The sequence below is a fragment of the Chiloscyllium punctatum genome, chromosome 41, assembly GCF_047496795.1.
Source record: "Chiloscyllium punctatum isolate Juve2018m chromosome 41, sChiPun1.3, whole genome shotgun sequence".
Lineage (NCBI taxonomy): Eukaryota > Metazoa > Chordata > Chondrichthyes > Orectolobiformes > Hemiscylliidae > Chiloscyllium > Chiloscyllium punctatum.
In genome coordinates, this window is record NC_092779.1 from 28,479,276 (window position 1) to 28,767,633 (window position 288,358).

At 41.4% G+C, this 288,358-nt stretch overlaps 1 protein-coding gene across 3 annotated transcripts; it reads right to left on the reverse strand.

The window, feature by feature from the left end:
- Positions 1-38,576: 38,576 nt before the first annotated feature.
- LOC140464959 (collagen alpha-6(VI) chain-like) lies at positions 38,577-179,708 on the reverse strand. Of its 3 annotated transcripts, none has more exons than XM_072560632.1 (39): positions 179,582-179,708; positions 178,875-178,967; positions 176,143-176,243; positions 162,760-163,371; positions 160,453-161,073; positions 158,659-159,222; positions 154,388-154,948; positions 151,934-152,518; positions 140,531-141,103; positions 131,697-132,052; positions 129,072-129,150; positions 120,151-120,296; positions 119,795-119,887; positions 119,647-119,700; positions 105,209-105,280; positions 105,081-105,107; positions 104,917-104,961; positions 104,351-104,404; positions 99,020-99,082; positions 94,937-95,002; positions 94,754-94,807; positions 92,258-92,293; positions 90,856-90,918; positions 85,559-85,621; positions 82,965-83,027; positions 80,168-80,230; positions 78,375-78,425; positions 73,967-74,002; positions 73,790-73,852; positions 70,107-70,169; positions 65,483-65,518; positions 65,350-65,386; positions 63,191-63,205; positions 62,579-63,072; positions 60,821-60,902; positions 58,514-59,182; positions 47,769-47,865; positions 47,630-47,682; positions 38,577-40,128 (listed from the first exon to the last, which is right to left on the reverse strand). In XM_072560632.1, the coding sequence occupies exons 3-39, from the start codon at positions 176,216-176,218 to the stop codon at positions 39,953-39,955; spliced, it is 6,861 nt and encodes a 2,286-aa protein (XP_072416733.1). In that variant the 5' UTR covers positions 176,219-176,243; positions 178,875-178,967; positions 179,582-179,708; the 3' UTR covers positions 38,577-39,952. The 3 variants fall into 3 exon arrangements, with proteins under 3 accessions (XP_072416733.1, XP_072416732.1, XP_072416731.1); XM_072560631.1 differs by having other exon boundaries at positions 178,875-178,977; positions 179,582-179,652; XM_072560630.1 differs by having other exon boundaries at positions 178,875-179,008; positions 179,582-179,649.
- Positions 179,709-288,358: the final 108,650 nt, after the last annotated feature.

Genomic DNA, 288,358 nt, shown 5'->3' on the forward strand with positions numbered 1-288,358 from the left:
CATAATTTATTATGATTCATGTTATTATAAACTTTTTGAGATTAAGATTAGTGCTCCATTCGCCTTGGAGAGAATTAGTGTTTCATTAGCCTGGGAGAGAAGCTAATCTGACCAAAAAGGAAAGTAGCAGATCTGCAGCAGCCAAAATCTCTCTCTAATTCAGTTCTTTGTATTAAGCCAGTTTAAACCTGGAGGAAAACAGTTTATCTTTCATTCAGCAGATGCTGCAAGTTGTAGATTTGAATTAGATAAATGACTGACAGACCTTTCATAGGTGACCTGCTGAGTTTCTCCAGCATTTTCTGAGAATGTCATTTACATCCAGAATGTGCAGTAAGTTGCCTTTGACAAGACCTGGAACAGCCACCCCTGACCTTACTTCTGACCTTGCCTTTCCTCCTTTAACTTTTCTTTTTCCACTGGTGGTTGGATCTAACCTAAGAGCTAACCTAACAGATTACAGAAGTGTTTCCCTGTACCCATGCCTTTTATTTTACCTCTGTTCATGTTGAACTGTGTTTGTGTGTGTGTAAAAGGGAGTTTAGAACAGCTTTAGAGTGTTAATTCACAGAGTTTACTGAATTTAGTTGAATTGGATTGCCTGTAATGGACAGTGATTGTTTTTAAGTACTGGGACCTAGACCATGCTTTCTAACCAGGAGAAAGTGAGGACTACAGGTGCTGGAGATCAGAGGTGAAAATGTGTTGCTGGAAAAGCACAGCAGGTTAGGCAGCATCCAAGGAGCAGGAGAATCGACGTTTCGGGCATGAGCCATTCTTCAAGAATCATTCCTGAAGAAGGGCTCATACCCGAAACATCGATTCTCCTGCTCCTTGGATGCTGCCTAACCTGCTGCACTTTTCCAGCAACACATTTTCAGCCATGCTTTCTAACCACCTAGGTCTGAATAGCAAGTGGGTTGGTTATTTTGCATTGCTTCTAACAACTTTAACTTTGTGATGATTTTGGGAATGACAGGTCTTGATTTCCAGTGCACTACCCCATTGAGTCATGACCTACCCCTCTCTCCTTCCCTCCTCTCTCCTTCCTCTATTTTCTTTTTCCCATCCATGTTCTATTCCTTTTCTCCCTTTCTGCTCAATTCCTTCCCATCATCCTCTTTTTGCTTTTACCCAATCACATCCTCAGTCTTCTCCCCATTCTCAGATTCCTCCCTCTTTCAGCCATTCTCCTCCTTTTCTTTTATTATTCCTTGACATTCCTTTCCCTCTTCTCTACTTTCTTTCCCTTACTTCCTTTGCTCTCCTTCTCATGCTCCCTCTCCATTAACACCTTTCCCTTGCTGTACTCTTCTTTTGCTTTTCTCTCAAACCATCATCAATGGCCCCATCCTCATCCTCTCCCTTCCCTTCAAAGCTCTGTTCTCTCATTCTTTTTCTCTCCTCTCCACCTACCGTTATTCCTCTGTCTCTTGCATCCTGTCCTCCCTGATCTTCTTTATCCTTCCACGTCCTTTAACCCAAACTTTCTGCACTTCCTTTCTCAGGATTATTTTGTTGTCCAGTGCCCCTCCTCTCATCTCACCCTCCCAGCACCTTCACCTTCAGCAATCCTCTCTTCCACTTTTCTTTGCTGGAAGATTCCTTGACCTCAAACATGTGTTGAGAACCTTGGGGGTGGCACGGTGGCTCAGTGGTTAGCACTGCTGCCTCACAGAGCCAGGGACCCGGGTTCGATTCCAGCCTCAGGCATCTGTACATGTGGAGTTTGCACATTCTCCCTGTGCCTGCGTATGTTTCCTCCCACAATCCAAAGATATGCAGGTCAGGTAAATTGACCATGCTAAATTGCTCACAGAGTTAGGTGCATTAGTCAGAGGGAAATGGGTCTGGGTGGATTACTCTTCGGAGGGTCGGCGAGGATTTGTTGGGCTGAAGGGCCTGTTTCCACACTGTAGGAAATCTAATCAAAAAAAAACCTGGCTATTACTAATTTGCCAGAGTAGAAAACTGTATATGGTTCAATGTTCTCCAAGGTTCCTTACTAAAGTGGCTGAAATGGGACAGACTCTATTTCAAATGACTGGATTAGTGGTGCTGGAAGAGCACAGCAGTTTTATTCCTGATGAAGGGCTTTTGCCCGAAACGTCGATCTCGCTGCTCGTTGGATGCTGCCTGAACTGCTGTGCTCTTCCAGTATTTGGTTTCCAGCATCTACAGTTATTGTTTTTACCTCTATTTCAAATGAGGCTGCTTTAAGTGAACGTGATTTCTGACACATTGGACGGCTTTAAGTTCCCTCCCAAGAGGCTCCTTGATCATTTGACTTTTCCTCTAATCCATGCACCAAGCTTCCATGAGACGTTTATGCATACCAGCACCTGTTAACCAGGATTGCAAAAGCAAATTTTCCTTATTCATTTTGCACTGATCAGCTGCATTGAGCAACTTGTTCTGATAAAGCGGGCGCAGCACTGTCCCTGTCACCTGACCCAAGCAGAAGTAAGGAACGTCAATGTTCCAAAAATACTCCCAGCTTTGTCTGCTGATTCCTAACTTCTGAGAATAATTTTCCAGCCTTTGTCTTTGCTTGAGCATCTGTGGCTCCTGTTTATGATGGACTGTCCAGACAGCTGGAAGTCCCTGACTTATAACTGCTGATTGGCTGTGCAAGTTCATACATGGAAATTGGGTCATAAGGTGCAGAAATTGGGTCATTAGGTGAAGAATAAGCAGGACAGGGACCAATCACCTCCAAATCCCACATCACCCTCGCCATCCCTGGGCAACGTTCTGGGCTTCAGGACATAGGATCCATCAACTGCGGAATGCAGCTGGTCACAGTTCAACAATGCGGTTTGCAAAATCAAGCTAATTTCCTGAAACTTTGCTTCATTTCATTTGGGAATTGCAAACATTTCACAACCCTCACTGTATCTGATGGTTTATCATGTGTGATTTATGTATCTGTATCCCTCAGGAGTTTGTATTAGGAAAAGTCCAAAACTAAACAATTTTTCCACATTGAACAGCTGGAGACAGATTTGATTGACTGAATGGTATTTTCTCCGTCTCTATTTTCTTGGGCTTGGTACTCAGATAAATTAATTACTTCCATTATAAGGAGGAAACATCTTCAATATAAGGATAAAAAGGTAACTCAGGCATAAAGAAAGCCACAGAATGGGAGGTAGCTTTATCTCCCTATGTTATGAAGCATTTTTTAATAAAAATTGAACAATAAATTAAGTGATGATACTTGTGGTGATTAGAGGTTATAAAGGAGGGTAGGGAAAGGATAGGAGAATGTTCTACACTTCCGAAATTGTTGAAGAAGCATGTTGTATATTTTGTCAATGACACACCAACTTTTAGATGCAGGAAATTTATTCAGTACTTCTAAATGTTACATGCTCTAGCTCTTTGCTTCCAATTGCTTCTAATGGCTACCTTTTGTTTTTCATTCTGAGGCACCAAATATAGAGGAACCTCGATTATCTGAATATCAATTATCTGAATTTCGGATTATCCAAGGAAGATCTCAAGGTCCTGATAGAAATGTTACATCAAAGAGGTGTTTCCAACACTGATCGTATTTTTTGTTTACAATGATTAAAAATGAACGTGGTTTACTGAAATGCTGCCGAGAACAGTCCTGGACATCGATGGGAGCCCAGGTACTGTCTCCAAATGACTGACCTCCCGCCCTCTCTCGCTCTCTCTCTCTCCCCCCACACCTTCCCTGGAGTTCTACACAGGGAAATACCCTAAACCCCCCACTTCCTCAGATAATCTCTCCAACATTATCTTGTACAGGATTAAGGTGCAACTTGCCAAAAAGTTGCAGTAAAATGCGTGTGTGTGTGTGTGTGAGTGCACGCGTTATTTTGAGACTCACCCCCCAAAGGCAGCAGTCGTCTTGCTGTTGGCATCCAGTCTGACTACCCCGGAGGGGGGTGCGTGAGCGGACAGGGAACGGGGGGCATGTGGGGGTGCGGGGACACTGGGTGGGGGCGGCGGCGGGGTGGGCGGGTCAGACAAGAAGTGGTGGTGGGGCAGCCAGTTTGCACAGGGGCATGGAGGGGTGGGGGGCATCGAGGGGCGGGGTGGCTGGGTCAGACAAGGGGGTGGGTGCTTGGATGGGGGGGTGGGGTTGGAGGGGGTTGGGGACCACGGGCGGTGATGTTGGGGGTGGATGGGATGGAAGGGGCTCATGCGCTGTGTTCTGCTGCCTAGTCTTCTGAACAGGGAGAGGAATTAGAAAGTGCTCGCTGTGTTAATCCCATTGAACTGATTGTGGGGTGGGGTCAGCAGGAGGCTTCACCTATGCTGCAGGTCCCTTACACACAAGTGTGTGTCAGCTCAGAAACAAACCCTGAGACAGAGAGATGAAGCAAGGTAGGCAGAGCAAGGAGAAAGGAAACTTTAGAAAACTCCGAGCCCCAGAGCAGAGACATAGAATCAATTAACCGAATAATCAATTACCTGAACAAAATTGTGCCTGCCCATCTCATTTGGATAATCGAGGCTCCTCTGTATTTAACTTGTCTAATACAGTTAGCATCAATAGTAAACAGACAACAAACTCGGAATGATTTAAAACCACAAGGTGCTCAGAAACACTAAGGATAAAGGCTGAGGGATTTGGGAGGAGTGTTAAATTTTGAGTTTGTTGAAGTGCAGTGCCTGGATTTGAGTGATGAAACTGAAGGCACCTGTGCTACTGAATTTGGATTGATGGTGTGGTTTTTAATGATATCACAGCAGCTCTCATATAAATAAGGAAGGAATTGCAGACATGCAAACGTGCTCTGGGCTAGAGAGGAGGCAGTTGGTGGTTGAGTGCAAAGGAATGCAAGATACTAAAGTTTGGATGTAGTTAGCTATTTTCTGTGAGAGGAAGAGGTGCGGATATGTGAAGGGAGAAAAACCGGTGGCATGGTCAAGGACATTAGTGACCAGTAAAGGAAACTGGTGAAATAGATGGGGAGTTACCTATATTTTTTCATGAGGGATCAGGAGCAAAGTTCATCTTCACATTCCTGTATATCCTGTGAAGATCTTCCCACTAGTTAGCAACACACTATTGCTGTGCTATTTCAAAACAAGGCAAGTGATACACTGGAATTATTCAGGAATAGACAATGGATCCTAGAAGAAGCATGGCAGATATTAACATATTTAAATCACATCATCCTTTAAAATATTCCACATGCAATCCTACCATCAGATTAACTTGCTTTTCCAAAACTGAAATACTGAACTATTTCTTGTACACCATATTTGACCAATTAGAGCAGAAAAATGGGCACTGCACCTTCATATTTATTGATCAGTATACTTAAATGCTTCCTGCAACCTTTAAGCCAATCCAAGTCTTTATATATTCATACTTACTTGGTGTCATTGGCTAGGGTGACACTTATTGTTCATCATTAGTGACCTTTGAGAAGGAATAGTTCCCTTAGAATAGTTACAGATCATGGAGTGAAGATGTCACAACGTTGGTAATTAATTTCCAACTCAAAAAATTTGAAAGAATGGTGATTTTTATCTAAATCAGGATGGTGTGTGGATTGGAGGGGAGCTTAAGACAGAGTTCCATTCACCTGCTGTCCTGGTCCTTCAGAATGCTAAAAGACTATGGAATTTGGCAGTGCTGCTAAAGGTGATTTGACAACATGTTGTAATTTGTTCTATAACAATATGGATAGTGGAAAGTATGGATACCTGAGAACAATGGAACATGAGCTTAGAAACATAAAGAGGCCATCTAGTCCTTTGAACCTCCTCCTTTGTTCAAAATCTGGTGGCTGATCTGGTTGTGATCTCAACTCCATTTTCCTGTCTTCCTGGCTTTAATCCTTGGCTGGAGCAGATTGCAAGTTTTAAAACATATCACATTCCCTATTCTCCATAAGCTTATTGTGATTTGGTTTTCTACTGTTTTTAAGAAGTGGAGGTATACTTCTCTCTCTCTTCTGTTTGTGGACTCTAACTTTATAAGGACTGCAAAAATGCTATAGTAACATTAAACTAGAAGTACAGTTAATTTCACATTTAGGCAACATTGAGATTGGACGGGGCAGGGAGTATTTTGCAACACAAGCATGCCTATATGGAGAGAAAGAATTGGAACAGATAAAGAGGTTAGTCAACAAATAAGACCTGAATTATAAACCAGCTGAAGGATATAGTATAAAAACAAAAAAGGGATGTTACATCTCTACAAATCATTTGGAATATTACGTTCAGTACTGGGCACCTTATTTAAGGAAGGAAGGAGATTTACTAGCATGATGCCAGGGATAAAAGATTTTGGATACAAGGAAAGATTGGTGAGGTTGGGTGGCATGATGGCTCAGTGGTTAGCACTACTGCCTCACAGCACCAGGGACCCGGGTTCAATTCCAGCCTCGAGTGACTGTCTGTGTGGAGTTTGCACATTCTTGCTATGTCTGCGTGGGTTTCCTCCCACAATCCAAAGGTCAGGCGGATTGGCCATGTTAAATTGCCTATAGTGTTCAGGGATGTGCAGGTTAGGTGTATTAGTCAGGGGTAAATGTAAGGAATGGGTCTGGGTGGGTTACTCTTCAGAGGATCAGTGTGGACTTGTTGGGCCGGAGGGCCTGTTTCCACACTGTAAGGATTCTATGACTGGGCTTATTCTCGTTGGAGCAGAGATTAAGGAGTAACCTCATTGAGCTATTCAAAATTATCTGTAATTTTGACATTTCCACTAGTCGGTATGTCAGTAACTAGGGGTCATAACTTTAAGATTGTCAGCAAGAGAGCAAAGACTGAGATGAGGAGAAACTTCTTTACTCAGAGAGTTGTTAGGATTTGGAATGTGCTGCTTGGAGAATGGTGGAGGTAGATTTTATCATAAGTTTCAAAAAGAGAGCTGGATATCTATTTGAAAGGGAGGAAGTTAGAGGGCCACTGAGATAAAGCTGGAGAGTAGGACTAGTTGGGTAGCTCTTTTGGGAGCTGGTACAGATATGATGGGTTGAATGGCCTGCCTCTGTACTGTAAAGTCCTATGGTTCAATCCAATGACACCTTTGCTTTTAAGATGGAGTCCAAAAATCCAAGACTGAAGTTAGCAGCCAGAACTCCCTTTGTAGGATCTGCTGAATGCCTCATCAGCATTTGAAGAGTTTGAGGTAGTTCCTTCTCTTTCAAACTTGCTTCAAACTTTTTCTGAAGCAGTTCTGCTGAAATTCAACTTCTTCACTGTTTTAACTAAAGAAGATTTTATTGTAGATAGTACAAGGAGCTTTTCACAGGCAGAGATTTTTCATCTGAGGCCTGGTGTCAGGAGGTGCTCAGGTTGTTGGTAGATGTTGTTTAGAGCAGCACTGCTCCTTAAATTGATGCTATTTCAAAATCACAATGTTAACAAGACAGTTAGATTCCGTGCTGTTAGAATCAGATGACCAAGTCTCCTGATAGGTAAGGCGAAGGCTTGCATTACAGGTCGCCAACTGTCTATGGCCCATTACAAAGCTTACATGAAAAGCCATTAATATGTTGTCTTATCAGATAGGTGTAACAACAATTTTAGGTGAGGCATTTTTTCTTTCTTTTCTGATTTCTATAACAGGATATAACAGAATAACTCATATCCCAGATCCATCAAGAAGTAGATGCTTGTACAGGAAGATTATTGCTAAGTCCAGTCACATGATTATAACAGCCAACTTTGTTGGGCTCTTTAATGTGCTTTTGCAAGTCGCTGTATATGGATGTGTTAAAATTGTTTTATTTAACTTCATTCAGGATACTTGTCTATCAAAAATCTATCTATCTCAGCTTTGAATAAACTCAATGTCAATAGTGTCTGTAGCTTTCTGGGGAAGAGAATTCCACAAGCTAACAACCCTCCAGAGAGAGATCATTTTTCTCCTTTTTCATTATAAAAAGGAGACCTCTTACTCTTAAAATGTGTTACCAAGTTCTAGTTTCTCCTCGAAGAGGAAACACCCTCCCAATTTACAGCCTCTCAAGTCTCCTCAAGTTCTTATCTGTTTCAAGAAGAGCACCTCTCATTCTCCTTGACTCGATCAATCTGTTCAATGTCACTTCATAAACACATCATCCCAGGAATGAGTCATGTGAACCTTCTCTGAACTACTTCAGATTCTGAGATCACAGCTGCACATAGGGCCTCAGACATGCTCTCACTAAGGCCCTGTACAGCTGCAGGCACTTTTCCTGACTTTTATATTCGTCTTCCCTTGCAGTAAACATCAACATTCCATTTGCCTTCCTACCCACTAGCTGTTCCTGCTTACTAACATTTTGTAAATCATCCAGATCCCACTCTACCATGAAGATCAGCAATCTCTCTCTACACTTAAATTGTGCATTGCTTTTCTGTTCTTCCTAACAAAGTTGGCAGTAACATTTTCCAACATTACAATACTTCTGCCAAATATTTACCCACTCGTTTAATCTATCTTTATTCCTTTGAAGCTCTCCACCTCCTCTTAACGACTTTCCTACATATCTTAGAGTTATCAGTAAATTTAGCAACCATACATTTGGTCCCATTATCCGAATTATTGATATAGATTGTAAATAGTTGAGGCACCATCACTGATTCCTGTGCTATTCTGCTTGTTTCAGCTTGACATCCCAAAAAAGACTCATTTAACAAAATCTGTGTTTTGTCAGCTAATCTATTCGTTATTCATGTTATTATACTACCTTTCCACCTTCAGCTCCACTTTTGCTTTGTCCAAGGTGATATTGAGCTTCATGTGCACTATTTGCCATACAGGCAACTAGGGAATATTTCATCATACTCCTGACATATCTGTTGTAGATGATGGAGAGTCAGGAATTAAGCTGCTTGTTGCAGAATACCTAACCTATGAACTGTTATTTAGATTAGATTACTTTACAGTGTGGAAACAGGCCCTTCGGCCCAACAAGTCCACACCGACCCGCCGAAGCGCAACCCACCCATACCCCTACATTTACCCCTTACCTAAGGGTAAGGGCAATTTAGCATGGCCAATTCACCTGACCTGCACATCTTTGGACTGTGGGAGGAAACCGGAGCACCTGGAGGAAACCCACGCAGACACGGGGAGAACGTGCAAACTCCACACAGTCAGTCGCCTGAGGCGGGAATTGAACCCCGGTCTCCGGCGCTGTGAGGCAGCAGTGCTAACCACTGTGCCACCGTGTTGCCAATGTATTTATATGCCTGTTATAGTTGAGTTTTCTGTTCCATAGTGAACCTCCAAGATGGGATACTCAGCGATAGCAAAGTCATTGAATACTATGGAAAAGGCAACCTTATTCGAAATAGTCATTCTCCAGTCTTGCTGTTGTCCAGGTCTTGCTGTATGCAGGCAAAGGTTCTTTCATGACTTGAGAAATTGTGAATGAATCTGAGAATTGTGTAATAGTTGCCATTGTTGACCTTATAATGAAGAGAAAGTAACTAATGAAATAACTAGAGATAGGACACTTCCTTTATGAACATCTGCAGTTGTGTTCTGGGCTGAGCTTATCTGATGCTGACTACCAGAATCATCTTCCTTCATACCTGGTATTGTTTCCACCAAACTCCAAGGGTCTCTATTAATTTAAACTTTGAAGGGGTTTTACACTTAGTCAATCACTTCTTAGATCACAAGGTCAGCTACCTGCACACATTGATTCTGGAATTCAGCTGTCACATCCATACTCCAACCAGGACTGTGATAGTTTCTGGGACTGAATGTCTCTGACAGAATCTAGAATTGATGAATGGGCGAATAGGTGTCACTTGATGGCACTATTGAAGCTTCTTCCAACAATTCAATCATGTTTGAGAGTGGGTTGTTTGAGTGGCAATTGGCTCTGTTGAATGTAGGAGGTAAAAACAATGACTGCAGATGCTGGAAACCAGATTCTGGATTAGTGGTGCTGGAAGAGCACAGCAATTCAGGCAGCATCCAAATAGCTTCGAAATCGACGTTTCGGGCAAAAGCCCTGATGAAGGGCTTTTGCCCGAAACGTCGATTTCGAAGCTATTTGGATGCTGCCTGAACTGCTGTGCTCTTCCAGCACCACTAATCCAGAATCTGTTGAATGTAGTCTGCTTTTATGTCCATGCATACCTAGGCAATGGTCCACATTGTTGGAGAGATGCCAGTTTTGTAGCTGTTTAGTTAGGAGCACCTTTATTTCTGGAACACAAGTCTTCAGTGTCACAGCCAGATTGCTGTTGAGGTTTATAACCTTTGTCAGGTCCTGTAGAGTCAGCTGTCTCTTGATGCCATGTGGAGTGAATCAAATTAACCAAACACTGGCCTCAGCAATGGTGGAGATGGCAGAGGTTTGTTGAGAAGAACTATCCACTATCCACTGCCTGAAGATTTTTGTACATGCTTCAGTCTTTTACACTCACCCGCTGGGATGCGAACGACTATGGAGCATTTCTGTCTTATCAGCCATCTAATTGTCTACCACCATTTATGGCTGGATGCTGAGGATTGCAGAGCTTTGACCTGATCCATAGGTTGTGGGATTACTTACCGTGTGCTGCTTTTCCTGTTTAACATACACTGAGTTTTGCAACGTAACCTGGCAACTGATTTAGGTATGACATGGAGGTGCTGGTGTTGGACTGGAGAGAACAAAGTTAAAAATCACACAACACCAGGTTAATAGTCCAATAGGTTTATTTAGAAGCGCTGGCATTCGGAGCACAGAACGTTAGAACTGGCGATCGATGAGTTGAGCATCATACCCTGTTCATATGAGGGCAACCTTGAGCACCTTCAGGTGTCTGTCACATTCCTCCTCGTCTGAACAGATTCTGTGTATGCGTACGGCTTTTCCATAGGGGATGGCTGTTTTGATATATTTAGGGTGAAAGCTAGAGAAGTGTTGCATTGTTTTGGTTTGCAGTTTGCATGGGTTTGCAGTAGAGTGAGGTGCTGAGGTGTCTGTCCTTGATGGAGATGCATGTGTCCAAGATGCTAAAGAGTAGGCTATGGTAAGTCTGATGGTGGGATGAAACTCATTGATATCACTGTGTAGTTGTTTCAGTGACTCCTCGCCATGGGTCCAAAGGAAGAAAATGTCATCAATATACCTGGTGTATAGTGTTGGTTGGAGGTCCTGTATGGCAAAGAAGTCTTGTTCAAACTTGTGCATGAAAATATTAGCACATTGGGGTACAAATTTGGTCCCCATGGCTGTTCCGTGTGTCTGGATGGAAATCTGGTTGTCAAAGGTGAAAACATTGTGGTCAAGGATGAAGCAGATGAGTTGTCATGGTGCTTGGAGTTGAAAGTTGTTGGTATTGAGTACTGAGAGTGTTGCAGCAATGCTGTCATTGTGGGGAATGCTGGTGTAGAGTGCTGAAACGTCCTTTATGACAAGGAATGTTCACATTTCAACTGGTCTGTGGGTGCTGAGTTTCTGTAAGAAATCTGTAGTGTCACTACAAAAGCTGTGGGGTTCCCTGTACAGTGGGTTTCAAGGTGCCTTTGACATTGCCTGAGAAGATCTCACACAGGGTCCCAATGCCTGATACAATTGGACGTCCAGGTGTGTTGGCTTTCTATATCTTGGGAAGGCAGTGGAAGTCCCCTACTTGAGAAATACATGGGATGAGACTGTGCAGGGAGCTCTGAAGGACTGGATCCAAAGTCCTGATCAATGTGTTTAGTTCACGGGTGTGTTCTTTGGTCGGATTGGCCAGTAGTTGCCTGTAGTGTTCCTGGTTGTTCAGTTGTCAGTACATTTCCTTGCAATAGTCCGTTCTATTCTGAATGACGATGGCTCCTCCATTTATCTGCTCGTTTGATGACAATGTTGTGATTGGTTTTGAGAGCATGGATGGTGTTGTGTTGTGATCAGGTGATGGTTTGCTCTGCCTTGTAGGTGTGGCTGACGAATCTGGCATTTACACATTTCCTGACGTTATAACCATAAAGGTTAAGCCCAGAGCAGCGGATCGCCAGAGGGGTCCAAATCGACTCCTCCTCTGGTTGCTCCACTATACATCCTTGTGATGATTATTCCAGTTTGTTGGTCATCTCATTGGGATTGCTGCAGACATCTTGGAAAAATTGTCAGAGTCTCATTCACCTGATGAATTCCTTTCTGTCTGCTGCAAGACCAGTGGAACCCTTTTTGGTGGTGTAGCAGAAATTGAGCCCTCAGCTGAAAACTTCAATCTCAGCTACCTGATAAAGGAGCAGCACTCTGAAAGCTGGTGCTTCCAATTAAACCTATTGGACTATAACCTGGTGAAGTGTAAGTAGTTCAGCTCCTGACATGTTCTCCTGCGCTCCATCTTGAATTTGTTCTTAATATTGTTTGATGGTAAGGAATGCTTGGGCATATACTAAGCCATCAGATATGTCTAATGATGACGTATAGCTTTACATAACTTTCCAGAAGGCATTTGATAAGGTGCTTCACTGAAATCATTGCAGGGAAAAATGCCAAAGGTGTCAGGGTAACATACTAGCATGCTTAGCAGATTGGCTAGCTAGCAGAAAGCAGAGAGTGTGCATTAATGGATGTTTGGCTAATTGGTATGATGTGATGAGAGTAGTCCTGCAGTGGTCGGTACTAGGGCCTCAACTGTTTTAGAATTTGCCATTAATGACTCAGACGAGGGGAGTGAGGGCTTGGGAGGGCATGCAATGTTGAACTAAGGGAGTGCTGCACCTTATAAGGTGTTGCCTTTTGAATGCAATGTTAAACTGGGTACTTGCCTGTTCCTTAAGGTGCACATAAACATTCTCATAACACTATTTTGAAGATGGGCAGAGACGTTATAACTGGCATCCTGGCCAACAGTAGATGCTCAAGAATCTGGTCATTATCAACTTGCTGTGTGAGAGAGCTTGCTGTACATAAATTGGTTCCAATGTTCCTTAAATTAAGACGATCAGGACATTTCAAAGAAAAGTTCTTAATTGGCTACTTTGGATATCTAAAGGCCATGAAAGTAATTTTATCCAGTTCCTTTTTTTAACCAGGTCTGTGAAAGGAAAGACCACAGGGAATTTAAAATATCATTTTATGATCCCAAAAATATAAACATCCCAGATGCCCTCCAGGTATCCTGAAAGGTTTCAACTCTGGTGTATTGTTTGGATATATTGGCCTGAATTTTCACAGAATCGGAGACACTCCTTGCTGAGGTGAAATGGCGGCCAGGTCATGATTCGACAATTCCAACCTCATTCTTAAGGTTTCTGGTTCTTAACTACTCCATGTAAGGGTAGTTTCAGTCAAGAGCCAGCGTCTATCAATCCCTTCCTGGCTGGCACCGTTGCAGAATTGTAGCATGTCTGACAACTCTGCCATTTTTCTGGAGTTCAGCCTAAAAATGATTCATGACATCTCAGAGATGTTGTAAAATGGAAGTTCAAAATGTCCTACCCATGTCCTCAAGCCAATCCATGAATCCCATACATCCCCATGGCCCATTCTTCTCCATGCCAAGCTCTGACTCCCAGCCCCTCACACCCTTCCATGCAAAGCCTTAACACTTGCATGCTTATTCAATGATTATATACTGAGAGAACTAAAAGAATTCATTTAAAACAAAACTTTGATAATGCAGTTATTTATTAATAGCATTGAACTTTCTTTTAAAAAGACTAGGTTTTACTGAAAGCCAATAAATGTGTCAATCATTTAGATGTTTTAAAAAATTCAAGCAATTGTAAGATTTGATTAATTAGAAATCAGTTTAGAAGGTGTCAGTAAAAGTAGAGAGGTGTCATTTAAGCAATGTTTTCCTTGGGACTCAGCTGTTTCAGTGCTCTAATGGATGTCTGAATTCACAGCCAAAAAATCATATCCTTGCATACATTTCCAAAACTTATAGCCGCCATCAGATGTAGTTTCATATTACAGGTCATGAGCCATCTCAAAGTGCTTTGATTTGTAGAGAAAACCCAAAGTTCTCGTATTGCAGAGTAACGTCCTCTGATATTAAGGAAAAGGATTGAACTCTGCTGTCAGGCCCAGCATTTGATTCACAACTCTGCAGGACTTATAATATTTTCATGTGAGTTTCGACATTTTCTTCAGCCAAGAGTTGCTCTTTCCTCAGCCTTCTCTGTCAAAGAACATCCTTATCATCTTCTTCTGGTTCTCTTGTGTGCTGTACATCATCCGGTGTCCTTTCCAGATCAACATTCCATCACCCTGAGAGAGTGGGTGATGAATGATGTTGTGGGTGAATTCCAGCTGGCAGTCCCTGCTATATTTCCCTCTTTTTCCTTCTTGCTTCCAATTTCTGCAAAGAAAGAACCAAAGTCATGCAATGTGTTCTGTGCTATCCAGTATTTTGCTTGGCCAAACAAGAATTGTGGATCAGTATTTTGTTTTGAATCTTTTGACTTTATTAGAGCAACCCAAATGATCCTCTATACCTTATTCCCCTATATCGATATGATATCCTAACAAGGGGCTTACAGTAACTCAGCTTCCAATATCTCTTACTCCCACATGCCTCTCAATGACAAAATGGACCCTCCTCACTTACCACCCACCAGCCTCTACATCCAAAGGACAGTAAGCTGCTAATTCCTTCACCTCCAATGGGATGCTATGACCAGACACATTTTCTTTCCTCCAATTCCAAGGGACTGTTCCGTCCAGGACACTCTGGTCCACTCCTCCTCCATTCCCAGCACTTCCTCACATTCTTATGGCATCTCCCTCCACATTTGCAGGAGATGTACCTTCTCCCTTTTCACCATCCAAGGTCCCAGACATGCCTTCGAGGTGAAGCACTGTATTCACTGCTCACAGTGTGATCTTCTCTACATTAGGGAGCAAAATCAAACTTGGTGACTGCTTTGCAGAACTCCCATGTTCTGATTGTAAAAATGACCCTGAATTCAACAATGACTTTTTCTGTTCCTTTTAGGAATTAAAGAATGCAAGCTGGAACAACTCAAAGAGATCCACACCCCTCTGGAACATCGCTACCCTTTCCTTCGCTCTGACTTCATCCTTTCTCCTAACTCCATCACTTGTTGGATATTTATTATCCCTTCTGACTTTCTGCTCTCTGATGCTGCTTATTTCATACTCAGCAAAGGTCTTAGTTTTATCCCTCTGAGACTCCACCTCAGGGAATTTTGGGCACAAAATAATGTTGAACTCTTCTTCCACATCTTTTCCTCTTTCCTCATTTCTTTGGACAGGATTTTTCTCCCTATTCCACAGACCTCTTCACCCATCTCCACCAATCTCCCTCCACCTTGAGTCCTCCCTCTGGCCTTTTAATTGCACTCAACTGATTCATTGGAAACCATTGATGTGACATGGTCGCCTTAATTTCTCTGCCACTCCTCACCCATTCAAACCTGTCCCCCTCTAAACTGACTGCACTCCATGCTCTCAGATCCAACTCTGACTTTGAAATCAAACATGTTGGTAAGTTGGTACTGTTGTTGTTGGTGGACTGACCTCTACATTGCAGAAGCTGAGCACCAGCTCTCATATAGCTCCTCCTGTCTCCCCCAGACCATGACCTCACCATGGAACACCAGGCCATTATGTCTACTACAGTCACTAACCCCATTTCACCCGGTGATGTCCTCCCCACTGCCTCCAAGTTCATAGTCCCTCACCTCCATCCAGCCCACATCTACCTTCTCCCCAAATTGCATAAACAGAGCTGCCTGAGAAGACCTATCAATTCTGCCTTATCCTGTTCCATGGAACCTATTTCTTCCTACTTCAATTCTCTTGTTCAATCCCTCCCAACTTCCATCTGTGATTCCTCTGACACTTTACGTCAGTTTCAGAATTTCCAGTTTACAATGTCCAGCCACTTCTCTTTACCATGGATTTCCGATCCCTTTACGCATCCATTCTCCACCAGTGCAGTCCCAGGACCCTCCACTTCTTCCTGGAAAGATGGGGCCTGAACAGTCTCCATCCACCACTACTTTCCTCCACCTGGCTGGATTCATTCTCACTTTGAACAACTTCCCTTTTAACTCTTTTCACCTTCTTCAGGTGAAGGGGGTGGCCATAGGTCCAATTATGCCTGTCTCTTGTTAGGGTATGTGGAACATGCCTCATTCCAGCCTTACTCTCTTTCTCCGGGAAATTGATAACATCATTAGTGCTGTTTCTCCCTCTCATCTCGAAGTGGAAAAGTTTATCAATTGTGCTTCCAATTTCCACCCTGCTTACACCTTCACCCGGTCCAACTCTGCCTCCTTCCTTGACCTCTCAGTTTCCATTTCTAGGGATAGCTGGCCGCCAATATCCATGACAAACCCATCAACTCTCACGGTTACCATGGCTGTACAACCTCACACCCTGCTTCCTGTAAGGATTCCATTCCATTCTCCCAGTTTCTCCATCTCTGTCACATCTGTTCTGACCATGTTATCTTCCACACAAGAGAAAGTAAGGACTGCAGATGCTGGAGATCAGAGTCAAAAGGTGTGCTGCTGGAAAAGCACAGCTGGTCAGGCAGCATCCAAGGAGCAGTAAAGTTGATGTTTCAAGCATAGGCGCTTCATCAGGAATGAGGGGATGGGGGTTGAGATGTAAATAGGAGCGGGGTGGAGGTGGGGGGAAGGTAACTGGGAATATGATAGGTGGAGTTGGGGAAAGTGATGGTGATAGGTTGGAGAGGAGGTTGGAGCAGATTTGTAGGAAGGAAGATGGACAGGTGGGACAGTTCAAAAGGGCAGTGCCGAGTTGGAAGTCTGGCTCTGGGATAAGGTGGGGGGGAAAGGAAATGAAGAAACTGGTGAAATCTACATTGACTCTGTGTGGTTAGAGCTTCCCAAGGTGAAGATATGCCGTTCTTTCTCCACGCATTGGATGGCAAAAGTTTGGCAGTGGAGGAGGCCCAGGTCAGGCAACCTTCAAAAGGTTCACCTTTTTCTTCAACAGCAGATTCCCCGCAATGTGGTCAACAGGGCCCTTAGCTGCGTCTGAGCCATTTCCCACCCTCACTCCCAGAGCAACTCTCTTGCCACCCCATCAGCATCCACATCCAGAGGATTGTAAGCTGCTATTTCCGACACCTCCAGTGGTATGCCCTATCCGGACACGTATTCCCCTTCCTTCCTTTGTCAGAATTCCGCAGAGACCATTCCCTCTAGCATGGAGCACAGAATAGACCCCTCATACTAATGGAAACAGACCCCTCAGCTCAATCCGTCCATACTGACCAGACATCCCAATCTGACCTAATTCCATTTGCCAGAATTTGGCCTGTATCCTTCTAAACCCCTCCTGTTCATACACCCATCCAGATGCCTTTAAATGTAATTGTACCAGCCTCCACCACTTCCTCTGGCAGCTCATTCCATACACGCATCACCCTCTGCATGAAAAAGTTGCTCCTCAGGTCTCTTTTAAATCTTTCTCCTCTCACTTTTAAACCTATTCCCTCAATGTTTGGACTCCCCCCATCTCGGTAAAAGACCTTGGCTATTCACCCTATGCATGCCCCTTGTAAAGCTCTATAAGGTCACCCCTCAGCCCCTGACACTCCAGGGAAAAGAGCCCAAGTCTATTCAACTTTTCCCTGTAACTCAAACCCTCCAGGGCTGGCAACATCCTTGTAAATCTTATCTGCACCCTTTCAAGTTTAACAACAAGCATACTACAGAAGTGTGACCAGAATTCTATGCAATATTCTAAAGTGTCCTTGCCCATGTCCAGTTCAGCCACAACATGACATCCCAACTCCTACACTCAGAGTTCTGATCAATGAAGGCAAGTATGCCAAATGGTGTCTTCATCACCCTGTCTACATGTGACTCCACTTTCAAAGAACTATGTACCTGTCCCTTTGTTTGGCAACATTGCCGAAGACCCTACCATTAACTGTGTAAGTCCTGCTTTGGTTTGCCTTATCAAAATGCAATACTTCACATTTATCTAAATTTAATTCCATCAGCTACTCCTCGGTTCACTGGCCCGTCTGATCAAGGTCCTATTCTACACTTGAGTTAACCTTCTTCACTGTCCACCAAACCACCAATTGTAATGTCCTCTGCGAACTTATTAACCATGCCTCCTATATTCACATTCATGTCATTTATGCAAATCATGTTGAATGCTAGAACAGGTTCAAGGTGCCAAATAGCCTACTCCTGTTGCTTTTTAAAAGTATTTCTTCATTTATATCTCATACTCCCAGCATTTGCTATTTTTTCTATTAAACTTTCAATTTATCATGAGGCAATCATTGTGCCAAGAGACCAACATGTGCCTTGGACTGTAATACATGCTACACCCTGGACTGCTTGTTTTTTTCAGAAGATGGAGTGCAAAACAAGCTCTTAATCTGTTAATGTCTACTTCATAAAAATAAAGAACGAAGGCTTAGACGGCTGTCCTAATCAATCTTGATCACAGGCTGTCACTAAAGCCTTTACTATTTTCTTTATCTTTCTGGCTGTAATGCAATATTTAAATTGTTTGAAGATGGAATAATATGATATGTTAAAGAGTGTATTGCTTGGCACTGTTTACTCTGTCCATTTGATATCTGTTTTATTTTATTGGGCCTAGCTTAGTTGCTTTAAGCAGTGTCAAGCCTGCAACAGTGTTTGGCTCAGCCTGTCACCATGCTGTAAATGAACTGATTTTATCTCAGATGGTCTGGGTCACCATCCCTGCTGAAGAGACGTGGGAAGGGAACATGCTTGTTCCGTGTAAGCTTTGGGGATGAAGCCCAAAGCTCTACTATGAATATAATGGCAAACAAGTTTTGCTGCCTCAGCAGTTCATACATAACGAGGCATGCTGGTGTTGCAACATTGAAAATCAATTTAGATTTGTTCACTAAGCTTTTCCTATGTGCAGTTGGCTCTTCTTCAATAACTGTTGTAAGAATTGAAAATAGTAATAAAATAAAATCCTTTCCACTTTCTACAAAGTATAATGTCAAATTAATCCCAGACTCAACTTATAAAACATGCAAAGGGCACTTTGAGAGCAATGAATGTTTGTGTTTCATTCTCCAGTGTACTCTTAGCTAAAGCAAAGGAAGGATATTCTACTGTACAAGTCAGTGTGGTTACAGAGCCAAAATTATAACATGGAGTGTGGGAAAAGCTGGTTAAAAAAAATCATTCTTTTAACCATATGTCCTTTCCCTTGCACAAATGCTGCCAGTTCCACCTCTCTTAAAGACAATATTGACGACAATTGCACAATGCAGCTGCATTTGCAGATTAGTGGCACAGGAAGATTCACAACAGCAATGTCCATTGGCAACTCACCAATAGAAACTTTGATTGAACGCTTCAAACAGTCTTCAATCTTCTTCTGTGATTGGAAGCTGCCCTGGCAGAGTAGCAAGTTGCAGCTGTAATAAAGGAATGCAGGTGGAGAATTTACAAGAATACCAATGACGTAAAGCTACAGAACCATAAAGGTAATGGGGCAGGGGTCACAATTTGTGACTAATCTATGTTATGCCGAGGAAAAGATTAACACTTCACTACGTACAAAGGAAAGCAATGTCAATGGTGATCAATAGAGCAAGTGACGTTAAAGAGAGTCTGAAGAGGGGAGTAATAGTCTGGGCAAGTGTTTAGCCTCAATGTACATAGTTAGCATAGTGTGAAGAAATAATTACTTTACAAAGACACTAGCAAACTATTTTTAGTAATCTATTGTACCCAACCGCCTCAAGACTACCCTCATAATATAAGGCAACTGTGACTGAGAGCCCAGCAAAAGTTACAGCAGCAGGAAAACCCTGAACACACACTGCCCCTGCAATTCCCACTTTCATTCCTTTCAATATTCTTGGTTGTATTTTACCTGGTTCCAGTGCCTTGTCAACTTTCAAGGTTGACAGCCCATCCAACATTTCCTTCAGATCAATTTTGACTTCTTCCATGAACAGGGACTCCTCTTCTGTCACCATGGCCTATGTAACATTTAGGACAGGTGAAAAGTATTTATTTAACACTCAGCTATGTCTCCTACTCTCAAGCATAACTTCCCATTTTGGTCCCTGATCAACCCCTTTTCCTTTTACCACTCTTTTACTGATAATTTGCCAATTTAACAGTTATCAAGTCGTCATTATGTTGAGTCACAATCTTTTCTTATAATCCCTCTGCGTTCCTCCACTATAATTTTTCATCTCCCCTTTGAACCTTTTCTATTCCTTTTGGTTGTCAGTTGTATTTTCCACCAGGCACCTGTCACAAGCACAACTTTTCCTTCTTTACTTTAATTTCTGTCTCTTTTTTCATTCAGGGAGCTCTATAGTTGTTTACCCTTCGTTTGCCTTTTGAGAGAATAGACAATAGACAATAGGTGCAGGAATAGGCCATTCTGCCCTTCGAACCTGCACCACTATTCAATATGATCATGGCTGATCATCCGTGACAGCACACGGAATCACCTCCTCTTTGAAGGTAACTCATTGTTTAGCCTTTTGTTTAAACCTATCCAGCCTAGTCCCATTTTTTTTCTCCATTGAAGTTGGCTCACCCCCAGTTAATTATCCTTATTTGGGATTGCCTACTGACCTTTTCTATCACCTTCCTAAACCTTAAGTATGATGATCGCTGTCTGCTAAATGTACCCCACACTTTTCCAAGAACCATATCTAACAGTGCATCTTTTCTTGTTGGACTGAACACACAGCGCTGCAGGAAAGTTTCATGAATGCAGTCAAGGAACATATGTCCTACTCCACTCTTAACGCCACCAATGTCGCAGGTTACATTGTGATAGTTAAAGTCTCCAGTTACACCATTCTATAATGTTGGCATCTCTCTCTAATTCTGAAAAATGTATTGCTGGAAAAGCGCAGCAGGTCAGGCAGCATCAAAGGAGCAGGAGAATCGACGTTTCGGGCATAAGCCCTTCTTTAGGACTCTCTAATTTCCATACAGGTTTATTCCTCTACATCCATCCCACTATTTGGTCATCTATAGACTGGACAGACCAACTTAATTGCACCATTTTTATTCCTTAGCTCTAGTCAAATTGATTCTGTCCTTAAGCTCTCTGGGGCTTCCTCACCCTCTAGCACTGCAATGATCTCCTTAATAACACACAACATCTTTCCCTTTCCTTCCCCCTCTACCTTTCCTGAACACCTTGTACTCAGAAAATTTAATATCTAGTCTTCTGTTTCTCAAGCCAGGTCTCTTTTAGCCCATGACATCTTATTTCCACATGGAAATCTGTACCTATAATTCCCCAATCTTGTTTTTTAACATCCATGAACAATAACCTCAAAGTAAAATTCATTATTTTCTCTCTAAATATGACTTCGCCCATTGATTTTCTAGTATTAGTGCTGTCTGTCTCTCCAAAGGTTTTGTATTCCTCTCTAATGCTTCCTCTTGGTTCTCATGTCCTTGTTCAGATAAAGACCAACCATCAGCACCAGCAAGGCATCCGGCAAGAAACTCAGTCCCAGCTCTGTTCAGATGTAATTCATCGGGCTTATACAAGTGACATTTCTCCAGAGGCAGTCCCTTTTATTTTGCTCCAAAATGCCAGTGTAATGACCTGTGTTGCATTGTCGTGCATCTTTTCTGTTTTAATGCCTTTTCTTTATCTTGTTGACGTACATTGCTACCCCTTGAAGAATTAGAGGCTTGTTGTAGCAAACTTCTGCCTGCAGGTGGCATTCATACCAAAAAGGAGTTTTTGACATTGCATGGGCTTTTTTAAAATTTGTGTTCATTTGGAAAAAGTAAAATGTAAAACCAATGAAAATGTAGGCACAAGCAAGCCCATTTAATGTTGAAAACTGTTTTCTTCAGTGTTTATGAGCTAAATTTTCTTCGAGGAGCACTTTGGAGCTTTCCTTTCAGGGCCCTTTTAGGGTGGCACAGTGGTTAGCACTGCTGCCTCACAGCACCAGGGATCCAGGTCTCATTCCAACTGTGTGCAGTTTGCACATTCCATCCATGTCTGTGTGGATCTGCTTCAATTTCCTCCCACAGTCCAAAGATGTGTAGGTTAGGTGGATTGGCCATGCTGAATTGCACATAGAGTGCAGGCTAAGTGGATTAGCCATGAAAAATGCAGGGACGGGATGGAACTGGTTGGCATGCTCTTCAGAGGGTTGGTGTGGACTCGATGGGCCAAATGGTCTGCTTCCACACTGTAGGGATTCTATGACTTTTCAATTTAAATAAATTATGTCAGCACTAATCTCTCATTTATTTTTAAAGAGACAGAAAGGTAGAGAAACTCAGTGCTTCACTAGATGTTATAACCATTGATTTTGTTTGTAGCTATAACCTTAGCTCTGAACTCAGATTGTTAGGAAAGGAGTTTTGAAAACAGCCATCTTTTCAGATTTTAGCGTCCGCATTCTGCCATTAAGTAACTACCATGAGTCACTTCTGGTGTATGCTTGCTGCCAGTGTCAGACAGTGACAGCAAATTCCACAGTTTGTCCTATTTTCCTGTCTCTAATGCATGCACATCCCAGGGCATCATTTGTACCTGACTCCTCCAGGCTGCAACAAGGGAGACTGCTCAGAGTCTCCTCTTGCTCCTGTCACTACACCCTTTGTATCTGCACATGCAAAGCTCCGAGCAGTTAACCATCAAAAGGCACAGCCAGGATGACTGGTCATTTGGAGGAGAGGTGTAAGAAGGGCACCAGGCTGATGTTGCAGAATTTGAGGCATTGGGAGATGTTGTCTATCCAGAGTCACGGCTGCAAATTGGCAGAACTTTGGGGTCTCCAGCCCACCAGCTAGCAGCCCACTTCAGTGGTTGGGGGGGGGAGGGGGGGGGGAGCGGTGGTGGTGTTAGTCTGGGGTCTTGGTCAGTAGCAGGCTGAGTTGGTAAAGATCAGTCTCGCCTGCAGGTTCAGGCAGGCCAGCATCAGTGGGGAAGTGGGACAACAGAGTCTATGGTGAATGAGGGTCTGGTAACATTCAGTCATCCTGAACCACAGGTCGTAACCCAGTCCAAGCAGGGTCCTTGGCTCCCAGAAGCAGGCCCAGATCTTCTTGGAGAGGGCCAGGAGCAGGATTCCCAGTAAAAGTGGTCTAACATTCTTCTTCTTTGATGTGAATGCTCAAATTGCACTCAAGTATCGGTAAACGATAATGTGGGGTATATATTCAAAGATAAGGTTCTGTTCAGATAATGTTCATTTGGAGCTAAGTATGGAATATTGAACTCATTTCACTACTGTTTCTGACTGCTTTTCAGATATGAGACCAGTACATGATATATAATTGAGTTTGATAATGATTGACAGTGAGTTAAGCTCCTCCCCATTAAACGTTTATGTCATTGTATCACCATAGGCAGCAAGCAACAGGCCTGAGTTCATTCATCGTGAAAGGATGGTTTAACCAACGTCCCCGACCTATCAACAGGTGGCAAGCCTGAGTAAACTGTGAGAGTCCAGGGTGTTGTGACAGATCCAAATAATAGGGGAGAGGAGGACAAGGTTCCAGGGTCCTATCAGGCCTGGGAGGAGATGTTCAGCAAGTCCAAGGATTGGTGGATGAGGGCCAATGTTCTTCAAGACCGGGGGGATATGTGGCAAATATGGCTGGTGGAGAAAAGGCAAGGCCAGGAAGACAGTTCAGTAGCTGGAACAGATACGTTTGTTCCCTCCAAGAGTTAGAGTCGAAACTCCTGCTCTCTGCCAGAGACAGTAACATCAGTAGAATGGGCGGAGTGAATATTGCATGAGGGCAAAGGTGAGGACTACAGATGCTGGAAATGAGAGTTTAGATCAGAATGGTGCTGGAAAAGCACAGCAGGTCAGGCAGCATCCGAGGAGCAGGAAAATCAACATTTCGGGCAAAATCCCTTCATCAGAATTAGAGGCAGGAAGCCTCCAGGTTGGAGAGATAAATGGGGGAGTTGGAGGTGCTGGGAAGAAGGTCATGAGGACAGTGCTGAGCTGGAAGGTTGAAACTGGGGTAAAGTGGGGGGAGGGGAAATGAGGAAACTGGTGATGTTCACATTGATGCCCTGGGATTAAAGTGTTCCAAGGCGGATGTGGGAGGGGGAGTTGAAATGTTGGGCTATGGGGCGATGGGGTTGAGATGTCCCTGAAGCGCTCTGCGAGGAGGCGTCCAGTTTCCCCAATGCAGAGGAGACTGCATCGGGAGCAACAGATACAATAAATGATATTGGTTGATGTGATGGATGTGGAAGGCTCCTTTGGGGCGTTGTTTGGGGGTGAGGGAGGAGGTGTGGATGCAGGTTTTGCAATTCCTGCGGTGGCAGGGGAGGGTGCCAGGAAGGGAAGGTGGGTTGTAGGGGGGTGTAGACCTGACCAGGTAGTCATAGAGGGAATGGTCTTTGCAGAAAGAGGTGGGGAGGGAAATATATCCCTGGTGGTGGTGTCTGTTTGGAGGTGGTAGAAATGTCGGCAGATGATACGGTTAATGCGAAGGTTGGTAGGGTGGAAAGTGAGGACCAGGGGTGCGGTGTTCTATCCTTGTTATGGTTGGAGGGATAGGATTCGAGGGCGGAGGTGCTGGATGTGGATGAGATGCATTGGAGGGCATCTTCAACCACCTGAGAAGGAAAATTGCAATCTCTAAACAAGAAGGCAATCTGGTGTGTTCTGTGGTGGAACTGGTCCTCCTGGGAGCAGATACGGTGGAGGAATTGGGAATATGGGATGGCATTTTGCATTTTAGGGTGGGATGAGGTGTAATCTAGGTAGCTGTGGGAGTAGGTGGGTTTGTAAAAAATGTCAGAGTCAAGTTGATCGTCATTAATTGAGATGGAGAGGTCCAGGATGGGGAAAGAGGTGTCAGAGATGGTCCAGGTGAATTTAAGGGCAGGTGGAATATGTTGGTGAAGTTGATGAATTGCTTAACCTACGTGCAAGAGCATGAGGTGGCGATGATGCAGTGGTCAATGTAGCAGAGGAAGAGGTGGGGTGTGGTGCCGATGTAATTACGGAAGATGGACTGTTCTATGTAGCCAACAAAGAGACAGGCATAGCTGGGGCCCATACAGGTGCGTACGGCTACCCCTTTGCTCTGGAGGAATTGGGAGGATCTGAAGGAGAAATTGTTAAGGGTGAGGACCCGTACAGCCAAACGAATGAGAATGTCGGTGGAAGGGTACTGTTGGGGACATCGGGAGAGGAAGAAAAGGAGGGCTTCAAGGCCCTGGATATGGCGGATGGAGGCATCAAAGGAGCCTTCCACATCTATCAAAGTTTTACCTGCACATCCACCAATGTCATTTATTGTATCCGTTGCTCCCGATGCGGTCTCCTCTACATTGGAGAGACTGGATGCCTACTCGCAGAGTGCTTCAGGAAACATCTCCAGGACACCTGCACCAATCAACCCCATCACCCCATGGCCCAACATTTCAACTCCCCGTCCCACTCTGCCGAGGACATGCAGGTCCTGGACCTCTTCCACTGCCATTCCCTCACCACCCGATGCCTGGAGAAAGAACGCCTCATCTTCTGCCTTGGAACACTTCAATCCCAGGACATCAATGTGGACTTCACCAGTTTCCTCATTTCCTCTCTCCCCACCTTACCCCAGTTCCAACCTTCCAGCTCAGCACTGTCCTCATGACCTATCCAACCTGCCAATATCACCTCCATCCTCACCCTCATTCATCTATTGTACTGTTTGCTACCTTCTCCCCAGCACCACCAAACCCTGCACTCCCCCCCACCCCCACACCCCGCCCCCCCAACTACCCCCTCTCCCCTCCCCATTTATCTCTCCACCCTGGAGGCTTCCTGCCTCTAATCCTGATGAAGCGCTTTTGCCCGAAACGTCGATTTTTCTGCTCCTCAGATGCTGCCTGACCTGCTGTGCTTTTCCAGCACCACTCTGAACATTGCATGAAGATACTGTTAGCTCACACATTTTTAATGTCTCTACCATTGAGATATTATGTTTCTAAAATATGGTATTGCTGTAGAGTTGAGACAAATTAGTACAATAGAAGCAAATATAACTGGATTTAGTAACATCTAGATTTTGAAACAAAATACAAACATTTTAAATTTAGGTTTTGAAAATGTTAACATTAAGGATAGCTTTTCAAGTTTGAGTGGTTATTTTCTTAGTATTGTACTCACGGAACTTGGCAAGCCTGAACTTAAGATCTATTAAACAGCAACACACTCTCTGTGCTATAATTTAGGTTAATCACAGTATTAAAGTTTATGATGTGCACAGCTGCCAATATATATTCATTTGCTGGATGGTGGTGTAATGTGAGACTTCCCTTCACTGATACTTCATTTTGAAGATTCTTTGTTGGAACAATCTCTGCAACAATAGGCAAAAGTACTTTGGAATTTACATATATTTAGTTCTTTTAATTTATTATTTGTACTAGAATAATTGTAGACTTCTCATTTTTACCCATTATTTTATATGTTTACAAATGGTTTTAGCAATCCTGGAATGAGGTTGTATCAGTGAGATTAGGATGTAAATATGAAAATGAGAATCTGGCAGGACTCTTTACAAGGAGAGGTGAAGACAGAATTGTTCATATTTGAAGCCACAAAGTTAAACGCTTTGAATTACAATCTGGAATTAATCACAGTCAAATAAATCAGTTTTAGAGTTGCAAGTATTTCACACAAACAGCCTAATAATGGTCTATTTAGAGACGCTGGAAAAAAGAAAAATCACAAGTGAATATACTGGTAACTTCAGATAGTATAGCATTAACAGCCTTTGCGTATCTAACAGCAATAATCGGGACAACTTCAGGCTCAATGCATCTAGCCTGACATTGTCACTAGAGCTATAAAAGAAAGAAAAGATGGTGTGTGAGAAGTCAATCCTGGAACAATTTGGTTCATGTCATAAACGATATGTTGAACACAACCAGACATTTTCTTATTGCTTCAGTCTAATTTGACCTGCTCAATGATCACACAACTGTTTACCAATTGTGTACTTGACTGTCCCACATGAACTATAAAGATTGTAACTGTCACCATAGCTTGGTACATTGGTCTCATGAGGTCTAGATTTTCAGTACTAGAGTCATCATGCAAAAATGTCATTATAAAAGCAGTTTTATTGTTTAAGGTTTTTTTAAATCTATTTAGCACGCATGGGGAATATCTGAGGCTGGTCAATCAAAATGCCAGTTCCTCATGCTCAACCATCCTCATGCTCAACCAATCAATAGATGTTAGAATTAGAATTAGAATTAGCTTTATTGTCACAGATACTCACATGAGTACAGTGAAAAGTTTACAAATTGCCACTTATCGCACCATCTTAGATACCAAGATAACAAGGTTCCAAAGTGCCGATTCTTAAATACAAATTCTTAGAGAAATAAAAATCACAAAAATAAAAAGTCCAGCAATAAATTAGAAAAGTAGAGAAATAAAAGATCAAAATAACAATGTTTCCAACTCAGACTATGCCAGGGTTCAGCTGGAGGCCTGGAGTCAAGTCCATGCTGAGGCAGGGAGCTCGAGTTCATGTTAAGTCCAAGAGTCATAGCATCATACAGCCCAGAAATAGACCCCTTGGTCCAACCAGGCCATGCCGACCTTAATTCCCAACTAAACTAGACCCGCCTGCCTGCTCCTGGCCCTCCAAGCATTTTCATTCATAAGCTTATCTAAATGTCTTTTAAATGATATAACTGTACCCGCATCCACCACTTCACCTGGAAGTTCTTTCCACGCATGAACCACTCTTTGTGTCAAAAAAAAAGGCCTCTCGTGAGTTTTTTAAAATGTTTCTCCTCTCATCTTAAAAAACATGCTCCTTAGTCTTGAAATCCTCCACCCTAGGAAAAAGACATCTTTCCTTATCTTTACCCTTTATTATTTTATAGACCTCTACAAGGTCATTTCTCCAACTCCTACACCTTCAGTGAAAAATGTCCCAGGCTATCCAGCCTCTATTTATAACTCAAACCCTCCACTCTTGGTAACATCCTCGTAAATCTCTCCTGAACCCTCTCCAGCTTAATAATGTCCTCCCTAAAACAGGTTGACCAGAGGCTTCACCAACGTCCTCTACATCCTAAACATAACTCTTATACTCAAAGGCCTCAGTAGCGAAGGCAAGCATGCTAAATGCCTCCTTAACCAACTTATCTATATGTGATGCAAACTTTAAAGAATTATGGACCTGAACCCCTAGGTCCCATTGTTCTACAAAACTACTCAAGGCCCTCCTTTTAATTGTACAAGTCTTGTCTTTGTTTTTCCAAAATGTAATACCTCGCATTTATCCAAATTAAACTCCATCTGCCACGCTTCAACCCATTGACCCAATTGAGCAAGATCTCTTTGTAATCTTGGATAACTTTCTTCACTGTCCACGATACCACTAATCCTGGTGTCATCCGCAAACTTACTAACCATGCTTTCTATATTCTCATCCAAATCGTTTATGTAAATGACAAACAAAAGTGGACCCAGCACTGATTTCTGTGGAACACCGCTGGTCTCCAGTCCGAAAAACAATACTAACGCCAGGAAGTCTACTCCACACCGGCTTTTACCTTGGACAATGCTAGTCCTGGTCAAGAACGGGACATAAAAAGGGAAAGGAAGAAAAGCACGTGAAAAGAAAGAGAATAAAAGAAAATAAACAGAGTGGATGAGTTCTACTTTACCACCATCTTGGACACTATACTTATGGTGGTTTGGGTGTTGAGGTCTCATGAGAGATGTGGGAGGGGAATGTAAATCTAGTGAGTAGCACTGAGGGAGCACAGTGCTGCAGAGCAGTAGGTCAGAATATAAAATGCTCATGTTTGATTCATCTTTGAAAGTTAACTTTGTGTCTGTGCAGTGGGGAGCAGTGGTGTAGGAATGACAGGCTGAAGTTTCACTGAGGATAGCAATAATCTTGCGTCGGCCTTGCTAATAATTGCTTCTGAACATTAATGATTACTTCCACAAATGCACCAAAGCTCCTGGTGGCTGCTGAGTGTTTTGATGTCTCCTAAAATAAGAAAAAAAGTGATTAAAAAGAATCATGATGATCTTAAAGGATGTCAATTCATTGCTGTTGATGACAAACGATGACTGTTTCTGTCAAAAAAAAACACTTCCCAAATTGTGTCTCTTGATGTCAAGTGATGCTACTAGATGCTTTGATCACAAAATGAAATCAGCACTTTCCATTTGGCAAAATCAGGAAGGTTTTACTGGAACCATACTAAACATCAGTTGGAAACTGCAGTGACAACACTGTGTACAAGTCTGTCACCACAGTACAGGAAGGATGTGGGTGTGCTAGACATGGTAGAGAAATGATTTCCACACATATTGGCTGGAATAGAGGATTTTAACAATGTGGGAAGATCGCATAAACGGGATTAATTTTGTGTAGAACAGGGGAGTAACTGAAGAACCATTCTGGAAAAAGGTCACTGGACCCAAAACATTGATTCTGCTTTCTCTCCACAGATGTTGCAAGACCTGCTGAGATTTTCCAGCAAATTCTGTTTTTGTTTCTGATTTCCAACATCTGCAGTTGATTTGTTTTTTTTTGTAACTTAAGAGACTTCTTTTAAATGGGAGTAACCTGCCAATTATTGTATTGTTTACATTTTACATGGAGACTTTTACTTCATAATTCAACTATCACAGCAGTGAACCAAACTCCGAACTTTCCCAGGACTGCAGACACTGAGGTAGGGTTTTGTATGTGCTGGCTCCTCGTGTTGAGTTTATTATCAACAATGTCTTTTTTTGTAACAATCCAGGCAAAGTCTGTATGACTCAGCTTTGGAAGAGTGTTCTTGTTGACGATGTGGAGAGGTTGGAGCAAGGGGCGATGATGGCCTAGTTGTATTGTCACTGGACTGTTAATCCAGAGACCCCAGTAATGTTCTGGGTTTAACTCCCACCATGGTGGATGGTGGAATTTTAATTCAGTAGAAATCTGGAATTAAAATTTAAATGAGGACCATGAATACATTGTCAATTATTGGAAAAACCTATCTGATTCACTCATATCCTTTAGGTAAGGAAAATACCATCATATTTACTAACGGGAAAGAAACTGCAGTTGAGGAAGAGCCATGTAGCTATCAAGGTCCTTTAATTGTCAGAAGATCAATGCACAGGTCAAAAAACATAATCAAGAAAAGATTACTGTAAATCTATCCTTTTTCTGAAATGTTAAAATACAGAGGAAAATCAGCAGTTTTATCAATTTTTGTATGATGTCTGGAAAATTACATTCCGTTTTGAAAATGCTAATCAGGATGGGGTACAGCAGAGATACACAGGAATTAAATTAGAACACCAAAAACTGCCCTCTGTGATGGTCAATAAATGCTTGCCTGGCCAGTCACATTCACGTCCTGTGAATGAGTAAACAAAAAGTTTCATTAATTGCTATGTTTTGTTGGACAATGAGAAATAAGTCTCAAAATGCTTGGAGCTATCGTTGAGGAAGTGAGTCATCTGGATGGAAATTGTCCATCGGGTAGATGCCATTTGGCTTCATGAAAGGCTGGTCATGTGTAACGTACGTACTGGAACTCTTTGAGGGTATTATAAGTGCAGTGGACAATTGGGAACCAGTGAACATAGAACATAGAATATTACAGCTCTCGATATTGCGCTACCCTGTCATACTAATCTGAAGCCCATCCCACCTACACTATTCCATGTACATCCATATGCCTGTCCAATGACGACTTAAATGCACTTAAACTTGGCGAATCTACCGTTGCAGGCAAAGCATTCCATACCCTTACTACTCTCTGAGTAAAGAAACTACCCCTGACATCTGTCTTATACCTATCTCCCCTCACTTTAAAGTTGTGTCCCCTAGTGTTTGCTGTCCCCATACTTGGAAAAAGGCTCTCCCTGTCCACCCTATCTAACCCTCTGATTATCTTGTATGTCTCTATTAAGTCACCTCTCAACCTTCTTCTCTCTAATGAGAACAGCCTCAAGGCCCTCAACCTTTCCTTGTAAGACATTCCTTCCATACCAGGCAACATCCTAGTAACTGTCCTCTGCACCCTTTCCAAAGCTTCCACATCCTTCTTATAATGCGGTGACCAGAACTGTACACAATACTCCAAGGAGAAAGTGAGGACTGCAGATGCTGGAGATCAGAGCTGAAAAAGGGCTGAAGAAGGGCTTATGCCAGAAATGTCGATTCTCCTGCTCCTTGGATGCTGCCTGACTTGCTGCACTTTTCCAACAATACTCCAAGTGTGGCCGTACCAGAGCTTTGTACAGCTGCAGCATAACCTCCTAGTTCCAGAACACAATCCCTCTATTAATAAAGGCCAAAACACTGTATGCCTTTTTAACAATCCTATCAATCTGGGTGGCAACATTCAGGGATCTGTGTACATGGACACCGAGATCTCTCTGCTCCTCTGCACTCACAAGAATCTTACCATTAGCCCAGTACTTTGCATTCCGATTGCGGTGTACTTGGATTTCCAGGAGGCATTTGGCAGGGTGCTGCACAAAAGGCTGCTGCATAAGATAAAAGTGTACAGTGTTATGGGTAATAGCATGGATAGAGGATTGGTTAACCAGCAGAAAACAAAAAGTGGGGATAAATGTGTGTTTTTCTGGTTGCAGATCAGTGTCTGGTGGTGTGCTTCAACGATCAGTGTTGAGACTGCAATTGTTTACAATTTACATAGATGATTTAGAGTTGGGGGCCAAGAATAGTGTGTTAAAGCTTGTAAATGACACTAAAATGAGTGATAGAGGACACTGAAAAGACAAAGTATGGATGTGTGCAGAGGATACTGAAAATCTGCAGAGGGATATAGATCGGTTAAGTGTGTGGGCAAGGGTGTGCAGATGGAGTACAATGTTGGTAAATGTGAGGTCATTCATTTTAGATGGAATAGCAGCAAAATGGACTATTATGTAAATGGTGAAAAATTGCAGCATGCTGCTGTGCAGAGGGACCTAGGTGTCCTGGTGTATGCATCACAAAAGGTTGGTTTGCAGGTGCAGCAGGTACTTAAGATGACTGTTAAAATATTGTCCTTCATTGCTAGAGGGATGGAATTTAAAAACAGGGAGGTTATGCTGCAATTGTATAGGGGGCTAGTAAGGCTGTTTATGAGGCAATATGTTTATGAGGAACTATACCCATTGGAATTTAGAAGACTGAGGGAGGATCTTGTAGAAACATATAAAATTATGTGGGGAATAGATTAGAAGCAGGAAGGTTGCTTCCACTGGTGGGTGAAACTAGAATTAGGAGGCATAGCCTTAAAATAAGGGGGAGGAGAATTAAGGAGGACCTCCTTCTCCCAGAGGGCTATGAATCTGTAGAATTTTCTGCCCAGGGAAGCCACTTCAGACCACTTCATTGAAAGTTTTTAAGCAATGATAATTTTGAACAGTAAAGGAACGAAGGGTGGGTAAGTGGAGCTGAGTCCATGAAAAAATCACGGTAGTTCAGTGGTTGGCACTGCTGCCTCACAGTACCAGGGGCTTGGGTTTGATTCCAGCCTTGGGTGGCTGTGTGGAGGTTGCACATTCTCCCTGTTGCGGTGTGGGTTTCCTCCCACACTCCAAAGATGTGCAGGTTAGGTGAAATGGCCATGCTAAATTGCCCATAGTGTACAGGGATGTGTAGGTTTGGGTGGGACTCACTTTGGAAGGTTGCTGTGGATTTGTTGGGCCAAATGGCCTGTTTCCACACTGTAGGGATTCTATGAATGCAGAGTAGGCTAGATGGCCTACTCCTGCTCCTATTTCTTATGTGTTTATGTTCTTTCTTTGTCAGTTGGTTTATGTTGGCAGGGACCAGTTCTCTGCTGGCTATTGTACTGATTTGCAAGCTCTTCAAATAAGACTTTTTAAAAAATGCTTCCACTCTCCCTCACCCAGTTTGGATTAAAATGATAGAACATTAAGAACCCCATCGCTACGGTCATTTCCCCCTTTAGCAGTTTCTTCACTGGAGGCCTCACATATTTTGAGATGCTTTAACTGGGAATCTGTCGCTTTCTTCCATTCTTGCCTCTGCTTTGTTCATTTCAAATATTCTTTCTTGTTTCTTCCCCTATCTCTCGCTTTCCTTACCATGGCGGTGTGGCTGTAGTCTCTTCTGTTCTAGAATTAGCTGCATCAATTCAGTTTCAAGATTATCAGCTTCAAGCTTATGAATTTCAGTTTTGATCACTTTTGCTCAGACCTCTGTCTGTAATTCTCTGGCCTCGTTCTTCACTTCATAAAGGAACAGTTCGTTTCAACTATTTCAAGTTATTTCAGTCCTAAAAACACGTTCGCTTTGCAAGTGGACCTTTTGATTAACAGATGATATCACAAAACACACACACAAGAGAAAAACCTGCACTGACATTTTTAAATTATGTCTAGAGATTAATTTAATTTCTACCGCCAAATCCTCTCCTTAGCCTATGGGTTCAAATCTTGAACCGTAGCTTCCGATTATCTGTTATGATCAGGCATGGAGTGCTAGTTGTGATTTCTTTTTCTCTTTCCCCACTCATCATTTGATTTCAAGAGGCTTTTCTATTAATTTTAAGAGGATGCTAGATTACCAACACAGTGTATACTTGACCGTCTGCAGCTTGTAAGAATTAAGACTCAGACATTTGTTTCTGAGTTTAACATGTAAGAAATTAATTTTATTGCGAAACGGCATCCAGGTAAAAAGACTGAAAATGCACAAATGGCTAAGTAAAATACAGATAAAATAAAGATTCACTTGATTGCATCAACTGCTTTGGTTCTCTCTGACGCAGTCAGTTTACAGTAATGACTGGTGAACCCCTTTCGCTAAAAATCACTGTTACTGTGTTGAAATCTTCCAGATAAAATTCTCTGTTTGCAATGAGGTTGTTTTCTGGCCAGATATCAAACCACAAACAGGGTTTGCAGCTTTCTTTGAGAGGTCTTGGGAATGTTGGGGGAGGAGTGTGTAAGGCAATCATTCCTACTGCCCTGTGTCAATTTGCCTGCAGATCCAAATCCAACATTCACACCCACAGACACCTAGGTCCCATGGCTTCTCTTCAGCTTGGTCAACAGCAGTTTGAAAAAAATCAAATGCAAATTCTGAGAGATTGTTCACCTATTTCCCGCACTTAGCATACCCATTGTCCTTTTTTAGTTAAAGTGATTCATTTTTAATTTTCCAGCAAGGGTAAATATTGAAAGTTTCCTCTTGTGGGAGAAACAGGCACAGTTTAAAAGTAAAGGATAGGCATGGTCCATTTGGGGCAAGTGCACTTATACTTGAGTTCCACTGATCCTGGGGCTGTCACAGGAATTAAAGATTTAATCAAATTACTCAAAGTTCTTCAGTTGACCTGCCTGATGAACTCAGGTTAACAGAAACCATTAATCAAGTTTCTGAACTTAACAAGAAACTAAGATGTATTCCCAAGGGATTAGTTCTAACTACAGGAAATTGAAATAGATCGGGTATATAGCAAGGCTTTTACCGAGGGTGGAGGAGTTCAAAATGAGGGAGCATATTTTTAAGGTGAGGGGAGAAAGTTTCAAAAAGAACGAGTGTCAATTCTTTTAAACATGGAATGTGGTTCGTGTGTGAAATGAACTGCTCGAGCAAGCGGTGAATGTTGGTACAGTTAGAGCATTTAAAAAACATTTGGATAAGTACATGAATAGGAAAAGTTTGGAGGGATATAGGCCAAATGCAAGCAATTGGGACTAGTTTAGTTTGAGAACATGGTCAGTGTGGACTGGTTGAACCTAAGGGTCTGTTTCCATGCTGCATGATTCTTGACTCAAATTGATTCTTGAATTGTTCATCTTCCAGCTTTGATGAAATATGAAGAACTGTTTACATAGTTTGTCTTTACGTCTGTCAGGTCTCTGTGCAACTTGCATCTCTGGGCTTTACAATGCAATTAATACAAGTGTAAATTGGCAACTACTTCCTAACAGTATCCATTGTTTAGTAGAAGTGTACTGTTTTTCATGTTATATTTGTTTACATGTGACCAGCTGAAGAAATTGCAAATCAAAACTCAATCTAAATTCATCTGCAGGGCAAGTCTTTGATGTGACTGACTATACCAACCTCATTTTCAGCCTTGCTTTCATTGTCCAGCTTTGTGGGACTGGTTCATTGTCTCCATTCTTAATTAGTTAAATAAAACAAAAGAACTGTGAATACTGCAGATCTGAAACAAAACTGAAACTGCTGGAAAAACTCAGCAGACCTGGCAGCAGTTATAATGTGTTGAACCCTGTGTCCCAAAGATGCTGTCAGACCTGCTGAGTTTAGCCAGCAATTACTATATTTGTTTCATTCTTATAGTTTAAAACAATACCTGCAAGAGTTTCTATTTCCACTCCAATAATGTTAGCTTTAGCTTTTCATGACGGCCTCATTGAGACATCATACAAAACAAAATGCCAGATTTCATATATATGCTGATGATGCCTATTTCTATCCCAACACCATTTCCCTTAACCCCTCTTCTATCTGTGATTTGTCACACTGTTTGTCTGACAGTCTCTGGACGAGCATGCACATTTTCCAAGAAAATAGAAACATAGCAAATAGGTATTCGTCCCTTCTCAGGCTGCCTTTGCAATTCATTATGATCATGGCTGATAATTTGACTCCATACCCTGTTCCCATTTTTACCCTATACCCTTTGATCCCTTTACACCCAAGAGGTATATCTGACTGCTTCTCGAAAACATTCAATATTTTGGCCTCAATCGCTTTCTGTGACGGAGAATTCCTTAGACTCATTACTCCCTGGATAAAGAAATTTCTCCTCATCCTGAATGGCCTTTCTTAAACTACCTAAATGACCTATCCTTTAACTATGATCCTTGGTCATCAGAAATATCCTTCATGTTTTTTACACTGTCTAGTCCTGTTAATCTGTGCCAATCAGGGAGTCCTGGCTGACAGATAAGAGCAACAGTGACAGACATCCTGTTCACACTGATCCAGCTCCTTCAGAGTCAGCTGACAATGTCAAGGACTCTCCCCGTGTAAATAAAGGGTGACTTGATGATGGGATACTGGCTTCTGTGGAGTTATAACAGGTGCCAGGTCTTGAACCAAGATTATAGGCTACAAATCTGAACTCTCAGATATCAAACTGGCTCTGGCAAAAAAATGGAGGGATCTCATAAAAAGTTATTGGGGAAATCATAATGAATGGGATTCATTATCTTTGCCTTGTTACATAGAAATGTAAAAGCAAAAAGGGCAAATTAAAGGACCAGTTGGCATTTCCTATCTTATTTCCGATAATGCACATTCATTGCAATTAATGTATATAAGATAGAGATAGCACCACAGAATGAATAATTTCTAAGGTGTATTATCTCTGTCCTCCCTTTATAAAGCAAGATACAACTAGGATAGAGGCAGGAGTTCCATAAGCTGGGAGTTTGCGCATGGAACGGGCTCCAATGTCACATACGAAGTTGTTGCAGGGGTACAGCATTGACCTTCATATTGATAGTCCTCACTTTTGAGGTCTGGGCTGGGCAAGAGACTTCCTACTTCCAAAAGAAAAATCTCTTCTCCATTACTGCTAAGGTTTTCTGGATAAATTGCACTTGCACCCCAGCAGTTTATGTAAATAAGGTTTTTTTCTCATTGACATCTGCGTCAATCCATTATGGCCATTCATGATGACCCTCTTGCATCACATTTTAAGTGCAAGGCGCAGATGATTTTCCATACAAACAAAAACAGAATTGAGTTTATAAGTGCACTTTATATTACAAGACAAATAAATGTTATTATATCAAAGAACCGTAGATTTCACATCATCAAATTGGCATTACACTGAAGTCATCTCGTTACTGAGTCTAGTAGCACCACAAGAATCATTGACTAGGTTAGGTAATACAAAGTGACATACAAATAACTGTATTCCCTACCCTGAGCACAGAAAAATAATATTTCCCTTAAAAACAAGTATTACATTTTGTAAACAAAATGAAAGTATATGGGATGAAATGTAAGATTGGATTGAGGATTGGGTTGACAGGCAGAAAGTGAAGGGCAGCCATAACTGGGTCTTTCTCAGGTCAGTGGACTGTGACAAGAGGGATATTGTACGGACCAGTGCTTGAGCCTCAGCTTTTCAAAACAAACATCAGTGATTTAGGATAAAAAAAAACTTAGTGAGAGTGAGAGTTTTGAGGGCAATGCAAAGGGATTTAGACAGGGATGAGCGAGAAGGCTATAAATGTCAGATGGAATATGAAATGGATAAGTATGAGGTTATTCACTTTGGTGAAAGGAACAAACATGGAGAGTATTTCTTAAGGGGTGAGAAATTGGACAGTGTTCCTATCCAAAGGGAAGGGGGGGGTCTGGTGGGATGATTTTCAATGTGATGAACTGGGGGGAGTGAGAGAGGAGGATGAAAAAACAGAAAGAATGAGGCCGAGTGCCATCTCTCTGTGTAACCCATAGCAACCGGGGAGGGAGGGTGTAAAAAAAATTGGGCGTGGCATGGTGGCACAGTGGTTAGCACTGCTGCCACACAGCGCCAGAGACCCGGGTTCAATTCCCACTTCAGACAACTGTGTGGAGTTTGTACATTCTCCCTGTGTCTGTGTGGGTTTCCTTCGGGTGCTCCGGTTTCCTCTCACAGTCCAAAAATGTGCAGGTTAGGTGAATTGGCCATGTTAAATTGCCAGTAGTGTTAGGTGAAGGGGTAAATGTACAGGAATGGGTCTGGGTGGGTTGCTCTTTGGAGGGTCAGTGTGGACTTGTTGGGTCGAAGGGCCTGTAAGTAATCTAATCTAATCTAATTCAGTAATCTAATATTCCAATAGCCAAATATTCATTGGAGCAGAGCAGACTGGAGATGTACATTGGGAGCCTGCAGATCCTAGATACATGGGTATGACCCCGGAAATGGAAAACTCTGTCCCTGAAGTCACTTCAGTCTTCTCCGCCATTTTAGATTGTGCCTAAACATCCACCTCAATGCCACATCCGCAAGCTATCATAACATCCCTCATGTAATTAGTAACCAGAAATCTATCCATTTCTCTCGAGCTAACTTAATGAATGAGTTCCCAAAGATGTCTGCTGTAAAAAATTCTAAAGATTCACCATCGTTTGAGTAAAGATGCTCCTCCTCAACTAAATGGTTAGCCGTTTTTCTGAGACTGTCCCTCAGAGCTGAGGGTAGGGTGGGAAGGGGAGGCATGTCCTTTCTGCATCAACTCTATTTACCCCTTTAAAGAATGTATATATCTCCAAGAGGTCACCTTTAATTCTTCTAAACTCTAGAGAAGACAGGCTAAGTTTCCTCATGCTCTCCCTATGGGACAGTCCCACCAAACTAGGAATCAGTCTAATGAATCTCTGCTGTAGTCCCTCTATGTCAAGCATATCCTTCTCAGGCAAGGGGAGCAGAACCGTACATGGGACCCCAGGTACGGTCTCACCACTGTTTTATACAAACTGAGTTGAGATTTCTTTGCTTTAGTACTGAAACCGACTTGTGATAAAGATTAACTTGACGTTTGCATTCTGAATTGCTTGCTGCATCTGCATGTTAGCTTCCAGTGACTTTTGAACAAGGACCCCATTTCTTTTACATCCGTATAGGGTTGAACTTTGCTAAATATGTAACTCATCCTCCAGTATATTTTGTACTTGAAACAGGGCTATGCTGTGAACAAAATCTCTGTAAACAGCGTAAAATAAAGTCACTTCTGAAATATTTGCACCACTACTCCTTTAATATTAAATTAAGCATGTCAGCAAATGAAAACCAATATATATTTAACAGAAACAAAATTTACACAAAAGAAATTAAACTTCTGGAAGATTCTGGTCTCAAACTTAAATTATGGCAGGAAGCTGAAATGACAATGAATGGCAATTATCACCAAAAAGATGTGTGGGGCATTTAATTTTAACAAGGATTTTACATGCAACTTGCATTGATACTACGATACATAATAGATTCCAATATGAATTGCTCAATATGAACCAATATCTAATTTCTACCTCTTTGCTTGTAACCAGCAGATATTCAGATATCACTTTGGAGCTTTTTTAATACAAAGTAGCCAACTGCATAAAAAACAATTCTTTATTACTCAATTGATAAAAGCAGGAAATAAAACTGCCTAACTACTTGCCACATTATTACAATTTTTTTTGATATTTAAAGAACTTACTGCTGAATAGAGAATAGGACCAATTATCTTTGATCCGTCTCATAAGGGATCAGCACTACAGAGACTTAGGTCTCTCCTTGAACTGAACTGCTTGCAATTTCCCAGTGCCATTTGGATCTGCATATACTAAACCTTTCAGCTTAGCATCAATATTTAAATGGGGTAAAAGTGGACTTTGCCTAGTGTCAATGTTATGCTTGCTTGGTCAGTGACCCAGAGGTAGACACCTGCCAAATGCAGGCACTAACATATTTTTTCAGGACAGGGAAAAAAAAAATTCTCATGCACGTACAGGCTTTGTTTTTGAATCATCTTTCCTCTTTCTTGGGAAACGGAAAGCATTTAGGATCTTGGGCTGATGATCTCAAGCAGTAGCCAGAGACACTAACCTCAGAAGTCCTCTGCTGTGCTCACAGTTCCTCCAGCAATTACAGTCTAAAATTCTTCCAGGCCAAAGGAAGAGCTGAGAATGGGAAATAACTGAGGACATTGACTTCTCACTTCTCTCATGCTTTAATTTGATTTTAATTGTTTTTTAAATAAAATCCTTGCAATCCATATGATATTCTGTCATTACTTCTGGATGACCCTGCTGCCATCTTTCTTCTCTATTTCGTTTGTGTAAAAAAACATTCACAGAAAGAAAAATATACATTTTATTTTTTTTCCTCAGGATGTTGGGTGTTGGTAGTTACTAGCTATTGGCGGCTATTTTTTTGCCAGGGCTGTCCAGCATTGAGAGACAGTGTAAACTTATAGTTCAGATTCTTAATTATTAAGAAAAAGGAATGTTTAAAAGGTATAAATATGATGTATCAGTGTAAATGAGGTATTCTATACATAGTTGGGAAGTGGTATGGCACACTGAAATGTTATGTTTGTGTCAAGTCTGTATATCTGAAATGACCAGCATTTAGAAGGCTGATTTTAGGCACAAGGCTTCGCACTCCTCACGGGTGTCAAATCTGTTCTGGTTTCCTCCACAGCCGCCGTACCAAAACCTCTTGCAGGCTCGTAACATTTTATCGAAGTGCCATTTTAGGTTATAGTTGTAGCACTGTCCTTCATCGAGATTCAGCATACACAGATCTAAAATGGAAGTTGAAGAAAGAATGAATTGCATTTATGTCACACTTTTCCTGATGCAGCAAACATTCATAAGTGCTTCACAGCCAATGAAGTCCACTTGCAGTTACTGTTGCAATGTAGGAAGTACGGTATCCAATTTGTACACAGTAAACTCCCACAAACATCAATGTGATAATCACCAGACAACTGGCTCTAGTGAAGGTGATTGACATGCTATTACCAGAAAGGAATAAAGCAAATAATTAAGTTAGTTATTTCATATTAAATTAACTAATTAAGTTATATCAATAAAGTTGTACTTCTGGATTATATTAAAATAATTGAGCAGAATATTTTCATTGGAAATATGAGCAATGGAATGAGATGGAATATGTGCTTGATTCCATTGAGCAATCTTTATTTATTATCCTGTGTAATAAAGACTGAATGATATTAAGAGCCGGATTTTCCTCTTTGATCCTGTCCAAACTCAGCTTGGGACAATGATCAGGTGAGCACAATCCACCAGTAATTCCCCACCATGAACTTTAGTTTCCCAGCGACCGCCAGTTACTTCCTTCTATCCCGCCACATTACAAAGGCTGACATGAGATTCAAACTTTTGAGTGAATTTTCATGACAGTTGCTTGAACTCAGCAGAAGTCTCTTTTCCCTCCACATCAGCTGCTGCACACACACATTCAGAGAGCTCCGTCTCAGTTAAGTCCCCTCAAGCTGGGAGATCTTTCTGTTAACCCCTCAGTTTCCTGCCTCCTCATTGGGCATGGTAGAAGCAATCCTGCTGCTGCACTTCCTTCTATTTTGCTGTTTTTGTCCTTTCTTGCCCAATGGAGTACACTGAGGTTTACTTAAAATTTTACCACATCACAAACCATATTTCCTCCATGGTTTACATTGTTTCCAATGGGGCTGGAAATATGAAGATGAACCAGGACTATCACATAAACAATAAAACTCTGATTTTACCTCAGCCAAGTTAGCATCAACATACTAGTCTGACCAGATCAATGCAGATGGCACTGCCAGAGTGCAGTCTGGGCTGTTTTAACTCCTTGCCCATATTTTACGCTTTCAGTTCAAGCTCCCAGCTGAAGGTGGCGGAAATGATAAGTGGTTGCAGACTGGAGCAAAGTCATGTAACCTGAGCCAGAAAACGACTGAGGAGGAAGCTCTGAGGCAATCACAGGAAGAGATCGGGAAACCCAAAGCTGAGAGGGCATTTTCCCTTAACGTTTTCAGAATAGGAGACATGCATTTTTATGTATTACTTATAGTCACTTGGTTGTACAGAAATTGAGTAATGCTAAAGTAAAGGTACTTGCTTTTGAAACTTTTTATCTCGCGCACAAGACATTCTGCCTGCCAGAAAAGTTAGTGATGTGTATTACCAACACCCTCGGTTGGGTTGTGTGCACTACCATTATTTTAACTGGGACAGAACTGCAGCAACTCTCTGGTCCATCAGCAGTAGCAGAACTGTATTCAACCATAATCTGTATGGTCTGGCATGTCCACTATTCGACCACTAGTATCAAACTAGGGGATCAATCCAGATTAAATGAATCATATAATCCCTACAGTGTGGAAGCAGGCCATTCAGCCCATTGAGTGCACCCCGACTCTCCGAAGAGCATCTCACACAGAGTCACTCCCTGACCCTAGCCCTGTAACCCTGTATTTCCTAGGGCTAATCCACTTAGCCTGCACATTCCTGGACACCAAGGTCAATTTAGCATGGACAATCCACTTAACCTGCACATCTTTGGACTGTGGGGGGAATCCAGAGCATCCAGAAGGAACCCACACCGGCACGGGGAAATGGGCAAATGCCACATGGATGCCCACCCAAGGATGGAATTGAACCCGGGTCCCTGGTGCTGTGAGGCAACAGTGCTAATCACTGAGCTATAGTGCAGTAGAGGATGCAGATCCAGTTACACATAAAATTTTGTGCCTGGATTTTTTGATGGCCAGACAGTAATTGCTCCAGCATAGGGAGCTTGTGGAATCCCCATTGTAGCTGACTCCGAAGGAATTGCCTGGAAAGTTGAAGATTCCAATCAACAATCCCCTACACCTGGGACCATCTGAAATTTTCCATTTAAAATCTGATAATTCAGAGGCTTCTGATGAAATTAGATAAATAGTCATTCAGGAACAGTTAGACCGCCAAATACACAGCAGAGCTCCTGGGTAACTATTTACCTGACCCTATATTTACTTCTCACCACCCTCTGACTACACCTTCCCCTCCACCACCACTCCTCCCTTTTTGATCTCCAGGTCCTGACCTAACAACCCCCTCTTTCCTCCAAGGACCTGACACCTCTTTCCTCCTTCTCTTTAACCAACCCCATTTCCCCACCCACCAGACCTTATTTACCCCATTCCCCGCACACCACCTGACCCTGTGTCCCCCGCTCAGCAGTAACGTCCCCCGTTCCACACCCAACCCTCTCCCTCACTTACTTAGGCATCCCCTTTCCTTCATCAGCACCTCATGACCCTCCTTTCTCCACTACCAGACACAAGCCCCCACCCCTCACCTTGCACGATAGCACCTTGCCCACTTGGCACCCTACCCCATTCCCACCTAGCATCATAAATCTGGAACCCTACTCCCTACATAGCTGTCACCTTATTTTCCTGGCACCCAACTTGCTGGACAGACTATCTCTACCCATTTGGCATCCTTCCCCAACACCCCACCCTATACCCAACTGGCACCCACCGCAAATGGCACTCTACTCTGTCTGCACCTTATCACACCTATCTCATACATAGACAGCAGCTGTTAAAGTGGCTGTCAGGATCTTTAAATTTCAGAATCTAGCAATTGACAGCTGTGAAAAGGAGGTGGGGTTTGCTACCCCCACCATTACAAAAATGCTGTCAGATTCAAAGTATTGCACTGTGCTTCTGAATGAGCCCAGATCAGAGACTCCTCTCAGAATGACGAAACTGACTCTTTTCCTCCAAAAGGGGCACAGTTGCAATCTGCATGGCACTGCCACTCCTCAGCAAATGAAGTGCTAACCTGGTGAAGCTACAACACAGGACTATTAATATATCAAACAACAGAACCAGCTTGCAATCGATGGGACTGAGAAATCCCCCAAACGATGGCTCAGATCAAATTAATGCAGTCCTGCCACAACGATAGTGCACAAATAACAGGAGGAGGTGGATCCTCAAATTTCCCGTTGACTTTTGGTTCAAACATAGACAAAAGAGCTGAATTTCAGGGGTGAGCCGAGAGTGACAGCCCTTGATATTAAGGCATCATTCAATCAGGCATCAAAAAGCCTTAGTAAAACTGGAAGCAATGGATATCGGGGGCAAACCCTCCACTGGTTGGAGACATATCTGGTATATAGGAATAAAAAAAACATAAAAACTGTAGATGCTGAAACAAAATAAGAAATTTCTGGCCTGGCAGCATGTGTTGAGAAAATGCAGAATTGATGTTTCGGGTCCAGTGAGTTCTGAAGAAGGGTCACTGGACCCAAAGTGTTAACTCTGTTTTCTCTCCGCAGATGTTGTCAGACCTGCTGAATTTCTTCTGACTATTTCTGATTTTGTCTCTGGCTGGAAGGACCCTGGGGAGTGTTGCTGAACAGAGATCTAGGGGTGCAGGTGCAAAGTTCCTTGAAAGTGGAGTCGCGGGCAGACAGGAGGGTGAAGAAGGTAATTGGTCTGTTTGGCCTTTATTGGTCAGTGCATTGAGTACAGGCGTTGGGAGGTCATGTTACAGGACATTGACCTCACCAATGTTAAAATACTGCATGCAACTGTGGTTACTCTTCTATGGGAAGAATGTTGTTAAACATGAGAGGAAGCAAAAAGGATTTACAGGGATGTTGCCGGAACTGGATGGTTTGAGTTAAAGGGAGATGCTGAATATATCCCTGAAGCCTTGAAGGCTGAGGGTTGACCTTATAGAGGTTTATAAAATCATGAGGGGAATTAATAGGGTGAATAGCTAAGGTCCTTGTCCTAGGGTGCGGGAATCCAAAATTAGAGGGCATAGGTTTAAGGTGAGAGGGGAAAGATTTAAAAAGTCCAGAGGTAATGTTTTCACGCAGAGCGTGATGCATGCATGGAATGAGCTGCCAGTGGAAGTGATGGAGGCTGTTGAATTACAACATTTAAAAGGCATCTGAATTGGTACATGAATGGGAAGGATTTAGAGAGATAATGGCCAAATGCTGGCACATGGCGTAGGTCAGATTTGAATGTCTAGTCAGCGTAGACATGTTGGATGGGAGGCCCTTCATCCATGCTGCATAACTCCATGACACAGGAAGATGGATGTGGTTGTTGAAGATCAGTCATCTCAGCTCCAGGACATCTCTGAAGGAGTTCCTCAGGGTAGTGTTCTAAACACGGGGCGGCACGGTGGCACAGTGGCCCAGACACCTGGGTTCAATTCCCACCTCAGGCGACTGACTGTGTGGAGTTTGCACGTTCTCCCCGTGTCTACGTGGGTTTCCTCCGGATGCTCTGGTTTCCTCCCACAGTCCAAAGATGTGTAGGTCAGGTGAATTGGCCATCCTAAATTGCCTGTAGTGTAGCTTAGGGGTATGGGTGGGTTGCGCTTCGGCGGGGCGGTGTGGACTTGTTGGGCCGAAGGGCCTGTTTCCACACTGTAAGTAATCTAATCTAATCTAATCTAAACCTAACAGCTGCTTCATCAATGGCCTACCCTCAGAACTGGGGTGTTCGCCTATGATTGCACATTTCAGCATCATTCATGACCCCTGAAAGCAGTCCATGTTCAAATGCAGCAAGATATGGACATTATCCAGACTTTAAAATGGCAAGTAAGGTTGGTACTATACAAATGCAAGGCCATCTCCGATAAGTGACCATCTGACTACTGTCCCTTGACATTCACTGGCATTACCATCGCTGATTCCTGAATTGCCAACATGCATGGTGTAACCATTGACCAGAAACTCAGCTGAACTTGCCATATAAATACAATGGCTACTAGAGCAGGGGGTCAGAGGTGAAGAATACTGTGGCGAATAACTCACCTCTTGACTCCCAAAAGCCTGTCCATTATCCATAAGTCAAGATTCATGAGTGTGATGGAATAATCCCTATTTGCCTGGATGGTGCACTTCCAACAACATTCATGAAACCTGACACCATCCCGAACAAAGCAGCCCACACGAATGACACATCAACTCCCTCCACCACTGGCGCTTAGTAACACAGTGTGCACTATCTACAAGATCCACTGCAGAAATTCATCATGGCTCGTTGGACAGCAGCTTCCAAACCCATGGCCAATTCCATCTAGAAGGACAAAGGCAGCTGAGACATGGGAATACCATGACCTCCAAGTCACTTACCATCCTGACTTGGAAATATATTGCCATTCCTTCACTGGTGCTGAGTCAAAATCCTGGAATTCCCTCCCTCAGGACATTGTGGGTCAATCTCCAATACACAGGCTGCAGCAGTTCAAGAAGGTAACTCAAGGGCAATTATGGATGGGCAAGAAATGCTGGCCAGTGAGTGATGCCAATGTCTCATGAGTGGTTAAAAATAAATCTCTCTCTCGCTCATGTGCAGAATCTGTCCTTTGCAATCAGAAAGAACACATCCACACATTGCACCTTTTCCAACTGAACTAAAGACTGTGGGTTACCATTCCATGCATTCCCCAGGGCAAGTCTTTATCAATCAGATTTGTCTTGCCTGTTTTGAACTGAAACTAAGCTTAACAGTTCACTGTTCCATTGTGCATTCCTCATAGTAACTCCTCTACCAATCACAGTTTATTTGTCAACCAATCACGCCCTCTTCTCATGAAGTAAATATTGTTATTTCCTTTCAGATCTGATATTCTTGCGATTCTGTCCTAATGAATGCAAGATACATCAGCATGTCTCTTTTCTCAGTAATAAATTATTTAATGCTCACACAAAACACACAGGGCTAATCTTAGCCCAGTATGAATAGGGCACCTGCCATTTAAAACGGCCTCCACAAACTTAATTTGGAGAGGGTATACAGCACGCAAGCAGGTGATTCGGCCTAACTAGTCCACACCAGTATTGGTGGTCTACTCAAACACCTTCGCATATTATCTCATCCCAATCTACCATCATAACCATCTATCTCTTTCTCTCTCAGTACTTGTTTCATCTCCCATTAAATACTGTGCACATTAACTACTCTCCGTATGGTACCAAGTTCCACACTGTTACTATTCTTTGGATAAAGACTTTTCTTTTAAGTTTTCCATTCAATTACTGACACATTCCAACTCTATTCTCATTAGCTACTCATTTAACCAGGGGTTTTTTTTTTAAGCGCTCGCGCCCTTGCCTAATTCAGTCCAGAGCATTATTCATCCAAGCAAACTGATTCCTACGTGTCATAGAGACATGCAACATGGAAACAGACCCTTCAGTCTAACTCGTCCATTCTGACCAGATATCCTAAATTAATCTCGTCCCATTTGCCAGCACTTGGTCTATAAATCTCTAAACTCTTCAAATTCATATACCCATCCAGATGCCTATTAAATGTTGTAATTGTACCAGCCTCCTCCACTTCCTCTGGCAGCTCATTCCATACACACACCACCCTCTGCATGGACATGTTGCCCCTTAGGTCCTTTTTAAATCCTTTCCCTCTCACATCAAACCTATGCCCTGTAGTTATGGACTCCCCCACACCAGGGAAAATACTTTGTCTATTTATCCTATCCATACCACTCATGATTTTAATAACCTCTATAAGGTCACCCCCTCAGCCTCTGACACTCCAGGGAAAACAGCCCCAGCCTATTCAATCTTTCCCTTTAGCTCACACCCTCCAACCCTGGCAACTTCCTTGTAAATCCTTTCTGAATCCTTTCAAGTTTCACAACATCCTTCCGATAGGAGGAAGATCAGAATTGTATACAACATTTCAAAATTGGCCTAACCAATGTCCTGTACAGCCGTAAAATGTCCTCCCAATTCCTCTAGTCAATGCTCTGACCAATAAAGGAAAGCATACCAAATACCGCCTTTGCTAGCCTATCGACCTGTGACTCCACTTTCAAGGAATTATGACCCTCATCAATCCTCTTTGTTACTTCCTCAAGAAACTCAATCAAGTGAGACATGATTTCATTTAGATCCTGATCATTTTAACCACAAACACATATCAGAGAAGTATCAAAGTTTCTGGAAGAAAGATTTTATGCAGCATTATTTCCAGGCTTTACAAGTGAAGTCTGATCCTCAGTTGCCAAAGTTTCCCTCATCTTCTCCCACCCAGAAGAACTGGATAGATACTACTAGGCACTTACGACAATGTGAACGGTTAGTTCTGAACCATCGATCTTTTCTTGCTGAAAATTAGCCATTTGAAGTAGACAATTGACCACTGGGATCTGGGAGGTCAAATTCCTCCGCCTTTAAATTGATGCTATCATCCTACAACTTTCCGAAAACCATTCCTGGATTAGCAAACAAATGTGTTGGTCTGCACTTACCATAGATATTGTTATCATCTTTCTGTTCTTCAAAATCTTTCAAAGGTTTCATTCTGTAATGAAGAAGTCGTACATAAATGACTGAAGGAAAAATACAAACAATATTCAAAATTTGATAGCTGATGTCTGCAAAACATACGTCGGATCAGGAAATGTTTCTGGTTCTTTTGTGCTGTGAGGATATATTTCTTCGCACTCCCTCTTGAGAGATGGAGGTGGATAGTTGTTGATTCCGGCTGTAACAAGAAATGAAATAGTTTAAGCCTTTGTAGAATCACAGCAAAACACACATTCACAATAATATAAAATGCAACAAGCTATACGTAATTTTGATAAAAGGAATTTTTCAGTTCATGGCAGAGCATAATTGAACAACTAGGATTCTTCTGGTGCAGTGGCAGTGTCCCTATCTCTAAAGCAGAAGAGTCCATTCAAGTCCTACCTGCTGTACAGGTATGTCATAATATGCCTGAATAGGTTAGTTTTAAAATAGTTATTATCAAACTGCAAAGCTCTTGTTACACAATGGTAATGTCCCTACCTCCAGGCCAGAAAGCCTAGGTTCAAGTCCCACCTGTTCCAGTTATGAAGAGTTTGGTGAGATTGGTTGCCTACAAGCAGAGAAGATTGAGGGAGTGACAGGGTCAATGGCCAGTGAACATAGATTTAAGATAAAAGGCTGGAGTTAAGAGGAGAGGTGAGGAAAGATCTTTTCATTTTGAGGGCATTGGGAATCTGGAGCTCACTGCCTGTAAGGGTAGTCAAGGCAGAAACCCTCATAACAGTAAAGAAGTATTTATGTACACTTGCAATGCCAAGACATACAAAGTCAACTGAGGGAAAAGGGGATTAAAACAGTTCGTGGTTCTTTTTAGCCAGGCATGGACACAGGCATGGACACGATGGGCTGTAGATCTCTGTGACTCTAAAGGTGCATCATAACATGTATGAAAGGGTTGATGAAAAAGATCTGTAATTCAACTATGTTATCTTAGCTGACTCAGTTATCTTGCATTAGAACTCCGCACACATATGCCAATTAACCAACATGAACAAGTACAATCAAATGGTTTGGCAGAGGTTTGATGGTGATTGCCATATAAGAAATCATGTTCCAAGGATGTAGAAAGCCTCTTTTCAGTCTTTTATTTTTTGTTTTATCTTTCCTGATTTGTGAATTTCAATAATTTTGGAAAAATGAGAATTCCATATGCTATAAATCAATTCACAAAGAATGTATTGTTGGCTGAAAGATCTTGCGACCAAATCTCCTCCCATCAATTGAAATGATGTGAAGGTGCAGGTGTTAGACTGGGTTGGATGAGGTCAAAAATCACACGACACCAGGTTATAGACATAGAGTCATAGAGATGTACAGCATGGAAACAGACCCTGCGGTCCAACCTGTCCATGCTGACCAGATATCCCAACCCAATCTAGTCCCACCTGCCAGCACCCAGCCCAGATCCCTCCAAACCCTTCCTATTCATATACAACATCCAAATGCCTCTTAAACGTTGCAATTGTACCAGCCTCCACCACATCCTCTGGCAGCTCATTCCATACACGTACCACTCTCTGCGTGAAAAAGTTGTCCTGTAGGTCTCTTTTATATCTTTCCCCTCTCACCCTAAACCTATGCCCTCTAGTTCGGGACTGCCCAAAAAGACTTTGTCTATTTATCCTATCCATGCCCTGTAATATTCAGCTCATTACATATATTTAGCTGAATTTTAAAAGCTACAGCTACCTCAGTAACTGAGTTCACAGTTTGACTAACAATGTAAGGACACTTTCAAAGCATTACGTTTATACATCAGAATTTACTTCACAATTGTGCTTGTAGGAGTGAAAGTTTTATTAGATTATTAGAAGTTTATTCCTCTCCATATGGTTTCCTGAGATTTCCCCTTGTTGGATACTTAGTGAGTGGTTATGAGATAATGAGGCACCAAAGGAGAGGGATGGGGAGGTGTGAAGGGACTATGATTGGAGGAAAAAGGGCTGTTAAGAGGGGGGGGCGGTTGATGAGGCTTAGCGACATAAGAACTTCAAAAAAACACCTGGATACATTTTGAGAGCTGAGATAAACCTTCTAAACAGCCACAATGCTTGCCTACTCCCAATGCCTCCAATGCTCTGCTTTCATGGCCCACTGACACCATTCTATCTTGCATCTACCTCTCTGTGTAAAAATTATACATTTTGGTTTACCATTTCAACTGATACATGACCTAAGCTCTGTGCCTTATTAGCTAAATTCTGGCCGTGAGGCTTTATTGAGCAATCAGGGAATGCCTAAGAATCACTGCAATGGCTCCAAAGTGCTAAATGTTGGAACAAGGCCGAACGAGTAAGCTTTGACCTTACATCTGGGAACTCCCAGGTGATGCTCCAATTCACTGCGCTCAGGAAGTAAACTTCCTAAAGGCTGTCATGTAGAAACTCTGATTTTTCCTATAGGAATTTCAGATTGGTTCAGTTATTATTGCTCTCAGTTAAATCATTTCCAGATCTTGTAACAACAAATATGCCAATTATCTACGTCTCATTTTGGCAATCAGCATTTTAGTATTTTGTTCCACAAGTGTGTATTTGCTGACATAAAGTCAGTACGAACCAAATCCTTTTCCCCTCAGCACGACAAATACAAGTATGTTCCAACTCAGGAAAGAAAACTTAGTTCTTACAACGTAGTGAACTAGAATTCAAACACAAAATATCTGGCAGTGGCCGGTCGCAAAGTATGGCATCTGGCACCTTGAGAGCGGTGGTGAAGCCTGGCGTGTCCAATGGAGGTCTGTAGTGGTGGTCGGGGTGGCAAAGGCAGCTTGGTGAACACAGGCGGGTCTTAGCCCAGTGTGGGTGTAAGCAGGCCCAGTGCAGGGGAAAGCATGTCATCTTGGGTAAAGCCCACCTTGCAGGCTCTGCAGGCCCAAGGCTTAAGGAAGGACTAGGCGAAAGTGAAGACTGCAGATGCTGGAGATTAAAGTCAAGAGTGTGGTGCTGGAAAAGCACAGCAAGTCAGGCAGCATCTGAGGAGCAGGAGAGTCGATGTTTCAGGCAAAAATGATGATTTTCCTGCTTAAGAAAGGACTGTCAGGTTTGACTTTTTAACTTCATTTAGCTACTTATATGCTAAGAAAACTGTCACGCTGAACCTTTTAACTTATTTCTTTATTTTTCTGTTTCTGTAACTAAGATTTTGTTCCTAAGACGATGCAATGTATACTTTTCACTGTACTCCTGTACTCCATGTTTGAGTGCACCTGACAATAAAACATAAATCTAAATCTGCTTACTTGCAGTATGCAGTATCTACTTTAATTCCATGCAGCGATATTCAGGAAGAATGGTAAGGTGGGGAGATGAAAGGGTGAAGAGAGATTGTCAACAACATGGGAAAGCAAGGTGGGAAATTAATGGGAATGAAGGAGATCAGAAAGGGAGAACTGATGGCATTAAGGGAAAATAAATGAAAGATAGGTGACAGTGACAGGAAAACATGGGAAGGGAGAGAATGCTAAGTGTCGAACTGATGAAGGGTAAAGGAAATGTTAGCAACACCTGGGGATAAGGAGTGGTACATATGTCCCAAAAGACAGGGCGAAAGTGAGGACTGCAGATTAGAGTCGAGAGTGTCGTGCTGGAAATGCACAGCAAGTCTTCCTGAGGAGCAGGAGGATTGAAGTTTCAAGCAAAAGCCCTCCATCAGGAATGAGGCTGTGAGCCAAGGGGGTGTGAGGCTGTGAGCCAAGGGGGTGGACAGATAAATGGGAGGGAGTGGGGGGGCGGGGGGGGGGGGTGTGGGGGAAGGTGGCTGAGAGTGCGATGGGTAGATGGAGGTGGGGGGTGATGGTGATAAGTCGGAGAGGAGGGTGGAGCGGATAGGTGGGAAAGAAGATGGACAGGTAGGACAGGTCATGAAGGCGGTGCCAAGTTGGAAGGTTAGAACTGGGATAAGATGGGGGAGGAGAAATGAGGAAACTCCTGTCTCAAAAGACAGCCCAGCAGTACTCATGAGTATCTACATACAATGTAAATACTTTTCATGACTGAGGTCAATGTTGAGCAGAATTTCTTCTCCAGTTCTTGGACGAAGCAAAAGGCTGGATATGTTTCTGGCACACTTTACCAGCCATCTGTACTGATAGTCCAGAACTATAATTAGGATTGTGGGTAGGGTGTGGAAAAACAGATTAAGTACTGGCTAATGGAGATTGTGTTGGCTTGTATGTCATACCACCATTTAGGATTATTTTAGTTGGCAGGATTTCTACTAGAACCCTTCCTTGATGGTTCTGTGAATTCATGGTATAGAGAAAGATAAAATGTTTTTAATTATAAATATTTAAACAGAGTGAGCTTAGATTTACCCAGATGTGTTAGGGCAATAGAGTAAGGTACCAGGAACAAAGTAAATCTCTGAAAAAGATTCCCATGCATAGCATTAGATGTGGGGAGGTAAAAACAACATAATGAAATAAAATATGCCCCCGGGTGAAACAACAATAAAACATCAAGAGATAATAAAATTCTGCTTCTGGTTATAAGAAAAGAAAGTATGATTTAATATATCATTTAATTTATCATAGAAGTCTTGAAACCATAAGACATAGGAAGAGGTGTGGATCATTCAGCCCCTCGAGCCTGTTCCACCATTCAATAGGATCACAGTTGATCTGACATTCCTCACATTCACTTTCCTGCACTTTTCCCACAGCCCTTGATTCTTGATCAAGAATCTATCTCTCTCAGTCTTAAATGTATACAAGGGCTCTGACCCACAGCTCTCTGTGGTAAGGAGTTCCAAAGACTCACAACCCTCAGAGAAGAAATTCCTCCTCATTTCAGTCTCATATTGTTAGCCCTTTACCTTGAGACCATGACTTCTGGTCACTCCCATGAGGGGAAACATCCTCTCAGCATTTACCCTGTAATTCTAATTTAAATGGTACCATTTTACCACCAACATACCCACAAAGACTACAGCTGTAAATATTTGAAAGTATAGCCTTTTAAGAATTACAAGTTAATCTCGGATGATGTTGCTCACAGATTTATACAGAAAGGCTGAATAATGTGGCTACCATAGAATATTATAGCACAGAATCAGGGGAGGGATATATTTCTTTGGTGGCGACATCACACAGGAGTTGGGAGATATTAATAAGGATGAAACATTGATTGTGGACGACTGTGGTGTGCAGGGTGATGGGGAAACTGTGTGAGTCTTGTTCGAGCCATCACCTCTCAGCATTTCAAAGGGACCACTGCATCCGTTTCATCCTGGTCTCCACTCCTCAATCAATCCCTTGCACTTATCAAGATCCCTTTCTATTTAAATGCAGGAGATGAACCCCTACCTTTTTACTTTCTCCCTGTTCAAAGCCTCTAGTATTCCTTCAAGATGAATCACAGAATCCCTACAATTTCACACCGACCCTATGAAGAGTAACCCACCCAGACTCATTCCCCTACAATTTACCCCTGACTAGTGCAGCTAACTCACACATCCCTGTACACTATGGGCAATTTAGCATGGCCAATTCACCTAACCTGCACATCTTTGGACTGTGGGAGGAAACCCACACAGACACAGGGAGAATGCGCAAACTCCACATAGACAGTAACCAGAGGGTGGAATCGAAACTGGGTCCCTGGCACTGTGAGGTAGCAGTGCTAACCACTGAGCCACCATGCCATCCTAAATGAAACAGCAATATACTTATATTTCTTTCAATTTAGTACTGTATCCTCTGCTCCTTGTGTTATTTTCTGACATTGAAAACAGTAAACAGAAGCAAGCTCATTGCATTACAGAATCTTTCTATTCAATCTGTAATGGTGTCTCTGAGTTTCTGTCACCTATCAATTTAATCACTGTCCGTACTGACCCTGAGTTTTTTTGTCCTCTGTTTTCCACGCTGTTCCAATGTAAACCAATGCAAGCCTGAGGAGTATGACCTCACCTTTCAATTAAACCTTTCCCAGCCTTGCAGACTCAACACTTTCAACAATTTACAGTTCCTCAAGATCCATCCTTTGTTTCTTCTCTTGTCCATATACCACCTTTTACCTTGCACCATTATCTAGATTGTTGTGTAATGTTACATGTCTTCCATCTTGCCTTAGATTATCTCCTCATTATCCCACTAATGCACTTATGTAAAGTCAGTTAAATCTTTTTCTTTCCTGTTTCTGATGGAAGGTCATTGACCCAACGTTTAATTATGTTTCTCTCTCCAGTGATGCTGCCTGGCCCACTACATATTTCCAGATGGTTATAACTTGATGTTAAAAGAAAACAAATATCCCTCTTTTCCTCTCTGGTTCTTTGCCAGCAATTTTAAGGCTGTGTAAATTGCTTAATGGCCTACTTGCCAATGAAAATATTTTACTCATCATTTCAAAAGCCCTTATACGTTTCAATATCTTGATTATTAATTCTCCCCAAAGCCTTCTCTGCTCCAAGAAAATAATGTCAGTTTTCCTACTTTCTTCCTTTTACTGATGTTGCTCATCCCTGGTACAATTCTGGTAAATCATTTCAGCATATTCTTCAAAGACTTGACATCCTCCATAAGGTGTGGTGCCCAGAATTACACAGTAATCTGAGATATAACAGGTTATTTACAATGGTTTAATGTACACTGTACGAAATTTTAAAAAACTATTTAAGTCAAGCATTCCATTTACTTTTTAACATGTTTCTGAACTTTTTGTTTCATTGGATTTTTTGTCACATTCCTTTACTACTCTTTTTAAAGTTGTATAATTTTGTTTGTGCTGTACATCCATGTTTTTCCTTCTATTTTGCATCCCTCTTGCACTCAACCCCAAGATTTCCTCTTCCTTCTTGTCTGCTTTCCTCAGAAAAGGTTTTAAAATTCCACATGTGTGACATTGGACAGCTCCCAGAAGTGAGTGCAAGAACACATTAGTTAATGAACCCACATTTGATGATTGAAATGCAGGCAGCACACAGAGTTTGTGTCGGCTCTTCGTCACAATCATTACAGCTGTCAGCCAGGCTAACAGCACTGCTCATTGGCTGCAGGCATTAGCCGCTGATCAAAAACATGACCGTCCGGCACCTGAAGCCTAACCCATACTGCTTAATGCTAGCCTGCATTGCTTAAAGGAGGGATGAATTGTGGATAGAGAAGTTGCTGGCAATGATGCATGAAGTCAACCTGATGTGGATAAAAGGTGAAGTCTTGATGAAGGAGACAGAAGGTAGAAGAGATGCTCTGTATTAGCCAATAAATCATTCAAACACACTAAAAGACAATGAGAATAGACAGCCATGGAGTTCAACACTGGGAGTCTAGCCCCAAATATTAAGATGCAATATAATAAGAGGTTCAACGACTTTGCATCAATGTTTGAGGTCTATAAATGCAGCTTCAAATTACATAAATGATCACCTAATACAGCCTTGGTCCAAATATCAACAAGAGCTCAAGACAGTGACTGCCTTTAGCATCAGGGCAGCATTTGACAGAATGTAGCATCCAGGCACCTTGGCAAAACTGAAGTCAGTATAAATTGGGAAGAGCTCTTTTCTGATGGAATCACACCAAGCACAAAGGAAGATGATTGAGATTTCTCCAGATCAATCATATCTGGCCCACATTGCTGCAGGAGTTCCTCACAGTGCTGTCACAGGCCCAACCATCTTCAACTATTTTGTCGACCTTCTCTCGATCATAAGGTCAGATGTGGGGATGTTTGCTGATGATTGCACAATGTTTCATTGTAGTCACAACTCTTCAGATAATGAAGCAATCTATGTTCACTTGCAGCTAACCCTAGGCAATATCCCGGATCGAGCTGATAAGAGGACATTGGACAACATTCATGCAACATAAATATCAAACAATGATCATCTCAAAGAAGAGGGTATTTAACCACCTCCACTGAATGGCATTACCATCACTGAATCCCCAACTATCATCATCAAGAGGAATGCCACTGACCAGAAGCTAAACTAAAACAGTATAAATACTTTAGCTTCAAAAGTGTGTCAGAGGTTATCTGGGGAAGTCGGGGGGGGGGGGGGGGGGGTGTTTAGGGTACACCCCTCTGTTGAACTCCAGGGAAGATGTGGAGAGATAGAGAGAGGGCAGATTGTGTCCAACATCTGCAAGGTACAAAGTTCAGAGTGTGACAGAAGACTTTCCTCCTACAGGAATCACGCAGCTCCAACAACACTCAAGAAACTCAACATCATCCAGGAGAAAGCAGTCTATGTGACTGACACACCATTCACCATCTCAAGCAGTTTCCTCCATCACAAATGTTCAGTAATGACAGTCTGTACCATCTTTGAGATACAGTGCTGCAAATTCTGAAGGTTCCTTTGAAGGCACCTTCCAAACCTGCAACCATTATGACTTCAAAAGACAAGGCAAGAAGATATATGGCAACACCAACACCTTCAAGTTCCTCCAGTGACATGGGAACTTGGTTGCTATTCCTTTCCTGTTGCTGAGTCAAAATCCTGGAACTCTCTTCCTAACAACACTCTGAGTTTCCCTATAGCACATGGACTGCAGCAATTCAAGAATGTGACTCCCCATGACCTTCTCAAGGACAGTTAGGAATAAGCAATAAAGCTGAACTGCTCAGTGACACCTCCATCCTGTGATCAAATAAAAACATCACAGCTGTGGGATAGTCCTAAGTGACCTTACCCCATCACTCACCTACTGACAATCTCGATCAATAGGACTTATATCCCAGTGTTCTACTATGCTTTCACACAATTGGCATTGCTAATACATAAGGAATGGGGAGGAGAGTCTGGACAGTTTTATCCAGCAAATAGTCACACTCCAGAGGAAAATACAAATTCTAGAAAGAGGTGATATGACTGATAGGGACCTCGGTAGCAGGGATACAATTGAGTTAGAGTTGGTGGAGTTCCTGCCACCTGCCACCTGTCCAACCAGTGCTTTATACTCACAACCTGTGAGGACAAGATGAAAGATAGCAGGGAGTAATGCCGCAAAGCCGCAAAGCAGACCAAAGCTGGAATCAGAAGTCTGCCCATGGGCATTCTTATTTCCAAAAGGAAGCCACAATATGCTGCTGAATCCAATTTCACATTTCACATTAAGCAAAACTCAAATTAGAATGAATTTATTTTAAAAAACTATTGCACACCTTTCTCTTTATGTCTGTCTCTCTCTTTGTCACTTAGATGATGGAAGTTAGGATTTCTGCACTCACTTTCAGCGAAATCATTACACTGATTGAGCAGATCAACCACTGATTATACACAGGCAGCTCAATATTTCTTTCTAGCGGTAGAAAGGATTGGGCTGCTAATCTGTTGCAACCTATTACAATGGCTGTGGATTTGCTGTAACCTGCTGTACAAAGAACAAACAGCAAAGACCAGTAGAGCACAGGAACAGGCCCTTTGGCCACCAAGCCTGTGCTGACACATGACACCTTTCTAAACTATAAACCCTTTGCCTCTCGCGGTCCGTATCTCTCTGTTCCCTGCCAGTTATGTATCTGTCAAGATGCATCCTAAATGTTTCTATTGTATCTGCTTCTACCACCTCTTCTGACAGCAGATTATAGGCACTTACCATCCTCTATGTAAAAAAACTTATTCTCATATCTCCTTTAAACTCACCACATTTTACCTTAAACCTATGTCCCCTAATAACTGACATTTCTACCCTGGGAAAAGAGACTCCAACATTATATCCATGATGACTGATGTTCTGTTGTAACTTGTTACAATTACTGCTGTTCAGTTTCTCACCAACAACAAAATGAAAATTTACATCACATGCTGGGATCTAACTAGTAGCTGCAAATCAATTGTTGACTTTAACATTTAACTGATGTTTTAAAAATGAATTAATTATATTGTCCGAGAGTGTTAGGTTAAGGGGTGAATGTAGGAGTATGGGTCTGGGTGGTATACGCTTCAGCGGGTCGGTGTGGACTTGTTGGGCTGAAGGGCCTGTTTCCACACTGTAAGTAATCTAATCTAATCTAATCTAAATTCAGAAAGTACTGGTGCCACTCTTTTATTTCCTCTCTTAGTCTAACCTAAATTCCCTACTTTATTGAAAAAAATAGTTTGATTTATGCAACTCAAAACCAGTACATTACCAGTTTAACTATCATTTTTTCTTGTTTTCTTAAACACACATGTCCTTTCTTATAATAAAATGTAACATAGGTTTTATCTCTGTCAAGCTTCTGAAAGCTTTCCAAAGCTACTGGAATGTTCTAGCAATTAGGGAAAAATATCCCCTCAATGCAGCTGATTGAAACTGATGCATCCCTCCAGATGTTCAGAAAATACAATCCAAATATAGCTTACAGAGCCTTGGGTGAAAGTATTAGGTTTTGGGAGAGATTTAAGCCTTCAAATAAAATCTAGAAAAGATACAGGAGTTAATGCTGTATATAAAATGAATTATGCTGTGGTGAAGTATTTTTCTTTTGTTTAAACTATCACAGTGGTTATGAGAAATATGCATTTGTGGTAAAATAAAAGGTACCTGAAAAGATATTTCATGTTTATTGGGACCTATTGGCCAGGCTGCATGATGTCGTGGTAAGATACTTGGGAAAACATTGTATACAATATTAGGGATTGTGTGTCACACAGTGTGATAATGGGAAGATTGAAAATGCTCATTGCCACGTCAATTGAAGGAGTAACAGGTCCAGTAAATAAACAGGTTTTCCAAGATGTATCAAGTTCAATAAATAACTGATATCCATTCAGATAAATAACAATTCACTTAAATTAAAATGAAAATAATACTGCCCTAGCAGTCATGTTTGTGCTTATCATACAATGCTACAACTTTATATATAAACTTCCTAAGTTGTTAATGCACTTACTTGCTAGATTTTTCAGAAAACTCACAGCAAACCTTTGTGCATATTCAATTTCAGCCTCCAGGGCTCTATCCAAATGAAGTAAATGTTGATTAAAAGGAAAACTGACAAACTCCTTCAGGAATGTGGCATTAGATATCTTCCCAAGGGCCAGTGCAAATATCGTGAAACCTTTACATTTTGCTTCTTGGGATATTTCCAATAATTTCTTCTCATCAATGCTTGTTTCCCCAGAAAATATTGTAAAGATAACTTTGTAAGTTCTCGGATTTGTGAGATTTGAGAAGAAATTTTTCAAGGTCCATTCAATGGTACTGTCAATGCCAGTGGCGCCCTCTAGCTGATTAAATGCGTCATGGATGTGTCTCTTCTTTAGTGTTTTCACAGTGTAATCCAAAACGCCAAACTCTAGGTTAAATGGATCGTTCCCATATCTTGGTGTGTAGTTTGGTGTGTGCTGTACCAGAGCCACCCGGGGATGAAGATCGGGGGCTGCAGTTTCTGTAGAGCTGACAAACTGATTAAGCATTGAGTTCAGAAAATGCTGCATTGTTTCAGATTGTGTAGGTTCCATCTGTTGTAAGTTATCATGAACAAAGGCTATGTCCAGGCTTACTGGAATAGGAACTGGGGTCAGTCTCCTTGGACACTGGTCAGCAGGACTACATTCATCTGTAAGAGAAAGATAAGAAAATGAGAAATGAGAAAATGAAAATAAGAAAATTTATTTAATAGGGCAGTTTTTTCACAACAATGCAAAGCATGGTGAACAAAGTCAAGAATTTGAAGTTCTCCGCCCAAACTCAGCATATACCATTTCATGTGAGAGTAAGAATGGGGATAAGTCACATTTTGAGAATTATGATGGGTGCAGTTTGGACTTGGCAGGAACAGTATGGAACTTTGCAGATTTGTTTGGATAGCCAAGTACTTTTTCAGAGAGATACAGTATTCCTTTGGACATAGTCCCAGGATACCTTTGGGGAAGGTCAGATGCCCTTTGGGAGATGTCAATTGCTTTTTGGGAGAGGCAAGATGGCCTTCAGGATTATCAAAAGTAGGCATAAATGTAAATAAAAAATAGAAAAGCTCATTGGAATAGTGATGCTTATTTCAACTGACAATTGCATCTGCCAAAATTGTGAAGATGAAGCTGTCAAAAAGAACTATCGAAAGCATCGAAAGAACTGTCAAGCTTTCAAAGAATTTTAAAATCTTCCCTTTAAAATACTTGAAAAACATTGCTTGCTAGTCCACTCTCTGTCTGTTGACATAAGCCTGAAGGTGACTATTACTGGATTAGTGCTGCCCGACTAATTTCACAAACTTCCAATTCACCGTGTGATGCTGGCAATTATCAACAGATGGTTACAGACTCTACTAAGTGAACCTATGATTTATAATACTTGTTTTTCTAGGATTATACAGTCAAATTAAGCATTTGTTCCAATATTTGATTACAAAGTTTAACTCAAGTTGTATAATTTGTATCTATGCATGAGAGTTAATTTTAAAAAAAAGCAAAATTCTGCAATAGGCACTTCAAATTTTACCCTATTTTCTTTTATTATAGGTCTGGAGGTTTGTCCATGGTGGATATAGAGTGAGTTCAAGGGCATGGGTCAACATGAAATGGAACTACATTGACATAGGTTCATTAGAAATGGATGGAAGATGCGGATAGCGGAAATAGGTTGGTGTGGAACATATGAGGATTCATTGTGGATGGACAAATGGTGATAGATTCGCATGCAAGGTATGACAGACGAAGGGATTTGATGGAGGGTGTAGTTTGGCGTACAGATTATGAGTAACCATTGGAGTGAGTGAAAGGTGTATGTTGCAAAGAATGGGGCATGGGAAACCAGCTCAACCCCATATCTAGCAATCTCCGCACATATTCTGGTGTCATCCAGCTGAACTCCCAAGAAATCTTCCACTTCTGAATAAAAATTCCAATTTCTGGGGTACATTTTCTAGCATTAGCCCTCCAGAGGCCGGAACTGTCCCAGCTCTGTGCTCCTGACCCAGGAGCAAAAACCAAGGCCAAAATGTTTGAGGGGTAGGATCTTTTTCTTTACAAGTATATGTCTTTTAGTTAGTAATTTAGAAATATTAAGCATTAAAAATCCTTTTTTTTTACATATTACAAGATATAATAACCACATTTTATTTTGTTAAACAAGATATTGACAGATTTTGGGAAAAGACTGCAGGAATTCACTCCATAAAGCAATATATTTGCCTAAGCCTCAACTGTATTATTAAAAGGCATGCATAATTAAGGGCTTCAAAAACTTAAAGTCATACCATAGCAAAGTGTACATAAAAAGACTTGCTTTAACAGTTCTTGGGATCGTTGTTGCTGTCTTGGTAATACAACTACCGCATCCTTGTGAAAAAAAATGTAAAGAAAATCAAAATTAAAAAATCTTAATGATTGTAAATGTAACCATATAAATTTTGCAATTGAAATATGATCTCCAATCACAATTGCCCCCACCTGGCAGAAGCTGTTTTCCAACATTATGAACCATACTGAACAAGAGTCATAGCTGACTCGAAACGTTAACTCTGTTTCTCTCTCCACAGAGGCTGCCAGACGGGCTGAGTTTCTCCAGCGTTTTCTTTGGACATAATGCCAATATTAACTTATTTTCACCCAAAGAGCAGAATGCCCATTGGAAAGAAGCAGGATCCTATTTTAAATGTGATGGATCTACATTTTTAACCTGTAGGCTGAACTGGTTCACTCTGGCAACTGGGAAGCCTGTCATGAACTAGATCCTGGGCCAGAAGAGTTTTAAAAAAAGTTAAATGCTTGGAAACATTATCTTATATTTCTCTTTTTAGTTTTCTTTATAAAAAAGGGTATAAATAGCTCTCTCCTAACCCTAAACATTATCCATTATTCCCACACGACTTTGATCCCATTGAGACCTTATAAATGTTTGCACGTTTATATGTTGATGTTTTTAACATTTACACAATACTTCCTTTGCCTACAGTGAATGAGCAGCTAGAACTAAAACAGTAGGAAATCTAAACTTGCATTTAGTTTGTATGTTTTGATGCTTCTTGAATGTGTAGTGTAGATTATTCAGTTGCTAAGCAGCAACACAAGTTCTACATTTTGCATGCTAGTGACTTGAAATGTACTTTTAAACTAATTTAAGATCTATTCTTCCAGACATATAATCTCCAAAATGATTTTTTTTAAGAAAAAGCAATATGCAGCACATCAGAGATATATGTAGAACTAAAACTTTCCCAATTTACACACAGTCTGAATGTGTCAGAGGTTTTATGAAATAAATCTTGAAAATTAAATATAGAATTGTATGGGTAGCTGCCGTGGGTTTGCAGGCAGGGGAACTGTGACATTCCCCTATCCAACCACCTCCAAACTGTCTGAAATTTTACAGAGAGCAGGCAAAGTCTAGGGCAGCCTCACTGCAATTAAGGCCCTTAAGTGGTCAATTAATGGCCAATGAGGGCCACTTCCTGTGCAGATGCAATTCTGAGGTCACTGGGAGGAAGTCAAGGATGGAGGGGAAGCCCTGCAGGTTAGCCTGCACACAGGCATTGTGTGGGAAAAGGGAGAGCCCCTTTGTCATTGGGCTCCTTTCCTGATTGTGGGCACACTCCTTCTCCACAGGTCTGGATTGTGTGCTCCTTACCATCCTGGCTTTTCCAATCTGACTGTGTCCCCACCAGTCACTGCTGCGATACCACCACATATACCTGGCACGAGGCTGCTGGCACTTAGAAGCATGGATTATGTATAGTCCCAGCTGTCCTATCACCTTGAGTGACAGTGCTGGGACTACTAGCCAATCTGACATCCACCAGAGTGAGGAGAATATGCCCCACCTCCAGCCAACTAATGCTCCATGGAGCTGCCAGACTTGTGGTGCCACCCTAGAAACACTGCCATAAAATTATGTCCCTATTCTCATTTATAATTCTGATTCTAACTCATCTTACATTCTGCCGAACAAATTTTTACATTTTCAAAGCAGCAAAGAGTGTGCTAAAAGCATATGTGTATATAATAATTTTACTCACTGGAAAAGCTTGTTCTACTTCTGGGATGTTCTTAAACGAAATGATAACTGGAGTGATGCCGAAAGCACTGAGCTGAGAGGCAGCTGCAGGTAAGACCTCAGCGTCCTGTGATCCTCCGTTCGTGATAAAGACAGCTATTTTCTTCACAAGGACGCCGTTTCGTACTCGTTTAAATGTATTGCTTGCAACAAATTCCATGGCGTTGCCAATATTCCGTCTGTCACTCGATCTTTCGTGTTCCAGTGCATCTAATTCTTTCAGCAGTGACTGTTTCTTCTTAAAGGCGGAAAATCGAATGAAAGGCTTTGCGACATTACTGTAGGTCAGCACTGCGACACGAGCCCCAGTGGGACAGTTGCTTTCAGCGATGTTAATATCCTCGACAAAATTATTTACAATGCTCTTCATTCGTTTAAATATTGCTGGTGTAACATCTGCGGACATGTCCAGAGCAAATGCCAACTCTGTGGGGTATGCCGGGCATTCTCCTCTTCCTGGAACAACGCAGAGAAGCAAAACCTTTATAAGTGTCATGTATTCAAACAAGCAAGGGTCAGAATTCAAAGAATTGGCAAATGTTTTAATTTGCAAAGCTCTATAGTGATTACTTACTTTGTGAACAACAAGCTAAAGAAGAAAAGAAAAGTGAAATTAATGACTGAATTTCCAATTTTTATTATTATCTGTTCATTTAAACCACTAAAATAATCAATCGGCTAACTATTGGTATCTAAAAAAACATTTTACTTATGCAAAAACAGAAGTTGCTGGAAAAGCTCAGCAAGTCTGGCAGCATTTCAGAAGAAACATCAGAGTTAATGTTTCAGGGTCTAGTGACCCATCCTCAGAAGAGCAACTTCAGTTTTTGTTTCGGATTTACAGCATCTGCAGTTCTTTTGGTTTTTACATTTTTCAAATGGTATGTAGCTTAATTTAACCTAAATATGTGAGAATGCAAAGTCTCAGGAAGGTTTTAGTTATGCTACCACGAAGGATATTTTTTGGTTTACAAAGCTGTGGTTGGATAGTCCATCATCTTAAGAACGGTATTTCAGTCTTTTTGAAAAGTGGTGGGATTGAACACTTCAATCAATTATTAGTATTGAGGTTGATGAGGAGGAAGGGCTGGTAGACACAATGGTACAAACTGGAAGGTTGCTTGAGTTTAGCTTTGAGGTTGCCATTCCTTTATGTTTGTTTCTGTTGTATTTCATCAGTTTATCGTCGAGTATTTTGAGAAAACGTGATGCAAAGGCAAGTTATCTACTTTCTGGATATAAAAACAAACCCCAAATTGCATTTCAAACTTGATTTGATCTATTGATCACTGACAACAGTCCACAAAATGTAGTATTTTCTCCTTACTAAAGAAGATGCTGTAGAAAGCATGCAATTTGAAGAGAAAGCTTCAGCTTTTTTCGTGTTTCAACATTTTGATGGCTTCTTCTCTTCTCTGATTCTTTGACTCCACAATAGCAAAGAGAGTCATGCCCAAAGGTCCTTCATTAGTTTTGCTGGTTAAAACATTCAGTATCTGAATCACAAAGTGTGGGAGATCACAGGAATCCATATCTGTGTTAAATTGATTTCTGCTGGATAGGTAGAGATGCAGCGATTAGCTTTGGTGCTTAATTTGGAATTAGATGGTGACTGAAGTGTTCACAGGAAACAAAATCTGTCTGCAAGCTAAATGTTTCTACTCACTTAATAATCTGTGCTGCTCATTTTTCAGCAAACCCCAGATGAGCCAGCTAGGACCAATTTCTACATTAGGATATTAATTACAAATTATAATACCTTGTGAAAGTATTACAACTGCTTCTGTTTCTGTCCAAACAATAAACTCGCTTTTATAAAATTCCTTGACACGATTTTGTGACATTATCCATTAAAACTGAGATAACACCCAGTGTAGTAACTGTTAAAGAGAATACAATTGCCATCATATGTAACGCCCTTATGAACTCTCTCCAACAGCATACACATACAGAAACAAAAAGACAAAAAGGTCATTGGAGATATCGTTGGAGTGAGAAAACTAGGGAAGCAGTTAAATGGTTCCAATCCACAGGGTTTGCATAAATAATCTCTTTGCTTTCCTCGATTTTCTGTTCTTTGCAATTCTTCACAGAAGAGAAGTCATTATTATGTTTAAGAAACTACAAAGTTTCTTAGATATTTGTTAACAGACATAGCTTAAAGTGACTGGTGAGCGAAAATAATTTTCTTCAGATTTTACATTTTTTTAACTGGAGGAAAACCACATTATATGTCTTTTACAGCAGTCCAAAAGCTTCTGCCAGTATTATACACCCTCACAAGCTGCTCAGCTCAACAAAAGTCAGTTGTCATTACACTAATGGCCTTCGTCATTCCTAATTAGTCACAACTCCATGTATTAACCAGCAATCTGTTGCTGGTGTGCTTTCAATTTGCACACACACCCTGGTGCTGGCCCAACTACAAACAGACTCCCCCACTGCTTGACCAAAGCAGTAGTGTGAACATAATTTACAATAAACTTCAATAATTTGCTTTTAAAAAGTGTAGTCAATCCTTCCTTTAATTTTCAAACAGTCCATTTACTATTTCAGTCCACACTCGCAAATAAAATAAAATTATACTGTCTTTACAATCTAAAGAAATATAATTTGATTTCACATTCCCTTGAAAACCTTCAAATACAATATCTTCCTCAAATTTTCCAAATTTATTGTGAGACTGGAGCTTAAAACACTGAGAAGAAGTAAATATAAACAGTTGTTACTTACGACAGCTCTCTCGTATATACGCAATAAGGCCACAAGACTGCAAGGAAAATGAGATGGCTAAAATTTAAAAACAAACTTTAGAGAAAAAAACCTTCAATTTGATACACAGTTATCTTTTACATATACAGCTTACCGTTTCCAGTGCACGACCTTGTGGTCCTTGCTGGCCCTGAAATACAGAAAAAATAAATCTTGTTCAAAAATACAACTTTTTCAGTGTTATTAATGCTGTCTCCCTTTTTCTCTTGGAACTATTGTCATTTTTTTCATAATATTGTGTCATGACCACCTTCCACCTGTGGTGAACTCTATTTTTTTAAACAAGTTCAATGAGCAGAAGGAGAAAGTGAGGACTGCAGATGCTGAAGATTAAAGTCGAGAGCGTAGTGCTGGAAAAGCACAGCAGGTCAGGCAGCATCGGAGGAGCAGAAGAATCGACGTTTCGGGCATAACTCCTTCATCAGGAATAATAAGAAATGTTGACTCTCCTGCTCCTTGAATGCTGACTGACCTGTTGTGCTTTTCCAGCAACACAATCTCGACTCATTGAGCACAATGAACATAACAGCTGAATCTGGTCTTAACTTCACCTAGTATCTATGGTTTCATGGGAATCACTAGAATGTAAGCAGGAGCAGATATTTGGGTATCGATAAAATGTACAGCTGGAAAAAGGTCAACAGGTCAAGCAGCATCAGAGGAGCAGGAGAGTCAATCTTTCAGACAGGACCCTCGATTAGGATTTTTTTTTGCTTCTTAACACAGTGAGATAGAAGTATTCCTATTGGTGCCTCAGCTGAGAACATCTAAGTCGCAAAACCCAATTATTATTAAATCTTGAACATTTATTGGATGTATGACTCAATTATTCACTTATAAACTTACTGAGCCATAGGAAATGCAATTAAAATTGACTTAAATATAAATGTTCATTTTTTAAAAATAAGTGCACAGAGGCCGACATCCCATCACTCAGTTGCCCCTCATTTACATGCCCTCCCCTTCCTGGACCTCTCCATCTCCATTAATGACGACCGATTTGACACTGACATTTTTTACAAACCCACCGACTCCCACAGCTACCTGCATTACACCTCTTCCCACCCTACCTCTTGCAAAAATGCCATCCCAATTCCTCCGCCTCCACCGGATCTGTTCCCAGGAGGACCAGTTTCACCACAGAACACACCAGATGGCCTCCTTCTTTAGAGACCGCAAATTCCCTTCCCACGTGGTTAAAGTTGCCCTCCAATGCATCTCGTCCACATCCCGCACCTCCACCCTCAGACCCCACCCCTCCAACCGTAACAAGGACAGAACGCCCCTGGTGCTCACCTTCCACCCTACAAACCTTCGCATAAACCAAATCATCCGCCGACATTTCCGCCTCCTCCAAACAGACCCCACTACCAGGGATATATTTCCCTCCCCACCCCTTTCCGCCTTCCGCAAAGACCGTTCTCTCCGTGACTACCTGGTCAGGTCCATGCCCCCAAACAACCCACCCTCCAATCCTGGCACTTTCCCCTGCCACCACAGGAACTGTAAAATCTACGTCCACACCTCCTCCCTCAACTCTATCCAAGGCCATAAAGTAGCCTTCCACATCCATCAAAGTTTTACTTGCACATCCACTAATATCATTTATTGTATCCGTTGCTCCCGATGTGGTCTCCTCTACATTGGGGAGACTGGGCGCCTCCTAGCAGAGCGCTTTAGGGAACATCTCCGGGACATCCGCACCAATCAACCAAACCACCCCGTGGCCCAACATTTCAACTCCCCCTCCCACTCTGCCGAGGACATGGAGGTCCTGGGCCTCCTTCACCGCCGCTCCCTCACCACCAGACGCCTGGAGGAAGAACGCCTCATCTTCCACCTTGGAACACTTCAACCGCAGGGCATCAATGTAGACTTCAACAGTTTCCTCATTTCCCCTTCCCCCACCTCACCCTAGTTCTAAACTTCCAGCTCAGTAACTGTCCCCTTGACTTGCCCGGACTTGTCCTACCTGCCTATCTTCTTTTCCACCTATCCACTCCACCCTCTCCTCCTTGACCTATTACCTTCATCCCCTCCCCCACTCACCCATTGTACTCTATGCTGCTTTCTCCCCACCCCCACCCTCCTCTAGCTTATCTCTCCACGCTTCAGGCTCACTGCCTTTATTCCTGATGAAGGGCTTTTGCCCGAAACGTCGATTTCGAAGCTATTTGGATGCTGCCTGAACTGCTGTGCTCTTCCAGCACCACTAATCCAGAATCTGGTTTCCAGCATCTGCAGTCATTGTTTTTACCTCATTTACATGCGCATAGTACACTGGTTGTGGTCAGCTGGCTTGGAGTCAGTCCCTGAAAGACAGGAGACATTGAATCCTCTGTTTATTTTTTTTTAATTTTTTTTTATTTTTTTTCTTTCTTTTAGTGAAGAGAAGGGCAGACCCCTGTTTTATTTTTTTTAATTTTTTTTATTTTAATCCTCTGTTTATATCTATCAGCTAGAACTCCCTGATTTGTCCAGGTTAGCAACACCAATCAAGGATCTCATAATCAACAAGATCCACCTGGATCCAATCACTACACCCTTACATGCTATTTTCTTTCAAAGCAAATGTTAAATAAAGTGTTAAGATTGAGGAATATTGGAACTGGAATAGGCCATGTAGATCCTCAAGCCTGTTCTGTCATTTAATGTTACCATGGATGATGTATATCCCAATTCAATGTATCTGCATTGGCTTCACTGCTCTTGATCCTCTTGGCATTTCATTAACATTAGGTTCAAAATTATTAATTGAATTAGCATCGACTACTTTATGTTAGAGGGAATTCCACAATTCAACTACGGTTTGGCTTATCTCTGATAGTAAGGCCACATCCTCTTGTTTGCACATCAGTTTCTATCTATTCACACAATTAATTCTTTCAAAATTCCAAGTTTAAAGGATCAAATGATCCCTTAATCATCTATGAACCCAGTCTATCTAATTTAATGCTTGAAAAGTATAGATAACTGTAACATAGATGATTCCAGGTTTTTGATCTCCATGATATAAGCTTCACAGCGTTTACTAAACTTCCAAATATAAGTTATAAATACATATCTGAAATAACTGAGATGCTTCTCTCACTCAGGTACTCCAATCAAGTTACTTACAAAGTGTATTTCCTTCTCTGGCTATTCCTTTATCTACGTGGGCTAACTGTTGGCTCATGGTATTACTTGGGTTGGAACGTTTTGCTTGGCAACCAATGTCGATGAGTTAAGTCTCAGTGAGCAACCTCAGAAATACAATCTCGGGGAAGAGATCGAACAACCAGGATGTGAGCAGTTATTGAGGTGGTTGCTGATAGATTGACTTTCGAAGCACTTTCAAAGCTAGATCTTCAAGAGTGAAGAATTGGCATCCCTTTTGAAGCAGGCAACATTTTAATGAGATTTGGTGGTCCACAATGTCATTTTTAATTATCAGATGGCTGAGGAATCTGTGCGATCCGCATTGAAGTATCTGTGGCTTTTTGTATACCGTGGGGTGTTCGTTCACAGTTTATCTATCAACTCATATTTAGCTCATATTAATTCTGGATGTGAGAGTTTAAATTGTAACATAACTTGTTTTAATCTACTAGTGTGTATAGTGAAATTTGTTGAAAATGATAAATCATCTGTATTTATTCTTTTAGTATGTATCTGGGATCTCAAAATTTCTCTATGTAAAACAAAAAGTTATTGGTCTCTAACCAGATCAAAACATAATTTTGGTGCCTTGTCCAGGGCCATGCGCTACAGACTAAGCTGGAAGCACCTTATAAGACAGTGCCAGCCTCTCAGAAAGCAGCAGCAACCAGACTAGTGTCACTGTCACTCAGTTTAGGAATCATTTTTGCTTCATAAATGCCCTTCAGTATTCAGCAAGGCCTTTTCTAATACCAAGATCTGGAGGTGTAAAATGTTGATGAACCGAAAATCTAGGCACAACAAATAAAGCGAAACAGTAGACAGAAAGTAACATTTGTCAATGCAACCAATATTGCATCTAACAGACCAAAGAGGAGGGCTACTATCAAACTTTCAAAATGTAGATTATTTAGTTTTGCAGTTAGATTTAACTTGCGATGAGTATGGGAAATGGGGGCCAGTTGCCTCAGTTGCCTGGACAGATTGCATGTGATTCAGAATAAAAACTCATACTATTGGTATAAGTCCTATTTCTGCTAAGGTACACTCAGGACTTGCCTCCTCACCCTGGACTGAGACTGGAAGGTAATGCCAACTACTGATGACAAAAAAGTTGCTAAGAAAACAGTTCATGCTGAAACATCAAAAGACAATGAGCTGAATCAAGGACCTGTACTTGGGCAGAACATGAGTGAAATACTAGAAGTAATTTTGGCATTATTACTGACATTGGTCTTTATAAGTGTTTTGATTTATGTGCTTAGGTTGCTGAAAAAACAAAACCACAGAGAAAGAATAACAATCAAAAATCAATGTTGTGACTGAATTGAATTGAATTGAATTGAATTCATTGTCACACATACTGAGGCACAGTGAAAAGCTTCGTCTTGCGAACAATACAGGCAGATCACAGAGTCAAGTAGCACAGATAAGTAAATAATAGTACTTAGAATGGTACTAAGGACTCTTATTACAGGTGAAGCACATCTTATTTGATGTGTTGTGGCACTAACCAGAACTCAGTTTGCACGTTGATGATTATTGTGATTGGTCTGCTCATTTTGTAGAACGTATCTTACCATTTCTCCAGGATGTCCAATTGAGCCTGACTCACCAGGATCACCAAGAGGGCCAGCGTTACCCTGATATTACAAAAACATCACATTATTTCACTTGAAACTTCATCAACAATAAATATCAGTGATAATTATTTTAAAAATCTACAATGAAACATCAGTTATGACTATAACTTACTAATGCACTTCATTTTAAAATTGTCAAATATTCCTTAAATATTTCATAAATCTGTGACATGGAATATGAATGAGGTTTCAGGAATAGCCAGTGAATTAATTTCTTTCTACTAAAGTTGCAGTCCAAAATATTTATAAAAACATTGGAAGTTCAATTTAAAAAATCACATTTGGAAGTGGTCATCTGAGACCCATGATGCCTAGTTAAAACCTCCTTCCTTTACATTGAGCTGTTCAGCAAAGAACTGCAGTGATGTGTAACTTTTTCTCTTTAACACTAACAGCAATTTAATAAAAAACATTGATAACAATTGCCAAAGTCCAAGATTTAGAATAAATACAGAGCAGGGAGTTTATTTTAGCTTATTCATCCAGGCCAAACAATTCAGTCTTGCCAACATCACATCTGTCACATAAGTAAATGCATGTGAATTTTTTATTTCCATTGCTGTTTCCAGAAGACTAATTTAAATATCAATTACATTTCTCATGAAAGAATCTTTCTGAAATCAGTTATAAATTGATCTTTCAGTACTGTAGTATTACAATCTCTTTGTCAAATTCGCTTAAATTGTTTTGAACTTACTTATACCTTTCAAACCCTAACCTATCACCATCACCTCCAATTTATGTTCTGCTGATTTAGCAACAGAATTCAGCATTCAGTTAGCTTTGCATGTCCTGCTTGATAATGATTACATTTATTGGAACCAATGTGAACTGGGATGGTCTGGTAGAGGCTGGTTGCATGTTATTGTTTTTTGGAGGGGGTAGTTGTGGTTGGGTATTAGGCGGAGTGTACAGACATGAAACCTGGGAGAATGAGTTGCCTCTAGGCCCTGCTGAATTTAACAGTACAACCTGATTGCTATTTTCTGGGTGACAGCCTGCCAGATTAAGAGGCTACTATCTGACAGGCTATGTTACATTTGATGTGTGTTTAACAGCTGCTACTGACTGCACACAAAGGAACTTTGAGCAGAGGTAGAGGTTACACAACTAAGGCAAGCCAACTAATACACTTGCAGGTCTTCAAACAGCTCACTTCTCCTGCACTGTCATTTTCAGTTACAGATTATCCAAGTTATCAATTACATACATGGTCAATAATACACATGTGTATCCATGAATTCAACTGTGGGTTAATTCTGGATAGTTCCACTTCAGGCAGTCTCTGCATGTGCATTTCAGACATTAGTTCTAAATTGTGCAATTCCAGTAATGGTCCATGTGTACTTTGTATTTGGATGTTCATCTGGAATCTCCTTATTCACAGGATGATGATCCAACTCAGAGGAATGCCATGCCAAGTTGAATGCTGTTGCCATGGGAACTGTTGCTGCTGATCTATTTCTGTTGCTACAGAATGATTGATGTGGAATTGGTGGGCATTTTGTCCTCTGTTTAGGTGATGGGATCAGATCTCTCTGGTCAGCTGTATGCAGTGAAGGCACAGCTTATCTAGTCATGTCTAGGTGTTTGCAGTTGTGATCATGTATCTGGTCATTCGTGTTCACCATGCACAAGTAAAGTAGCAACTGCTCCATACAAGTGTCAGGCCGTCACACAGGCTTTTGATGAGAGTGTTGAGCATTTGCACTCTGGTTCTCCAATCATCAGCTTTGGCAATGACTTGGCAGCTTTATCAAAGTGAAATTCAGCTTTCTGTAATCTTATGTTGATTTTATCACACAGACCTATTTCAATTACAGTAATTTTTCTCACTTTTGGAAGGGCAGTGACATGACATTAGTGACATGACATTAGTCTTTGGACTGTACTATTTTCCATGTTTTCAGCAGGTAAAATTCTTGACTTAGTCTGAGGTGGATTTGTCCAATTTCTTTATGATACATTTAGTGATTTTCACTGCCATCTCAGCATTTCCGTTCAACTGGCTATAGTGTTGAAATGATATATGTTGTTGAATTTCCCAATGTTTTATGAATCAACAAAATTTCTCACTCTCACTGATGGACATTGATGTCAGCTGGTCTAACTCCCAAATAGTAGTTGACAGTAACAAGAGTGAATATGTCTACGTCAAGCATCATCTGTGTTTTGTCTAGACTATCATGTGCCGTAAAATGTTCCTTAGCTTGCTTAGTTCATAACAAGCACTGAACTGGCTGATGTACGGCTAGTAGAGAAATCCCCTGTCATCCACAGACTGCAATACCTTGATGGCTTGCATGGATGCACTTCAGCATCTCTTTTCTCATGTCCTTAAGGGTAATGATATATTTTTTCCTTTGTACAGGATGCCACTTTAGGCTATTATTTCATGTCTGCGTGCCCAATATTCTATTAGAACACAAATATGTCCCTGAGGCTCTCAGGTCATTCTTTTGACTTGTTTCTGGCAGCACGTGGGACAGTTGCAACTTGTTGTTTCGTTTGATTTGAGAAAATGGCTGTCTTTCAGATTTAATATCTCTGCTGGGTCAATAATTTTCACAGTATGTCAAGCTTTGCTTCCCATTGAATCTGGAATTTTCCACATTTTGTCTTAGCATTTGTAAATGTGTTCAGAGGGAGTCACACACTCAACAATGTTCATCTGTTTCTCTTTTTTGTATACTATGTCCGATACGTCTACAGAAGAAGTAACATTGTTTGCAGACTTGGAGCAGACAGAAGTGGTTTGATGAAGATACTTTGAAGTTTGAATGCTGTGGTCACACTGCATGGTCATTTTATCTTTTCAAGTAAATATTAATTAAAGTGCTCTCAAGAAAAGGTCACAGCCAGAGTTCTTTCTCTGTCAGTTCGACTTCTATTAATGCCCTGGATCCAAATGCAACTGGCTGTCCTTGCTGCACAGAGTTTCTCCAAACCATGTCTCACTGGCATAACACTGAAAGGTGACTGTCATTGACACCTCAGCACTGCTGAAGTCATCACTGGTTGCTTGATTTGTTTAAAAGTCACTTCTTGTTCTGGGCATCAATGCATATCCTTAGCAGTGAGCTTATCTAGATGTTCACACACTGATACTGAATTAGGCAAGAACTTGCCTAAATGGTTCACAAATCCAACAAAACCACAGCTCCATCTTCCCCAGTGCTGCTGCGGAGTACTGAAGAGGGTGAGTCTTCTGCACCTTAGGGCTTTCGATCCTGTGGAAGGCCCACAACCGCCGTATACAGCACCTCATTGGCTCTTTCTGTAAAGAAGCAAAGCCAGGATCTTGCCAGCTCTCCAGCCGGTGGGTGAGACACCCTCTTCCTCCATTAGACACCATTCTGATGTATAAGCTTTGCTTAAGGTGTGAGTAAACTGTGACGCAAAGAAGATTAATGGACAATGCTGATGTAAGGGGGAATCCATTAAAGTTTGTTAAGCTAGCAAGTGAATAAAAGACTTTAAGTTTTCTTTCCTTAGCTTTTAATCAAGTTTAGTAAAATAGTATGTATAAAGCAGAACATAAAATGCCACACATAAAACTACTTTGTAATCTTTGAGACTTGAATTAAATAAATGGAGAATAATTTAAAGGAAATTCTTACCCTGCGACCTCTTACTCCTTTTGGTCCTTCATTACCAGGGACTCCAGATTCTCCATCTTCTCCCTGAAAACCATGATAGGCAAATACAGGTAAACCATGATAATGTATGAAGATGATAATAAAGTTCATAAAATTACGTTATATTAGTATTCTAACTTAATTAATTGTAATGATTACCTGTGGACCAGCATTGCCAGGATTTCCACGTGGTCCCTGAAAAATGTGATTTAAGAGCAATCAATTTTAATCCAAAGATATACATCACCATCGCTAATTCTACTAACATTGTCCTCTGGAATATTTACTGATATCTGTGTTATTCGCACCTTTATATGGAAGCAATATTTAGATATGAACTATTTAATAACACAATGAGTTGTTAATGTTGATTTTCCTGAGCTTCACAGGAAAAAAACACCTACTCCTCAGTGCTCAGGAAAAAAGGACAAGTGATCAAGTGTGTGGAGTTTCCTCCACATTGACAGATCCCTGGTTCTTCATGATATCTCTGTCGGGGATGTATAAAGCTAGACTGATAAGTGCTAACGAAGTAGGCCAGTAATGTTAAAGTTGGGGTCTGGTGACTCTCTTGGTCTTCTTACATTCACGTCCCTTGTCTTGTCAGTTAGGTAGCCATTTTGAATGGTGCATGTAGAAGTCAGTTGTATCTCAGAGGGCCAGGTAACAAAGCCAATGTTAGCACAGCTCTTAGCTATCCTACATTAGATGACAGAAACCAGAAACACTGGCTCTGTGATCTTTAATCACTAAGTCTCATTTAAAGCAGCTAGACCGAAGTTTGTTTCTATCTTTATAATTAATCATCTAAGGAATATTACATAAGTATCATGTTCATTGTTAAATAGTACTAGTTAATCCACTTATTTTCACAATCCTTTATTCTCAATTCAGCATTAGCAGCATAGTTTTTCTAGTTTTGAATATACAACATACTCAGTTAAGGAGAGTAAGGTGCTTCTAGCAATACCCTGTCAAGGTATCCATGAATCCAGAACAGATATCTGCTCATTCACCCCACTTATTGATTATGAGTGGTAGTACTTCATTGGGTACCACATTTGCCTATGTAACAAGAGTAACCATAATTCAAAACTAATTAATTAACTGAACAAAGCTTTGACATACCCTAAAGTTGTTATATAATTGCAATTCTTAATATTTTCTTTGTTATGTGATGATGCATAGTCAAGGCTGATTTGGCCCTTATGTAGACTCGGTCAATCAGCACTTAATTCTAGCAAACACAGTATCTTCCAAGGCACAATTATTGATTGTTCACGCAGTTAGTTTAATTCTTTATACCTTAAGGAGCAGATCTAGCATGCAAATTCTTAACATTCAATTTGAAACACCATTTCAGATTGGATAGTGCTGGTTGAATAAGCACTGTAAGTTTGTCTGTTCTGATAGCTTTCGTTTTCCTTATAAATGAACTAATAACTTTGTACACTCCCTGATCCATAAACCTCAATTCTTACCAAGCTGTCCCTAAGCTCTATGGATGTAAAGTATTTAGAGTGAATATTCAACCAAAAGGAGCTTTACCTCTGTGGTTTTTCCACTACTTTGATTTGGAGGTTAAATATTGTTAATGTAGCACCGGGTTTACACTACAGTATGAAGAATTGCCACATGGGTTCTAACAGGCTGACGTTCAGTGGACACACTATTTACAGGATACCCAGAATTTGCACTGAAGTTACAGTGGCAACCTGGGAAAACCTTGGATCAACACATATTTAACACAAACGTGCTTAAAATTATAAGGGAAGTTAGGACCTGAAAAAAAAGTTCAGTTAATCAAATAGATTGTTCAATTTACATCAACTACATATTGAAATAAACATTAACCACATTTTTTTTTCTCTCTTCTATTAACTGTGGAATTTATCAAACTCTTTGGTCCTCCTGTAACACCATTATTGCTATGATAATGTTAACATGCCATTACAAGTGTACTCTATATATATATCAGCTTCTTACTCAACTATCTGTTGTATCCTACTTCATGATATTAATTCTAACGATGCAGACACCTCAAAGATAACCAGTGTCTGAGTAAAGTTATTTTAAATTGCAACCTTTCATAAGAAGTGATCTGGTGTTTCTTGTACTTGGGGCCGGGAAGGCATAATCAAGGGCATCACTGCTCAGAAATAGCTCTCTATCCCTGAAACATGGATTTCCCAAACTAAACTCTCATTGAATGGAAGCAGAAAGTTATAGAATCAACCGCATAGCAAAATCTATATGTACCAGGTGGATTAGCTATGGTTTATTCTAAAGTGTAGAAGGGAATATGAAATTTGCTTTGAAAATCATCCAAGTTTACTTAACTATTTTGTTGTCAAGTGGTTCTGAGCTCCATTAAATTAGAATTTGCAACATAACATAAGCACATTCTCCTTGAGCCTAAGTGGTTCTCACCTCTGCGAAATTAGAATTTGCAAATTTAGGTAAGCATTTTCTTTATGTCATGAACCAAAGAATCTTAATATTGAAATCCTCCATTTTAAGCAGTCACTTATCATGCTTGCAACAAATTCTTGGGCATGACTTGAACCAAGTTCTAAATCTTGTCACCTAAAGTGAGCTTATGATTTTGCTCAAATAGTCCACAAATAAATTTCAGCCCCTAATTGTTAATACATTGTTGTAGATGGGCAACTCAACATTTTTGGAAGGTTACATTAGTCAGAAAGTGTGAATAGTTTTAATGCTTTATCAATTCTATGATTTAGGGCATTTATGCAAGGGTTTATTACGTGGCCGTGTATTAACCTTCTGTACAATGTTAGAATATAAAAAGCAAACTGTGTGACATGGACCAGAGAATTAGGAATTGAAGTTAGAGCACCCAATTGATGGCATTCTTAATTTTCCAGTGATTAATTTTCATGCACCACAAATTTGGATGCATCGCAAACAATGGTCCTGGGTCTCTGTCCCATATTCTCCAATCCAAGTGATAATTACACAGAGGTCTGTATCAGAAACAGAGCTGAACAAAATTTAAGTTTTGTTTGAATCCTTTCCTTCAGAGCAATGTAACTCTGCCCTCTGTAGGACCTGCTAACAAATAACATCACATCAACTCCACCAAAAATTTGAACACTTGAAGCTCTGAGGAAGGTTTAACCTGATTGCCCAAAACCTGGAAATGAGATTATGATCCAATACACTTAGCACTCCAGCTGGCATTTTAAACAATGGCAGCAGCTAGCTCATAGCATCAACACTGTTGTTGGCTGGATACATCTGCAAGGTGCCAAAATCAAGGTGGGCTAACACCAGTGAAAAACACCAGAAAATGTTTGGAAGCTGTCCTGGAAGCATTGATGGAGGAAGTATAAAAGTGGAGTAATGTTCTGTATCTGCAAATGATCAAAAGGCACTCGGTGCAACCAGCCAGTGGAGATTAATATCAAACGTTGAGCTTCCAGGAACTGGATGCAGTGCTGCAAGAGTAACAATAACTTCACCCAAATGGTTAAGATCAGGACAAGCATTGCCAGTTGCCACATTGTACCAACTACACCATGCACCTCAGCCCTATCTCTCATCTAACAACAATTAGCACTGTTCCGAGACTCGCACATACTTTCAAAGCTTGGTCATACTAATAATTACTTAACTATAACAGCCATATCATCCAATCAGATTTCACAACACTCACCGACACAATTCCCTCTCCCTTGTTGGAAAAGGTGGCACACAATGGAGCCAGCTGGAGGGTGTGACAATACACTTTTACCCCACTGAGGCAATGGTGCTGAACGTTACTGGGGTGCCCAAGACTGAGGCCATGATTAGCTGAAAGCACTAATGATTATGGTAGTCTCATGCCCATGCACTTTCTCACAAATTCAGTTTTCTCATTGACTGACATTCTCTTCCAGTTTACAAGCCGCAGATGGTAAAATAATCTTTTTTATTAACTTGGCTGAATTTCTGCACAACAACCTTACCCTTAAGTCTTTCTCCTTTGTCAGTTTACCACCTGCTGAATTTGGATCATCCATCAGTAAGGTTTCAGACAAAGTGCTTAGTGTGTTCTTGCTACACTGTTTGTTTCTCTATGTATACTGCAAGCCATCTAATTTAAAAGATACCTAAAACTAGCATCAGAGAAATGTACAAGCAAGCTAAGCATTACATCTGATGAGAAAATTCATTCTCCGTTTTGATTAATCCTCATTTCTAACAGTTAGCAAAATGTTGTTATTTGATAAGTCAAATGATACGTTAATTGCAATTTATCAAAGATCTGCCTTTGTGCTGTTTCTAGGAATGTTGATACTATAATGGGTTAAATATTAATCAACATTTTAATATTGGAAAACAAAGCAAAAGAATAGTGTTTCATCTCTCACTGATACTTCACTGCTCAGATCAAGTAGCAGGATAGAGAGTAAATGTAATGTTTGGAAGGATCAGGAGAGAGACATGTGGCACAACACATCAGTTCTGATCCCCTCACCTATGCTTTCACTGGGAGTCTTAATTAACACTACATGCAACAATAATATTGTTTACCTGTTACTTAATAGTTTTTCTGTTTTACCTTTCTGCCTTTTACTCCATTGGGTCCAAATACATTCTTGCCATCTGCTCCCTGGATGATAAACAACATGGTTTACAACACAGTCACACAATTTGTATACACTTTTTAAAAATCTATTTATGTATGTCAAAATGCAAATTCTATCAAAACAAAAGGTAGATGCAATGTGACCTTAAATTTATGCTTTATATAAATAGACAATAAATAACAACCAAGCCTGAAAGGAAACTGTCATTTATGGGATTTTGAGCTTTAGCTCCTTCATCCTACTCTAAATCCCACTTCAATAAATATTATTTATTCTATGTGAATTAGATTTCATTGTGTTAATCATTGTGAATTACAGTGTCAAGCTTGAGTTTCAATACGGTAGATGCTACTCGTGTGTCTATTACTAATGCTTAAATGTGTTTATTCCAGTTGACTATTATTTTAAGTACATTGTTAAAATAGTTCAAATAAGAATTTGGTGTGTATGTACTCAGCTTACATATGAAAACTATGCAAAGTGTATTTTTTCTATGATAGTAATCTCATTAAAGTCCTGTCTGATCTTGAATGGTTGACACACATCTATGGCTGTACAACATTCGATTAAAATGCAATTTTTAGTTATTGTCACAAGTTCATAATTGCTCTGTCATAGATAGAGATATGAAAGTCAATATGGTATTCCATTATTTACTGGGATTATTTGCAGTTTATTTCTTCCAAGCGACTGCTTGAGACAAAAGAATTAGAGATTAAATCCATGGCTTCTGCAACTCCATTAGGTTCCATTCTCAAAAGGTTATTGATAAATCAACAGCATTATTTGTCCTGTCCTCTCTTTCCCCACACTGATCAGTATATTTACTCAAATACATAAATGTTCCAGGCTTAGCTGCTGATTTCTGAATTCTGAAATGTCACAGAGCTTTGGAAGCATGTTGGTTTATATTGTTAGAATACAACATCATATTGAATCCTATTAATCAAGTTATTAGTTTCATCCTGAGCAATGGTTTCATTCTAAAACAGTAGGGAAAATGAAACGATGTTTCAGGCTAGTCAGTCAAATTGAAGTCTTTTAAAACTTATTCACCTTATCATCTTTGTAATGGCAAAATATTCCAAGTGACTAAAATTTGACCAGTTATTTTAGCTTGCATGAAGCTAGCCTAATGTGTGATATTAAAGTTCCTAAATTGACAAGTGAATATTGTAGGCAGAAGGTTAAATGAATTGTGTAATACTAATAAATGGGCTAATTGTTGGCATTGGTTTGCTTACAATGCATTATTTGATTACAAAGGGATGCTTCATTCATGTACAGTCTGACACAGCTACTGGAATGAGAAAAAGGGGCAGAATCATAACGACTCTTTCTTAGGGTGGAAAGACATGCAGGTGTTTCAATCAAGATACTAAAATCCAGCCAGTGTAAATATTATAATCTCAAATTAACCTGAAACAATCCTATTTATTTCACAGAAGCAACTTCTCATTATTGTATCCTTTCTGCTATTCGTAAAATTGTAATCCCCTGTAGAATTCTAAATAGCAAATCAGCTTTGAACTTTTCAAATGCAAATAACATACTGTTACTTCAACCTATTAATTTTTGGAAAATAATGTTGGAAGTTGAGTAGAACATAAGGAAGAAGAGAATCAAGGAGAAACTTCAACATGATCAGGAAATGGACCTTCCACTTTTATTTCTAATGCTCTTTCAGATCATTTGTCATTCATTGCCTATTTGCACAGAAAACGTGTTTGAAAGAAGAATAATTTGAAAGAAAACAGATGTTCACCGTGATCCCACGAGGTCCCTCTACTCCTCTTATGCCTTTCTCCCCAGGATTTCCAGGTTGACCCTGTTAAATAGGCCAAAATCTGGTTAGTAGTTGATTGATAATACAATTCTATTCCAGGTGTTATACGGGGTAGGCACATGTTACAACTTGACACTTTCAAAACAACGCATGTACACAAAATATATAATTAATTAGCAGTAAAGTGTTGTAGAATTATTAACAGCTAATATGATTCTTCGATTCCCCAACCCCCACCACTATTATAACATTCCTGTTGTGTGAAAGTCAACCTGAAGGAGGTAACTCGTAAACGCTAATCTTATCCTAAAGTAACAACAGTTCCTCACACATACAGAAATGGAATTTCTTCACAAGTTACAAACTATAAAAGCTACAATCAACTACTCTGTGATGCTGTAAAGCTCCAAATGATTAAAATGACGCAGGGGCTCAGTGGTTAGCACTGCTGCCTCACAGCACCAAGGACCCGGGATCGAATCCAGCCTCGGGCGACTGTTTGTGTGGAGTTTGTACATTCTCCCTGTGTCTGCGTGGGTTTACTCTGGGTGCTCTGGTTTCCTCGCACCGTCCAAAGATGTGCAGGTCAGGTGAATTGGCCATGCTAAATCGCCCATGGTGTACAGGGATTTGTAGGTTAGATGTACAGTAGGAGGGTAGGGGAATGGGTCTGGATCGGTTGCTCTTAGGAGAGTCGGTGTGGACTTGTTGAGCCAACTGGCCTGTTTCCACACCGTAGGCGTTCTATGAAAATATGCCAGGCTGGCATTGTGAAGGTACCTACAGAAAATGGACTGCAATAGTTGAAGCAAGCAACTTTCACAGCTAGCTTCTAGGGCAGTTAGGGCTGGGCAACAAGTGCTGGCCTTCATCCTTCATCCCCTGAATGGAATAAAAAAAGTGGCTCAGATCCTCCAGACTCTGCATAGTTGGAAACAGAATATACAGAGGAACCTCGTTATCTGAATACCAATTATCCAAACATCGGCTTATCCAAAGGAAATCTCGAGGTCCCGATAGAAACATTACATCAAAGACATGTTTCCAACAGTGATTGTGTCTTTTGTTTACAGTAATTCAACAGGCACCATCTCCAAATGACTGACCTCCTACCCTCTCTCTCCCCACACTTTCCCTGGAGTTCTAGATGGTGTACCCTAAACCAACCCCCCTTCTCCAGATAATCTCTCCAACATTGTCCTGTACAGGGCAGAGGTGGAACTTGTCAAAACGTTGAAGAAAAAGGTGGGTGTGTGTGTGTGAGAGAGAGAGTGAGTGAGAACTGTTTGGAGACTTACCCCACAAAGGCAGCAGAAGCAGCAGCAGTCTTATTGTTGGTGTCCAGTCCAGCTGCCCTGGAGAGCAGTGTTGGATGGGGTGGGAGGGGTGGTGTTGGTTGGGTAGGAGGTGGTGTTGGACAGGGGCGGGTGGGGGGAGGTGTTGGACGGTTAGGGCATGGGGTAGTGGTGTTAGGGGGCGGGGAGAGGTGTTGGATGGTTGGGGCATGGGGGGTGGTGTTGGTGGGTGGGGGAGGTGTTGGACGGGGGCGGGCTGGGGGACGTGTTGGGGCGGGGGCAGTGTTGGATGGGGCAGGCGGGAGGGTGGTGTTGGGGATGGGAGAGGTGTTGGGAGGTTGGGCAGGGGGACGTGTTTGGGGATGGGGGAGGTGTTGGGGGCAGGGGAGGTGTTGGGCTGGGTGGAGGGTGATGTTAGACAGTTTGGGGGGGGGGGGGAAGTCAGAATGGTTAAACTGTCAGTTGATTCCTATGTACTCTAGCAACCACAGGAATGAGGAAGAGCTCTAATCCTTCCACCTTGGCGTGGGATCATGTTTGCGAGGACCCGAGAAATAGACCAGCCTGTCAAACTGAGCAGGCTTTAGTGAAAATGGGCAAGGAAGTGAGCAATAGATGAGTGGTGTCTCCGACACGCAGAAAGTGCCCAAAGAAATTCAAGGGATTCAGGAGGGTGGGTTAGATTAGTGACATGACATTTTTAGGTGTCCATGATTTCCCCACCATTTAGCTATACATTATTTCTGAAATGAATACATCATACGTGTTCACTTACTCCCTGCTCTCCAGGTACCTCTGTACACCCTCATCTGAATAGTCAAAGCTTGCCCCTCTCCCACTGCTCTCTCACATCCATGCCACTAATGTTACCCTTCTCTCCAAAGCATCCAGTTTTCATAGTAACAGCTTTCTCTTTACAGAAGAAGATGCACTGTAAGTGGCAGTGACTACCTTGCCCATTGGGAAGATAGTCTTGTTGATGGGTGATTATAGACGTCAGTGATGTATCTCTACGAAAGCCGGGCCGCGTGAACTTGTGTGCTCACACGGGGAGAAAGCTGATACTTTGGATTAAGATCCTCTGCTGTGGGGTCTCACCTTCTCTGGATCTCTCATGTCCATCCCTCCTGTCCGTGGAGCAGCTTACATCTGAGGAGATGGCATCTGCTAATGACGATGGTGTTCCTGGTGCAGCCCATGCTGACTGTACCTTTCCCATGTTACCAATTAAATAATGGTGACCACACATCCAACTATTCCACTGGCTTATTGTAAGGCACCTTTGAAGTATCCAGCCATAAAAGGCACTACGTAAGTGAAACTCTCTCTTTTTAAGGTTAATCCTGTTACACACCATTTCTGTTTTGGTCCCACCTTTCTATCCCCTTGTTTGTTCTCTCAAGAAAGGCAAACTTCCACCGTGTCCATTTAGTGGTGAACATCTTGTTTATATTAAATAAATGGTAAATAATGAAACTTACATGTTTTCCTTTATGACCAATGTCACCATCCATTCCCACACGGCCTGGCTCGCCAGTTGGACCCTGTCATATAAATAATACAGAAGTATTGATTAAAGTGGTTGTCTGTTTCGTAAACACTAAAGAAATCTAATTTAGGAATAACTGTGATTCTTGAAGTTAATTTATGAATGTGCATTTTACAGAGTGCATGTTTAAAATTAAATGGGATTTCCCATATATCATGAAGCAATTAACTGCCAATGTATTCATTTATTTTAGAGCTGTAGGGATCCTGAATTTGTCTCTTACAATAAGTGTCAGAGCTGGTAAGGAGTGGCACTGTGATCTCAGAAGATGCACTGGGGCAAAGTTTGTGGACATGAGATTTGATGTTGCTGAGAATGTAAACATAATCAGTTGCCAACACAGAATTTCCATTCTTTATTACTGGCGAATGATCAGTCACAGGATCAGCTGAAATTTCTACTCAGTAGTCCCTTAGTCGCAATGGGATAGAACTTGGCACTCCTGAGATCAGCTCAGCACAGACCAGCAATTAAAACTGTTGTTTTCTTGGTCTGGTGCTGCACTGGCAATGTACACAGCCAGCAACCACAATTTGCATTTCTTTTCAAGCATCAACCCAAAGTCCATTGTTATCTGTATTGCACTAGCAATGGCAATGATGGTCATTACTGTCTTTACAGTATGAAAGCCTAATTTCTCCATGATATAAGTTTCAACAGCATCAGATGAAGCTGGTCAATTTTTATTAAACTTTGATTCCACCATAATACATGGTATATTTGGCACTAACTGCAGAGATATTTATGCAGCCACCAACAATACTGTGGTATATTTATATGAAAAGGAATATGAATTATAGTGGAATATCAACACTAAAAAAAAATTAATGCAAACTCCAACCAGATACAATTATTTTGATCAATTGTCAGAATTGTACAGTTCTGTACATGACAAATTATTCAACATAGCTCATCCGAGTACACAGATGTCTACCATAACCATATTTATATTAAAGGTATGTAAACTGCTGTTGAGGTTTTACACTTCCAACTCATGCGTTTGTAATTTGTATTTTATTTGAAATTTATTTTGCCTTTAGCTTAATAAATATGTGGCTTATCAACTTTCTCCCTGCTCCAGGTCAGTTATCCGTTGACAAAGGTGGGGAAGGTCTCAGGTATGTCCTGATCTGTGCTGACTTAGCTACTCCCAGTCAGAGTGGCAGCAGACGAGCTATCATTGGATTTAATACATTTTGGCTGGAAATGGGAAAAATATGCTGTTTGTGCTCATCTTCCAAAATGGAATGCTGGAAAGTACACATGCAGGTTAGATGGGGACATGACTATTATATTTCTATCATTTACCCTGCTGATGTTAATCAGTGATAAAGCTCAGTTGGACGAGGTGCCCAAATAAAGAAGTAGTGATCCTCGCTGACTTGGAGAGTCGGGAGAAAAAAATGAAATTGCAAGAGATAAGTTAAAACATGCAATCTTGGAGCTTCAGAAAGATAAGAGAAATAGTTTTAAAGATGAAACCAAATTTTAAAACTAAACTGTGTGGATTACATTTAATATCAGAGTGAGTTCTGTTTAAAGATTAAATAGATTACTAACTTGCAGTCGTGACTAAAGGATATTAAATATGATCTGAGGCTCACAATTATAGCTCATTCAGTACAATGTTTTACCACTAGATGCCACTGTTGCTCCGGATAAGAGATTCAGTGAAAGAGTCGTGATCAACACTGTTGTATGAAGAAGTATTCTTCACTGAAACAGAGCCAAGGTTTGCATTGGTGTACTTATTACAGATCTCAACACAAGATTGTGTCAATTCCCATATGGATAGTCATGCATCAAACTCATGATCTGCCTCACCTTCCTTTCTGTCCATTAGAACAGTAAAACATACTCTTACTGATGAGACAACTCCCATCTAAAATGATACTGTCATTGGCTGTTAAGCTGTTCCACATTTGAAGAATCTCTTGGTAACTGTCTGAAACCCCTGCTTTTTGATCACTCTTGAATAAGTGTCACTCATACTTGGCCAAAGCATTTCACGTCTGCTCTGTTTTCCAGGTCTGAATGAGTACTCAACAACTTGGATGCTTTTAATCAACCTGTTCTGATATGTTATGACACACCTCTGAAATAGGGAAGATTTGACAAATTGTGTTATTTGGGCTCAGAGGTAGGGGCACTACCACTCTGCCACAAAAGCCCCAAACTGATGCTTAGATTTTGACTCTATTCTGGGCTTGGTGTCTTCTGGGCCATTAGCTCAATGTTAATACCTAGCCCTCATCTACTGCATCTAAAGTAAATTAGATTGGAGCACTTTTATATTGCTGAAGTTTGCACTCATTTAAAATGAATGCAAGCAGCACTCAGCGATTGTGCTGAATAATAGTGCCTTGAGGCATGCAGCTGTTGTGACATGCTGTAATTGTAAACAGATATTCATATCTCTACATTATCCTGTAATCTCCTTAACAATGGCTAAACAGAGTAATTTTCATCAACCTGACCAAAACTGCCTCTCTCACAGACACAGCAAGATTCACTTCCAATACAAACCTGCCGACCTCGGGCTCCCATTTCTCCTTTTCGACCTGGAGTACCAGAGGTTCCTGGTGTCCCCTGCAACAAGAAGATGCTTGTCAATAATTGTTTATAAACTCATGGCACTGGGTTTTAAGTTAGTAATGATCCAGTTGTCCCACAGATTATTTCATAGATTTCCTCCACACTACTCTCACTTTATCATAGAATCCCTACAGTGTGGAAACAGGCCATTTGGCCCAACAAGTCCACACCGATCCCCTGAGGAGTAACCCAACCAGACCCATTCCCCTACATTTGCCCCTGACTAATGCACCTAACCAACAAACCCTGTACACTATGGGCAATTCACCTAACCTGCACATTTTGGACTGTGGGACAAAACCAGAGCACCCGGAGGAAACCCACGCAGACACGGGGAGAACATGCAAACTCCACACAGACAGTTGCCCGAGGCTGGAATCGATCCTGGGTCCCTGGCATTGTGAGACTACAATGGTGACCACTGAGCCACCATGCTGCCTAGTCCTGTTTTGTATGCCAATATTACATTGATGATGTATGTACAGTTATAAACTCCAAGATTGATAAATGGTGGTTTGCTGCCCAACAATTGAACCAAATAATGCAATAATGTTTCTTTAGTACAAACTATATGATAAGTATGGGTGGCACCTTGGTACAGTGGCAAGCACTGCTGCCTCACAATGCCAGGGACCCAGGTTCAATCCCAGCTTTAGGTGACCATCTGTGTGAAGTTTGCACATTCCCTCCCCTGGGTGCTCCCGTTTCCTTTCTTAATCCAAAGATGTACAGGTTAGGTGGATTGGCCAGAGTAAAAATTGCCCATAGTGTGCAGGTTAGGTGGATTGGCCAGGCTAAAAATTACCCGTAGTGTGCAGGTTAGATGGTTGAGGCATGGTTAGAAACCCCATGGGGGATTATTTTGGAGGGGGGGATCTGGTGGAGGTGGAGGAAGGGTCAGTGCAGACTCAAAGGCCTAAATGGCCTCTTTCTGCATTGTCAGGAATTTTTGAACACTCATACTCTTCTATAAACATTTACTCCCTTAAACATGAACTCATAGTGGCCATGGTGTTACCTTCCACAATATCCATTTACAGCAAGTCACTATAATACTTCGATAGCTCCTTTCAAATTCATGAATTCTAGAAAGACAAGGGCTACAGACACATGGAAATACCACCAACTGCAATACCACAGCCACTGGTGAAAGTCTTGCAACTTCCTCTAGGATGAACCTACACCACATGAGATGCAGAAGTTCAAAAAGGCAACAATGCTTACATCCCCATTGGTATGAGTTGGGTCTCAGTGTAAGAGTGCTGTTCCCAAACTAATCATTAAAAATGGACAGTTACAAACCACAGTGTAACATTTCTCCACAAGAGTTTTTGTCCCAGTGACCAAATTTATCTCCTTGTTAAGACATAGTAAAAAATTCCTTCATTTTGAATTCAATTATTAAGTACAAGGAAAAGTAAATACATTCAGAGCACAAATCCCTTCTGTGACATGTATGAACTGAACTATTTTAAATGAAGCAAAAGCAAGTTTAGTCAGGTTAATCATTACAAACTTGGCGGAGTTTTGGAGTTACTTAACTGTTTTAGGTAAGAAGTATTTCCTAAAAACCACATCACATCTTTACTGTTAGTATAAGACCACTCATGTTTCCAGATTGTAAAGATAGCCTGACACACATGATTTGGAAAATATTTGTTCCTAGCTTCTTTAAACGAGATCCATTTTAATTTATGATGTGGAGGTGCAGATATTCAACTGGGGTGGACAAAGTCAGAAGTCACACAACACCAGATTATAATCCAACAGGTTTATTTGAAATCGCAAGCTTCCAGAGCGCTGCTCCTTCATCAGACTTCACCCGACAAAGTAGCGGCGCTTGGAAAGATTGTGTTGGATTATAACCTGGTGTTGTGTGACTTCTGACATTTTAATCTGAGAATAAATCTTCTCAAAATTAGTGTGTAAACAATCCAGTCTACCACAACAACAATGTACTCCTACCTCCACTTCATCACTTGCATTCTCACCCTCCTTGGTTACATCCCTGATATAAACTCAGTTGAAAACAGGAGACATGGAGGGCTATGCAGGGAGTATTTAAAAATCATATTTGCTTGTGGGGCCTCAAGAGTTGAGAGGGAGGGGGAAGTGGAGGGGGAATGGGACTTCTATCATGAGTACTCAGTCCCTGTCACAAATGGATTGGGGCCATCTTCACTGTCTTTAGTGTGAACTCTCTTGGTTCCTTCTCTGTGACCCACTCTTTTTACCTGCTTCCTGCCATCACTCACTGATGCCTGGATCCCTCCGAGATCCAATGCCTCAGGTGGGTGTAGTACCAGCAGTGGTCTCTCTCTGGCTGGGTGGCAGTGTTGAGCATAGAAAGGACTGCAAGACTCTGATTGCCTGGCAATTCTCAACAGACAGGACTTCCACCTTGAACCCTCTCAATGGATCCTCAGCTGTGAAAGGTAAGGCATGTGGCATGGTACTCTGAGTCCGAAGTTGTAGGACATTGGTCAAAAGTGCCTTCAATCAGTTGGTCAGGGGTGGCCCTCCAAAGGCCTGCAGTCATCTGGTGCTCTCCTTGGTCTGGGCCATCATCGTTTTCATCCATTTACTGTCACGCCATAGCATGACTCTCTGGCATAGTTGCTTGGGGTAATGGTAGGTCTCCCAAGTAAGTACCAGGATGTAAAGTATGCAACAAATCAGCACCAATCTGGGGCCTCCTCATCCTCCAATCCCTCTCTCCTCCAACAACTTATGCCATTCTGCCTGTACGGCCTGGTCTATTCCTTCAGACCAAAGGGGGCAAATCTGACCAACCACATCCTTTCTCCTTATGCTGCCTCTGATGTCACAGTCATAGAGATGTGCAGCATGAAAACAGACCCTTCTGTCCAACTCGTCCATTCTGACCAGATATCCTAATCTTATCTGGTCCCATTTACCAGCACTTGGCCTATATCCCTCTAAACCCTCCCTATTCATATAGCCATCATAATGTCTTATAAATGTTGCAATTGTACCAGCCTCCACCACTTCCTCTGGTAGCTCATTCCGTACACACACCACCCTCTGCATGACAATGTTGCTGAGGAGCCTCAATCAGCTTCTGGGAAGGACACATTGAACACATTTGGGCCCTCCAGCCACAGAAGGCCCCCAGGGTTAACCAACACAACTCCAAAGCCACAGGCTCCTCAGTAAGGCAGGGTCCCTTCACCTCAATGGCAAAACGCAGGACTGCACTGAGATGTGCAGAGGAAAAGAAGGAAGAAGACTTTATGAGGACATGTGGGTTGTAAAAATGACAATTCGCTGTCAATATGTTAACACCTTTGTAAATTTATGCTGAGCTGTGTCAGTGAATGCCTGATCTGCTGCAACTACAATAGTGAAGGTACAGAGACTAGCCAGCTTTAGGGTTACACATTTTACGATCCAAGGTTGAAGTGAACAGCTTTTGTACTTTATGCAAAAATATAGGATACTGGAAGGTGATTGCTACACTGCCAATTGGGGTCAATCTTCCAGGTTGCAAACATTGGTGATGTATCGCAGCCATTAGAGGGTGACATTTATAATGTGGTATAATGCGGTCATGTGTGTTGGGGCAAGCACTTGGATTGCACACAAGAGTTAATACCGAAGATTCACGTGGAATGTAGCACTTGCTGGTATTTTTCCATGTTAGTGTAAGAGTATCTGTGTAATACTGAAGACCCTCATATCACACATAATTGAATTCCCTTCCCTCACAAATGAACTACTCACCCTATCCACTCTGTTTGTGGTGGCAGCCATTTTCAGCTCCATTGTAGCCTTGCTATATACAGAACGATAGAATGAAACAGCAGGTGCTCCTCACGCAGTGGGTCTCAGGCTAGGCCTTTTGCTTTTGGCAAACCTCCAAATTTAGACATTCCCTTATTGGTCACCCTCCCCATCGACTTCCTTTAGTCCCCACTTAACTGGTCTTTCTCAGTCTCCCCACTTCAACTCCCCAGCCCTAGGCAGACTGGGTAAACATGTCCAATCTAGGAATGCACTGGGCCTCCTCACCATGGAAGCCAGGGCGCTCCTGACTATGAATTATTCAGCCATTCCCACAACACCCCTTTTCCTTCAATGCTCTATCATCACCTTCCCTCCTTATATATGCAGTTGCCCCTATGCAATTGTAATTCTTTCTGCATCCCAGCATACTGCCTCCAAACTCCACAATTAAGATCCACAGTTTCCCTCCGGCAGCATTGTCCTGGATAACCAACCCCCTTGACGGTTAGTGATTGGACCCCAAGACTGACCACAGTCCAACCCTTTGAATAACTTCAATGTTCACAGGGCTGTCCATGAACAGAGACACAAAGTGAGAGAATGCTAAGAGAGTGAGCAAGGAACCCTGACACGAGCCCTGGGTGAATTCATGGAGTTGTGTGCTTGTCCTTCCATGCACAGTTTTCTCAAAAGCAGCACTGCAATGCCAATGCAATCTAAAATGCAGCATTCAAGGAGCAGGTACGTACTGTGAGTGGGTCAGAAATGTGCCATGATGGTGTGGTGAAGCTTGAATCTATCATCCATGGACATTGGATGCATCCTGTGACTGCCCAGGGTGTATGCTCTAAGTGTGCTCTGGGCTTCCAAGATGGAGGTCCAGAACAGCAAGTGACAGGCAACAGCTCTGTGTTTCATATGGGGAATTCTTGGTGTCTCGTTTCTGTCCATTAGGTGAATGAATGAGAAAATGCATAGTCATCAGACAAGACTGGGTCACAATGAAGCTGTTAATGAGCAGCAAACCATCCAAACAGGCCTCACCCCACTCACCCAATCTTGACTTACCTTTTGACACTTAGTTGGAAAATGGGACCTCTTCATTCAAAGTCGAGCTGATCTCTGTTCAACATCAATTTTTTCAAATTTCTCACCATGGCCCATGTCATTCAGTGGCTGACAAAATTCCATCTATAATGTATCATCACACTAATTTGAACATGGAGCTGTCCACTATGTTTGTCTATTATCTAGGCTACAGTGATTCTGAAAATTCACCCAAGTATATCCATAGGGAAAATAGAGACATCTTAAATATTAGAAAATTTCAAAATGCTTCATAAATCTTTGTGTTATTTTCACCTCAAAATAAATTTAGTTCAGTAACTCATTGAAACATTATTGAAGCAGAGTTGAGAAAAAAGAAAAACATTGTGCGTTCACAATGATATTATATTCATCAAATCCAGCTCATTAACAACCTGTATGCCTCGGAATCCTGGATCTCCTTGAAGACCTGGTACACCATCTCTTCCTTTAGTTCCCTAGATACAAGAATAAGCATTATTTCATGATTTCATGACCAATTACCATCTTAACAAAGAGAGTAAGAGAAATTGATGCATAATCAATAACTCCATATGCCATTGCTGATTTGCTAATGTACAGTGTTTCCTCTCAATTATCACACTGTTCACCAGCAATTAGCCTTAATGTTCTTATTTTATTTCTCATGTAAAAACCTAATTTGTTGATTTATTAATATCATTTCATAACTGCCCCAAACTGTGATTTTCTGCATTGGTTTCAAAAAACCAAGCTTCTGCAATTCTGGGCAAAATCAGCTTGCATGTATCACAATTGCAACTGGGACACTGCGGGACCTTTACTTCCTTACCAATTACCCGTTTCACACTCATTGAACATCACTTCCTCTTCCTGAACATCATGAAAGATGGAATGGGTGCTGAAGGGACTAATGGTGTAGGGGTAATGTCATTGGACTAGACATCTAGCTATCTATGAATGCTCTTGAGATACAAGTTCAAATCTCATCAGAAGAGCTTTTAATTAAAGTTCAATTAATTAGAAAATCTAACATAATGCTCCTTTTAGAGAATGAAATCTTCTGTCCTCGTATCATCTCATCCTACATGTTGATTGACTTTTAACTTCCCTCTAAGATGACAGTCAGTGGTATTGACCACTACAGAAAAAATTTAATTAAGAATAAAACTGAATGGATCCCTTGCCATTGACGTCGACTCCAAAAGGTACACATTGCCCTGTCAACTCTACAAATTCCTGCCCACTAAAGCCTAAAAGAGCTGTTCCAGAGACTAATGGAGCAAAATCCTAGACAGTCATTGACCAAAATATACATTATAACTTGACATCTTCGATACTTATCCCTGGTATAATCTATCCAAGCAACAGGAGAGATCTATCAGAGATGGAAGCACACTGGTATAATCAGGAGGAAGTGGTCCTGTGAGTTCTCAGTTTTGACTCTGAACTATGACTCTAATAACTCAATCAGGTAACTTTTGATTGAGCTAAATGTGGAAATCTCCTGCTGATTGCACCCTCTCTCAACTAATGAATAAGTACTCCTTCATGTTGAACAGCATTTGGAGGAAGCACTGAGGGTAGCAAGGAAATTGTGATATTGAACCTCACCTTGTCTATCAATATTGCTGAATGGTTTATTTGGCACAAAAGCTTTCCACAAGAATAAAATCTTTATGCAGTTTGCTCATTCTGAGATGCCAGCCTAAAATTATTTCTTTCACTTCTGCTGTCTACACTGCCATCTATTGCATGCAATTAGATGCTCTATAAAAAACTTTGAAAGTACCATGATTTAGACAAAGTAAATCTTACCTGTGTACCAATCTGTCCCCTGGCACCAACAGGACCCTATTAAAGTGAAAAATTTATTTTGAAGTTCTCTACAATCAGTTATTCCAAAAATAATGTTATGATGTAATATTTCTTATCAAATGATATTTTTGAAAAAAGATATTCCACTTTGTCTAAAATATAGGTAGAGGTAAAAACAAATATAATTTATCAGGATATTAAGCTTCCCTTCCATCTCATGAGTCCCCCAAGCATTTATCCTGGCCTCATAATCTTCCACATCTTCACAGTTATTCCTCGGTGAATATAGTTGCGCTCATAGGACCTTCCTTTGCATGTGCATTTGAGGCACTTCCACTTCTCCTGACCCTCACCATACTCGTCACATTTTATTGACCCCTTCATTAACTCAGCTTGTTGTACAAGCATCCAGTCAGTGATGAGTCACAACTTCTACGTCCTAAAGACTGGAAATGCTGAAACCATCACAAGTGGCACTTCCTTTTCCCGCCATCTAAACTATCTCTCTCCCTAGCTACTGTCTTAAGCTGACTAAAAGAGTTGGATTTTCATGGTTCCAGCTGGGATCAAACTTAAGCAGACTGGAAAGAAAAAAGGCCCTGCCTTTCCTTCTGCCATTGGCAATTTCCATCGGTAATGGAGAGAACAGGACCTGAAAGAGCTCTGCTCCTAATAAGGAAGTTGCTGAGAGGAATATAACCTTATTGACAGCCTCTATCTAATAAATTTGTTTTAATCTTCAGGGAGGTACCTGGACTTATGCAGCTGTTGGTTTGTACACGAGCTGAATTTGATGCATCTCCTATGGATTAGATGCAAGATGTGTTCAAAAGGTAGGCTTACTGATTTTGCCTCCTTTGCAGTCCATTCACAAATGGAATAGCATGAGTTGTATCTGTACTTATTTGGTAGAATATACAGTGTGAAATTGGACGATGTAGCTACCTATCACAATACTTTAATCTGGTTGTTGCTTCTGTCCACTGGTGAACTGTCAAATTAGATTAGATTCCCTACAGTGTGCAAAAAGGCCATTTGGCCCATCAAGTCCACACCAACCCTCCAGACAGTAATCCACTCGGACCCATTTCCCCCTGACTAATGCACGTAACACGATAGGCAATTTAGCATGGCCAATCACCTAACCTGCACATCTTTGGACTGTGGGAGGAAACCGGAGCACCCAGAGGAAACCCACGCAGACATGTGGAGAATGTGTAAACTCCACACAGACAGTCATCCAAGGCTGGAATTAAACCCGAGTCACTAGCACTGTGAGATAGCAGTACTAACCACTGAGCCACCGTACCACCCTACTAAAGCTAAATATTGTAAATGAGAAAAAGTCTTCAGATTAATTTTAAAATTCATGATATGAATAAAATGATAGCTGATAGCGTATGTTTTACAATATCGAAAGAGCAATTTAGTATACTAACAGTGTCTTATTTAAACTTTTCCCTTTACCTTACGTATTTAGTCTAGACAACTGAGATAGTAGTTCTGAAGTCTGTTTGTTTTCGTGAGGAGTTTAATGGGCTCTTAGCTATAATCAAACTACCTAATCATCTTATCATTGCTAGAATCCAGTGTGTAAGTGACTTGGTGAACCTGTCTGTTTAATTGTAAAGATTTAAGAATTATTCAACACACTCCTAGCTGTAAGAATAGGGCTTGTGAATTCAGAGCATAAATTAGATAATGAGTGAGGGGTGAGAGGCTGAATGTTAGACAGTGAAGAGATGTCATGAGGGTGAATTTATAGCGCTCCTGCACTTCAAATGTACAAAGATAAGCTAATGCTTGCATTGGAAGAACTGGACTCAAATTGTTAAGAGACCGAAAATGAACCATATAACTGGCCTGCTCTGGTGTAGGCTAGGTCACAGTTTCGGAGTGGTCAAACTTGCTCCAGATTATGTAGGGCTTGGACCCTTGAAAATTACTACCTCTTGGTATGAGGCAAGAACAGCAGACAGCATTAGTCCTGTCTCCCAGTACCAACTTCCAGTAAGAAAATCCAATCCAAACTGTTTGAAGTCTCAATATCCTGTTCAACCCCAAGTTGAACTTTGCATCTCAAGTTACTTCCATTACACGTATATATTTACTTCCATCTCCATTAGAGTCTGAGTCTTTGAGCTATTTAAGTTTTTTACATTTCAATTTATCAGCAAGGTTAGATATTAAAGGGTATATCTTGTAAATTTCTAATTTACATCAAACAGTAAATTAATCTATGGTCACATTTCATTTTTAAGTTAAGTTGGTAAGTAGAGAAATGTACATCTTTAATGGCCAACTTGAGAATTTGTTCTTAATCTGAAATGTTACCTAGATAGTTAACTTGATTTGAATGCAGCCACCTTTTCTGTTTCTATTTAGAGTTTATTAACTAAATGTGAAATAAGGGATTTGATTTGAAAAATAGTAGCTTAGAAAAGTAACTATGATAGAACAGTAGCAAATCTGATGAAGTAAAGGAGACTTCCTTACATGATTTCCGACACCACCATGTTTACCTGGATTACCACTTCTGCCTGGATCACCCTGTAACACAACGTTCATTATTATTCCATTTATGATTATCACAAGAAAAATGTCCAATGTGAATCATAAATATAAATTACTAAATGTAAATCACCAAACAGATATGCTAGAGAAATAAAGCTCATGTACCACTTGGCCGGGGTTTCCTCTTTCACCCTTTTGACCTTTAACACTATTGCTTGTTCCAGGTTCGCCCTAAGAAACACAAAGGAAAAGAACAAAACTTTGCTTAAAATCAAACAGTAAAACAGCTTGATCAAACGCGGTGCCTAAATGATTCAACAATTAGCAACAGTTCTTGCTAAGATCAACTCTGTATGCACAACGAGGAATATATTTCCATAGGAAATAGTGGGTCTCAAGAAACTTTTCAAACCAGTGTTTTGCACTTTGGGGCACTACAGTATGTCAACAAGATCAGTACTGGTGTAGGGACTGCAAGTTGTGCAATGCACTGGTAATCAGACATTAGTTTTTGATCCCCATAGCCCAATGCATTGCTTTTTTAACTGAGTCCTGTCTTGAGTTGTGGAGAGTGAGCAGCATCTATTCTGTTATCTTTTCTATTGATGTTGCCATTCCCTTTCAGAATTCACCAGAAATGCTTACGACTCTCTGCAAAAGGTAACAAAGGAATCTCTCTAACCCATTCCATTCTAATTCTCCAATGGTACTGTACAGATCATAAATAAAAGGTTCATCCTTTAGCTGGGCACAATCTTTTAATGCTGCATTGGAACTGTAATGTCTACAACCCCAATGCCATCATGTGGGTTTCCACTTTTCAAGCCGCGTAAAGGGATAATGGGTGTTCTAGGAGGAAGTTAGTGGTACTTGTTTTTGGCTGGCAAACCAACCAGCAGAGAAAGAATCTGGCCTATCATCTTATTCAGGATATTGTAATTATAAATCCATTTTAAATTTTGCAAAGTAACCAGTCGCTTTGGGATCAGTCAAGTCACTCACCACTCTCTGATTTAGAATGGTGTGAATCTTAGCTAGGTAGCATAGACTGTGATATCAATAGTATATTAACAATAAAAGAGCTATGGATGCTGGAGATCTGATTGTCAGTTCTGATGAAGTGCTACGGGACTCAAAATATTAACTGTTTTTCTCTCCACTGATGCTGCCCTAGCTGCTGAATTTCCCCAGCACTTTCTGTTTCTGTTACTAATGCTGTGCTGTCAGATAGGGCCTTATCTTGATATATCTTAAAGTTTGCCTGTCAGTACTTGAAGCAAAACAGTCTTCGTTCAACCAACAATACACAATGCAAATTAACTAGTCATTAGGATCTTACTGTGTGCAACATTTCCAAACTTTTGTGTGTCTCATTAAGAACAATAGGAACAACTTGTTATATGTGAAATATTCTGAGGTGTTTGTATGAATTATAGTAATTATTTCCTAACTACTGGTGAAAAAATCTATTAGCTCTTCTGTTAATCTTAATTGAAGTAATGTGTCTGCCTAATGTAATTATAGGAAAGATAAGTTACTGCAATGATAGAGAAATACAGTTCTTAGAGTATGTGACAGTGAGTTTTCATGGACTAGATTGTAGTCAGATTTCTTCTGGGAAAGAAAACTTCAAAAATATGTTTATGGGACCTCTTTGCATCTGATTTCTTTTTAAAATAAGTCACCTCACATCATAATAACTATAGTTGTTGCCTCTGATTAACAATCAGCTACAAGCCATGATAGCAAATAATGAGTTTGTCAATCACTAAACGAGAAAATTGTGGAGCAGACAAGGGTTACACATAGGGAGCAGGGATTTAAAAACACAGAAATAATTTATACTTTAAGTCATCAAGCTAAGTTTGACTTCAGTAAGGATCAAGATTGAACAAGTTGGATAAAGTGTTTAGAATTGCTACAGCTTCAGAAAGAAGAAACTGGATTTGATTAGTACATTATTAATCAGGAATTATATGATTTATATTCCATTTCAATGTCCAAGAATCGAACAATAGTGGATTTTTAAAAAAATTCTTGCAATCTGCAGAAACATAAGATCTCCAAACTAAATTTGATCAAAAGAAATATAAAACAAAATCAATAGCTAGTTTGATAACAATCTTGCAGTATTGCTCTCTTCTGTTCTGTAAGGTAAAATGATCTGTGATCAAGTTGCAACAAGCCAATATTAGTCAGTAAGTTAATGCTTGCTAAAGACAGAACAGGGAAAGCTATTCAAGGACTGGAAAATGTCATTAGACAGTAAAGGTCAGATAGGATGTCCCCTTAATAATTCATGTTGACCACCTTATATTAGGCTATTGTTGTAAGTATAGCTCCCAATTTTATTGCTGATAATCAATTCCATTATTTTATTGAACTTTGAAGTGCGAGAACATGGAGTTGCATTCATTAACCCTACAGGAGGAGGATTATGGAGGTTAGTGTTGCGAAATGAGAGATTGGTTAAGTGAAAAGGAAAACAAAAATTTTTGGATGGAGTATAATATGGGAAAAAGTGAACTTTTCTACTTCGGTAAAAATAGGTAAGCAACATGTTATTTCAACAGAGAAATCACAGAATCACAGAATCATAGAATCCCTATAGTGTGGAAACAAACCCTTTGGCCCCAGAATTCTACGGTGTGGAGAGACCTTTTTAACCTTGGATGCGAATTGCCAAAAGCTGGTATGCTAGTACAACAAGGGATTAGGAAGACCATCGGAATCGTGTCATTTATTACAAGAGACAGAGAATCTAAGAGTAGTGAAGCTTTGCTGCAGTTGTTCAGAAGGTTGGGAACACCACATCTGGTATATTGTATAGTTTCCAATTCCTTATTTGAAAAGGAATATAATTATAATAAAAGCAAGTTCGAGAAGATTCATGAAACTGATTCATGGGATATGGGAGTTATCATATGTAGGAATGTTAAGAGATGATCTTATTGAAATATGTATGAGACTGAGGAGGCTTGACTGGGCGAATGCTGAAAGGTTGTTTTTGCTTATTGGAGAGACTGGAACTAGAGACCATTGTTTAAAAATATGTTATTTTCCTTTTAAGATGACGATGAGGAGCATTTTTATTTTTCAGAGGATTATTAATCTGTGGAATTCTCTTTTCCAGAGAAAAGTCAAGGCCTGGTCAAGGAATATTTTGAAGGTTAACTTAGGTTCATTCTTGGAAAAAGTGAGGACTGCAGATGCTGGCAATCAGAGTCAAGAGTGTGGTGTTAGAAAGGTACAGCCAGCCAGGCAGCATCTGAAGAGCAGGAGCATCGACATTTCAGGCATAAGCCCTTCATCAGGAATGTCTGAAGCATTGATTCTCCTGCTCTTCGGATGCTGCCTGACTGGCTGTGCTTTTCCAGGACCACACTCATAAAAGATTCCTCTGGTTCACTAATGTCCTTTAGAGAAGGAAATCTGACATCCTTGTTTGGTCTGGCGCAATATAGCTCCACACTCGCAGTCAATTCTTTACTCCCCTCTGACCAATTAGGGATGGGCAATAAATGCTGACCTTGACAGTGAATGCCATCCTCTCGTGAACGAATAAGAAAAAATTAAATCAGTTATGATCTTATCAAATGCCAGAGTGGGTTCAAGGGCCAAATAGCATGTTCCTGCTCCTGATTCTTATGAATGTGTGTTAATATAATCTGGCTTCCAATGGATTGAGGTTAGCTCCAAAGGTGTTCCCCCATTCTTGATTGTAGTGGCTAATGCTCTTGAGCTTCCCACAGGGTCTGCCCACCCCTCACCTCTGAAATCCCATTGGCTATGGGATAAAGCTGTCAATCAAAAGAGCCTCAATAAGCTCAATAGTGGGCTAGCTTCTGACTCTTTTCCTGCCTCCACACCCTCACAAGATGCTTCCCTCCTCCTGCCAGCCTTGACAACCATGAGTTGGGGAGCACAAAATCCAGCTCCATTTCTCGCAAAGCGGAATTTTACTCATGTGGTTGTTTACAGTAACCCAGTTTGAACAAATCTTAAATATAAAGACAAATTTTCAGGCATTTCATAAATGCAGCTGACTGTAAAAAAAACATGATACACCTTAATATTTGCAAAACCTCCAGTTTAATATCAAAGCTTCCATTATTCAACGGAATTAATCCTAAGCAGTTGCATTGCATAGACAACATTCTCAAGCAGGTTTAAACAGGACTGCAGGACTGTTCTGCACAGTCTGTGATGATCTATGTTTATGCTATCACTTTTCTAAAGATTACTTACAGGGTCTCCACGCGAACTGCTCTCTCCACGCTCACCCGGTATACCTTTCTGGCCTTTTCTACCCTAGAAATGAAGACAAGCTATGTTAGTTTTTTTGTAAATAATTTAAACTCATCAGCTGAATTTAAATGATTCCATTGATTAAGAGTGGTTTCACTGCCCAAGAGTGCATTGCACTCCAGACAGATGAACACTATAATTCACTCAAGTGGTTCTGCAGGGTATCCAAAGCACTGTCTGGCAAAGTGATATATTGATCCAGGTAATGTCCATATCTTGCAATTTTGATCTTAGCTGAAAAACATCAAAGGAAATTACAGTCCTTCCATGCAATCAGAAAGGTAATCTATGCATGGTAGCTTCCCCACTACTCTATTCACAAACATCTGATTTTTGCACATGATGCCTACTAAAAGACCATAGCACTTATTGCAAATGCAGATAATGGTGACCACTTGAGTTCAAAATTTTCTGGTTTATATGATACAAGTCTTAGCTCAAATTGTATCAATTATTTAGTAATGTAATGAACATGGTCCGTGGTTCAGAAGAGCTCACTAATGATTAGACTGTACAAAGGCCTGCCTTTTTCATATTTAATTTTATTTAATTGCTGGAGTAGACCACACAATGAAAATTGGATAAGAAAGTTATCACCCCACTGACAAAGTTGTCCAGTTTTTTGTCCTTTCAAAACCACAGAAGCTCAGGAAGGCAACATTTGTGCAAGTTTGTTTTACAACAAACCTAAACAATTATACAATGTTGAAATGGAAGTGTCAAATCTGCATCCATCATTTTCATTGGCAAGTTATTGTGCAGAACATACCTAGCATTGGCCCATGGAGTTGCCTTAAGACATCCCTGAATCTTTCAGTCAGGTCTGCCTTGGAAGAATCTGAGAGACAGACAGCAAAATGATGTGGTGGTTGGGTGAAGGGGGGAGGGGGAGAAGGGTAGCAGGGGAAAAGTTGATACTTGGATTAGAGAGACCATGTTCCTGAGAATTCAAACAAGACTGGAAGATTTGTTTAACTTTGGCTAGAGGGAGTGATTCCCAGGATCACCTTCACCCTGGAATTCAGCTTGGGATTAGAAAATACCGAGCTGGGGAAAGTAAAAAGGAAGGAAGCCGTCAGCAGCTGAGATCAGCTTTGGACTGGTTCCGGGATTGTTCCACATAAGGGACAAGATATAACCATGGAAGGGCCACTTAAGTTATTTTATAAATTAAATTTGGAGGTTGTTTTCCCTAATTTAGAGTTTAAATTGCTGATTGAAATAAAGTTTAGGCAGCATTACATTTAATTTCTTTGTTACAGATAAGAGTTTAAGCTTGAAATTTTTTGTAATCCTTTCAGTCAGTCACTGTAAATATAGAGATAATAAAATTGCCATATTCTTATAATGTATAAATAAGAAAGACAGTCTTGTGCCTACTGCTGTTTTATAATTACCTTTAATATTACATAGAAAAGTTAGCACAGAAACAGGTTACTTATGACAGCTAGTCCATAGCAATACAAACCAGTGTAACTGCAGGTTTTGGAAATCAGAAACAAAGACAGAAATTACTGGAAAAACTCAGCAGGTAAAGCACGAAATATGAAGAGAAAACAGAGTTAATGTTTTGGGTCTAGTGACCTTCTTCAGAACTGAATGTAACTAGTAAAATGTTGGTATTTATGAAAAAGAGTGAGTGAGGCGAGGGCTTAGAATTAAACAATAGGTGGTGATGTAGCCTGGAGAGAGACTGAGTTGGACAGACAAAGGACTAGCAAAAGGTAAACCTGGGAGAATGAATAGCTGGTAATGGGGACCATTAGTAGCTGATAATGAGTTGTTTGTGGTAGCAGCCGATGTGTTGACCTGGCCTGGTGTGTGGGTATGGTGCTCAGACCCTAAAACTGTTGAACCATGCCACCTTCCCCTGCCATTGCAGAAGGTGTAACACCTACCCATTTACTTCCTCCCTCCTCAGTATCCAAGGCCCCAACACACCTTCCAGGTGAAGTAGTGATTTATCTGCACTTCACTCAATCTAATTTACTGTATTCATTGCTCGCAACGTGGTCTACTCTACACTGGGGAGGTAAGGCTGGGCAACAACCTGGAAAACACTTATGCCCACAGAAATGACCCTGAGCTTCCAGTTGCCAGCCACTTCAAATCACCACTGTGTTCCCTGGCCAACGTCTCTGTCTCAGGTTTGCTGTAGAGCTTTAGTGAAGCTTAGCACAAGCTGTAAGAACAGGATCTCATTTTCTGCATCGGGACCCCGCAGCCTTTTGCACTCCATATCGCATTCAACAACTTTACAGCTGAAGCACCTTCTCCCATGTTGTTACCCCAGCCCCCACATACCAGGCTGTTACCACAATCAGCCATGAATAGTCTCCATTTGCAGATATTTATTCTCCCAGGCTGAGGTTGCACGTTCCTTTGTCTGTCCAACTTTTTTTTTCCTCCATCTGGGCTCCATCCCTGCCTATTATTAACTCCCTACCCCCCTCCACCATTTTTAGCATGGATATTGACATTTTCCTGGCTACAGAAGGGTCACTGGAACTTAAACATGAACGTTGTTTTCTCTCCACAGATGCTGCCAGGCCTGCTGAGTTTTTACAGCAATTTCTGTTTTAGTCTGTAGCAATGCTGAGTAATCATCAAATTTCTGGTAATCCACTGTTTCCTTCTCCCTTTATCTCTCCTTCCTTCAATGACCTATTTAAACACCACCTGAATGTCAATAGGATCTCTGTTTCAATAATTAACTTCAATTCGACATTCCACAGCTTACAAACATTTGTCTTAAAAAAATTTCTTGCTTTCCATCATAAATCACTTGTGGTTAATATTGTTGATACCCTCTTATACAAGTGCTCTGATGACTGAAAACACTGAGCATCCATCTATTTTGCCACATTTAGTCACATTTTTAAACATCGCTGTCAATGCATTGCTTAAATTTTCCATTTTCTAATGAAATCTCTGATAATGACATTTTGTGAGATCTTTTTAATGAATGTGGAATCTCTATTCTAAGGTGCCATGTGTTCAGAAGCTATGGGTAGAATGTACTGGATGATTTTATAATGAAGGCTGTGCCATTTGTTAAATTTTAATCTGAAATTTAGATCTGATAAACAGTAAACAATAGTCACTGCCGAGATAAAATATTCTTTAGTCATGATGAGTTTAATGAAATGGTTTTTACGATCTACAAGTATGTCAGTTTAATGTACAATTGATCATTCTTGAGGATATTGATTAATTCTTCAAAATCTGTTGCTTTGTGAGTTCAAATGTCTCATACATCAACGCAAATGCAGAAAATAATGTCACATAAAGAGTATAAAGGAGATTATAAAAGAAATACTGAGCATGAAAAAGGAGACTTCAGAAACCAAAATATAATCTCTGGAAATCATAAACAGTCCTCCAGAAAATCTCAAGCAGAGCCCTTGAAAGTAAACAAACTATAATCTCTGGAAATCAAGAATAGCCCTCCATAAAATCTGAAGAGGAGCAACTTGAAACATAAAAAGTTACATTATATTTTGACAGATGCCTGCATGGATTGGGTGGAAGCATGTCAACTGTGAATTATATGATGTACACAGGGTCTGTGCAGACGATACACTATGTACACCAGCCCAGTAAAACTGAATGTTAAGAAGGAAGAAACCCGGTTCAAAGCCAGCATTGAAATCTTCCCCATAAACGTGGCAAAGAAAGAGGTTGTTTGGTCTTTTAGCCTTGTGCCTGCCCTGAATCTTGTCAAAGAGCAAGCTTTGGTGCTCAGATTGTGTAGTGATTGGAACAAGGTTGGCCAGGTCGATCTCGTTGAGTGTGAATTGCCTGATAGGGACCGTTAACCTGGACCAATCAGGGAACCACAGCTGACAGATATTACCAGGAGTCTAAGATTCGTGGCACCTTGTGTCTCTCACTGTGTCTCACACCTGCACATACACACCATGGGTGCTGGGGAAAAAATAAGCACTACCACAGTTAGGAGGGTAGTGTGGGGCTTAAAACAAAAAAAAATAAAAATAAACAGGGGATCCCTTTAAAAAAAAGAAAATAAAACAAGAGTGTTTCACACAGCAGTGTCATTGGCCCATCGGGTGTTTTCCTATTGAGAGTTGGATCAGTGTGAGTGTGTGTGTGTGTACGTGCAAGGACTCTCCTCCTTGAAGGGGACTGTCCCTGGACCAGCTGCCCCACATCGAGAGAGAGGAAGGAAGGAAGGAAGGAAGGAAGAAAGAATTACCAGGAGTCTCCCCCTCCAACTCTATTTTGATTTAATCCCTACCCTCCCCTTCACTGTTTTGATCACACATCATTGCCCTTTGATGTGAAGGGCACTGCTTGTCACTGGCCACTCGGGTGTTTTCCTATCTTCCTGGTGGTGGAAATTGAATAAAGATTCATACACCTTGTGTCTCTCACTGTGTCTCCTAACTGCGGTAGTGTGGGGGTTAAATATTTTAAAAAAAGAAAGAAACAAAAAAGAAAAATAAAAATTACCAGGAGTCTCAACGATTCTCTTCACTTTTGGGACTGGTTCTGAGCTATCTGGTCAGAGTCTATGCACTGTGTATGTGTAAATAAAGGGTGATGGGATTTCAGCTTTTGTGGAGTTGTTTCAAATTGTTAAAGGAGTTTGGGGAAGGGTAGGGTTTACCAAGTTATTTTAGTGAGAAGAGTATAAACAATACTCACAGCAGTAAACAATAATTGGGGGTGGGCGAAAACATTTCAAATCCATGCCAACACCGGGTGTACAATTTTCCAATTGAGAACACCTACTGTCACCTCCCATTCAATTATAAATTCTGATGGTGCATACTCACTTCTGATTTTGTTAAATACTCATATGCATAAGCACATACATTATAAAGGCAAGTTTTTTACAACTTTATTTAAGAGCTTTTTTGTCTACATCTATACTTTCGCATCTTTAAGGGTTTGTTCATTTTTTTTATCATTCATTATTTTAATTTATTTCAGAGATTTCACATCGAGGGCCGAAGGGCCTGTACTGTGCTAGACTGTTCTATGTTCTTGGATGTCGAGAAATGCAGCCTTTCCAATTTTCAATTTGCTCGCAGGCAAAAAAAGGATGCCTGAAAACTTACATTAGGAATTGTACCTGAAAAACAATCTTCCCTTTTGTTTTTATAGATGCCAAGAAAACTACTATGTGTTTCCTGCACTTGCATTTTTTCCCTTTTATATCATTGAAACAGGACAATTCTCCATAAAGTAGCAGATAGATATTTCTTTGGTTTAATAATTAGTAACAGACAACAGGAGAGATTTTACCGTTTTTCCACGAATGCCTCTTTCACCAGGAGGTCCAACAATTCCATAAACTCCCTATAAGAACACATATTCTTAATTTGTATATTAACCATTATATATTACATATTGAATGTATTATGTAGATCACTGCACATAAATAATCCTGTGTATATGACAACCTATTTTTTCTGCTCCAAAGCTCATATTTTTGCATATACTTGTCTTCTCAGTCATGACATATATACTTGCGTTCGCAATCCACCTCAACTTTGCACCTCACAAATCAATGTTATGCTTATCAATTGCGTAAAACTGGGTATAAGCGATCAAGCAAGCAATATGAGCTGTTTCATGAAAATTTCCAACAATTTAGGACTTGCCCAGAGAGAAGGAACCTCACTTGACAATTGGTGAAAATGCTAACCACCCACACCAATGGTTCACTTGCAACCGTGGTGCGGGAAAGTCAACCCTAATTTTCTGAGGCTTCAAATTTCAATTTATATAATGTCATCTATGGTTTATTACAATTTGTACAGCATTTGTGAATGGTCTTTCTATGCAAATCTGGTTCAGCAAATTTTTACCTGCTCTCCAAATACTCCATCGATACCATGGTCTCCATCACTACCCTGTTACAAGAGAACACTGGGTTTTAGTTCATGGTGTAAACATAGAAAGGTCAGGCTGACGAAAATATTCAAGTTTCAGGCAACAGAGAACAGGAAATTCTTTTAAAATCCATATTTACCTTTTGTCCTCGATAACCTCTTCTTCCCTGAAATACACATACAGTTGATTATAAGATTATAAGACTAATGTGTAATGCTTATTTTTATATATGTCATTGATGTGAAGATATAAGAAACATATTCTTACTGTGAAGCCCTTAGCGCCTGGACATCCATCATCTCCAATTGTACCATTATATCCAGGTGGACCTCTCTCACCCTAAAGAAACAAAGCAATGTCACTTAAAACTGCAGGTATTGATCATAAACATTTTTTACAAAAAGATAAAAAAGGTAATAGCTGGAGCCCTAACAACCTCCTTAAACCTCTGCCTTAATCATTCTTAAAATTCAGATACAGATGAATTTGTCATTTTCATTGATGGAATAAATACCATAATCCTTGAATTTTGTAAATATTTTAAAGTCATTTATAATAGGCTGCTTGGCATAGCCCTGTTTTATTGATCACAAAAAAGTATATTACAATATAACTGGATATAGTTCTAAATTTGAAGTGATATCAACCTAAATATTGGTAGGGAAAGTATCAAGGAGGCTCAATTGTTCTCATTTTTATCTTTTTCATACCATTTCCGGTCGAATAGCTGGCACGATTGATAGTGTGGGCTAACGGGCATGAGACATGGCAACTGTAATAGGCTACAGCCAGGATCATAACCCATCAACTGGACTAGCAACAAAAACTTGTACTTAAGTTGCACATTTGATGTAACAAAGATGTTTAGAGAATTAGCAAACAAAATCTGACACTGGGTCATAGCAGATGATATCAAAACTGATGACCAAAAGTTTGTTCAATGAGAAATGATGTCTTCAAATATCTTAAAGAAGGAAAAGAGACGCAGAGAAGCTAAAAGGTTCAAAGAAAAGCTTCCTGAACAAATTACCTAGGCATCCAAAGGCTTAGGCATCAATAATGGACCAACTGAATTCAGGATGTCTAAGAAATCGGAATTACAGGAACTTGAGCGATCTCAAATGCCTGTAAAGCTGGATGACGTTGGAGAGATAGACAGGACAGACCTTAAAACAGAGTTGAGACTTTTAAACTGAGGCATTGCCAGAATGGTAACAATGTAGTTTAGCAAGGATTGGGGTGATGGGTGCAATGGGACTTGGTGTGGGCAAAGTTTGCGTGATTCAGTTTTGGATGACCTAAAGTTTCAGGAGGGCAGAATGTGGGAGAGGAGTCAGGTGTGTATTAACATTGTCTTGTGTAAAGATAAGGGAGGTATAGATTAGGATTACAGCAGTAGATTAGCTGAAGCAGGAAAGATATGGGCAATATTATGGACATGAAATTAAAACAGGTTAGTGGTAAAGTAGATATGTGGTTGGTGGGTCAGCTCAGCATAATAAATAGCATTTAGATTGTCAAAGTTTTGGTTCAACCTCAGAAGCTTAACAGGTAGATTTAAGGCTAGCAAATATTATTTGTGATGGTGAGCAAAGATGATGGCATCAGTCTTCCTGATCTTAGTTGGATAAAGTTTCTGGATATCTAGCACTGCAAGTCAGATAAACAATGTGACAAATCAGAGACAGTGGAGTAATTGGAAGTGATGCTAGCAAGTGTTTGGGATAGAAATGCAAGATTATATTAAAGTGCCTTCTGGCTAGCCATAATCATGTGACTGCCACCATGAGGCACACACATAGTGTGGGCTTCCACCTGATAGCAAGTTCAATAATGACACTACAGAAGCCAGCCTGTTTGCTCTGGAAGTTTGAAACAGTGAGGTAGAACTCATTGTCATCAGCAACCCAAGAGTTTTTAATGAATGTACCAAAGGGTATTGTGGAATTGAGAAATGGTTGAGAGCCAAAGCAGATCCTTGGGAAGCTCCAGAGGTAAAGGTGTGGGAATGGAAAGGAAGGCATCATAGCTGATTTGCCGAACTATAATTGGATTAATAACAATGAAAATCAGTAGCATTTCATTGGAAAACTGAGAAGAAGAATTGGAGGATAATAGCATTGTCGATCATGTCAAAGGATGCAGACAGGTTTAAAAGGTAGGAATAGTTCATCATGGTCCAGATCACAAAGGAAGTCATTCGTGACTTTGATAAAAGATGTTCCAACATTGTGAAGGATTGAAAATGTAGAACTGGAGCTAACTGAGCATTGGCATTTCATTAAAAACATTTTGGAAAAGACAACAATTTAAATACCTTTTTAAGGATAAAGGGGTAAGAAGTGTATTCTTGAGACGACAAGTGATGACAGCAGATTTAATAGGGAGGGTCATTTCCTGGAGAGAGAAAACCATTAACCATATCAGCTACATTGGGAGCTTGGAAGGGAAGTGGCTGATCAACACTCTGATCAGATTGGGTCAAAGAAGCAGAGCAAGATGTGCTCAGAGAGAGGATGTGATGGGAAATAGGAGAGAAAAGGGACAGAGCTGCAAGTTAGGGCAGGGTTATTTAGGAATCACAGAGGAAATGTGGCCGTATGGGCAGGAGGGAGATTGGTAAGATACAGGGGCAACTAAACAAATGGTCTTAAGCTTTGTGAAAAAGTTCGATGTGCTCCTTGTACTCATTGTGGGTGATGAACAAGAACACAGGGATAAACGCTTAAGGATGTGGGATGTGATGGAAAACAGAGGCCTCAGGTTACCTCTGTATTTCAGGATGATCCTGGCATAGGGAATAGTTTTAGTACAGGGTGGCAAGATGCAATACTTGGTCCTAACTGAACTGGAGATGTACAGATTTTAAAGCAGCTTCTTTTATAGTCATTCAAGTCTTCACCCACTGTATTTAAGGGAGCAAAGTTGAGGACCACACTGAAGGAAAAACTAGAAAGAAACATTATGAGGTAATTATGGTGACAAGCTCATCAAAGTATGCAACAGGCAATTGAGTGGTGGAACAATTGGAAGGAGATCAGGGACACAAGAGGACAATTTGTCTCTCATATCACACCAACTGATTTTTACTAACTTAATCCAGACTGTGTTTCAAACCTCAGACAAATTCAGTATTAGTATACAGTTGTGTTATACCCCAAAACAAATATGCAAGATTCCTTTAAGTGACCTGCTCATAATGTAACCTGATAATATAAATCTCTCAACCTCCTTATTCAACTCTGTACCCTTGTTATGTGACATGCTGAGGAAATGTGCTGCAGTGCATACAAGTTGCTTAGCTTGATCCCAGACATGAAAGTGCATATGATTGTAATGTACACATGTACACAAGATACTATAATAAAATTCATCAAATTCTTTATTACTACATGATCTACTTCATGCCATTATTTTATGGGACCTTCTATACGTATCACAGCATGATAGTGGCAGACAATCGGTATATCTCACCACATCACGACAGTATGCACTAATTACTGCTTCTAAAAGAATCTTCATTGAAGATCAGACAGCCCTGCATCTTAAAACATTCAGGTGACCAACCACAATAAGTTGATACAAGTACAGATCTCCAACTTTAATAGTCAGGAAGCAGATTTGCTTTTTTTGCATTTAAAATTCTGGATTTATCCAGCTATGAACCCGGTGTTGCTATTACAAGGAACTTAAATAAATACTCAACTTGCTGTCTGACACAAAATTTAAGATACAGAATTCTAAAGGCTTCTTACAAGCTTAAAACTAACATCAACAGAAAAGGATACTATCAGTTTAACTACACAGCCATATTGTTAATTAAAATGGCATCGTAAACACTAAAATGTGATTTTCTAATATAGAGAAGCTTACCTGTGCTTATAGGTCAATTGCTTCTGCCATTTTGATTTTTTCAACTTGGATATCTTAACATTATTCCTTATTTGGTGTGAACTCACCAGTGCTACAGTGCAGTTGGATTGCTTAACTTAAGTCCAGGCACATACATACGTGGATACAAGGTGCTGCAGTAAAAGTTAATTGAACTCTTCATTACCCATGACCCACACCTCATCCTTATGTTACAGGATCTAACCGAAGTATAATAGCATGATAGCAGAAGATCCTAAGTAGACCTCACCACACCACATCAGTAAGGTACCTGGCTTTCCTCTCAGGTGGACATAAAGGGTTCATAATACTATTTAAAAAAGAGCAAGGAGCTCTCCTGTGACCTGACATTCATCTTTCAACCAACACTCAAAACAAAACTAACAGACTAGCTGGTCATTTATTTCATTGGTGTTTGTGGGGTCTTGCTGTGCCCAATTCTCATTCTGTTTCGAGAAGCAAAGGACTTAAGAGTTGCCATTTGAACCTTTGAGCCTACCCATAGTCGAGCTGGTTGTGATCTCAACACTGTCTGCACCACCCCCCCCCGCCCCCCCGCCAACGCCTTCCCCCCGCCAACCCCCAGCCACCCCAGACTGCTGTCTCCAAAACTTGACTCAATCTTGAATAAATTCAATACCCCAGTCTGCAATGTTTTCTGGGGAAGTGAATTCCACATGCTAATGAGTCATTGAGAGAAAAAAAATCTCCTCATCTTTGTCTTACAAAGGAGACCTCTTATTCTTTAATGGCATTCTCCGAGTCCCAGCCTACTCTATAAAAGGTCAAGTCCCCTCAGAAGCTACATGATTTCATAAACTCATCTCTCATTTTTCTAAATTCCATTGAATACCAGCAGAACCTATTCAATCCTTCTTCATAAGATAAGCACTTCACCTCAGACATGAGTCAAATGAACCTTCTCTGAGTCAGGTTCTAACTCAGTTATATCTTATCTTTCCAAATAAGGAGACCAAAAAGACTTAAAATGTGGCCTCATCAATGCCCTGCACAGTTGTAGTAATATTTTTGTGTTTTTTGATTTCATTTTCCCTTGCAATAAATATCAACATTTCATTTACTTTCTTGATACAACCCAGAGAAATTCTAAAGTAGTTCATTTTGACTAGAAGAAGATGGAAGAACTGATTAAAAATAAAGAGCACATTCCAAAGTGGTTTCAAGAAGAGATGGACTTGCAGGTATATATGCATAAGTCACTGAATATGGCATGGCAGGTTGAGAAGTCAGTTAATAAAACTACAATATTATAGATTGTTTAGTTCAAAGGGGTATAGAGTACAAGAGCTAGGTTGAGCTTGTAGAGAACTGGGTTCCAGTTCATGCGGCATTGGCACCCGTACTGGGGAAAGGGAGAACTGTTCCACTGGGACAGACCGCATTTGAACCATGCTATAACCCATGTCCTGGTGAATCATATAACATGGGCTATAGATAGGGTTTTAAACTAATTAGTGGAAAGGAGGAATGAATGGAGGGGAATTTTAAAAAGTCAAAAAAGAAAAAGAGCTGATGTGCATGGAGTAAAGAGTATGAGAATAAAGAGACATGCAGTTAGAACTAAGATGCAAAGAAATGTCACCTCCCAAAGGCTGGTGAATGTCCAGAATCTCTAACCCAGGGAGTTGTGGAGACTAGATTACTGGGAGTGTTTAAAGGGGAGGTAACACAATTTTCGACATGTTGGGGAGTTGATGGGTGTGAGGAGCTGGCATGAGAGAGGAGTTGAGGCCTGGAGCAGATCAGCTAATATCTCAGTGAATGACAGGGGAGAATCGAGGAGCCAAATTGCTACTCCTGCTTCGACTTCTTATGTTATTATAAGTCTCCACTGGATAGGTCACAATGTCCCCAGTCTATCCATATAACTGATCCTCATTTCTGGAATCATTCTTGTGGCTCTTCTCCAGTGCCTTCACATTCTTTTTAAAATATACTGCCCACAAAATAGAGATTTAAAGTAACCAAATTGCTCTTGTACTTGACACTCCTCGATATGATGTAAAATCTTATTAACCATTCCCTCAACTTGCTTCATCACCTTCAATATTTTGTACACATAAACCAATTCCATCTACTTTTGAAACCACTTAATTTTGTATTATCTCTCTACACATTTCTTTGTATTAAATTCTATCTGTCAATTCATTCCATCAATGCGCCTGCATCCCTTTAAAGTTCTCTACTGTCCAGCTCATTGTTTACAAGACTTGTCAATTCCAAGACTTTGAAAATGTTGAAATTTTGCCCTGCAGAACAAGACCCCCCAGGTCATTAATATATATCAGGCAGAGCATCTCTACTGTAAACCTTCCACCAGTCCAAAAATCAGTTCAAAATTTATCAGTCCCTTCTGTTTTCTGTCTCTCAGCTAAATTCATATCATATTGCAAATTTACCTTTTATTGTATGAGCTCTAAATTTGCTCACATATTCATGGTTTGGTATATTATCAATGCCTTTTGGAAATCCATATGCACCACGGAAACAGCATTAACCTCACTAACCCGCTTGGTTGTCTTGTCAAAAAACTCACAAAAGTGTATTAACATAATTTGTTCTGAATAAATCTACACTCCGTAACTAACCTTCATTTGCCCAAGTGATCATTAATTTTGCCCCAACTTATCATTCCTAAAAGCTTCCCCACCATTGAGGTGTTTACAATTATTATCACCATTGAGGTGTTTACAATTATTATCACCATTGAGGTGTTTACAATTATTACTTGGTTTAAATCAGCTGACGCTTGTAAGAAAAAAAATCAGATTCATACATATGGATTTGATTGTTTGATTTTATGGATATTTTTAAATGGTGAGAGTAGCAGTGTTACTGCTAAGTTGTTGGGAAAAGAGTCTCTCATCTGCAAATACTGTTTGTCCCTTAGTCCAGTTTTGATGAATGAGCCATTAAAAGGAATGTAAATCGTTTAGTCAAAGCAAGTCATAACATTTAATATCTTTGCCCTATCTGGATTTTTTAAAGAAATCTAATAAGACAGGCAGTTTGTTTGTTCTGTTGAGTCACATGACAGCATTGCTCTCTTTGCTGGACTCCCATTTTCCACTAACATGTTCAAACTCCACTATTCACATTCCATGGTAAATCCTGCCTGTCCATCACTGCAGTTCTCACTGGTTATATTTAGGTTTTTTTTCACTTGCTCTCAATTCTTCAGTATAATAAATTTTAAATTCTCCTTCTTTCCAACACATTCAACCATGATTTTATATTGGTAAAAACAATGACTGCAGATGCTGGAAACCAGATTCTAGATTAGTGGTGCTGGAAGAGCACAACAGTTCAGGCAGCATCCAAGGAGAAGCTCCTTGGATGCTGCCTGAACTGCTGTGCTCTTCCAGCACCACTAATCCATTTCATATTGTCCAGCAATGTTGCTTTCCAATCACTCTATTCCTGACTTCAACCCCTTTTTTGGATTTGTTTGCTGTTGGACACTGATACGGGTGAACAACTACTGGCAGCTTCAGCTTTACCCTCTGAAACTCCATCCAAAATGACTTGGCCTGTCCACCTCACTCACCACCTTCAAAAACTTTTTAAAAAAAACATTTCCAGAGCCAAGGCTCTTTGTTAACTATCCTTAATCTCCCTTTCTGTTTGGCTCAGAGTTCATTTCTTTACTCCCAATGATTGCATTGTTGAATATTTCTTTATGTTAAAGCCACTCTAATGGACAAGTTGTTGTGGAAAGTGATGCATCTCATTCAGAGTGTATGTTTTATTGTGAAATCTTAGTCTATTTACACTCCAGCTAAGATGGGTACTTAGTGATTGGCTGATAACTAAACAAAAACTAAGATCTAAATGTACGCTGAGGCACATCTACCCCCAGAATCTGCAGAGGGAAATTCACTTCAAAAAATTGCAACTTCTGCTGAACTTGTAACTTCCATCCTGTTGTAGCAATATCACTCTTCTCCTGGGTGTTTAGGATGTGCTAATTCGAACCTAAATTTATTAGTACTCATCATCTTTTGCTTTTCTAGGTGTGAAGCTATCACCTGCCAACACCCCACCACCCCACCCCGCATACCCAACAGGCACCTTCAGTGTATCTCTTGGCACTCCCTGAAGGGCCCATCCAGGCACACGTTACTGCCTCTGTTCAAATAAATGCCCAATCTCAGAGCTCGCCAACTTTCCGACAGAGGAGGTTCATTCATGGCCAATCTACATCCTGCCACCTGCAAAGTAATATTCTCTTGGACTCTCACAGCACATCAACAATCACTGCTGCTCTCCCTATTTCTCTCCAGAATATTCATTCAAAAGTGAAGAACAGATTAGCACTGACAAATGCATTGCAAGAAATAATAACAAGTCTCGCGACATCCAAAGCATTATTGCATCCTAGATTTGACCGAAACCCACCTCACTTAACGGTGACCACTTGCAGACAATAAAAACTCCCTGCCACCTTCGACCATCTACACTATCCAAACTGCCTGAGTTGCAGTGTGATTCTTCTCATCAAAATACAGTCTGATTTCTCCTGTTATCCCTCTTGCATTTTCTCCTCTACCACACCAGGGACTCAGGTTCGATTCCACACTCAGGCAACTGTCTGTGTGGAGTTTGCATGTTCTCCCCGTGTGTGCGTGAGTTTAGTCTGGGTTGTACAGGGTAGGTGGATTGGCCATGCTAAGTTGCCTATAGTGTCCAGGGATACACAGCTAGGTGGATTAGCCAAAGGTAATGCAGAATTAAAAGGATAGACTGGGGGTGTTGGGTCTAGGTTGAATGCTCTTCAGGGGGTCAGTATGGACTTGATGGGCCAAATGGCCTGCTTCCACACTGTAGGTATTCTATAATTAAGAGAAGCTCACCTAGTTCCTCTTCTCTCTCTCTCTCTTTTAATATCTGCATTATTTTTCATGTCCCAATCACCCACTTTCAGCTCAAATATTATCTGTCCTAAAGTCTCTGCACTAAGAAACAGACAGCTTATCTTGTAAAGTCCATGCTTTAATTTTTTTTGTAGTTTTGACTTTGGATTGAAATGGGAAGAGAACTGCTTGAAAAGCCAAAGATGGCTGGGAGATGACAGCACATTTTAAAAGCAAGTTAATTGATTGTCGGAAGTGCTATTTACACAGCTGTTTGTGCAAGCAGTGGGGAAGGTCTAGTTACAGATAAGTGAACTAGATCAGTGAAGCTGAACATAACTATAATTAAACCACATTTCCCTGTACCAGTGTGTTGGACAGAATTTGTTCTTGGTGCAGATCAATGAGATACTTTAAGTCTCAAGTAAGTTATTGATCATTCCATTTTAAGGGTGGAAGAAATGTTGACATTCAGATTCTCAAAGCGAGCACGGCCTCAGTCAATTACTATAGAGTCATAGAGATTTACAGCACAGAAACAGACCCTTCAGTCCAACCCATCCATGCTGACCAGATATCCCAACCTAATCTTGTCCCACATGCCAGCACCCAACCTATATCCCTCCAAACCCTTCCTATTCAAATTGTCATCCAGGTGCCTTTTAAATGTTGCAATTGTACCAGCCTCCACCAATTCCTCTGGAAGCTCATTGCATACACGTACCACCCTCTATGTGAAAAAGTTGACCCTTAGGTCCCTTGTATTTCTTTCCCCTGTCACCCTAAACCTATGCCCTCCCCCACCCCAATGAAAAGACTTTGTCTACTTATCCTATCCATGCCCCTCATGATTTTATAACATCTAGAAGATCACCCCTCAGCTTCCGACGCTCCAGGGAAAACAGCCCCAGCCTATGCAAGCTCTCCCTATAGCTCAAACCATCCAAACTTGCCAACATCCTTGTAAATCTTTTCTGAACTCTTTCAAGTTTCACAAAATCCTTGTGATAGGAAGGAGATCAGAACTGCTTGCAATATTCAAAACATAGCCTAACCAATGTCCTGATACTCAATGTTCTGACCAGTAAAGGAAACCATATGAAATGCCTTCTTCACTATCCTATCTCCTTGTGACTCTACATTCAAGGAGCTTTGAACATGCACTACAAGGTCTCTTTGTTCTACAACACTCCCCAGGACCTTAGCACCAAGTGTATAGGTCCTGCGAAGATTTTTTTTCCCAAAATGCAGCACCTCACATTTATCTAAATTAAACTCCATCTGCCACTCCTCAGCCCATTGGACAATCTGATCAAGATCCCATTGTATTCTGAGGTAACCCTCTTCACTGTCCATGACAGCTCCAATTTTGGTGTAATCTACAAACTTACTAACTATACCTCTTATGCTCACATCCAAATCATTTATATAAATGACGAAAAGTAGTGAACCCAGCACCTATCATTGTGGCACTCTACTGGTCACAGGCCTCGAGTCTGAAAAACAATCCTCCACCATCACCCTCTGCCTTCTACCTTTGAGCCAATTGTGTATCCAAATGGCTAGTTCTCCCTGTGTTCCATGAGACCTAACCTTGCTAACCAGTCTCCCATGGGGAAACTTGTCAAACGCCTTACTGAAGTCCATATAGATCATGTCCACCACTCTGCCCTCATCAATCCTCTTTGCTACTTCTTCAAAAAACTCAATCAAGTTTGTGAAACATGATTTTCCACGCACAAAGCCATGTTGACAATCCCTAATCAGTCCTTGCCTTTCCAAATACATGTATATCCTGTTCCTCAGGATTCCCTCCAATGATTTGCCCACCACCGTCATCAGGCTCACAGGTCTGTAGTTCCCTGGCTTGTCTTTTCCACCTTTCTTAAATAGTGGTACCATGTCAGCCAACTTCCAGTCTTTCAACACTTCACCTATGACTATCAATGATACAAATATCTCAGCAAGGGGTCCAGCAATCACTTCCCACAGAGTTCTCAGGTACACCTGATTAGGTCCTAGGGATTTATCTATCTTTATGTGTTTCAAGATATCTAGCACTTCCTCCTCTGTAATATGGACATTTTTCAAGATGGTACCACCTATTTCCCTAAATTCTATATCTTCCATGTCCTTCTCTACAGTAAATACTGATGCAAAATACTTGTTTAGTATCTCCCCCATTTCCTGCAGTTCCACAAAGGCAGCCTTGCTGATATTTGAGGGGTCCTATTCTCTCCCTAGTTACCCTTTTGTCCTTAATGTATTTGTAAAAACCCTTTGGATTCTCCTTAACCCTATCTGCCAAAGCTATCTCATGTCTCCTTTTTGCCGTCCTGATTACCCTCTTAGGTATACTCCTATTGCTTTTATACTCTTCTAAGGATTCACTCGTTCTATCCTGTCTATACCTGACATATGCTTTCTTCTTTTTCTTAACCCAACCCTTAATTTCTTTAGTCATCCAAAATTCTCTATACCTACCAGCCTTCCCTTTCACCCAAACAGGAATATACTGTCTCTGTTCTCTCATTATCTCATTTCTGAAGGCTTCCCATTTTCCAGCCTTCCCTTTACCTGCAACATCTGCTCTCAATTAGCTTTTGAAAGTTCTTGCCTAATTCCATCAAATTAGCCCAACTCCAGTTTAGAACTTCAACTTTTAGATCCGATCTATCCTTTTCCATCACTATTTTAAAACTAATAGAATTATGGTCGCTGGCCCCAAAATGCTCTCCCACTGACACCTCAGTCACCTGCCCTGCCTTGTTTCCCAAGGGTAGGTCAAATTTTACACCTTCTCTAATATGTACATCCACAAACTGAATCAGAAATGTTTCTTGTGCACACTTAATAAATTCCTGTCCATCTAGGCCCTTAACACTATGGCAATCCCAGTCTATGTTTGGAAAGTTAAAATCCCCTACCACAACCACCCTAATATTCTTACAAATAACTGAAATCTCCTTACAAATTTCTTTCTCAATTTCCCTCTGATTATTAGGGAGTCTATAATACAATCCTAATAAGGTGATCATCCCTTTCTTATTTCTCAGTTCCAACCAAATAACATCCCTGGATGTATTTCCGGGAATATCCTTTTTAAATACAGCTGTTCCATGATTAATACAAAAACAAACTTTGCTGGGAAAGATCAGCAGGTCTGGAGCATCTGTAAAGAAAAATCTGAGTTAACGTTGGGTCCAGTGACCCTTCCTCAGAACCCTTAGGGACCCAAAACGTTAACACTGATTTTTCTTCACAGATGCTATCAAACCTGCTGACCTTTCCCAACAACTTCTGTTTTTGTTCCTGATTGACAGCATGTGCAGTTCTTTCAGATCATGCTATGATTGATATGTCATGGAGTTGGCTATTCTACCTATACTTCCTGATAGAATCTGAGGAACATTGCACAAAGTCCAACCTTGTCTTAGTAGATTCCTTCCATCCAACATTCAGGAAGAATCCCTCTCTCTTAAGCTCCTCACAACCTCCAGGAATATATCAGGAAACTAGCACCAGTCCAGAATAAACAAATTATTTCGCTCATTTCTCATTTCAAATTCCTCTGAATTCAATTTTTAGATTGGAGTTGAGGCTGTATCATGTCTGTTAGATCAAAGTTGCCTTTAACCAAATGGTAGAGCTTTGCAGCAAGTTGAGCTCAAAAGACATTTAAGAATATTTACATCATGGAAAAGTAATTAATCAGATGGGAGGATGCAATTTAGCCATAAGCATCTTAAAGAAATTGAGTCAATATTTGTCCCAGACATGTAAACTAATACTACATTACAAAAACCATACCAAACTAAAAATCGCACTTTTCTACACAGAACACGACTTTGAAGTTTTGTGAATATCTGTTTCTAGCATTCCCTTGACCAGTAACAAATGGATTTCTACTCCATGACTCAGCCAGCACAGCCAATAAGCAGATGGGTTCCATCAGTGGAATCAAAAACTAAGTTTTATTATCAACAATAACTCAGCTTTATTTTAGAATAATTCAGTACTTTACTACATTCTGATTCTGATGTAAATATTTGAACATCTTAAGATTATTTATACAGTTTCATTTCAAGCAAATTCTCCACAAAAATAATGCAAACTTTCCAAATTCGTCACAGATTTTGAGTATAATCTAACCCTTTAATTCAAGGTTGCTGAATTAAAATAACATGGTAATTACATTTGTTTCAGAATATAAATTTCCACTGCATAATTCAGTTTTTTTAGCATCAAAGAGTGCTAATAATAGCAGCAGACTATAATGCAAACTGAAGGAGCAAACAAAATATTTTATCATTTCAGTTCTTTAATATATTTCCTTTGCATAATCGATATGAGATACTTCGACAGTTTAGTGGAGAAATTTGGAAGGTGCCACAAGCAGGTCATGAAAATTCTTTCGAACTAGAGAATTCCATGAGCCACAATCTACACAGCCAATATGGTATAATGCAAAATATCATCAAGGAAACTCTCTGAGGCCACCCTTCGTCTACCCCTCAAGAGTCATGTTGTCTATTTCCACAAGCAATTGTTCCCCACCTATAGCTCCTGGCTAGATTAGAATGAATCAACAACTAAATTCTGCAGCATGTTATTTGGTAGGAAGTACAAAAGAAATACAAATATAAGGCGATATTGTAACTATCTTGTCTAGTATCCTAGTGGTGTTTACATTCACATAACTGAGAGCTGGTGAGTCATCCCAGCACAAAGTTACCACCCCTGCAATATCATGGATATATTTAAATAAAGATGTAACAAGTCAAAGAAATATTTAATGATATCTTCACAGTTATTTGATTATACAAGACGTTCCTTCTTATTTAGCAGTAATTGTAAAGCTTCTCAGAACATTTTGGAATAACTACAAAATGCCTTCAAATTCCAAATTCAGAAATATACAAATTCCATCAGAGGCCAGAAATAAATTTACGATTCTTTTTGATACTTGTAACAATTGTGAGCTGAAAATGCTGCTGGGTAGATAGGCTGTCCACACTTGAAGCACCCCAGTTTTCCTGCCTGTTGAATTAACGGAAAATTGGACCGGGGATTTTAATTTATATCTGATTTATTTCATCTCGAGACAGGAAGGTTAAATGCTCATATTTTCTAAGATCAATTTAATCTCTTTCAAGTTGCCTTTTGCAAAGTTAATTTTACCAGTGTGGGCAATTCATGGTTCAGGAGAATTTGAATTGATTCTAAGTTGCTCCAAAGCTTTATTGGTGACCGCAAATAGACCTAACCCCCATCTCCAAGCCAATGACTGTGAATTCCAGAGGGATAGCCCTTGACTGCTCCAAATGCCTGCCTATTAAAGCAGTAGATCCTTTGTCAGATGCAAGACAGAATGCCATGTTACCCCACAGAGAATCTCAATTATTAATTTAAGAATTACAAGTCTCAAGAAAACTGTTTGCTCTCAATTGCTTCACGAATGCACAATCTGAAAAAAGACTTTGGGAGGTAATGTTTAAGTGATGTTTATGTGTGAGGAGAAATTCTGAGGTTAATCCCCTCCTGTATGATCATGACACCTCACCCAAGCTCGATGTAACTTGCTGCTGAGCTGGCAGTGACAAACATAATACATCAAGTTGCCCATTTGGTGTCTGCTACTCACCTTGCTCTCTCTATATATATGTGGCAAGTGCCTTCAGCCTGTTTGTCCAAATAACAGTATGTTCAATACTTAAAATTGATTCCATTGTAACCTGCATTCGAAGCAGTTCAGGTTTAGGTAGTATTCAAGCTATCCTATATTGTGAGATACCTGCATTGGCTTTCTCTTATGTGCATTTATAGAGAAGTCATCCCTCTTTATTCTGACACCTGGTAAATGTCACAAACCCCAGAAATAAGCAACAGTGGCTGCACTTAAAAGACAAACATTCAAATCCATTTAAAATACCAACTCACTTGTCCTCCCTCTTCTCCTGGGTAACCTTGAAGTCCCTTTGCTCCTCTTTGTCCCTAAAACATGAACACATCAATTAATGAATAGAAAACACACTTCTTGTTCAAAATTCCAATGAGCAATTAACGTGCACATATATTGATAACTTACTTTCAGCCCTTTGATCCCTTGCATGCCAATCAGACCAGGTTCTCCCAAGCAGGTGCATGCAACATTACAACACTTTGTTTCCATGGCTGAACTCTGCAGACAAACATTGTATTATCAATACGATTTAAGTAACATGTTGTGTGATAAACTTCTTAACATAATTAAGAAACTGAACAGAAAACTCTTCATCTGAGGCAATTACACTTATTGATATTAAGAACATTCACAAACAACACATTAATAAAACTGCTCATTGAAGTGTCACTAAATAAATGGAGTAATTTGTTTTACATTCCATTTTTGTACAGAAAGCTACAGAAGAACAATTCCATCTTGCTCTTCTCAGGATCACTTACGATTTGTTTCATCAAGGCATTTCCAATATCGTTCATTTCAATTGATAGCTGTTGTTTGTATCCATATCCAGTTCCAAACTCAACATAATGCATCTCATCCACATTCACAGCACCTTCCAGAGCCACTGTGACGAGTGTGTGGATTCCTGTGAATTATAAAATGCCTATTTATTATTCCAATTACTATCGATAACTGAGTAATATTGAAGGTTGGATAGCGTATAGCCTGTGTTAAACATATGGGAGATTTTTTAAGTGAGTCTATAGAATAAGGTGGAATACATGCTCAGAATAGAAAGAAAAAATTAAACTAAAATTAAAACCTTCTGAGGTAAATCATTGCAAATTGGCAATCCTTTCGATTGCTTGCATGTTTGGCAGAATGGCCAAGAACAAAATATTCACCAATTGTTTTTTTTTGAATTGGAATTTATCCAGACATTTCATTGTACTGACTGGCTCATGATCACGTACCTTTCTTTCCTGTGACATTTCTAACTGCGCAGTTAAAATGGAGCTCATTCTGCGGCTCCCTACCACACAATTTTACCGATTCAAAATACTTTTCTGAACTCACTTGTTTCCATCAAATAAGTGGGGATGCAGGACAAAAATAAAATCTTAAAATTCAGTCCAATAATCATGAACGAAATGATGACTGATTTTGTTTTTTGCAAAAACTATCAATGTTTCCTAATCCAATCTGCAATAACTGTCCAACTTGGACAGTTAAATCTTTCAATTAAGTGAAACGTGACTGGTGAGAATAAACAGCTCACTTGTCAAAGATTTCATCCTCCTGCTCAATTTTATTAATCCTGTGTGTGGCACTACATTGAATGCTTTTTGAGAATCCAGATATACTGCACCCACATTTTGATAGGATCCCTACAGTTTGGAAACAGATCATTAGGCCCAACAAATCCACAGAGCATCCCACCCTAACTCAACCACCTTCCCTATCCCAGTAACCCTGCATTTCCCATGGCTAACCTATACATCCCTGGAAACTATGGGCAATTTAGCATGGCCTATCCACCTGACCCGCACATCTTTGATTCTCACTTATCCTTAATTAGTAGCTCCTCAAAAAACCCAAATCTGAACAAAACCATGATACTTCTTCAATAAATCCATATTTATTTAGACCAATCATACAGGCTGAAACCTTCCAATCAGTATCAAAACCTGTTTTCCAACGATGACCAATACACCCAATTACATTCCTCGAATTTTTCTGACTTTGCTTCCAATATAAGATTCTGTAGAATTCCTTCAACACATGAAATCTCAGAGGGAGAAAGAAAATCTGCCCCAAAGCCAAGCCACCTCACCACCAACCCCACACTGTCCCCAATACCGCCACACCGGACCACATTCAACCTCCCCCATCCCAACCGTATGCAATAGCCTCCCATATTGGAAAGAAAAGGTTCCAAAGTTGCTCAATGTGTAGATGAATGAGTGTACCTGTGAATGAGAAGGTGTGTTGATGGGTAGGGTAGGTGTGGTCAAGTGGGAAGATCAATAGGATGGTACACAAAGTAGGAAAGTGGGTAGGACAAGAGTTAGTCAAAAAGAGCCTTGTTGGGGGAGGGGATAGGAATGTAGGAACTGGTTATCTGGAGGACACCAAGAGTTCAAGGGATCTAGCTGAAGTTTGAGGGAAGAATCAGGGAGTTTTGAGAGGGGAGTTACAAGTTCGAGGACTGAGGGTCCAACAGTCATTTGCACAATTAGCTAGGAGTTAAATGAAGATTTGTAATAAGTGAAACTGTCCAAAGACTGCAAATGAAAACTTAGAACTGAAGATTTCTTTCGAGGATTGTGGGATGAAGGGAATTATTTATTAAAACTTTGAACTTCCCACTTTCTTAGGAGTCAAGATTTCAGGACTTCAACAGGATCCTGACACTCATCCTCATCAATCCCTTGGCCTCCAATGATCCAGTGACCAGAAAATTTTGTGAAGCATGATTTTCTAAGTGCCCTGCAACAAGGCCCTAAGAATGAATTCCAGTATTTTCCCCAAAAATTGATATCAGACTAACTATCGTTCCCTACTTTCTCTCTCCCTTTCTTGAATTTGGGGGTTGGGGGAGGGGCGGGGTGGATTATATTTGTTACCTTGCCATCTCTTGGAACTATTCTCAAATCTAAGGAAATCTGGAAAATCAAAACTAACATACCACTGTATCTGTCGCTGCCTTTTTAACCTCTAACATGGAAGCTATCAGATCAAAGGGATTTGTCAGCTCCTCGTTGTGTTAATTAATTAGTAGTGCTTGTCTACTAATACCCATTTCTTTAAGTTCCTCATTTTGAATAGACTCTTAGTTACCCACTATTTCTAGCATTTGTTTGCAAGATATTCCAGCACTGTCACTCCAATACTGCACTGCTGGTTATTTTCCACATATTTAATCGTGGGATGGGAAATGGACATGTTTTACAGGTAGGCGTAAGTGAGGGCTGCAGATGCTGGAGATTGGAGTCAAGATTAGAGTGGTTCTGTAAAAGCCCAGCAGGTCAGGCAGTATCCGAGGAGCTGGAAAAAACCCGCTCCTTGGACCTGCTTTGCTTTTCCAGCACCACTCTAATCATGTTTTACAGGTAATGCTGTTTCTATTTCTGATTCAGTGTGAAAAATAAGGCTGAAACCAAGCTTCAGCCAGAAGTGCTAAATGGATTATCATCTTGACCTCCATGTGGGATCTCGTATGTCATTGATTCCAATCTTCAACCAATTGGACTAATTCCATGTGATATCAAGAAATGATAGGAGGAAAAATCCCTGAGACCTGTGAATGTCCTGGTAGAATGGCTGAAGACTTGCACTTTTAAGCTACCAGCATCCTTAGCGAAGTTGTTTCAGTACAACATGACAATATGAACAAATTCTCAAATAGTCCTGCTCACAAGAGCCAAGCAAATCCAGGCTGGCCAATACCTTCCCCTCAATCTACTCCTGATCATCAAAGTGACTGAAGTCATCGTTTACAGTGCTCATACTGAACAAAAAAATGTTTAGTAAGGCTCAGCATGGGTCAGGATGACTTGGCTCCCTGCCTCATTAGAGTCCTGATCCAAAAGTGAACTATAGAACTGAAGAAATGAAGTGAGGGTAGTTTTATACAACGTGTGACATCATGGAGCCCTAGCAAAAGTAAAGTCATTAAGAATTGCAGGAACTGTTCCAATGTCTGGAATCATGTCTATCTCAAAGGAATATGGCTTTGGCTGTTGGAAGCTAATAATCCAATACTCAGGACATTGCTTTAGGAGTTCCTCAGACTAATGTCCTCAACCTAACCATCTACAAGATGCAAAGATCCATAGACAGCACCTTCCTACCCCATGACCATTTCCATATTGAAGGACAAGGGCAGCAGGTACTTGGGAACACCATCACCTGCTGGTTCCCTTCCAAGCCACTCACCACCTTGACTTGGAAATATACTGCCGTTCCTTCACAGTTGTTAAGTCAAAATCCTGGAATTCCCTCCCTGCCGGCATTATGGGTCAATCCACAGTAACTGTACGGTGGCAGTTCAAGAAGGCAGCTCAACATCACCTTCTCAAGGGCAACTAGGGCTGGGCTATCAATGCTGACCAGCCAGCAATACCCAACTCCCACAAATGAATAAATAAAACAAAATTACAAAAATGATGCATTTAAAATGTACCTAGCCCTAGATAACATCCTTCTAAGGTGCAAAACAACACTTCCTATCTCAACAACTTCAAAAGGGAAGCCATTTGAATTGATAACTCTGCATTTGAAATGTTGATTAATTCAGCAACACGACAGTGTGAGACTTGACCTGCATCCTGGATTAATCAGTGCTCAGAGTTGGAAAAATTGCTCATCAGTCTGGAACAGAAACTTTTACAAATTCAAACAGCATAAAACTCACCAGACAGCAAGCTCACACGGCAGAGCTCCAAGAACCAGTTCTGAGGAAAGCATTCCCAAAGGAGTGTTTTTACAAAGGGGATGAAAATCAAACACTGTTCTTTTTAATGGGCATCAGAGTCCTGAAACCAGACAAACTGGTGAAGAATAAGGAACCTTCTCTTGCTCACATTATCTAGTGCTCAGTGGAACCTCATTGTGACATTATAAGACTTACAGAAGACTTTGCAGCAACACATTGAAGCAATGGTCCTAACAGTATCGCATAGGGATTTTATTGGAACTTCCTTTTTATAAGTACATCTTGTTTTCTTTTAATCTTGGTACCTTTAATTTAATGTGAATAACATTATCTTTTTATCCATACGGGAACTATCAGGCATTACTTGTAATAAACTAAGTTTTAGCAGGTTTAAACTGAAGCTTGAATGCTGATCTATTTTAATTAAAATCATTCCAATTAAAAAGGTTGTAAGATCTCTCTTCATCGACAGTTCACTGGCCACATGTTTTATCCACGTGGTGGTTGTGACATTAAAAATCACCCACCAGCAAAGTATTAGCAGTGGTCAGTTGCCTAACTGGACTATATAAGTCAATATACACATGATCAGTATAGAGCTTGTCTAAAGCAAACCAACGTTTAAGAATTCTGCAGTAACGCATCTCCTAACTCCCCTAAGGTTGCCCACCATCTACAATGACTAAGTAAGGAGTTGATAGATAACAGATCTAATAACACACAAAGCTCAATGCCATTCAAGACAAAGCAGATCACTTGATCAACATCCTCTCTGTCACATTAGACATCACTCGACTTCTGTGTCAATGGGGCTGCGGTGGAGATGGTTGAGAGCTTCAAGTTTTGCGGAGTAAGTGTCACCAACAATTGATCCTGGTCCATCCACGTCGAAGCAACAGTCAAGGAATCAGACCAACACCTTTACTTCCTCAGGCTAAGGAAATTCAACACGTGCTCAATGACTCTGATGAATTTTTATAGTTGCACCATATAAAGCATCCTATCCGGATGCATCACAGCTTGGCATGGCAACTGCTCTGCCGAAGACTACAGACAGTTGCATGGGCAGCCCAATCCATCAGGACAACCAGCCTTCCTCCCACTGACTCCACCTACACTTCCTGCAGCCTCAGGAAAACAGCCAAAAAAAAAATCAAGCTCCTCCCACCCTGGTTATATGCTCTTCCACCTTCTTCCAATTGACAGAAGATACAAAAGTTTGAACACATTCCAACAGATTTAAGAACAGCTTCGTTCCCACAGTTATCAGAACACTGATATGTTAGAATTGCTCTTTCTCTGCACCTTCTCTGTAACGGTAATGCTGTGTTCTGCATTTTGTTCTATTACCCTGTTGTACTTGCATAAGATTCAATTTATCTGCTTAGCATGCAAAACAATCCTTTTCATTGCATCTCTGTACGTGTGACAATAATAAATTGAATCAAACATTCCTACCATGATTGACAGATAGCGCTCGTATGGCTCACATACAAGATGCACTACAGCAATTCAAAGACTCTTTCGATAGCCCCTTCTAAACCTGAGAATTCTGGCACCCTGAGACAAAGACATCAGATGCATGGGAACTCCACCATGTCAATGCTCACTTCTGAGCCTCACACCATCCTGACTTATTATTATCACCACTATTCCATTATCACTTGATCAAAATCCTGAAACTTCCTATCAACAAAGAGAGTGTGTTTACAATGGATGGACTGCAATGGTTCAAGATGGTAATTCATCGCTAAGTTTGCAAAGACAATTTGGGATGGACAATAAATGCTGTCTTTACCAACAAATGCTCATACCACAAGACTTACTGCAAATAAATCAATCATCTCACATAAATGTTTATTAGATTCATTAACAGAAATTATGCAGAACAAATGAGTTAATCAATTCAGTCAGTCTCAGTCACTATAACTGGCAATATAAGTGTTGCAAGAACAGTCCATCAATTCTGTTTAATATGAATTTACCAGACACCTATTTCTGTGCAAATGATAAAAAATTAAGCTCACTCATCTCCTTTATTTCACCTGCTGAGGGTGTGTAATGGCTTGTAATTACCTCAAGATGAAAAGACACTTTTTCACATGAAGGATGGTGTATGTATGGAATGAGCTGTGAGAGCAAGTGGTGGAGGCTGATATAATTACAACATTTAAAAAGCATCTGGATGGGTACATGAATAGGAAGGGTTTAGAGGGTTATGAGCCAAATGCTAGCAAATGGAACTAGATTAATTTAGGATATCTGGTCAGCATGGATGAATTAGTCTGAAGGGTTTGTTTCGATGCTGTACATCCCCCAAGACCCTATGACTTTATAAATTGCCTCGTCTTTATATGAAGGACAAGAAATTGTATAAGTCGATAAAATGTGGAGCTTGAAAAACACAGCAGGTCAGACAACATTGGAGGTGCAGGGAAGTCGACATTTCGGGTCAGGGCCCTTCATCAGACTGGATAATCGTACAAGTTGTTTACAAAATGTAAGGGATCTTATGTTATGCTACCAGAGACATAGAATTTGGGAAATAGATAATTTTATATTTATTTATGTGGTCACATAAGGCATAACTTTATAGTGCTCACTCACTTAGAACCTATATACATGCCCCCAGTTCCTTGCCTTAACTTGCTTTGCCATATCAATCAGCATAATCACACAATGAGGCAGCTTGCCTTGTTGCTAGCAGTCTTGGTGAAAGTGATCATACAATTGCTGCATGGCAGCATACTATATCAATCTTACATCCGCAGAATATAAGCCAGCTGCTTATTCAGCCAACACATTAGATAAAACCACCTCTCATTCTTCTAAACCCCAATGCATTAAGGCCCATTTTCTCTTAAGATGACCATTTCATCCGAGGAATAAGCATAATGAACCTTCTCTGAACTGTGTTCAGTGCAGCATATCTCTCCTTAGGTCAGGAGACTAAAACTGTCAAATGTTTTGTGTACAAACTTAAAAATCACACAACACCAGATTATAGTCCAACAGGTTTATTGGGAAGCACTAGCTTTCAGAGTGCTGCTCCTTCATCAGGTGGTTGTGGAGTACAAGATTGTAAGACACAGAATTTATAGCAAAGGTTTACAGTGTGATGTAACTGAAATTATATATTGCAAAAGACCTGGATTGCTTGTTAAGTCTCTTATCTTTTAGAATGACCATGTTGGTTTCAGTTGCTTCATATGTAAATCGCCGAACATTTACAAGTTACATTCTCAAGTGAACTTTAACAATTGGTGTCATGTCGGCCCAGATAATGCATTGAAGGTGTGTGCTGCCCTGTGTGAGGCTGTCTGTGCCCCAATGTTTAGACTGATTCTAATCTAATGAATGGACTTACAGAATCTTACATGGATTCACGCAGTTTTTCAGCAAATTGTTAAATGCATTATCTCTATGAAAGGGACAGGCTGTCCTTCATGAGGGTCAGCCTAGTTTTAAATCATGGCAGTCACACACACTCCAGAAATGCCGACTGATTGTACAGTGTGTGGACTGAGCTGTAATCACCCTAGTAAGCAGGGCATAAGAATGTTTGGACCTATCAAAATTACTCATGTTCACTAACAAGCCTAATCCATATTTTAGCCCTTAATCTTGGTTAATGTAATTCTTAAAGCAGCTGTTTTTACAGCTGTGTTTCATGAAGGAATTAATGGAATAGCCATCAGTTGTTTTTATGTTTATTTCATATACCTATTACTCATTGGGAGTCTTGATCTCATTCTTTACTTCGGCGATCTGTGTATTAATCAAATAATCACCAGTATGTGGAATGTATGCAAAGGTGAAAGTCTGTGCAATGATGTCATATATACACAGTTTGTACAGCTGTTTTTAATTCAACAGCACTCAGAATCCTGGCTGCAAAATCTGGTTATTGTCTCATGTACAAATTGAAGACAAGCTCAAAGAAACATTAAATTGACAACAATTGCAGCAGAGCAATCGGCCACAGGCTGTCAATAAATGTCAAAATGAAGCAGAAAGTGTCAGTTAATATCAATGCTGTTGTATCCAGAGGACATATACCTTCTGCTCCAACTTTATAACCTCAAACAAAGCACTCCCACAGGCTACTTAATAAATTCTCATCTCCTCTGTATAGAAATATGCTTCTTGGAGATGGTGGAAAATGGCTGTTAATGCTGCAGATATCTACTACATGATAAATAGATAGATGACAGATAGACTTCAGTGAAGGCCAATATAATGGATTTTGGAAAAAAACATTTAAAATCTTGCCCTGTTATTATTTGCAATGGACAAGTGGTTCAACTAATTTTAAATCCTTCTCTCCATCCCTCATTAAACCTGAATTCTGAGAACACATCAACATTTCTAGCACTCAGCAGTGCAATGCCCAAATTAGCAGCAGATATTTTGTAGAAGGTAGACCTACCATTGGGTATACCTTTTTAATATACCCACACAAAGGTAAACGGAGCACCTGAGAATCCATAGGGTAGTAAGGACTGTAGAGTGCATGTGGAAGAGTTCTCCATCCAATGTTACATCCTGCCAAATCAAATCACATGGGATGCCAGGAGAAAATACAAGCTGAATTGCTCATGCAGTGATTTATGTTGAAGTCTCAGAAGGAAATAATGACAAGAGTTTGAGAGGGGCTTTGGAAGTATTTTGGAATTTAATATGGATCTCCCTTTAATGCTAATAAAAACGTATTCTGCACTGGATACTTTAAACACAGCTTTATAAACTTTCTCTGTTAAAAAAAAATCAAACACCAAGTGTTGCATGAACTACAAATTGGTCATGCCACCTTCTTAATCCTTCAACAACATTATTGGAGAACTGAAACTCTCAGCCTTACAAGTTTGGGAATTTGGTGTGTTACAAGTAATACCTAGAATTTTAGCATTTATAGATTCCTTTGAACAGGTCTAGCAATACCATTGGGAGTTTTATAATGAATTGAAAATGTGTGTACAGTACCTCTATCGTTGATTTCTTTTGAGCTTTGTTTAAGAACCATTTCTCTGTCATCGAAGCCATCTGTGAATAATACCAGTGCCTGTATAAAGATTGTAATGAAAGTGACAGTTATTTTTGCGAATTGATATTTTAAATAGCCAGACTGTGAAAGGAACAGAGGAAAAGAAAGTGTTAATTTCCATGACCTGTAAATAGTATTAAATTAACTGTAAGTACATAGAATATGCAACATTCAACAATTCGTTCTAGCAAACTAGGCTGCACTACTGTTTATTCTCCACACAAGTTTTCTTAAAATATTTTGAAGAGGTCTGGCCTGGTCCATTATGATAGCAGGAGAGATTTCTATCATCTCAAAGAAAATTGACCCTGCAAGAAATGTATAAACTACTTGCTTTGAAGTATATGTCTTATCAGCGAGATGGTTGCATGTGCTAATAAAGGGAACTTGTTCAAATTGAAGTAAGGAAATAGGATTGGACTAATGAGCAGATATGCATGGAATTAACAGATATTGTCATAAAACAGCTTGAAGGTCTACACTAGTTTTCTCCATTACAATTTACTGTTATATTTCAGCCTTTCAGGCTACTTTCATATTCCTCTATTTTAATGTAAAGTCTAGATTTCTGTTGAAAGAATTGAAGCTATTGGCCTCAATCACATTTTGAGTTCCATGTTCTATTCACTCTGTGGTAATGGCATTTTTCCTTATTTGATCTATTAGTAATTATATTGTATCTATGTTAACTAGCTTTGGATTCTCCCTTATGTGAAAACATTATCTCAACATTGACCCTATCCATGAGGTAAAAACAATGACTGCAGATGCTGGAAAGTAAATACTGGATTAGTGGTGCTGGAAGAGCACAGCAGTTCAGGCAGCATCCAACAAGCAGCGAAATCGACATTTCGGGCAAAAGCACCACTAATCCAGTAATTGACCCTATCCAACCCATCTATCACTTTAAAGATTTCCATGAGGCAAACTATGAATCTTCTCTCTTCTCAAGAAAAAGCTCCAAATTATTCAACATTTCCTAGAAGTTATAATCTCTCAGCTCTGTTCTGAAACCTGTCAATCTTTTTTTTAATGCAGAACCCAGCGTTTCTACATTCTATTTAGAAGAATGGACTAATCTGTACACAGTACTCGAAAAGGGATCTGATTAAGATTCATGAATATTGAATGCTATATCCATAGATTTAAATAATTTACAACAAGGTACGTGAACTGATGGTGCAAGTGGAAGTAAAATGGTATGATTTCATTGCCATTAAGGAGATGTTACTGCACGCTGACCAAGACACAGAATGAATATTAAAGAATATTGACACTTAGGAGGAGTAGAGAAAAATGAAAGGGAGGTGGGAAGTGCTGACAATAAGGGATGGGATATGTGTATTAGTGACTGATCAAGAATGGAGAAACTGTTTGGTTGGAGCTAAGAAACAGCAAGGGGCAGCACACATTGATATAAGTTGTTAATAGGCCTCCAAACAGTTGTGCTAACGTGAATTAAATCAGGAATTCAGAGTTAAAACTGACTGCACAATCTCTGTTGCTATTAGCTTCCTCTCATTCTCTTTTTACATTATTTCCAATTCCCCAAAAGGAACTGCAAAACACTCAACTGCTGCAATATTTATCATCACATCACTTGATTGATGATCCCCATTAAAAAGGGAGATGCATTAAAAATAAGCACAAGAAAGAACATGATCTGAGGTGTTTGAGACATTATCCCACAAGCAATTCACTTGGAATTTTGAGCTAAATAGTCAGGGCTCATAAGATATCCAAGACAGCTTCAACCTTTATGTCTGGAGAGATTTTAAGCAGAACAAGCTTCAATCCATTGACGTTAAATGTAACTTTTCACTTATTTAAAATCTACAATTTTCCTGGAGAAATCAATATGTAACAGTCAATGGAGGCGACATTAGCCTAAAATTCATTGGGATAACTAAAGTTTACTACATCCTAGGTGAGATCAGTTCAAGTCGAAAGACATTGAACCTTTGTCCAAAGGGCCCTCTTGTGACACAATGTACCAGAAGGCTTGGGTTCAAGTCCAGCTTGTTCCAGAGGTGTGTAATAACATCGCTGAGTCAGGGTGATTAGAAAAATAGGTGAGATACATACAAATTTGTACCTCATGTCCAAGCAAATTGCTGCAGATGCTAGTACTGAACACAACAAATGCTGGAGGTTGCAACTGGTCAGGCAGCATTCATGGAGAGAAAGCAAGCTAACATTTTGAGTCTAGATTACACTTTATCAGAGTCATCTAGACTTGAAACATTACCTTGCTTTCTCTCCATAGATGCTGCCTGACCCACTTGAACCTTCATCCATTGTAGATTAGAGAAATAGACAATCCATCTGAAAACTGAATCAATCATCATCAAAGCCCATTTGAATGTAGCATGATTGTGATATCATGAACAAAACCACCTAGTCGCCAGCAATTAGTGCAAAATCCAAACCATTGTAGTGCAAATAACTAAACATAGCTCTTTCATACCTTTTAAAGTCAATTATTATTCTCAACAGACTTAAGACTAAAAAGTTTGAAAGTGTTGCACGCAGAGTTTTCTAGACCTTATGACAGATAAGCTTACCTTTGTTGTTGAAGTCGATGCACTGAATGCATCAATAAATGATTTTATATTTTTTGCATTCAGATCAATGTCGTCATCTGTTTGAACTCTGAGCAGCTTATCCAAAACGGCTGGGTCATACTCTTCAAAATCGGTATCAAAGACAGATTTGCCCCTGTTGTTTATTAAGTGAAAACCCATTCTGATGTTTAACTTGGAAGCAGATGCACAGCTGATCGATTGCATGGATGCAATTTCCTGTAATATTGGACCAAGCTTTGCCTTTAGCTTTTGCTGGCTATCAAATATGTTCCTGGAACCAATCCTTCTTGAGAAATCAAAGCCCACAGCAATGTCTATCGTACATGCTGGATCCTCTGTAATGTGAACAACTCGAAGTCAAAGCTTTTCATGTATTTTGTACAGTAAACATTGAAGTAAATAACTGTCTTTCCAAATTTTTGTTTGTTTTGCAAAGATAGAGACAGGAAGAAATAAGAAAATCAGAAACAAGTAGAACGGTTTCAACTGGGTGGGAGAGTTTTAACTAATTTGGCAGATGGATGGGAACACCATTAGAAAAGGGAAACAAAGTGTTTGAAAGATTTGGGGAGAGACAGCCAGCAACTGAGCAAACAATAGTAAAGTGTTATATGGGATCATGCTAAGCAGGAAAGCAGTAAGATTTAATACAGGTTTAAAGTGCATTATAATAAGCGCAAAAAATCTGGTAAATAAGATTGGCAAGCTGCAAGTAAAGCACACTCATAGCACTGTGATACGGTGATGACAGATGGCTCTAAAAAAGGATAGCTTTTGGAACTAAACATTCGTGGACACAAGGGGCCAGATTTTTATTTTGGATTGAGATGCAATCTGGAAATTCTCTGGGTCCCAGGAACACATTGCATGAACCTGATGTCCCCATGACCCACCTTCAAATCTTCAGGTCAATTAATGGGCAGTAGTAAGCTTAACATCCAACTGAAAATAGCAGGCAGGTTCCTGAGGCCAATGTCAATCCTCCAGCGGTGATCAATTGAAAGCTCCACCAACCCAATATTAACACTCCCAATGCTGATGAAGGGAGAAAAAGGTGTCTCAACACAGGGGCACCCTCTGAGGATGAACCTGATTCTTCTTTTACAAAAATACCACAGTGGCTGGGCCAGAATTATGGAGGAAAGCTACTCTATGTGACAGCCAGAAGCCATTGGAATTGTGGAAGAGACGTCCCTCATTGGACAAAGAGCTCCCCTTGTCTCCCTCCACTGCGAATCATAGAATCAGCACCGGCCATCTGAAGAGTGTCCCACCCAGACCCAGACCCTCCAACATATTCCCATAACCCTATATTTACCATGGCTAATCACCAAGCCCACATTACCCTGGATACTACGGGGCAATTTAGCAAGTTCAGTCCACTAACCTACACATCTTTGGATTGTGGGAAAAAAAACCGGAGCACCCAGCGGAAACCCACACAGACACAGGGAGAATGTGTAAACTCCACTAAGAGAGTCACCTAGGCTGGAATCAAACCTGGGTCCCTGGTGTCATGAGGCAGCAGTGCTCACCACTGTGCCATAATGGTGCTCCTGTTGCTGTATGGAAGTTTCCAGTCAGCTTTGTATCGGCCTCTCTCTATCTCAACTGGCCTCCTCTGCTTTGAAACAGGGAGCCATTCCAAACCGGAAAAGCCTTTGTAAGGATGGTTTGGTGCACATTTATAACACCGAACCTGCAGGACACCTAGCTGTATGAAATGTCGGACACAATCCTCTGCCTCAGATCTCAACTCTAAAGGGTTTTGAATTTCAGACCAAGGCATTCCAGTATATTAGGAGTAAAATGAAAGGAAGACGGGTAGGATTAGTTAACTTGCTCTTGTAGGGAACTGGCAGTATCGACAAACTAAAAAGCATTCTTCTCTGTCTTGTGATTCTGATTGGTGCTTTCTGACAAACCCTGTACTCTCTAATATAAAGACAGGTAAATAGGTCAACTTTCATGAAGGTTTACTCTTTTCCTCAATTTCCATTTGAAATCATTGATTAAGAAGGGCTGTGTGCATGTTGTGGGGCCAATGTTTGTTACGCTGGTAAGAGGCATGGTACACAGCAATCAATAGATAAAAAGAGTGTCCATGTGAATGAATGATCACATAGTAGCACTAAAGAGAGTCAGGAATATGATTTTAGTAAAGTCCTGATCCTGCAGACAATCAGAAAGTGTTGGGGAAAGTCTGGCAGCATCTATAGACAGTGAAGCAGTCAACATTCTGGAGGTAGAAACTGTTTTAAGTATGGTGGCGTTCAGTGGATTCCCTGAGTCCACCTCCCTCCATGCTCACTTAAACTTCACCACCTGTGTGAACGAACCCACATAGTTCAAGTGGGGAGTTGGGACATTCAGGATAAGCAGGGAGCTTCTGCTTTGGCTCCCCAGGCACTTGTTACTCCCAAGATAGCTTACCCAACCTCCCTGTAATGAGGAGAGCAGGGGTAGGAAGACAGAGCATGATCCCGAATCCTCTCCTTCCTCTGGAAGTGACGGAGGCAATACTACCTTTTGTGGCTCTGTGGATGAGGAAGGGTGAAGTTACAGGACATGATGGAAAGAACAAGGACTGTACAATTGGACGTGTTCTTAATATCAACCAAAGGTCAATATTAGGCCTTTCAGAACAATGTAAAAGAGTTCCATTAGAAATTTAAATTGGGTAGTTGTTGGTTTCAAAGGCACTATCTTAAGTCCGTTGATGAATTTCTACAGTGTATCTTGTAGATCGTAAACACTAATGCTACTGAATGCTCGTGCTAGAGTAACTGAATATTTGAGGATGTAGTGCCAATCAAGTGGCTGGGTAGTAACAAGTGTGTTTTAGAAAAAGAAAAGTAAATTAAAAGCTGAGAATGAAGATTTAAAGTGCTGTGAGAAAGAAAAACATTAACCATTTCCAACATAGTTTATTCTTATGTGACAATAACCTGCATTTAAGCAGTTCCTTAACATGGTGTTCAAAGAAAGTTAGACAATGAGCTACATATTAGGGCAGATGGCCAAAACCTTTGTTTAAAAAAAAAATGAATTTTGCCAAAAATGAATATCTTAAAGGAGGGACCTCCTCAAAGAGGCTCTGAAACTGACTCAACTCCACAAAAATTACAGGGGATAGGAGTCATTGATAAAAGAATGTATGAAGGGGCATAAATACAAATTGAGGGGTGATAGATTTAAGACAGACGTCAGGGGCAAGTTCTTTACTCAGTGAGTGGTAAAGGGTGTGGAATGCCCAACCTGCTAATGTAGTTAACTCAGCCACATTAGGGAGATTTAAACAATCCTTAGATAAGCACATGGATGATGATGGGATAGTGAAGGGGATGAGAATAGTTCACAGGTCGGCATAACATTGAGGTCCAAAGGGCCTGTTCTACGCTGTATTGTTCTATGTTCTAAGATACCCAATGGGAATCTAAAGGGCATTCTATATAATAAAGCTATTCACTCCCTACTCAGAAGTTGATCTGAGATTTTGTCAGTGATTCCACAAGAGTTTATGTCTGATAAGCTCCAGATTTGTTCCTTTTATTCACTCATGGTACATGGGCATTGGTGGCTGGGTCAGCAGTTATAAGCCATCTCTAGTTACCCTTGGGAAGGTGGTGCTGAGCCAGCTTCGCGAACCACTGTGGTCCATGTGCTGCAGATAGACCCACAATGCCATTAGGGCAGGAATTCCAGGATTTTGGCCCAGTGACAATGACGGAACAGTAAATCAGGATAGTGAGTGGCTTAGAGTGGAATTCTGCAGGTGGTGGTGTTCCCATATATCTGCTTCCCTTGGCCTTCTAGATTGTTGGTTTCAAAGGCACTAGCTGAGGTTTGTTGGTGAATTTCTGCAGTGTATCATGTAAATAGTACACACGGCTGTTACTGAAAGCTAGTGCTGGAGTAACTGAATGTTTGAGGATGTAGTGCCAATCAAGCAGCTGCTTTGTCCTGAATGGTGTCAATCTCCTGAGTGTTGTTGGAGTTGCACCCAATCAGGACAAGTGGAGAATATTCCATCATATGTATGCCTGAAAATTAGACATTATTGTTGTAATCAATTCTTATTAATTATGGTGTGTAGCAATTTGCAAATTTATTGGCATCAGGTTATGACAGATGAAGGGAATTTAAAATGATATTCTGAGATTGTCCTGAACATGCTACAACTGTGTGGGTGGCACGGTGGCACAGTGGTTAGCACTGCTGCCTCACAGTGCCAGAGACCTGGGTTCAATTCCTGCCTCAGGCAACTGACGGTGTGGAGTTTGCACATTCTCCCCGTGTCTGCGTGGGCTTCCTCCGGGTGCTCTGGTTTCCTCCCATTGGCCATGCTAAATCGCCTGTAGTGTTATGTTAGGGGTATGGGTGGGTTGTGCTTTGGTGGGTTGGTGTGGACTTGTTGGGCCAAAGGGCCTGTTTCCACACTGTAAGTAATCTAATCTAATCTGCTACAACAAGATTTTGACCCTGATTGTAATGCCATTTGCAAGAAAGAGGTGTAAAAATTGAGAACAGAGTTTTAAAGGCTTCAGGGTTTGAATAAAGTGGTTGCTGTGGACATTAACAGTTGCAAATGCACAAAGTTTGATCAGATTAGATATATCAGCTGGTGGAAGGATATAGCCACTCCTTATGCTGGTGCTGCTCTGTTTAAATGTATTGGCAATTTTGAATTATTACAAACGGCTTGTTCAAAATCTAACAATACTAGCAGACAAATTTAAATGTTGAAAGTAATGTTATCCCAAAATCTCCTGATAAGGAAGGCACAGTGAAGAATCAGGGTTTGTGGATGAGAGTAAACGAGGTGAACTGTACCAGTATCTCAACTTACACAGCTTAATGTACAAATCACTGATCTTGTCAACCAAGGGTTACACTTCAACTCCCACGTGGGATTAGCATAGATGGATGGTAACCAGGGTGGACATGATGGCTGAAGGGTCTCATTGTGTGTTGTAAAAGTATCTATGAATCTAGTAGCTTGTGGGGTCATCACCCTGTGTTAAAGTACCTTTTGTTGAGCTTGTGATTGTAAAGTATCAACTGGTTTCAGGTCCAGCATCTCTACAAACAGAGTTATAGAATGCGTAAGTGTCTCTCAACCATGTGATAGTCCAAGTATGTCAGCTTGATCATGTGTGCTTATTGGGCATGGGGCTGAGTTTGAAAGGACAATGTAAAACCAGATACTGTGAGGTTTGGAAAAGATCGAGAAGGCTCAGTGAATTTACTGCGTGCACATTTAGTAACACCTCAGCAGTATTTTAGCTTTACTACAACTTATTGGTAATATGCATGGAAGATAATGATCAAAGGTAAAAATAGTATATAAGTCGAGGTGTATAAGTTACCACACTTGAAGGGAATCATGAAGAGTTTCAATAACAACCTCATCATGCATTATTACAATTGTGTGGACGTTTTTAATCAACCCGCTCAGCTACATTACAACATATGTCTGGGGCAGGTGGGACTGTGAACTCAAGACCTTCTGACCCAGAAGAAGAGACACTACCACTGAGCCACAAGAACTCTTGCTACAAGAGTACGTAGGTGTGCAATCTACCATTTAAGATATAAAGACAAATGTAAATGAGAAAGTAATCCAACAGTGGTGGTATGCTTCGTTAAACCGCAGAAATTCATGTGTTGAAGGCCCACCCACATTTGTTTCAAGTAGATTAGCTCCAGGAGTTTGAGCCAGTGGTGTTATAGTGATGGGAATATATTTAAGTCAGGATGTTGTGTGATGTTTGGAAGGGAGCTTAGAGGTGGTGGTGTTATCATGTTTCTGTTGTCTTTTTTCTTCCATGTGGTTAAATGTGCAGGTTAGGGAGGTGAGAATTTGCAGTGGAACTTGTAGATGGTACACATTAGTGTCATTGTGAGGTTGCTTGTTATAGACTTAATGTTTCAGGAAGTAGGTGAGATTACTATCAAGATTTGGCTTGGATGCCAATGAGCTTCTTGAATGCTGTTGGAATTATGTTCACCAAGGGATGAATACTCCACTACAGTCCTGTCTGTGCTTCGGTGGTGGAAAGATTTATTACAGACTAACCCGTCTCTCACCTCTTGTAGCCACAGTATTTCTGTCACTCAATATTGACAGTGGACCATTCAAACATGTTAACACAATTGAGTGGCAAAGGCAATGATTTAATTTATCAAAATTTTGATTACTTAGTGTATGACTCCATGTGTGTGATTCCTGCAGCAATTCTCACAAGGAGTTAAGGGCTCTGGGGAAAGTGCGGGTAAGTGGAATTGAAACACCCATCAGCCATGATTAAATGGTGGAGTGGATTTGATAGGCCAAATGTCTTATGGTCTTATGGATTCAAAGAAGTGGCTCATCACTCCCCACGCATGGGCAATTGGAGAAGTGAATAAATGCTAGTCTTGCGAGTGATGCACACATCTGAATTAGGAATAAAGGAAGTTATTTGTCACTTATCAGCACACACCAGAATGTGGTCTAGGTCATGTTGTGTGTAGGTACAGATTGCGTCATGATCTGAATAATTTGTCAGTGGAACTGAACACTGCAGTTTTAAACTAACATCCCAATTTTGTCTTAATCTCATTCAAAGACAGAAGAGATCACTACTTCTTTGATTCTGAAGAGAAATACAATTCGACTTTCCTGTCCTCACCAACTGAAAACACTTGCATCTTCTGACAGGATAGTAATTCAATGCATGATATCCTGACTTCTTTTCCTCTGCTTCTATTATAGATGCTAACGTTAGTTGTGTTGACTTTATCAGTGCCACAGATGAGGCCACTTACCTCAACATACAATCAGGAATGACATCGGACTTTTAGCCTAAATGGTAAAGAAATGCTTTCAGCAATGCAGGTTTGAACTGAGCCTTGGAAATGTATACTGATATTCCAATGCATAGAACTGGTTTCAAGTTTTCTAAATGGGCTACTTAAGATAAAGATCTTGTTCTTGCTTCCTGATTGTTTAAAGCTCTCTATGAGATCAGAAATAAAGTTAAGTTCTGGATTAAATAATGGCAGGGCATCAAGATAACAATTAACAGAATGGAGTGAGTTACTGAAGTGTACTGGATCTCAGTATAACATGCCGCACTTGGGGCAGAGCATGGAGTACAGCTTTTATCATTGGGCCAGTAATTGAGAGAGTCAGGCTAATGTTCTGGGGATGTGGGCTCGGATTTGAACATAGAAGGTGGGGAAATTCATATTTAAGGGCTCTTGTGGTGTAATGCTAGTGGCCCCACTTCTGAGCCAGGAGGCCTGTACTCAATTGCCTGAGATATACTGCGAGAGGATCTAAGGTTATATCACGAAGCAGCTATTCCCAATTTCAATTACATCATAATGTTTTACATGAGAACCATATAAGTGCTCATCAGTCCATGTGAGAGGTTGCAGATCAGCTGTGGATGGTGGGATGAGCAGGGAATCTAAACTTGGGAAAGGAAGGAACATATTAGATTAGATTAGATTAGATTACTTACAGTGTGGAAACAGGCCCTTCGGCCCAACAAGTCCACACCGACCCGCCGAAGCGCAACCCACCCATACCCCTACATCTACCCCTTACCTAACACTACGGACAATTTAGCATGGCCAATTCACCTGACCTGCACATCTTTGGACTGTGGGAGGAAACCCACGCAGACACGGGGAGAACGTGCAAACTCCACACAGTCAGTCGCCTGAGGCGGGAATTGAACCCTCTGGCGCTGTGAGGCAGCAGTGCTAACCACTGTGCCACCGTGCCGCCCACTATTGCTTCACTGTTTCTAATAGGCTGCTCCATTGACAATTGAAAATATTTAGCTTCACATTATGTAGTAAATGCTTATATTTGCATTGGATAGCAACTTTATATTGTTTTGTTCCTCTTGTATTAGTAGGTAAAATCATGACTGTCCTAACAGACCATAGGGCTACTCTCTCATTAGAGAAAGATGGTTTAACCTAAGGGTTACCACACCTCAGGAAAGAGGAGAGCTTGGAAAGAAGAATCCTTTATGGTAACCTCAGCTGGTGTGGGAATTGAACTCACGCTGTTGATATTACTCACTAGCCATCCAGCCAACTGAGCTAAGCCAATCCGGGAAGTTGAAAAGCAAGAATATCTGATTTTGAATTTCTGAACAGACACTTAATAAGGTATCTCTAGACTTTTTAACATAAAATTTGCTCACCAGATTGTGTCTGGAAACTACCCCCAAAACTGTAAACTGCAGGCATCCCAGAAGCAGCCGGGAAAATAGTAAAGCATTTTGTTTTTAAATTGTGGAATTTCTTTTCTGGGAACTGTTCAAGACAGAACTCTGAATGCAAGTACAGATCCTGACTAGTAGATTTTTCCTATTAAAGCCTAGCATCCAAGTTCTAGGATTCACATCCTTATATATGTATTTGTTCTTGTGCACCTTATTAATAATTTTAATTTTAGCATTTTAACTCATCTACCTTATTAATTACTCATTCCTGAATCATAGAACATAGAATAGTACAGCACAGTACAGGCCCTTCAGCCTTCGATGTTGTGCTGGCCTTTTATCCTACTTCAGCCATTTAAGACTGACAGAGATAGCACCCAGCAAATGGAGTGGGGGATCGGTCTAGAAGAAGCTCCCTCTGCCCCATTCCACCAAACAAAAGATGCAGAAAGACAATAGAACAGTCTAAGACAGTATTAGATTTCATTGATGATTTAGATAAACAGTTGCTGAGGTTGGGATAATGGTACAAAGAGCCAAGCACAATCCTTTAAAATGTTGCATCACTGTTAAAAGTTCTCTTACCTTTTGGCGGAGGAGGAGGTGTACAGATGGTATGAACAATTCTTCTTTTAACTTTACTTAAGTCACTAATGTCTTTAATAAACATTTTTCTCTCTTGTGATCCAGTGATTTTCAGAAGCTCAGGGCCCTTTGCATTTTTAATACCTAGCGCAAATACTAGAATATTCTGCTTGTGCAGCTCAGCAGCTGCTGTAACTACACGGTCAGTAGATGTCCCAGATGCAATGACTAAAAGATACAGGGGGACTTTTTCATTTCTTCGATTTCCCTCCAGTTGTGGAAGATGGTCATTCACAAATGTTAATGCAGCTCCAGTTTTGGTTTCTCCACCTATCTGGGTGATCTCATCAATTTTGCTTCTTAGTGTATCATGTGAATCAGACTCCATCAAGTGGAATTCAAATTCCTGTGTTTCACCATACTGGATCAAGGCAAACTGGAAATGATCTTTGCCAACGTTAAATAACTTCACAAAGCCTTTCAAGTCAGTCTTCATCAACTGGAAGTCACTGCTTGTTACTGCGTCCGAGCCGTCCAGAAGGAAAATAATGTCTGCTTTCTCAAGTCCACACTCTGGAAAAAAATAAAGAGAAGCAGACAGCCTTTAGAGTGAGGTAACATGGCATGTTGAAAAAAAATGTACTGAAGGAAACACAGAATGAGCAAACACAGATTAATATTTCAAACATTCATAAATTTCGACTTGGTGCAAATTGCAATTATGAGCCTCTGCAAGTTGGTGGAGTTTCAAAGAACTTTTTTTTAATTAAGCATTTCAAGGAATTGATTAAAACTACAAATCCTGATGCTGGATTCCAGAAGCTGAAGGTTTGGAACCCATTGTAAGTACAGTTTGAATTATGTACTATCTACCTAGTTCAATTAGAACAAAGTCTGTCTTCTACCAAAGATTTTGTGTAGACATCATTCCAGCTGGGTACCAGTAACTTAGACTGACACCAAAAAGAAAGATTATGAAGTGAACCTACCTAAGGCATCGCAGATTGTACCAGTGAATGCAACAACTGCATATTCTGCAGAGATTTGCCCCAATGCCTTTTGTTTCACAGTCCTACGCTAATGGCCTTCTGAGGAAGTGCCTGCTTTCAACAACAGCATCAAGCATCACCTGCTTTTGCCACTGACAGGAAACAGACAGCTCCTGCTTCTAGCAGCTTGTGGAGCCAATAAACAAGCGAGGTGCTCACCCCCTGCTCAATTAAGGTATTTACATTTAAGTATGGTATCATAGAACATAGAACATAGAACATAGAACATAGAAGAATACAGCGCAGTACAGGCCCTTCGGCCCTCGATGTTGCGCCGATCAAAGCCCACCTAACCTACACTAACCCACTATCCTCCATATACCTATCCAATGCCCGCTTAAATACCCATAAAGAGGGAGAGTCCACTACTGCTACTGGCAGGGCATTCCATGAACTTACGACTCGCTGAGTGAAGAACCTACCCCTAACTTCAGTCCTATATCTACCCCCCCTTAATTTAAAGCTATGCCCCCTTGTAATAGCTGACTCCATACGTGGAAAAAGGTTCTCACTGTCAACCCTATCTAACCCCCTAATCATCTTGTACACCTCTATCAAATCACCCCTAAACCTTCTTTTCTCCAAAGAAAACAACCCCAAGTGCCTCAGCCTTTCCTCATAGGATCTTCCTACCATACCAGGCAACATCCTGGTAAACTTCCTCTGCACCCGTTCCAGTGCCTCCACATCCTTCCTATAGTATGGCGACCAAAACTGCACACAATATTCCAGATGCGGCCGCACCAGAGTCTTATACAACTGCAGCATGACCTCAGGACTCCGGAACTCAATTCCTCTACCAATAAAAGCCAGTACGCCATATGCCTTCTTCACTGCACTATTTACCTGGGTGGCAACTTTCAGAGATCTGTGTACATGGACACCAAGATCCCTCTGCTCTTCCACACTACCAAGTAGTCTACCATTAGCCCAGTAATCCATCTTTTTATTACTCTTACCAAAGTGAATCACTTCACACTTAGCTACATTGAACTCCATTTGCCACCTTTCTGCCCAGCTCTGCAGCTTCTCTATATCCCGCTGTAACCTGCCATATCCTTCCTCACTGTCTACAACTCCTCCGACTTTCGTATCATCCGCAAACTTGCTCACCCAACCTTCTAACCCTTCCTCCAGGTCATTTATAAAAATGACAAACAGCAATGGTCCCAAAACAGATCCTTGCGGAACACCGCTAGTGACGGCACTCCAAGATGAACCTTTGCCATCAACTACTACCCTCTGTCTTCTTCCAGAGAGCCAATTTCTAATCCAAACCTCCAACTCACCCTCAATGCCATATCTCTGTATTTTCTGCAGTAGCCTACCATGGGGGACCTTATCAAACGCCTTACTAAAATCCATATATACCACATCTACCGCTTTCCCCTCATCTACCTCCTTCGTCACCTTCTCAAAGAATTCAATAAGGTTTGTGAGGCACGACCTGCCCTTCACAAAACCATGCTGACTATCCTTGATCACATCATTCTTATCCAGATGTGCATAAATCCTATCCCTTACAATTCTCTCTAAGACTTTGCCCACAACAGAAGTGAGACTCACTGGCCTATAGTTACTAGGATTATCCCTACTCCCCTTCTTGAACAAGGGAACCACGTTTGCTAGCCTCCAGTCCTCTGGCACTACTCCTGTCGACAAAGAGGACACAAAAATCAAGGCCAATGGCTCTGCAATCTCCTCCCTTGCTTCCCAGAGAATCCTAGGATAAATGCCATCAGGCCCAGGGGACTTATCTATTTTCACCCTTGCCAGAATTTCCAACACCTCTTCTCTACATATCTCAAAGCCATCCATTCTACTTATTCGTGCCTCAGTATTCATATCGACAACAATGTCCTGTTCCTGAGTGAATACTGACGAAAAGTATTCATTCAGCGCCTCCCCAATCTCTTCAGCCTCCACACGCAACTTCCCATTACTATCCTTGATTGGACCTATTCCTTCCCTAGTCATTCTTTTATTCCTAACATACCTATAGAAAGCCTTAGGGTTTTCCCTAATCCTACCAACTAAGGACCTTTCATGTCCCCTCCTTGCTGCTCTTAGCTCTGTATCCCAAGAGTGCAGCTGAGAAGCCTTATCAGACCCAGACCATATATGAACATTAGGTGCCCAATATTATTTTACAAATCTGGTGTCTGGTTTCAGCATTAGTGCCTATGATCCCTGTGCTCCTGTCACAACCTTGCAGAGGACGGGCAAATCCAGCCTGGTCTCGTCAATCTTATTGAGAGTTTATTCTGGCAGAAAACAGTTCATCTGCATTAAGTTGTTTTTCAGTTGTGCTTATAGAAGGAGCAGACGTGTTTTACTGTAATGTCGAGAAGATGTAAGAAGAATAAAAGAAAAATCTGAGAGGTATCGTAAGAAGGTTCTTTCTAGGATTGAAAATGGAACCAGGGCAGAACAATCAATTAGTACCTTTTTCAAAAAAAGTCCCAAAGATGTGAAGTATGCTGAATAATAATTAAAGATTGTCTCAGTTAAGGAGAAAGGGAATAAAAGGAAGAAAAAAGGAAATTAAGACAATGACAATATATTGATTTTTCACTCCCTGAGCAACATATTTACATGCCCTATATATTCAAATTGAATCATGTTTATACACAAGAATGTTGTCCTGTTACAATTTATGAACATAATTGCACTACCCTCCCTAACACTGAAGCATGTTAAGGCAGGAAGAGATTGAGCTGCAAACACATAGACGAATTTGATTTGGCAACATGCTCAAAGTGATTACAGATGGTTACAGATTGAAGAAAAATGAATGATAACAAATGCAATTAGCATTTTTCTTACACAGTCTTGGAACTTCAACATCACTGGATCAGCCTTTATTGCCTGACCCTAATTGCCCTTGAGAAGGTGGTAGCGGGCTGCATTCTTGAACCACTGTATTCCATGTGCATCAGCTAGCTGCATAATGCCACTAAAGAGGGAATTCCAGGATTTGATTAGATTGTCTCTTATTGGAGATGGTCATTGTGTGACATTTGTGTGGTGCAAATGTTATTTGCCACTTGTCAGCCCAAGGCTGGATAATATTGCATTTGAACATGGACTGCTTCATTATCTAAGTAATCATGAATGGTGCTGTGCATTGTGCAATCATCGGTGAATATTCCCCACTTCTGACCTTATGGATGGAGGGATGGTCATTGATGAAGCAGCTGCAGATATTTGAGTTTAGGACATACATGAGGACCGCCTGCAGAGATGTCCTGGAGCTGAGATGACTGATCTCTAACACCCACAACCACCTCCTTTTGTGCCAGGTATGATTCCAGCCAGCAGAGCATTTGCCCGCTGATTCCCATTGATTGCAGTATGGCTGGGGCTCCTTGATGCCACACTCGGTCAAACGTAGTCTTGACGTCAAGGGCTGTCACTCTCACCTCACCTCTGGAATGCAGTTCTTTTGTCCATGTTTGAACCAAGGCCGTAATGAGATCAGGAATTGAGTGACCCTGGTGGAACCCAAACTGGGTGTCACCGAGCAAGTTATTGCTGAGCAAGTGCTTGATAGCACTGTTGACACGCCTTCCTTTGTTTTTACTGATATTCAAGGATAGTCTGATGAGTTAGTAATTGGCTGTGTTGGGTTGGTCCAGCATTTTGCTTACAGGACTTATCTGGATAATTTTCCACATTCTTGGTAGACGCCAGTGTACTGGAACAGCTGGTACATGTTCTAGTGCAGATGTCTTCAGTACTATTGTCAGTATGGTGTTAGGACTCTTGGCCTTTGCAGTATCCAGTGCCTCCAACCATTTCTTAATTATCATGTGAAGTGAATCAAATTGGCTGAAGACTGGCATCTGTGATGCTGGGGACCTCTGGAGGAGGCCAAGGTGAATCATTCATTTTGCATTTCTGCGTGAAGATTGTCACAAATGCTTCAGCCTTATCGTTTGCACTGATGAGCTGGGCTTCCCCATTTTTGAAAATGGAGATATTTGTCTAGCCTCCTCTGATGAGTTTTTAGTTCTCCACCACCATGCACAACTGGATGTGACAGAGCTGGATTCCACCGCTGCTTAATGGATTGCTTAGCTCTGTCGATCACTTACTGCTTATGTTGTTTGCCATGCAAGTGGTCCTGATTGGTAGTTTCACCAGGTTAACACCTCATTACTAGGCATTCTTGGCATGCCTTCCTGTACTCTTCATTGAACCAGGGCAGATTCCTGGCTTCAGGGTAATGGTTGAATGAAGGATATGCCAGTAATGAAGGATATCAGGTTGCATATTGTGTTGAAGTACAATTCTGTTGTTGCTGATGTTCTCACAGCATCTCCCAGCAAGCCTGGATGCCCAGTCTTGAGTTGCTAAATCTGCTTGAAGTCTGTCCCAATTAGCACAGTGATAGTTCTAGAAAGATTTTTCAATGTAACAGCTGGATTCATCTACACAAGAACTGTGCAGTGGTCACTCTTACTGATATTGGTCATGGACAAGTAGATGTGCAACAGGCAGAATGGTAAGGATAAGGTCAGCACTGCTGCCTCACAGCGCCAGAGACCTGGGTTCAATTCCCGACTCAGGCGACTGACTGTGTGGAGTTTGCACATTCTCCCTGTGTCTGCGTGGGTTTCCTCCGGGTGCTCCGGTTTCCTCCCACAGTCCAAAGATGTGCAGGTTAGGTGAGTTGGTCATGCTAAATTGTCCATAGTGTTAGGTAAAGGGGTAAATGTTGGGGAATGGGCGGGTTGCGCTTCGGTGGGTCGGTGTGGACTTGTTGGGCCGAAGGGCCTGTTTCCACACTGTAAGTAATCTAATCTAATCTAATCTAAAAGTACGTTTTTCCTTGTTGTTGGTTCCCTCAACTATCTGCTACCAATCCAGTCTAGTAGCTATGCCCTTTAGGACCCAGAACATTACCTGGGTCACTGGAAGAATAGTCTAGTGATAATATTTGTAAGAGGATTAATACTGGCCAAGCGGTACTGTCATTCCATATCATCACTCCATGGAAGAGCAGAAGACTTTATATCTGTCACAATTTCATTTATTATAGGACAATTTCATTACAGCTACTGCACAATTTCATTTATTACAGGAGTTCCATTTCAAGCAGATGAGAAAATGACTGCAGTTCCACGTGGCACACCCAGGCACAGTGCCTACGTGAACATCTTTGATCATGTGGAACTCCAGCACAAGTATGGCTTGGATAAGAGGAAATGGGTAACCCTTAATATTTAATTGTTTCATTTATCTCATGCAGGTCTGAGTCAAGATGAAGCACGGATAATTCATGGACGAATCATCCATCTCAGAGGAGAAGGAGGAATCTACATTGGACACAGTTTCACTGCATTCCCCATATCTCCATCAGCACCATAATCTCATGTCGCACTTGCAATTTGATTCAGTCACAAATATTACAGATGCACCTGAGCCACTGACAGAAACCTTGATAGTGAAAGTCGTTGATAGCAAGAGGATTACCAGAGCCCCAGACTGATGATATGTGCATGAATTGTTTGACAACACAATATGGGCTGTAAGTGTAGGTATGGCCAATGGACCACCTGATGGAGCTTCCAAAGACAGTATTATGTGGATGATGGAAGAGTCTAACCAGACCAGAAACAGTGCAGCATCTCAGATGGTTATGTGATTGACATTTTTCTTGGAGATTAATGATCTTCTTGGAGATCCAGAATCAGCTGAGTGGCTGGTGGATGCTTGGAGTTGGGTGCCAACTGCCTTATTTTATGGACTGGCCACCTGGAATCTCCACTAGGAACTCATCCTTCTCAGGTGAGCCAGAGGTGCATATTCCTTCTGCATCTGGGGGCTTCCTCCAAGATGTGGATCTAAATCCTTGGCACTTCTGTGGATGACAACGATCACATCAAGAAGCCATGATGACAGAAGTTCTCAATAAACTGGAGCCCTCCCAGTCATCCAAGTATATATAGCAGCAAGGTCATGAAGGCCACCACCTTGCTGCATCTCTTAAAATCTCACGCCAGTGAGTTTAACAAGAGCACCCAGCTCCATTTGGATTGCACAGTAATTATAATCTCTTGATAAGTTCTTCTTCTGTTGTTCACCTCAATAAATCTTCCATTTGTTGGTTGTCCTTGTCTTTCCAATTCTTGCTAATGTCTTTGCTCCCTCAATAATTTGAATTGATGGCCAAAAGTGTATCCATTCAGCTTTTCATCCTTATCACAGTGCGCTGTGTGCCTGTGTTTGCACTGGGCAATGGGATTAAAAGGTTATTAGAATTGCTCCAAAATTGCAACAAATCACAAGAAATAGTTACGCATTCAGATACCTTGGGCCTCTTGTGGTGCAGTTATGGTTTCCCTATCTCTGAGCCAGGAGGTCCAGTACAAGTTGCTTCTGCTCCAGAGATGTGTAATAATCTCTGAACAAGTTGATTAGAAAATATCTACAAATTTCTGCAGTACATCGTGTACATAGTATCTACTGCTGCTACTGAGCGTTGACGGTGGAGGGCATGCATGCTTGTGGATGCAATGCCAATCAAGCAGGCTGCTTTTTACTGATGGTGTCAAGTGTTGAGTGTTGTTGGAGCTGCTACTTCAGCATCCCTTGTGTGGACATTGCTGTATTCTGTCTATGGTGTAAGGAGTACCTCAACATGCACCGTCTACCAAACTTGATCTTCTACATCCTTACCTCAGAGCAGGTATTATGGTAATGATGTATTCAGTGCTCATAGCCTCCCTCCCCTCCCCCTCTATATTGCTAGGCTAAGCACTTCGCAACAGGCTACCACATTATGCAGATCTCTAGACAGGACAAACTGAAAGAACTAATAATGCTGCAATTCAGAAACGGAAACAGAAACTACTGGAAAAGCTCAGCAGGTCTGGCAGAATCTGTGAAGAGAATTCAGAGTTAATGTTTCGGTTTAGTGACCCTTCCTCAGAAATATTTCTTTTTATTTTTACACTTTTTAGTGGGATGTGGGCATCGCTGGCTGGTCAGCATTCTTATTGCCTGTCCCCCGTTGCCCTCAAGAAGGTGGTGGTGAACTGCTACAGTCCACCTATTGTGGGTTGACTCACAATGCCACTGGGGAGGGAATTCCAGGATTTGGACCCGGTGTCAGAGTGGGAACACCAATGTTTTTCCAAGTCAGGATGGTGAGTGGCTTGGAAGGGAACTTGAAGGTGCTGATGTTCCCATATATCTGCTGCTCTTGTCCTTCTTGATGGAAGTAGTCGTGGTTTTGGAAGGTGCTGTCTGAGGATCTTTGGTGAATTTCTGCATTGCATTTGCACATGATACACACTGTTGGTCCTGAGCGTTGGTGGTGCAGCGAGTGGATGCTTGTGGATGCAATGCCAATCAAGCGGACTGCTTTGTCCTTAATGGTGTCAAGCTTCTTGAGTATTGTTGGAGCTGCACTCATCCAAGCAAGTGGGGATTAATCCATCAGACTCCTGACTTGTGCCTTGTAGACGGTGAACAGGATTTTGGGAGTCAGGAGGCGAGTTACTCACCACAGTATTCCTAGCTTCTGACCTGCTCTTATAGCCACTGCATTTATGTGGTGAGTCCAGTTGAGTTTCTGGTCAATGATAATTCCCAGGATATTGATCGTGGGGTATTCAGTGATGGTAACACCACTGAATGTCAAGGGGTGGTGGTTAGTTTGTCTCTTATTGATGATGGTCATTGTCTGGCATTTGTGTGGAGTGAATGTTACTTGTCACTTGTCAGCCCAAGCCTGGATATTGTCCAAATCTTGTTGCGTTTGGACACGGACTACTTCAGTGTCTGAGGAGTCATGAATGGTGTTGAAAATTGTGCGATCGTCGGCAAATAGCACCACGTCAGATCCTATGATGGAGGGGAAGGTTCCTGATGAAGCAGCTGAAGATGGTTGGGCCTAGAACACTATCCTGAGTAACTCCTGCAGAGACTGACCTCCAACAACCATGATGTGGCACTGCTAATGTTGGACTGGGTAGGACAAAGTTAAAAATCACGCGACACCAGGTTATAATCCAACAGGTTTATTTGGAAGCACTAGCTTTTTGAAGCACTGCTCCTTCATCAGTTCCAAATGCTTAAACTTCCAAATAACCCTATTGGATTGTGTGTTTTTAACTTTGTTCAACAACCACGACCATCTTTCTATGTGTCACATGGCTCTAACCAGTGGAGAGTTTGTCCCCTGATACCCATTGTTTCCAGTTTTGCTAGGGCTCCTTGATGCCATATTCGGTCAAAGATAGTCTTGATATCAAGGGCTGTCACTCTCACCTCACCTTTTTAGCTTTTTAGTCCATGTTTGAACCAAGGCTGTAATGAGGTCAGGAGCTGAGTGGCCCTGGCGGAACCCAAACTGGGGGTGAATGAACAAGTAGATATTAGTGTTGCAACTGTATTGGAATAGCTTGGCTAGGGGAGCAGCAAGTTCTGGAGCACAAGTCTTCGGTACTATGGCCAGAATGTTGTCAGGGCCCATAACCTTTGCAGTATCCAGTGCCCCAACCGTTTCTTGATATCACATGGAGTGAATTGAACTGGTATCTGCGGACCACTGGAGGAGGCCAAGATGGATCATGCACTGCGCACTTCTGGCTGATGATTGCTGTGTCTGGTGGCTAGGGTTGGACGCCAACATTGCTGCATCAGTGAACCCTCAACTTGACTGCATGTAGACTATGCCAGTCCTTTCATGGGCTCAAATGTTCCTGATCATGGTGGACACCCATTCAAAGCGGGTTGTACATGCATAAAGTTCATTCGGCAAACTCAAGGTAGAAGCTGCGAGCATTGTTCGTGACACACAGACTCCCAGAAATATTGGAAACGGACAATGGATATCATTTACCAGCAGGGAATTTGATTCTTTCTGAAAGTCTGAAGACTTTTGGCAAATTAGGACAGTATGGAGCTGTCCGTTAACTCATGATTTAGTGGATAGAGAGGGTCCAAATGTTGGAGGCTGGTTTAAAGAAGCAGCCTACAGCATCAACTGAGACCAAACTGTCTCTAGTGGAGATAGCTCCAGCGGAGTTGCTGGTGGGGAGAAGACTCTGCACCAGGTCAAACCTAATATTTCCATAAAAAGAAAGAAAAAAACAGAACAAGAAAAACACATATAATCAGGAGAACAGAACCTCCACAGTTCGGGGGACTGACTCTGAGCTGGCTGGCCCAAACAAGGGAGAACCTCCTCAGTTCAGGGACTGAATCTGAGCTAGCTGGCCACAGCCAGTGTGCTGTGCACTAATAAATACAGGGTGACTTGGTTAAAGAAGGAAAAACAAAGAAAAGACAACAAAGAAAAATACACATAACCAGGAGTACAGAATCTATCCAGGTCAGGTGATTGACTCTGGTCTGACTGGCCATAGCCAGTGTACTGCAAGCAGTGTACTGCAGGCAGTGTACTGCAGTGTTCTCTTGACTGGAGAAATTGCCTTTCTTGATTGTTTTTATTTTGTTAGTTTTGGCTGTGTTCAGCTGCACTGACGAGCACCACCATCACCACTACAATTACTGCTGCCCCAGTTAAAAATAAAAATATAACCAGAAGAACAGAATCTCTCCAGTTCAGGGGACTGACTCTGAGCTGGCTGGTCACAGATAGTGTTCTGTGCATAAGTAAATAAAGGGTGATTTGGTGACGGGATACTGTATAACCAAGAGATTAGAGTCTCCCCAGTTGAACACTGACTCCAGGTTGGCTGGCCACAGCTGGTGCACTGCTGCAGTATTAAAATAAAGGGTGACTTGGTGACGAGACCTAGTTTCTGTGTCATTAGTTCAGTGTGTGGGCCCCAGACTGAGCTTTCATGTGTGAACTGAGCCTTCGTGTGTGGGCGAGGCCTTCGTATGTGGGCGAGGCCTTCGTGTGTGGGCGAGGCCATCACATGTGGACTGACAGCTCAGTGTATTGGCCAATAGTTCAGTGTATAGGCCGATAGCTCAGTGTGTGGACCAACAGTTCAGTGTGTAGGCCGACAGCTTCGAGAAATGTGTATTTAAACAAAAATGCTTTCTGTATACTAATAGATGCAGTATATACATGAATGCAGTTTGTTTTTACATTCAGCATTTGAGTGATTGTAGAAATTGAACAATATTCTGTAAAGAAAAATTTAACCAGGAGATTCGAATCGCTTCAGTTGAACACTGACACTGAGCTGGCTAGCCACAGCTAGTGTACCATGCACTAGTAAATAAAAGGGTGACTTGGTGACCCTTTCAGGTATTTCAGTACATTAACCTGGATTCTGCATGCAAATCTCTAGATATGATTGATGTCCCATGGGCTCCTTGACAGATACACATTCCATACAATCTTCTTGCACAACCAACTACTCACCTGGTTTCGTCTCATTACACAGCAGCTGAGTAATTATCGGGGATAACTGAGGTAAATAACCAAAATCTGGAGCACTATAGTAATTGTCTGCTAACTGTGTGATTGAAACAAGTTCGTCTTTGTCAGCACCAGCTATACCAATGGCATAGACTTCAACATGGTCCCGCTTGAGCTTGTTGGCTATTGACGGTATGTCTTCTGAATCTGTGACTATTCCGTCAGTAATGAGGATAATGAACTGTGGCACTTTGGATGTGCTTTCTCCTCGACCACCTTTCTCTTTAGTCAGAAGTTCCTTTGCGTGTTTCAGAGCCTTCACTGTGTGCCTAGATCCTTGTGTCTCCTTCTGCAATTCTCGAACTGCATTTCTGATTTCAGCCTTGCTCGTGAAGTCATCAAGCCTGAATATGGTCTCTGGGTTGTTTCCATACACAATGGCACCAAAGCGAACATTATTAATGTCAACTTCAGAACGGTTCACTACTGCCATTAGGAAGTTCTTCATGCTGTCAAACTGAACTGTATTTATGCTGTCTGACCCATCCAGAACAAAGACAATGTCTGCAACTTCTATCCTCTTGCACTCTGTTTAAAAAACATTCAACAATATGTAATCAGTAGAAGCAAAGACAAAGGCAAACATTTGATACCTTAAATAAAACCAGACACTGACAAAATTCATAGCAGATCTGGAAGCAAGAAAGTCGAGTTAATGTTTCAGGTCTAGACTGAAAGCTGGAAAGTAAATGAGTCCCATTCTTATAGAAGGTACTCAATTCTGGACACTGCACTTCGGAGATGATACCATGTCTATTTAGGGCATGCAGTAGAGACTGGCCACAGCGAGGGAAGGGTTAACAGCAGGGGCCCAGGAGAGAATTCACGGGCATTGGTGCTTCTCTTGTTTCCAGGCCCCTTATCACCCAGCCCACTCATGTCCCCAAACTCTGATCTTAACCATCCCCGACATTCTCAATTCTGGTAGAATCTACATCAAACACACACTGGATAATAATGGTGAGGAAAAGAGAATAGCTTATTTTCTTCATGACAGAAACTTTACAGGATTTTTTAGGAAAAGTCTTTACTTCTCCCCCATCACTTCAGCGTTCAATGTGATCAACCAAACACTGCCTTTCATTTTATTTAATAATGAGGGAAATAAACTTAAAAATCAATTTTTAGAGTAAAAGATCTTTCTGCCCTGATTATTTCTAATACTGATTATTGCCTGGCACCAGTGAATGGCATAGGGAAAGTTTGATTCAGTGTACCCCGTTAGCAGAGTCGTAGAGAAGGACAGCGTGGAAACAGAGCCTTCAATCCAACTGGTCCATGCTAACCAGATATCCAAAATTAATCAAGTCTCAATTACCAGCATTTGGCCCATATCCCTCCAAACCCTTCCTATTCATATACCCATCCAGATGGCTTTTAAATGTTGCAACTGTACTAGCCTCCACCACTTCCACGCAGCTCTTTCCAGGCATGCACCACCCTCTGTTTCCCTTTTAAATCTTTCCCCTCTCACCCTAAACCTATGCCCTCTAATTCTGGACTCCCCCACCCCGGGGAAAAGACCTAGTCTATTCATCCTATCCATGCCCCTCATGATTTTATAAACCTCTATAATGTCAATTCTCAGCCTCTGACGCTCCCGGGAAAATAGCCCCAGCCTATTCAGCCTCTCTCTAAAACTCAAACCCTCCAACCTCAGCATTATCCTTAAAAATCTTTATTGAACCCTTTCAAGTTTCACAACATCTTTCCTGTAGCAGAGACTGGAAGGTGGGGGATTTACGAACTGTATCAGTGACACTTGGTAAGTTTATTAGCAATGAAAGGTTAGCCAAGTGGCTGCAGGACTGCAGCAGTCTGTGGAGGTAAGGCAGAGGATTAATCTGGCCAGTGTTACCTTCTAATCCTAACCCTAACACATCCCGCACCTCATATCCACAGTAATTTGCTTTTATTTTTAATTTCCTTCCCTTGCTTTCTCCCACTGATGTAGTCACACCACATTATCACTACCTTACCCTCACCTTTTCAAAGACAACATGTAATGTTAATGGTCCAGAACAGGATAAGACCCAACTGTGAGCACTGACCTATGAAGAGTGGAAGCTTGGGTGATTTACTGGATGGGCAGGAGGTCTAAAGGAATGATAAGTCAACAAATATGACCATCTTAAGGAATGGACGAGAAAAAAGCAGTAAAAATTCCAACTTGAGACACATTGAGCCAAGTTTTCAGAGTCTGTCCTCAATGACTGACAGTGCTGTCTGACAAAACATTGGTGAAGAAAGTTTCTTCACCAACAAAGCACCAATGACTTTCCAGTATTTGACACCAGTGAGTAAAACTTTCACCACCGCCCCATATTTAAAACATTTTTCCCGCTGTGAAATCATTCTACTAATTTTCAAAGTAATTTGGAAGCTTCAGAAACTCACCTTCAAATGGACTGCACACTTCGAATGATATCAATTTATCCAGGTCTTTCAGGGCATCAAAGTTTTCCACATGATAAACTTTATCTTGGGATCCTGCAATCTCCACAAGCTGAGTGTTATTAGCGTTGATGATTCCGATGGCAAAAATTGTAACCCCTTTGTCCCTGATGGCTTTGGCAGGTGCATACACTTGATCCTCCGCCTCTCCATCTGTAATCACAATAAGGTACTGTCGCTCATTTGGGCGACCCCCTTTCGAGCTATCAAAGTATTCAGCTGTATAGGTCAGTGCATGGCCTGTACGTGTCTGTTCATCCAGCTGCTGAACGTTGCGAAGAGCTTCCAGAAGTTTCGCTTTGTCATGATATTGATCAAGTTGAAATTCCAACCTTGTCTGTGAGCTAAACTGTATCAAACCAACTTGGACTCTGGTCTCTCCGACTTCAGTTGAGTTGATTAAGGTTCCTATAAACTTTTTCATTTTGTTAAAGTCTATAATCCATATACTTCTTGAACCATCGATCAGAAAAATGATGTCCGCCACATCCAATTTACTGCAGGCTAAAGGAAAATAAAGCAAAAATATGTTTGCAATGTTGACATTTGGCATCAAGTATTTTTCAGTTACTCAACCTTCCCATGCCTTACTGACTTGATTGAATTTTTCTAGGCGGTGACAAAAGTGCTTGATGGGGGTGGGGATATGGGTGTTGTTTACATGGATTTTATTAAGGCTTTTGACAAGGAACCTCATGGTAGGCTCATCAGGAAGATTACGATGCATGGGATCCATGGTGACTTGGCCACGTGGAGTCAGATTTGGCTTGCTCATAGAAGGCAGAGAGTAATGGTGGAAGGCAGAGGATCGTGTCTAGTGGTGTTCCACAGAGGTGCATATGGGGACCTCTGCTCGTTGTGATTTATATAAATGACTTGGATGAAAATATGAACGGATGAGTCAGTAAGTTTGTAGATGATACAAAGATCGATGGAGTTGTGGATAGTGTAGAAGGTTGTCAAAAGATACAGCAGGATATAGATCAGTTGCAGATATGGTCAAAGAAATGGTGGGTGGAGCTTAATCCAGGTAAGTGTGAGATGCTACACTTTGGAAGATCATAATGTTAAGGAAAAATTTACAATTAATGGCAGACCCCCGAACAGCATTGATGTACAGATGGATCTTGGGGTTTAAGTCCATAGCTCCCTGAAAGTGGCCAAGTAAGTACTTTGGGTGGTAAAGAAGATGTACAGCATGCTTGCTTCTATTGGTTAGGGAACTGAGTACAAGAATCAGGATGTCATATTGCAGCTTTATAAGACTTTGGTTAAGCCACACCTAAAGTATTGTGTTCAATTCTGGTCACCACATTACTGGAAGCATGTGGAGGCTTTGGAGAGGCTGCAGAAGAGGTTAACCAGGATTCTGCCTGGATTAGAGGGTTAAGAGCTATAAGGAGAGGCTATAAAAAACAGGGTTGTTTTCTCTGGAGTGGCAGTGGCTGTGGAGAGACATAAAAGAAGTCTATAAAATAATGAGATGCTTTGATAGGATTGATGATTAGAATCTTTTTCCCAAAGTTGAAATGTCCAATATTAGGGGGCATGCCTTTATGTGAGAGGGGGAACTTTCAAAGGAAATGTGAGGGGCAGGTTTTTTTTACACAGAGTGTGGTAGGAGTCTGGAAGGTACTGCCAGAGGTGTTGGTGGAGGCAGACGCGATAGGGGCATTTCAGGGACTTTCAGATGAGAACACAGATATGCAAGATATGGAGGGATATGCAACTAGTGCATGCAGAAGGGTTGAGTATAATTTGGCATCATGTTCAGCACAACATTGTGAGCTGAAGGGCCCGTTCCTGTGCTGCACTGATCTCTGTTCTTAATGTAAAACGACAAACTTTGTTCAAAAGTGGTCGGAAAGGTCACCATTTGCTCACGCTACTGCTGACCTTGTTGCTGCACAGCAGGTCTTATCTTTGCTGAAACTGGCAGCAGTGCAGCCAGATTTCCATGCACTGGTGTATCCCATTCCCTCAGCTCCTGTGTGTTAACATTTTCATGAAAGGTGACTGAGCAGTAATCATACTTATCTCAACACCATAGCTCAGTGTCTCTCTAAACAGATGCTACTGGACCTGCTGAGCATTTTCAGCACCTTCTATTCTTATTACAGATTTCTTTTCTGATTCTTTATCTTGAAATTTTCCTCAGATACAAGAGGCGATGGTCTGCTTCGCAAGATTACTATCCTTCTTATGTTGACCCCAAGATTGGAAAGGTTTCACTGGAAGGAAGAAGACTGACCTGGGCAAGCTTCCATAATAATCACTGAGCAGGAAAACGAGACAAAATAAGATATTTCTAGTTTTGGACCTCAGCTTCTGAATGGGATTCCTCATCCTTCAGAAAAACAGGTTGCTGTGGCTTGCCATTCTCCTGAAGATCTTGACCCCTGGGAGAGGTCTCTCGGTTCCGCGATTGGTCAAATAATCAACAGGAATACTGTCTGCTTCAGCAAGCTTTCACAGTTTATTATGATGCCGAGCACAAGTTTGTCCAGCAACACAGAAGCTTGCAACACAGAAGTTAAAAGCTACTGTGTTCCCTGAAGAAACTGTGCAAACTTAGAACAAAGGCATTTTTAATATGTTTCTTAAGAAATACTACACCTTTAATTATAGAATGAAGCCAATAAAATGTAATAAAATGACATAATGGACAGCAGGTTAACCCAATGATATTTTCTAGAAAATAAAGTTGTTTACTACACATTTATCTCTTTCCACCTGTATTTCAAAGTTAACTGAAACAGTTAGAAATGTCCTATCTAGCTTAAGACCATAAGACATAGGAGCGGAAGTAAGGCCATTCGGCCCATCAAGTCCACTCCGCCATTCAATCATGGCTGATGGGCATTTCAACTCCACTTACCCGCATTCTCCCCGTAGCCCTTAATTCCTTGTGACATCAAGAATTTATCAATCTCTGCCTTGAAGACATTTAGCGTCCCAGTCTCCACTGCACTCTGTGGCAATGAATTCCACAGGCCCACCACTCCCTGGCTGAAGAAATGTCTCCACATTTCTCTTCTGAATTTACCCTCTCTAATTCTAAGGCTGTGTCCACGGGTCCTAGTCTCCTCGCCTAACAGAAACAATTTCCTAGTGTCCACCCTCTCCAAGCTTAGTTAATTCCATGCTGTGAAGACACCATTGTCTACTTTATCTTTTATTCAGTTAGCTCAGCAAGGCAGGAATGCAACCTTTAGCAGGGTGAGAAACCATTTTCAACATAGTGTTAATTTGCAGCCTGAAGCTATTTTGTTGTTATGTTACTTTGTGGGCAGCACGGTGGCACCGTGGTTAGCACTGCTGTCTCACAGCGCGAGAAACCCAGGTTCAATTCCTGCCTTAGGCAACTGACTGTGTGGAGTTTGCACATTCTGCATGAGTTACCTCCGGATACTCCGGTTTCCTCCCACAGTCCAAAAATGTGCAGGTTAGGTGAATTGGCCACGCTAAATTGCCCGTAGTGTTAGGTGCAGGGGTAAACGGAGTGGGGGTGGGTTGCACTTCAGTGGGTCAGTGTGGACTTGTTGTGCCGAAGGCATGCATAAAATGATTACTCCTGACAACATTCTAATTCCAGATTTTAGGTCTATAGTATCTCTGGGGTAAAATATAACCAAAAGGTTGCTGGGCTCTTTAGTTTGAACTGGTTCTCAGTCACAAGCAGCCTCATTGTCACCACATTTAGGTTGAATCAAGATATCATGGCATTTCATTTCCATGCTGGACATTTTGCTTTCTAGACCTGAACTAAGGCATCCCATCAACAGCATTAAAGATGCAGGTTGAGGTAAATTCAATGCTGTTTAAATGCATTTCCCCTAGGGACAGGAACCAAGGAAAATCAATCGTTACATGTCTCCAATATCCTCGACATACAGTATTAAAACTGAAATCTTTGCATGCTTTGTCACTTCACCAAAAACAGTAACAACTTGTCTTTGGAATTCTCTTCCTTGAAAGGCACTTTCAGAATCTTTACAGAATCTTTAAATATTTTTTAAGGCAGAAGTAGACAGATTTGTTATTACTAAACAGGATGTCAGATTACTGGGGATATGCAGGCATGTGGAATTGAGGATAACATCAAATGAGCCATTATTTTATTAAATGGCAGAGCAGGCTTAAAGGGGTCTTTGTCACCACCCCATACATTTAGCCTACACCTATTCATCCTTTGTAGAATCGTACGCACTTACCTTCTTTAGCACACATATCCCGTATAACATGATGTTTTATATCTTTCAAAGCATCATAGTTTGCCGAGTGAAAGACTCTTTCCAGGGCACCTCCAATCTGTTGAAGTTCATTACGTTCAGCTTTAGCCACACCAACAGCATAAACATCGACTCCTCTTTGCCTTAGTTCTGAAGCTGGCATTAAGACATCATCCTGTGACTTTCCATCTGTAACAACAATCAGGAAGCGGCGTACTCGATTTTTACGAGTTTTATCTGCTTCATTGAAGAGGTCCTTCATACGTGACAATGCTTGACCTGCCTTGGAGACACTTCCTCCGATCAATCTGATTTTCCCAATTGCTTCTTCAACCTGGTTTTTCCTTGTATATGTGGCAAGCTCAAATTCTGTCCGTGTGGTAGATCCATATTGGACAACGCCAACCCGTATTTTGTCCTTGCCAATACGGAACGTGCGTACTATATCAAGCATGAAATCTTTTATGTCTTTGAAATCATCAGAATTTAGATTACCTGATCCATCAATCAGGAAATAGATGTCAGCTTCTTCAGTATCCTTGCAACCTGAGGAGAAAACAAAAGCAACTGATGGAAATACGAACCAAGTATTTTAACCTATGATCACCTCTCAGACATCTCCTTTCTAGCCTGAAAGAAATATTTCCAAACTTCCTTCATAATCTAGGGATTACCTCTTCTCTGCAAAACTTCCTGTTCATGAACATCTTCCATGTGCCTCTATGACCAAGGCTGATCACCCATTCAAGGTATCGAGTGCTTTTAAGTTGGATTATTATAACTACTTCTGGCTATTATTCTGCAAGTTTAACTCACGTAATTCAGCACATTATTACATTTATTGATCTGGTTTGATTTTGATTTGATTTATTTCTGCATGGTTACATATGGTCAGCATCAAATCCAAATCCCCTTTTTATTAGCTTTACTAAGCTATTTCAAAACCACTCTTAAGTTTTTTTGCTGCCTACTTCAATACAGGTGTAAAATACTTTAAATTCTAAATTAAATATCATTTCATATCACTCCACAATATTACACTTTATCTGGGCCATTCCCCAAATTAACTGCTTTGTTACTGCTACTTTGATGTGGACAGGCAGGAGGCTGGAAGAACACAGCAAGCCAGGCAGCATCAGGAGGTGGAGATGGAACCCTTCTTCAGGACTCTCTGACTGCTACTTTGATGTCTTGGCAAATTTGAATACTCCGCATGGAATTTCGACATCCTGCTCATTTATGCAACTTAGGAGTAGCAGCGATCCCAACAGCAGGCTACTGGCTGCTCTTCTCCAGCATCAATGTTCTCTAGCACATCACTATCAGGTCTACTTTCAAAAGGGAGTTCTTCCAATAACTCACAACTCTGACAGAAGGGTTGCAGAAACAGTAGGCCTAAAAAAGTACAAACTCTATTGAGGCTAACTTCTGGTGACATTGTAGCCCTCAGTTATAGTAAACAATTGGAGAGTATGAGGAAAAAGCAGGAGCTTAACATTCGGTAATAATGCTCATTTAACGAGATGTTACAAACAGAATTGACTGAATGGCCTCCTTTTATCCCATAACACTTCTGCGATTCCGTGTTTGGAATCAATCTTTCACTCTGATGCTTTTGAACTGAATACAGTTTCTTACTTAATCCCAAAGTTCATTAATATTCTGTACATAGTTGTGTTTAATACATAGAGCATCACTACATTCTTTTGAAATTCAACTAAAAATATGCTTGTCCATTTAAAAACACTCGGAATTCCGAAAGCTAATTCTTCTTACCTTGGTAAAGTTGGTTTAATTGTTCATGCGCTACTTCAGTAGTTTTGACAATCTCAACACAAATTTTCTTCTGGAGAATTTTTTGAATCGATGTCAAATTTTCAAAATTTTCTAGGTGAGAGACAAAACTTTCTGGAGGATATGAGGCAATTTCTGCCAGCTGATTGAAACTAGTACTTTTAGTTCCCAAAGCATATACAGTAACACCAAGACGTCGCAGGGCAGCAGCTGAAGACTTGACATCATCATTGGAGTTTCCATTGGTAATCACAATCGCAATTTGAGGAATCCCTCGTGTTTCTCTGCCGCTAGCACGTGGCTGAAAGTAGTTGTCTTTGAGGAAGCTAACAGCAGCTCCCATGTTTGCAGATCCACCCCTGTAAGGCGTATTTGCAATGTGCTTGAGAATTTCTTCCTTGTCTTGATGTGTCTTGAAGTGAACGTATGCTGTTGGGGTATTGCTGTACTGAACCAAACCAACTCGCACTTTTTCTGAACCAATATCAAGCACCTTGATAAAATTATGGAGAAAATTGCGGATCAATTCAAAGTTTGCTTCCCCAACGCTGCTTGATTCATCCACCAGAAAAGCAACATCAGCAACTGAAGCAGTTTGGCACACTGAAAATAAATAAGAATACATTGTAAAAGCACAGTCCGGCTAAATTTTGCAAAAGCTGAGGGCATGTTCCTGTTCTTAAACCTAGTCATTTGAGAAGCAAATCCCAGCCTTAAATAGAGCTGAAACGGTATTCCGAGGTACTTGGATGTCCTAGTATGTTAAACACAGAAAGTGAACTTGTACATCCAGTTCGTAATTAGGAATGGAAATTGTTTGTTGAACCTTTATGACTGGAGAATTTGGATATAGCATTTAAGATACATTATTGCAATTTGTTAAAGCCTTAGTGGAATTGTATCTAGTATATCAAGTGCAGTTTTGATTTCTTTATCAACAAAAATTAATAATTTACTCTTAACATAAAAAAAGTGCAATAAATGTTCACTTTTCTATGTTGGAGATAATGTTCTACACAGAAAGATTAAATAGATTTGGTCATATTCTCTGGCGTTTCAAAGAATGAGAGGTCGTCTCATTCAAATTTTCAAAATGCTTCCAGAGCTCAGAAGGGCAGCTGCAGAGTGGATGCTCCCCCTGGGTAAAAGGTCTAGGACCATAGGAATCTCAGCCAAATCAGAACTGAAAGGAGCAGGAATCTCTTCATTCAGAGGCTATTGGCTGTTTGGAACTCTCTGCCCAGCAGGATATGGAGACTCAAACGTTAAGCATGATTAAGGTTGGTAGTTTTCTGCATATTTTTAAAAATCAAGAGATATGGGAGAATGCAGGAAAATAGTGATCAGTCATGACTTCAGTGGATAGTGGACAGGCTTGAGGCACTTAACACTGACTCCTCCTCCCATTTCCCACATTAACTTTTGTTAGGAAATGATTGGACTTCAAAGGTAAAGAGATCTTACTACAGTTATACAGGGCATTAGTAAATCCACATCTGGAGTATTGTGTGCCATGTTGCTCTTCATGCCTAAAGAAAGTCATACTTGCAAAAAGGAAATCCAACAAAAAAAAATCATTGAACTAGTTGCTGGGATGAAGAAATTGCCAGTGAGGAGAGATTGAATAGATCAGGTCTTTGTTCCCTGGGGTGTAGATGAATGAGAGGTGGTCCCTTTGAAACACACAAAATCCTTTGGGGACTTGACAAGAGCTTTGCCTTAGGTCTCTTGAATTCCAAACGTGAGTGCCGGAAGCAAAAAAGGTGTCCAGCTGCAGCTCATAGATTTGTGAGGTTGGGAAAATAAAACAATGCTATCAGAACAATACTGATCAGCACATATCACTTCTTCACTGTACTTAGTTGCAATGTACACATGCACCCAACCTCCAACAAGCTTCCAATTCCACCCATAGCACCAGCATTTTCAGGAGCTCCTCTAGTGATTGGCAATTACCTACACTTCCTAAGTTCCCATAGAAAAGCGTAATATTTGTTTCTATATTATTAACATGTTGCCACTCATACTCTCATGTATCCCTCCTTAAATTTTTTTTTCATTCTTTGCTTTGTTTTATATTGTATCCAGTCAGCTCACCTTTCAGCCATCTCTGTGAAATTCCATGCTTTTTCTCTGAGTCTGATATTATCTTTTGTTTTAGTTAACCATGGATAGTGGGACTTTCCATCTCAGTGAATTAGAACGCCCTTCACAATTAGACAAAATCAAAATAAAAGCATTTCTGCCTTCCAGAATAAATTCTGATCTGAAAAAGAACATGAACATTACCTGCTGGGGCTTTGAGTTCTTCATGTACAAATGCTTTCTGTGTCATTGTTTTGATGGTAGTGGACAGTCCAGTGGCAGACTGCACGAGTTCATTAAAGTTGTTAATTTGCATCATAAATATGTTGTTTTTTATATAGGCCATTTCTCCTAGATCCTCTCGCTCTTCTGTCCCTATACCAATGGAAATAACTTTCACACCAGCCTTTTTCAAAGCTTTGGCAGCTGCTTCAACATCATCGTCGGAAGGCGCAGCAGTAATTATTATCGCAAACTGAGGAATTCTTGCATTCTTTCGGCTTCCAGCAGATTCTGTGAAGAACACTCTGTCTATGTATTGAATGGCACGTCCTGTTTTCAATACTGATCCACCCTTGAATTTATAATTTGTTCGTAAGTGATCCAACACCTCCTGTTTTGTCTGAAATCTCTTCAGTAAGAATTCTGTTCGTGCATCACCACTGAACTGAGCGAGTCCAATCCTGTATTTATTTCCCGCAACATTTAATTGTTGAACAACCTTTGTGATGAAGTTCCGCATGTAATGGAATCTTCCCCGTCCCACATGTCGAGATCCATCAACCAGAAATACCACATCTGAATAAGATTCAGAAGCTGCCAATTTAAAAATAGTAAAGAAAGAGTTAACGCAAAGGGAAACAGAATTCTGATGCTTGCTTTCAAATGAAAGATTTAACCTGAATATCACATGAGTTATTGCTTTCTTTTTAAACCAAGTGTTTCCAGTGAAAGGCACCAAAATTAGAAACCCTATTTTTAATTTGCAAAGCCATTGAGTTCCCCATTATAGTCCATGTTGACTGTTTCTAAACATTCCATCTTTGTCCATGTGACTCCTAATTCTACTCCAAATAATAGTTCCCAGAAGCTTCCTCACCACTGAAGTTAAACTGACTGATCCATAATTGTTGGGCTTATCCTTACAGTTTTTTTTGACAGTGAGAATAATGTCTGCAATTCTCCAGTCCACCCAGAGTCTAGGGAGGATTGAGAGAATGTGACCAATGCCCATTCAATTTTCACCCTCGCTTTCTTTAATACCTTTAGATGTATCTCATCTGGCCCCAAAATTTCAATTATGTCCATCCCAATTCATGCCGCTTTAACACATGGCCCTTTCCAAGCTTTAGTTTGAAAACAGCCGGACACAAAAAATGAAATCTCCTGTTTTGAATACTTACAAGGCTTTTCCTTAAAATGATTTTGGAAATTCAATCCAGTAAATTAATACTAAACAAAAAAAAAATCAGAATACTCAAAGAGGTTGACAGGAATACTGAAAGCTCTGTTGCATTTTATATGTTTAGCTGACAGACAGAAGGTAGAGTTTTGCACAACAGCAGGTTGCAGTGTACCTGTCAAAAATGTCTTTGAATGCTGGGGTGGTGGGTATTTAACACACAGACCCAGATCAGGAAATGTGGATTAAAGGAATAAATCAGGTCAAGGGGCAAAATGGGGATCAGGTAAGGGAGAAGGTAGTTAGTTGGATGACAGGACTGGTTGGCAAGAAAGTGAAGTCTGGCGAGATGCATTAGTAAGAAGCTTCAGAGGTTATCATCTGGGGATAGTCAGGTCAGGTTGGGGAGCTGGTGGAGTTGCATCACTTTAGGATTTGGTGATATGGGGGGCCTTGTTGGGTCAGGAAGGGTGTGGAGGTTGCTGGGTGTGACTGGGGGCAGTGCCAATTGTGTGGAAGATGGTAGAGATCCTGCTTCATGTTGACACAAAACTCAGATTATTAATCTTTATCTTGTGGGAAGAAAATAAACACATCCACTTAAAACTTAAAACTCTGTAAAATCAAACTCCAGAATGAGAAGTGAGGAACTTATCTGCTCCTCTGGACCTGGTGATAACAGATATTTGGGAGATTATAGATGGAATTGGAAGCTACAGATGAGTGCAATTGGAAATGGGAACTAAATTAATCACCAGACAATCTTAAAACAAACAGGTTTCTTATGTTATGCGGTGGCAGGATACTAAAGAGCTAAATATCGACTGTTTAAAGCTGATGTATGTTTAAACAAGAGTAAGGGTAACTTTGGATACTTTAAGGTCTCTATCCCTTGAATACTCAAAGAATGTTGTTAGCCAGCAAGCGTTAAAATTCTGGCCAATTGCAAGGCAAACTGAAATTTTTAAACTTTGTAGCCAATTTGATTTAGCACCTGAAGAAAGTGGAATGCAAGCTAGAGTTAGAGAAAGAAAAATTGGAGTCCAGAGATTAACTTGGATTCCAACAGAAATAAAGAAGAAAGAAAATTCCAGGAATGAGAGGGAGACAGCAAAAGGCAGGAAGAGAGGGAATGCAAGTGTTCCAAAAGGAACGACAGCAAATGGAATTGGAGGTGTTTGAATCGCACAGGCACAATTTCACTGGCACGTAACCATGGTGAGGGGACTACCTTAAGCATAACAATGAGTGCTGGGTTACTCATGGTTACACATTTAGTCTCCTAAGTTGATGAGGAAGAAGAAGTACAGGCTTTCTTAATTTCTTTTGAAAGTTTGGAAAGGCAGTTAAAGTGGCCAGAAGACAGATGAATCTTGCTGAAACAAAGGTCATAAAGATTGATCCCTGTTACCTGCTGATATTACAAAGATAGCAAGAAATGTTATTTTAAGTGCATGCAAACTGGTACCAGAGGCATGTGATCAGATATCCCACACCCTAACAAATACCCTATCAAACGTAGATTGATTTTGAACAGCTTAAGCAGCGGTCTTTGATTATTGGCTTCAAATGCTTCAAACCAAGGCCACTTAGAGTCGTAGAGGTGCACACCATCGAAATAGATCCTTTGGTCCAATTTGTCCATGCCGACCAGATATCTTAACAGAACCTAGTCCCATTTGCCAGCACTTGGCCCATAACCCTCTAAACATTTCCTATTCATATACCCATCCAGATGTCTTTTAAATGTTGCAATTGTACCAGCTTCCACCACTTCTTCTGGCAGCTCATTCCATAAACGTACCACCCTCTGCGTGAATAAGTTGCCCCTTTTAAGTCTTTCCCCTTTCACCTTAAAACATTGTCTACTTATCCTATCCATGCCCCTCGTGATTTTATAAACCTCTATAAGCTCACCCCTCAGCCTCTGATGCTCCAGGGAAAACAGCTCCAACTTATTCATCCTCTCCCTGACTGTTGCAGGAAACTCTGAGAAATTACTCTCCTCAAAGAATTCAAAAAAAAATTCCTTCCCTTTATCAAACTTCATGTAACTGAACAGAAAACCAGGCAGGCAGTGACCACAGTTGGTGAATGTAACTTAACATAGACACATAAACTCTGGTAGGAGAAAGTAAGGACTCGACTGTGATCTCCCCACACTCTCAACATAAACTCTGGTAGCCTGAAGCCTGGAAACTTTCACAGAACAGAGATGATACGTGAAAGGAAACTACCCCATGAGACAGACTGGAGGGAAAAGTGGAGCCAGTCAGAGAAACCAGAACTCTATTTAACTCTTAAAAGGGATCCAGATGGGAATCATGGGAAACAATTGCCTCCAGTGGAAAAACAGGCCGTTTAAAAGAAAATTGGCTTAGCCATTCCACAGAAAATCCAGTTGCCAAGCCTATAACGGTAGCTTTTGTATCTGCTGAAGCATGATGGGATAGCTTGCTCAGGAGTTTGTTTTCAAAAGAAATGGTGACAATTGACAGGCCACACAAAGAGAAATAGCATTGTTTGAGACACTGGGTGCTCACTGTCATTGCTAGTGGGGAAACCAACAATGTTCTGTGAGAAAGCAACTTCTGGTATGCTGATAAAAAGGCACAAAGGAGAATGTATGGTGGTGTAATTGGCTTAAATGTGTTCACAGACCATGTTGTTCTGGACCTAGTAACAATGGATGTAGCCCCAAGCCTGTTAATGGCTGGAAAAAGATATTTTATTGTGGACTGACATTGTTGACTACAGGATATCACCCATACCCTTAAAACATAAAGGACAGTGAAATAACTCCACAGAGGCTGGTAATCCGTTACCAAGTCACCCTTTATTTACAATGGCATAGTAGTTGACACTGGTCCAGCTTCCTCAGAGCAAGGTCTCAGAGTGAACAGAACCTCTGACACTCCTGTTTATATGTCAGCCAGGGTTCCGTGATAGGGCCAGGTTAACAGAACCTAGAACTCATATTCTTAAAGGTACATCTAGCCTTCCTCATTCCAATCACTGAAACCCTCCCCCTCTAAATCCAGGGACATGGGATGGCTCTTTTTCTTGTAGACTTTCCTGGGGCATTTTCACACCAGATCCGTTCCTCCAATTCAGCATCAGATTCAAGCAGCTTGTCCTGGACTACAGCCCACCTCTTCCGCCCAGAGAGTTCCAGAAGAGAATCCTTCTCTTCTTCAAGCTGCAAAATCTGCCATGTCCATCTCAGACTCCATGGCTTCTTCACTGCCAGATGGAGAGATAGAGAACCTGCAGGTTCTGACAGCCATGCTGGCTGTTCTGAGGGACCGAGTATGTTTCACTCCTGCCCCGTCTGCGGGTCTGCAGCTTTCGTGTGGTCCATGTGCTTCTTCAGGACTGTCTCTCCTACCTGAACATGGCATGTCATGAGACCTGATCTCAAGTCAGCCATGTCTCTTAACCCTTGCAGGGGCACTTCCGTGGTTTCAGCACCAAACTTCATCTCCTGAAATAAGCTGTCTCTCTCACTTACAGGAGTATTGTGTCCAGGACTGATGTTCCTGATACCATTTCACCCTTGACACTCTGGGTTCAGAAAAATCAGATTTTACCTGGTTTGGAATATTCTCCTCATTAGCAACTCTGCCCAAGCTATCCCTGTGGTCTGATAATCAAATAGGAACCAGGATAGTTGTTACTGAGTGAACTGTTGGCTGTTTCTTAAGCCTCCCATTAAGGTTTGGTCTGCTCTTTCCACGAAACCATTAGACAATGGATGGTAACACAGCTGTCCTTATATACCAAATGCCTTTGAATTTAGGAAATACTCAAATTCCCTGCTGTTTAATGATGGCCTATTGTCTGTGACCAACACTTCCAGGAGCCCATGTATTGCAAAAGATGCTTGCAGCTTTTCTATCATCATCCCCATATTTGACGAATAAACTCCATGCACATCCAACCATTTTTGAGTTGGCATCCACAATCACTAGATATGTTGAACCCGTGAAAGGGCTGGAAGAGTCGACATGTAAACCTTGGACTCAGTTACCCGGCCATTCCCACAAATGTAGGGGAGCTGATGGTGGTAATGTTTGTCCTTGCTGGCACTCTGAGCACTGGCCCATCTACGTGGCTTTGTCTCCATCCAACACTGGCCACCAGACATAACTTCTAACCAACACCTTCATTTTGGGAACCTGTGGATGACCCAGTCCATATCTGGCAGTAACCTCTGCTCAGGCCAGTCACTCCAGTTCCCCAAAGCAGTATGATATCATCTATGGTGATCTGGTCTCACCCAGACAAGAAAGGTTTCAATTCTGGTTGTGATTCCTTCTCTTTCGAGCCTCCTGATTTCTCCATCTACTTTTGCCCATAAGGCAAATAGCAGTGGGTGGGCCTTGCAAAATCATAGAATTGCTCCTGGTCAGCATGTAAGGTGGCCTTAGCTCCTCTGATGAACTCTAGACCTTCCAAAAAACCTCCAGGTATTTAATTTGAACTTCACTCTGGCAGCTATTTTCTAATCAAAAAAACGTTGAGCCAATCCAGGTGAATCTTGCTCAACCTATTTCACCCCATCAGTGGCAAGGCAAGCAGCTGCTTCTCATGCAAGACTGGAATCATTCCCCACAACAGACTCCCAGTCTAGCAGCAAATGTAAGGGTTGGAGTCCAGAGAAATTTTGTTCAAAATTGGTTCAGCAATCACTGTATCAACCTCACCAGTATCAACCTCCATTAGAACCAGATTACCATTTACCCCAAACTGTTATAAGCCAGATGTAGGTCATCTTTCCAGGGTACGCACTCTCCTGAACACTGGCTTATGAGTTATTTTACTCAACTCAGGCTTAATGGGACCCTTTTGCTCTCTCGATTCCACATAGCAGCAGCAGCAACTACAATGGCTTGTCATCCTAGATCCTGAGGGATGTGTTAACCATTTGGCTGAGGCTTGTCTTTGTTTTGGGGTTTTGCCATGGGCTGACCTAGAGTCCCTCTGTCCAGGATATGTCCTGAGTGAGGATATGCAATTGCCTTCATTCAAGTGGTGCTTCCCAAGCTCAGTCAGACTGACGAAGGTGTCCTTTCCTACCTGTACCTCATATGCTCCACTTGCCACATTTTCCCTTGGTTCTCAAATTGCCAGGAAAAAAAACCAATATCATCTCGAAAGTAGAATAGACTTGAGGGTTGTATTATTCCTAAACTAAATCTGTCAACTCTGAAAATGTTTTAGTATCTGGTGCCTCAGGAAATGTTAGGCTCCTCATAACTGAAAAAACTGCAGATTTACAAGTTGTCAGGAGAATTACTCATTGCTTTTTTTTTGCCTCAATGCCATTTGTCAGGAAAAAGTACAGCATTCTTTCCATCTATTGGGCCCCGTCTTTGATGGCAGGATTGAACAAGTCAAGCTTCCCAAATAACAGCATGATGCCAAAACTTCTTATCCCAACTGCTACAAACGAATTTCTTCAGGACCGTACATTTTTCTCATCAAAATAACTCCACAGAGGCCAGTATCCAATCACCAAGTCACCCTTTATTTACACATGCATCGTACTTGACACTAGTCTGGCTTTCTCAAAAGGAAGCTCTCAGAGTGAACAGAACCATGGAAACTCCTTTTATATATCTGTCGACCATAGTTCCCTGATTGGATCAGGGTTAACAGTCCCAATCTGGGAACTCATTCTATGGAGGTTCACTTGGCTGACCTCGTTACAATCTCGACACAGGGTGGGGGGTGTGGGGGGAGGGGGAGGTTGTTGCATGAATCACAAAAGATTAATAATCTAGAACAGCTAGTAATCCGGAAATCAAATAGAATGTCATTCTTATTGCAAGGATAATTGTATATTGAATTAGGGAATTATGCTTCCTTTACATTGGGCCTTGGTGAAACCACATCTGGAATACTGTGCAATTGAAGTTGTTCAGGGACGTTTTGCTTGGCCACTAGAGTTATTGGGGTGCCTTATGTGGCAAGATGAGTCAAGCTAGGCTTGTAGGCTTTTTTTTTAAAACAGTAAGGGAATCAAGAGTGCTAGGGAATAGGAAAGAAAGTTGAGTTGAGAGTTATCAGATCAGATATGCCAAACTTGCAGAAATTTAGAAAATGAACATCAAACTAACACAGCTCAGACTGTCTAATCCTGAAAGGGCTATCCAAAGGATGAAATGCATGAATTTTAACATTCATCCCCTGGTATGTGTAGCTCACAGTGGATCTTCAAATGTGGGATGAGATATCTTGATTACAGGTACAATAACTTAAAACTCATCTGTACAGAAAGATTTAAACACACAGATTTAAAGGTTTCGTGACAATGGGCAATCAGAACTCTTTGTGAAAGAAATGGGATTGTCCTCACTGTGAGGCAACAAGGATTCACATATCCCAACCACCATGATACAGCTGGGAATTCTAGAACAGAAAAGAAACAATGCAGTAACACAGTGTAACATCCAGAAATATCCCCAAACATCAAGACGGAAGTCTCTCTCTCTCTCTCTTTGGAAATGGTGTGTCCAGTTTTGCAAAAGGTGATCACCCTGAGAGTGAAAACCAAGTTCTTGCATAGTGTGGCAATCTGTCTTTTTAATTGTCTCCAGAAAAACATCAACTTCAACATATAACCAAAGAGGTATGCTTTTCATTATTCAATTCAACCTTCTCACCCTCTGTTTTGTTCTGTTTTTTTGCATATATGTCACATCATTTGGATTTATTCTGTACTAGGTTTAACTTCAGCCTCTGTTACCAAAGAATTTACCAATAACTTAACTCTTTAATTTTGGTTAATGCAAGGAGATCAGTCTGCCACTTTCTTGATGGTTTTCTTTTTGTTCAAGTGCATGGTCAATTGGGAAAAAAAAAAAAATTTGTTCAAAAATTCAAACTCGGTTGTGCCAACCTCAAGAGTGAGAGGATACTAATTTACTCACCTCTTCAGACTTGGTTGTAACAGCTCTTAACATCAGTGGGTTATGCCAGATATTAAACTATCTAACATTTCCAGGGTATGTATTTGGTTACATACATTTGGGCTAGCCATGTGCTAAGAGACTTTCATTAATACTGGGTAGCACAAAGCAGATCATCAGAGGGTTAACTATCATGAGCAAACTACAGCATATGTGCACAGGTCAGAACTTCCAATGGATCTTAAAGTGCAGCAGCAACTAAAATTCAGTCTACTTTCATGTCCAATAGCAAAACGTCTGATCCTCATTATCAGCGTTGTATAGTGATTGAGTTTTACAATACATTACTTGTTAAATTATCAGTATGTAGTTTGTTCAAACAACATTCTGTTAACCTTTCAATCATCTTCACCGCTATCAAGTACAAGGCTTCTGGTCTCCACCACTACTACTATTTCTGATTTTCTCCATGCAAACATTCCAGTGTTCCCTAGAGAGCAAATCCCACCCTCCCTCCTTCCCCTCCTCGTTCCGAAGAAAGCTGAAATTGATGGCTTCCCTCAGCCTCTCAATCTGCCTAATTGCAATCAGGAAATGGACAGAAGATCACGTCTGGCTGGTAAATTCATGTTTCCTGCCTCCACATAGCTTCCTCACTCTCTCTGCCTCTACAACAAATTGCTAATCAATTGACCTGTGTAACTACACAACACGAAGACCATAAATATTCAAGATACAATCTTTCTTGTGATTAGCAATTTTTATCATATGTTCTAACACTTTCAAAAGTACGAAATTGATCAGTTTGAAGAATCAAATAACTAAATTTTGTACAAAGAGAAAGGAGTTGGTACTGTAATCATAATCAAACCATCCACAATGGCACTGAATAGCACAGCAGACTCAAAGAGCTAAATTGCCTATTGGAATGTTTGCATGGAGGAAATACAGGCAGTTCCTGATTTACAAACATCCAACTTACAAACCATACATGTGTGTATTTGGATTAATTTTAAAAGATCAAACATGCAAATATTTGCTCGTATTTACAAACAATGATTTCATATTGTAGTGTACTGTGCTCTGACTAGTGTACAAATCAACTGCAGGTTCTGACAGCCATGCTCCGATCCCGGAGAAGCCGGCGGGAGCCCCGGGGAGAGTTCTCTTTTTTAGGGCGGCACGGTGGCACAGTGGTTAGCACTGCTGCCTCACAGCGCCAGAGACCTGGGTTCAATTCCCGCCTCAGGCAACTGACTGTGTGGAGTTTGCACATTCTCCCCGTGTCTGCGTGGGTTTCCTCCGGGTGCTCCGGTTTCCTCCCACAGTCCAAAGATGTGCAGGTCAGGTGAATTGGCCATGCTAAATTGCCCGTAGTGTTAGGTTAGGGGTATGGGTGGGTTGCGCTTCGGCGGGGCGGTGTGGACTTGTTGGGCCGAAGGGCCTGTTTCCACACTGTAAGTAATCTAATCTAATCTAATCTAAGTACTCAAGAATGGAACCTGTTCAACTCGGGAACTGTCTGTACAGGGCGACCCCCATATCCATGAAATCATTTTCTGTAGTTTCAGTTACCTGTGGTTTACAGTGGTCTGAACATATTATAGGGAACCCTCCGGAACCAGGGACCAGGGGACTGCTGGGAAAGTAAATTTCCCATTGAAATTAATGGGTTCACTCCTATCCGCGGTTATGGGCTTCAGCGGTAGGTCTTGGAACATATTCCCCAGTGGGTACGGGGTGGGGAACTACTGTACTGCTGATAAATACTGTACTTCTAACCCAACCCATCAAAATCTAAAAACCTATGCAACACTTTTGGGCATTGAATTGAGGCACAGTTAGACATTTTGAAGTCTCTCTACCTTTAAAAAAGTAAAATTTCCAAGGCTATTCACAGAAGCATTTTCAAACAAAAAATGTAATAGCAAGCCATAAGGAGATTTTAGATTAGATGATCAAAAGTTTAGTCAGAGGCAGACCTCAGAAGAAAAACACAAAACATCAATGCTGCTTTCTCTCCACAGATGCTGCCAGAACCTGCTGGGTTTCTCCAGCATTTTCTGTTTCAGATTTCCAGCATCTGCAGTTTATTTTCTTCTATTTCAATCTTCCCAATATTTATAATGGAGAAAGTTTCTGGTCATCCAGTACTGGATGGCAGACAAGCAGTCTGTGAGCTTAGACGCAATGAAGGGGTTGAGGGAGGGGTTAGAGAGAAAGAACTCAATGCTTCCATAGCCAAGTTCCCAATATCACTTCGTGAGAGAGGAAAAAGAAAAACAAATCAGAGGAAGTCACATTTTTCCATGATGGAAAAGAAAGCCAGATGAAAAGGGGTCCTCAATGTGACACAGTTGTAAGTGTAATTCAGAAAATGGCAAGCAGTCCGCATATGTTGACCACACATGAAGACCGTACTTCTCTGTAGATGTGATGTCTCTTGCGGGAAAAAAAAGACATAAATTTACAAAATGTATCTTCCCCATGAATTGCATTTTAAACTATGTAATTGCATTGGAAGACATTTCAGGAAAGCTCAACTCCCAAAAAGATAACACCATTGTTGATTGAAGGCGCTGGGAAGGTTTCAGCCACAGTGAACTTTGTATTGGCTGCATTGTGACTTCTTAATCATTTGGCTTTGCAACATCTTCCCTAGTTGTTAAAACAGCTAAGATCAAAAAGATTAATTTGAACCAACAGAGCCAATTATTAACATCACTGAACTATGCACAACAAATGCAATAATTTAAACATCATGAGAGACATTTTCAAATTTGTGCCAGGGGACTACTCAATGATTAAATAGAAAATTATCCTCAGCAATCCCTTAGCAACAGTAGTCACTGACTGACTTTCAAAATGACTGACTGAGGCACAGAGAGGCATTTTGGATATCCTCAGTTTCTGAAAGGATCTATGAAATGACAAACCTTTCATTCTCACATAAATAGGACAGAAGAACAAGATATTTTAATGCAAAGCAAAAACTGGAAAGGAAATTGTTACAGACATAAGATTGCAAAGTAAGATTTCCTGACAATTTACTTTTTCTTAGTAGAAACAAATACTTTATATCTTTTATGTATCTCTGATTGGTTGATTCTCTTTTGACTTGCACTGTGGTCAGGAATACTTCCTTCTATTTTGTGCATAGATCCACATCCGTCCAGTTTTGGCCAAAGGCTATGTTTTAGTAGTCTGTATCAGACAGATTTCGTTTTCTGATTTATTTCAATTCTGAACGAAAATATATTTAAGATTAAGAATTCAGGAAGACCCAGAAAAAAATTTGTCACTGCCAATTATGGCCATATACAATCACCCAAATGACTTTTTTTAATCCTTGATTGTTAAGAATGCCAAATATATGCAAGCTGTCAGATCAAATTCTCAATCTCAAACATTGTATTGGTCCACAGTCATCATATCAAAGCAGTTGGTTAATTCAACTGAAAATAATCTTTTAAAAACTCATGTCACAAAAATTCACCACACGGTTTTTGTTTTTATAATCAGATTTAACAGGATCATAGAGTTAGAATCACAGAATCTCTACAGTGTGGAAACAGGCCATTTGGCCCAACAAGTCCACAGCAACCCTCTGAAGAGTAACCCACCCAGACTCATTCCTCTTCATTTACTCCTGACTAACACATCTAACTTATACATCCCTGAACACTATGGGCAATTTAGCATGGCCAATTCACCTAAACTGCACATCTTTGGACAGTGGGAGGAAACCCACACAATCACAGAGAGAATGAGTACACTCCATACAGGCAGTTGTCCGAGGCTGGAATCGAACCTGGGTCCCCGGTACTATGAAGCAGCCATGCTAACCACTGAGCCACCGTTCCACCGGGATGATTTTGGCCTTGGGCAAGTGTCTGTGGGGAGTTTGCACATTCTTCCCACGTCTGCGTGGATTTTCTTCGGGTGCTCCGGTTTCCTCCCACAGTCCAAAGATGTGCAGGTCAGGTGAATTGGCCATGCTAAGTTGTCCATAGTGTTTAGGGATGTGTAGGCTTGGTGCATTAGTCAGGGGAAATGTGTCATCTAGGCGCATTAGTTATGGCATTAGAGTGGTAAGGGAATGGGTCTGGGTGGGATACTTTTTGGAGGGTTGGTGTAGACTTGTTGGGCCAAATGGTTTGTTTCCACACTGTTGGGATTCCATGAGGGACTCTATTTTTAAAATCAACCTGCTCAAACCTGTACTGATGCACCTTCAGGACAGGTGGGACTTGAATTCAGACCTGAGGCCCAGAATTAGGCACACTGACACAGCACTACCAGACTTCATTACTTGTATCGAGTTGTTCAGATATGTCATGACTTACATCAATTGATATTATATCTCAAAGTGGGGCTTGAATCTTGATTTTCTGGCACATGCTTAGAGACACTATCACTGTAAAGGAGAAGTCACTATGGCTTTATCAGATCTTACAACTGTTCTCCCACTACAGAAAGAGTGAGAGAGACACATCTGATGGGTAGTAAAACTGAAGGGTCACCATACCATAGGTAAGGGGAGAGTCGGAGAAGGACAGTCTTTCATGGTAATTTCTGCTGGTACAGGAATTGAACCCATACTGTTGCTAGTTATATTGCATTGTAAACCCATCATCCAGCCAAATGACTATCATAATACCACAACACCTTAGGGCAACATTCTCTTTGGGATCAATGTGGGGTGTTCTGCTGCAGTATAACCTCAATAGTCACTGCCTTCCAGAAATCAGTATGAAGAAGCCTAGACATAGGAGAAGTACTGAAGTTTTTAAATACTTAAACCCTAAAAGGTAAAGTATGCAAAATGAGAACTATATTACCTTACATTTACTGTGCAAAGAAAGTTCCTTAATAATCTACGAAATGAGTAAATGTGGAAGCTTTTCCTGTTCCCATTTCTTTGCTGCTTGACAGCTATTGCTTCCACTTAATTCAAGAGTTCTAAGTGAACAACTGATTCTTTAACACACCAATGCCCTGCCCTACTCTAGCTCTTCTCCACTTAGTTACATAAACAAAGCAATAAATCTTTTATTTCATGAAGATGTTTGCTTGTGCAATACCTAGTAATGTTACACTACCTCAATGTCACAGGACTCATTCAATAAACATGACTGCATGCTTTTTGGATCGTTCACCACATAGAGTTAAAATAAATACATCTATCAAAACTAAATGTGCACTGTTCATTACATGGAAAATAACAAAAATAAAATGTGTTTATAAATATATAATCAACTGTTTACATACCACTTGGTTGAGACTTGATAACACATATATTTGCAGTTAGAAGAAATAATATGGCAGTTACTTCCAACCACCCCATATTGAGAAAGCTCCAAGATACTTTCCTGAAAAAGATATGGTTCATAAATCTTTTACTACCTCTTCAAGCTTGAAAGCGAGCTCTTGCACAGTTACAATTATCTAAATGAGCTTAATTAAATGCAACATTATAGCAAAGCAACAAATTGCAATGACATAAATCTTTAACATAGAAAAAAAATCCAAAATATCATAGAAAAGCATAACAAACAAAAATCACAACTGAACCAAAGAAGACATTTTGATCACGAAGTGAATTTTATGATGGACTTAAATGCAGAAATAGAGGTGCAGAAGCTGACTGGTTGAGGAAGGGAACTCCTGACTATCAGCTGTCAGATCTCAATTTGATCAGGGTCTTTTGGTACTGCTCGTTGGGATGGAAGCCCGAAATGAAAAGTTCAAAACATGGAATTCTAGAAAAGATGGGTTCAGATTTGAGAGATGACATCACACTTAAGGACTTTGGACAAAGCCCGAAGTCACACAACGACATGTTATAGTCCAACAGGTTTATTTTAATCACAAGCTTTAAGAATGCTGCTTCTCTTCACCTGAAGGAGCAGTGTTCTGAAAGCTTGTAGTAATTTAAAATAACCCTGTTGGACTATAATGTGTTGTCGAGTGACTTTTGACTTTGTCCATCCCAGCCCAACAGCAAGGACTTTGGAGATAAAGGTGGGGGTTGGGTGTTGGCTTGTTACTTTACTGGGAGGGGCTAAGATTTTTGAGAAGGGCCTGTTCATAGTAAATTGGAAAGTGATGGATAGAATTTGAGGGGAGGAAACTATGTATAATACCAACCTTGAAGGGTAATTAGGTGATCACCAGTTTAGTTAGAATAAGGTCAAGAGAGCAGGAGCTGTCTCTCCTGAACAGGATGAGCTCAATGATGCTATTAGGGCAGCTGGAAGGGAAATATACAAAGGTAAGGCTTGATGATCCTGGTGTAGTGAGCAGGTTTGGTTTGATGGGATTCAGCCAGATTTGACAATGCATGCATATGGGTTTTACTGAGCTGTGCAAAAACACCTCTGTACGCATTGAATAGAACAATAGGTTACTTTTTTGAAAAAAATGCATTTAGGTAGCACATTGATAAACAGCTGGTGGATTTTGAAATACAGTCAAAATGGAATGAGTAAGTTTCAGTGAGCCACAAAATCCAAATGTTTCTCATCCTTTCATACATCAAAGCTCCCATAACACCTTTGAAAAAAAAGGGAGATGGTTAACTTTGCTCCCTGCATTAATAGTACTAAAAGAAAAATCAATTGATTGGACTTTCAGCTTTTTACAGAATATTCATGGCACTGAAGAGTGTTGCTAGCAATGGTCCGCAAATGATGATGTGTGAGTCACGATAGTCCTCCCAGACCACAGGGCTGCGCTCATTAGAGAGAGCAACTGGTAGTAATTTATTCTGAGGGTCACCGTACGTTGGTGAGGGACGAGTCTGAGAAAGAGACTCCTTCCTGGTAACGTCAGCCGGTGATGGGAATTGAATCCATGCTGTTGGTATCACAGTGCTCCGCAAATCAACTGAGCTTCATTTCCTGATGAAGGGTTTTTGACAGAAACGCCAGCGCTCCTGGATGCAGCCTGACCTGCTGTGTTTTTCCAGCACCACACTCTCGCCTCTAATCTCCAGCATCTGCAGTCCCCACTTTCGCCTGAGCTAAAGTGCATACTAAATGGAGTGTGATGTAAAACATTAAGCTCTCTCCCTGTGCAATGTGCACAAACGGACAGATTTTATCTGAACTATCCACTGAGAGACATAGATAGGGGAGATACGAGGGATACTTTTCTCCTTCGCAGCCAGTGTCTATAAACAGGGGGCACGGATTTAAAGCAGGAAGCCGAAGATTTAGTATTTTTGAGGAAGAAAAAACACCTAGAGAGTGCTGACTATCCGGAACCCAGTGCCTGAAACGGACATAGAGTGGGGATACGGGTGGAAAACTTCAGATATTTCATTACTTATTAGGTGAGCAAAGTTTAATAAAAAAATCACACAACACCAGGTTATAGTCCAACAGGTTTAACTGGAAGCACTAGCTTTCGGAGCACTGTTCCTTCATCAGGTGGTTGAGCATTACTGTAGTAGGTGCAATATTAAGTGTGCATTTGACACGTTTTAGCATACAAAGCCTTGAACATGTGATTAGGACAGACGCTTGATGACCAGCACGGACACAATGGGCCGAAGAGCCTCTCTCAGTGCTGAAAAAAAACACTATACCGATTTAATTCTAATTATTATTCCTTAAGAATGCAAACCGCCGTTGTCTTTCAAATTCCATCGGGATAAAGTTAACCCACTTATAGACATAACGTATTTTTGGATAAATGCGCGCTCTGTGTGTGTGTGTGTGTATGTATCCTTATCTGTTCTCAATTAATCTGATCGGCATTCGAAAAGATCTTCCAAAATGTTAATTAGCCCTTTCCGCAGTCGTGTCTGAACCCTGTCAGTAATCGCACAGTTTCAGTCAATGTGCAAACCAAAAGATTTCTAACAGCCTCATGGAGCCAAAGTCCTGCATATCTCAATTCAAATGAAAGTCAATCACATCTGCATCGCGCCGACCTTCCCGGGCTGCAGGGTAGTTGCACCCCCCTCCAAACACAAACCCCAACCGTTTCACACTGACCTTTCCACTCATCCACCTTCTCACCCCGGAAGGCAGCTCGGCTTTTGCCTCTTTGAAAGGAGTCGACCACCTCGGGACAGAACTTGAACAATGCTACAGTGCACTCACAGAAAGAAGAGGCAATTTCGTTTCAGCTTCATGGTATGGACGGATTAATACCGAAAAGAGAGAGGGGTTAGATCGCGAGAACAGCGTACATTGCCACTCTTAAAGCCCGCGACCCCTCAAAAAGCAGCAATATAACCGATGCCTTTTCGTGAACAAACGAGATCGTTATCTTGGGTCCAGCTGAGAGGCTGCAACATTGTTCTAAATGTCAAGCAAGGCGGAGATCCACCTCAAACAATGGGTTGCAGTTAAGAGGCAAACGCCAACTCCTTACTGCTCCATATGGAAGTTTAGGAAATCTTTACTGAAAAGGCACCTTTAACGGTCTAGAAAACCGAAAGCCCCCCCAAGGTATTTTTGCGGGTCAGACGATCTAAAACGAAATCTATATTGTCTCTTGTCATCTTCACATTAATGTAATTGAAGTAAAAATCCCCAATTTAAAGTCTCAGAAATAGGTCAATTTAAAGTTGAAGGTAAATCGTCTAAATGCAATGGCAGCACAGGAGTTTTATAACGGATGTATACATTCAGTCATTGTCTAGCTTTATTCTGTCTAAAATTCACACACAAATATTGCAAAAGCTATTGCTACTTACATGCAAACCAGATGATATCAAGCCGCCTTACTGCAGACAGCACATTGGAAAACTCCAAAGTTTCACGTTAATAAACTGCTCACAAGCTCCTCCTCCTGATTACACTTCATACCTCCCCAAAGGGAAGCAATTGGAAATAATAATTACATAGGGTTTTTTTTACAGTAAATAAAGTCCGCCCATTGTTGTCCAAGCACAGGCGGCTCTACCATGAAACTCTCTGAGTGAAGTGGTAATCTGTCACATTCCAGTTGAATGTCTGGTGCTTTGGGGTTGAAGAGGAATTTGCAGAGTTTGTTCCTTTTCAGGGCATGAGGAAAAATTCATTGGGGTAAAATGACGTGACCAACCGCTTTGAGAAAGTAGAAGTCACAGGAGACAAGTAGGTGTACACCTAAGACTTCCTCAATATGTTTTAAGAAAGGTGCCCATTATCAGATCATAACTGGGGCCAAAGCATAGGATATGTGTAAAAACCTACTTGAACGATGGATGTAATGGTGTAATGCAAAGTATCATGGCAGCTTGGTCACAAGTTCTGAGGCAACACCCAGTACTGAGATCATTTCTTAGTTCTGTTGATTCACAAATTTAAAGCCAATTTGTGAGATTGCCATGATGATGCCAAACTTAAAAGGGCAGTGCACTCCGAGAATGAGGAAGAATTCACAGAGTGAATTATAACATATAGCAGAGTGGGCTAAACAAATACACCAGTTATTTAAAGCTGCCAGATATAAGTTATTGCAGACAGAAGAGAGAAAGGTGTTATGTAGATGATTCATTGAGATCTCCGTAAAGGAATCTGAAAGAGTCTGCCGAATATTAGTAGACTTGATGTCCACCCAAAGGAAAACAGTGAGCACAAAGTTAAAAAGATACTGAACTCTAAGGTCTATGTGGTTTCATAATTCAGTTGTACTGCAGACAGAATTACACAAAGAATTATTTATCTCCCAAATCAAACTCCTTTAATGTAGCTAGGACAAACTTGACAATTTACAGAGATATGTTCTAGCTACAACTTTCTTGCATTCATAAACAAAGTCGTAGAGTCATTACAGTGCCATCAAATTACACCTAACTTTCCATGTGTTAAATCTGAGGAGAGATTGTTGGCACTCATGCTGTATTCCTCAGAGTTTAGAAGAATGAAAAGCGCTGTCAGTGAAACAAATAAAATTCTTAGGAAAATCAAGGAACCGGAGGACAGTGCAGGAAAGGCAGAGTTGGTGTAGAAGATCAAGATTATCATACTGAAGCAGTCTCAAAGGAGGAATAGTTTACACATGTCTATTTTATATGGATTTTGTTTGTGCCAAAGCTCAGTTTGACTGCTTGTTTTCTTGGCCTTCAGATTAGACTGCAGCATGACCTCAACAACACCCAAGCCTTGACTGACTTAGGAGCAGTTACGTTTGTGAGGTATAAACACCCATGGCCACCTCTAACAAGGAAAAGTCCATTATCTTCTGAGCTTCACTGCCACCACTGTTACCAGGTTTCATGCTGTCACTATCCACGAGGGTCACACTTGGCTTGAAGTTGAACTGACCCATTAGTTTCATGGCCTCACTATAAGCACAAGATAAGTTCTAGGTGCTGCACAACAAAACCTTCTCAATGTTTCTCAATTAGCTTCAAATCAGTGGAAGTCAAATGTGCCCCATTCCAAAGTTGGCAGCAACTCGACCGCAGCCAGGATACACCCAGAACAAAGCAACTGGTCATTGCCACTCAACTACATATGCACTCCGCACTATTAGTGCACAGTGGACTGCAGTATCTATTATCACTTTGCAATATTTTCATAAGCAACACAACCCAGATATTCAACCTTCTCCAGAAAGAAAGACAATATCATAGGAACACCATAGTTTCACAAGATCCTTCAAAATCTAAGCTTCTCTGACTTTAAAAAAATGTATTTTGAAAACCCTGGAATTCATGATTGAAAACTGTTAGAAGTTTTCCATCACCAGAAAGATCACTGTGGTCCTTCAATGTTACTCATCACCACCTTTTCAGGAAACGTAGGAATGGACAACATATAGAACACTGCCAGCAATACCCATATTCTAACATTAGATTTAAAAGTTAACTGCAGCTAATGAGTTTACACAGAGGCTTTTGCAAAGTATAAGACTCTACATGGAGCAAGACCCATTGCAAAAGAAGACCATGAAATGATAATTGGCAAGAGGAATTCATAGCAATTTTTAAAATAATAGATGAGAGTTTAAAAATGGTAACTCTTATAGAAAATTCACTTTCAATATTCAGTTTAATGAGACATTCCAGGGCCCAGGGTGCATCATATTGGGTTTTCTTTTCATTCAGTCCTGGGATGTGAGCTTTGCTGGCAAGGCAAGCATTTGTTGCCCATCCCTGGTTAGAGCGAGGAAAATGTGGTGAGTTTTCTTTGTGACTAATTACAGGTCAGGCCATAAACACTGTATTTATATGGTTGGTCTGGTTAATCTTCTGGGCAAAAGTGAGGACTGCAGATGCTGGAGATCAGAGTCAAGATTAGAGTGGTGCTGGAAAAGCAAAGCAGGTCAGGCAGCATCCGAGGAGCAGGAAAATTGACATTTCAGGCTCAATCCTGGTGAAGGGCTTTTGCCCAAAACGTCAATTTTCCTGCTCCTTGGACGCTGCCTGACCTGCTGTGCTTTTCCAGCACCGCTCTAATCTTGATTAATCTTCTGCATTTTGTTCTGCATGTGGTAAGCTTCAGCATGTTGTTGGCATGTGATTCAACAACAGTAATGCCAATGAACTTTGAGGGCAGCTTGTTACATTCTCTCTTGCTAAACATGACCGTTACCTAGTACTTGGGTTACACACGTTGCTTACCATCTATCAGCCCAAGCCTGAGTGTTACATGGATTGTGGCTGCATGCAGGCACAGGCTGCATCAATGTCTGAAGAATTTTGAATACTCAAAGATAAAATTACCTTGGACTCATTCTCTCATTATAGAGAGAGATGACTGGAGGCAAATTTAACTTGAAGGTCACCGTACCTCAAGGGAGGGGTGAGATTGAGAAGGCAGGACCTTCAGGGTAACCTTGGCTGGTGTGGGAAATTGACCTGGCACTGTTCGCATCACTTCAGATTGTAGACCTGCTGCCCAGCCAACTGAGCTAATTTGATGCCATACTTGGTCAAATGCTGCCTTGGCACTTCACCTTTGAAATTCATCTTCTCTGTTAAAGTTTGATCCAAGGCTGTAATGAAGTCAGGAACAATTTGGGCCTGGCATAACCCAAACTGAGTGTCAATGAGCAGCTTATTGTGAAATGTGGCTTGACAACACTGTCAATGACATTGTCTGTAGATTTGCTGATGTTGAATGATGGGCAATAATTGAAATGTCCAGTTTTTTTTGAGGACTGGGCATACCTGGGTAATTTTCTACATTGATGGGCAGATGTCTTTGATGGAGATGTACTCTGGATCATTAGTCCAGGTGTTGCAAACAAAAAGTCTTCATTTACATCACGCCTCACAAACAATTTTGTACTTCGGAATTCTTTTCACTGCTGTCAAGTAAGAAATAAAACAGCTAATTTGCATATCACAGCTAATTTGCATATAAGATTAATGGCCACATTATCTCTTTTAATAATCTTGTTTGAGGATTAAATATTGGTCAGGACAATTCCATTGTTGTTCTTTGAATTGGATTTGAGGATATGTTGCATTAAACTGAGAAATCAGATGGGGCCTTAGATCAAGACTAAGTCTCCAAAAACACTGAACTCTTGCAGTATTGCCTCAGGGTGCTTAGTGAGATAATGTGCTCAAATCTATAGAGTACAGTTTGAACCTATGACCATCTAATAGTGGTAGGAGTGCTGCCCTAGTCAAGGCATACATGAGATAAAACATGTCTTTTGTGAAAAAAGACAACATTTGACAGTTCTGTACTTGTGGTTTTTCAAAGCAAGTAAGAAATGTGTTCGGAACGAAGGTTTGGCACTCCCAACATGAAAAAACATGTTGGCCAGATTGTTTGTGCATTTCTGACTGAAACTTTAATTTTGTCCTTAATTAAATGTCAAAGTTCAGATTTTGCCCTTGCTGGGGCCCTGCACACATCTGACTCATGCTGTAGGGAGGTGATACATAATCCAGAGATCCAGAGCAGATGGTGGAATTTGAATTTTTAAATAACTCTTGAATTAAAAAAAAGATGATCATTAAAACACTGTCATAAAAGAACCCATCTGGTTCACTGACGCTCTTTAAGGAAGGAAAACTGCCATCTTTATCTGGTCCAGCTTCCACGTAGCATCTTCCCTCACTTGCACTTGTTCTAGCTTCCCACATCATTGCCTTTACACTGCCCCCTCACTCACCAGGGACACCTTGCTACCTTTTAACAACCTTTAGCAGCACGAATGGCTTTAGAACCCACTTTTAGCTCTCTTTGTTCCTCCCTGTCTCTCATTTAAGGAAGGCAGTCTGGAATAGAACAGAAAAGGCCCAAACCTCATGAAGCTACAACACAGGACTACTTGTATGTAAAACAGCATTATCAGAGAGCAACAGACAGGAATAGGTAATTTCACAACCAACAGATGAAATCTAAGCTCTAAAGTCAACGATGTTTGAGGATAACTCCATGAGATGGAGGAAGCTCAATGAACATCCCATCCTCAATCACCAGGGGAGCCCAGCACATCAGAGCAAGGGATAAGTCTGAAGCTTCCTCACCAATCTTCAGCCAGAAGCGCAAAGTGAATAATCCATCTTAGCTTCCTTCAGAGGTTTCCAGCATCACAGATTCCAGTACTCAGCTATTTTGAATTGATATCAAGAAATGGCTGAAGTCACTTGATACTGCAAAGGCTATGCGCACTGAGAACAGTTAGCAGAAAAATGAAGACTTATGCGCTTCAGAATTTTCTGGGTTCCTAACCAAGCTGTTCCAGTACAGCTACAACACTGGCATTGACCCAACAATGTGGGAAATTGTCCAGCTATGTCCTGTACAAAAAAACAGGACAACCCCAAACCAAAATGCCACTCCTTTGCTTTGTTCATCAGGCAGAACTTACCCATTATAATCTGCTCACAGCCGCACAGTTTGGTTGCCGGGGCTACTCAGCTCCTGACTTCACTACAGCTTTAATTCAAACAAGGACAAAAAGGGTTGAATTCTAGAGGAAGAATGAGAGTGACTGCCTTGACAGCAAGGCAGAATTTGACTGAATGTGGCACCAAGGAGCCCTCATAATACTAGAGTCAACAGGAATGCATGGAAAAATTATCTGTTGATTGGAGTCATACCTGACACACAGGACAATGATTGGATGTCAGACATCTCAGCTGCAAGACATCTCTGCAGGAAGTCCTCAAGATGGTATCCTAACCCCAGCCATCATGACTGTTTCATCAATGACCTTCCCTCCATCATAATGTCAGAATTGGGGATGATTGCTGAGGATTGTACAATGTTTAGCAACATTTGGGACTCCTCAGATACTGAAGCAGTTCATGCCTGAAAGCAGCAAGATCTGAACAATATTCAGGCTTGGTCTGACAAGTGACGAGTAAAACTCATGCCACACAAGTGCAAGTCAATGACTATGATTACTAAGAGAGAACTTAACCATCATTCCTTGAAATTCCATGATGTTACCATCATTGAATCCTCCACCATCAATATCCTGGGGGTTACCATTGACCAGAAACTGAACTGGAGCAGCAATATAAATAGTGTAGCTCCAATAATAATATCAGAGTCTAGAAATTTGCAACTGATAAATCACCTCCTTATTCCCCAAAGCTTGTCCACCATCTACTAGGCACAAGTCAGGAGTGTTGCTGTGAATGGAATACATCCCAATTGCCTGGATGAGTGCAGCTCCAATAACACTCAAGAAACTTTCAGGACAAAGCCACCCATTTGATTGGCACCACATCAACAAACATTCATTACCTCCCCCACTGACACACAGGACCAACAATGTGCACCATCTACAAGATTCACTGCAGAAATTCACTGAGGCATCTTCGAAAGCACCCTCCAAACCCATTACCACTACCATCTAGAAGGATAAGGGCAGCGTTTACATTGTAATACCACTACCTTCAATGTCCCCTCACTATCCTGATTTGGAAATATATTGTTAATCCTACAGTGTCACTGGAACACCACCCAAACAACATTATCTACAGCAAAGGGACTGCAGCAGTTCAAGAAGGTAGCTAACCAGCATGGTCACAAAGGTATTCAGATGGGTAATAAATCTGGCATAGACGGAAAGTCTCTAGCTTATAAACAATTTTTTAATGATCTGAAGTATTTGAAATGGGCTGGCAACCAATATAACAACACTTTGCAGAAAAACACAGTTTCTTGTCTAGTTATCGAATACAGGGGGACGTCGATTATCCAAACGTGGGCGGGCACTATTTTGTTTGGATAATCGATTATTCGGTTAATCGATTAAATGCTTTTCCTCTGGGGCTCGGAGATTTTAAAGTCTGTTCCTTTTTCTGGGCGGCACGGTGGCACAGTGGTTAGCACTGCTGCCTCACAGTGCCAGAGACCTGGGTTCAATTCCCACCTCAGGTGACTGACTGTGTGGAGTTTGCACATTCTCCCAGTGTCTGCGTGGGTTTCCTCCGGGTGCTCCGGTTTCCTCCCACAGTCCAAAGATGTGCAGGTTAGGTGAATTGGCCATGCTAAATTGCCCGTAGTGTTAGGTAAGGGGTAAATGTAGGGGTATGGGTGGGTTGTGCTTCGGCGGGGCGGTGTGGACTTGTTAGGCTGAAGGGCCTGTTTCCACACTGTAAGTAATCTAATCTAATCTTTTTCATGAGACTGCAGCAGCACACAGCACACGAGGTCCCCCCTAACACCAGCAACCCCCCCCCCCCACCCCCCCGTCGGCCCCTGCATCCGTCCAACACCAACACCCCACCCCGATCCAACACTGCCCCCCCAACCCTGCCTAACCCCGCCCCCACGCCGTCCAACACCTCCACCCCCAACTCCGTCCAACACCGATCCCCCCTGCCCCCTTGCAACAACCCCCACCTCCAACCCTGTCTGACACTGTCCCCACCCCCAATTCCCATCCAACGCCGCCCCCCCCCTCGCTTACCCCCCAACCCAGTGCACACCCGCCCCCTCTCCGGGGCAGCCGGACTGTACACCACCACCAAGACTGCTGCTGCAGTTGCCTTTGTGGGGTAAGTCTCCAAATAGTGTGTACACACACACACACACCTTTTTACTGCAACCTTTTGATAGGTTCCACCTATGCCCTGTAAAGGTCAATGTTGGAGAGATTATTTGGGGAAGGTGGGTATAGGGTACAGCCCTCTGTGGAACTCCAGGGAAAGTGTGGGGAGAGAGAGAGAGAGGGCAGGAGGTCAGTCATTTGGTGACAGTGCCTGTTTAATCACTGTAAACAACAGATGCGATCACTGTTGGAAACACGTCTTTGATGTAATGTTTCCATCGGGACCGCGAGATCTCCTTCAGATAATCTGATTTTCGGATAATTGATATTCGGATAATCAAGGGTCCTCTGTATACTAATAGATTCAGCTCTAGAGGCTCCGATATAAGAAATAGGCATTAAAAAATAGAGAGCAGTATAGAATGTTTGGAGGTTTGATGTTCTAAGATTAGGATGCAAGATTGATCACCTTAATAATTAGTCAAATTTAACTAGTAAAGACAAATAGGCCTTTATATTTCAAATAGTAATCATTTTATAAACAAAGCTTTACATGAGGGACTTGATGCACATCCTCTTCATAATAGACGTTTCCGCACTCTACACCAGCATCCCCCACAATGATGGCATCGCGGCAACAGCCTCAGTACTCAACACCAACAACTGCCAGTCTCCAAACACCATCCTACATCTCATCCGCTTTATCCTTGATCACAACGTCTTCACCTTTGGCAACCAATTCTTCATCCACACACACGGAACAGCCATGGGGACCAAATTTGCACCCCAATATGCCAACATTTTTATGCACAGGTTCGAACAAGACTTCTTCTCTATGCAGGATCTCCAACCAACATTATACCCCAGGTACATTGACGACATTTTCTTCCTCTGGACCCATGGCGAGGAGTCACTGATAAAACTGCACAGTGACATCAACACGTTTCATCCCACCATCAAACTCACCAGGGACTACTCTCGACTATCTGTCTCATTCTTGGATACATGCGTCTCCATCAAGGACGGACACCTCAGCACCACACTCTACCGCAAACACACAGACAACCTCACAATGCTACACTTCTCCAGCTTCCACCCAAAACATATTAAAACAGCCATCCCCTATGGACAAGCCCTACGCATACACTGGATCTGCTCAGATGAGGAGGAACGTGATGGACACTTGGAAGTACTCAGGGATGCCCTCACAAGAACATGGTACGATGCTCAACTCATCGATCGCCAGTTCCGACGTGCCACAGCAAGGAACCGTAATGACCTCCTCAGGAGACAGACACGTGTTGCAACTGACAGAGTACCCTTCATTGTTCAGTATTTCCCAGGAGCTGAAACATTACGCCATGTTCTTCGTGACCTGCAACACATTATCAATGAGGATGAGCACCTCACCAAGACCTTCCCCACACCTCCACTACTTGCCTTTTAAACAACCGCCAAACCTCAAACAGATCGTTGTTTGTAGCAAGCAGCCCGGCTCTCAGGACAACTCCATACAACCCTGTCACGGTAGGCGCTGCAAGATGTGTCAGAGTGTGGACATAGATACCACCATTACACGTGGGGACACCTCCCACCTTATACATGGCAGGTACTCATGTGACTCAGCCAATGTTGTCTATCTTATACGTTGCAGGCAAGGATGTCCGGAGGCATGGTACATTGGGGAAACCGAGCAAAGGCTACAACAACGGATGAATGGGCATTGCACAACAATCAACAGACAGGAGGGTTCCCTCCCAGTTGGGGAACACTTCAGTGGTCCAGGACATTCAGCCTCGGACCTTTGGGTGGCCATCCTCCAAGATGGACTTCAGGACAGGCAGCAGAGAAAAGTGACCGAGCAGAGGCTGATAGCTAAGTTTGGTATCCATAGGGAGGGCTTCAACCGGGATGTTGGGCTCATGTCACATTACAGGTGACCACCATTGCACTATGCACACACAGAGACATTCCTACACACACACACACCCTCACACACACACAGGCACTCCTATACACACAGACACACATACACACAGACGCACACACAGACACCCACACACACCCTTACAGACACACATACTTCCACACTCACACATGCACCCCCTCACAGACTTAAGACACTCTGCACTCACTACACACACACATACACTTGCTCGCACTCACAACCCCCAATCCAGACAGACATACACACACAGACAGACAAAGACCCCCATGCACACATATGTTTTGTGGGGTGAATTTGTACTTTGCTCAAAAACTGCATGCATTCATGTAGAATTCCATTATCTCACTTTGTAGATTAGAATCAATCTAAACATCATGGCATAGACAGAGAACGCAGGGGGCTAACACCTTCAACATATTGTCTAGCTATCACCATTGTTAACAGCTAACCCAAGAATGCAACTTTTTAAAAAAAAGGTTTTGTGATTTACACGTGAAAGAAGTGAAACTATCACTGTATTCGAACAGATGGAAGGCTTAACAGACAATCAATTTTTCAATGTATAATTTCAGTTACATCACACTGCAAATTTTTGCTATAAATTCTGTGTTACAATCGAGCCCTCCACTATCACCTGATGAAGGAGCGTCACTCCGAAAGCTAGTGTGCTTTCAATTAAACCTGTTGGACTATAACCTGGTGTTTGTGATTTTTAACACTGTATTCACAATTAATCTGATAATTGAAGCATATAACTCCCCTACATAATTCAACCTAGCAATGTTTTTAGATGTTCACCATATACAGCATGCACATGTTGAAACAAAACCGGTTTCCCTCTCTCAGCAATAATGGTTCAGCTACAAAGTAGCACTTTTCTTTGTCACACGAAGATGTGCAATTTGTGGAGAGGATGCTGCTGAAGTTCACATAGAATTTTGGGTGATTTGAATTGTCTACATACAGTGATTTATTTAAACTGGTTTGACAGTTTATTTTTCTTTTGATGTGTTTAACAACAGACATTGAACAAAATATGTTCCTTCATGGAAATTTTGTGTAATTCTGATAAAAGTGAATAATAAATGTTGTAGATATATTATTGCCTCCGAATGTCAGAAATTAAAGAAGCTGGTAAATATAATTTTTTTGTATAAGTATTTTTATTGAAAGGTTTTTAAAATCTTTTACAAAGCATTTATATATAAAGAAATAGAGTAACACCATCAAAACAGAGAAAAAAAGTAATACAAAAAAACAAGGCCATATCATAGTACCATTGTTAATAAGCAACCCACTATTCTACTAAAACAAACAAACATATCTACTTAACTAAAACGAAACTACAAACATATTCAATAATTACTAGCTTAAACTGCATTCAAATAACTTAAATTAAATAATATCTCACTACTTTATTCTATCTTACTCATCTCACCACCACTGAGGCTCCCATCCCTACAGTACTCATATTCTTTTCCTTCCAGTCTCCTCCTCCCGGGCCCCACGGGCACATAAGGATTCCCATGGTTATACCACGGCCCTGACTAATATTGCCGACAAGTCAGCATCAATGTAATTTAAAAAGGGCTGCAACATCTTATAAAACTGTTCCGTTTTGTGGTGCACCATATTTGTGAGGTAATCTTGGGGGCAATGCTCCATCACCAGCTTACACCACCCCATATACCTGGTGGTTTTTCTGACTTCCAATTCTGTAGAATGTTCTTCGTCGCGCAATGGGTAAGGATATTACACAGTCTCTTCCCATGTTCCCCCAGAGAGGGCAAATTTGGCAACCCCAAAAGAAGAATTATTGGATCCATGTTAATTTCAATCTGCAGGATGTCCTTTAACTCCTTAACTATAGCACTCCAATATCTTTGGATCTTGCAACATGACCAATAACAATGTGTGAGAGTGCCTATATTAATTTTACATTTGGGACATCCTGGTGATGCTTCTCTCTTAAATTTAGCAAGTCTCTCTGATGCCATATGAGCCCTGCGTAAGATCTTCAACTGCATAGCCTACGCTCTGTTACATACTGAAACTTTCCTTGCATTCCCCCAGATGTCTTCCCATATCTCTGATAAAATGTCCTCTCCCAACTCTCGGTTCCACATCTTACAAAGTCCTTCCATATCCCACAGGGTGCGGCCTTTCTGTAAATTATATAAAGTACTAAGTGAAAGAGTACCCATACACCGAAGTACCCTTTTCTCCACATCTGATTTATAACATTGGGCCAGGAGTGTAGTCTTCCTCTGTATATAGTCCCTTATCTGGAAGTATCGGAAAAGGTCCCTGTTGGACAATCCATATTTCTGACTTAACTGACTAAATGACATTAGGACTTCTCCTGCGAATAAATCTCCCAGGCATAGAGTTCACTTGTTCTCCCATGTCTTAAAGTTGGAGTCCATTGCCCCAGGTTTAAATCTTTGGACTCCTATCAACGAGGTAAATGGCAAAGTCTTAGACCAACTCCCTCCTCTTGCCTCATTATCCTCCGGGCTTTCACCATATTTAAGATAATTGGACTTTTACACTGCTGGGTCACGGATTTCATCTTGTTCATAAATAATAAATTGCTTAGAGGATATCTCAACTGTGAGGCTTCAATATCAAGCCAAATTGATTCTGAAATCCCCCATATTCAGTCACCAACATATGTTGTTAAATATAATTTACTGACAGAAAAGGATGAAAGTAGAAATTTTCGGTACCGATATAAAGTTAAAAAAAATTGAATTAACAGTATTGGAGAAGGTTTTTTTTCTGTTTAATAATACTGAACAGTGGAATATTTATTAACTTTGGCATCCAAAGCCAGCACTGTAATGCCCACGTTAGGTGTAGCAAGACCAGAAAGCATTTGTTCCAATAAATTGATTAACATCCATAAAGCCATGATTTTTTTTTCTCTGGCTCTTGTGCACTGAATCGAATTTCCAATTTGTGCCAAACTAAATGTTTTGTCTCACTGAGCTGTATGCACCAGAGAATGGAATTAGGCAACCCAAGCTTTTATTGCCCTGTTAAATCTGTCAAAGAATGTGAACCATTTTTACTGGACTGATTTTACATAAAATCACACTTTTGTGGGGAGCTTTAACCCATCAGGACTGGTGGAGGAAGTGAGCATTTAAAATATAAATCCTGAGAACAGGCTGCCTTCAATGTTATTGGATGTGCATTTTGTGTACCATAGGTGAATAGTTTACATTTGTAAGGCAGGTCTGCATTATTTGCTTCATCCAACAGTTACAATTCTCAGGACCTGAGAAACAGCGACATAGGTCAGATCCACCAGCTCGGTGCTTTATCATAAGAATACAAGCAATAGGCACAGGTGGCGATGATATGGCCCACCCAAGCTGACTTTGCTATTTAATAGAGTCATCACTAATCTTTGGCTACAGATCTACTTCTCCAACCCAAACCCTATCCCCTGATTTCATGCAAGTCCAAAAACCTGGCTGTTTCATTTTTAAATATATACAGCATTCACAACCTTCCAAAATAGAGAATTCCAAAGATTCATAATTCTTTGACAGAAGACATTTCTTCTTTGCAGTCCATTTGGTGCAAAACGTTAAAAATCACACAACACCGGGTTATAGTCTAACAGGTTTATTTGGAAGCACTAGCTTTCAGAGTGCTGCTCCTTCATCAGGTAACCCGATGAGCTAGTGCTTCCAAATAACCCTGTTGGATTATCACCTCGTGTTGTGTGGTTTTTAAGTTTGTCCACCCCAATCCAATACCGACACCTCTACATTTAGTGTAAGTACATCCACAATGCCATTAGGGAGATAGTTCCAGGATTTGACCCAATGACACTGAAGAAATGGCAATATAATTCAATGTCAAGAAGGTAAGCAGCTTGGAGGGAAACTTGCAGGTGTTGGTCTTTATCTGTTTCTGTTGCCCTTGTCATTTCAGATGGAAGTGGTCATCCATTTGGAAGATGCTATCTGAGGAGCCTTGGTGAATTTCTGCACTGCCATTTTGTATGTGGTGCAAACTGGAGTAGCACTCATCCAAGCAAGTGAGGAGTATTCTTTCACATTCCTGACTTGATTTGTGCCTTGTAGACAATGGAAAGGCTTTGGAGAGTTGGGCAGTGAGTTACTCTTTGTGGGATTCCCTGCCTCTAACCTACTCTTATAGCCACAGTACCTATTTGCTCATCCAGTTCAGTTTCCTATCAATAGTCACCTCAGACTGTTGATAGCATGGTTTCACTGATGGTAATGCCATTGAATGTCAAATGGTGATTGTAAGATTATCTCTTGTTGGGGATGGTCATTGTTCAGCATGTATGGTGTAAATGTTAATTCCCATTTGTCAGTCCAAACCTAAACACTGTTTAGGACTTGATGCATTTGGACATAGAGTACTTGAGTACCTGAGGAGTCAGGAATGGAGGTGAATATTGCATGATCATCTGTGAATGTTCTATCATGATTGTAATGTGTTTGGCCAGATGGACCTCATAGAATATGAGTTCCCTGATTAGGACTGTCTCTGGTTGAATCAGGGAGCCCTGGCTGACAGATATAAACAGGAGTGAGAAGGGCATTGATTGTCACTGGCCATGTGGGTGTTTCTTTCTTCCTGGTGGTAGAAATTGATTAAAGATTTATATACTTGTTGTCTTTCACTGTGTCTCACACCTGCACACAAAAAAAAGGAAAGAAAACAAAAAATACATATATAACCAGGAGAGGAGATTAGAATTTCCTCAGTTCAGGGGACTGACTCTGAGCTGGCTGGGCCACAGTCAGTGTGTTAAAAAAGAATATATAAACAGGAGTGTCAGACATCCTGTACACTCTGGATCAGTGTCAAGGACTCTCTCCATGTGTAAATGAAGGGTAACTTGGTGATGGGATATCGGCCTCTGTGGAGTTATTTCAATTCCCACTTTTGACCTTATGATAGAGGGAAAGTCATTGATGAAGCAGATAATGATGTTGGGCTGAGGTGGTATAACATGATTTTTATTAAATGTGGAACATCAAATGTTGTGAAGCCTTCAAACAGTTATTAACATTCACTTAAGACCATAAGACATTGCAGCAGAAGTTAGGCCATTCAACCCATTGAGTCTGCTCCGCCATTCAGTATGGCTGATAGTTTCTCATCCCCATTCTCCTACGTTTGCCCCGTAACCCTTGATACTCAATAACTTATCTATTAAATACACTCAATGACCTTGACCTAGCCTCCACAGCCTTCTATGGCAGTGAATTCCATAATTTCACTACTTTCTGGTGGAAGAAGTTTCTCCTTATCTTCATTCTAAGGCTGTGTTGTCAGGTCCTTGTCTCTCCTATCAATGGAAACATCTTCCCAACATCCACTGTGTCCAGGCCATTCAGTAATCTGCAAGTTTCAATTCTTCTATTGAACAACAGGAAAAACAAAGGCAAAAAAGCTTTTTGAGCTAATTAGTTACTGTTTACCTTTTGACTAACAATAAATTTACAGTCAATTGATGATGACTCCACACAATTCACATTGACTGAAATGGGCCTCTCTTAAGTCTGGTCAGCTCACTGTGCTTGATGCTATATTACTCTATCATAGTGAACATGTTGTTCCATCAAGGCAATGTCCTACTCTCCCTCCTCCGAATGTGCTGCTGCTCTCTAGCTCTTCAGCATCCATCTTTTCGCCTGCATCAGTTGTACAGAGAACATCAAGCTATGATTATGTGGCACACACTGCAGGCAAAACCATACTTCAGAATCTTATCCATAGCCTGTGCCACAATAGCTCTGGTGGAAAAAAATGATGAATTCAATTCATGCCACTACCATCCTTCTAGGCAGTGATTTTACCCATATACTCTCTGGATAAACTTTTGTTTCCTCAAATTCGCTTGAAACCACCTGTTTCCTAAAACTGTCCCCCCAGGTTAATGACCTCTCTACTATGGGGAAAGGTTTCTCCCTAACCACCCTGTCCATGCTCTTCAGAACTTTGGAGTGCACTGCAGATAAATCCCTAATTTGGAGTCTTATCTATAGTCTGTGCTACACCTCAATATGATCTCTCCCTCATCCTGCTCTTTTCTAAGGAAAACAACCTCAGCTTATCTAGCCTCTCTTCATAGCTGAATTTATCCATTCAGGGAACATCCTGGTGAATCTCTTCTGTACCTTGTTGAGTGTAAACACATCCTGGACAGTGACAATATGGAACCCTTTCCTATTGATGAATTCAGTTACAATATATGGTGCTCTCGATGCAACTGTATACAGTCTATAGAACTCTGCACCTCAGGGAAGCCAGTGATATTGGCAAAGCCTACTGCCTGGGCTTCAGAATTGACCTCATCACATGAGATGAAGTGGTGGGCTGGCACATATTGTATTGGCAATCACCTTAGTATGTTTGTGGGTTAAGGATTGAGTAATCCCACACAGCTCCTCAGTGGATGCTTGGAAGCAGCTGGTTGATTAGTGTAGCTGTCAGTTTGACAGCCACCGAAACACGATGACCACCCACCCTTGCAGATTGCAAGTCCTGCCCCAGCAGATGGCCCAGTTCTGTGATGGTGTCCCAGGACCTCCTCAGTCCGTGGCAGCTTCCATTATTTGAAGGACATGAAACTGGGGGTAACAGACTCCAAGGCTCCGGTGCCCCCTCCACAGCCTCAGGGGAGTTGCAACCACTTCATATGGAGGCTGATTGATAGCCACCAGAGGGTACTGCTGCTACTGGACTCACTGAGCCCTCTGTTCCTCCTCAATTTGTCTGCACCTTCATTGTGGGGTGTCCGCAGCATAATAACACCTGTTGCTGAATCTGTTAGTGACAGTTCCAATTAAGTTGTGAGGGAATATCAGAAATAAATGGTTCCTTAATAATACAACTGGTCAGCAATCACAACACATGGGGTGAGAGTTTACAATTGTCCATAATACAGTGTGTCATGGAGGCCTCTGATAATTAGAGTTGTGCTATGGACTTTGAACATTACATGGACCACTGACCAACTAGACCTCATTCAGATGTCTGCAGCACAAGCTGTGTCACATAAATACAATAGGAGATTCTAAATCCGGTAAGATTAATGAAACATTGTCCCTTCAGATCCCCTCAGGACACAGCACACAGCACACAGCACACAGCACACAGCACACAGCACACAGCACACAGAAAGTTGTAGAGATGCATTATGAGGGCATGTTCTGACATACCTACAGTTCAGTTTGAGAAGAAAACAGCTCCACACCTTGCACAGCTGATAAGACCTTGTATTGTGTTTGGGAATTGACAACCACTTTAAAGATCACCTGTAGTCACTTTAGCTTCATGGAGGATGTGAGGATTAATTTGTGATAATCAATGAAATGATCATTATTCCTTCTGGCCAGGATTGGTCAATACATGGGGTGCACATATAGAACATTGTGATGCCGGTGTATTTAATCTCAGACCTCTAAGTGCCTAATTAATGCAGTTGCTCCTTGATAGGTTTCAAATTGCAGATGTGTGTAGTCCATTCCCACTGATAAAATGAACAAAAAACTTACTCCAGCAACTCTGGGTATGCTGGCAGCCATGTTCCCTTCTCATAGCACAGTTGAGAATTGGATGAAGGTGAAAGGCTTCCAACATCATACTTGGGAGAGTGATTTACAGGTTCCACCTGGTATCCTATGTGCCTCTTCCAACTTTCATGTTCCTTTCTGCATTTCAATCCCTGCTAACCCCATTAAGGTTGATGCTCTCCACATTCCCACCCAAATACTTTCTAACTATTCCTCTTTCCAATTTACTCTTGACTGACTGTAGCCCCCTTGACGGGACCAGGGACTAGACCCTTTAGATTTTCAGACATAGTTATTTTATTCTGAAGCGTGTGCAGTGCGTTTGCCATGGAAGCTGCTGACAAACGCTGGAGGTCCTGCTGGATGGTGTGTTACATGAATGGGGCTTCATCTCGTCTGAGGACCAGCATCGGATACCAAGACAACTAACCATTGCCAACATGGTCTGAGATTGCCATCCAGGTTAAGACACTGTCAGCAGTCTGGAGGAATGCACAACACTGTAGCAAGAAGTTCAATGTCTTGCTTCATTCTGACAGGATACTTCAATCTGGTACCTCACACTGCCTCATTCTCTGTCACTGTACCCACCTCCCACCAAGGCTCATCCTCTACCACTAACAACACAGCCTGCAACATCTGCTATTCACTGTCACCTACCTCAGTCCTGACACCACTAACCCTGCATGCTCTGCCTACTCATTCACTCTGGACACCTTCCTGCCTCTCTCTCATTCCAAAAGGAAAACAGCCCGCAAGTGTCAAGATGGGTGCTACTCTTCACATCATTTGGCTCCTGATCCCTTATAAGGAGGGGATCCTGACTAACCATTCTGAGCACGCTTGATGTACTGGCCCAGGAGTGAGTGAACACTGTGATAGCAAACACAAAACTTGCTTCAGTTCTTGAGCTGGGCGTGTGTCCCTGAACGCACAGTAATAGCACTACAATGATAGTGCTGGTTCAGTCTGAAGTGCAGTACTGAAGTGTTTTGAAAATGTTGCATGAGGATTCTTAGAGGTTGACACAAATTGGATCACACAGTCCACGGATGTGGGATGCATGTGACTGGTGCCCATTTGGAGCAAGCAGCAAGTTGCTTGAAACTCACAGAAAATGCTGCAGAAACTCAACACATCTGGCAGCATCAGTTGTAATATTTGCAGGATTACAGGGCCTTGCTTATTTGGTCTTGTAGATATGAGGGTCAAAAGGAATTCCTTCAGCACTACAAACAGTTTTAGTTTTGATTATTTCTCTGATTTCGTACTCCACGATATTCATGTGGTATCTTGTCAAAAGCTTTCTTGAGGTCCATATACACTACATCCACATTCTTCTCAAAGTCAGCATGAATAAATTGGGAATTCACAGTATTGCCACAGTATTTTTGGTAGCTACAAATGATCACTTCAGTACTTAGCACAAAACCCTTTCACCCCATAGGGGTCTACTTTGAAGATTCTAATGTATTGAAACCATATGCAGATCCTGGCCTGATGGTGTCTAAGTCATATGTTGCTGGAAAAGTGCAGCAGGTCAGGCAGCATCAAAGGAGCAGGAGAATCAACGTTTCGGGCATAAGCCCTTCTTCAGGAATCGGGCTTATGCCCGAAACGTTGAATCTCCTGCTCCTTTGATGCTGCCTGACCTGCTGCGCTTTTCCAGCAACATACTTTTCAGCTCAGATCTCCAGCATCTGCAGTCCTGACTTTCTCCTGGTGTCTAAGTCATGCCTACTTGCACAGTGTTCGCAGTGGAGGCACAGATTTGCCCCTAATTGTGCACATAATTGACAGTAATCAGTTACCCACCTCTAAGCTTGGCCTCCAGCAAGGTTACTGGGAGACATGAGCATGCTGGGCACTCACCTTAATATGAGATTGCCTCATTTTAATCCCGAAGTTATTCAACAAGGCAGGAAGGACATTTCATGTCCAGACCTTGACAAAATTTTGAAGAATTTTGTCGAGAGTAAGAGGTGACTTAAATAATGTGGATCATCTGGATCATCATTGCATACATTCAGGGAAAAGACTAAAAGTCCTCAGATGCAGAAAAAGTTGGTTCCAGAACTTGTTTCCGTCCTTCTCTTTAGGAATGTTTACCTGAATTTTAATGTATGAGCAAGGACATGTACTCAGAGTGGGAGTCACTGATGATTTGAAATATTTGGAATTGTTTTTAATAGAACTTTTATCCAAAGTTAGATCTCTGTAATCAGGTCATTTTGCCATTATTGTTCATTAATATGTGACTTTTTATGAATGGGTAACATACCCAAAGTTTATTTCCGAACCAAGTGAAATTGAGAATTGAAGTTGAAATGTTGCTCCCAGTGCGAGCAACAAAACCATTTCCATGAGATTTCACCGAAAGCATCCCCCACACCATCCTGTCCCACCCCAAATCAGAAACAAAATTCAAAAAAACAAAGTTCTCAAAAAGACCAGTTCAAATTTTTAGACATTACAGGATATCCCCTTAAATTAGTTTAAAAGATACAACCCAGTAGCCCAGAAAACTAGCTTTATATGGACAACATTAGCATCTAGTTCAGTTTCCAAAGTAAAGGTCAGGAAATCCTAGCCGCACTCACATTACTGCTTTCTGCCTTATTAAGATTTTCAAATGAATCTCTGGCTTCTCAACATATGAAAATTATGAACTGAGTACAACATGGGTGAAGATTAAACACAGCTGATCCTGCCAGATATTTGTGGTGCCTTATGAACCAATTATGTGCTTTTAAGGAAAGTAACTGCTCTACAAACCATTCCACTACATCCTTTTTGTTTGGTATAAACGATTACCATTGCACATCTGGAATTTATTAGGTTAAGTACCTTTTGACAGACTTAAAAATGCAAAGTCCTTTCAAACATTCTGCAGAAATTGTGATCCCTCTAAATACTTAAACAGAGAACCAGCAGAGTGCCAAGGATTGTGGTGATCTCCACTTACATATCCAATTGCATCATTGATACAGACAAGACTAATTATTGACTTTGCAACCGGACAATGGGAATAGATTGGGCCACATTGCATCCATCACAAGGAGAGCAAATTTGCGTTGGGGGAATCAATTTCAGGATGCAATTTCTCACACCTGATTTTTACAAATGTATTCCAATGACCAAATTGGAAACAGGAGATTTTTAATGCGAGGTACTGACCCGAATCAAACGTTAGAAATCTTGATGGTGCAAAGTCAGGTGGTAACACACATTTGAGGAGTCATTTGTCTTCTGGGCTGATTGTACTTGATTTGCTGCATCCTCCTGCACCTACAGCAGCCCTCTCATCAGTCACCTAAGTAACTGATCTTCCTGGATTCAGAAAACTCTCCAGCCTGGTGCTGACTACCCGAGCCATTGACCCCACTAATCCTTCAAGTCTAAGCAATGGATCAGATGAGCATCAGAAGCAGTGGAATTTCTGAGGTCCTACTTGGTCAGCTGCTTTGAAATGTTCAGTTGGCACATTCAATTCAGCAGTTTTCTGCAGAAGAACTTCCCTTGGTCAACCTTCTAACCGTAGTGCCCTTTTTGCATTTATTTCTGAAGCTATTGCAAATTCACAGGACTCTTGCATGAGTTAAAGTGCATATTCCACTGAAGGTGTTGTGAAAATTGCCTCCACTTGTATCCTGGAGAGGAAAAGCACATGATAACAATAGCATGTGAAACCACATTAAAATTAAAGATAAAAGGAAGTCCAGCAGCCTAGATGAAAGTATTGCAGCTAGCAAATGAATTAGTAAAGCACAAGAAAATGTAAGCATAAGTCTAATAAAGACTTTATTCCAATAATATGTGAGGAATAAATGTCGAGTAAATGTTGGCTGAACAGCTTAGTGAATAGAGTTGTACAGAATGGCACATTCTGCTTCCAACCAATTATTGTCAGACGAGGAAGACAGCAGGCCACTGGAAACAAAATGTGACAAAACGTCAATATAAAAAAAGTTAGAGCGATGTCTTTATGGCTATGTAATGACCGTGACTCTCTGAGGCAATCTTCTGCCAGAAAGCCTTTGAACAAATTCCAGACAATTACATGTGTTTAGATGACATAAGCAAATGAAGATCTTAACAGTAATATCCAAAAGAAGACATAAAATAACTTCATAGTGAATTCAGGATATCCTGTTCTCATAGTCATAGAGATGTACAGCATAAAAACAGATCCTTCGGTCCAACTTGTCCATGCCGACCAGATATTCCAAACTAACCTAGTCCCATTTGCCAGCATTTGGCCCATATCCCTCTAAATCCTTCCTATTCAAATACCCATCCAGATGCCTTTTAAATGTTGCAATTGTACCAGCCTCCACCACTTCCTCTGGCAGCTCATTCCATACTCACACCACCCTCTGCATGAAAAGGTTGCCCCTTAGATCCCTTTTATATCTTTCCCCTTTTACCCTAAACCTATGCCCACTAGTTCTGGACTCCCCGATCCCAGGGAAAAGACTTTGTCAATTTATCCTATCCATGCCCCTCATGATTTTATAAACTTCTATGACGTCACCCCATAGCCTCTTCGGTCCAGGGAAAACAGCCCCAGCCTATTTAGCCTCTCCCTACAACCCTGGCAACATCCTTGTCAATCTTTTCTGAACCTTTTTAAGTTTCACACCTTCCTCCCGATAGGAAGAAGACCAGAATTGCATGCAATATTCCAAAAGTGGCCTAACCAATGTCCTGTATAGCCATAACATGACCTCCCAACTCCAATACTCAATGCTCTGACCAATAAAGGAAAGCATACCAAACGCCTTCTTCAATGTGCTATCTAGCTGAGACTTTACTTTCAAGGAACTATGAACCTGCACTCCAAGATCTCTTTGTTCAGCAACACTCCCTAGGACCTTACCATTAAGTGTATAACTCCTGCTAAGATTTGCTTTCCCAAAATGCAGCACCTCACATTTATCTAAATTAAACTCCATCTGCCAAATCTCAGCCCATTGGCCCACCTGATCAAGATCCCTTTGTAATCCAAAGTAACCTTCTTCGCTGTCTACTACACTTCCAATTTTGATGTCATCAGCAAACTTACCAACTATACCCCTTATGCTCACATCCAAGTCATTTATATAAATGATGAAAAGTAGTGGACCTAGCACCGATCCTTGTGGCACTATACTGGTCACAGGCCTCCAGTCTGAAAAACAACCCTCCACCACCACCCTCTGTCTTCTACCTTTAAGCCAGTTCTGTATCCAAACGGCCAATTCTCCCAGTATTCCATGTGATCCAACCTTGCTAACCAGTGTCCCATGGGGAACCTTACTGAAGTCCATATAGATCACATCTATTGCTCTGCCCTCATCAATCTTCTTTGTTACTTCTTCAAAAAACTCAATCAGGCTTGTGAGAAATGATTTCCCACACACAAAGCTACGTTGACTATCCCTAATCTTGCCTTTCCAAATACATGTAAATCCTGTCCCTTAGGGTTCCCTCCAACAAGTTGCCCACCACCAACATCAGGCTCACTGGTCTATAGTCCTTACCATCTTTCTTAAATAATGCTACCACGTTAGCCAACCTCCAATCTTCTGACACCTCACTTGTGACTAGCGATGGCACAAATATCTCAGCAAGAGGCCCGGCAATCACTTCCCTAGCTTCCCACAATGTTCTAGGGTACACCTGATCAGGTCTTGGAGATTTATCCACCTTTATGCATTTCAAGACATCCAGCATTTCCTCCTCTGTAATATGGACATTTTTCAAGATGTTACTATCTATTTCCCCACATTCTCGATCTTCCATGTCCTTCTCACAGTGAACACTGATGCAAAATATTCATTTAGTATCTCCCCATCTCTAGCGGTTCCAAACATAAGCTGCCTTGCTGATCTTTGAGCGGTCCTATTCTCTCCCTAGTTACCCTTTTGTCCTTAATATATTTATAAAAATCCTTTGGATTGTCTTCAACCCTATTTGCCAAAGCTATCTCGTTCCCTTTTTGCCCTCCTGATTTCCCTCTTAAGTATACTCCTACTGCCTTTATACTCTAAGGATTCACTCGATCTCTCCTGTCTAAACCTGACATATATTTCCTTCTTTTTCTTAACCAAACCTTCAATTTCTTTAGTCAGCCAGCATTCCCTACACCTACCAGCCTTTCATTTCACCCAAATAGGAATATACTGTCTCTGGACTCTCATTATCTCATTTCTGAAGGCTTCCCATTTTCCAGCCGTCCCTTTACCTGCAAACATCTTCTCTCAATCAACTTTTGAAAGTTCTTACCTAATACTGTCAAAATTGGCCTTCCTCCAATTTAGAACTTCAACTGTTAGATCTGGTCTACCCTTTTCCGTCAGTATTTTAAATCTAATAGAATTATGGTCGCTGGCCCCAAAGTGCTCTCCCACTGACATCTCAGTCACCTGCCTTCCCTTATTTCCCAAGAGTAGGTCAGGTTTTGCACCCTCTCTCGTAGGCACATTCACATACTGACTCAGGAAATTTTCTTGTACACTCTTAGCAAATTCCTCTCCATCTAAGCCCTTAACACTATGGCAGTCCCAGTGTATGTTTGGAAAGTTAAAATCCCCTATCATAACCACCCTATAATTCTTATAGATAACTGAAATCTCCTTACAAATTTGTTTCTCAATTTCCCACTGACTATTAGTGGGTGTATAGTATAATCCCAATAAGGTGATCTTTCTTATTTCTCAGTTCCACCCAAATAACGTCCCTGGATATATTTCTGGGAATATCCTCCCTCAGTACAGCTGTAATGCTATCCCTTATCAACAACACCACTCCCCCTCCTCTCTTGCCTCCCTTTCTATCCTTCCTATAGCATTGGTATCCTGGAACCTTAAGCTGCCAGTCCTGTCCATCGCTGAGGCACATATCTGTAATTGCTATGATATCCCAGCCCCATGTTCCTAACCATGCCCTGAGCTCATCTGCCTTGCCTGTTAGACCTCTTGCACTGAGATAAAGGCAGTTTAATTTATGAGTCCTACCTTTTTCTCTGCTTTGTCCCTGCCTGCCCCGACTGTTTGACTTGCTCCTGTTCTGAACTGTACCAGTCTCAGATTGATCTTGTTCCTCAGTATCTCCCTGGGTTCCAAACCCACCCCCCACCTCCACCACTTTACTAGTTTAAATCCTCCTGAGCAGCTCTAGCAAATCTCCTTGCCAGTATATTCATCCCCTTCCAATTCAGGTGCAATCCATCCTTCTTGCACACGTCACTTCTACCCCAGAACAAATTCCAATGATCCAAAAATGTGAATCCTTCTCCCATATACCAGCGCTTCAGCCACGTATTCATCTGCATTATCCCCCATTCCTTCCCTCACTAGCTCATACCACCGAGAATAATCCAGATATTACTACCCACAAGAATCTCCTTTTTAAATTCCTGCCTAACTTTCTATATTCTGCCTTCAGAATCTCATTCCTTTTCCCTTCTTATGTCATAAGTTCCAATATGTACATGCTGGTCCCTCTCCTCTCTGAGACATCCTGGAACCTGGCACCTGGGAGGGAACACACCATTCTGATTTTTCGCTGCTAGCCACAGAAACGTCTGTCTGTGCCTCTGACTGGAGAGTCCCCCAACACAATCGATCACTTGAAACCCGACATAACCCCACATTACATTATATTAGAGCCAGATATGAATAAATATAAAAATATTTATTCTATATCAATATTTCTATAAATAGTCCTTTATAAATATTTTCACCTTAATTCCGAGGTTTGTGCACTGTCTTGTAAGCTCAAAGGATATATGCTCCCACACCCCAGACAATGCGCATACGTCTCTTCCTGTTAATAATCAAAGCCCTTCCTCCAATAATGCTGACAACACCCCACCAACTCCCGGAGAGTGCTCAAGTCCACTAATCCCTCACACTCAGGCAAAAACTTGTAAAACCTGGCTATGAATGCACTGGTCGTAATGGAGCTCTATTTTGAGGTGCCCAAGATGAGTTGAACCAGTGTGCGACTTTTGCCAAGTCTGCAACTTGTGCCAGTTTTGCTGGATTTTCATTCTGGCAAACCCCTACTGCCAACAGACGTTGCTCACCCCTCACAGACATCACCTCCCCAGTCCACATCTGAAATCTCTGGCTCCTGATTAATATGGGATGAATTGGGGCAGCGTGGTGGCTCAGTGGTTAGCACCACAGACTCACAGTGCCAGGGACCCAGGTTCGATTTCACACTGAGGCAACTGGCTGTGTGGAGTTTGCACCAGTCTCCCTGTGTCTATGTGGATTCCCTGTGGGTCCTCCGATTTCCTCCCACACTCCAAAGATGTGCAGGTTAGTTTGATTGCCCATGCTAAATTGCCCATAATGTCTAGAGATGTGCAGACTAGGTAGATTAGACATGGGAAATGCAGGATTATAGGGTAGATGCTCTTTGGAGGGTCAGTGTGGACTTGATGGGTCGAATGGCCTGCATGCACACTGTAGGGATTCTATGGATCAGTGTTGCCAGGCAATGAGGTAATTTAAACATTTTCATGGAAATACAAGAAATAAGAGGGAGGGTAAATATCACTGAGCTGCTGGGGAAGATTGGTGAAAAGTGGAATTTTGCTCGCTGCTAAATCTATCTTGTCAGGGCTGGGGAGGGGCTGGAACACTGCTGAGTGTGAGCAAGGTGAGAGAATACTGACCTGGATGAAGGGACTGATAGAGTCAGAGTTGGTGTGAAGGGTGTTTTGAGGGAGAGGAGAACATTGTGGTGGAGTGAGAGGGTTGTTCAAGCATTGTGGGGCATGAGAGGGATTTAAACTGTCATTGGGAGGAGGTTGTACAGTATAGGGTTTTACCGATCCAATTAAAACAATGCCAGTGAAGATCATGTTCGAAATAAAAGCAAAATATTGTGGATACCAGACATCGGAAATGAAAAAAAAAGAAAGTGCTAGAGAAATTCTGTACGTGTGGAGGAAGAAACAGAATTAGTGGTTTGATACCAATATCACTTCTTCTGAGTTAGACTTAACATTATGACCTTAAGGGTCATATCTTCAGTCCATGATGTGTAAAGACTGTGTAGTGTGCTAGAATTATGCTTGACAGTTGGCTTCTTGGTTGTGTTCATCTTTGCTGGAGATACCCAGCGAAGAGGCAATGATTGGAAATTAAATTGTAAGTGAAAGATTAAAGTATAGTTCAGATTGGATGAATCCTCTCTGACGCTGATCAGAGGTTGTGGTACAACAGCATATGGAATAGGTGCCAGACTAGCCACGAGGAACTGCTCTACCATTCAATAAGATCATGGCTGAAGAACCACAGCCCTACTTCCTACACTACCGCTATGTCTGTTCATCCTCTTTGTAACTGAAAGTCTGTCAACAACTGAATAGCAACAACTTTCCAAGGTAGAGAATTCCAATGTGTCACAATCATTTCGGTGATGAAAGTTCTCCTCCTCATGATCCTAAATGTTCAAGCCATTAGTCTGAGACTGCAACCCTGTACTTAGATTGGATATGGAATGGCATGTGTTCAGTTTGCACAAGCATTTCGCTCACTGCTGAATCTAGGAGGGTGGGAGCGGATCCGGGTCACCAGCACTATGAGGCAGCAGTGCCAACCACTAACCACTAACTATGTCTCTTCAGTTGGATTTACTCATTGGGCAGGTTACCTTTCAAAATGCAACAGCAACTGGAAATCACCCCAAATATGGAGATTGGCCACACTTCATGATGATCCTCTGAGCTTTTGGTTTCGATGCACCACTCAGATGAAATTCTCCCTCTGGCTGAAAACTGTCCAGGTAACAGCTGGCATCGAGAGATTCTGTTTTCGAACTATTACTGATTTTCATTGCAACAGCATTTAAGTTCACATGTAGTTCGGAAACTAATGCGCAGTTCACATTAAACTGCTGTGTTAATGGACTGGATAATTAATGCACAGAAAACCTGTATCAGCAAAGCCATATGCCTGGCAAAACACCCAGTAAAGTGACCTAATTTATGTAAGTTGGCTTACATAGGTTCGCAGGCACAGCAGGAGTGAGACCAAGGTAGTAGTAATAGTGCAGAGTTTCATATAAATCTTGTATCCACAAATTATTATTGCACAATTATAGTTCTCAATGTCCAACAATTTGTTCCCACAAGATACAGTCATTCCTCCGTATATGTAAAATTGTGAATTTGCCTATTTGCACCAAAAAAATCAGTTACCAATCTCCCCACCAATCACCAGCATGGGGGTGATTGGTAACTGATTGGGGTGACAAGTCCAGGGAAGTCCCAGAGCAGAGAGCAGAGAGCAGAGAGCGGCATTGAGGCATCCAGGATTGACGCGTAGCGTCTCCTACACACTTGGCCCGGTTGACTGAAAGCTCACACAGACTTGGTTAAAAGACTAAAGTGTGAGTACTTTTTAAAGTTTATTTTACCCTTTATTCTTATGCTGAACTTCTATTTATGCTTCTCTCAAGTCTGTAATAAATACGTAAGTGTTTTGTACCTAGGCACCCTGTACCTCAGATGGCGCCGAGGGGCAACATTACAAACTCTTCACTGCACTTATTTGAGTGCACGGGACAATAAAGGCTAATTCTTATTGTCTTGTCAATCTCGCTGAGGGGCCTTTCATCATCAGTATGTGAAATTATCATACAGTGTGTATTAAAACAGGAAAAACAATTTCTTTGTGCTGATTGAATTGCATGGTTTCGATGTTTTTAGACTAAAATAGTAGTTTTAATACAAATGGTTTGTTAGGTTTTCACATAGAAAAAATGTTAATTTCTCTATGAATGAAAACTAAGCTTACCTTCGGGGGCGGCACCATGGCTCAGTGGTTAGCACTGTTGCCTCGCAGCACCAGGATCCTGCGTTGATTCCGACGCCGGTGACTGTGTGGAGTTTGCACATTCTCCCTGTGTCTGCGTGGGTTTCCTCCCACAGCCCAACGATGTGCAGGTTAGGTGAATTAGGTCAGGTTAGTCAGAGGGAAAAAGGGGTTTGGATGGGTTACTCTTTCGGAGGGTCAGTGTGGACCCGGAGGGCCTGTCCCCACACTGTGGGGAATCTAATCTCTTATCTGTTGTGTTATTGCAAACATGGAATAACTTACTGAAACTTAAAATAATCTGTATTACAGTAGCAAAAGTGAGCAAACACAACGTTTATGCTGAAGTATCATTTCGTCATCTTTCTTTGAAATTATTTCAACATGGCTCCTAGGGATATAGCTACCGAGGGAAAACTTGTGTCAGCTGAAGGACCCCTAACAGTAAGATGTTTTCCATTGTGGAAGTATTCATGGAGGATCATTGTATTTTCTTGAGTATTCTTCCAATATTTTTAACTAAATATCATAATTTGTGCAACTTTGCTGTTATTTTTATTATTTACAAATATGGAGAAAATGTCTATATCCACAAAATGTCTGAAAGAAGCAGTTTCTAAACATTGTATTCAGGATTTCCATGAGTTTTGTGTTTGATGTTTAAAACATATTCCATATGGTCTCCAGATACTTTCAGAGTTATTTTAAAAGGGTTGCAGGCACACTGATTTTCAGAGGTTAAATGTTCAAGCAAAAGCTGAGTTGGCCTGATCGGATGTGAAGCATATACAAGAAATGAGGAAGACTTTCTTTTCTCAGAAGTCGAATGTCTTTCGAACTCCCTGCCATAGGGAGCTGTGGGATAGAGTCCTTGTGTATGTTCAAGGCTGAGATGGAGTCCTGATTAGTGGGGAAATCAAAGGACATGGAGAAAGGACAAGAAAGTGGACATACCAAATGTCAGAACAGCCATGTTCCTTTTGAATGGCAGAGTGACCTCAAGGGGCTGAATGGCCTATTCCTGTTTCCATTTTGTATGGTCTCATGATCTTATTACCATATCAGATATTTTGTCATAAATGCAAAGACAACAAAGGCATCAACAATAGGTTGATAGGTTGGTGAGGATGTTGAAATATCAACTCAGATAAGTATAAGCTTATATAACTTTAAGCTTCTGTCTGAAACGTCAATTCTCCTACTCCTCGGATGCTGCCTGATCTGCTGTGCTTTTCCAACGCCACACTCTCGATGGTTAATAGATACCCTTGCCTGAAGAGGCTGTTCAAATTTGTTCGAACAAATTAATGTGAATCAGTTAAAGCAAGAGTTGGTTTGGAGTCAGTTTCCTAATGCCAGTTTTACTATCCCACCCACACCAACACAACTTCCAAAATTCACACTCTTCACGAGGGATGGAGATCAGAGGTGTTTGAGCCAATAAACTGGTTAAGCATCAGAAGTTGTTTTTGCAAATTCCAATTGTGGAGAGTCATTGTCAGTCAAATTTATGTCCAGGTTTATTGGAACAGAAAGTGGTAAGGTGTCTTTTTTGGACCTTATGATTTTCACTCATCTGTAAAAGATGACAGGAAGTTCTTGGCTTTTTTTTTTGTTGATCAAAATATTTACACTAATCTGTAAAAGCTGATGGGACATTAGAACCAGAGAACTGTAGAAATAATATAGCACAGAAGAGGGATTCAACCCATCTTATCCAGGCCGACCCAAAGACACCCAGATGCTCTTTCTAATCCCATTTTCCTGCACATGGCCCAGAGCCGTGCAGCTTCCAGTACTTTATGTGCAGATCCAGGTGCTTTTTAAGAGTTTAGGATCTCTGCCTCCACCACCAACTCAGGCAGTGAATTCCAGACACCCACCATTGTCTGCTTAAAAAAGATTTTCCTCACACCACCTCTAATCTTGCTGCCTCTTAGCTTGAATCTGTGACCCCTGGTTTTCAACTTTCTACCAAGGGAAACAGGTTCTTCATGTTTACTCTCTATCTTCTCCTCACAATTGTGTATACCTCAATTATGTCACCTCTCAGCCTTCTCTGTTCCAAGGAAAACAGACCCAGCCTCTCCAATCTCTCCTTGTAACTACAATTCTCCAGCCCTGGCAACATTCTGGTAAATCTGCTCTGCACCATTGCCAGAGCAATTATGTCCTTCCTGTAATGTGGTGACCAGAAGTGCACACAATGCTCCAATTATGTCCTGGCCAGTGTCTTGTATAGTTTCATCGTGATATCCCTGTTTTCATATTCTGTACCTCTGCCAATGAAGGAGAGTGTTCCATACGCCTTCATTACAACCTACTTTACTATCATTTTAGGCATGTCTTCCAAGATTAGAAACATTTCAATATGTTACACAAAATAATATTACATTGGCACAAGATACACTTCATACTGGCTGACCCCTGACCCCACCATTGCTTGTATATGGGAAATCAAAACAAGTGTATCTCTCAGATAGTGAGGTTAAAGGCAAAGGGCTAATTTGACCAGGATAAGATTATTTAAGGTTATATGTTTTGTTCTTCATTTCATACTTCTCCATTCTAAAAAATATTTCCATATTAAAATATACAATGTCCATATTAACTTGTAAAGGGCATCAAAACAACACATCCAATGATAGTGTGACGAGTCTACATTAATGGTTTGCATTACGCATGTGAACGTGGCATTTTCTATTGCAGTTAATAAATAGGAAATGGCATGCAGATGTAAAAATGTAAGATATGTAAAGTCTGCAACTTGTATTCAAAATCATGCTAAAACATACTGAACTCGGAGAAGCTCTTATATATTGGTAACATAACCTCAGCATCGTTCTGTAAAAGAATAGAAAAGAAAATATCAATTTACAATGTTAAAAGTCACACAACACCAGGTTATAGTCCAACAGATTTAATTGGAAGCACACTAGCTTTCGCAGCGCCACTCCTTCTTCAGGTGGTAGTGGAGGACACAATTCTAAGGCACAGAATTTATAGCAAAACTTTACAATGTGATGTAACTGAGGTTATACATTGAAAAATACCTTGATTGTCTGTTGAGTTACAGGTGACCACATTGCACTATACACACACACAGACACTCCTACGCACACACTCTCTCTCTCTCTCTCTCTCACACACACACACACACAGGCACTCCAAGACACACACATACACATGGACACATGTGTACACAGACATGCACACAGACACTCACACACACACACACACACACACTCCCACACTCACACAGGCATCCTCTGAGATTTAGACCACTCTACACTCATGCACACACATACTCTCTCTCTCACAGACACTCACAACCCCCCACCCAGACACGCAGACACACTCCCACGTGCACCGCCTCACAGACTTAAGACACTCTACACTCACACTCACACTCACAACCCCCAACCCAGACAGACAAAGACCCACATGCCCACATATATTTTGTGGGGTGAATTTGTACTTGCAGAGTTACATTATACTTTGCTCAAAATAACTGCATGAATTCATGTAAAACTCTGTTACCTCACTTTTCAGATTAGAATCAATCTAAACATCATGGCATAGACAGAGAACACAGGGGGCTAACACCTTCAACATATTGTCTAGCTATCACCATTGTTATAGCTAACCTGAGAATGCAACTTTTGAAAAAAAGGGTTTTGTGATTTACACATAAAAGAAGTGAAACTATCATGGTATTCAAACAGATGAAAGACTCAACAGACAATCAAGGTATTTTTCAATGTATAATTTCAGTTACATCACAATGTAAATTTTTACTATAAATTCTGTGCCTTAGAATTGTGTCCTCAACTATCACCTGATGAAGGAGCGTCACTCCAAAAGCTAGTGCTTCCAATTAAACCTGTTCAACCATAACCTGGTGTTGTGTTATTTTTAACTTTGAACACCCCAGTCTAACACCAGCATTTCCAAATCAATTTGCAATGGCATCAGAGCTCAAGCAAATTCTCACCTGTCTGGAATTAAAACAGAGTTGCTCCAAAAGTGGGCGGCCCGGTGGCACAGTGGTTAGCACTGCTGCCTCATAGTGCCAGAGATCTGGGTTCAATTCCCACCTCAGGCAATGGTCTGTGTGGCATTTGCACATTCTGTCTGTGTCTGTGTTGGTTTCCTTTGAGTGCTCTGGTTTCCTCCCACAGTCCAAAACAATATGCAGGTTAGGTGAATTGACCATGCTAAATTGCCTGTAGTGTTAGGTGAAGGGGTGAATGGATCAGGCTGGGTTGCTCTTCGGAGGGTCGGTGTGGACTTGTTGGGCTGAAGGGCCTGTTTCCACACTGTAAGTAATCTAATATCATATGGGCTGAGTTTTCCCATTTTGAGTTGGAGTTTTGTCAAGCAAGATTCATAATGCTCAATGCGCTGAGGCTCACAGTAACTTTTCTCTCACAATTAGCAGTAACAACACTTCCAACTACTTCCATCCCACTCAAACCCTTCATTTTCTCATTGCGAAAGTGTTCCCACAACTGGGCCAAGAGAGAATGGTAGTCATCTAAGGCTCCTCCATGTCAAAAGAGGAGAAAATATTCAAACAGGCAGGAGAAGAGCATGAGCACTCCTGGGGATGCCAATAGGCAACAGACCCTGGAAGCTTCAATGTGCTGCACTGCTCTCCTATTAACCTATGCTTAATCCGCACAGGCTTTTGGCTGTCTGGAGCAACTGATTCTCTCATTGTCTTAATGCGGGCATGAGCAACACCAAGCAAACATTTGCTCCAAAGAGACCTGCAGCTGCACCTTGGAGGAAGAAGCCAATCAACCTTCAAAGGATACACCAGCAAGGCTTTTACCTGCTCCCCACCACCAGATCAGAGACTGTCACTTCAGTGGATACTGTTTTGTGATCAGATTCAGGGGCCACAATCTGGTCAGCACATCCCTGACACATAACAACATGAACAATAGGCAGGTTTGGCAGAGGCAGTCGGTAAAGTGCACCCAAAGGTAGAGGTGTCCGACATCATTATTGATACCATTCTGGCTCTGGCATGTATGTGTGCCTGGCTGTCTCTGTGGGCTGTGGTCAAAGAATGCATGATGCCAGTCATGATTAATCAATTGCTGGTTGCCTATAATCCAGTCAATAAGCATGGCTGAAGATACAGCCAGCCACAGCATTGCTGAGCAGTTCCTCAACTGTACAGCAATGATGACATTGAGTCCTTGCCTAAACAGTTTCTCAGTCCTACTAGCCAGGACATAGAAGGCAGTAACTTGCAGAGTGGATCTCAATAGCAGTAGCCAGGTGATAAAGAATACTGCAACTATCTTCAGGGAAGGAAAAGAGTTGAAAAATAACAAAGGAGAGAAGCCCTGTGACTGGGGTGAAATGTCAAGTATACAATACCATTAGTTCACTTAAAGTAAGATCCAATTCTCTGGCTCAGCCAGTGCCTACTCTAAGCAAATGATGGCCATCAAGATGTTCTTGCTTATCCCTCCACTGTACACTACTTAGGATCTTAGTGAGAGTATTTTCTAGCTTCTTTGTATGTACCTCAAAAAGAATCATCTGTAAAATGCAGCCTGTGAGCAGTAATTTGCAACAAGAGGTTAAAATAAAAACAATTGTCTTTTTCCTATTTGAGAGAAAAAAATGAGCATATTGCTTATTGATGATAAGGTAATTGTGAGATTAGGGTGGCAATTGATTGAAGCTTTTAGGATGCCAAATGGTTGAGGGAGTCTGTGTGCCAGGTGGGGAATGTGCTAGATGTGTGAGGTCAATAGGATGCCAGATGAGTAAGGTGAGAGGCTGCCAGGTGGGTGGAATCGGTAGGATGCCAGATGGATTAGGACCAGGATCATAGAATTCCTACAGTGTAGAAGCAAACCATTCAGCCCAATGAGTCCACACTGAACCTCTGAAGAGCGTCTCATCTAGATACACCCCTTACCCTAGTCCTGTAACCCTGCATTTCCCATGGAAAATCCACCTAATCTGCACATGTTTGGGTTGTGGGAGGAATCTGGAGTGCCTGGAGGAAACCCATACCCAAGTGTGGAATTGGACGTGGACTGAGGGAGTGGTTAGGGGGATGTTGTCACTGGTCTAGGAGGTGTAAGGGATTGGGTGAGATGTAGTTGGGGGGAATACAGTGATTAGTCAGGGGATCCATTTAATAGCCACCAAGGAGCTGGACTCATTTTTTACTCTTCCAAACACTCCTGGATAACGGTGGCACAGTGGTTAGCACTGCTGCCTCACAGCACGAGACCCAGGTTCAATTCCCGCCTCAGGCGACTGACTGTGTGGAGTTTGCACATTCTCCCTGTGTCCGCGTGGGTTTCTGTAGGGTGCTCCGGTTTCCTCCCACAGTCCAAAAAAAATGTGCAGGTTAGGTGAATTGGCCATGCTAAATTGCCCGTAGTGTTAGGTGAATGTAGGGGAGTGGGTCTGGGTGGGTTGCACTTCGGCGGGTCGGTGTGGACTTGTTGGGCCGAAGGGCCTGTTTCCACACTGTAAGTAATCTTATCTTAACCGGGGGACACCCTCCAAAGTATCCCTCTAATGGACTCTATTGGCGAGATCCAAGGCAAATTGCTGATTGGAATGGTGCAATCTCCTTGGTAATTCCTATAGAGCCTGCTGTGGTGGTTTGTGGGCTTCCAAAGAATCTCAGGCCATGGGAGGGTCTCAGCCTTTGAGTTTGTTGTCTGCATTTGGAAAAGAGCATCCTCTGAAATCTGCTACCTGCTGCAGTCACAACTCTCAGAGCTCCTGGCCATTCTGCTTTGTTTGCAAGGCATTGCTTCAATCCATATCACACTTTTGTGTCCATGAAATTTGAGAAAATATGATGCAGAGGCAAAGCTAAATAAAGTCACACTCTGACCAGTTTTGTCTGAATTTTGATTTTACTCACTACTGACCGGCTAAGCAAGAAGACTCAATGCTCCTAGCTCACATTGTGTTCGTCTTCACACTAAGAGGTAGAAATCTGTTCACTGCAGAGTGATCTTAATTAACAAGTTCTTCTTTTCCCTGAGTTTTAAATACGAATAGCTAAGATAGGCTGGAGATTCCATTAACAGGTCATAAGTTAAATCCCCATCTGTGCTCAGTCAGTTGATGATAGCCAGGGGAATTAGGGTATGGTGATTGGTTTCAATTTCTCACTTAGTTAGATTTTAAGAATTTTTCTCTTCCCCATTTCTTCAGCATATGATTAATGCAAGCATAGTGTCAGCAGTTTTGATAGATCAACAGATGAAAGCATTGATCAGCTGAGTCAGGCAGACAGGAACATCACTGGCTGATTCTGTGCTCAGTTAGCCAGTTATAGCTATAGAAGCACAGATGCAACAGTTGGCCTCAGTGTCTGTCCTGGGATTATGAGATTAAAAACAGGCAGGGCTCTCTGTCTTGATCTCTAACAAGCAAGCTCTGCTAAAAGTGTGTGCAGATGTCAAATTTGGACATGGGGCAGCTGGGCTTGCTGCAATATTTCCACTGTAAAACAGCTTGCTGACAGTCACTGTCTATTCTCCCATATAACACTAGGCGCCACCAAAATTTCATTGCCTCTGCAAGGAAGGAGAAAACAAATTGTTAAAGAACAACATGGCGAACAAATATTTCAGAGTTGAAAAAAGCTCATCAAAACTTCATAGTCTGAATGAAGTAAGCACAATAAAGGTAAATGATAAAGTCACCACAGTCTTACTAGACAATAGAGCTATTCTCTCATTAGAGAGACAGATGGCTTCGATGCTGGTTTAACCTGAGTGTCACAGGCAAGGAGAGAGACTGAGAAGGAGAGTACTTCATTGTAACCTCAGCTGGTACAGGGATTAAACCCAAGCTAATGATACCACTCTACAATGCAAGCCAGCCATCCAGCCAACTGAGCTAACCTACCTTCCAGAGATGGCATGCTGGCTCAGAGAATAGAGGTGTGATACATGGCTCTGTGATTAGCACTGCTGCCTCAGAGCGCCAGGGACTAGATATTGAATTCATCCTCAGGCAACAGTCTGTGTGGAGTTTGCACATTCTCCCTGTGTCTGCATTGGTTTACTCTTGGTGCTCTGGTTTCCTCTCACACTCCAAAAATGTGCAGGTTTTGTGGATCAGTAATGTTAGATTGCCCATAGTGTCCAGGGATGTGCAAGCAAGGTGGTTAGCCAAGGGAAATGCAAGGTTATTGGGATAGGGTAAGGAAGTGGGTCTGGGAGAGATGCTCTTTGGAGGGTCAGTGCGGACTTGATGGACCAAATGGGTTGCTTCTATATGGTAGGGATTCTGTTCTATAAAATACCCTTCAACTATATAAATAAAACGATTTTGATTCTTGATATATATTTCAGAGGATCCAGATTTGAAACTGAGACACATTTTATTTGCATGTAACTGTACAAAGTAAGGTCCAATAAACTAAAATCATGCGATCATCTGTTTTTGGGTGTTGAATGAAGGGAAAATCTTGACTGGGACATCAGTAGACCTCCCCTTTAATGATTTAAGCACCCATTATTTGCATTCTCAGTTATTCTTGAAACTTTAATGAACGTTCAAATGAAGACATAAAAAGAACCCAGAACCTACTGGCATTGCTGTTCCAAGTCAGAATGATAGTTCCTATATCTGTCCTTAATTTGTTCCACTTATCACCGAGATATCTCAATCTAAAGGTGGATTTCTTCACCGCTCATGTTGTCTTGTAATCTTTGGAGTGATGTATCTTTAAAAGCTCATCTTACAAATGAGCCAAATACCCAAATGTTTTCACATGGTCACAGGTTCTCTACACTGTAGCACTTGAGGCACAGGCTGTGTCTGGAGCTTATTCTACTCTGTGTAGTACTCTGTGTAGTAAAGAAACCCAACAGAGATCTTCAAGTAAATTGAATCCACGTCCCTCATTTGTGTCATATTACAATAATGTAAAAGTATTGGTACATGGTACGGAACTCTTTTCTACTTCCAACACAACTGTTTTCCTATTAAAAGTTTTATTTTTAACAAAAGAATCGGGAAGGAACCAGCATTATAAGCTTGAACACCAAGGGGATCAATAAAACAGCAATTCAGAATATCTTCAGGTCGGCCAAGTTCTTGCAGGTAAACCGCCGATTTAAACATAAAGAAACGCCATTTCAAATTAAAAATAGCCATCGGGAGTGAACCTCCCATATTGGACTAACTGAAAGCACTCTTAAGTTGGAACAAGAAAAATACAGGACTGTGTTCAGGACTGTGCAAAGCCAACCGAACAATCCTTAAACCAAAAGAGAAAATGCTGGAAATGCATCCGCAGTAATTTGCTTTTAATCCTTAAACCAAGTTTCAAATGAAAACAAATAGAAAACAAGAATAAATAAAGCACTATATCCGCAGACAGATTGAACAAAGTAATATATAAAATAGAAAGACAAAAGAACAGCAGAAGGCTGGAGAGCAAATCTCCCCCGGCAAATTGGGGATACTATCCGTGATCAAACCTTTTAAATGAAGGATGCGGCTATGCTTGTTGCTGAACTGGTTAAACAAGTGTGAAGATAGTAGCAGTTGGTAACAAGGGCTTGTATAGAATGATATACCTTGGGATTATCTGAAGAGGATCACATTTGCCAAAAATATGGAAAGTGCTATAAGATCAACTGCATGTACAAGGCAACTTTAAAATTCATTGATGTCCTACAGACAAAAGCCATAAAAATCAATAGATCAATTTGTCAGTAGATGCCATAACAAGGGCAATATATGTGATTTTTCTGAAGCAGTATTGTCAGGGTGGATAACGGAGTTGGTGATTACCTCAACACCTATTGAAAAAGAGATGAAAGGTTGCAGCATTAATCCGCTGCTCCAAATGGTAAAAAATATGAAGGTTGGATATATGTAGCTAGACAATGGCATGTGCATGAATTAAATGCAGCAAAGAATATTAACTTTGTAACTAGTACACATTAAGCAAGCATTCTGTCACACCTATTACAAAGCTGTTCTACATTTCAAAATCTGTGTAAGGTATGCAGTATAAAAGAATACTGGACCCACCAATGTATGAAATTCAGCTCCAAAGGTGCAGCCAGAGGCTGCAACTGGACACAACCAAACAGAAGACAGGTGCAACAACATGGCAACAGCAGGAAAGGATGTATGGAAACCTATGGAATGTAAACCAACAGCTAGACCAAAGTCAAACCAGGATTGGGACAACTTCCTACTAAAGGACGAAAAGGTTTTCAACATTGTGAACATAACACATTGTGTAGATAAAGTCAACCAATTCGAGCTTTTGCCACAATCAAAATATTTTCCCAAAGAAAACTGACAAGTCTATCTTAGCAAACAACATTGATATGGGAATTATGTAAATGTTCTACCAGTTCAAATTCTGAAGGACATGTAGAGACACTATTAGAACACAGTGATATAACCAACTACCACTACATTAACAGCATACAGTAGGTGAAAGTGAGGACTGCAGATACTGGAGATCAGAATCGAGAGTGTGTTGCTGGGAAAGCACAGCAGCTCAGGCAGCATCCGAGGAGCAGGAGAATCGACATTTCGGGCATAAGCCCTTCATCAGGAATGAGGCTTGTGGGCGGGGGTCTGAGAGGTAAATGGGAGGGGGGGGGTTGGGGATGAGGGGAAGGTAGCTGAGAAAGCGATAGATGGATGAAGGTGAGGGAGAAGGTCAGAGGTGGGAGTGATGGACAGGTCAGGAGGGCGGTGCCAAATTGGAGACTTGGCACTGGGATAATGTGGGGGGAGGGAAAATGAGGAAGCTGTTGAAATCCACATTCATCCCGTGTGATTGCAGGGTCCCAAGGCGGAATATGAGATGTTCTTCCTCCAGGCGTCGGGTGGTAAGGGCTTGGCGGTGGAGGGGGCCCAGGACCTGCATGTCCTTGACGGAGTGGGAGGGGAATTGAAGTGTTCAGCCATGGGGCGGTGGGGTTGGTGGGTTCAGGTGTCCCAGAGATGTTCTCTGAAATGATCCACAAGGAGGCATCCTGTTTCCCCGATGTAGAGGAGACCACACCACTTGCAACTAATGCAATAGATGACATTGGTAGCGGTACAGATAAATTTCTGATGGATGTGGAAGGATCCCATGGGGCCTTGGACAGAGGTGAGGGGACTGGCATGGGCGTAGGTTTTGTACTTCCTGCAGTGCAGGGTAAGGTGCCAGGTGTGGGGTGTGGGCTGTTGGGGGCTGTGGACCTCACATGGACCTGACCTCTCCAGAACGCTGCTAGGGATGGGGAAGGAAATATATTTTTGGTGGTGAGGTCCATTTGGAGGTGGCGGAAGAGGCGGAGGATGATGTGATTTATGTGGAGGTTGGTGGAATGGAAGGTGAGGACCGGTGGGTTCTGTCCTTGTTTTGTGTCCTTGGGAGGGGTGAAGTTCAAGAATGGTGGTGCGTGAAGTAGAGGGGATGCACTGGAGGGCATTGTCAACCACGTGGGAAGTTGCGATACAGTAGGTCTGTTATCTTGGCACATTAACATTGCAATGCAGCTATAGCAATTTGGCATGGAAGCCACAAATAATTTACTCAGTAGACACAAACAGTAGCAGGACTATGAGTGTGTGGATCTCAAGAGAATACTTGGGCCATCAAGGGCTTACAATAGTTATACCAAGACAGTTTTAATGCCATTGGAAATTTCAAAGTTGATATCCTCTTGTACTTCAAAGAAAGTGCATTTCTGTTCAATTGACGCTCCCAAATAGTGTAGCATTTATGTACAAGAAACATTTCCTGTTGTATAAATCTGCTGTGTGTATTACCACAAAGATGTGAAGTTAAACTATGTGTGTATTACAAAGGACAGCTAATCTGGGAAAATCTAGATCCAAAATGTCTGAACTGCTTATTAAAGAAAAGCCAACACAAGGCTCTAATACTAAACAAAAAGTTAAATCCTTTGCCAAACTAGACAACAAACACAAATTTTGGTCAGTACACTTAACCAAGGAATCTTGGGAAGTCACTACCTTCAGAACACCATTTAGAAGTTATAAAAAGACAGTATCTTTTTATTTATCCATCAGTCAAATCTGTTTCAGCAGCATATGGACAGAATGACACAAAAAATGTGTCTGGATATATGTGCATTGCAGATACATTGCAATAATGGGCAAAAGCAGAGTGTGACAGCAGTACCTGGTTGCAAAGGGATCATTTTCATCAACAAGTGTCAGGTCAAATTAAGTCATGTTAATCCTTTTGAACTCTAACCAATCAGGCTATAAAATCCATCCCAACTCAAGTAAAGTCAAAGATGTAAAACAATTTCCAACTTCAAAAGACAGAGACTACTCACTGGGCTGCTTTGGATTCTTCATCTTCTCGGCAACATGCGTTGCACATTTTTCTGACAGAGTGTCAACACTGAGACATCCCATATGCGTGACAGGAAGATCTTTAATGTCTGTTTGAGTCTCTCAAACAAGAGTTGTCAACATTACTATGACCCAAGGAAGAGGAAGTCAGTGCTTCACAGAAAGGGCTCATAGCATGTGCTGTGCCAGATGGCCAACGAATTAGATTTGTTCCTAAAAGTCTTTCACAACCATATTCCAAGTACAGCATGAAACACTTGTTCTGGTATTCAGGATTACCATATACCATATCCATTTGGTTGGTAAGTAATTTACTCTGGAAATAAAATGGAAACTATTGAATATGATTTGGCGCAAACCACTGACAAGGGCAACACCTCATTCCTGATAAAGGGCTTTTACCCAAAACGTCGATTCTCCTGCTCCTCAGATGCTGCCTGATTTGCTGTGCTTTTCCAGCATCTGCAGTCCTCTCCAAGAGCAATACCTAGATAACAATGACTTCTGCTAGAAGTATAGAGATTTGACTTTCTCTGTTAGAAACCCAGTACCGATTTCAAACTTTGGATACACTGAGCAGTTTGCCTATTCAAAGAAGGATGCAGATGTTCCACTGGATCTACACATTGACAGCAAAGACATTGTGGTGGAGCGTGAATTCAACATTGATGGATTGAAATTTGATCAGCTTAAATGCAATCAGCTTCAATCCGAAACAGCTAAAAACCCATTTCTGTAGGCACTGTGTAAAGCTAGCATTGAAGGAAGGCCTGACATGATGCCAGTCACTCGCAGATGCTTTTGACTTTATAGAGATGCACTGCAAGAGATGCTATATTTAAGGGTATCTACTAGCACATACTGTTGCAACCATTGAGGACTAGCACGTGATACTGTTTATATGGCCGAGGATTATCAATGATATTGAAAAGCTAGTCAGGATGTGTGGGGCATACCCAACTCAGTAGCCACAATAAGATAAAGAACATTACACTCGTGCAATACCCCAACAGCCTCTTACACAGTTCTATTTACTGAGTACAGAGACAACCTCATTTTGGTCACCAATTATTTCTCCAAATTTCCAATTTTTCAACCGGTTAAAACAAAGACTTCAAGCACATCTGTGGCAGAAACTGTACATATCATATTTAGCCTGTTCAGTGAACCTGATGAAATCATTTCTGACAATGGGCCACAGTACACAGGCAAGTCTTTCAGGGATAGGTTTACCAAATTGTAGTAGGGGGGCGGGGGGGTGAACCAGATGACACACTCATCACACTACCCCAGTTTAAATGGTTTCACAGAGCAAATAATTCACACCATTAAATCAACCATCCTTCTGAGTAAGATAACAAAAGAATATTTTCATGTTACCATGTTCCTCTCTAATGTGTACATACTCTATCATGTCAGATGGCAGCAGCTTGGGTGTGGTCTTCTAGTAGGGGATTCCTGATCAAGAGTGCTTGCCTGAAACATCGATTCTCCTGCTCCTCGGATGCTGTCTGACCTGCTGTGCTTTTCCAGCACCACACTCTCGACTCTGATCTCCAGCATCTGCAGTCCCCACTTTCTCCTTGCGACCGCCAGCGCAGTTCATGAACAGAAGGTTTGAAAGAACAATCTTTGCCAAGCCACTACCTTTCCAAGTTCTCCATGATACAGGATGCAATCTTTGACAAACTAGGGCAGATGAAGATGGTGCATGGCTAGCAAGCAGATGCAGAACAACTTGAACTGCACTTAAGACAAAAGTTCAGACACAAATCATATAATGGAAAAACAATTACCTGCAGAAGTATCCAAAATGTGCAGTGAACCCAAGTCTCATGAAGTCACAGCACCTAATGGAGCAACTTTAAGAAGAAACAAAAGCCAGCTAAAATAAGTGTACCAATGTCAATTTACACAAAGAACACAAAAGACCACACACAAATGTTGCCATTTGACATGATAGAGTATGGAGACATTAGAGAGGAATGAAGTGATCAGCAATATCAAAGGCTTCTGAAAGGCAGAGGTGGGTTAGGAGTGACCGTGCCTCACAATTACACTTATTTCTAGGGCAATTTTGAAGCTGTTGTAGAGATGAAAATCTGATTGGAGATATTCAAAGATGCCATTTTTAGGTAAAATTATGGAAGCAGCAATGCAATAATGTTGGAAAGAAAGTGGGGTTAGAGATGGAGTGAACAGTTTTCATTAACAGAGGTTTAAAAATGTGACTATTGGGAGTAGTTTATTGGCCCGCTAACATTAGCAATACTGTGGGACACGGTATACATCAAGAAATAATTGGGGCTTATAAGAAAACAATAATTGTGGTTTGTTTTTATGGTGATATGAATTGGATGAATCAAATTCAGAAAGATAGCTTTAAGGATGAGTTCATTGACTGATATGTTATGGAATCCTGAAGGGAACAGACTATGTTAAATCTGGTAATGTGTAATATGATAGGATTAATAAATGATGGTAGCGCAAGGGATGCTCCAAGTAAGAGTGATCATAGCGTCTTCAGTCTAAGTGTGAGATTGAAACTAAGCAAAGGCAATTACGCAGGTGTGAAGACACAGCTAGTTTCAAATGAGTGGGAAAATAGATTCAAAAGTCAGACAGCACATAAGCAGTGGCAGATACTTGAGATATTTCAGAGCTCTTAATTAAGAAAGAAGGACTCTCTGAGAAAGATAAACTAAAGATGATATCAAATTGAATCAAAATGTGAAAAATTGTGGAAAAATTTGCAATACACCATAAAATTTGGAAAATACTAATATCCCCAAAAATGACTTTTAAAAAAGGAAGGGCTAGAATATGAGAGTCAACTAACAGGTATTACAAACAGTAAGAATGTAACAAATATATAAAGGGAAGACAGCAGCTAAAGTAAACACTCGTTCCTTATACTCAGGAATTAATAATGAGAAACAAGGAACTGGTGGAGATTTGATAAAAGTATTTATATCTATTTCACAGTACACCACTAAATGCATCCAAAGAGTATTAGAATACCAAGCAACTAAAGGGAAGCACATAAATTCATCACTGCAGACAAACAATGAAGAGAACCAGTGGGCTAAACACAAACGGTTTCCTCAGAGCTCATGGCCTGCATCTTAAATTACATGGATACAGCGATTTGGATGGACTCTTGTAATGTTCCAAAATTGCTGAGATTCTCAAAAAGTTGCACTTTTATGTTAACTGCTGAACTTTATTCATACACCTCTTCACCCCTCCTGTTCCTTTTTCAGTTCTCCTCTGTACATTCTGTATTTAACTTGCTTCTTCATTCTATTCTGATCTTGACATTTATTATTTCTTTTTGTGTTTTATTTATTCATTTTTCTTTGGCCATGCACTAATCTTTAACTTTGGATGCCCTTTCCCATCATAGGAATGTGTTTAGTCTGTATCCAAATAGACCCCTCCTTGTAGTTCACTTACTGCCAACTTTAGTTTCAGTACAGCGGTATGTTTTACCATTGACCCCTGAAAGTTAAAAATAATTCCTATACTCGCAGCTGAGTGATGATACTCTTTGCTTTGTTGGAAAATCCTGATAAAAACCCACTTCTAAGATTAAGTCATGTAATCTAATGTTGAAAATTCAGTGCAGCATTGAGGAGTGCTGCCTGTCAGAGGTGCTACATTTTGGATGGTACATCAAAAATTGAAAACCTGTCTGATCACTGAGGTAGGCATAATATGGAAGAGAACGTTATAACACTGTGGTCCCAATCATAGAATTTAAGTTCACAATCAAAAAGAAATTGCAGGCCTGGCAGCGTCCGTGGGGGGGATGTCAGAGTTAACGTTTTAGGTCCAGTAAACCTTCCTCAGACCTTTCAGTTTTTATAGGATTTACATTGATGGTTGTATTGTGCTTTGTTAACTTTATACTTTTGATGTTTTAGAACCTAATTCACTTCTACCCCTCCTTCGTCTGCAAAATAATGGCAGCTAAACTTGATAACCCCTGACAGTGGACAGAGGGTGTGATTAGAACATAGAACATAGAACAGTACAGCACGGAACAGGCCCTTCAGCCCACAATGTTGTGCCGACCACTGATCCTCATGTATACACCCTCAAATTTCTGTGACCATATGTATGTTGAGGAGTCTCTTAAATGTCCCCAGTGACCCTGCCTCCACAACTGCTGCTGACAATGCATTCCATGTTCTCACAACGCTCTGTGTAAAGAACCCGCCTCTGACATCCCCTCTATACTTTCCTCCAACCAGCTTAAAACTATGACCCCTCGTGTTAGTCATTTCTGCCCTGGGAAATAGTCTCTGGCTATCAACTCTATCTATGCCTCTCATTACCTTGTATACCTCAATTAGGTCCCCCCCTTCTCCTCCTTTTCTCCAATGAAGAAAGTCCAAGCTCAGTCAACCTTTCCTTATAAGATAAGCCCTCCAGTCCAGGCAGCATCCTGGTAAATGTCCTCTGAACCCACTCCAAAGCATCCACATCTTTCTTATAATAGGACAACCAGAACTGGATGCAGTATTCCAAGTGCGGTCTAACCAAAGTTTTATAGAGCTGCAACAAGATCTCACGACTCTTAAACTCAATACCCCTGTTAATGAAAGCCAAAAACCATATGCTTTCTTAACAACCCTGTCCACTTGGGTGGCCATTTTAAGGGATCTATGTACGTGCACCCCAAGATCCCTCTGTTCCTCCACACTACCAAGAATCCTATCCTTAATCCTGTACTCAGCTTTCAAATTCGACCTTCCAAAGTGCATCAGCTCGCATTTATCCAGGTTGAACTCCATCTGCCACCTCCTCAGCCCATCTCTGCATCCTGTCAATGTCCCGCTGCAGCCTATAACAGCCCACTATACTGTGAACGACACCTCCAACCTTTGTATCATCTGCAAACTTGCTGACCCATCCTTCAATCCCCTCATCCAAGTCATTAATAAAAATTACAAACAATAGAGGCCCAAGGACAGAGCCCTGTGGAACACCACTCACCACAGACTTCCAGGCAGAATATTTTCCTTCTACTACCACTCGCTATCTTCTGTTGGCCAGCCAATTCTGTATCCAGACAGCTATGTTCCCCTGAATCCCATTCCTCCTGACCTTCCGAACGGGCCTACCATGGGGAACCTTATCAAATGCCTTGCTGAAGTCCATATACACCACATCCACAACTCGACCCTCATCGACGTTTCTAGTCACATCCTCAAAGAACTCAATAAGGTTTGTGAGGCATGAGCTGCCCCTCACAAAGCCGTGTTGACTGCATTTAATCAAGCCATGCTCTTCCAGATGGTCATAAATCCCATCCCTCAGAATCCTTTCTAACACCTTGCAGACGACAGACGTGAGACTTACTGGTCAGTAATTGCCGGGAATGTCCCTATTTCCTTTCTTGAAGAGAGGAATTACATTTGCCTCTCTCCAGTCCTCAGGTATGACTCCAGTGGAGAGCGAGGATGAAAAGATCTTCGCAAGTGGCGAAGCAATTGCATTTCTCGTTTCCTAAAGCAGCCGAGGACAAATCTGGTCCGGGCCTGGCGACTTGTCAATCTTAATGTTTGACAAAATTTTCAGCAAATCAGCTTCCTCTATCTCTATCCATTTCAGCACGCTCACCTGCTCTTCAAAGGTTTCATTCACTACAAAGTTTGTTTCTTTCGTAAAGACTGAAGCAAAAAACTCATTTAGGGCTTCCCCTACCTCCTCAAACTCCACACACAAATTCCCTATGCTATTCCTGATCGGGCCAACTCTTTCTTTGACCATTCTCTTATTCCTCACATAAGTGTAAAATGCCTTTGTGTTCTCCCTAATCCATTCTGCCAAGCCTTTCTCGTGCCCCCTCCTGGCTCTCCTCAGACTCAGATTGGTCGGGGGAAGGGTGAGGATTACGATAGGATTATTCTCTACCTTTTGCATTTCATTTTAGGCAACCTGCATCTTTTGTGCTAGCTGCTCATTTAAATGATTGCAGCATGCAGCCAACATTAAGCTCTCTGCCAAGACGCTGCACAGCTCAGCACTTGTGCAAAATTATGGAAGAAACAGCATGGGTTCAAGCTAGTCCTCCTTACTCAATACCAGGCTGCAACGTTTAGAAGGGAAAGTGATGATAGTTGTTCCAAAAATGATTTTGATATTGGAAAGACAGGAGGATTGAGCCAACATGGTGGAGAGTTGGCTTCGTGTTTCTCTGGAACTGTACTGGAAACCTTATGCAAGATGTAATGCAGAGGAAAAGTTGAGATTTATCCAAAGGAGGCCCTTCAAACAAATTTAGTGAAGGCAAAAGATGAGAAACAATGGCTGCTAAAACAAAGAATCTACCTCTGGGGTCCTCCATGCAGTACTGCAAGTTCATTGACCTCAAACTGTAATGTTATCTGGTTATAAATGTAAGTTTGATTGAGAAATGAATTGAATTGAATTAACTTTATTGTCACATGTACTCAAATGAGTACAGTGAAAAGTTTATAAGTAGTCAGGTAGGAGAGTAATAAATATTAATCACATTTAAAGATGCAGATTCATGGAGAATAAGGTGTTAACCATTGAAGACTCCATCTCAGCTTGCAAAAAAAGCTTGCCATTTTGAAATTAAGACATACCTGAAAGGGGACTTTGAGATGACTCCCATATGTTATTAATTAAGTTAATTGACTTGTTTTCAGCACCAGCAAATAGGAATAAACAATAGTTTAATCAGACCATAAAAAAACCTAAAAAGAACATGGTACTATCACACCTTAGTATACAAGTATACCAATGACAGGAGAGATACTGGAACCATAAAATCTTAAATCATCTGACTGATAAGATCCTTATCACATGAATACCATTAGACACCAGGACTTCAAGGTGCCAGTGTTGGACTGAGGTGGACAAAGTTAAAAATCGCACAACAACAGGTTAGAGTCCAACAGGTTTATTTGGAAGCACGAGCTTTCGGAGCACTGCTCCATCAACAGGTGGTTGTCAACATTAGGCACCAGGGTCACACAACAATCAAGTTAAAAAAAAAGTAGCTAAACTAAAGACAAAGAAAATATCCCTTTACTGATAAATCTTCAACAAAGAACCATTTTAAGACTGAAGGAATAAGTGATAGATATAAAATGTCACAAACCAATTGACTAGATAAAGCTCACCACTTCATAAAGGAATCTTCAACTAAATAATGTCAATGGCCCACCATCATTGACAAGTGGGCAGGAACCTATAGGAAGGGTTAACCCCTAATTTTCCAGAGCATGGGGCATCAGAGCACCATAAACATAAGACCCTTTCACTGGAGATTTCAGTTGTATTAGAAACTCTCGAATAATGTTTCACAAAAGTTTATTTTCTCCCATTTGGAGGTGCCATCTTACTTGCTCGGGGCTTTAAGGTATTACGTTAAACATTAATGGATACTGTATTTGATATTATTGGATATTCTGAGATATTCTTGGATACGTTTAGGTAATCCTAGATATTCTTAAATAGTTATAAAGAACTTTAAGCTGAATTCTATAAGATTTGGTAATCATCTTTTGATAGTTTCTTTGGCATGGTAATTCACTTATCTACTAAAAGTGATGAACTGTAAAATCTTAATTTCTATTACAAAATTGTCACATTTTTAAAATTATAATTGAAAGGAATCCTATTTCTCAAATACTCTAAGTGTGGAATTATACATTCCGAAGAGAGAAGTTTCAGATCCAAAGAATATCTGGGACTTTTATAGCATAGCCAAAGCATAGTAAAAGGAAGCAGGCTGCTGGAATGAGGTAACATTCTGTTAAGCTTCTTCCCTTTGGGACAAAGTCAGAAATCACACAATACCAGGTTATAGTCCAACAGGTTTACTTGAAATCACAAGCTTTCAGAGCATAGTCCCTTTGTCAGGTGAAGTGAAAGCAAAGAACACAGAATTTATGGGTAGAGTGATCAAAAGATAATAAAAATGGTATGAGTGGAGTGTCAAATAATAAATCTCTGCAGGTGACCAAGAGTCTTAGATGGTATGAGTAAAATGTCAATAACTCAGTAACAACCGAAGCAAAGGCTAAACAGGTTGGAACTCTACTCACTGGAGTTAAGAAAAATGAAAGGTGATCTCATTGAAACATACAGGATTCTTAAGGGGTTTGTCAGTGTAAATGCTGAGAAGATGTTCCCCTCATGGGAGAGTCCAGGACCAGAGGATGTAGTCTCAGAATAAAGGAGCTGCCTGACCTGTTTTTTTTCCCCAGTGCCACACTTTTCCACTCTGACTCTCCAGCATCCTCAGTCCTCACTTTTTCTCAGAATAAAAGACTGCCTTTAAAGACTGAGGTGAGGAGGAATTCCTGCTCTCGTGGAGGTTGAGCATCTGAAACTCCTTGCCTGTGGGGGCAGAGTCCCTGTGTATATTTAAGGCCTGATATGGAGGAGCCGGTGTTGGACTGGGATGGACAAAGTCAGAAATCACACGACATCAGGTCATAGTCCAACAGGTTTATTTGAATTCACAAGCTTTTAGAGTGTATCCCCTTTGACAGGTGAAGTGAGAGCAAAGCACACAGAACACAGAATTTATGGGCAGAGCAATCAAGGGCAGAGAGATCAAAAGATCATACAAATGGCATGAGTGGAATATCGAATAATAGCTCTCTGCAGGTGACCAAGGGTGTTAGACGGTGTGAGTAAAATGTCAATAGCTGAATAACCAGTGAAGCATTGACCTATAATCCAATTAAATGAGGCAGAGAGATGAATGCAAACAATTAAAAATAAGGTGGTGCTGGAGACAAACCAAATGACTGGAATAACAAGGAACACAAACCAAAGCCATTGTAGAAGCCCAGCAGCTCCGCAGCAGATGTGGAGAATAAACAGAGGAAGGGTCACCAGACCTGAAATGTTAACTCTCATTTTCCTCCACAGATTCCGCCAGACCCACCGAGCCCTCCCACAACCGCTGCCCCTGCTCCTGATTTACAGGATCCACAGTCTTTATTTGGCTGGAGTAACATGATAGGTATAAGAGTCACACGCAAAGGTTCTAACCAAAGTAGCAAATAATCCAAAAGGGTACAACTAATTAAGGTAGAGAGATCATAACAATTTATCAAGGTGATGGTGTCAAAAAAGGACAGTAAGGAAGATTTTACAGATACAGAGTATGATGGTGGGATTACATGTAGCGCTACATGAACCCAAGGTCTTCATGGGTACGGAACTTGGCCACCAGTTTTTGCTTGATGGTTCTGCATTATTGTGTATCTTGAAGGCCACCTTGGAGGGCTTACTTGAAAATCGGAGGCTGAATGTCCTTTACCACTGAAGTGTTCCCTGACTAGGCGGGAACATGCCTGTCTGGCTATTGTGTGGTGTCCATTCATCTGTTGTTGTAGCATCTTCTTGGTCTCGCCAATAAACCATACTCGGGGCATCCTTGCCTGCAGCATATGAGGCAGACAACATTGGCCAGGTCACATGAGTATCTGCCATGTACATGGTATTTAAGGCTGAGATATTCTTGATCAGTAGCGGAATCAAAGGTTATGGGAAAAGGCGGGAAAGTGGACATGAGGAATGTCAAATTAGCCATGATCATATTTAATGTTGGAGCAGGCTTGAGGGGCCGAATGGCCTATTCCTGTTCCACTTTCTTATGGTCTTTTAAATATAAAGAGACATGGTCCTTACAGTGAGGGTATGGTTGGATACCATGGTAGAGTTGAGAGATTGACAGATAAGTGAGTCCTGAGTCTGAGAGAGGGGATAGGAGAAGGGGGGAATGTAGGATGGCTGGTTTGAGGGAAATGATAGAGGAGTAAGGGGAATTGGGGGCTTCACATTAGCCCTGAGCAAGGGATTAGTCAGGCCGAGACTGGGAAAGGGAAATGGCTCTGAGCTGAGCCCCAAGTCTGGGAAGGGGTCGGGAATCAGCCCTGAGGTTTTGAGAGGCATGATGTGTAGCCCTGTGCCTGGTGAGGGAAGTGGGAGAGGTGGGTGGCATGAGGCAACAGGTGCTATGTTACCAGGAAGCTAGGAACAGGCTCTACCCAAAGCAGGTTGCAAGGGAAATTAAGCAGATGGTGAGACTTAGCATACCTAGGGCTTGGCCAAACTTTTAAGCCTTGTGTTACATTCTTATCTAAGTAATGGTGAGACAGCAGGACAATATCAAATCTTCAGAGCTAGGCTGAAAAATGTGTTGCTGGAAAAGCGCAGCAAGTCAGGCAGCATCCAAGGAGCAGGCGAATCGATGTTTCAGGCATAAGCCCTTCCCTGAAGAAGGGCTTATGCCCGAAACATCAATTCTCCTGCTCCTTGGATGCTGCCTGACCTGCTGTGCTTTTCCAGCAACACATCTTTCAGCTCTGATCTCCAGCATCTGCAGTCCTCACTTTCTCCTTCAGACTAGGGTCTAGCTTCAAAGAATAAAGCTAACATCTTCTGTGTGTGTACTCGACTGTATTGTTTACTTTGTCATGAACAAACTGAAGGACGTTGTAACTTGTATGTGTGGCATTTGCATTCCAGTCATATGGTAAGTAACATGATAATCTGTTCCCATTCCAGCAATTAATATGCTCATTTCAATGATTCCCGGCCATGTTATTGCTGGAAATGTCTTGGGTATGTGCAAGTTAATATTTTATACAAAAATAGGAGTAATTATATTTTCAATTGTAATTACCTTCTCATTGTTATACCACAATGTAAGAAATAATTTAGGTCAACTTAGATCCTTGATTAGACCACAGTTGGAGTACTATGAGTTGTTCTGGTCTCCATATTATAATTGGATAGAGAGGCAGTGAAGAAGGTGGATGTCATGAGAATAGTAACAGAATCAGAGTTGTATCAATAGGGAGGCAGAACTCAGTGGGGCTCTTCCCTATCAAAAAAGCGAACTTTGTTACTCATGGAGTAAATAGAATGCAGAGGTAACTATCGTAAGGAATAACAAAGACAAATGAAATGGATGCATTTAAGGGGAAGCTGAATAAGTAATTGAAGGAGAAAGAACAGAAAGAAATGTTGATAGGGTTAGATGAAGAAGGAGGAAGAGCAATATCATGGACTCATTGAGCAGAATGCCTCTTGTTTTGATGGAGATGTGTACTTTATGTCTCTAAAATTGAATGAAAATAAATTATGACCTGTTATGTCCTTATCCTAATGCTAATCCTTTTCCATAAGAAGGATTTATTAATTCTAGTTTCACTTTATTAAATCTCCTGCCATTCTTCAAAGATCACCAATCTGAAACATTAGTTCTGCTTCGATCTCCACAGAAGCTACCAGATCTACTGAGATTATTCAGCATTTCTATCTTTACTTCCTCTCTACTTTTCAAGACTTGTATTAAACATTTTCCTATTTGTCCCATTTAGCTGCTTAAAGGCGGACCAGCAGAACTTCTTTGCTCATTTATTGGACTGAAAAGATGCTGATTGAGAATGCAGTCCTGGACACATTGTGGACACGCCCACCTCCTCCATTTTACTTGTCACTTCCTTTGCTATCCCAAGCGTCCTGTGAATATTAAAGTCGTCCTTCATTATGATTGTACTACTTGTGGTTTCTCTAATTTTGTCTATTTGTCTCTTCCTCAATTTGTTTTCCATTGTTTGGCATTCCATAATAAACCCTCAACAGGACAAGAACTTTTACCTGTTTTAACTCAAACATAACATCACTTTTTGCACCATTCCCTTGTATCATTTCATATTCTAGTGCTGTAATGAAATATTAGATTCAGCCTGTAACCACCCCTCCCATTCTCCCGTGTGATCTAAACCAAAAAAAGTAACAAAAAATATCCTTGTGTGCATTGAATAAATCATATCTCTATTTTGCCTCATCACTTCACAGCAATATGCACCTCATTCACCAGCTTTAATCTGAATGCTGTGTATTTTCACACAGACAACTCAAACTTCAGTCTATCTGTCAGATAATCTAAACTCATACTTGTCCTAATCTGTTTTACTTTATCGTTTCAACACTCCTCAGTCTTCTGCTTTCTACTTCCTCATCCCCTTTTTTTTCCCATCCCACCTACTGGGACAACGTTAAATTGCTCTTTTTTTTAAATTAAGTTGCAAAATAATAGTTTATAATTTCTCCTACCTTCAGTGGAAGAACATAATATGTCTGCGACTTGGCACATATTGCACTGAAACAAAAACCCTTATCTATCCAGATCCTCAGTGCTCCTGTAATCTCTCAAAGTATTGGCCCAAAAGAATGTATATTCTTTAACAGTCATAGTCATGGGAAGATTAAATTGTTTCAAACCTTCAGGTCTCACATTTCTACTTCTCCTTCATGATACTCAGATCCAGAGGGACCACATATTCTCTCGAACAAGTAAAAGCATGAAAGAACCTGTTTGTAATGGGTGTGCTTCATGGAGTAATCATGCACATGATATCCAGCCAAGACTGAAATAGGTATGAGCTCCATCTCGAGGTCATATCCAGACAAACTCAGATTAGTGAATCCTCAAGGTGGTAAAAACAATAACTGCAGATGCTGGAAACCAAATACTGGATTAGTGGTGCTGGAAGAGCACAGCAGTTCAGGCAGCATCCAACGAGCAGCGAAATCGACGTTTCGGGGCTTTTGCCCGAAACGTCGATTTCGCTGCTCGTTGGATGCTTAGTGAATCCTCAGTCTAGCACTGCACTGTTTCAAGTTTTGATCAAACTTATTGCAGAGTGAACTTATTTCCTGCTTGTCATTTTCCTCCAGTAACTGGATCCACTTTTCTACTGAGCATCGGTATTATGGTGGTGAGATATGTACAAATAAGCCATACACATTAACTGGCAGACACAGAGTGTATTGGACCTGATTCTCCATGGCAGCTGCTCACCTGCTCGTAACCCCAGCGAGACGCATGACTGCTACAGTTAGCAGGGTACAGACGGCGTCATTAGATTCCTCCAAACTTTGATCCCATTTGTCAAGTATTTCCAACAAAACTGCCTGCTGTTCCCTTGTCAGCTTGTGCATTTTGACAAATTTATTAATGGCCAAGACCCTGGGGTTCTCTCCAGGCTGAGCGGGTATCTGGTCTCTGGAGGTTCTCTGGAGTATACCTTGGTCAGCTACAGAGTTGGGCCAGTGATGTACTCACCGGATTGTGCTGCCGACTGAAACCTAGCTCAGTACCCTCTGCAGCATAAATACCTGACCTGATGGAGGATACAGGAGAGGGCCTTGCCAGGGTTCCTCTTCTTTGCCTTCTTTCTGAAAGGAGGAGGAGGAGGAGGTGCTGGCTGGAGCAGCTGGCCTTTTGAGGACAGAGACTGCAGATGGTGCAGTCAAGACAGGGAATGAGTTGTGAAATAAGGTTGGATGTTTGGGCATGGTACAAATCCAATCACAGAGCTAGTAATGTGAGAGTAGCACCTTACTTGATAATAAATCTGACTTAGTTGTTGGGAAATGGAGATCGATGACATGACTGCCATTACATGAGTCATCTCTATCCTCTCCTGCGAGTTTTTCTCATACGCGCTGAAGAGACAGATGTTGGACACCCCACTACCCATCTTGGCATTATTGGTCAGTGAAATAAAACAAAAAGAAGAATTGACGAAAATAAAATTAGTTATAATGGCTATTAGTGTTGGTGCAGATTGGGGAAAGGGCGGCACGGTGGCACAGTGGTTAGCACTGCTGCCTCACAGCGCCAGAGACCTGGGTTCAATTCCTGCCTCAGGCGACTGACTGTGTGGAGTTTGCACATTCTCCCCGTGTCTGCGTGGGTTTCCTCCGGGTGCTCCGGTTTCCTCCCACAGTCCAAAGATGTGCAGGTCAGGTGAATTGGCCATGCTAAATTGCCCGTAGTGAGTCTCGCAGGGAGTCTTCTTATTCCACACCCACTTCCTCCTTCCTGAGCCCTTCTGGAACTTGCTCTGGCTTCAGCCAGTTGAGTCACAGGGCAGGGGTCACAGGACCCAATGAGGTTAGACCAGTGTTCCAAGGTGCGCTCATTCCCTTTTTCAAGGTATGATTACTCCATGGTGCCAAGGCGTCTGGCTGACACTGTGGAGTATACAACCATATATCTCTCCCTAGTGTTCTTAAATGAATTTTGGGTCATAACAACTTTCCCTTTGTTAAGGTCAAACACCTTCATTCTGGGCTGATCCCTGTTGGCTTTCAACAACCTATTTGTCTACCCGTCAGGCCTTGCTTACTGATTTGTTCAGTCAACTTTATCTTCTGCCTAGTTGCTTAGGCTGTTGGATACTTGGTCACAAAAGACAGTAAGTAGGAAGTGCAGAGGGTAGGAAGTAGAAGCTGGTGAGGGAAAATGTTGCAAGCAATAATGGAAGTGGTAGACCATGAGACTAAGTGGTGGGTATGTGCAGGAGCAGATTAGAGTGGCTGTGACATAGTTGAAAGAAATGGTGGCAGATAACATTTTAGAGCACAGCAAGTACCTACATCCTAAATTGGTGATCATTCCTCCAGACCCTGGACACTGACATGATGAGCACTATAGACCAGGCTGACAAGGTCTCCTTTGGTGATCCTGGAGAAAGAGATCCTCCTGTCCACCACCACATCCACTAGGACCTCCAGCTTCGTGTCACCAAATTGGGGTGCCAACCTGCCAGTCAGGGGAATTCTTGCCAAACTGGACTTATAGTATTTGAACCACTGCACTGCCAGGCTTCAAATGTGGAATTGGCAGCAGGAAACTCAGGAAAGCCTTGAAATGCGGAACATAGAGCACACCTCTGCCGGGGAATGCAAGATAGTACCAGAGCAGCTCTATGGTGCACAAGTGATGAGGTGAGCAGAGCAAGATGGGTGATGGAACTCAGAGAAGAAATATTTCACCCAGTGTACCTCTTTGCCTGGGGTTTCTCTTTTACTCTTCAGACCTTGGACATTACTGCTGGTGCCAGGTTCACTCTGACAGAAACACAAAAAGAAAACTATAAAATCCTTTGCCAGCAAGCACATTAATACATTGTTCAGCAAAAATCGAAGACTATCATAATTCAAATAACAATACTAGATCTTGTTCATACCATGTGCTTTAAGAATAATTCTTGGTAGAAACTAGTGCATTATAAAATATTTCAGATCAACACTGTGTATGTTTTAACCCAGCTATCTGCTTATAGCTCCATCCAATGTATTGCCACTTTCTAGAACAGAGAACGATACAGCAAAGGAACAGGATTTTCAGCCCATAATGTTATGCCAAGCACGTGCCAAATTAAACTAATCCCTTCTGCCTGCCCTTGAATGATACACATATGAATATGCAAAGAATGTAGGTATATCTAAAAGTCCCTTAAATGGCCCGACTGTCTCTGCCTCCACCACTACTCCGGCAGATCATTCCACACTCCTACCACTCTCTGTGTAAAAAAACTGCCCCTCACATCTCCTTTGAACTTTCCCCCCTTCACCTTAAATGATACCCCCTAGTTTTAGACATTTCAACTGTAAGGAAAAGATTCTGATCATCAATCCTATCTGAGCATCTCGTTATCTTATAGATTTCTATCGAGTCTCCCCTCAGCCTCCTCCACTCCAAAGAAAACAACCCAAGTATTGCTAGCCTCTCCCTCTAATCCAGGCAGTATCCTGGTAAACCTCTGCAGCACTTTCTCCAAAGCCTCTATATCCTTCCTGTAATGAGGTGACCAGAATTGAATGCAATACTCTAAATGTGGCCTAACCAAACCTTATAAAGCTGTGACATGGCATCCTGACTCTTGTACTCAATTCCCCAACCAATAAATGCAAGCAAGCCTTCTTTGTCACTCTATGTACACGTGTGGCCACTTTCAGGGAGCTATGGTCTTAACCCCCAAGATCCCTCTGTACATCAATGCTGTTCAGAGTTTTGACATTAACTGTATGCTTTTCCTTAACATTGATCTCTCAAAGTGCAGCACCTCATACTTATCCCGATTAAACTCCATCTGCCATTTCTTGGTCCATATCTGCAACTAGTCAATTTCCCACTGTATCTTTTGGCAATCTTTTACATTATCCACAACTCACTGATCTTTGTATCATCTGCAAACTTACTAACCCACACATCTACATGTTCATCCAAATCATTTACATATATCACAGACAGCAGAGGTCCTAGTATGGATCTCTGCGGAACCACTAGCCACGGACCTCCAGTCTAATAAACACCCTTCCACCACTACCCTCTGCCTTTTATGGGTAAGCCAATTCTGAATCAATGCGGCCAAGTCACTGTGGATCCTATACCTCTTAATCTTTTGGATGGCCTATCATGTCGAAAGTGTGGATAAAATCCATGGATAACATCCATTGCTCCAGCCTCATCAATCACCTTCATCACCTCCTCAAAAAATTCAATCAAGTTAGTGAGACATGACCTGCCCTGCATGAAGCCATGCTGACTGTCCCCAATTAGGCCATGCTTTTCTAAATGCATGTAAATCTTATCCCTAAGAATTCTCTCCAATAGCTTCCCAACCAATGATCTAAGACTCATCAGTTTATATTTTCCTGGATTATCCCAATTTCTTTTCTTGAACAGAGGAACAACATTAGCTACTCGCCAGTCCTCCGGGATCTCCCCAGTGGCTAGTGAGGAGATACAGATTTTGGTCAAGGCCCCAGCAACCTCCTCTCTTGCTTCTCTCAATAACCTGAAGTGGATACCATCAGGTCCTAGGGAGTTATCCACCTTGATGCTCATTAAAAGACCCAACACCACTTCTTTTTTGATCTCAAAATGCCCTAGAATATTCGCATGCTCCACACAAATCTCACTATCCTCCATATCCTTTTCCTGTGTGAATACCAATGCAATGTACTCATTTGGAATCATGCCCCCATCCTGTGCCTCCAAGCACAAGTTCTCTTCTATGTTTGAGTGGTCCTACCTTCTCCCTAGTTATCCTGGATATTTTAAAGTATGTATAGAATGCCTTGGGATTCTCTTTAATGCTACTTGCCAGGGTTATTTCATGGCTACTTCTTGCTCTTTGAATTCCCTGCTTGAGTTCTTTCCTGCTTTCTTTGTATTCCTCACAGATCCTGTCGGATTTTGCCTTCCTAAATTGCTGGGCTGAGAGATGGCAAATGGAGTTTAATGCGGACAAGTGTGAGGTGATTCACTTTGGTCGGAGTAACCGGAATGCAAAGTACTGGGCTGAAGGTTAGATTCTTGGTAGTGTAGATGAGCAGAGAGATCTCGGTGTCCAGGTACACAGATCCTTGGAAGTTGCCACCCAGGTTAACAGGGTTGCTAAGAAGGTATACAGTGTTTCAGCTTTTATTAATAGAGGGATCGAGTTCTGGAACCATGAGGTTATGCTACAGCTGCACAAAACTCTGGTGCGGCTGCACTTGGAGTATTGTGTACAGTTCTGGCCCCCGCATTATAAGAAGGATGTGGAAGCTTTGGAAAGGGTGCAGAGGAGATTTACTGGGATGTTGCCTGGTATGGAGGAAAAGTCTTACGAGGAAAGGCTGAGGGACTTGAGGCTGTTTTCGTTAGAGAGAAGAAGGTTGAGAGGTGACTTAATAGAGACGTATAAGATAATCAGAGGGTTAGATGGGGTGGACAGGGAGAGCCTTTTTCCAAGTATGGTGACGGCGAGCATGAGAGGGCATAGCTTTAAATTGAGGGGTGATAGATATAGGACAAATGTCAGAGGTAGTTTCTTTTTTCAGAGTAGTAAGGGTATGGAACAGTAGAAGATTCGCCAACTTTAAGTACATTTAAGTCATCATTAGACAGACATATGGATGTACATGGAATAATGTAGGTTAGATGGGTTTCAGATTGGTAAGACAGGTCAATGCAACATCGAGGGCTGAAGGGCCTGTACTGCGCTGTTATGTTCTATGTTCTATGTTCTATGTTCTAAATCTTACATATGCTTCTTTTTCTCTTTTGACTAAAATCACGACCTCCCTCAGTATCCAATGGTCCCCTATCTTGCAATCCTTATCCTTCCTCCTTACGGGAACATGCTGGTCCTGAACCCTCATCAGCAGGTCTTCAAACAACTCTGACGTGTCAAATGTAGATTTGCCTGGTAACGGCTCCTCCCAATTAACACTCCCTGGGTCCTGCCTAATAGTGATGTAATTTGGTCACTCCCAATTTAGTACCTTCCCGCAAGGCCCTTATTTATCCTTATTTATAGCTATCTTAAAAGTTAAGGAGTCGTGATCACTGTTTCCAAAATGCTCTCCCATCGAATGGTCAATCACCTGCTCAGACTCATTAGCCAAGATAAGGTCCAGTATGGTCCCTCCACTATTCACATACTACTTCAAGAAGCATTCTTGGATGCACTTAACAAATCTGCTCCTCTTGATATAAACTTGTTTCATTCCAATTATCTGGTCATTGGAATATCTTAAATGCACATTACATTTCCATTGCTTAATTAAAGTTATTGAATAATTTAAGCCACTTTGCATAAAGATGACTTTGAATACCAGCAGTAGACTTGTGACTAAATGTCTTAATTAAATAATGTCTGGTTTGAAGAATTCTGAACAGAGGGCTTGAATAGAACAAAGGATATCTCATCAGTATGGAATTGAAGGCTGCAAAGATTTTTCCAGCTCCTCATAACTTTAGCAGCAGGAGCCAGACAATTACTTGTTGACTGGATATCTCAAAGATTATGACCAAGATTCTTTTGAAGTAAAGACCTTTCTGATTTGAACTTTGATAAGTATTTCTTTACCAAAGTCGCTATTAACAGAAGAAAATGAATTAATAGATTGGAATCATGTTTTAAAAGAATTCCATTAAAGTAATTCACTGTTTATTATCTTATTTACCAAACAAATAATCTCTCCCAAATTTTATTAACAGAACATCCTGCTCTTACAAGACCCTCAGGCTGATGTTTCTATTTATTAAATTAAATAGAAAGTGCTGCCGAAAAGGCAGAGTTTCTCCAGTGTTTGCACATCTGAATAGGCCTCTAATATTGAGAAGAGCTTGAACAAGATGCATGATATTGGCGTTGACTGTGTCTTATCTCAGCCCTGAAGGGAAATAATCTTCTCAAGATGAGACGTCAATTTTGGATTCTAATTGATCTATCACTCAAAAGGAAAATATGCAGTTTTTATTTTTCAAATCAGTGTTTGTTAAATCTTCCAGCAGGGTGGCAGGCTATCTGGGAAGAATGATCAAGAATTAATTATGCTGAGTGGAAAGGCAGGGAGTTGGGACAGAGTGGTGCTGGAAAAGCACAACAGGTCAGGCAGCATCCGAGGAGCAGGAAAATCGACATTTCGGGCAAAAGCCCTTCATGAGGCTCCTCGGATGCTGCCTGACCTGCTGTGCTTTTCCAGCACCACTCTGATCTAAACTCTGCCAGTCCTCACTTTTGCCATGGGAGTTGAGAATTCTTGTTGCAGTTGTACAAGATGTTGATGAGGCCACATTTGGAGTACGAGGAGAAAGTGAGGACTGCAGATGCTGGAATACCAGAGTTGAAAAATGTCGTGCTGGAAAAACACAGCAGGCCAGGCAGCATCCGAGGAGCCGGAGAATCGACGTTTCGGGTATAAGCCCTTCTTCAGGAACATTTGGAGTACTGCGTGGAAAGTATGAATATTTTTAAAAAGTTGAATTAAATTTCTGAAACACATAGTAAAAGCTGAAAGAACTGAGGGTGCTATAAATCAGAAACAAAAACAGAAGTTGCTGGAAAAGCTCAGCAGATCTGGCAGCATCTGTGAAGGGAAATCAGAGTTAACGCTTCTAGTCTGGTAACCCTTCCTCAGAACTAATGGTGGCTAGGAAAGTGTTGGTTTACATGCAGAATTTGGGGGGAGGAGTAAGGAGTAAATGATAGGTGGGAATAGAGCCCAAAGAGAGAGAAGAACAGTTGGACAGACAAAGGAGTTGATAACAATCTGGCTAGGAGGGTAAATAGTTGTTAATGGAGACTGTTAGTGGCTCACAATCGGTAGTCTGTTATGGTGGACTATGTGATAACAAGGCCTGGTGTGTGGGGTTGGGGGCCAGGACATGAGAAGATTCAGGCCCTAAAATTATTGAACTAGATAATGAGTCTGGAGGGCTACAGGGTCACTCTCCCTCCACCTGGTCCCCTCCCTCTGGCCTTATACCTGTTCTCGATCTGTTCATTGAGAACTGTTGATGTGATATTTGTCGCCTTAATTTCTCTGCCCCCCTCACCCAATCCAACCTATCTCCATCCAAACTGACTGCACTCTGTGCCCTCATATATCCACCCCTGACTTTCTTATTAAGCCTGCCGATAAGGGTGGTGCTGTTGTAATCTGGTGTACTGACCTCTACATTGCAGAGGCTGAGTGCATAACCCACCATGTCACATCAGGCCATTGTATCAACTACGGTCACTGACCTCATTTCATCTGCCGATCTCCCCCCACTGCCTCTAAACTGATAATCCCCCACAGCTTTTGCTTCTACCTCCTTCTGAGAATCCACAAACAGGACTGCCCGGGCAGACCCATTGGTTCTGCCTGTTCCTGCCCCACAGAACTTGTCTCTTCCTACCTCAACTCGGCCTTTTCTCCCCTGAGGTGGAGATGGGTACTGCAGATGCTGGAGATTAGAGTCAAGATTAGAGTGGTGCTGGAAAAGCACAGAAGATCAAGCAGCATCCAAGGAGCAAGAGAATCAATGTTTCGGGCAAAAGCCCTTCCCTGATCCAGTCCCTGGCGATGTACATCCATGATTGCTCTGACACTTCAGGTTGCAGGCTCCAGCTGCCTCCTCTTTCCCATGGACGTGCAATTCCTTTACACGGCCATCCCCCACGAGGATAGTCTTAGGGCTCTCCACCTCTTCCTGGAGCAAAGGTCTGAACCACCCCTACCCACCACACTCCTCTGCTTGGTCAAGTTTGTCCCCACTCTCAACAACTTCCCTTTTAACTCCTCTCATTTTCTTCAGGTCAGAGGGGAAGCCATAGGTATCTGCATGGGCCCCAGTTATGCCTGTCTCTTTGTGGAGTACGTGGAACATTCCTTGGTCTAGTCTTATTCCGGATGCCACCCACAATGGCATATATCAATGATATTATTGGTGTTGCTTCCCTCTCTGCTTCGGAATTGGTGAAGTTAATCAATTTCGCTTCCAATTTCTACTCCGCCCTCATTTTCACTTAGTCCATCTCTTTCTCCTCCCTTCCCTTCCTCGACATCTCTGCTTTCATTTCTGGGGATTGACTGGTCACTAATATCCACTATAAACTCCACTGACTTCCCCTGTACCTGGACTGTACCTCCTCACACCCTGTTTCTGTAAAGACTCCATTCCATTCTCCCTGTTCCTCTGTCTCCATCACATATGTTCTGATGAGGCCAACTTTGACAAGGGAGCCTCTGAAATGTCCACCTTCTTCCTCAATTGAGGATTCCCCAGCACCATTTTTGGCAGGGCACTCAACTCGGTCCAACCCATCTCCCACCAATCCGCCCTCACCTCCTCTCTTCTCTCCCACAACTGCGATAGGATCCCCCTTGTCCTTAACTATCATTCCACCAGCATCCACATCCAGATCATCAGCCGCCATTTCTGCCACCTCCCACGAAATGCCACATCAGACACATATTCCACTCCCCTCCCTGTCCACCTTCCGCAGTGATCATTCCGTCTGGGACATCCCCTGGTCCATTTTCCTTCACTCCCAACATCCCCCCACGGTACCTTCCCCTGCCATTGCCAAAGGTGTATCACTTGCCCACTTACCTCCTTCCTCCTCAGTATCCAAGGGCCCAAACATACCGTCCAGGTGAAACAGCACTTTACCTGCACTTCTCACAATCTAGTCTACTGCCTTCATTGCTCACAATGTGGTCTCCTTTACTTTGTGGTAACGTAGCGTGACAGGGTGACCACTTCACAGAACATCTATGTTCTGCCGCAAAAAAGACTCTGAGCTTCCAGTCACTTGCCATGTTAACACACCACTCTGTTCCCTGGCCTACATTTCTGTCTCAGGCTTGCTGCAGTTCTCCAGTGAGGCTTAGCGCAAGCTGGAAGAACAACACCTCATTTTCCACTTGGGGATCCTGCAGCCTATATTGAGTTCAATAATATTAGGGCCTGAACTCTCCCATACACACACACACACATACACACACACACACACACACACACACGGCCTTATTATCATAGTTTGCCATTACACACACCTATTGTTAGCCATAAACAGTCTCCATTCACAGCTATTCACCCTCCCAGCCACATCATTCCCCACTCCTTTGTCCACTCTGTTTGGGCTCTATCTCCAACTAATGTTTAATCCCTACCTCAATCCCCACCCACCTTCTGCATATAAACCAACATTTTCCAAGCTACCATCAGTTCTGAGGAAGGGTTGCCAGACCTGAAACATTAACTCTGATTTCTCTTCACCAATGCTGCCAGACCTGCTGAGCTTTTCCAGCAATTTCTGATTTTGTTCCTGAAATACATATTGAGTGGGATTTAATATTAACAGGCAAACAAAAACCATGGGCACCGGTGCTACCTCTGCCCCAGACTCTGGTCCACAATCTGAGTACAGTAGGCTCCAGTTATTGGGTACCTGATGTTTTGTCCTGCCCTGGACCCTAATGGCACCCTGACGTCTGTAGTAATATCAGCGGCATCCTCTATGGAACTGATCCTGAGGAGCGCCGATGCAATAATGTTCCTCATTAGCAGCAGGAGGATTGTCTCTAGGGCCTCTGACTTCTCCATGGTCCTTAAATCAGCCCAACCATGAGAGATGCTGGCTCGTCATAGACTGAGAGCTTTGCGTTACTAGCAGTGCCACCAGCAGCGGTGGCCAATGCCAGCATTGCATCACCACTCACCCAGATGATCAGTGCTAGATCTTCCAGAGTCAAGGTAAATAGAGAAGGTCAGGCTTTCTGGGGCAGTTGGGAGCTGGGGGGGCACGGAGGTCAAGGGCTATGACAAGGAAAGTGGGAATGAGGGCGACATGACCTCCTTCCGCTGCTGGGTTCTTCAATCTGGACCCTCGAGCAGACAGACGGGAAGCCTGAGAGAGTTTACGCAGTGGTCTCCCTGCGTGTGAGACGGCCTACCTGCTGCTGGTTAAATGGCAGCATTGGTGGGATGAGACCCTTAAGTAGCCTTTAAGAGGTCACTCATGTCTGGGAAGGCTGCCTGCAAGTATTCCTGCCCCAGCCTTCAATTGTCAGGAGACAAGGAGACAGTGGCATCTGTACTCCACAAATTCCACCCCCATCCCAAAGTCACACCCCCCCCTTACTTTCAAATATCAATGGTGGAAGTGAGGTCATAGTGTTTGCTCATCAAATTCCACCCAATTTGTCTTGTATAGTTTAAAGTGAATTCCAACAACACCCAGAATTCTAGGATTTTCTCCTCCACTTCTTTAGCTAATAATTCATTCAGCTTCCCTTATGTGATGAAAGATTTATGGACATTTAGTCACAGAGGTCTACAGCATGGAAACAGACCCTTCCGCACAACTTGCCCATGCCACCGATTTTTCACAATTTAAACTAGTCCCATTCACTTGTGTTTGGTCTGCATCCCTCCATACCTATCCTAACCATGTACCTATTTAAACTTTTCTTAAATAATGAAATTGCATTCACTTCTATCATTACCTCTGGCAGCCCATTCCGGACACTCACCACCCTCTGTGTGAAAAAATTGCCCCTCTGGACCCTTTCACTGTAAACATATGCCATTAGTTTTAGTCTCCCTACCATGGGGAAAAGCTGTCGGCTATCTACCTTCTCTTTGCTTGTCATGATTTCAAAGACCTCTAGTAGAGTCATAGTCATAGAGATGTACAGCATGGAAACAGACACTTCAGTCCAACCCGTCCATGCCGACCAGATATCCCAACCCAATCTAGTTCTACCTACCAGCACCTGGCCCATATCCCTCCAAACCCTTCCTATTCATATACCCATTCATATACCCATTAACCTGCGAACATCTGCCCCCAATCAGCTTTTGAAAGATCTTGCCTAATACCTGAGTCTTCCTCCAATTTAGAACTTCAACTTTTAGATCTGATATATTACTTTGAATCACTATTGTAATGTTAATAGAATTATGGTTGCTGGTCCTTAGGTTTTGCACCCTCGCCAGTATGTACATCCTCAGTGTGAATTAGAAAATTTCCTTGTGCACACTTAAAAAATTTCTCTATTTGGCGGATAAGTAAATGGGCAGAAGTTATAGCTTGGGTCAACTCTTCCTTCATTCCAATCAACCCTAACCCCATTCCCACCCCAATAGTCCAACGGCACTTTACCTTGCAACTGCCGAATGTGTGACACTAGCCCATTTACCTGCTCCCTCCTCACTATCCAAGGGCCAAACTTACCTTCCAGGTGAAGCGGCACTTAACCTGCTCTTCCCACAACCCAGTCTACTGCATTTGCTGCTCACAATGTGGCCTCTTCTACATTGGTGAAAACGAAACATAAACTGGGTAACTGCTGCACAGAACATCTACGTTCTGCCCGCAAAAAGACCCTGAGCTTCCAGTTGCCTGCCAATTCCACACCCCATCCTGTTCCCTGGCCATTTACCACCCTCCACCACTTCCTCTGGCAGCTCATTCCGTACTGTACCACCCTCTGCGTGAAAATGTCGCCCCTTAGGTCTCTTTTATATCTTTCCCCTCTCACCCTAAACCTATGCCCTCTAGTTCTGGACTCCCCGACCACAGGGAAAAGACTTTGTCTATTTATCCTATTTATCCTATTTATCCTATCCATGCCCCTCATAATTTTGTACACCTCTATAAAGTCACCCCTCAGCCTCTGACGCTCCAGGGAAAGCAGCCCCAGCCTGTTCAGCCTCTCCCTATAGCTAAAATCCTCCAACCCTGGCAACCCTTGTAGATCACCCCGCAGTCTCCCATGCCCCAGGGAAAAAGGCCCCAGCCTATCCAACTTCTCCTTATAACTCAGATCTTCTAGTCCAGGTAGGATTCCAGTAAATCTTTCCTGCACTCTTTTTAGTTTAATAATATCATTTCTATAGTGGTACATCCAGAACTGCACGCAGTATTCCAATTGTGGCCTCACCAACATTTTGTACAGCTGCAAGAAGAAGTCCCAACTCCTATACTCAACACTCTGACCGATGAAAGCAAGCATGCTGAAAGCCTTCCTCACCACTCTGTCTACCTGTTACTCCACTTTCAAGGAGACGTGAATATTACATTTTCCTTTCGGTACTTTGATTTTCTGTTCCGTTTCCTACTCCCACTAAATAATGCAAAATGAGTTTCCAGATCGCACTCTTTATTTCCTATTTTGCATATACAGAGGAAACTTGATTATCTGGCATTCAATTATCCAAATATCAGATTATCCGGTGAGATCACAAGGTCCCACTGCTTGGTTAAACTATGTTATCTGGTGTCGATTATCTGGAATTCGATTAGCTGAACAAAATACTGCCCACCCATGACCTTCAAATAATCACAGTTCCTCTATATCAGATCTCAGATGTAGAGTCATAGAGGTGTACAGCATAGATACAGACCCTTTGGTCCAACTCATCCATGCCAACCAGATATTAACCTAATTTAGTCCCATTTATCAGCACTTGGTCCATGTTCCTCTAAATCCTTCCTATTCATATATCCATCCAGATGTATTTTAGATGTTGTAATTGTACCTGTCTCCCCTACTTCCCCAATTCAATTTCAGGAAGCTGCAGGTGGATCAATTTCTGGGTCACAACATTGGATCATAACGTTCTTGCTGAGGCAACACAAACTTCAAATGAAAATGCCTAATTAGTGGTATTAGGCAGTGCCAGAAGGCAGGAGTTGTCTGCAGATTGTGTGCTGCAAAGGCAGAAGCACGCAATGGGGACCAGGGAGGAGGCTGAACCTCAGGCAATCAGCAACCTCATTGCACTCAGACGAGGCCAAAATGAGGAGACAGTGAGATCTGCAGATGCTGGAGATCAGAAGTGAGCGCGTGTTGCTGGTAAAGCCCAGCAGGTCAGGCAACATCCAAGGAGCAGGAAAATTGACGTATCATTCCTGAAGGGCCTGAATTGTCGATTTTCCTGCTCCTCGGATGCTGCCTAACCTGTTGCCCTTTTCCAGCAACATACTCTCAACACTGAGGCCAAAATGAGCCCAATCTGAAAAGAAGATTTCACAAGTCCCAAAATTTCATCACAAAAATGCAATGGAACCTCCAGCAGCAGATGGCAATAGTGGGGGAGGGCACCGAGCAAGGCAGCAGGAGCAGTCAAATAGACCCTCTCTGGAGGAAAGGTTATCTTTGGTGGGGGGAAGGAGGCCTCAAAGGGAGGAGGATAGGGCATGTGAATAATTTCCTCAACAAAGGTAAATCTCAGGTTTATATCCATGTAATAATTATGTCTTCATTGTTTACTTTTTATTTTCTTTCATGTCATCATTCCTTGGTGACAGTGGAATAAAGAATCCCTGACTCATGACCTTTGGGCTGCCAATGTATTCAAACCACATGATACAAAAGGAAGACCTTTGTCTTTTGTCGAGCCCAACAACTTTGCAGCAAAATTCAGGTTCAGCAATGTCCTAATCGAAAATTGCCTTCTCTCCCTCCCTTGCCCATTAATAAGTCAGCTTGGACCTTAACAGATCTTTAATTGATGTCAAGTAGGTTCTCAACTACCTCCCTGTCCTTACCATCCCTTTGACATCCCATCCCAAAGAACTGGATTGAACACATGAATGCTCTTGTTTCAGGCCATTTGGGGAATTAACAATCCCAATTGATCCTTCACCCAGATTGAAAATCCCAAGTTTCTGCAGTCTTTTCTCATAACTAGGAGATGAGTTCTTCTCTGTCTTGCCCCTCACATGTTAATGTTTTATTGATCAGAATATGTTAAAATGAATAACTTTGGTCTGACCATAGCTTGCACTGTTTACACAGGGCAGTCTGTTTCCATACTGTATGACTAATTTGCAGTCACCAGCCGGGCAGGAAATATTCAGTTGTATTCGTTGATCTCTGCTCAGCAGGCATTGCCTTCATCACACATTGAGTCTATTAAATCTCCAATTGCTTTAAACATCATCCTTAGCTGTATCAGCTACAATAGTGACTACAATGCCAAAATATTTAATTGGTTTTAAAGGACTGTGGAACCTTTTGAGGTTATGAAAAGTACAATATACATTTCATTGATTTTCCATGTATGCCCTTACTCTGTGCAATTCGTTATAGTGCTCCACTTTAGATTTCATTGTTTAGACAAAGTAGAGAGAACAATAATATAATTTTTAAAGGGTCCAAACCAGTCCATGGGGGGAGGTTGGTAGATAATAGACAGTCTTTGGGATTAGTTTCAATGGAAGTCAAGGGATGCATCAAGAGCTATTGTCTACCAATAGTGGTCGGGACATTGGGGAAATGGCATAGCCCACTGAAGTGTTGCATTGGAAATCAAACCCTACTATTCATGGAATCATCACAAATGTGAAAATTTGATTTAACCATTGAATTGCCCATTTTACCGAACTGTCTAATTCACTTCAAAAGAATATGCACACTAGGCATTTTCATGAAAAAGACGATAACTTTTTATCATGATCACACTGTTTTTACCCATGGCAAGAAAGAAACATGAATTGTGAATATAATTCTTTAAAGTTCCCAGATGTATACAAACACGCATGAAGAGATAAGGCAAGGCACAAGTATAATGGGTCAGCGAGGGAGAATATCAGAGGAGCACAGTACTGGCACCTGCTCAGATCACAGACACTGAAGCTTTTTTTTATCAGCTCCTTCTGATCTTTTGCTCATGAGATGAGGTCGTTTGCACATTGATGATGTCTTTCATTCACTGGTGTGCAAATCTGCCTCTTTCATTATCCCTGAAAGTGGTTTTACCCCTTTTTCTTTCCAACGGGCAATTTGCAGAGCACCAGGGAAATGCTGAGTGAGAGCAGGTTTTCTGTCATCTTTCCACAGAGCTGGGAAGAGAGATTTAAATCAGCCCTCTTTCACAGGTTGGATGCTTCTGGTCTATCATCCATGTATAACGTTGGAACCTCTCAACCATGAACTAATCGAGATGTCACAAGCATGCTGAGCTCTCTTGAACTCACAGAACTGGTCAATTGAAAAACCAATCAAAGAACTATCTCCAGACAAAACAGCACTACACATACATGCACACACATCTGCTAAGCATTCTACCCCTTTCTGCAAATAAGACAACATTGTAGCTATGACTCACAATGAGTTTCAGAAAGTTGTTTATAGAACTGCAATGTCTTTAGCCAGTTTTCTTGGTTTGAAGTAGTATATTTTTCCAAAATTTAAGTCCACAATCTAAAACTCAACAAAATTGAGAAAACTCAACAAGAGGGAGAGAATGGTACAATGGATTATTGAGTTATTGCTGGGGCTTGGGGGGAAAGGGGAGGTGGAGTTGCTGTCATCAGTGTCATGGAAAATAATCCTCCATGAAACTAACCAAAATTGACACGGCTGATTTCTGATCATTATTACAGCAGTATCACTCAATATTGGATTAGTGGTGCTGGAAGAGCACAGCAGTTCAGGCAGCATCCAACGAGCAGCGAAATCGACGTTTTGGGCAAAAGCCCTTGAAACGTCGATTTCGCTCCTCGTTGGATGCTGCCTGAACTGCTGTGCTCTTCCAGCACCACTAATCCAGTATTTGCTTTCCAGCATCTGCAGTTATTGTTTTTACCTCACTCAATATTGGACCTACCAAATATGTCAGATTGAACAGTCTCAAAAACAAATGAAAGGAAAAGTGATCCAGTGCTCCCAGAAATAAGGAAAATCACAGAAAATAACTTGTGATTCTTCATTAATTCACAGGAATCTATTTCTGGTGAGTAATGGGGCCCAGTGAAAGTCCCAGAAAAGGCAACTAAGAGTTCCACACAATGCCTTAAGACAATCTCATAAGATGTTAAATATACAAGACCTTCCAATTGTAGTGTGTTATTTTGCATTGCTAGGAATATGACTATACTTTGATCAGGGCAGGTTCGTGGGCAGCATTCCCATTTCTGGAGAATTTATAAAAACTGCCCTCAAACAAGTTTGAAAGAAGTGATTGTTACAAAAGTGATTTGTGGGATTGTATTTGTTTTCTTCATTTATTTCATGGGCAGAGTCCAATTCTTTGTTGGCTTTGTGCTGCACAATAAATTGTGGTAAACATGTTTCTGATTAAAAGCGCGTGTGGCAATCCAACGTATAATTTAAAATTCAGGATGAGTTTTACATTATCAAATTGCTACTGTCCTAACATTCTTCCCAGTCCAGCGAATGGGCGGAGAGGAAACAAATCCATTTGCACACAAACTTAATGCAATTGTTATTGTAGCATTTATGAAACTAGCTCAGTGCCCACATCAGTTGTTCATCAATAATCTGAAAAGTAAGAGAAGAACCAGTACTCAAGTCCACACTTTATAATGGATCCTATAGACTCTTCCAATTCATTAAATAACCACAGATATAAATATGGGTGGCACAGTGGTTAGTGCTGCTGCCTCATAGTGCCAGAGACCCGGGTTCAATTCCCGCCTCAGGCGACTGACTGTGCAGAGATTGCACATTCTCCCTGTGTCTGCGTGGTTTTCCTCCGGGTGCCTTGGTTTCCTCCCACAATCCAAAAATCTGCAGATCAGATTAATTGCCCATGCTAAATTGCCCGTAGTGTTAGGTGCAGGGGTAAACATAGGGGAATGGGTCTGGGTGGGTGCACTTCAACGGGTTGATGTGGACTTGTTGGGCCGAAGGGCCTGTTTCCACACTGTAAGTAATCTAATCTAATCATAATCACAAATAAATGAAGGAAAAACTGATAATCATCAGTCTATATTAATGCATACAGTATTCAGTTCCAACTGGTTGCACTCCCTAGAAAAAAATTCTTAAGTATGTTTAAACACAGCTAGAGGAAAAACATTCCATATATGCTTTAGGTTTATAATATCCATTTATAATGTAAGATTACTTACAGGTCTCCATAGAATCCCTTCAGTGTGGAAACAGGCCCTTCAGCCCAACAAGTCCACACTGACCCTCTGAAGAGTAATCCACCCTGAGCCATTCCCCTACCCTATATTCACCCCGACTAATGGACCTAACCTACACATCCCTGAACACTGCAGGCAGTTTAGCATGACCGATTCACCGAACCCACACATCTTTAGATTGTGAAGAAACCGGAGCACCCGGAAGCAACCCACGCAGACACAGGGAGAATGTGCAAACTCCATACAGACAGTCACCCGAGGCTGGAATCGAACCCAAGTCACTGGCGCTGTGAGGCAGCAGTGCTAACCACTGAGCCACCGTGCCATCCAGAAATTGACATTTTCAGGATCATTCAGAAGTTCTTCTTGATTTTTTAATCTCAGAAATTAAAAACCAAGTAACATTAATTCTGAGAAATAATTTCAATTCTCAGCAGCTGAATTCAATGTAATGCATGGGTAATAATCAAATTACTGGATATTACACCCACAACCCGTCACTATAGACCTCTCTGTTGGCCACAACAGAGATTTTTAGTTGAAATTTGCATCTTCCTCTCGTAAAAATGTGGTGACACAATGTCTACTGTGTGTGTAAAGAAACAATCACAAGGTTTACTTGTGTGAAAGGAAAAGCAGTTTTTATCATCTGCGAGTCTTGGGAAAGTAATGGAGGTATGATGTCAATAGTTCATATATACATGTACAATGTGAAGAAGCAGTGGTGTCAGATCTGAAGGAGGATCACTGGATTCAAAATATCATCTCTGCTGTCAAGCCTGCTGAGTTTCTCCAGCAATTTCTATTTTTGTTTCAGCTTTCAACCATCCACAGTTCTTTGATCTATTACAGTTTAAGTTATCTTCAAGTGTAAGGATTTAAACTGAGACCATTTCTGTTTAATTGACGTCATGCATGCTCAGTAGTAGTCAGTAGAATTCAGTTGTCCTCTGAATTCTTGGTGTGCCAATGGCTTTTTAACAATCAGTTCCATCACTAAGCATTTTTCTTTTCTGATGGGTCAAGCATGTGAAGTTTCTCTAGCTTTTGCAGTTCAGGAGAGAAAAATCCACCTCTTCTGCTCTACCAAAGCAGTTCCCTGAAATATGAGCTGGTTTCCCTAATTCAATGTCTGAGCTCATTATTTTCAAGTTCGATAATTGCAGGTGATGTCTTTCATCTTCGATATGTGAAACTTATATAGATCATAGAGTTATAGAGCAGTATAGCATGGAAACAGACCCTTAAGTCCAACTCATCCATGCTGAGTAGATATTCTAAATTAATCTAGTTCCATTTGACAGCATTTGGCCCGTATCCCTCTAACCCCTTCCTATTCGTGTACTCATCCAGGTGCCTTTTAAATGTTGTAATTGTATCAGCTTCTACCACTTCCTCTGGCAGCTCATTCCATATACGCACCACGCGTGAAAGAGTTGCCCCTTAGGTCACTTTGACATCTTTCCCCTCTCACCCTAAATCTATGTCTCTAGTTTTGAACTACCCTACCCTGGGGAAAAAAATCTTGGCTCTTCAGCCTATCCATGCCTCTCATGATTTTATAAACCTCTGTAAGGTTACCCCTCAGCCTCTGACACTCTAAGGAGAACAGCCACTGCCTATTCAGCCTCTCCCTATAGCTCAGACCTTACAACTCTGGCAACATCCTTGTAAATCTTTTCTGAACCCTTTCAAATTTCACAACATCTTTCCTATAGCAGGGAGACTGGAATTGAATGCATTATTCCGAAAGTGGCTTAACCAATGTCCTGTACAGCCACAACATGACCTCCCAATACCTATACTCAATGCATTAACCATTAAAGGCAAGCATACCAAATGCCTTCTTCACTATCCTGTCTACCTGGGACTCCACTTCCAAGGAACTATGAATTTGCTCTCCAAGGTCTCTCTTGTTATGACATGAGTAAACCCTTCTGCTAATTTAACCTAGACACACACAAAAGCTCACCTCGCCTCGTAATCTGTAAAAGTATGAGTGACAAAGATTGCTCATATCCCACTATTTAAAGAAAAAAATTAACAATTTATTCTTTCACACCAAGAAAAAAATGAACATTAAACAACAACTATCTACACAGTAAGCCACCTTTGTTTGATTAATTTATCTCCCTCCCACTCTGCAATAATAAACTAATCCAATAAAAACCCCCAATTAGGTTTTACACGAATTCAAATTTCAAAACCACTCCACAGTGTTGATTCTCCACTGTAGATTTTTCTGGATCTTTTCTTCAGTCTTCTGCACAGATTTCATATGCACAGGTTTCAGAGAGCGATTCAGCGGGGGTACAGTGCTCTTTTCCACTCTGGCTAACTGTTCAAAATGCCTGGTTTTTATACCCCAAAATATCAGATTGTCTTATTAGTTTGATATCGTCACAACAGTAAAATTCAAATTCAATTGGATTTTGGTATCTTGGGGCATAATTTAAACTGGTCAAATTCAAAGTTGTTGTGTACCATAACAACTCAACTCCGGTATTTGTTTCACAGCCATTTGTTACATTTTCAAGTTTTTCAGCACACCCTGCTTGTTAAGTCCTTACTAACTTTCACTCTCTCTTAAAGTAACAGTACACCTACAACTTCATAACACTTTATTCAGCAACATTCTCCAGGATCAGCCATAATATGCCTTTCCAAAATGCAACAGCTCACATTTATCTAAATTATTTGTAGATTAGATTAAATTCCCTACAGTGTCCACACCGACTCTCCGAAGAGCAACCCACCCAGACCCATTTCCCTCTGACTAATTCACCTAACACTATGGGCAATTTAGCATGGCCAATTCACCTGACCTGCACATCTTTGAACTTGAAACTCCGTTTGCCACTCCTCGGCCCATTGGCCCATCTGGTCAAAGTCCTGTTGGATGCTGAAGCAGCCTTCTTCACTATCCATTGCACCTCCCAATTTTGGTGTTACCTGCAAATTTACTAACTATACTTCCTATGTTCACATCCAAATCATTTGTATAAATGATGAAAAGCAATGGAGCCAGCACCGATTTTTGTGGCACACCGCTGGTCACAGGCCTCCACCACCACCTTCTCCTACCTTCAAGCCAGTTCTGTATCAAATGGCTAGTTCTCCCTATTTTCCATGTAAATCAAGATAGGAGATAAGGCTAGTTTCAAAATGTTTTGACAAATTGTTGATTTATTTTCAGACTATTTTCATTTACATTCATTTCACAAAGCTTGAATAACCTTCTGTGACCATTTTAAGTCAGTGTTTTTCCTTCTTAAAACCATTTCAACCCACAAAAGCGCCAGGCACTAAAATCAGGTAGAATTTAAAAATTAATAGTCCATATTTCACCATTATCATGACACTATACACAAATTTAGTGCAATCTAGTCAGTGCTGACATGCTGAAATGACTCTTATGCTCATTGGACCCATGCAAAGCATTTATGCGTCTGTGGTGTCTTAGCCTAGCTGATTCCATCAGTTTGCACTTTTGTTTTGCTAGTCGTCCAACAATTTGGGAGACAAACCATATGAAGCATAACCTGGCAATTGTAGTTCCAACTAATACAGCAGATATGTCATATTCCAGCAAGATTGAGCTCATTGGGATCTGAGGCTAAATTCTATTCAAAAGGTCCCCCTGAGCCTTTGGCAGGTCCATGTGGAAACAACAGGACGCATTTCCATTTCTTTCATAGACACCAGGTTCAAATCATTCCTCAACTTCTCCCCCTTAATTGAAAGGAATAGCTATAGGCCCCTTACAGCTTTCAGGACAGAAAAATATATGTCGACCTTGATTCCAAAAATATTCCCTGCAGATTGTTATAATCGTTTCCTGGTCATTTTCCAACAGTTTTCTGTTGCTCTAATGTGTAGGTTATCATTGGCCAGTGTGACAATTATTAACCATTTGTTGCCAATAACAATAGCGGCATGTTGTGTTTGCCAGATGATTGCTGAGGAAAGCTGCATCTTTTACAAGAACATATGAACAAACGTTAATAAATTGCTTGGCCACAGCTAAGTGTAAGATTCTACAGTTTAGTAAAAAGAAATAAAGATCACATATTACTTGAAAGATAAGAATCTATACATGGTAGACGAGCAAGGAATATATGTGCACAAATCATTAAAAGCAGACATGCAGGTTATGAAGGATATTAAACAGCAAACCAAGACCTTGAGTTTATTTCTGGAGGAACAGAATTGAAAAGCAGAGAAATTATGCTAAATTTATACTGAATTTTGATCAGAAGACACTTGAAGCACTGTGCAGTACAGTCCTGATTATCGTATTATAAAAATGGTATGAAAATCATTGGAGAAGGAGCAAACTGAAGTAATTACATAGAGGCCATTATCCTGTCAGCAAGCCACCTTTAATTTACACATACATGGTACTTGACACCATCTGGCTTCCACAAAGCTGCTCTCAGAGTGAACAGAACCTCCGACACTCCTGTTTATTTATTTTTTCTTTCTTTTCAGTCCCATCCCTAACATAAAATGGAGAGTCCTTCACCACTGAACCAGCTCCCTCACAGTCAGCCCTCCGTGTGAACAGAACCTCTGACATTCCTGTTTATCTTTTTTCTATCTTCTTATTTATTTTCCTGCACTACCGTCTAACAGGGGTAGTGCTTATTTTCCCCAGCAGCCATGTCGTGTGTGTGCAGGTGTCGGACACCACCAGGAAGAAAGGAAAGACCCAGGTGGCCAGTGACAACAAATGCCCTTCTTAACAAAGGGCAATGTTGTGTGATCAAAAAGTGAAGGGGAGACACTCCTGTTTATTTTTTTTCACTTTCTCTACAATAAAGAAAAAGAAAAAACATCAAAACAAAGTCTACCTGAAACAAAGGGGAGAGACAAAAAGGAAAACTCTCCTCCTCAGTAGGAAACTCAACAGCAATAGTAATACACTGGCTGTGTGGTCCAAGCAGTTTAGAGATCAGTCCCCCTCCTTAACACAAAATAAAGAGTCCTTCACCACTGATCCAGCTTCCTCAGACACAGCTTTCAGAGTGAACAGAGGCTCCACTCCTGTTTATTTTTTTAAAACTCAAAGAGCTCCAAACATTGGGGCAGGATGAAGATACAGAAAAGATTCTTGGCTGAATCTTATTGAAGTAACTTCACAGAGGCTGGTATCCCATCACCCTGTATTTACACGTGGAAAGTCCTTCACCACTGATCCAGCTCCCTCAGAGGCAGCTCTCAGAGAAAACAGAAGCACTGACACTCCTGTTTATTCTATTTTTCTTTTTTTTTCTTGGAGAGTCCTACATACACTGATCCAGCTCCCTCAGACACAGCTTTCAGAGTGAACAGAGTCCCCACTCCTGTTTATTTTTTTTCTCTCCTGTTTATTTTTTTTTAACCAAGTTATCCTTTATTTACACATGGACAGCCCATGACACTGATGCAGCTCTCTCAGAGCCAGCTGTCAGAGTAAATAGAACCTCTGACACTCCTGTTTCTTTTTGTGTGTGCAGGAGTGAGACACAGTGAAAGACACAAGGTGCACGAATCTTTATTCAAATTTCCACCACCAGGAAGAAAGGAAAACACCCGACTGGCCAGTGACAAGCAGTGCCCTTCACAAAAGGCAATGCTGTGTGATCAGACAGTGAAGGGGAGGGCAGGGATTAAATCAAAATAGAATTGGAGGGGGAAATAATGCACTCCACTCCCTGCGGCACCTACCCCTCCCTGAACAACTCCAGGGTGTTGGTGGACACCGCGTGCTCCTTTTCCAGAGACACCCAGGCTCTACTCCTGTTTATCTTTTTTTCGAGAGAAAGGGGGAGGACTCCCGCGTAGAGAGCCCTCCACTGGGGATCCCCACCGCCCGGTGGCAAATGGGCACGCCAAGACGTGTCCGGATGGTGGATGAGGAAGAAGAGGTGGACGGTGTGCAGCAGCACTCTATTTTTTTTTCTTTTTTTCTTTTCTCGTGTTATTTTTATTTAACCCCCACACTACCGCCTAACTGCGGTAGTGCTTATTTTTCCCCAGCACCCATGGTGTGTGTGTGTGCAGGTGTGAGACACAGTGAGAGACACAAGGTGCATGAATCTTTATTCAATTTCCACCACCAGGAAGATAGGAAAACACCCAAGTGCCCAGTGACAAGCAGTGCCCTTCACATCAAAGGGCAATGCTGTGTGAAAAAACAGTGAAGGGGAGGGTAGGGACTAAATCAAAATAGAGTTGGAGGAGGAAATAATGCACTCCACTCCCTGCGGTGCCCACCTCTCCCTAAACAACTCCAGGGTGTTGGTGGACACCATGTGCTCCTTTTCCAGAGACACCCAGACTCTACTCCTGTTTATCTCTGTCAGCCAGGGCTCCCCAATTGGATCAGGTTAACAGCCCAATTAGGGAACTCCTATTCTGGCTGACCTTGTTACAATTATGATACAAACTATGGGTGCACGGATAAAACCCAAAATTTGATGTAACATTGTGGAGGAGAGGATGATCTTCACAGGAAAGGCTGAAAGGTAGCCTAATAGCAATCTTTAAAATGATAGAATGTTTTGTTTGAATAGGCACTGAAATGTGTTTCCACTTGTGGGGAACAATAAAATTCAAAGTTGTCAATATAAGATAGCCACCACGTAAACAAATAAGCAGTATAAAAACACAAAAAAATGTCTTTGGAGAGTGGTGGGAATGTGAAGCTCACTACCACAGGGATTAGTTGAGGTATGTAGTATGAATAAATGTAAGAAGAATCAAGGCATATAAATGAAAGAAAAGGGATTAGAGGGTTATATCAGTAGAAGTAGATGAAGTTTAGGAGAGCATGCTAGTGAACCATAAATGAAAGCATAAATTGGTTAGGCCAAATTACATGTTTTGTGCTGTATATTCTTGGTAATGTGATTGGTCTTTGCTAAGACTCCATCTAATTCACATGAGAGGTATTGGCAGCAGACCTAATAGAACAAGTATGAAAACATACCAGACAGAACAATAGCTGACAGTGCTGAATTAACAGTATTCTCCATGATGCAACTCACCTACCAATAATCCTGGTACGTCTACATCCTTCTAAAGTTTTCCATGTATTTGGCCAAATGCCTTTTAAATGTTGTTAATGTACTCGTCTCAGCTAGTTCTGCTAGCAGCTCATTCCATATGTGTAGCACCCTCAGTGTAAAAAGATTGCCCTTTTACTCTTTCCCCTCTAACCTTAAACTGATGCCCTCTATTCCTTGATTCTCCAACCCTGGGAAAAAGACAGAGTGTATTCGCCCTATCTCTGCCTCTTATGATCGTATATACTTCTATAAGATCATCCCTCAGTCTCCTACACTCTAAAGAAAGAAGTCCTACCTTGTCCAATCTCTCTCTGCAACTCAGACTCACAAGTCCTGGCAACATCCTTGTAAATTTCTTCTATATCCTTTCCAATTTAATAACATCCTTGCTATAGCAAAGTAACCAAATCTGAACACAACACTCCAAGTGCAGCCTCACCAATGTCCTGTACAATTACAACATAACTTCCCAACTTTTGCATTCAATCCCCTGACTGATGAAGGCCAGTGTGCCAAAAGCCACCTTCACTGCCCTGTCTACCTATGACTCTACTTTCAGAGAACCATGCACCTGAACTCAAGGTCCCTCTGTTCCACTACACTCCTTAAGGCCCTGCCATTCATCATGAAACTCCTAACTTGATTTAACTTTCCAAAATTCAAGAACTCACACTCATCCATTTGCCATTTCTCAGCCCACTTCCCCAGCTGACCAAGCTCCTGCTACAATTTCTGAAAACCTTCCTCACTGTCTACAATACTGCCTATTTTAGTGTTATCTGCAAACTTACTAATCATGCCTTGTACATTCTCATCCAAAACATTAATCTAATTCACAAATCGCAATGGGTCCAGCACTGACTCCACTAGTCTGACAAGCATCCTTCCACTATTACCCTCTATCTCCTACCATCAAGCCAATTGTATATCCAATTTGCCAGCTCCCCCTGGATTCCGCATGATCTAACCTTCCAGAGCAGCTTCCTTGTGAGACCTTAGCAAAGGCCTTGCTGAAATCCATATAGACTATGTCTACCCGCCCTTCCCTCATCAACCTTCCTGGTCATTTCATCAAAAAACTGAACTCTAATACATTTTTGTGGCATGATTTCCCACACAAAGCCATGCTGACTACTCCTAATCAAACCCTGTCTTTCCAAGTGCATGTATGTCTTATCCCTCAGATAACTTACCTACTACGGATGTTAAGTTTACTGATCTATAGTTCCCAGATTTTTGTTTGCAGCCCTTCTTGAATAAGGGCACAGCATTCGCTACCCTCCAGTCTTCCGGGACTTCACTGTGGCTAACGATAATGTAAAAATATCCTCTAGTCTCCTGTTGTATGGTCAATGTGTTGTTATAACTTTAAGGAACACGCCCACAATATTATCAATGTACCGTAGCATATGACCTGCATGTATAATAACCTCATACTCTATTTTACACAAGAATCAATTGAAGCATGGCATGCTACGAGAAGCACAGTGGTACCTGTTGTAAAGTACATATAATGTAATAAACATCTGTTGAATGTTTCAATACAATGATAGTCATCTCTTGTTTCTTTTGTTCTAATGAATAACATTTATGTGTTGGGTAAAAATAACTATGACTCCATCACTCTACATCCTACTGGAGGTAAAATCGCATCATGGATAGCAGCAGAAAAATTGCAAGTTCTCAGTTTCAGATGTTTAGAAAGCTAATGGAAGGCCAAACAATGACTCCTGGCATCACGGAATTCACACAATCAACAGCATCCGTTTCTTTGAGTAGGGACAGTCAAACAGATCTACAGATGGGGTATTAACCAACCAGACACAGAGTTAATTCCTTTTTGTTTTAAAATCAATTTCTTTCAAGACATTAAAAAATTCACAGAGTTTCTTTACTTAAAACTGAAATTATAAGTACAAGCATAACTAGAGGCTTTACACAAAGCACTCTCGCATTTAAAAAAAAACAAACGATTATGTGGTCCTAAAAGCACATCTCTGAAGTTCTCTGAAACAACACAGCTTTAAAGTACTAAAAAAGGGTTTAAATGTTGAACATCTGTGCCCAGACTTCAGTCAATTAAGACATTTTCATTTCTCAAAATTGGTGCCAAAGTAGAAGGAATCCCATGTGCGTGGCATAATTTCTCCCATTTTTGGCATGAATATCTCCAGAAAGAGGAAATTACCATCACAAGAAGCCATTCTGCATTTCTTAAACTATTATCTTAAATTTGTTAAAGCAACAGGTTCAAAGGGACTAAAGCCAGTATAGGAATGGCAACAGGAGAAAATAAAGGAAGCCAGGAGTAAAAAAAAGGAAAAAAAAAGAAAAACCAGGAAAATAGCAAATGAACGGCACTGCATGCTTCTTCTTAAAAGAAAGAATTGCAAAGAGAAATGGAAGACATATACTTAACTTCCAGAATAAACAAAACAGTATGCAGTTCTATTTTACAAATCAAATAATAGATGATCCCAAGAAAAAAGACTACCTAAGCAGCTCACTTAGTTAGTCATCATCTCTGCCATAATTAGAGGGCGGCACGGTGGCACAGTGGTTAGCACTGCTGCCTCACAGCGCCAGAGACCTGGGTTCAATTCCCACCTCAGGCGACTAACTGTGTGGAGTTTGCACATTCTCCCCGTGTCTGCGTGGGTTTCCTCCGGGTGCTCCGGTTTCCTCCCACAGTCCAAAGATGTGCAGGTCAGGTGAATTGGCTATGCTAAATTGCCCGTAGTGTTAGGTAGGAGTAGATATAGGGGTATGGGTGTGTTGCGCTTCGGCGGGGCGGTGTGGACTTGTTGGGCCGAAGGGCCTGTTTCCACACTGTAAGTAATCTAATCTAAAGCCTTTAGAATGGTTTTTCTGGGCAAGCAAAATGACTGTTGATCCATTACTCAAGCACGAATGCAGTTATGAACCCATGGTGATAGAGCAAGAATAATCACATGTTTTAGGTTGTGTCAACACGATTGTTATGGTCAGTAAGGCATACCAAACCAACAAACACAGTAAGAGGTACTGACCAAGCCAAGAGCTTTAGAATCTGGTTCCATAGGGCAAGCCAGAGCCCAGAACAAAACACAGGCGACCAACAAAGTGGTACAACACCACAATATTAGCAGCAGTGAAAATGCTAAGAAGGTATACAAACACAGCCATATTAAGTATTAACCAGGCAAGGATCACATTTGAGATGACCAAGCATTCCGTATTGTTCATGTTCCACACCATGTCAATGATATAAGACAATTAAAAGTTTTATAACCATTAACGTATATCCTGTAAATGCAAAATGGCACAACTTAAAAGCTAAAATTGACATGGGATCCAGTGCCAACATGTTGTTATTATGCATCCTGAAATGCAAATATCCCATGGTACATCCTATAAGAGATCATCTTACAGCACATAACACATCACCAAATCCATGCATTGGCAGAAGCACATTGCTGTGCCTATAGGTAAGCTCATCTTGTCTTCCCAAAACTTTTTACCTGGTAGATGGCAATGAGCCAGCAGTGGCAGTATACATGGGTCTTGATATAGTCATAATTTATGAGATTTAAACCATACCCACAGTGGCAGGAGAGGCCCCCGAAAGACAAACAAATCAGTCAACAATCTCTGTGGATATGGCTATAAAGTGAGATATTTTGTACCACAGTGGTAATGTCCCTAACTCTAAATCAGGAGGTCCAGATTCAAATCCCACCTGCTCCAGAGGTGTGCAATAACATGTTTAAGCAGGCTGATTAACAAAAACCTAAACCAGTTATCTGAATAATTATATCTGACTTACTGAGCAGATTACACAACCAACTCAATCTTCCCCTTGATCCACACAATGATGTTGCAGACTGTGATGTTCAAGATGTTCAGGACAATGTTGAACATACTACTCATGTATGAAAACATGGAGAAGTACACTCCAATGATGATGATTATAGTGAGTTGTTGTGGTTCTGTTCACCAATCTGGGAATTTGTGTTGCAAACGTTTCATCCCCTGTCTAGGTGATATCCTCAGTGCTTGGGAGCCTCCTGTGAAGCGCTTCTGTGATGTTTCCTCCGACATTTATAGTGGCCTGTCTCTGCCGCTTCCAGTTGTCAGTTCCAGCTGTCCGCTGCAGTGGCCGGTATATTGGGTCCAGGTCGATGTGCTTACTGATTGAATCTGTGGATGAGTGCCATGCCTCTAGGAATTCCTTGGCTGTTCTCTGTTTGGCTTGCCCTATAATAGTAGTGTTGTCCCAGTCGAATTCATGTTGCTTGTCATCTGCGTGTGTGGCTACTAAGGATAGCTGGTCGTGTCGTTTCGTGGCTAGTTGGTGTTCATGGATACGGATCGTTAGCTGTCTCCCTGTTTGTCCTATGTAGTGTTTTGTGCAGTCCTTGCATGGGATTTTGTACACTACATTGGTTTTGCTCATGCTGGGTATCGGGTCCTTCGTTCTGGACAAAATACTACATAGGACAAACAGGAAGACAGCTAACAATCCGTATCCATGAACACCAACTAGCCACGAAACGACACGATCAGCTATTCTTAGTAGCCACACACGCAGATGACAAGCAACATGAATTCGACTGGGACAACACTACTATTATAGGGCAAACCAAACAGAGAACAGCCAAGGAATTCCTAGAGGCATAGCACTCATCCACAGATTCAATCAGTAAGCACATTGACCTGGACCCAATATACCAGCCACTGCAGCAGACAGCTGGAACTGACAATCGGAAGCGGCAGGTACAACTCACTATAAATGCCGGAGGAAACATCACAGAAGCGCTTCACAAGAGGCTCCCAAGCACTGAGGATATCACCTAGACAGGGGACGAAACGTTTGCAACACAAATTCCCAGCTCGGTGATCAGAACCACAACAATGAGCACCCGAGCTACAAATCTTCTCCCAAACTTTGATTATAGTGAGTGATTTTGAGTGACAGCATTCATGAGTAGGGTAACCACTTTACAATTTGTCAAACAAAGTACAATAAGGAACAAACATGAACCTCTCCAGAGAGATATACAATCACTAGAACAGGATCAGATGTTAACCTCCAAAGCATTACATTGTAGATTAAGATAGAGTCATAGAGAAATAGAAACAGGCTCTTTGGTTCAACTCGTCCATGCCGACCAGATATCCAAAATTAATCTAGTCCCATTTGCCAGTATTTGGCCCATATCCCTTAAACCCTTCCTATTCATCCACGTGCTTTTTAAATGCTGTAATTGTACCAGACCCCATTACTTTCTCTGGCACCTCATTCCATACACACACCACCATCTGTGTGAAAAGGTTAGCCCTTAGGTCCCTTCTGAAATCTTTTCCTATCACCTTAAAGCTATCCTGTTTACACAACAATTAAATTGAGATTTATCATTGCACAACCGAGTACATCTGGGATTTTATTTTAATCATTGAAAAACTGAGAATGTGTTACATCCTACAGTAAAAATGTTAATATATCTTTAAGAAACATACAGTCAGAGAGTCATTGTCACATAGTATGAGAATAAAAGGCATAAAAGTTTCATATTCCAGTTTACCCTGAAGATCACTTGAAACATAGAATCCCTCCAAAATGGAAGTAGGCTGTTCAGCCCATCAAGTCCGCACCACCCCTCCATAGAGCATCCCACCCAGATCAGCCCCTCCCTACCTTAGCCCTGGGAGCCAGCCTTTCTCACGACCAAACCACCTAATATTTGGACTGTGGGAGGAAACCAGAACACCCAGGGAAACCACACAGACATGGGGAGAATGTGCAAACACCCCATAGATACTCATCCAAGACTGGAATCGAACCTGAGTTCCAGAGGCAGCAGTATTAAGCACTGAGCCATGTGCTGTTTTATTTTTGAAATGCTACTAGAGGTCTGCTGCTCCCTGTTTTAATCCAATAGACATCTGTCATGATAAACGTCTGATGGATTCTTCAACACCTGATATCCATGTCTAGATTTTTATGTTAAGAGGAGATAACAATAGCTGAAATAACTCCATAGAGGCCAGGATCCCATCACCCAGTCACCCTTTACTTACACGTGGAAAATCCTTGACTCTGGCACAGCCTCATTAGAGTCAGTAAACAGAGTATCAGAATGTCCTCTTTTTATCATCAGCTCCCTGATTGGACCAGATTAATAGCCTCAATCAGGGAACTCATATTTTATGAGTAGGAGACAGTAAGGACTACAGATGCTGGAAGTCAGACTCAATAGATGTGGTGCTGGAAGAGCACAGCAGGTCAGACAGCATCTGAGAAGCAGGAAAGTCAATGTTTCAGGCAGAAACATTGCTCCTCAGGTGCTGTCTGACCTGCTGTGCTCTTCCAGCTTCACATCTATTGACTATTCTATGAGGTCCACCTGGATGACCACATTACAGTCACTACATCCCTCCCCCTCTGAGTCTGAGAACATAGGCCCGTCCTTTCTCTTGGAGAGGCTGCGGAGGTGTTTTAGCACTGCACCAGGTTCCTCCAACTCAGCATCTGATATGGGCAGCGTGTAACCCACAGGAGCTCACCTCTTACTCCATGAAGGCCTCAGTAGAAATTCCGCCGGCAAAAGCATCAATGCAGCTACATCTGTCATGTCCATCTCAGATTCAGATGTCTCATCAATACTCGATAAAGAGAGGGGACTTATATGTTCCAGCAGCCTTTCCAGCTGATCAGGAGCAGCGCACGTGTTGCTTTCACACTGTTTGCAAGTTCACGGCTTTCATATGGTCCATATGCTTGTTCAGGACCATCGCACTGGCCCAAACTCCAGACGTCATGGATCCTGACCTCGCATTAACCTTACCTCTTACCCATGCGGGGCTATTTCCATGGATCTTGCATCAAACTTAATCCCTTGTAGTAATGTGTCTCTCTCGTTTGGAAGAGTCTTGGGTCCAGCAATGGCATTCCTGATGCTGTTTCCACTTCACCCCCAGGTCCAGACAGGTCACATTTAACCTGCTGCAAAGTCTTCTACCCATTAGCAGCTCTGTTGGTGCTAAGCCTGTAGTTGCTTGTGGGATCGTCCGAAGATCAAATAAGAACCATGACAGCTTGGTACCTAGCGAGGCTGTAGGCTGTTTCTCAAGCTTGCCTTCAAAGTTTGGACAGTTCTTTCTGCCAGGCCATTAGATATTGCCTGGTATACAGCTGTCCTTATTTATTGAATACCATTTGATTTTTCGGAAAATCCCCTGCTGGGAAATGAGAGCCCATTATCTGTGACCAACACTTCCAGGAGTCCATGGATTGAAAAAGTTGCACACAGTTTTTCTATCATTGCCTCCCTCCTCCCCCGCCAAGTTTGACAAATGGACTCTATGCACATTCAACCACCTTGAGTGGGCATCTACAAGGACTAAGAACACTGAACCCATGGAAGGACCTGCATAGCCAATATGTAACTGAGTCCAGGGTTTATTTGCCCATTCCCATGGATATGCGAGAGCTGTTGCTGGTAATTTTTGTCTTTGTTGGCATTCCAAGCACTGCCCCACTAACACAGCACTGTCTACATCCAGGCCTGGCCACCAGACATAACTTCTTGCCAACATCTTCATTTTGGAAACCCCTGGATGACTCTGGTGGAGTTCAGCCAGTATCTGGCAGCGACCATTGCTCAGAACAATCACTCTTGTTCCTCATGACAATATGCTATCCTCTACTGTCATCTGGTCTCTCCGGGTCCAAAGATTTTAGAGTTCTGTTTGGGATGGCCCTTTGGTTTCCCCATCACCACCAACTCTTTCAGTTTTGCCAGGACCAGATTTTTCTGCGACCAAGTCTAATATTGTCGACTGTGATCTGAAGTGTGTCCAGAAAATTGGTGGTACCAGAAGTGGTGTATCTGTCAATGGGAGGCAGCTCAAAGCATCCACATCTGCTACCTGACCTCTGGACAGTGTTATAACTTGTAATTATATACATTTGGAGCCCATTGCTGAATTTGACCTGAAGACATGGGAAGTACTGCCTTCTCCTCCTTAAGCAGACCCAGCAGGGTTTCGTGGTCCACTGTTATCACAAATTGTCATCCTTAAGGGTATTGGTGGAATTTCCAGACTCCAAATATGACTGCCAATACTTCTTTCTCTGTCTGGCCATATTTATTTTCAGAGTTGATGCAATGATGCCAAGATGGAAGCCAGGTTATGTCTGAATGTTCTGTAATAATTTACCAGCCCAAGGAATTACCTAAGTTCTTATACTGACAAGGGAGCTGGGGCACATTTGATTGACCTCACTTTATCATCCAACGGGTGTCACCCAGTCTTGTCAACTTTGTAGCCCAAGTAGGTCACTTGGGGTGCTTGGAACACACATTTTTCCCTTCTTCAGTGTATGCCTGCCTTGGAAATGTGTTTAATGACTATGTTCAAGTTCTCTAAGTGCTCTTTATTAGTCTTCCCTGTTATTAGTATGTCAACCAAATAAATGGTGACCTGAGGGAGACCTTGCAAAAGGTTCTCCATCGCCTGCTGAAAAACTGAACAAAGCTGACAGTCCCCCAAATGGCAGTCTCGTATATTGAGACAAATCCTTTTGGGTACTAATTGTAGCATATTTCTGGGAATCCACATCTTAAGGCAATTGCAGGTAAAGTCATAGACTCAGAGAGATGGGCGGCAAGGAAACGTACCCTTTGGTCCAACTCATCCATGCCAACCAGAGATCCTAAATTAATCTTGTCCCATTTGCCATCACTTGGCCCATATCTCTCTAAACTGTTTCTATTCATATACCCATCCAGATGCCTTTTAAATGTTATAATTGTACCCGCCTCCACTACTTCCTCTGGTAGTTCATTCCATACATGCACCACCCCCTGCATGAGAAGGTTGACCTTTAGGTTCCTTTTAAATCTTTCCTAAACCTATGCCCTATAGCTCTGGACTCCCCCATCCCAGGGATGGACCTTATCTATTTACCCTGTTCATGCCCCTCATTATTTTATAAACCTCTTTAAGGTCACCCCTCAGCCTCCAACGCTCCAGGGAAATCAGACCCAGCTTGTTCAACATCTAGGGAAATCAGACCCAGCTTGTTCAACATCTCCCTATAGCTCAAACCGTCCAATCGTGGTAAGATAGTTGTAAATCTTTTCTGAACCCTTTCAAGTTTCACAACATCCTTCCTATAGGAGGGAGACAGGAATTGCACACAATATTCCAAAAGTTCCCTTGTGAAGGACAGCCTCCCTGTCAGCTTTGCATATAAATCCTCCATGCGAGGGATTAGGTATTTATCCAACTGCGTAAAGTGGTTTACCATTTCTTTGAAATCCCCACAAAGGCATCAAAATCAGTCCAACCGGTGCTGCCCATTTTGCAAACTGGGCTGCTGATGATTCATTTGCTTTCTAGCCTGATTTCTGCCTCTACTTTTGTACTTAAGACAAACAGCACCAGGTGGGCCTTGCAGGATCGTGGAATTACTTCCTGGTCAACATGTAAGGTGGCCTTAACTCCTTTGATACCCCCTAGACCTTCCTGGAAGACTCCTGGGTACTTCATTAAAACAACACTCAGGCAGCCGTTTTCTAATTGAAAAATGTTGAGCCACACCAGGTGAATCAGTCTCAATCAATTTTGATCCATCAAGCTTGGGCCTGAGCCTCTTACTACAAACAGTGACATATGAACCAGCTGCCTTTCAGAAGAGACTGAAACAGAAGTTGTACCCTTAATATGTAACAGTTCCCTGGTATAGGTTCTCAGTTTGGTCCTGATCTTATATCAGCTTAAAGGTTGAAGTCTAAAGGAAACTTTGTTAAAAACTGTTCTGCGATTACTGAATTGGTTGCACTTGTTTTGACCTCTGTTATAATCAGATGACCATTTAAGCAGATGTTTATTTTGGTTGGTTCTGCTCTGGATGTTGCTAAGCAATTTAACTGTTTTAACCCAGATAAAAGTTGGATTTTCCAGGCTGTGCACTCTCCTGGATACTAGTCTATGAGTTGTCTTACTCAATTTAGGTCTGGCAGGACTGTTTTGTTGCATCAAGCCCGCATTTCGGCAGCAACTACACTGGCTTGCTAGTCTGGATCCTGAAGAAAGTTTTAACCGTTTGGCCAAGGTTTGGCTTTGTTTGGGATTTTGTTGTGGGCTGACCTAGAATCCCTCTGATCAGGATATGTCCTGAGCAAGGCTATGCAATTGGTGTTCCCCAAACTCGGACTGCCAAGGGTGTCCACTTGCATTGAAATACCACACAATTCTTAAGCTTCACTTGCTGCATTTTCCACTGATAAAGCCAGTTGTAGTTTCTGTTTGAAGTCCAGTTGGACTTCAGCTAGTAAGCGCTTTTGCATGGTTACATCATGAATCCCACATATCAAATGGTCTCTTAGAATCCTATTAAGTGATAAATCAAAGTCACATTGCCTCTGTCAGTCAATCATCTTAACCAAGTCAAAAATTCTGACATGGATTCCCCTGGTTCTCCAATTGCAGATTAAAATCAAGAGCATCTCAGAATTAAAGGAGGCTTGGGTTGCAATATTCCTTAACTAAATCCAACAATTCTTGAAAGGTTTGAGTATCTGGTCCCTTATAGAAGATTAGGCTCCTAATAACTGAAAAAGTTGTGGGTCTACAGGCTTCCAAGAGCTTTACTCATTGCTTTTCATCTGCCACATTGTTGTTTGCCTGGAAAATTTGACATCTTCTTTCCACATAATAGGCCCAGTGTTCGATGGCAGGGTCAAACTAGTCAAGCTTCCCAAATAATGACATGATCCAAGAAATGCTTTACCCTAACTCAAAGATGACTGTTGTGAGCAAGTTTTCTCATAATGTGCTTTATTCTCATTGCCAGTTGAAGTAACTCCATAGAGGCCAGTATCCTGTCACCAAGTCACCCTTTATTTACACGTGGAAAGTCCTTGACTCTGGCAGAACCTCATCAGAGTCAACACACAGAGTGTCAGAATCTCTGACCCTCATCTTTTTTTTAATTAAATAATGCAGTTTACAAGCCAGTTAACATTAACAGCTGTATACAGAGAAACAGGCAAAGCCAGGCCCCAAACCCTATCGTTCAATCAGTTTTCAGGGAAATGAAGACAACCTCAAATCTCAGTTCCAATCATTACAAAACAATAACAATGACATTTGTACATAAGGCAGTCCAATTCCATAAAATCAGTGCATACAATACAGACCCCCAGCAAACCACCTGTCCCTCCCATCTTCCGCCCATTCTAAGGCAGCCCGCACCGAAGACCCTTCGAGCTGACCCTTATCTTTTTATCTGTCAGCCAGAGCTCCATGATTGGATCAGATTAACAGCCCAACCAGGGAATTCCTATTCAGTGAGTTTGAGCTGGGTAACCTTATTCCAATCACTACAGAATCATTGCTGCATCAGATAACATAGCCTGCAGTAAACAAAACCACATCCGTAATAAGCAAGACAGTCTCCTGTTTAGCATTCAAACATCATTAACTTGATTTGATTATCCAACAAATAAACAGGGACGTAGGCATCTTATGTGAGTCATCATTTTTCTGGCAAATCAATTTCAAGGGCATGATGTGGAGGTGCCAGTGTTGGACTGGGGTGTACAAAAGTTAAAAATCACACAACACCAGGTTATAGTCCAACAAGTTTATTTGGAAGCTGTAGCTTTTGGGGTGCTGCTCCTTCATCAGGTGGTTGTGGAGTATATCATCGGACACAGAATTTATATAGAAGTTTACAGTGTGATGTAACTGAAATACGTATGTTGAAAAAGACCTGGATTGTTTGTTAAGTCTCCCATCTTTTAGAACGGGCGTGTTGGTTTCAGTTCTTTCATATGTAAATTCCAGAACTTTCTTAAAGTTACATTCTCAAGTGAACTTTAACAATAGGTGCCATGTTGGCCCAAATAATGCATTTGTGAGGCTGTCTGTGCCCCAATGTTCAGACTGATTCTAATGTAATAAAAAGGGTTTATGGAATCTTTCATGGACTCATGCAGTTTTTGAGCAAAATAAAATGTAATTCTGCAAGTACAAATTCACCCCACAAACTTATATGTGTGTGTGCATGTGGGTATGTGTGCACAAGGGGGTATGAGTGTCTGTGTATGTGTGAGTGTGAGTGTAAAGGGGTATAAGTCTGTAAGAGGGTGTGTGTATGAGTGTGGGCAAATTACAGAAAACATTTAATTTTAATTTCCATTGATTTTCATGCTTCCGCACCAAGTTAAAAACTGGGGAGTTTTAAAACAAGCTGCCAATTATTAAGCATGCATTTTCAATGGTCAGTGGTTCATGTTGACTTATGTATTCCCACCCACACTCCAACCCCTCCGCATTTATGCATCACAAATGTCAGAATATTTACACGAGTGGGGACCATATCACGGAACAGCCCCTGGTTCACAATGTGTGAGACCCCATTCTATTGTAGTTTATCTGAACAGATTCCTAATTCCTTTAGTGTGTGTGACCTGTGCTGTGCAAACTATGGTTTGAACAACAGCATGATGTCTAACCTTTGAACTGTTTCAGGAGGAAACTATCCAGAGGTCTGGAACAGAATTTTAACTGCCAAGGGGAGGGAGACCCACATTCATGGTGTGGTTTTCTTCGATTTCTTTTCCATTCTTGAAGTTGGTGAGCCCCAGGGATCAATGTACAGTTGAATCATCATGATCCCTAACTAAAGATCCTTCCTTTGACAAAAAGAACCATTAATCACATATAGCCTTTTCTGATTGGTCGCAAAATCTAGAAGTGGGGAATGAATGCTGTGGCTGAGTTAATGAGTCATAGCTAAACACACAACTGAATCAGATGGTTTTCTGACTTGTGACCAGCCTCCCTACTACATGCAGACTGGATTTCTTAAGAAGACCTTTGCTTCTCATCTGTGCACCTTATGTTTGAGTTGAAGTTTTCTCTGGATTGCTCCATTCGGTAGGATAACAAAAGCAAACAAGAACAGTTGTACTTGAGAGCAGAAAGAACAAAAGTTCTTGCTACAAGAATCTGTTAAAAGTGCCAGCTCAGTGGTCTCCTTCTTTTCCTGATAGCCATCATCCTGAACAACTTTGACATAACATCAACAAAATGAACAATATAAGCAAATAATGGAAAAGGGTCAGCACTATATTGCTATGACCAACCTCAATGTGTAATGTGCCCAATGAATGTATTAAAACTGCAGCTACTTTATTCATTTACTATCTGTCCCTTGCATGTTTGCAAACTAATCATACACGCTTCTCCCATTTATGAGCAAAGGGCATTACAACATTGCACTCCTGAACATAACAGTATGGACGAGAGTTTTGTTTGCATAGCAGCCATTTGACACTATGCAGACTGAATCAGTTCCTGGAGAGAAGTCAGGCCATAGGCCATTGGCTCTGCAATGACAACAGTGAAGAATGCTGCATGGGGCAAGTTGATGACAGTCCATGGTAGTGCCTGCCCTGAAGGACACACAAACAAACCTTTTCCCCAACAACCACCATTACATTTTTCATCGTAGTGATGAGCTTTTGAATCAACTTAAGTGACTTAATGACAGGGCATGAGCTTTCTGACCTAGTGATAACATTGCCACCTCACAATGTGAAGGGTTTGAATCCAGTCAGTCCTGACAAGTGGTAATTGGGGTTCTGACTCTGAATTCTGGATTTCTATTCAGCGATATCCTTACATGTTTAGCACCCTTATTCTATGTGCTCTGAGAGCTCATAAACACCCCTGTCATACAGAACTATTCAGCTGGTATAGAGTACAATCCAGAAAGAAATTGTGATATCACAGCTGGTGAGTGCTTCCATTGTGACACACTAATCACCAAAGGAATAATTTGAAGATTTGCAAACCAAAACTAATTATTAAAGGGAGAAAATTACCATGTTTATGATATCCATATTTCAATTAATTGCCAAAAACAACAATTGCACATTAAACTGGATATGAATAAATGAATATTATCATTTATTTCAAGTTCTGACAGAATATTGCACATGGATCACATTTCACCTTCTATTTGTCTAAGCAAAGTACATCTGTATCATCCGTTCCAACTGGTGTCTGCTGTATTATCAAATCCTGTTCCAAAGTCAACAATATAAAACTTTCTAAAAATCACTGTACCTTCTGGAGCCACTATGATGAGTACATAGACCTATGTGATTATAAAATGTCCATTTATTAATATATTTTAATGTATAACTGAGTAATAGCAACTATTCTGATTGTTGGATGTCAGCCGTTGTTAAATGATAGATACCAGCAGGCACTGAGGGGATTTAGCAAATGACATAATGAATAATCGTTGTCTATACAGGAATGGCAGAGATATAAAATTAAATTTACAGTCTTCGAGTTGAATGGTAATTGATCTACGTAGCAATCATTTTAATCATTTATATTTTCACCAGAATGAGCAACAACAAGCTAATCTTCAAAAAGAGGAACTCATCCATCTATTTCATAATATAATTCTTCTCATGGTCATTCATTTTTGCCTGCAATGTATTTCCCAAAGCAAGGGGCAAATGTAGCCTCCTTCATTAACAAACAAAGATCTGTTTATAGATTCCCTACACTCAGCCCATCAAGTCCACACCAACCCTCCAATGAGCATCCCATTCCTTTGTGCTATCCCTGTGACTCTGCATTTCCCATGGCTAATTCAATTAGTCATTACCTCTCTGGACAATTTAGCCAATTAACCAGCGCATCTTTGGACTGTGGGAGGAAACCTATGCAGACATTGGGAAAACATGCAAACTCCACACAGACAGTTGTCCAGTGCTAGAATCAAACCCAGTCCCTGGTACTATGAGACAGCAGTGTTAACCACTGAGCCACTGTGCCACCTTTTGCCCTGTGTCTAATTCCGTGCTGTTCCTGTCCTGGAAGTGTTTGATGGGGATAGTGTAGAGGAAGCATCATTTTCTGTTGACTTGCAATTTAAAAGAGTAGAGGAAACTTTACTTTCCATTTAAATTTATAGAAACTTAGAGAAAGAAACCAGGAAAATGGTACTTGCTGTGACCTGATAAAATGGCAGGTTGCTACTTTAAGTTTGATCTAGTGTATGAAGATAAACTTTCTGGCAAATGGAAAAATCTGCATCAGAAGAAATTGGCATATTTAACAAGTCGACGTGGCTTGGCCACACTCAAACGTGATTAAAATGAGATGTAATTTGAGCTGCAGTGACTGAAGTGATATAGAGTCCTGGACGGAACCAAATATAATGACTGTATTCGCCGGATGGTGTAAAAGGAAGGTTTCAAGTGCCCAAGCAACCTGCTGTGGCAATGGTTCGCCTTTCACTGTCACTCTCCCCCACACCATCACTGTATCAACAATGGAGGTGCTATCTGCTCAGCCACTGGCCTGAATCATTGTAGGGATTCACATTTTCGTTACCAGAGCTGGGAGCGCATTCAATAAAAGACAAACAACAAACAGGTTCTTTCTGCCTGTAACTAGCTGAGAGATGTATATTCTGAAGAGATGGACTGATTAGCCACTGTGCATTGCATGCGATGTAGAAGTCTCTGGGCCAATATTTACTGTCAATTCTCACCTGTCCCTGAAAGGTGCTGGTGGGCTGCCCTACAGAACCACTACTGTCCACATGGTGTCAGGGCACTGTCAGAACTAATAGAGAGGGAATTCCTGGATTCTGACTCATTGACACGGAAGGTACACACCTCCTCATCGGGATGTTGAGTGACCTGAAGGGGAACCTGCGGGGGGAGGTGACCACGTGCATTCTGCTGCCCCGGTCTCTCTAAAGTTTGTGGGTTTGAAAGGTGTGTTGAAGGATCCTCTCAACACTAAGCTCTCAAGAGCTATTAGGGATGGACAATAAATGCCCACCTTGCCAATGATGTTCATGTCTCATGAATAAAAAAATCCAAACCTCTCCTACAAAGTACAGGTGCTGAGAATAAGTAACAGAACACCATTTTTTGGTGAATAATTTGAAAGCTCAGGTTATCCTGTTCTCCCGGATTGGGGAATGATGATTCCAGGAGCCAATTAGGAACACCTTCCAAACTTCAATTTCAAGATGTGAGTGTTGCTGTCAAGACTGACATTTATTGAACAAGGGCGTTGATGCAAGCAAGACCTGCTAGGCCACTCTTTCAAATTTGTGAACCACCAAGAATTCACATACTCCGGGTTATTAGTTCAGCCAGATAATCACTGCACTAATGTATCCAATTTTTGTTATGTTGTTGTACCAGACTAATCCCAGAGGGACATCCTGCATGAAGCCCGGAAAGTGATCTAGATTCAGAGGAAAAATATAATCAGCCCATAACCAGACTGAATAAGTAAGGAGAAGAGGCGTGACTTTGAATTACTTTTCCCATTGGTATAAACTCCCAGCTGCCTGAGGATATGGAAATCTCTCTGCGACTAGCAATTCCAGTGCTCTAACACTTTCCTATACTGTGGGATTCTATGAACAAACTGAAATGTATTAAATCTTATCATCAATTTGTAACTCGGACAGAAAATCTCTACCATATTCACTAAGTGAATAATAAGGGCTGTGAAAATCAGGAACATACATAAAACAACATACCACTTGTTGCTTGAGGATGTAGGAGGACTGGGATAAGCAGTCAGCCTATACAAAAAGAATTTGCACTGCTCAAGACATATTTGAAACTGATTTGTCGAGTGCCAAGAATGAAAGCTGTTCTGAACATGCTTGCTGGCTAGATACTGATCTCTGTTCAAAAGGGGAATTTATTTTCTGCAATGAAGTTATTACAAAGAACCACATACACAGCTCTAGTTTATTAATTAGTGTGTAATAAACCAAATTTATTCTACACTTGATTGGGGAAAATATTTCTGCCATTTTTCGAGACAGTTACATTTTTAAAAATATATGTTTTGTCGACTAGAGTCTCTGCATACGCATTAACAAGAAAAAAGAGGGATGAGCCAACTAAAGCAAAGACAGAATATAAATTTGGATTTTATCAGCATGGTGTTACTTTATTATGTGCAGCCAATGTGCATCAAAAGTTGGGAAAGTCAGAAAAACACATCACTTTGCTGATGAATTGCTGGATTGACCTGCAGCCATTCTCAGGATTGCCCACTCCTTTGATGCTTGCACTCCTCTATCCACAATGTCAGAATAACGCATCTGAGTGAAGAATAGTGACCTTGGCAAGACCTTCAAGTCATAAATTTAATACAAACTACTATGAGACATTTAGAAAAACGTTCCTCTGTTGTTACATAAATGATTACTCAGACGTACGTGGATCAGAGATTTTAGTCTCTCATTCCAGAAGCATCAAAGATCAGATCTTGGAACGAGACCATCCAACACATTGCTAGCAATTAAATATACACTTGCCTCCCTGCAAAAGACAGAATATTGCAATCCTTTGCAGATGGGTTAACAGGTTCCTTGGATGTTCTTCCTTCTGTCTATATGATAGTCCCTGTGTGGAATGAACTTCCTGAGGGAGGGGTCAATATGGTTAGAAGACATTTGGATAAGTACATGAATAAGAAATGTTTGGAGGGATATGGACCAGGGGCAGACAAGTAGGACTTGTTTAGTTTGGGATTATATTCAGCATGGACTGGTTAGACTGAAGGGCCTGTTTCCATGCTATATGATTCTATGACTCTATGTCAGCCAATAATGGCAGTGATTTCACAAGGGGAAGGTTGGTTCAATAAGTATATTCATGGCTGAGATAGACAGAGTTTTAATTTGTAAAAGAATCAAGGCTTATATGGAAAAGGCAGAAAAGTGCATTTGAGGATTATCAGATCATCAAATAGAATAGAATAGAATAGAACAGAATATAGACATTTATTGTCAAGATTTCATGGGCTGAATATCCTACTTCTGCTCCTATGTCTTATGGTCTTACAGTGACTATGACGATTACTGTAGTGATTTATCATATAATCCCTACAGCGTGGAAACAGGCCCTTCGGCCCAACATGACACACTGACACTCTGAAGTGTATCCCCATCCAGACCTATTCCCCTACCTTATAACTTTAGATCTTCCCTGACTAATGCACCTAACCTACAAATACCTGAACACCACGGGCAATTTAGCATGCCCAATTCACCTAACCTGCACATCTTTGGATTGTGGGAGGAAACCAGAACAGCTGGAGGAAACACACGCAGACATAGGAAGAATGTGCAAATTCCACCCAGACTATTGCCCCAGATTGGAATCAAATTCGGGACCCTGGCTCTGTGAGGCAATAGTACTCTCTGTTTAACAGTCACAGCTTGCAGCTGGCACTTCAAGAATACTGATCTTTGAGTTTCTCATTCTCTTGGTCATTTTTCACTGATCAAACTTCTGTCTCAGCTCACTTTCTTTTCAGTTGATTTCCAATGATCTCTGAACACGGCTGAGAATTTTAAAGGAGAATAATGTTTGCAATTGCTATTTTTAGATTCATGGTCACTCATTTCGATTGATCTCTGTTAGATGCTAAGCAATGTTTGAAATAATGCTTTGGAACACAGATTGATGGAATTGTCATATTCAGGGACCTTTGTTTTCTGTTATTTAAATTTGTTTAGTAAAAGTACTCATGCTCTTTTGTTTTAAGAATATTAGCAGCCTCTTGCAAATAGATTCAGTGGCTGTGATAACCACATTGCAAAATAAATTAATGGCAGATTTCATGCTGGAATGTTTAATATTACCATGGGCTGGCACTATAACACAATGATTTATGATAGGATCTTCTATAATAGCTTTATGGTCTTAATAAACTGAAACAAACATATATAAAGTTCTTTCTTTGGAAGGATCTTTGGGTTAATTTACAAGATTATGGCTTTAGGTTCAGGTTTGCAAGCTTTTATTCTATAACAATAAATATATTATTAGGAAGTTAATGTAAACAATTACTTCAAGGCTGGCCTCTCAGATTGTGGTTTTGTTTTGTAATTCCAATGTTTTTTGCTAATACACAAGCATCAATGGCTAGGCAAGAATACATTAGGGAAATGTTGCACTGTCAACTTCTGGGCTTTAGTGTGTCTGAGATCCAGTGTTCTATCGTGTCTGAAATGGTAATAACACAACTGACCTGTAAAAGAATGGGTGGACCATGCTTACCCCTCAACAAAACATTGAGTTTTCGTCTGGGGTGCTATTAAAATTTTATGTGAACACCAAAGTGCCTCCAACTCCCCACTTTCCAGTTTAACAGAAACAATTGGAGGTGGGTGATCAGCCGATCTCCTCCCAGTCAGTGAGTTGGCAACTTAAATATTTTAGTGAGGCTAACATTGTGATTCCCTGGCTGCCCAGGTACGACAGATCTCACAAGACCTGGCCATTGAGGGGCAGGGAAATGACCCAACCTGCATCACCACAACCCTGAACACAAACCCCTGACCACCATCATCCCAGTACCTAAGAAAGCACATACAATGTGCCCTAATGACTACCACTCAGTGGCTCTGACCTCCACAATCATGAAGTGCTTCAACAGGCTGGTCATAGCCCATACCAATTCAAGCCTGCCTCTGTCCTCTAGTTTGCCTACCGACGTAACATGTCCATGGTGGTTGCCATTTCCCTGGACCTGCAATCATCCTTAGAGCACCTGGACAGCAAAGGCACCTACATCAGACTCCTGTACATTGACTACAGCTTCACCTTCAGCACCAGTATCCCCTCCAGACTGATCTCAAACCACTAGGTCTCAGCTAGGTCTCAGCTCCACCCTCTGCAATTGGAGAGGTCCACGCCCTCCCTACAACCCACCCTCCCATCCTGGCATCTTCCCCTGCCACCGCAGGAATTGCAAAACCTGCGCCCACACCTCCTCCCTCACCTCCATCCAAGGCCCTAAAGGAGCCTTCCACATCCATCAAAGTTTTACCTGCACATCCACCAATATTAATTGTATCCGTTGCTCCTGATGCGGTCTCCTCTACATTGGGGAGACTGGACACCTCCTAGCAGAGCGCTTTAGGGAACATCTCTGGGACACCCGCACCAATCAACCAAACCGCCCTGTGGCCCAACATTTCAACTCCCCCTCCCACTCTGCCGAGGACATGGAGGTCCTGGGCCTCCTTCACCACCACTCCCTCACCACCAGACGCCTGGAGGAAGAACGCCTCATCTTCTGCCTCGGAACACTTCAATCCCAGGGCATCAATGTGGACTTCAACAGTTTCCTCATTTCCCCGTCCCCACCTCACCCCAGTTCCAAACTTCCAGCTCAGCACTGTCCCCATGACTTGTCCTACCTGCCTATCTTCTTTTTCACCTATCCACTCCACCCTCCTCCCTGACCTATCACCTTCATCCCCTCTCCCACTCACCTATTGTACTCTATGCTACTTTCTTCCCACCCCCACCCACCTCTCACTTATCTCTCCACGCTTCAGGCTCTCTGCCTGTATTCCTAATGAAGGGCTTTTACCCGAAATGTTGATTTTATTGCTCCTTGGATGCTGCCTGAACTGCTGTGCTCTTCCAACACCACTAATCCAGAATGGGATCAAGCATGTCACTTGAAACATCGAGTGTATCGAGAGAAGCCTTATGTTGTGGAAATCATTTAGCTGTTCATCAGAAATGCTTAACACCTGATCATGAACAAAAAAAAAAGGCCTTCATGACCCCTGTGCACTTAGATTGATTTTAGAAAAACCTTTACAGGAGGGGGGTTTCTTGGTTACTACAGGATTAATAATTCACCAAATGTAACAAAAGAAAACGTCACCCTCTCCCACAAAGAATATGATTGAGGAAGGGACCTAGAAATTTAAGGGGAAAAGAAGAGACAAGACTTTCTTCATAGACTTCAGTTTATTTTCAGTTATCCTGAGTAACTATTTGAGATGTTCTCTGTAATTTTGTTTTGTTCTTTCATGAGATGTGAGAGTCCCTTGTAAGGTGAGCACTTGTCACCCATTAATGGGCGGCACAGTGGCACAGTGGTTAGCACTGCTGCCTCACAATGTAGCTGGAGACCCGGGTTCAATTCCCACCTCAGGCGACTGACTGTGTGGAGTTTGCACGTTCTCCCCGTGTCTGCGTGGGTTTCCTCCGGGTGCTCCGGTTTCCTCCCACAGTCCAAAGATGTGCAGGTCAGGTGACTTGGCCATGCTAAATTGCCCGTAGTGTTAGGTAAGGGGTAAATGTAGGGGTATGGGTGTGTTGTGCTTCGGCGGGTCGGTGTGGACTTGTTGGGCCAAAGGGCCTGTTTCCACACTGTAATGTAATCTTAATCTTAAAAAAATCTTTAAAAATTAATAATTACTGTTAAGCAGGTGCTGTTCAGCCAGGGAGTTCATAATAGTAATTGCAAAGGTAAAGTCACCATAGTCACACTCACTCATTAGAGAGAGACAACTGGGGGTAGTTTAACCTGAGGGTCACCATACCTCAAGTGACAGGGGGAGGTTGAGAGTACAGGACCTTCATGGTAACCTCAGCCAGTGCAGAGAATGAATCCATATTGTAGGCATCACTGACCAGCCGACCAGAAAACCGACCCCCCCCAGGCCTGCCACACCCCCACCACCACCACCTCCATTCACAATAATAGTGGAGGAATAACAGCATGATTCTAAACCCAAGACTGGGTGCCATTCAGAAGGGAGCTTACACAACGTGGCTTCCATGACCTTCTTCTGCTCTGCTCTAGGTGCTGGAGCCTGCAGGTTGGAATGGGTTTTGTCAAAGACAGCTTGGTGACTTGATGGTTCAGATTGGATAAGATTTACTTATCTATATGATCTGCCTGTATTGCTTGCAAGGCAAAGCTTTTCACTGTGCCTCGGTACACGTGACAATAAATTCAATTCAATTCAAGTTAATTCAATACATCTGTAACAAAATCTTGTAATTCAATGGATGTCTAAATTGTGACATTGAAAAACTATTTAAAGTAAATTCCTGGATGAATCAGGTGGGAACTTCCTGTGTCCATTTCTGGAAATGCATTAATATGGAAAAGGGACAGAGATAAGCATGAAATATTAAAATATTTCAAAATTGCGATGTGAAAGTGCCAATGTTAGACAGGGGTGGATAAAGTCAGAAGTCTCACGACCCCAGGTTATAATCCAACAGGTATATTTGAAATCACAAGCTTTTGGAGCACTGCCCCTTCGTCACGTGAAGCAACAGCATTCTGAAAGCTTGTGATTTCAAATAGGCCTGTTGGACTATAACCTGGGGTCGTGTGATTTCTGACCCAGATTCAAAATTTATAATGTTTATTTTCATCAGCCACACATTTCACTGACTAATTACTTTAATGCAGATCAAGCTCCATGCAGATAAAGAGAGACTTTACAAGAAAGTCAGTAGAAATACCAGTTTACATTTTAATAGATCATAGAATCAATCGTAGACCAATCGGCCCAATGAGTTTTTTTAAAGGTACTTGTGATAAGTTTAACAGACTCAAAAAATCTTGGTTTGCCTTAACCCATTTCCCAATATGTGCAAATTAGATCACAAAACCGATCTAGTTTGGCATGAAGTTAGAGATTCCATTGACAGTAAAGGAAATGGAAAATGTTTCATATGATACAGATGGGAAGCTTTTCTGCAGACAAGCTAAATATTTCTCTGCCATGGGCATTGCTGGTACTGATACTGGATCTAAAACATAAACAGAAAATACTGGAAATTCCCAGCAGGCCCTGCAGCATTTATACAGTGAAAAACAGAGAACATTTCAGGTTAGTGACCTTTCATTGGAACTGGGAATAGTTAGAGATGTAACAGGTTTTGTGTGAGTGAAAGGAAGGGAAGGTGGAACAAAGAAAGGGACGGGAATTTCTGTTATTACTGGGTGACAAATACTCGCCTTACAAGGAACTCTCACATCTCATGAAAGAACAAAACAAAATGATGGAAAACTGATGAGATCAAATGACAAAAGTTTTCATAATGTGAAGACAAACAGAATTGGAATAGAAGTGAAGAAATAAAAAGTGCACCTGGAGAAAATATGAAGGGTTTGCCACTTCGTAAAGCCAAGGAAATAAGAGATAATCAATAAAAACAAAGAGGCATGAAGAAAGGTAGGTGGGCCTTCAGCCACATGGGAGATAGCCCTGTGGGCCCTGATGGTGTCCTTTCAGGCTTGGGCTGGGCAGACTTTCCTAATTGATCTGTGCTTCACCAAGGGTCTGCCAGATGGCAATGGCTGCTTCCCTGCCAGCATTTCCTTGCTCTCCGTGAGCCATGAGCATCCCACTGCTCACTTTGTTCGAAGGGTGGCATTCATCACTGAGTCATCGTTGCTGAAGTTCTGTTTCATCAGTGACCAGAGCTGTTGAATGGCTCACTGTCTGATTAGTTAACAGTGTTATCAACATTGAGAGGGACCGCAGACTGGATGGCAGCTGCTTAGTGGCTCGTGGGGGCAAAATGCCACAAACAATTGACATGCATTTTCCGTCTGCTTTTGGACTTTTTGTTGTGGTCCTGTCATCTTGGTTAAATTCGTCTTTGCATTCTGTCTTGCTATGACAGTCATCGTGAAACAGATCAAAGAGCAAGTTAACACTCAAGATTTATTAATGGGCAAGATGTGGAAGTGATGCTGATCGATGCGTTTTATGTAACATTATTTTAAAAAATGCATTGCAACATAACAGCATACCAAATACTGATGTAAAATTTTAGGTGAATTACACTTTCTTCACCTTAAGCTTCCTATTACTTTTACACAGGGTGAGCCATTGGCTTTCGGAGAGGTAGAGACAGTGTTTCAGTTTCCTTCCCTCAGACTGACATGCATTGAATGTCCATCCTCTGGTTGCTGTGAGCTGGCACAAAAGATGAAAACACAAGTTTAAATAAACCTACATTCTTTTGAAACTGACTGGAGATATGATAATAGAGAATGGAAAGGTTGCAGTGATGATGAACAAGTATTTTGTGTCTGGCTTTACTAAGGAGCACAACAAACATAACAGAAATTTTAGAAGCTGAAAGTGCAATACTAGTAAGGAACTCACAAAGTTAACACACTAAAATATTAATGAGACTAATAGGCAACACATCCATTGGACCTGATAGTAAAACTTTGTGGTTCCAAACAAGTTAACTAAAAGAGTAATACTCATGCCAAACAAATGCCAAGAAATAACTATCCTATCTTCAATAAGAAACAATCTACCCACTGCCCCCGGATTCAATGGTGTTTTCATTATTGAATCCCCCACTATCAACATCTTGGGGGTTACCATTGACTAGAAACTCAACTGAACTCACCACATAAACACAGTAACGACAAGAGCAGGTCAGAAGCTAGGAATATTGTGGCAGGCTACTCACCTCCTGACTCCCCAAAGCCTGTCCACCATCTACAAGGCAAAAGTCAAAAGTGTGATGGAATATTCCCCATTTGCCTGAATGAGCGCAGCCCCAGCAACACTCCAGAAGCTTGACACCATGCAGGACAAAGCAGCTCGCTTGATTGACACCACATCCACAAGCATCCACTCCCTCCACCAATGACACTCAGTAGTAGCATTGTGTACAACCTGCAAGATGCCCTGCAGAATTTCACCAAAGACCCTCAGACAGCACCTTCCAAACCCATGACAACTTCCATTTAGCAGGACAAGAGTAGCAGATACATGGGAAGAATACAATAGCAGTTTTTTTTTAAAAGACAAGAGACTGAAAAGGTGTTAAGAGATTTGGTAGGGTCTTTGTACCAGGGATCAAAATAATTTTCTTCAAGGGCTTCTCTTGAAACTTTGTTGAGGAGTCTTACTGATTTTTAGAGTTTACTTTTCTTTTTGCAGAAACTACTTTGTCATTCTCACTAAGTCATTCATGAGCTTATCTGGTCACAAATTATTAGGAGGGGCATGGTGGCTCAGTGGTTAGCACTGTTGCCTCACAGGACCGGGGGTTTGATTCCAGCCTCGGGGGACTGTGGAGTTTGCACATTCTCCCCATGACTGCATGGGTTTCCTCCGGGTGCTCCCACAATTGAAAGATGTACAGGTTAGGTGAATTGGCCATGTTAAATTGTCCATTGTGTTCAGGGATATGTAGGTTAAGTGGATTAGTCAAGGGTAACTATCGAGTAATAGGGTAGGGGAATGGGTCTGGGTGGGTTACTGTTCGGAGGGTCGGTGTGGACTTGCTGGGCTGAAGGGCCTGATTCCACACTGTAGGGATTCGATGATTACTGGCTTCTGTATTTGTGTTGACAGATATGGTATTTGAATTCACAGGGAAACAAAATGAGAAGAATTGACCAATATCCTCAATAAATATCAACTCTCCACAAAACTTAAAGCCATAACGCAGGAAAAGTATTAATTTTCCAGATAATTGAGTATTTAAATTAGTACAAACCAACAGACAAAAGTTAGCAATGGAAGTTTCTTTTCAAAAATAACTGATAATTTACAGGAAGCCATTACACAAAACACACCTTCCACAGACTAATCAGGTGACACCTAATATGTTTCCATTTCATACACACAAAGCTGGAGCAATCTAACCAAGAGGTTTACGATGGTATATCAAATCTTAATCTTAGATATAAGTTCAATAATTACTGCAGTGCTCACGAGAACAGCATCCACTACATCTTTCTTCATAGCTCCTGAAAATACACAGCTTTAGACAAGATTCCAAATTCAGTTGGAAGGAATATAATGCCTCAGTGATTTCAAATTTTCTTGGATTCCTATTAGCTGTGTATTTCTTCTCCCCCCACAACTTTGCTGCAGCTTCCTTTCTCCCTCACACGTCTCTTGCATTACCTTGCCTCCTTTACCTTCCCCACTAACCATCCACTCCCTGTTGATACCCCCACCCTGGAATTGACAGACAGAACTCTGATCTGGGAAAAGGCTCCCAATTCCAACCTCAGTGAGAGATAGCCCCAATCACAGCCTCGGCTTCAGTAGGCTTTCAGTGGCTCTCTCGCACATGTCACTTGCTTTCCTCACTGTCCATTGCTCTCCTGTAGTTCATGGGGTTGCTGCTCTCCTGTAGTTATTGCTGATAAGCTCATTATCCCAGCCTGTCATTTGAGGAGAAGTGGTCAGAGAGTGTGGTGCTGGAAAAGCACAGCCACTCAGACAGCATCCGAGGAGCAGGAGAATCAATGTTTCAAACATAAACTCTTCATCAGGAAGAGCTGATGAAGGGCTTATACTTGAAACGTCAATCCTCCTGCTCCTCGGATGCTGCCTGACCTTCTGTGCTTTTCCAGCATCACACTCTTTGACTCTGATCTCCAGCATCTGTAGTCCTCACTTTCTCTATTTGAGGAGAAGCATCTAACCATTTTCCACCATTCTATTTATGGAGATAACCTTTTCCTGATAGGTCACCCATTTTGTGGTGGATTTCCTGGGCGGTTTGGGAGCTTTTGGAGTTTGAGTCACAGAACATTAACGTGCAAATGACGAGTGTCCAGTTTTGCCCATAGATTGTACTGCTCTTTATTTATAGGGGAGTATAGTCTAGACAAAGGCAAAAACTTCAGTTGGTACCAATATATTCTTTGATATTCATGACGCTGAACATCAGCCTACTTTGAGCATCAATGGTTTGGTAATCCTTATCATCCGACTGTAACCTTTGGAATTTTGTGGATCTTGTCTTGATTGGAATCACATTGATGCCGATTGGAACACACTCTTGTTTATTTATAAACTTACTTTTGGTTGTGGCTGTTCAAAGTGACAAAACACTTGTTTTGGCCTTTCCTTCTGCATTAATGCTTCACATTTTCTCTGGTCTCATCCACCTTTCACACAGTGTTAATAACGGGGCAAACTTTAGGTGCAGGTATGAGGTCTCTAGGCATGACTGGACTTGCCAATGGTAAACAAATGATATGGAGCCTGTCAAATCTGTCAACCCAGCAGTATGGCCCCATACTTGTGTGTGCTTTGTAGCAGTACACCAGGTTGTAGTTCAACAGGTTTATTTGGAAGTACTAGCTTTTGGAGCACTGCTCCTTCATCAGGATCGTAAGATACAGAATTTATAGCACAAGATCATTGTGTCATGCAACTGATATGATATATTGAACAAACCTAGATCGCTTTTAAGTCTTTCATCTTTTAAAATGGGTTGCAGGTTTTGATTCATTAATATGTAAATCCCAGAACTCCTTTCAAGTAATACTTCCTAGATATCTTAAGGTTTTATGAAAAAGGTGGCATCTCAGCTCAGACAATCCATTAAAGGTGTGAGGTTAGAGTCTGTCTGTATCCCAATATTGAGTCAGATCAGTTTTATTTCCAAAGTGGAATTTATAAAATAGTCACATGGACTGACTGCCTGCAGCTTGTGCTCTTTTTGTGCAAAATAGAATGTATCTGCAAATGCAAATTATGCCCATAGATTTATATATGTGCATGCTTGTGAGGGAGAGGGAGAGAGAGAGAGACAGAGAGAGAGAGAGTGTGTGTATGTGTGTGTGTGCATGTGTATGCATATGTGTGTATATGTGTGCATGTCTGTGTGCACACATGTATGCATGTGCCCATTTGTGTGTGTGTGCGCATGTGCATGTGTGTGTGTTTGCATTCTTTGTAGTGTGTGCATGAGTATGACTTTGTATAGGAGAAAGTGAGGACTGCAGATGCTGGAGATCAGAGCTGAAAATGTGTTGCTGGAAAAGCGCAGCAGGTTAGGCAGCATAAACGGTGCAGGAGAATCGACATTTCGGGCATGAGCCTATGCCCAAAACATCGATTCTCCTGTGACTTTATATAAACTTGTGAGAGGATGTGCATGTGTCCATGTGCTGGTGGGGGGGGGGGGGGGGGGGGTGCATGTGTGCACTCTCTCAGATGCATTCCATTTTGCTCAAAAAGCACATAATCTGCAGGCAGCCAATGGAGGCAGTCAGTCCATGTGACTATTTTATAAATTTGGAAATAGAACCAGTCTGACTCAAGATAGGAATACAGACAGGCTCTAACCTCACGCCTTTAATGCATTGTCTGAGCTGAAATGGCACCTTTCTTTTATAAGACCTTAAATTATCTCAGGAATGTGACTTGAAAGGAGTTATTGAATTTATATATTAATGAATCAAAACCTGCAACTCATTCTAAAACATGAAAAACTTACCAGCAATCTAGGTTTGTTCAATATATCATATCAGTTGCAGGTTTCTTGTACTATATTCTTGTACTATAAATTCTGTGTCTTATGATCCTGTCCCATGAACTACCTGATGAAGGAGCAGTGCACAGAAAGCGAGTGCTTCCAAATAAATCTGTTGAACTATAACCTGGGGTTGTGTGATTTTTAACTTTGCCCACTGGCATCTCCTCAGCATTGTAGCAGTACTTCCAGGCTATAGCCTTTGGTTTCGTCCAAGATATCTGTTGCGAATAGTGCTATTGAGTTAACATGAAATTGATCATTCTGGTGGCGAGTTGTGCTGTCATGAAATCACAACCATGTCTTTTATCATTGCATCCTCATGAATTGATCAATTATCTCTGTCAGTTGTTGGCCAACAGACATGAATTCCAGACAGTACTTTAAATGTCACTTAGGAAATAAAGTAAGTATTTTTTCACTAATCTTTGTAAAAATGCGCATCTGTAATGTTCATTCTTTACTTTTATCAGGACTCCATAGAAGTTTTATGGGGAAGCACATTTTGTTTAATGTCTTATGCAGAACTCTTCAAAAGAAATTGAAAAATAACTTATAAATGAGGTTCATATGTTCGTATATCATCATACATAAATGATTGAACTACGCTCAACCCATAAAGAAACAATGTCAGCATTGTCTCCTTCTGTAGAACTTACACTTTTATATGTGGCAGGGAACAGGAATTGTTTTGCTAGGAAGTAATTCTCCGGAGGCAGGCAAGAATGTATACTCCTGGCTGGCCTACCACTTTATATCTTCCAAAATGTTGAGCTCATCTGCTACCTATATCCTAACCTGCACCAAATCCTGTTCATCCATCATCCCTATGCTCACTGACATACATCAGCTACTGGTCTACCAAAGCCTCATTTTCAGTATTCTCAACCATATTTTAAATTCCTTCCATGCTCTCTCATCTCCACTTTGAGACAAAATGAAGGTGACTGGGCCTGAGCATAGGTCAGCAAAGGCTCACTGTTCTGTGGAGTGGAATCGATACTGAAGAAAATAAATAGATAATCTGGCAGATAATAGAGCATACAATAATTAAGGGTTTGAAAATCCTGGGGACACAGAGTACAAAAGCAAAGAATTTATATAAGACAGTAGCCCAGCCTAAGTTAAATTTATTGCCCCAGTTCTGGGCATTGGTCTTTAGGAAGGATGCAAACTCACATGCAAACATAACAACATAAGCAGGAGTAGGCCAACTCAGCTCCTCAAGTCTGTTCCGCATACAATAAGATCATGCCTGATCTGATTACTCCATATTCCCACTCAACCCGATAACTTTTCACCACTGGTTAAACGAGAATCTGTTCATCTTTACCTTAAAAATATTCAAAGACTCCACTTCCTCCGACATTTGAATAATAGAATTCCAAAGACTCTCAATTCCACGTGACAATATATTTCTCCCCACCTCTGTCCGAAATGAGCATCTCCCAATTTCTAAACTAAAATGGCAGGGATTCTGTTCAGGAATGGCAGAAATATTTAGTCCGTTGGATATGTTTGGAGGTTGGAACTAGTAAGAGTCTAATGAAGAGCCCATGGATGTGGTTTATGTGAATTTGCAGAAGGCTTTCGATAAGGTCCCCATAAGAGATTTACATACAAAATGAAAGTGTGTGGGATTGGGTGTAGTGTACCAACATGGATAGAGAACTGATTGGCAGACACAAACAAAGAGTAGTAATGAATGTTTTTTTTTACCCAGTAACAGGCAGTGACCGGTGGGGTACAGTAGGGATCGGTGCTTGAACCCAAACTATTCACAATATATATTAATGATAGAGATGAGAAAATTATGTGTCATGTCTCCATGTTTGCAGATAACACAATGGTGGGTGGGAGGTGTACTTTGAGGGGGATGCAGAAATACTGCAGTGTGAATGAGATAGGCTAAGTAAGTGGGCAAATTCATGACAGATGCAGTGTAATGTGGATAAATGTGAAGTTATCCATTTTGGTAACAAAAACAGAAGGTAAATTATTATCTCAATGGGGATAGATGGGAAAGGAAAATATATGTTGAGACTTTGCACACTAGTCGTTGAAAGTATACATACAGGTGCTGCAGGCAGTGACGAAGGCAAATGATACAACATATGTACAGAACCTGGGCATTAGTAAGACCACACCTGGAATATTGTGTGCAGGTTTGGTCTCCTTATCTGAGGAAAGATGTCTGACTATTAGGGGAGTACCAGACTAATTCCTGGGACTGATGTTTGGCAGAAGATTGTTTGGGTTGGGACTGTATTCACTAGGGTATAGAAAAATGAGCAGGGACGTTATAGAAACCTCTAACATTCTCTCAGGATTGCTCAGGGTAGATGCAGAAAGGATATTCTCGATGACCAGGGAGTTCAGAACCAGAGGTCACAGTCTAAGGCACATCATTTAGGACAGAGAAGAGGAGAAATTTCTTCTCCCAGAGGGTGGTATCTTATAGAGTTCTCTGCCACAGGAAGCTGTTGCGTCAAAATAATGAAAGCTTTCAAGAAAGGTGTAGATGTAATTCTTAGGACTAAAGGGATCAAAGGATATGGGGGAAAGCAGGAAGAGGGTATTGGAGTTGGAACAGGGTTGAGGGCTGAATGGCCTACTCCTGTCTGTATTTCTATGGCCTACTCCTTTCTGTATTTCTAAGTTTTTTTTACACAGTGACCCCTAGTTCTAGATTTTCCTACAAGAGATTCTCCTGCTTCTGAGTACAGATACTCTCACTGTGAAGGCCACCGTACCTACCTGCAATGTTTACTTTCAGCGATTGGTGTAAAGGGGAAACATATTTTCCACATCTACCCTGAAGATCCCTCAGGATCTTAAATGGTTCAATCAAGTTTCCTCTTATTCTTCTCAACTGCAGCAGGTACAAGCCTAGTCAACGTTTCTTCATAAGCCAAGCAACCCATTCCAGGCTTAAGTCTAATAAACATTCTCTGAAAAGCTTCCAACACCATTGCATCCTTCCTTAAATATGGAGACCAATACTGTACACAGCATACAGTTTAAAACGTAGGCATTGGGAAAGCGCAGAAACGATTCATGACAATGAACTTCAGTTATGAAGGCAGTTTGGCAAAGTTAGGAACATTTCCCTTGGAGAAAAGATGACTGAGATGCGATTTCATAGAGATATTTGAAATCATGAGGGGCTTGGACAGAGCAGATGGGGGGGGGGGGGGGGGCGGGGAAATGGTTCCTATTCATGAAAGGATTGAGAATGAGACTGCCAAGACTGAAAGTCACTTCCAAAGCAAACAGAAGTGATATGAGATAGAATTGTTTTCAGGCAGTGAGTGATTAAGGCTTGGACCTCACTGCCGGAAAGTGTAGTGGAGGGACATTGAAGCATTTGAATTCTGAAAAGTAAACATGCGCAAAGCTATTAAGAGAAGGAGGTAGAACAGAACTAGGTGAATTACTTATTCTGATGGACAGAGAGAATTGATGGATAGAACAGTCTCTTTCTGTGCTGTAACAACTCAGGCAGCGCCCCTCCACAACTTGGGAAGGCATATTTCATGACGAATTCTGAGGATTTTGTTTGAAATGGAAACTATTCTTAAAAAAGGATGAGTTGAATTCAAGGTTGGTGTGAACGGAGCACAAATTTCCAATTCTAATCTTCTTGTCATTGGGTG

What these genes read in the sequence shown, in the direction of transcription:
- LOC140464959 (XM_072560632.1), bottom strand. Translation starts at nt 176,218, where the DNA reads ATGGGGTGGTTGGAAGTAACTGCCATATTATTTCTTCTAACTGCAAAT. An exon ending in GGATATGTGTGCTAAAGAAG is followed by an intron (nt 154,949 to 158,658) that starts GTAAGTGCGTAC and finishes ATTTTCCTTTAG; the next exon opens with CCTGCAGTAAATTGGATGTG. An exon ending in ATGGAGTATTTGGAGAGCAG is followed by an intron (nt 104,405 to 104,916) that starts GTAAAAATTTGC and finishes GTGTTCTTATAG; the next exon opens with GGAGTTTATGGAATTGTTGG.